Source organism: Nyctibius grandis, chromosome 5 (assembly GCF_013368605.1).
Source record: "Nyctibius grandis isolate bNycGra1 chromosome 5, bNycGra1.pri, whole genome shotgun sequence".
NCBI lineage: Eukaryota > Metazoa > Chordata > Aves > Nyctibiiformes > Nyctibiidae > Nyctibius > Nyctibius grandis.
The window spans coordinates 74,725,650-75,009,166 of record NC_090662.1 but is presented as its reverse complement, the minus strand read 5'-3'; the positions used below and the strand labels follow the sequence as shown (position 1 = coordinate 75,009,166).

The window sequence follows — 283,517 nt, the reverse complement described above, 5'->3', positions numbered from 1 at the left end:
TGAGCTTGGAACACCGATCATGCGATTAACACATGAATAGCAGGTGGCTTTTCCAGGACTCATTTGTCAAGGAACAAAGTTGTGCGTACAAGGAGTCTCATGCATTCCTTTCCCATCATATGTAATTTGACTATGAGCCAACCACTTTATTCCATAAATTTGACAGCCTAAGTGAGCCTTCTTTGAGCTCTCCCTGCTAGGCAGTGCGGCTGCACGGTGGTGATCTCTGCTTGAGCTGGGACACCTCTCAAGGTTGCTGCTCAAGGCACAGAGACCTTTTACCAATGGCAGATCTTTGGTAAGTGACTGATAGCATGCTAAATTAATACTAACAGAACATTATTAATTCATTGAGCTATTAAATATTAATTATTATAAACTTTGTGTAGATAATTCCATTGGACATAAACTGTTTACCAAGTCTGAGACTAAAATTGGATCTAGCTGCACCTAAGTTCCTTTAGGAGTTTAGAAAGCAAGGGGGTCCATTCTGAACCTCATGACTCAATGGGAGGGTCTCCTTTACCCTTCTGCGTCTCCGGTCTCTGTATGAATCGTTCTAACTTGAGTCTAACTCAATTTTCCTTTGCATGTTTCTTCCATGCAGTAATTAATCAAGTGCACCTTGCCTTTGAATCTTGTTAAACCACTGTCACATTTACTGTTGAACTTTGTTAACTCGCTGTCTTATATCGATAAAATACATTGTTGAAACATATTGCTACTTCTCTCTTTTGAGTGAGGTGCATTCCACTCATTTGTGACAGTTACTGGGCTCAGGCTTCACGTGGGACTTGCCTAGACTGAGTCATAGATATGCTTTCCTGTCATTTTCTGGCTCCCTTTTGCAGAACGTTGTGAGTCGGTTTAGGCCTTTGCTAGCAAATACCAACAGCGTAGGCATTTTCACACACATACTCACTCACCAGGGAAGAACAAACACCAGAGGTAAGGCCAGTAGTATGTCCTGTGAAACTGCTTGAATATATGCAAATGGAAGTTGTTTGAGCTGGAATGATACTACTCTTCGTCTGTTTTCATTTCCTTCTGTGATTTTCTGTGTTGCAACGAGCATCTTGTGAAATATCCTGGCAGAGAAATGATGAAAATTCCCCCATCTCCTTGTGCTGTGGGGAACACCCAGGATACAGCTTTTTCTGCACACCGCATTAGAGACTTTGAAGGCTCCTCACCAGTGTGGGAGCTGCCCTAGTGCGGTCTTCTGTGCTGGAGGAAGGCTATATTCGTGGCCGTATTGCTAATGCAGACTCTTGGTGGAAAAGAGTGATACTGTGGTAGAGATAATGAATTGCCGAGGAAGAGTCAGTCCTGGAACTGCAGGTAACCACAAAGCTTTCCTTTCTGTCTTCCTGTAGAAGAACAAGGTGGTGGGGGAAAATACAGGGTTGGGATAGACAGCATGGTACAGTGGCTGGCCTTACGCCAGGAGAAGGGGCTTAGGACAAGAGCAAAGCAACAGATGAGGGAACAGGAGAGTGCCTGGGCTGGGGGAATGACCTTTTTCCCAGAGCCAGGGGGAATGAAAGTCCAGGCAGACTGTGGTCTGCCATCCCCTTCAGTGTTTTTTCTACAAATGATGAGACTGAAGAGTGCTATCCGACTATCATTATCCAGGTAAAACTATCTGTATCAAGCTAAGCACAAGTCACTGCTCCCGTCTCTGGTGTCTCTAAGGAGAACCAAGCAAGAGCTCTCCCAAGAGCTTCAAAGTGCCCATTCTCCCTGAGGAAACAATCTCTTCTGTGTGTCTGTCTCTGCAAACACTGAGCTGGACAGTCACTTGGGGGATAGAACCAAAATAAAGGTCACTGAGGGAAAGTAGCTCTAAAGAGAGATGAAGAGGAGGGAGGTATGGAAAGAGCATTCAGTGAAAGACAGGGGTAATGGAGGGCAACAAGGAAGATGTGATGGGGAGAAAGGAGGTGTGACAGGACAAAGAAAGGAGGAGTGCAGTTTGGGAAGAGTACAGGCAGGGCTTGTGATAACAAGTAAAATAAAAGAGCAGCTTCAGGGCAGCAACTGTGTTGCCCTACTCTGTGGGTCTGACCCACAGCTAATGATGGGCAACAGGACCTGGTTACAGCAGGACATGGTTACAGCACCTGTGGGGCTCCCCCGTCCTTGAAACAAGGGTAGCAGCAGGTTGTTCAGGTACGGAGCCACCTGGGTTATCCTGCCCCTGACTCTCGTCTGGGGTATTTTCACTCTTGTCTTGTGTTTTTCAGCCCCAGAAGAAGAGAGAAGCTGCTCCGGGCTGAACCCCTGGGTCTTCCTTGTTTCTGTCCTTGCCATCAAAACTGCCTTTGTAACTGTCTGCCTTGGTGGGTTCCAGGGTCTCTTAATTCCCCTGGGACGAAGGGAGCAGTTGACTGCCTTTTGTCAGATGGAAAAGCAATATCCTAGTCTCTCTTGCCAGCAGGCAAATGCCCTTTGCCAAAACAGTCTGTTCTGCTGCCCCTCTCCTGCCTCTGCCCTCTTAGTCAGGGAGTAGGGTCCCTTCCACAGTTAAGGTTTGCTCCCTGGAGGGCCTTCCCACTGCTCCTCTCACATGCCCACCTGCCTTCATAAAGCCAGTCCTGGATGAAGCCAGTCAGTTTCTCCCCTCCCACCAAGAGCTGAGAAGTCTCTTTAGTGTCAGAGGGTGTCTGAGTAGGTTCCCTGAAGGCTGGGTGTTGGATGTTGGTTCTCCTGACCTGGTATCTCTCTCAGAGCCCCTGTGACAATGTTGCAGCCAAGGAGCCAGTGTGATCTCCTTGGAAATACTAGTACCAGGCTGCCCGTATTTTAGCAGGGTGGGGGTGAATCCATCAAAATACTCCAGCCACATCCCACTCACACTGCCTGGACCAACCAAAAGGGAAATTCTTTGCTTGTACTGTCCTGGAGTATCATATTGCTCTGTGATGACTCTTCTGTGCTGCTTCTTAACTCCCTTGAGTGAGGCCTCAACACTCAACAGTTCTACCCCTTCTTGGTAAGGGTAAAACTGGTGCTCTAAAACTGCAGTGCCCAGAAAGATTAAAAGGGAATGTATATTAATATTCCACTTTTATTAAGCTTAATCCATGACTTCTTTGACCCTTTCCTGACACCATCCTCAAAGGATGTCTAAGCTGGTTTTGTCAGGTGGGAAAAGGAGTCTCTCAGCCAGCAGAGATGAGAGGAGCTCATCTGATTAATACCTGTTCAAAGGAGGGAGGGACCAGTAGTGGTCAAAACGGCTTGCTGTTTCTCATCTCCTTGTTCAATACAGATTTCAGAGCTTGTTAACCTAACGGTCTCTGTGGGGGCTCTAAGCCAGAAGGGAGAAGGTAGGACAGGTTGCTCATGAATGAGCAGGAAAGGGTGACAATAGCACTTTATTTCTCTTTCCTCTCTTCCCAGTTGTTTTCTTTCATGGAAGCTATGGCCAGTACAAGACTCTGCTTGAGAATGGTACAGAGTGGCGCTGCGTCCCCAATGTATCTGCAGGCAAACGTGAGTGATGCCAAGAGCCTCATAAGCAATACTAAGAAACTCACCAAAATTTACTCTGGTATAAGTCAGCCTTTGAGATTGGGAATGTGATTGTCAGCCAGAGCTGGATTGTTTTAAGGAAGGAAGCTGGAAATTGAGGAAAGAAAATGCTGTATTGTACAATTTTACTTAGGATGCTATGAAAACATGTTCTGGGCCAGTGAAAGAGAACGGGTTGTTCCAGACCTACCTTTGACCACCCTTCCTACTCTTCCCCTCTCACTGGCCCTCACACAACTCCTCAACTGCTAGTCCAGTTCACTAATCCAGCTGAAAGTGCTTCATCCTTTTGCAAGGGCTGGGTCAATCCAGTTCCACTCCCTGAGCTGGCTCACTGCCTGTTACAGAATCACAGAATCACAGAATCAACCAGGTTGGAAGAGACCTCTGGGATCATCGAGTCCAACCGTTGCCCTGACACCACCATGTCAACTAGACCATGGCACTAAGTGCCATGTCCAGTCTTTTCTTAAACACATCCAGAGATGATGTGTTCACACAAGCATCATGGTCAGTGCAAGGGACAGAGGTAGGAGTGGTAGGAGGATGTTGTTACGCAGTTGAGAGTAGCTGGAGAGCTGGGCTGCACACTAAGTGATGGCAATAACAAGTGCTAGAATTCCTGCAGTGCAAATTCCCAAACTCAGTTCAGAGATCTGTTCTCACTTGTGCACTGCATTCAAAACAGGTTGCAGTTTGCACAGAGGCTAACCCCTGCACATGGAGTACATCTGAGTGAGCTGTTCAGATTTTCTTTACAGTCCATGATAAAAAGGTGTTTGCAGGTATAAAATAGGCATGGTCCGTCTATTCTTACGGTGGATGTCTATGAAAGGGCAGACAAGCTGTGTTCTACACACGCTCAATTTGCTGTTCCCTGTAAAAAAACCTGCCTAGCTCCACAAGGCACAAGCATGTCCATCAAACAGCAGACAGACTCTCCCAATCAATGCACTTAAGAATCCAGAAGGAATTGTCCAGCATTGCTTAGTCATGTGGGAAAGCTTTAGTTTTCATTGTGGAATTAGGAATGGATGGAAAAGCTTTGCAGAGTGGATGGAAAAGCTACAGGCCATCCTCCAGCGGTTCGGTGAAAGATCAGGGTGGGCAGCACAGAGACAGAGCGCTCCAAGTTCCTTAGACTGCTTGAACTTGATTTCTCATGCTTTCTGATGCTCTCTAGGGCCATGGTCTTTCTTTCTACAAAGGTACAAAATGGTGCACCTTGGGGGGATCTAATATATAAAAGCACAGGTAGGTTAACAACAGTTTTGCTAGCTGTTCCATTCATTGGACTCTACTCCCTCCATTTGGTGCCAAAAGTGGGATGTGAGATTCTGAGCTGTGAAGACAGCTCCTGAAAGGCACATGGTTATCTGAGTCCACCTTGTAGAATGAATATGATGTGCTTGCTTGCTGTGGGTGGACTGGAGCACTGGCTTGACCAGGGCATTGTCACTGCATGCAACCTCCTCAAGAGCTCCTGACCGGGAAACCCAAGAAGAGAGTCCCTGTGAGGCCTGAGATTCAGAGCAAGCATCTAAGGTAGCACATACAGGGGTGTATTTGTTTGTTGACTTTATTGGATGAACTTTTCAGCCTGATATATTCTATACAGAGATATATCCAGACCACAATATATACAGTTTATAGATATAGATATATATCTATGTAGCTATAAGCCTCAAAGCATGTAGCCTAATGCTTTGAGAGAATATATCTGTGGTCTTTTAATCCATCATGTGACTTTCTGGCTATAAGGCAGATCTCTAGGAAAACTTGGCTAGGGTAAGGAACTGGCTGTGGTGGCAGCAAGGCTGTCACAGCAGGTTACTGTACATGTCTGTCGGTTTGCATGAGTTGAGAGCTGAGCACTTGGACAACATTTCTCTGATGGAAATGTTCCCAGAGGAGCGTCAGCCAACTACTTCCCATCTTGCTTCCTCAGGAAGGGTAAAGCAGAAACTGTGTTTCTCACCAGAGAGAGGTTGCATGGACATGGCAGAACAGGTAGAGAAAGGGAAAGGCACTTCTGGCAGGGGCCTTGTCACAGGAACCTGTCAGGCTGTTGACAGATTTTCTTGTGGAGCACAGAAGACAGCACTTACCAGATTAAAGGTGTGGTTCAAATCACTCCCCTAACATCTGGGACCCTACACTGAGCTCACTGAGATGAAGGACAGCACATCTTGTTCAAAAGCAGGATTTTTTTTTCCCCACAGAGGAGGGCTGGACGTGCTGCCCGAAGGGCTGGAGACGCTTTCAAGAAAAGTGCTATTATCTGTCGGCTGATAAGATGTCCTGGGTTGAGAGTGAGCAGAACTGCACTGGGATGGGTTCCCACCTGGTGGTGATCAACAGCAAAGCAGAGCAGGTAGGTGCAGGGCCGAGAGAGGGGCACAGCAGCCAGGGACACAGTGCCAGGCCCTGGAGGGGACTCAGAGCCCCTCCTCAGTCCTGCAGGGGAGGGGGGATGGCCTTTCTGCTTCCCTTCAGTACCAGCTCCCCTCTGCCACCAGCCCCACCCACAGGGACTCCTGCTACCTCCCTCTGTTCAGTCCTGCACCTCATGGACATTGTGCTTTTTCCAGGAGTTCCTCTTCAACTGGGCAAAAGGAGTATTTACTAACGCCTATGAAACAAAATACTACATAGGCTTAACTGCTTACAAAAATGGGCAATGGCAGTGGGTGGATCAGACTCCATACAAAAAGGCAGCCATGTGAGTATCCTGGGGGGGTGAGGAAGGTCCTGTAATTCACACCCCTCTGTCCAAGTGACCAATACACTGTGTAAGGCAGGTATGTGTCAGAGAGGGGTCTCTGACCCTAACTGCACTATAAGTCAGAAAACTTGACTGGTTTTCTAGTAAAAAACATGACTAGTCCTTGCCTTGCCAGAGCTCCTGATCTCTGTCACAGTAGCCTTCACCTTTCTCTTCCACAGCTGTCTGAGGTGACTTCGCTGCCGCTGTCATGCATGCCCGTGCATTGTCAATAGAGGAACTTTCTTCTACAGGTTCTGGAAACCCGGGGAACCCAATTTACTCTTTGCAGAAAAATGTGCTGCAATTCACATCAAGGGAAACACAGACCCCAACACTTACAGTAACTGGAATAACGTCCTTTGCTTCACAAATTGCTATCGAATTTGTGAACTGGCAGTCAAATTTATCTGAGGAAGGAAACTCCACCTTGGATGAAGGACCTGAAGGAGTATCCTTGAGAAAGGGCAGCTCATGAAAGAGCTGATGAAAAGCTGGTCTGAAACCAAACAAATGCTTTATCTTGCAATGTAGGACGAGCAAGCCTGCCACGGAATCCCAGCTCTGAAGGACCTCAGTTCCCAGCCTGTGCCCCTGCCTCTCTTTCCAAGCTGAAGATCAGTCCCGGATTAAATCGCTCAGGCTGATGTCAAGGACCTACTGTGTCCCTTTTCACTCTCCTCCTTCATACATGAGTGACCTGATCCTCCAGTACTTTCCGTGACTCCTTGTCCAGTTGATACCTGAATGATGTGGAAAAGGCCCTCGCTCTGTTTTGTGAAAGGATACTGGTCCTACAAATCACTGGAGCAGAATTTGAAAGAAAAGCATTCAGTGGAGTGTGCTTGACCTACCCCTGAAGGGAACAATTATTCATGGCTTATCTTTAATGTTTCCTTCTTCCTTCAGCATATTCTGTGATGATAAGTTAAAAAAAACATATCAATAAATGTTAATGCTGCTCTTTGCATGAGGCTGTCTTCTGAGTGACAAGTCCCAGCCCTCCACCAACCCAGCCTCCCTGCATGGAGGTTTGGCACCTACAGGTGAGAATATTACTGTAAGTGTGCTGGACTGGCCAGGAGCAGGAACAACCTAGTGTTCATCTGCAGAGCATGTGAGAAAGTCTGTGTACCCTTCTGGAGAATCACGTGTGAGGGAGGAAACAGAGCAGGCTGTGTAGTAGTCAATGCCAACAACTGTTTGCCCAGGGTGTAGCAGAAAGTAGATGGATTTTGGAGATCCAGCAGGATTAAGCATGGCAATGAAGGGGAGAGAAAGCAATCATATATCACATGAAGGATAAAAGCCAGAGTCTCGCCAGGAGGGATTTCTAATGTGAGAAAAGGGTAGAAGACCCCTGTCAGAGGCATCACTGCAAATCAGACACACAGAAGTCTTAAACAAGTGCTCAAGTTCCCCCAAATTCCCCAAACCTCTGTCTGTATATTCCTCCCCTTTCACCAAAGATATCCATACTCCCTGAAGAGCTGGAAGTTTCCAGCTTGGGACTAAAAATACACCCTGAAAAATCAGTTCTGGGTGATTTTTTTGTTATTCTTCAAAAATCTGAGCACAAATTAGTGTCATTTCCACCTGAAGCAATGTATTTGCCAGGTTTCTGTTTTAGCCATTGGACCAAAAGCTTGGCTGTTGCAAGGTCTTGGCTTCCTATTTTCTAAAGTTGCTGAGATCTTTTCACAATGAAGAAAACTTTGTTGTCTTGTCCAACATGACAGCAAACAAAAACATTGCAATGGACTTCTCTTTTTGATTTCCCCCAACTCAGTTCTGGAAACCACAGCAGCAGGGTTTTGAGGAAGAAAAAGGAGCAGGTAAAACACGCAGAGAGTGACCAAAGTTTTACAAGAGGTTTTAGAGGCAGCTGCAGTTCTGGCTGGTGGGAAGTGGTATGGGGCAGAGCAAAACGCACACCAGAAGACTGCTTTACTGGTTTACAAGAAAATGTAACTTGCTAGAAAGAGTATCCATGCCCCAAATTTGGAACACAGAGTTTTTCTTGAGATGTCCTAACAAAAGAGGGATCTTGGGAGATGATACTGGGTTTGCCTGCAGAATCGCTGAAGGGAAGTTCCTGATCCCATCTCCCTGCAAACTCGCTCTCTCTCTCTCTCACATACACAACTACAAACCCTTTTTTTTAACATTAGTTGTACAATATAGAAAATGAAGGTAGACAGAGGAATTGGTCCTTGTCCCTGCTTTGTGCAGCCACTGTTGAAGGATAAGTGGTGAAACTGAGCAAGAGTTTCAGCCATGTCGCTGAGTAAAGCCAGTGCCCTTGATTAGTCTGCCCCAATAGCAGCACTCAGGGTTTAGGCAGGGATGGACTCTGTACACAGTAGGTGTTTGCACAGATGTAGAATAATGCAAAAGCCTTCCTCTTAATATATTCCTCTTCAATACGGATTTATCTGAAAGAGGTACCTTGGTGAGCACTTCTGCCAGCTCGCTCAGTACCCTTGGGTGGATCCCATCTGGGCCCATAGACTTGTGTGCGTCTAAGTGGTGTAGCAGGTCACTAACCATTTCCCCTTGGATTATGCTGCTCCCCATCCCTGTCTTCCAGCTCAGGGGGCTGGGTACCCGGAGGACAACTCATCTTACTACTAAAGACTGAGGCAAAGAAGGCATTAAGCACCTCAGCCTTTTCCTCATCCTTTGTCACTTTGTTTCCCCCTGCATCCAATAAAGGATGGAGATTCTCCTTAGCTCTCCTCTTGTTGCTAATGGATTTATAGGAACATTTTTTATTGTTTTTTATGACAGAACCCAGATTAAGTCCTAGTTGGGCTTTGGCCCTTCTAATTTTCTCCCTGCATAGCCTCACGACATCTTTGTAGTCCTCCTGAGTCTCCTGCCTTTTCTTCCAAAGGTCATAAACTTTCCTTTTTTTCCCAAGTTCTAGCCAAAACTCTCTGTTCTGCCAGGCCGGCCTTCTCTACCATCTCGTCTTTTGGCACATGGGGATGGCCTACTCCTGCATCTTTAAGATTTCCTTCTTGAAGAGTGTCCAGCCTTCCTGGACTCCTTCAGGACTGCATCCCAAGGGACTCTGTCAACCAGGCTCCTACACAGGCCAAAGTTTGCCCTCTGGAAGTCCAAGGTAGCAGTTCTGCTGACCCCCCTCCTTACTTCTCCAAGAATTGAAAACTCATCCTGGCCACATCCCAACTGCCTGTCAGAACAAGATCTGGGTGCCCACCACTCCTTGGCACATTAACTTTTCCTTTGGAAAGGAACTCAGGTCTGAGGACAGGGAAGGACCCGCAGTGACATTTACTTCTGAGGATACATACACTGAGGATGTGGTCTGACTGCAGCAAAAAAAAAATCTGTTGTGGTTCAAACTTGAGCTAGCTTCTATTTTTCCTCAAGAAACCCTGTGATGCCCAGTCTTTGAGATGCTGTCTTCAGCTGGAAAAACATCAGAAGAGCCATATTGGGAGGACAGCCTGGGAATACACCTCATTCACCTGCATATTGCTTCTTTCTGCAGAGAAAAGTACAGACAGTTCTCTCTACTACCTCAATCCTACTCTGCAAGTCTTAGAAATTTCCCAGTGGGAATCTTGTTGTGGGGTAGGTGGTGGTGTGCCCTCCTGCTTTTGTCCCACCTGCTCAGATAGCTGTCCAGGTAGAAAGGGAGATTGGTTTCCTTTATGCTGCTGGCAAGCACTATGTCCATTGATGACATCATTAGCAAGAGATGGAAAGAAAATGCCAGGCATCACTGGAGAGAAAGAGAGAATCAAGAGCAGGAAAGAAACAGTACTGCATTCTGTTTTCAGAAAACATCTGAAAAAATGTGTATCCTGTGTGAGCTGGAATATTTCTGCTGGTGCAGGTATTAAAGAAGACATTCATTGTGTTCATGGACTGCATTAGGCAGGAGAAGGCAAGACCGATGCAGGTACCAACATCTAGCTTGTAGGATCACATGGAAGAGGAGTGGTGGTGGTTCAGGGTCTATCGCAGTAAGTGTATTCACCCTCTTAAAAAATTCTCTATTGTCTTGGAGAGCAGTGGCACGTGCTGGCTTACCTTCCTTCTCCCTTGCTCAGAGGAGTGACACCAAAACCTCTGGGAGATCACAGCAGTTAGTACTGACATCAGTTGGGCAGTGGACATGTAAAGCAGTCAGTGTTCATGATTCTTCTGGTCAGACTTATTAATTACATCTGCACACTGTGCATGCTGCTCTCTTTATGTTTAGTTCTGACAGCTGATTCTTCTTTACAGCATATACCTGACTGTCTCTAACACACGTGACTGTCTCTAATAAACTATGATCCTTGCCAAGCCAAGTGAAGAAATAAAGTGAAATGTATATGTTTTTCATGACAGCCACTGTCTTTTTTAAAGGACTTTTCTATAAGAATTTCCTCCAAGGGTCTCTGATTTATTTTAGACAAAGCAGGAATTTCCCCCTTACTCTTTATCACTTTTTCTCTTTTATCCCATCTCAAAATCTTCCATGTTCCCTTACAACATTTATTCTCCACTTCTTTATGTTTCTTTGCACTCCTCTGACTCTCATACTGTTTCCCCCTTTATTCCTTTTTTTTTTTCTTTTTAATTAGATTTCCTTTCACCTTTTCTTGCTAGACCACAGATGAGGCGCATACAATGTTGTATGAGAGAGATAGCTTTTAAAGGAGTTCTGACACTGGAAACACATCTATTCTGGCTTTTAAAAGTTTGTAAGAAAAGAGGAAAGAGGAGATTATTAAATACAGGAAACTTGCTATTCCTAGATACACTGATAATGAGAAGTAACAATCAAAAATTTTATTCTGCAGTGATTTGCTTTGATAGTACATGGGATTTAACCATTTTTTCTCCAATCCACTCCTACAGCTCTTAGAGGCTTGGGCAGGTCCCCACAGGATTGGTTACTAGCTATACCCTTAGCAGAAGTCAGAAGGCAGTTCCTGCCCCAAAGAGCTCACAGTCTAAATGTAACAGAAAAAGTAAAGGAGATGAAAAATAACAGACAATTGAATTGAAACTGCTATTTCTAAGCTGTAAGTTAGAGAGTGGCAGAAGTGAACCACTCTCCTGTGAAAGGGCTTGCATCAGGTAGAATAAGCTTCCTACTGAACTGAAGTTGCTACACCAGGAATCGTGATTTGTACCATGCTGCAGTATGCTACTGAAAGTAACCATCACTCTGATAACTCACCCTCCTGAGCCACTGTCACCTTCTGAGCAAGTCACAGATCAGGGAATAGGATCTCCACACAATGGTGGGCAGTAGTGCCCAGCAGGTCTGTCTGGTTTGACACCCTTTGCATTAGTATGTTTTTTCTGTGCAAAAGCGTTCTTACTGTGCATCCCTGAACAGAGCATCCCTGCTTTGTCCCTTTCTTGGTAGCTTGAATTGAGTAGTGAGTTGATTTGGAACATCCTGTTGGCTGTAAAATCCTTCTTGTACAGTAGGTGTGTGAGCTCATGTGGCAGGCTGGCCATGTTTGCTGTGCACCTTCTTAATGCCAAATTGTTCTTCAGCTAAAGTCAGGATTGGATGAGCTAATATGGATGTTATCATGACAGTGGCCTGGCCACACTACCTGGGAATTACTGGGGATTTCTGCTGCATGGGATGTTTGCATACATTCCTTGTCTTGAAAAGTTCATCATCTGGGATGAAGTAGAAGGACTAGAGTAGTAAAAGCCTTAAGTCCCAATGTTTACATTGCAACCAAAAAAGAGAGTGAAGGAGAGAGTCAAGGGGCAGTATATTTCTGGTGCACTTGCAGCTTCTTGCAGGGGCATTGTTATAACTCTAGTTGTGATATTGGTTTAAGAATTCCACATTTCCACCCTGGCATCTCATTTGCACCTCTGTTCTGCAGTTAGCTGCCTCATCTGTGATGTTGATACAAGTGTCTGCTGTGCTGTGTTGTGTCTTGGATAGTTAAAAAAAAAATCTGGGTCTAAGACCACTGCTCTTTTCTCTTTCTTTTTTTTTAATGGAGAAGAAAAATAATCCTCATTCTTCTCAAAAATCACTTTCATGAAACATAAAATCAGTGCCACTCCCACACAATGAACTGTGATGGGAGAGCGGGCAACCAGATAGTGAGAATGATGGGAAGAAATCTCCCCTGTCAAGCACTCTCTGCTTGGGCAGGAAATTATCTTGTAGCATTGCCGCTGATCTGCTGAAAGGAGCACAGATAGGACTAACAAGGTCAGGCCATCGTTTTACAGGAGAATAAAAGAAACTGGAAGGCACTCTGATGCTGAGTCCAACATAAACAGGTCAATCTGCAGGTGAACAGTTAACACTTTCATGGCTGCAAACATTTTTTTTTTCCGGTTTCTGCCAGTGTTATCTCAGGATCTGACCTTCCTCTTTAGATTGCAAGCTTGAGAGGTATTTGGTCCAAGAGTGTATATTCAGAAGGCTATGATTAATCAACACACTACTAAGAAATGAATAAATCAATGAAATGACCAATAAATTAACACTTCTGTTATCAATTTACAGCTCTATGATTTCTCACAGCTGCTTTCAATTATGCAATTACAGTTTAGTTCTCATACATGCAACTAGTATTGAGTTGCACTTCTACTGCCCTTTTTTCTATACTCCCACATCACTTAGTTTTAGGATGGAATCCTATCCCACCTTACTCCACCCTCCCACATCCAATCTTTCAGACATGGACCTGATGGAGAGGTCAGTGGGTTGTCAAAGGGGGATCCCTCCAATGTTCTGCTGGATTTGGATCCTTGGGGCAGGTTCACTACAAGCTGTAGGGGTCCATTTCCTGCCATTGGAAGACCTGCCCTCCTTTGTTCTTTGACTGATTTTACACTTTATTTTCCTTTTTTTTCGATTTTTTGAGCCAACTTTTTGCCACTTTCTTCTTCTACCGAATCTCCTCCCAAGTAAAGTGCCTACATCTAATTACTCTTTTCCCATTGATCTCAGTTTTGCAACATCTATACCCAAATTTGGTGGTTCTGAAACCATTTCCTAAGCAATCTTGTGTATGGTATTAGTAGTAATCCAGGTACTGTTGACCTTGCAAGGTTCTTATTACCTAAGAGATCCCCAAAACCCCCCTTCAGTTGTCCAGTTCATGCTGGTTACCCATTGTTTACCTCACATGTTGTCTTAAGACAAATCCTGTGACTTTAGCCTGTATATCTCTAGCTGGTTACAAGTAAATACAAACACTTCCTTATTTTATATGCAGACAGTCCACATACCACAGCAAGGTTTTTCACATTCTGTTTTGGTGCTAACACAACACCTTGCTCTCTCTTAGCTGCTTAATTATAAATCATTTCTCTTTACATGCTTTTGGACAACCTCCTGGTTTCTTGCAAACACCTTAGCTGATTATGAGGTCCAGTACTCCAGCACCATCTCTTGCTCACAGCAAGTAACCTGCCACCCTCTCTCAGTGTCACTGTGATTTACGTTCCCCTGAGGGTAATGGACACCTGCTGAGGAGAATGAGTGGTGGGAAGGCTGTTGTGGTGAAAGTGATGAACTGTGTGATGTGGGACCCTGAGGTCTCACATTGTAAGGGTCTCCCATGCAGCAGAGACATTTCTACCATTCTGTCATCTCAGGGCTTGATCTCTGCCATACCTCTACACACCCTGGTCCTCCACACTGCCCATGTTTTTCCACATTGACTGGTTCAGAATGAGATGGCTTCTCTCCAGGAAGGGCAACTCAGGTGTGAAGGAACTGGAGAGGAAAAGAGACAGAAATAAGGTAAGATCTGCCCTAGCAGGTAAGGAGGAATTGTTTGAAGCTCTTGGTTTTGCAAACCAAGTTGGATTCTGAGCTCATCTGCCACAGGCCGTTGTGTCGTATCCAGCAAGGACCAGCCAAAGAACCTGTACCAGACACAGCAGCAGTATCAGACTACTGCGGAAGGACTATGTGAATTAAACACTCTTTTTCCTCTAGAAGGGGATCTCTTTATCATGCAGCCAACTGATACTCAGTCATATATCTCAAAGCAGCAACGAAGGTCTGGTCAGAGTGGACTTTGGCCAAGGAAACCTGAGGATGGGGAAGCATAGTGCCAAAATAATGCAGTTGCTTTGGAAGATAGTTGCTGCATATGGTGCTTTCTTAGCTACAGTTTCTGGACTGTGAGAGTGTAATATGAAGCTGTCCTGCTATTTGGTACCTTTAATGAATCATAGAGCACTTCAGCTTCAGGTGCGATTGCACATCTGGAGGTCTTTAGTCATACCTACTGCTAGCAGCAGGGCTATCTTCAAGGTTGCATGAAGTTGCCTAGGTCCATTTCCTTTGAGTTTGGACAGTCTCAAGGATGAAGATCCCACAGTCCCTCTGGCCACATATTCCAGTGCCACACCACTCTCAGGGAAGAATTTGTTTCTTGTACCTGATCCAACTTTCCCTTGCAGCAATGCATGAAACTGCTTTTGCTGCTATTCAGCATTTTGACTTGGTGGAATGCAAGCGAATATATGGGTTAATGAGCTTATGGAGAAGGAATACTCACAGCATGTGCCTTCTCAACTCTCTTTACATTGAGCCATCAATACGTATTTCCAGAGTGTCCAAATCTGTTCGTCATTTTATAAAAGAAGAAATAAAAAAATAACCTCTTCCTCTCTCCACTCCAAGGAGATGTAGGAGAAATCCTCTGCAGATGACCAATTACGGTTCAAGGGTCCTTTTCATCTGCCTTAGAAAAAAAAATCAGTTCTTTCAGACTTTTGCGGTGCCAGTTGCTCAGTGCTTCCAAACTAGAACCACTGGATAAAGCCATTTCCATCTGTGTGCAATTTTAAGGCTCAAAGAAATTACCTGAGATACAACTAAATTTAATTTCTAACTTAAAATGAAATTGTTGGATCCTTACAGCACTTCTAGCAATGACTGGGAGCCTCTGAGAGGAAGAGAAGTATATTTCTTGGCTGGAAAAGGAAAAGGGTCTACAGAGCAGGAGTGGGGGCACTGTCAGAGCTTTGTGAGGAGCCCAGAGCTAGAACAGCAGGCAGTCCACAAGGCAGAGGTTTCTTGGATGACAAAAAGCAGGAAGGCAGCTGTTTGCAAGAGCCTTTGGACAAAGGGCCAGCCTGCCTTCCTCCTGAGCAGGAGACTGCTGCCTCACAGCCCTGCCCAGACCATGGCAGCCAGGGCTGCCCCTGCAGGGCTGCAGGATGCCTGTGCTTTTGTGCAGCTTGCCAACAGTTGCAGAGGAGATGTCAGGGTCTGAGGGGATGTACTTGACAGGAGACATGCAGGGGGCTGCCAGGGGACAGGAGGAGGTGAAGGGAGCTGGGAGAGGGCTTGTGAGACCAGCAGCTGTGGCTGGGGAGGGATGGGGAAGGGAGACAGGGGTGGAGGCAGCTGACCAGAATCTGCAGGGTGGAAAGAGCACTCTTCGATTAAGTACTTCTGGGTACGAACCTCTGCAAGAGGAAAATGTCCTTGCATCAGAAGGGAATTATTATAAACATGATATTGCAAAGCTGTGGCTGTGGCTGTAGCTGTAGCTGGAGGGGTGGGAAGAGTCTCAGAATCATGCAGAAAAGTTTCTCTTCTTTGCCCTGAGAGGAGTTTATAGTTTCTTCCAAAACAGACTTCGCTGTTACAGCAGAAAGACTTCATTACAAGTAAGGAGCATGATCTCTTTCACACATGCATCAGCATCCAGCTGCACACACGCCTGACATCATCTTCAGCACTGCTCATCTCCGTTATGCTCTGACAAATGGTTTCCATCGTAGACCATACACACATTGCAATGGGGCATGCCCAGTGGCTTTAGTCTTCTGCCTTCTTCATATCCAGACTGATGCAGTTTACTTCTTTGCTGCCTGTGACAAGTACTTAGAGCCAAACAGAAGAGGAAATCTTGCTAAAATATAGAATTAATTCTTTAGTAGAGGCAAGGCTTGAGCAGACAAGAGCCTCTGTGGGTTAACCATGGGACTGAGGGTGGAGGCAGCTCAAACAGAGAGAGTCTAACTTGGGAGCAAGATGGGAGGTGCAAGATCCCACCAGAATTGCTAAGGTTTGTACTTACCTTCTCAGCACCTGTACAGATCGGGTGGGAGTTCTTGTTCCCATTGCTGGGATGTTATATCAGACAATACACAGGAACAGCTGACTTGAAGACCTCTCCAGTCCATTGGACGGCAGATCCTGCCTTGTCCTGTGTGTGGAGGACAAGCACAGAACAAGCACTAATGATTTCCATGGGATATTCCATAGTCCCTGGGAGCAATATGGGATCTTTTCCTCCTGATGTCTAAGGATTCGCCATCTTGTGTTTAGGCCTTTTCTGAGACTGAGATAAAATATGGGTTATGAGAAGATCTTCCTAATACATTTAGCAGTTCTAGGTACATCAACAACCTGATTATTGTGGATCTAACCACTCGTGGAAATCTGTGCCTGGAGAAAACCAGTAGTATCTCAGTGTAATCAGACTCACCCCATCACTATTTCTCCACTCCCTGACTTGAAATGCAGTCTGTTGCTTTCCTTTTTCCCTATGTCCTACCTCATAGTTGATTCTCCCTCTGTTTTTTAAGAATAACAGTTTTGAGTGGCGACATGTGGGAGCAAGTTAGCCACTTGACTAACACAGGTGTTAGGAAGAGGCAATCTGCATCATTCCTGGTACGCAGCTTTTGCCACCAGATATCTTACAGGCACAGTCTTCCATTCTAAGGTACTGCAGCAAAGCTTTGTGCTCTTTGCAGCTTTGATGTTTGTCCAGAAGATATGGAAGAAGACAAGGAGAGGAAAAATAAAAGGGAAAAAAAACCTTTTTTTGTTAACTTCTGTAGTAAACCAAATGTCCTCTGGCAGTGTTACTTGCAAAAGTGACATGGGCCACTTCCCTCAGGAGGACCCTTGCCAGTTCATCTTCCCTTCTTTCTGTGCTGGCTGTTGGGAAGCCATTCTCCTACGTGATGCTGTTTATATAGTCAAAGAAGGAAGGGAAACTGCAGCTAGTATGGGTCAGGTTGGGATGAACATATTGTGGAGTAGATTAATGTTGTCCTTTCCCCCTGCCTGAAGGGTGGCTGATATGGAAGCCACATAGTGTGGCTGCACCCCAAAGCCAAAATGTTATGAGTCATTTTGTAAATTGTGAGACTGTTTTGCAGTTCTGAAAAGCAAGAAGTGGTGGCTTCCTGTTTCCAGAGTGCTGTGGGTTTTGCTCCTGGAGTGCTGAGGTTTCTGACCATCCCTCCACAGCTACTGAACTCACCAAAGAGTTATTAAAGCAAATGAAAGCAGTGGATGAAAGCTGTCCAAGTAACAAACACTATTGCACTGTTAATGGGAGCATATGTCCCCTGCTCTGGGTAGTTCCAAACAATGGCGTTATTCATGACTTGTATCCACACGAGAACAAGGATCTGTGCTTCCTGCACAAACATTCAAGTACCATACAACAAAACAAACATAACATAACTCCTTGAAGGAGGCTCTGTCTATGCCAAAACAGTGCCAATACTGCAGTTGCAATACCACTCTGTCTGAATGCCAATGAACCATGGTTAGACCACAACCCGTAGCACATAGACTCTCACCTGCTTCCTTCTCTCCAGTTACTGGGACCACACATACACAGATCCCTATGACCCCTGGTCCCACTTGTCATTGGCACTTAGACCAATAGCGAGTCCTGTCACCCAGGAATACAGGCAGAAATGAAGTCAGATAAGAAGACAGGATGGACTGCAGTGATCAGGCGCAGGATGCGTCTGGACAAGTATAGTGACCAGCAAACTGTTTACATGGGACTGGTCCCTCTTAAGGCCTTTTTCCTCTATTTTCCCACACTTCTTCCTCCCCAAAACATCTTGATCCTTCCCTTCCCCCACCTTAGGTTCCTCACCTCAACATCCCATAAAAAGTCTCACACAATCCCAATATGCTCTTCCCGGCATCCCATATTGAGTCACATACCCCTGTAGGCAGTAAAGCCCCTCAGTCTGCTAGGTGGTGTGGGGAGCCTCTCCCACTGAATCATCTTCACCAGTTTCACACCTGGTCCATGGGCTGGTCATTGTTCTGGGAAAGCCTGCAGAGGAACCAGATGAGCATGCTCTGGTTCTCTGATTAGGTTACTGGGGTTCCCCTACCTGCCGTCATTCCTCTGTGCTCGTCTGTGTTTGGGGAGAAGATCCTCTAATCACATAACCAAATGGAATCCCCAGATGTAGTGGATTCAAGGCTGTCTAATTTTAGGCATGGTTATCAAAAGCACAGTGCATTTGGGAGCAGGAAGCTACCAGTCAGAAAGGCATTTTCCTTATACTTGCTAGACATCTTTAACAGGGGCTACGGAGGAAATTATATGTTATACTGGGGGAGCTGGCAGCTAGTGCAAGAGTTAGGATGGTGGTGAGCAAGCCAATAAATGAGAAAGCTGAAACCTGCTGATTCCTGTGAACTACAGGATCTCAAGTACACAGTGGCCAGTGTGATAATCATCACCACTCAGAAGCAGATACCGTTGGTGTCTGTTATCCTCAGGTGAATCATGAAAAGGACAAGGGTTTTTAGGCATTGAAATGGGCTACCCAGGGAGGTGGTGGAGTCACCATCCCTGGAGGTGTTTAAGAGAAGACTAGATGTGGCACTTAGTGCCACGGTCTAGTTGACACAGTGGTGTTAGGTCAAAGGTTGGACTCTATGATCCCAGAGGTCTCTTCCAACCTACTTGATTCTGTGATTCTGTGACAAACCCTAGGACAAGTGGCTAAAATGCTGCTTTGCAGGGATGAGCTTGGCCTTCATAAAACTGCCTAAAGAGAGGAGGACAGTGAGTCTCCAGGGGAGGCATATTAACTCTAGGGCTAGATGTACAACATATAGGAGGAAAGAGGTAAATTGTGCTGTTCTGCTCACAGCTAGAGCATTGGGCTTAGTCAGAGCCAGAGGGGAAAGGTGGGAGTCCGAGGCAAAGTAAGGAAGAAAATGAAAAGAAATCTGTTAAGTAGGACCTGTGAGGAAAGCTGAGGCTTGGCACTGGGAAAAAGCAGTTGGAAGAGGGGAGGAGAGAAGCATCTTGGCCACAAAGAGGCTGTGAAGAACACAGTGCTCATGTATCCACCAGGGGACACTGGAGGACATTAACTCAAGTGGCAGCAGAGAGGGATATTGTTCTACATGACAGACCGCTGTCCCGTGAAGCTGGAGAGAACTAGAGCATCAGGAATGGGAAGGAAGGGTATTTCCAGCACTGCACTTCTCCAGTTCCCTGATATCACCACAAGTGTCTGCTGACCACTGCTTTCTGACAGCTTGCTGTGGCACTGCTTCGTGTCGGCTTGCGTTATAGGCTGTATCCTGTGGAATTAAGTCAAATCCCTACAAGTGTCAATACTACACTGGTGGAAATAACCTCGTCAACCAGTGGGGATGGCTAGTTTCCAAAAAAGGACTCTAGACTCTTCCCACCTGAGGTTATGTGGTTGAACAATATCAGGCAGTTATGAAGTCCAGGAACCTCATCACTAAAAATGGAGCAGCGGCCCAGGTGTCCAAGCCAGCTCCCAGGCAGAACAGGGGATCGGAAAGGCAGCTACTGGGAAAACCAGAAGTCTTGACCAGCTACCAGAGAGACCTCTTTCTCTTTGTGTCTGGTATGAGACAGAGTATAGGGAAGACCAAGGGATGTAGGGCCAGCTATGGATCAACTGAATGACTAAGCCTCACTACTGGAGGGGTCCATATTGTATACCCTGCTAGCAGCCAGGGAGGGGAACAGATGAGGCTGCTCGTGCTGTTTCTGTTCATGTCAGTGCTTTCTGTCTGTGTTGACCTGTGTGTCTGCTTATGTGTACATATTCTTTTTCTTCTATATGTATCTGCACATGTACATATTGTACATACATGCTCAGTCTCACTACCACAGAATCACAGAATCACAGAATCACAGAATGTTAGGGATTGGAAGGGACCTCGAAAGATCATCTAGTCCAATCCCCCTGCCAGAGCAGGATTGCCTAGACCATATCACACAGGAACGCATCCAGGCGGGTTTTGAATGTCTCCAGAGAAGGAGACTCCACAAGCTCTCTGGGCAGCCTGTTCCAGTGTTCGGTCACCCTCACCGTAAAGAAGTTTTTCCTCATATTTATGTGGAACCTCCTGTGTTCCAGCTTGCACCCATTGCCCCTTGTCCTGTCAAGGGATGTCACTGAGAAGAGCCTGGCTCCATCCTCATGACACTTGCCCTTTACATATTTATAAACATTAATGAGGTCACCCCTCAGTCTCCTCTTCTCCAAGCTAAAGAGACCCAGCTCCCTCAGCCTCTCCTCATAAGGGAGATGTTCCACTCCCTTAATCATCTTCGTGGCTCTGCGCTGGACTCTCTCTAGCAGTTCCCTGTCCTTCTTGAACTGAGGTGCCCAGAACTGGACACAATATTCCAGATGCGGCCTCACCAGGGCAGAGTAGAGGGGGAGGAGAACCTCTCTTGACCTGCTAACCACACCCCTTCTAATACACCCCAGGATGCCATTGGCCTTCTTGGCCACAAGGGCACACTGCTGGCTCATGGTCATCCTGTTGTCCACTACGACCCCCAGGTCCCTTTCCCCTACGCTGGTCTCCAACAGCTCTGCCCCCAACTTGTACTGGTACATGGGGTTGTTCTTGCCCAGATGCAGGACTCTACACTTGCCTTGTTATATTTCATTAAATTTCTCCCCGCCCAACTCTCCAGCCTGTCCAGGTCTCTCTGAATGGCTGCGCAGCCTTCCGTTGTGTCAGCCACTCCTCCCAGTTTTGTGTCATCAGCGAACTTGCTGACAGTGCACTCTATTCCCTCATCCAAGTCATTAATGAATATATTGAATAGTACTGGTCCCAGTACCGACCCTTGAGGGACTCCGCTAGACACAGACCTCCAACTGGACTCTGTCCCATTGACCACCACTCTCTGGCTTCTTTCCTTCAGCCAGTTCACAATCCACCTCACTACCTGATCATCCAGACCACACTTCCTCAGTTTAGCTGTGAGGATGCTGTGGGAGACCGTGTCAAACACTTTACTGAAATCGAGATAGACCACATCCACAGCTTTAAATACATACCAGCTGGATGGAGCTGAGGACACGGAGCTGCAGCAGCCTTCCCTCTGCTGGGCTACGGGATTCAGCAGCTCCTGCCACCACTCACTGCCATTCACAGAATTACTCCTGTTGATTGGCTTAGGAAGCCAAATTTCCTGGTCACCTTGTCTCCAGTACAAATTGTCCCCTTTCTTTGGGACACAGAGAAAGGATTCTACTCATACTTGGTCAACCATGTGCAGGTCAGACTCCTGGCACAAGCTCCTGTTACTCTCTGGGGCAAGACTTTCAGCGATGGAAACAAATACTCATAATATCCCAAGAGCTGTTTTCCTCTGCCCAGTCCCCTCCAGCACTTTGCCTGTGTGCAATGGGACTGTGTAGCCAGGTTGTCTCTGAGGGGTATACTCTCTCTGGGTGGATGCAACTTAAACTGCAGTAGTTGTGTAAGGCTCTATCCTGGCACAGCGACATCTTTGATCCTGTTTATACAAAACACCTGCAGGTGAGAGAGGGAAAGAGCAAGATATACACACACAGCACAGAGACTTTTTCAATGGTCTAATATTTTATTCTCCCTTGTACAGGAAATCAGTATTTGTTCAGCAAAACCAGTGCAACTAGAGGACTTTCTCTGCGTGCCTCAACAAAAAGCAGACACCTCTGCTCAAGCAGACAAAGGAAATTGCAGCTCTGAACATGTGTCTTCCATTCCTGTGTCTTCTTCCTGGAGAACTCAACCTCTTTGCAGCCAGTGGCTGACAGACCCACTCAGAGAGAGGAGGACACAAGAGCCAAGGATTTACTCAGGATGAGGGTATCTCCATCACACAGTTACTGCTGCAGCTTCACAAATTCGATAATGTCTCTCGCATTTGACATCGTTCCAGTTGTTGGGTATATCTGACTTCCTATGGATTACAACACACTTCTCATAATCCAAATTACTTGGTTCCCCTCTCCGCCAGAACCTGAGATGGAGACAGACATGTTACTCCTCAGCATACCCCGTAGAGCACTGCTGGAAAAGGCCACAGCAGGATGTGAGGCTTGGAGGGGAGAGAGCAAATTTCCAGATGCAGATTCACAGACAGGAGTAGTACCCTTCCTCTGGCTCTGCTACCCCACTGACACCAGTCTTATGTGGAAACCTGCCTTCTTCCTACAGCCAACACAACGGGGCCCTGCTCAGTCCTGGTGGGGGTAGCTGCTCACCACCACCACTCACCCCATGCGCTTCACACCCAGCAAAGGCATGATTCTGCCTCTGGGACAAGTTTGTCCTCCAGAAGGAGACACAGCAAGGACAGCCCTCGTCATCTCACCCTGTGCCAAATCTCTCCCAAGCATCACAGCACTGGCCTTGCCCATGCATACACATGCACATCATAGGCTTGGTGGGGGCCATATGGAGGTCAGGCAAGGCTGGTCATCTCTGAAGGGTTCTTCCTGCTGGCGAGGTGCAACTTATTCTGTGCCTACAGCATTGATGGCCACATCACAGGTAGTTCATTAATAACCACTAACCAGCACGGATGGGGCCATGTGAGCCTCGTGTCCTACACAGCCCTCTCCTGCTCCATCATTGTCCTCTCACAAGGACTTGTCTTACCTCCCTCTCATGCACCAACAGACACCCTCACATCTCTCCTACTTTCTTATACTACCAGCAGCCACACCAAAACACTCTTCATCCGGGGATACTCACGCTGCTGTCTCATTAAATGGAGTCTGGTCCACCCATTGCCACTGGCCCACCTTCTGTGCGCTCAGACCGATGTAGTAATTCTCTCCTCTTGGAGATGGTTGTAGTAGCTTCTTAGAGAGGAACTCCTGGAAAACAGGGAGAGTGCAATGTCCATGAGGTGCAGGACTGAGCAGAGGGAGGTGGCAGGAGTGTCCGTGGGGTAGGGCTGGTGGCAGAGGGGAGCTGGTACTGAAGGGAAGCAGAAAGGCCATCCCCCCTCCCCTGCAGGACTGAGGAGGGGCTCTGAGTCCCCTCCAGGGCCTGGCACTGTGTCCCTGGCTGCTGTGCCCCTCTCTTGGCCCTGCACCTACCTGCTCTGCTCTGCTGTTGATCACCACCAGGTGGGAACCCATCCCAGTGCAGTTCTGCTCACTCTCAACACTGGACATCGTATCATCCGACTGATAATAGCAACTTTTTTGAAATCGTTTCCAGCCCATCGGACAGCACGTCCAGCCTCGCCCTGTGCAGGGAGAGATCACAGAAATGAATGGTATTAATGAGAGAGATGGTGCCTGCCAGGGTCCCTGTTCTCCAGGGACAATGCTCACGTTCTCCTCAGATCACTTTTCCTGACAGAAAGTGCTTGCAAAAACAAGGATAGTACAGATATTTCTTCCAATTGCTTTGGGAAAGGACCAGGGAGCTTTGTATACACAAATCCATGGTGATCCTTGCAACGTGATCTCAGGTCTTGACACAGACAAAGTTATGTTGGTGATCTGGTTTGACTTCTCCTTGTACAGTGTCCTTTAGGCCTTTAGCCCCAGGGAAGAGGGAATATTGCTTCTTTCCATGACTAGAGCTGCACTTTTATTATTGCTCCATTGTTAACCTTCCTGTGCCTCTGTACGCTGTCCCTTTTGTTTTGTCAGTGTTCACAGCCACCCTGCCCTCCCAGGACGTCATTAACATGGCCCTCTCCTCCCCTGAGCTGTTAGCAGGAAATCCTTTTTCTCCCCACCTCCCTCCTCTGGAGACAGTCTGCTCCCACTGCTGCTTGCTGTCAGAGCAGGCTCCAGCATTCACTGTCCCTGTCCCAAAGACCTCCTGCACCCCTGCCAGCACTACTGACCTTTGTCTTGTGGCACCGCCGAGACGCACCGCCACTCTGTGAATTTCTGCTGCAGGGCTGTGGGTTGGTCACCGCTATGGGAGAAGGGAGCGACTGGAAAGGGAGAGGAAAAGCGGCAGGATTACCTCTGCAAGGTGTAAGTGATGTTTTTATTGAGAGGAACACTCTGCATTGAAAATGGAGTAAAGTAAAATTGCAAAGTTTGTATGGTCCAGAAATCACAGGTTTGCACTAATGATTAGGGGAGCTCCAGAAATTTTCCCTTATTGCCCATCTTGATTTGGACTTTTATCCTCAGTCTTTCTCCCCCCATGAAGAGTACAGGAAACATATTCTCTCCTAAACTGCAGCTTAGCTTTCTGTTGTACAAGTATCAGTCACTGAGAGAAATATCAAGCAGGAATCTCATGAAAAGACTGCAAGCAGCTGGATAACTCACTTCCCAAGCATAACTGCCCACATGTGAGAAGGCAACAGTGTGTCTCTTAACAGCTTATCCAAGACAAGGATGGCTTGGGTCAGTCCCGGCTGTTCCCTTGGGCAGGACAGTCCAGGGAGCTCTAGGGACCATGCTGTTCCCCTGGATGGTGTTGAGTCAGCTGGAATGAAATGGGGTCAGTAGGCAATTCAGCACCTGAAGCGACACTAAGGATTAGAGGAGCAGTTGCGCAGCAAAGATTCTACCTCATCCAGAGACTAGGTGCAGGTGCCCCCCCTGGAGGGCCATAGCCTATATATCTCATGAAGGCTCCTCCCCGTCTCACACCAAAGATTTTGTGGGGCAGGGATTCTGCCCATCCCAGCAGGGACCAGCTTACACCCTCATGCATAGGGGTGTATTACTGCTCCTTAAGTTCCTCAGCCCAGCAACTATCACACAGCAACATTATCCGACTGTGAGGATCCCTGCAGCAGAGAGGCATGTTGGCCACATGCAGTTGCCACCACACTAACCAGGAGTGTATGTACGACTGTGAACTGTTTAAGGGGGAAGGAACCGAATCAGCTGTCACATCACAGAATCACAGAATCACAGAATGTTAGGGATTGGAAGGGACCTTGAAAGATCATCTAGTCCAATCCCCCTGCCAGAGCAGGATTGCCTAGACCATATCACACAGGAACGCATCCAGGCGGGTTTTGAATGTCTCCAGAGAAGGAGACTCCACAACCTCTCTGGGCAGCCTGTTCCAGTGTTCAGTCACCCTCACCGTAAAGAAGTTTTTCCTCATATTTATGTGGAACCTCCTGTGTTCCAGCTTGCACCCATTGCCCCTTGTCCTGTCAAGGGATGTCACTGAGAAGAGCCTGGCTCCATCCTCATGACACTTGCCCTTTACATATTTATAAACATTAATGAGGTCACCCCTCAGTCTCCTCCAAGCTAAAGAGACCCAGCTCCCTCAGCCTCTCCTCATAAGGGAGATGTTCCACTCCCTTAATCATCTTCGTGGCTCTGCGCTGGACTCTCTCTAGCAGTTCCCTGTCCTTCTTGAACTGAGGTGCCCAGAACTGGACACAATATTCCAGATGCGGCCTCACCAGGGCAGAGTAGAGGGGGAGGAGAACCTCTCTTGACCTGCTAACCACACCCCTTCTAATACACCCCAGGATGCCATTGGCCTTCTTGGCCACAAGGGCACACTGCTGGCTCATGGTCATCCTGCTGTCCACTACGACCCCCAGGTCCCTTTCCCCTACGCTGGTCTCCAACAGCTCTGCCCCCAACTTGTACTGGTACATGGGGTTGTTCTTGCCCAGATGCAGGACTCTACACTTGCCTTGTTATATTTCATTAAATTTCTCCCCGCCCAACTCTCCAGCCTGTCCAGGTCTCTCTGAATGGCTGCGCAGCCTTCCGTTGTGTCAGCCACTCCTCCCAGTTTTGTGTCATCAGCGAACTTGCTGACAGTGCACTCTATTCCCTCATCCAAGTCATTAATGAATATATTGAATAGTACTGGTCCCAGTACCGACCCTTGAGGGACTCCGCTAGACACAGACCTCCAACTGGACTCTGTCCCATTGACCACCACTCTCTGGCTTCTTTCCTTCAGCCAGTTCACAATCCACCTCACTACCCGATCATCCAGACCACACTTCCTCAGTTTAGCTGTGAGGATGCTGTGGGAGACCGTGTCAAACGCTTTACTGAAATCGAGATAGACCACTTCCACAGCTTTACCGTCATCTATCCACTGGGTTATGTCCTCATAAAAGGCTATCAAGTCGGTTAAGCATGACTTCCCCTTGGTGAAGCCATGCTGAGTGCCCCTAATGATCCCCCTATCCTTGATGTGCCTAGAGACAGCACCAAGGACAAGTTGTTCCATCACCTTTCCGGGGATGGAGGTGAGGCTGACCGGTCTATAGTTACCCGGGTCCTCCTTCTTGCCCTTTTTGAAGACTGGAGTGACATTCGCTTTTCTCCAGTCCTCAGGCACCTCTCCCGTTGCCCATGACTTAGCAAAGATGATGGAGAGTGGCCTAGCAATGACTTCCGCCAGCTCCCTCAGCACCCGCGGGTGCATCCCATCAGGACCAATCCATGGATTTATGGACGTCCAGATTGCTTAATTGGTCCCTGACCCAGCCCTCATCTACCAAGACAGATTCCTCCTCTATCCTGACTTCTTCTGGGGCCTCAGGGGTCCGGGGCTCCTCAGGACAGCCTCCAGCAGTATAGACAGAGGCAAAGAAGGCATTCAGTAACTCCGCCTTCTTTTTATCCTCTGTCTCCAGGGCCCCCACCTCATTCATCAGTGGGCCTACATTGCCTCTAGTGTTGGCTGTACCTGCAGTGTATTTGAAGAAGCCCTTTCTGTTGTCCTTGACCTCTCTTGCAAGGTTTAATTCCAAGGAGGCCTTAGCTTTCCTAGTTGCCTCCCTACATCCTCTGACAACAGACTTATATTCCTCCCAAGCGGCCAGCCCCTCCTTCCATGATCCGTACACCCTCTTCTTCCACTTGAGTTTGCCCAGCAGTTCCCTGTTTAACCATGCAGGTCTCCTGGTACCCTTCCTTGACTTCCTACCTGTTGGGATGCTCTGATCTTGAGCTCGGAAGAAGCAGTCCTTGAATGCTAACCAACTATCTTGGGCCCCCTTACCTTCTAGTACCCTGTCCCATGGGATTTCCCCTAGCAATTGCTTGAAAAGGCCAAAGTTGGCCCTCCTGAAGTCCAGGGTTGTGATTCTGCTAGCTATTCTGTTCCTGCCGCATGAGATCCTGAACTCTACCATCTCATGGTCACTACAACCAAGGCTGCCCTCAACCTTCACCTCTTCAACCAGACCCTCCTTGTTAGTGAGGATAAGATCCAGCAGCGCTCCTCTCCTAGTTGGCTCATCCACCATTTGCATCAGAAAGTTATCATCAATGCACTGGAGGAACCTCCTGGACTGAGGATGGCTGGCTGAGTAGGCCTCCCAGCAAATATCAGGGTAGTTGAAATCCCCCACGACAACCAGGCCCTGTAATTGCGAGACTGCTCTCAGTTGCCTGTAGAAGGCCTCATCACCCTTCTCATCCTGATCCGGTGGCCTGTAATAGACACCCACAACAGTATCACCCCTGCCAGCCTGCCCCTTAATTCGCACCCACAAACTCTCAACTCGCTCCTGATCCGCCCCTGGACAGAACTCAATACATTCTAGCTGCTCACTCACATAAAGAGCAACTCCACCACCTCTCCTTAGTGGCCTGTCTTTCCTGAACAAGACATAGCCATCCATGACCACATTCCAGTCATGCGAGGCGTCCCACCAAGTCTCTGTGATTGCCACTAAGTCATAGCCCCCCGACCGAACACGGATTTCCAACTCCTCCTGTTTATTCCCCATGCTGCGTGCATTGGTGTACAGGCATTTCAGGGAGCGAGCTGAGCACACAGATTTCACCCCAGGGGGATGGGAGGCCTCCTGGTCTACCTCAACACTAGAGCATTGCCCCAGCAGTACAAGCCCAGCTACTACCCCATCCCCCTTCGAATCTAGTTTAAAGCTCTCCGAATGAGCCCTGCTAATTCCTGTCCCAGAACCCTTTTGCCCCTACGACATAAACCTTTCCCATGTATTACGGTCACGCCTGGTGTCTGAGACATGATCAAGACTGTTTCCAAAAAGGCAATTAAAGCTTCTTGAATCACATTTTCCCCTCCCACTACTCCCCTCTCCCCCAGTTCCTTCCATCTCCAGGAAAATTAAATAAATTCAAGAACCCACCAAGACAGATGAATATGAGACTTGTTTTCAGGACAGCGGCAGATACGAGCAGGACCCAAGACCTAAGCTGTGGGCAGCTTCTCTTCTTTGGTCGGGCTGAAAAACAAAAGGCAAGAGCAGGAGTCACACACTGCCCTGAGATGAGGACAAGATTGACCAGGAAACTCAGCAGCCCTCACCAGACCGCTGGCCTCCTGCAACACAGTGTCCAGACAGAAAGGTGTGGAGTCCCACAGGCCCATTTGTAATACATGGGCACTGAAGAGGGCAGCAAGCCGTAGTGTCCTTGCTTCGCTGGAGCTCCTCCCCCCTTTCCCCTGAGCACTTGTCCAACCCTTCACACCCCGGCTCCCTCCTCTCCCCTCTCTAGCCATTGCTCCCCTCTCTCACGCTCTTCCTTCCCATGCGAGTCACAGTCCACGTCGCTTGCAGAGGGACTCCCACCATCACCTGCAATCCCTCGACTGGGGCTCCCTTCAGGGGTCATCGTCTCTGACGAACAGTTGCTTTTGTCTCCGCAGAGTCCCAGGAACACAGGGTGCCACTGCTATCCAGCTCTCATATTGCAGGGAGGACTATACGCTGGTCATCTCTCAGTAAGGAAGTTTAACGACTTCTGGTGCAATGTGGTGGCAGAAGCTTAGAGAACAAAAAGAACAAACACCCTCTAGAGTAGGGACACACAAAATCACTTCCCCTTCTGTGCCGTTTCTCAGCTGACAGTCATTGTAAAGCAAGCACTGAAAGCCATGAACTTCATGCAACAGCATTCTCATAAAAAGAGAAAGAAGAAGAGGATTGGACAAAAGAGCTCTGCATCAGCCCATCATGCACTGCTCATGCACATTCAGCTAGTTTTACCATCTGCAGTCTTAATCGTGCATCTGTTGGTGTGGTTCTTGGAAATAACAAAGGAACAGCCCCAGTCTTCAATTTTGGAGCTTGTGCAAACCAGTGATTTCTAGACCATGTGCACTTTGCCATTTTGCTTATTTGGTTCCTGGAGGAGAGAAGAAAGCAAATCTGCTCCCTTTCATTTTTGTGTGATGAAATTATGCCATGGCGGGGAGGGCGGGGGCAGGAGTTAAATGGGAGACCTACAAAGCAAAAGCTAGAAGAATGGGCACAGATGCTGCTAGATGGAAGAGTGGCGAAAGGAGGGGACATGCAGAGGTTCACTCCCTGCAGCATTTTTGGAGGAACCAGAAACAGCCTACTCAGTATTCATTCCCAGCACGAATAATTTGTACAGCAATGGGCCTCTCTCTTCTTGAGTCTTCTGCACTGCTCTATGGCCTGGGCAGGTCCCCAGGTTTTACATTATTTTCAGAAATACAAGAGCCACTGGTGAGTACTAGCTGTGCAGCAGTATCACCTCTGCCCACCAGGAAGGCCTGAAAAGACAAACAGAAAGAAATAGAAATCTATTTCTTTTCTGTGCAAGTTACTTTTGACTTGGAGGGAGGCGATGAAGGGGAGAGTTTGTCCTCTCTTGTGGGGTTTTTTTTTTGTTTAACTATCTACATGCACTTTTTTTACTATAATTTTCTGGGAATTCTTCCTGATGTTTCATTTCCCAAAGAATCTCCAACCTTCACCTCTAAAGCTGCCTTCAAAATTTGCACAATAAATAACAATGTTCTGCCAGTAGCTCCTACCAGGTGAGTCGCTTGGTTTTTATTACCCCAGCTCCACACATCTGTTCCCTCTGTTACAGTATTTTGTGGACAGTAATGAAAGGAGATTCCCAGGTACAGGAGGAACATGGGAAGTTTAGGACTACAGTGAACAAACCAGGAGATGTTTTCACCTGTGATATGCTGATCTTGGAGCAAGCATTGAATCCATCTACTGTTCCACCTCTGGCTGACACATTACAGGACCGGAATTTTCCTGCCATTCACCCACTTGTTCAAAAAATATTATCTGCTTTTTCTCAGTAATGTAGTAAAATTCCTTCAGGCAACACTGAGCTGGGTTGCTCAGTGTCAAGCTACTGTGCCAACTACTGTGTTTAGCTTTTTTGTCCCTTGATCTTGGTGGGAGCAGTTGTCTTTCCTCTTCAGTCCCCTAGCAGGAAAGAGGGACAGATATTACCCTATTTCTTGTGTGGTTCTGAAACTAGATTCCAGCTTTGCCCAGCAATCTTATTGTGTCTGGAGACAGCAATACCTTGTCGCTCAGTTTCATTTCCAAAAAGAAAACTCTCAAAGGGAAATCTCACCTAGGATTTCCTGACCTGCATGTGGAGAAATGGGGTAGGATTCCTCTACCTGCCTAGCAGAAAAGAACTCCATCCAACCTTGGCAGGGATAGAGTTACCCATGCGCATCTGCAGAGAGTGACTAGTGACTCCTCACAGTGAGGAGGAGAGGATTTCCTGTGAGGTGGAGTTAAGAGGTGAGAGATAAGATAAAACTAAGGAAGGAAGAGAACCATTGGAAAGTGCTGAAGATGTGGAGCCAGTTGAAGTCTACTGGAAAGCAGACTCCCACTGGAGAGCAGTGTGTGAACATGAGATATGAGACGCTGAGAGTGAGGGTCCACTAGCAGTAAAAGCATGGGTATGCACATGCATGTGCTGTATTAGGTTGAATCCAAGAAGACATGAGATCTTTCATGGCATCAGTGCTTGTAGAGCATGAGCAGGAAGGCTGAAGTGAGATGCCCTCAGCCTTAAATACCACCTTTGCTCTTTCTCACCTCTTGCTGCTCTCACAGCTTTCCTGTCTAACCACTACTTTGCAGAAACTGAGTTCACTGAGAAAACGATAACCCATGATATATTGGCTGATTCATTTCAGGAGATTAGGGTCACTAGTGACTTCCTTGCAAAAATGAGATCTTCTATAACAGCAGCTGTTTGTAGTTGGTGGGCAGTTTCAGGCCTAAGCTAGCAAACTCCAACGCAATTATTCATGTCCTCATCACCACTCAGAGGCACTACAGCAGTGCAGTATACCCAGGGAAGAAGTTTGCAGCTCTTAGGAGACCCCAGCAGAGGCAGAACACTGAAGCACATCTTCTCAGCCTTGGCTACTCAAGCACACCAAGCACTATGCTCCAGACCCTTCACTGGCTTTCATAAAAGAAGCAACTGACTTCCAGGCCTTGGTTCTTCAGTCTTGCTACATCTTAAGCTATTCAGTGACCCACTTAAGTGCCCAGATTTTTGCCTCTCTGCCATTTCCCACCAATAAACTCCTACCTTACAAAAGAAACTCTTGATGATGAGTCAAAAATACTTGTGCACTTAAAAATTTCATCCCATTTCCTATACTATAGTCTTCAGTGACATCTGATTATTTTCAGACAATATTCATACACTCTGTACCAACAATGCCCATGTATCTGTGGCATCAGCAAGATTTATTACTATGAAATAATGACAAAAATGCTAAATGAAATTTGTGCTTAGTACTATTCATCATGCTTTGCTGGTACATTATGACGGAAACATTTCTAACACCTTGGATATAACCGCTGAATCCCAGACATGTTAACAGAATGGTACCATGGTGTATACAGACAGACAGGACCAATCAAAAAGACTTTATTAAGACACCACAAAGCACCAGAGGCAAAAAGGGGTTCTACAGAAGCATTAAATATCAGTGTCAAAAGTTACCAGTTTGGAAGAATATCCTCTACTGTAGAAAAGGGAGTAAGTTCAACTTTCTGGGATATTTAAAACTAGCTTTACGGAAATTTTTCTAACATCAGGGTTGAGGAGATAATCATGCACTGTTAGTTTTTAATTCCTGAGAATCAAATAATAAAGTTTTCAGCTCTTTCTCAGCTTAGAATCTCCAAAACAGAATTGGAGATGCGGGACTTTGCCAGAAGAAAAAATAGTAGCATTTGAGCATTTGGCTTCAAAGCAAAGAATAAGGATTTTCAAGTTCAGGATGGTTGAAGGATTTGGGGGATTCTTTCTAGAACTTGTGCTATTGGATGTACACATAACTATTTGTAGTACTATTAGTGCAGGTCACTTCATTGACTTTGGATTATTCATAGGTTTGACATATGTTTATCTAGGCACAGTGAAAAGAAATTATTGATCCTTGTACCCCTTACTTCCCAGTTCTCTTGCTGAAGAATCTGCTCAGCTAAGGCCTATGGGATCTGGAGGAGTTGCAGAGAGCCTCTGACTCTGTCACTGCTGTCCCTTGTGGTGTGTGTAAGAGGCCTTAACAGCAAGATCAAGAATTCTGTAACATCAACCAGAAAATGAAACCACAGCCACAAGACAAGCAACTGCTTGGCTCAGGATCACAAAATGCACCATAAAAACTGGCTTGTGCTGTAGTCCATCTTTTAACATAGGGCAAATTCAGGTGCAGCATTTAAGAAAGGGCCATCGATCTGATTCTTTAGATTGGAGATCAAAACAGACCACTGTAAACACACTCCAGTGCTGCTTTCCTGTCAAGACATTCAGTCCTATGAGGTGAGGCACCTGCTATCTTAGATCCTGAGGCAGAGCGAGCTGTCACAATTTTACATTAACTAGATGACTGCAGATTTATTCTAGCTGAGAACCGAGGTGGTAACTTCACTGCCTGGACACTCTTTTGCTTTTGACATGAGCTAAAATTGCAGTTTCTCACTACACAGCCACCAACACTGAACGCAGAGCATGCAGACAAACCCTTTCAGAACATTAAACAAAGACCAAGGCCTTTCCTGTGCTGTCCATCAAGGTCTTCCTCTGAATGGTCATTCTCATTTCTCATTCTCATTGCTGTAGCCATAATTTCACCTTAGTTCTTCCATTTATTTCTAGCTTTATTATCTCCTAACATGTCTCTGTTTTTAAAGTAACTTTTTCCCCTGTTCCTACTCTTCTTCTAATGATCTTAGTTAACAAACTTTGCATATCTGTAACAAGAGTAAGTCCGCAACAGAGAAGCTTTCAGAGATAAGGAAATAGAGGAAGAAAAAAGTGGGAAGTGGTTGTTCTCTTTCATAAGTATTAAGACAGCAAATATTTCCCCTTCTATGGTTAAATGACTTCTGTTGGGAAAGGAAGTAGTGGGACCCTAACACACAAAGTCGATCTTGGGAGGGATCCAAGAATGAGCTCTTCTATCACATGTACAATGTAAGCTGCTTCTCAGATTCATTATAATTCCATACCATTCAGACACCATTTAAAACTATTGCAGAGCACTGGCTTTATCATAGACAATCACATTTTCATTTTCGTGACCAAAAACCTGCTTAGGAGATATATGGCTTCATTGGATCATCTGACCAATTGGGAAACGAAGCAGCCAGCTGCTGGGAAAGGCTCTCCTTGATTGGCCATCCCCAGGCCTTAAAGAAAGGAGCCAAATTTTTCTTCACCAGACGAGAAAAGGTTTCTGCCCACAGATTCATTTTTGAGTCATTATCATCTGGGATCTCAGACATATTTTGATATTCAGAAAATATTTCAATGAAGGCTTCCCATCCAAAGGCCTCTTGCAGCTATGGATCAGAAGAAAAGAGAAACAGTATAAAATATATGTGTGCAAGTTTAGAATTACTCTACCTGCATTCTTTACAAAATCCTTTACTAATTTTAGTTGCTGATCTTTTTACAGGGTATTTTTATTTCTTTTTTATACATGTAGCTACCTGACAAATTCTAAATGCCTACTGAAGAATCAGAGTAGCCCTTTAGCACCGTCAGATTATTCAACAAGGCTATATTTCTAATGTTCACATAAAACCAAAAATCAAGTATTTATATAAGTGCTTTTCATCCTGAAAAGCCTTGCTGCACTTACGGGCTTGATTGCTACATTTTTTTTACACTTGTTACAATTGTTCAAAAAAAGATTGATACAAGTATCAACCCATCTCTGCATGCTTATAAGTATGCATACTTATAATACATAAGACTCTCTTTTCTCAGCACAAAATACAGGTTCCCTGCTTGGTGACTCTGCACTTGATGTTTGTACCATTAATTAATCTTGGGTGCTACTGAATGAAGTATTGCACCAACAAAACTGAAAGACTGGCTTAAATTTTTAGAAAAAAAAGAAAAAGAAACAATTATCAATGATCAGAAGTCATCTTTGGCAATGCCCAAAGGCTGTGGTTTACCATTACATCCCAAACTGGTACATTCCACAGACCAATGACCTTTACACTGTGCTGAGATTACAAATGACTCAAAACAAGCACATTTTTTGAGGACTGCTTCGAAAACTTTTCCCCGCAGCCCTGGGTCTCCTCCTGTCTACTCAGAGACAGATCAGGACTGACTGACGTTTGTGGAATCCTATGAGCTGGCACACAAAGATGCTGTTGGAGACTAACAGTCAACAGAGAGAGATAATCCGGGATAGGGATCAAGTGGTTGCAGAAAGTGAGGAGAAGAAAAGAAGCAGCCCTGGATTAAAATGATCCATTTGTAAATCTGTTGCAAGCTTAACTGGCCTGCAGATTACCTGCAGGTATGTCTCCAGGGCAGTAAATACTTCCCAGTCCTTCAGCTGTGCTCCATTTTCAATGTAATCTTGAATCCTCTTCTTTCTAAATTCTAGAGCAAGTGCCTTGTGGGCCTTATCTCTTGGGATGCCCAACACAGTCTCATTTACATAAACAGACCAGAGATTGCAGGTGGCTTCGGTGGTGTGAGGGGGAAACTCCCATTCAGTTTGCTGCTGATTGTGGCCCAGCTCATGAATGGCACCCCAAAGGCCATTGGCTTGGAGGGACTGCACATCTATCATCTCTGTCACCGACTCCAAATGATGCATGACTGGGTAGCCAGCATGCATCCAACCTGCAGGGAAGGTAAACGACAAATAATCTCGGCAATCTGTCTGGGAAAGCTCATGGGATGGAACACCACAGTGAGAAAAATACAATTAATTCTCTTTAGATTAACTTATTCTTTGTTTGTCACGAGTGAGTGCCACTCATTATGTGCTTCCACCCCCTGTGCTGGAATATCAAATGTATCAACCACAAGCAAAAGCTTCACGTGCATGTTGTATGCTCTTCTGCTTCATTTCCACTTCTCCGCACTGCCCAATGCAAAGAGCAAAAAGGGCCAAATGACTTTTGCCAGAGCTCCAGACATTGCAGATGACCATACAAGAGTGGAGAGGAGGGGTGGAAATCTAATTCTGTCTGTAGAATAATTTTCTGTTGACACTGGTGTTTTCTTATTTTCAGATTTGGTGAGGAAGATGCTATTGCCGGGACAGTTTGTATCCTTGTATAGCCAAATAAGTGAATGGTTTGTGATGATGAAAATTACCCTAGCACCCTCCCCAACTCTTCCTAGAAACTCAGTAATCTAAGTTCTGGCTCTGGAGGAAATACACAGGGGAAGAACCTCATGATAAATAGCAGATACAAATAAAGTAGAAAAATTGACTATTTTTCCTAAAGTTCTCCCAAAGAAGCAGCAGATTTTCATCTTGAAGGCAGGGGACTAAAATGTTTCATTGTAAAATTTTGTGTCAGGGCCCTGAGTGCACCAAAAAAGCTTTAATGGCCTTGAGCAGCCCCACCTGGGGATTCTACCTACACCTCCTGTTGGTGGCCCCAGGGGTCGAATTTCAGTTCAGCCCCGGGCCATCAGTCCCTGCCTGAGCTATGTTGTAGATGTGCCTGTCTCCAGGTCGGTCACAGCCATGCCTGTGTCTGGCCATGGACCCTGTTGATCCAGACCCTGATCCATTATCTGACTTCCTCACTTGATTTCAGACATGCCTCATCATGACGGGCCTGCCTGGTAATCACTGGGCTATGTCTGACTCTGGTTACCATCACTGGACCTGACCCTGACCTGCAGATTGATTTCCTTGCTTGACCTCAGACCTGCCTCATCCCTGAAGACTTGTCCAGCAATCTGGACTCTCAGCTGACCCTAGCTGTTGTGCCAGGTCTGCCCTGCTTGCCTCACTCAGGTGTTGTGGGATGGCCCCCAGCTGGCGAGGCACCTGTCCTGCTGGCTGTGTTCCTGCAGTTGGCTCTGGCTCCCTGTCCCTCAGGGAGCAGCTGGCCTCCACTGTGCCCTGACAATGTCTATTGTACCAGAAAGCAAAATGTGAACTGCATCTTTTTTTTCTGAAAGCAGATTCTTGTCAGTGTTTTTAGTAAAGCAGCTGTTTACTATTGAAAAGTATTCCATAGCTCACTTCAGCTTTAGGTAGAACTTGCTGCTGATGGCCACAGTTACTACTTCACTACAATTGTCATCACTTCAGTTCCAGTTTTGCTGTTTCTCATGCTGTTTGTAAAAATCTTTTTTTCAGAAAAGACAAACAGACTTAACATACTCCTTAATATCTCCCATGAGATTCTCAGTTATTGCTGACTACCGTAACCAGCTTTAAAAATCACGTTTCAGTAGCTTTTCATAAGAATTTACTATCTTTAGTTCTTTTTCCTTCAGTGCCAATTCAATAGGCTCAATGGATCCTTCACTGGTTTCTTACAGCTTCAGAATAGTGCAGGGAGGCTACAGAGCCATTCACATCTCTGAAATCGTGCTACTCTCCACTTATTTCAGCAGGCGTGATAGAAGCTGAAAGAGTTTTATATGTTGGGTGCTACCAGTATGGCCTCTGGTGGACATAGCTGTCTATCACATGGTGAGTATCTATGCAGAGAGCTGGAATACATTAAGAGAAGGAGCCACATAAATCAATAATCCAGAAGTGTCTGTTTCTGAGTGCAGCTTCACTCAGAGAATGGCAGCTATTTAAACAACAAGAGCTTCTCAGGGCAGCTTCTCAGTCAGTGCAAACTCATTCGAAAGATCTGATTCACAGCAGCTGTGAATCAAGTCTGTGTGTGTTCAGGCTCATGCTGGTTTTTAACACTCCTGTTTCTCTACAGCTCAAGGGAAGGGAGAGCTAGTGGCTTAAGTTCACCTCCATCTGTAGACATCCAAGGATTTTAAACTCTGGCATTTGGAAGTCACCTCTTCCTGTCCATCAGTAAAAATTACTGCAAAACAGCCACTTGTGTCAGCAAAAAACCTACCAATTGGCCTGGGTCATACATATGCCATGGTTTGCTTACTAGGCTTGTGGAATCAATACAGCTAAAACAAAGCAGGGAAAGGGATGGATTCTGCTCTCTGACACGCACTGCCAGATGAACTGCTTGTTCATCCTTTATACCTGTACCAAACTATTCGTGACAATTCTGTAACCTTTGTGTCCCAAGTCTGAATTTTCAAATAGAGTTGTCACTAATGGTAAGAACAAATGAGGAAAACATAATACTCCCATGTCCCCTGTTGAGCTTGAGGGGTTAGCAGTTACAAAAATTAGCAACTGACATGTAATCTAAACACAATTGTTGCCGAGTCACTGACAGATTACAACTTCATTGTTAAATTCAGAGCCATATGTGGCCTGATGTAATGATTGATTACTGTGATAAAATCCTTCTTACATGAGGATATGCTTGGAGGAGCATATTGTAGCATGGAAACATAGCACCTATTTGTCACGGAATCATGGAATGGTTTGGGTCAGAAGGGACCTTTAAAGGTCGTCTAGTCCCACCCCCCTCCAATGAGCAGGGACATCTTCAACTAGATCAGGTTGCTCAGAGCTCTGTCCAATCTGACCTTGAATGTTTCCAGGGGTGCGGCATCTACCACCTCTCTGGGCAACCTGCTCCAGTGTCTTACCACCCTCATCATAGAAAATTACTTCCTTATATCTAGTGTGAATCTACCCTCCTTTACTTTAAAACCATTACCCCTTGTCCTATCTCTACAGGCCCAATTAAAATGTCTCTCCCCATCTTTCTTATAAGCCCCTTTTAAGTATTGAAAGGGGGCTCATTATCTATTTTGGTTATATTTCACTAGTGATTCTAATTAACTGGTTACTAATAACTGAAGTGCAAGCTGTTTACACTTGAGCCACCCTCTCTTGAATTAGTCCTACTTGACTGACAGCAGCTACACCACATGAGTTAAGCTGCTAGAGCTGTGGATTTAGAGTGGTGGCCTGGGCAGCCGATGAACTTCTCAATTCAAGTGGCAGAAAACACCTCTAGTGTTGCAATCAAGCAGAGCTGAAAGCATCTGCCAATTCTACTGAGAAAAGTGCAATACTTGAACAAAGATTAATTGCAAATAATGGTGAGATTTGGCCTTTAGGAGCCTCCTTACCACCCATAACTGGCTGCAGCCTGTTCAGTTCCACTGGCCTAGTGAATCATCTTTAAGCAGCACGTTTCTTAAATGACAGATAGCAAAATGCTGCTTACAACAAACTTTTCCTCCTACCAGCACCCTCACTTCTCCCCTGATGTAAGTGATCCTACACCTGCTAACATCAGGGTCTTATTACATAGTAGGCTGCCTGTGTGTCTGTTACATGCCTTAATTTAAATTCCAAGATCTCAGTTGTCCTGCCTAAAACAGCTAGCTCTGTTTCCCTTCTTTCTGTTGCAATTAGCATAAACTCACTCCCACAGTAATAAGACTAACATGACACAGTACACGTCATTTGGTGGCCAGCCTGTCTCCCTCCACTGTGTTTTACTCTGGGATAGCCTCAGATTTAGCAGCAGAATGTATTAATTTTGTGTACAAGCTCTTGACATTCACAGAAGATTCTTACTTTCACGAGCAGTCTCCTTGAATTTCGTGGGATTAATCTGCTGATTTGCAGATCTGCATGATCTTGTGATAATGTTACTGCCTTGTGTATTTCCTTTACAAATATCCATCACAGATAAAGACAAAATGTACTAGTTATTATACTTGCCATGAGATATCTGGACATCTGCCACCATCCTTTCTGGCCTTGGAAAAGTTGCTGGGATGGCCGCCAGTCTGGCTATTGCATGCATCATCTTCTTCCAGATGGAAAGCAGACTCTCTGGGTTGTCCATGTGGCGTACATCAGCAGCTGGTACTGTCAGGATGATATTCTCTGTGGCCAGCTCAGCCCAGGGGGCTGGGTGCTGACGGATGGTTGACTTCCAGGCAGAGATGTCAGTTTCTCCTAATTCAGCATTCAGGTGAAAAAGGCAGCCAATTTTAAAAGAAGGTTTAAGTGTGAAGAGAGAAGAGAATCACCATAGCTAAAACCCTCTGCATAGCCCCAGAAACAATAAATTAATCTAGATGTAACTGGGGTTTACTGAATTGGGGAGATCCTGAGATTCTGGCGAGGGGTCCAGTTATCTTTGATGACCCCATGTCTACTGTCACTGCAAGGAGTTGATGATGCTCACTTTTTAATGTCAAGCCACTTTAAAGGTGTCTCAGACATGTTTATACTTGGAACATGGACAGAGATTAATTCCTAAATGAAAGTCCTATCAATATACTTTCTGCACCGAGAAATACGAAGATTTATGCAAAGGCTTTCCTGGGGCATTACTTATTCCGAGGTCTTCTCCGTACACGACCACAAAAAAACAGGAAAATATAGGCTAGCCATCAATACAGAAATACTTCTTTACTCACCTGCCTAGAGTTAGGTTTTGGGACCACTTACCAAGCCTGAAGAACGGAGCCTGCACAGCCTCTTTAATTTCCACTGATATTTGGCCTAATGTGCTCTCCTTTGGCACTATGATATATATGAGGCCACCCCACAGACTGGAGATTTCCATGGTGTTTTTTTCAACTTTGAACCTCTTCACCACCAAGGGAGGCCGCTTCAGCTCCTCAGCATAGCTGAGGTCATCAGTGTGACAGCCGATCTGCACCTGGTAGGGAACAACGGTCACCAAAAGGCACTGCAACTTGGACAGGCTTGGGTAGCTCCACTCCAAACTCAATGCATTCTGTTGCTACCATAGGTGACAAGACGCTCTTGTCTCAGCAGGGAAAGGCAACAGTATGCTACCCTATGGAACAGTATTCTTTGCCTCGGCACAGACATCAATCAGATGAAAGCAGCATAAAAGAATTCAAGAGCAGACTTAAGCCCCATGAAGAAGAAAATGGAAATGCTGGATCAGTTGCCAAAGGAAAGTAGAATTATCTTTCTACAGCTCTTTTCAAAAGGAGGGGTTTCACTGGTTTTGAAGAAATTTCAAAGTTGGTTGGCCCCAGTTTAACACCCTTATCTCCCAACACAGCTACCATACCTGTGCTGCTATAAATGGATGGCATCACAGTGAAAAGCAGAGCATGAGCAGAGCTTACCCTGGTATGAAATGAGTGAGGAGAAAGGAAGATGGGGAAGGGGATAATGTCCCCATTTATAATAATTCACCTGCTTTCTACACACTCTCTGAAACACTGTAATGCCCACATGGGCCAGCCATCAGTGACTAAAGACATAGGAATTCCTGGTTCACAGACTAGTTCTGCCCAGTTCTGCCCAAAGCTTGTCCTATTGTTGTCCCTTTAAAGAGAAAAAAAAACAGCCCACCCTGATATGAGATAATACTGTTTGGATAACTACCTCTACTGCAGTGTTTATGCCTTTTCACTTACAATTACATAGAGGTTGGTTTCAGAGTCAAGATACAAACCCCACAAAAATATTTTTTTATAGTGTGGGTTTTCATCTGTCCTGATGACAAAGGTAATAAAACTCAAAAGAAAACAGCTTGGAGGCCTTGAAATGAGTCAGGATGACAGCAGAAGATAGCAAGGTGGGGCAAGTAAAATATTTTTATAGTGGGCAGAAATATCTAGTAGTCTCCTCCACATAGACAACATTCAACCTTATTATTTCGCATCCTATTCACTGTCAGTACAGGGATTATTCCTTTAATCTTGAAAGCAACAATATAGGTCTTTGTCTTGTTTGACTTCTGCCTTCTCTAAGGGAACGGAGAAGGGCACAGAGGAGGTATGAGACCAACATGAGATGGCCGCAGTGTGGAGCAGATGAAAATCAGAGGTGTGTCCATTACAGCTGCATAGGGCAGTCATTTCTCAGGACAGAAGTGAGAGAGTATAACTTGATAAATGTAGAAAGAGGTTTATGATAGGAGAAACTTGGGGAAAACTGTTTGTGATTCATGTCTCAGTAAGGCCAAGACAAACTTCAAAGAAATGAGAATGGAAGAAAGGAAAGTTCCTCTGACTGTAATGAGAAACAAAGGGAAGTGTTCACCTCCAGGTTAGCTGCAACAGCAGAAGCAGGAAAATGCAGAGTGGCTGTTCTTCTGGGAGGAATATAAAGCCCAGTGCTTCTCCATGCTTCTGGACCTTAGAAAGAACCACAGGCATTATCAAGGTAGAAACACATACGTCATATGATAGTCTTCAAGTTACAGATGAAATACAACAGCAGCTTCAATTCTAGTTCTAATAAATTAGTTTTCTGAAGCTTTCACCTTTGTGACAAATCCTTCCCCATCTGAACAACAGCTAATGCTGAACCTGTTTTGAAAAGTTTGAATTCTTAATTATTTATGAGGTAATTGAGAAAATGCAAGGTAATTTCAAATTAAACTATCAAGATAATCCTGCCCCACCCTCACATCATACAAGTTAGTTCAGTTGGATAAACTTGATATCAAGGTGACCATTATGGTAAAATTTTAGATTAAAAAAAACAACAGACATCAGAAGTGATGCTTGTTTCTGAAAAGAGTGCAGGACAATCTCTAAAAGTGACTTGTGATTTTATATGTCCAACTAGAAACGCTCCATAAATGTGTGGGATTTTTTCTTTCCAGAGAAGCTCTCCTCAAGCAAGACAAAACATAGCGCTCCATGCAATGACATCTTCAGGTGAAACGTCACTGCACCTGAATTTGCACCTGAATTTGACGAAGAGCAGTAGTGGTACTTCACATTGACCAACAAGTTAAATGCTCTGGAAGCACTTATGGGCCATGTGCCTGGACTGCTCCCCTATTGCATAACCAAAAATTCATTCATCATCTGACCAAAATTGTACCCTATAGAAAATCAAATTATCAATATGCCAGCATCCATCATAAGATCAAGGTATTTATGATTACACAGTGAGCATGCAATCCCAGAAGAAAGCTGGGGCAGGAAGGAAGCAGAGAGATTTAGACTATTATATTTATAGATTACTCTGGTCAGCCTGATTCCATTCCACAGTTTTGGTGCTGCTGAGGAAGGAAATAGAAAAATATCCCCTACCTTCATTTCTTCCATCAATCTGAACAGTTACCGTTGAGGATGTAGTCATTTCTGGAAGATTTTGGTTGGGAGCACTTATTTCTTTTCGTACGTCAGGGGAATTGTCATAGAGCTCTGCAGCTATGTTGATTAAAACCATTTCCTCAGAGCTGCCTTTGATTGGGCTGTCAGCACTGACATCAGGAACCCCCTGGGAAAGCACTAGCTCAGCCATCTCCTCCTGAAGAGAGCAGATAGCTAGAGAGGTCTGAGCTGGAATACCCAGGAACACTTTTGAGTCCTGTGCTAATTTCTTGAGCCAGGAAGAGTATGGTGGCTTTAGAGCTTCTTTTTTCTTGAGGTTTTGCCGAAATTGGGAGAGTGCCTTGCGAAAGTGGTACTGTGAGGAAACCTCACCAGGAAGTAAGACTGGCTGAGTTGATGCTGGTATGTTATCTCCTAAGATACCAATTCCAAACTTTTGCAGTATTTTGTTCCCAGGGAACTCAGCAATGGCATTCTCATCAGCATTCTCTGCAGCCCAGGACCATGCCTGTCCTCCAACTAGCAGACCACCGCCCGTTGAAACAAAATCATGAATCTTGTCCACCTGCTCATCACTGTAGGCTTTGCAGCAGTACACACTCAGGTTTTCCTGAAGATCTGTTAGCTTGCTGGAGATCTTCTCCTGGCTTAGGAGAGTGAAAAAGTCCTGCAGATCACCAGCGATACCAACTTGTCCTCCCCTCCCAGCATCAAGCCAACCAATGGCATTGAGGATAAAGGTTTTCATTGCTGATGCTTGGAAAAAGTTTTCATGAGCGAGTACCACAACACGGCCCCTGCCATAGTGTGCAGCTGCAAGGAATGCCTGGTGGGAGTCATTCATAGCAATGGGAAATGCTAATGCACCATGGATGAGTAGATGGGAGGGGACATGGCCATCTTCTATCTTGAATTCGGTCACTCCTTTCAAAAGAACTTCTAAATTTTTTTTCGCATCCCATCCATGTCTGGAAAACCAAAAGGAATCCTTGTCATCCAGACTGATTTATAAATGCTGAAAGCTGTACTTATCTTTGCCCTGTTAGTAGTGATACAGTCATGACTTCCTATTAACACTCCTTTTTTCAAGAAGTTATCGAGACAAATACATTAATCTCTAACAAAAGAGACTCGAAAGTTAACCCAACAGATGCCACTGCTGAAGTGACAGCAATGTTAAAATTACAGGGATCACCAGCTTTCCTTAAGCATGGTGTAAACTGAATTCCAGGCAAGAATGGTGCTGTGTGCTTGTGACTCATGTTAGATTTTTCTGCAATGGACTAAGATGTTACCACCCACAGAAGGTGGCTCTATCTTTCACAAGAAGTTATTGTCTTCAGGGCACAAAACCCATAAGAGATCAGGCAAGCACTTCCTAATCCTTTTCAGCGTAAAGGCAGATATGTACCTCAAAACATTCCCACCAATGGCTTCAACTAATCCCATTGATTTTGCTTTCAAGAAGTCTAGGGGCTCTGACACTCTTTCTTCTAACAGTTCAGCTTTAAGGTGGTGACCTCCAGTCATAGAGCAAATGGAAACCAGGTAGTAAAATGTTAAAAGTGTGACAGTTGTTTGCAAAGTTGCACAGTCATCTGCTCTCTTGCTTGACTCTTTACCACAGGCTTCAGTCTAAACTTTAGCCTCTGTTGCCTGCCTGCCTCTCCATCCTGGGATATAAGGATAATATTTTTCATCATAATGGTGGTTAAACACTGAACAGGTACCAAGACAGGTTATGGAATCTCTGTCCTTGGAGATATTTGGTTCTTGACTAGACAAAGCCCTGAGCAACCTGCTCTAGGCGGCCCTGCTTTGAGCAGACATTGGAGCAACTGACCTCCAGAGGTCCTTTCCAACATCAACTATTCCATGATTCAGATTTCCATCAGCATGTTCCAAATGCATTGGCAGTGCAGCACACCTGAAAAGTTACTGTGAAGACAATGGCTTATTGCCTCAGCAGAACTGCCTCCTGAGCATGGCCAGAGCTGAGTCTTGTGATCATGATGTGGTCTATTATCCTCATCTGAACATAGCTCTGAGGCAGAGATGAAGCTGCAATATATACATCCTTATGTAGCAGTATAAGGTCCAATTATAGAGCTTCAAATTCCCACCTTATTTGTGAGAAATTCCCTGAAGAATTATCATCACTTTCAGGGGCCTGTGACAAGAAAAGTGCCTTAACTCTAACAGTCCAAGGTCATCCACCTAGTGGATGAAGGGAATGCGGTGGATGTAGTTTGTCTGGATTTTAGTAAGGCTTTTGACACTGTCCCTCACAGAATCCTTCTGGACAAACTGACCAACTGTGAGATGAGCAGGTTCACGGTGCACTGGGTGAAGAACTGGCTGAAGGGCATGGCTCAAAGGGGTGTAGCGAATGGGGCTACATCTAGTTGGTGGCCAGTCACCAGCAGTGTCCCTCAGGGCTCAATTCTAGGGCCAGCTCAGTTTAATATTTTTATCAATGATCTGGCTGCAGGAGCTGAATCCACCATTAGCAAGTTTGCTGATGATACCAAACAGGGAGGTGCTGTTGACTCTCTGGAGGGACCAGAGGCCTTGCAGAGGGATCTGGATAGATTGGAGCACTGGGCAATGATTAATGGGATGAAATTTAATGGGATGAAATTTAACAAGATCAAATGCCAGATTCTGGGACAGAGGAATGCCGGACACAAGTATAAACTGGGAGAGGAGTGGCTGGAGAGTAGCCCTGCAGAAAGGGACCTGGGGGTGCTGGTTGACAGCAGGCTCAATAAGAGTCAGGATTGTGCCCTGGCAGCCAAGAGGGCAAACCGCATCCCGAGGTGCATCAAACACAGCATAGCCAGCCAGTCAAAAGAGTTGATTATCCTGCTATATTTAGCATTGGTGCGGCCTCACTTTGAGTACTGTGTGCAGTTCTGGGCCCTACAATTTAAGAAGGTTGTTAAGGTACTTGAATGCATCCAGAGGAGGGCAACAAAGCTGGTGAAAGGGCTGGAAGGCATGTTCTGTGAGGAGCAGCCAAGGACTCTGGGCTTGTCTAGTTTGGAGAAAAGGAGGCTGAAGTGTGACCTCATTGCTCTCTACAGCTTCCTGAGGAGGGAAAGTGGAGAAGGAGGTGCCAACCTCTTCTCCCTGGAATCCAGTGATAGGATGTGTGGGAATGGCTCAAAGCTGCGCCAGGGGAGGTTTAGATTGGATATGAGAAAGCATTTCTTTACTGAGAGGGTGGTCAAACACTGGAACAGGCTTCCTAGAGAGGTGGTTGATACAGGTCCCATGCCTGTCAGTGTTCAAGGGGCATTTGGACACTGCCCTTAATAATTTGCTTTAACTTTTGGTCAGACCTGAAGTGGTCAGGCAGTTGGACTAGACAATCCCTTCCAACTGGAACTATTCTATTCTATTCTATTCACAGCACTGGGCAGGAAAGGGTCACCTATGCTACTAAGTCTAGTTGCCTCCACCAACAGGCATCTACACAATACACAATCCAGTGGGGAGTGCTCGGCCAGATCATTAACCCTGTGTGGACAATATCCAAGCCTCATGGATCCATACAGTATCTACCCCATGCTTCCCAGGGACTTTGAAGTGCACCCAGAAGTGCAGCAACACCCTATAATACAGCTAAGAACTCTGTTACAGATGCCTTAAAGTTTACACCATGCCACAGGAGATTAGCAGGAAAGACAAAGGTCACCTTTTGTGCCCCAGGTCCTGTATCAGGAAGGATTTAAATACCTCAGGAAGTGGCCCCATAGCTGTGCTATTGACATAGTGGGAAAAAAAGGCTAAACGTGCCATAGCACTACAGAGCAGACCCAACCAAGTTTCCTCCTGAACAGTCATCTGTTGAACATTTTAACATGGAGCACAGGAGCCAACTTCTTGGTAGTTTCTCAATAACGTGTAGGAGAACCTTCAACTCCTGCACATCCATCTCTATTTATGGTCATTTCCTTTGGGGGACAGGGAGAAGAGATCTTTTTCATTCCAGCAGGCCAATAGCAGAAAATCAAAGGCCGAAAAAACACTATATACAATCTGAAGAAAGTGCAAACAAATATTTAAATACTCACTGGGTGATGAGAGGAATCCTCGGCATTTCTTTGGACACTGAGAAAGTGCCAGTCTCTCCCACGCTGCCTGTGAAGTACACGCCAGCCACGCTGGTCACCTGGTTCCCAGGGAATTCAAACAGCACCTTCTCCTTGCCATGTCGACTAGCCCAGTGCCAGGCTTGGCCTCCAATGAGCAGCCCTCCTCCCCCCTTTAGAAAGCCAACCAGGTCTTCAGCCTGCTTGCTGTCATAGGCATCTATACAGTACACCCCCAGGGAGGGGCTGAGCTCTGCCCCAGCCTGTACTTTGGTGCCAGCCCTGAGCAGCAGCTGGGAGAGGGAATCCAAATGAGGATGGACTCCAACCAGGGCCTTGGGGGAAGGCTTGAGCCACTCCACAGCATTTCTGAGGAACTGGGAGAAGTTGGAGTCCCTCAAGATTCCCTCATGGGAAACAACCACCATCCGACCCTTCCCATAACAAGATGCTGCAATTAGCACTTGCCCACTGGTGCTCACCAGCACTGGGAAGGCTTCATCTCCAATGAGCAACAGCTCACATGGATGATAGTTTTTTGTGAACTCAAATGAATTAACATGTTTCACCAGAGAGGCATAGGCTTCTGTGGTATCCATCTGATATACTCCTTGTTAAAGAGTACTGAAAGAGAAAGAAATGGAAGCACTTTTTAGATTAGAAGCTATGTTTGAAATGTTTAAGAGATACAAGCTATTGATATACATACCAGCTATGCTGTTCTACAGTCCTAGGAGGAATCTGTATCCACGAGTGATGCACAAATATATAGCGCAGCAGTAAGGTGAGCCAGGAAAACATGGCAGGAATGAGGAAACTTTGCATAGCTACTAGTCACACAATAACCCCAACAGACATTTTAGGAAATGTACATTGAAGACATAATTCCCGTTAAGTCTGTCTATAATCTTCTGCCTATGAGTGTTTGAATTGGTATGAAACTGCTTTACAACACTAACATGTCTGGACTTGCACAAGAACAATCCAAATAATTTTTTAATTAGATAATAGGTAGACTTCAGATTACTAGGTTTAGCCACAAGCTATTATGTTTCCATGGCACAATTTTAAGAGGAACTCTTGCATCTCAGGGAGGCAAAGGCCTTCAGTTATCTCTAAGAGTGTAGGGCTTCGTGTTCATCCCACTGGCAGAGGTGGAATCGGTGGCACTCATGCTGTTGTACACCTGCTGTCAGAGTGTGTTGCACCCAGTGAAGGTTGTATAGACTTAAAGGAACACACCTTATATACAAAGAATTGATTGTTAGTCTCATTAGTGCCTTGACAGGGTAATTACAATATAGCAAAAAAATTAATCCAGTTAAAATATTAACATATATAATACAAAATATTCAATTATGGCTAAATCCCAATAATGATTCAGTTAAAACTGATATACATAGGCTCTCCAGTATCTAACCATTTCCCCGGTGTTGGGTTCTGATGCTCAGTCGTGTTGATCTCTTCTTAGAAGGGATGGTCTGCAGTGACCCATCAATATCCTGAGTTCTCTGGTGGGAGGAATTCAATGGAGGAAAGGAGAGTGGAGTTCTTCCTTCTTGATCTTTGGTTCTCTTGGAGTTATTTTTATGCTTCTTAAACAACACGTTTCTTACTGGCCCATGGGTCAGTTACATGATGACCACTTAGTAATGTTAGACCTTTACCATATCTGATAAATCTGCAGAATCTGTGTTAAGCTATAGGAGATAGCCCTCCTGACTCTTTCCTGACACTTGTAAATTTCTGAAGTTTTATATGAGAGAGACCTGTGGCCACTCAAGACAGTTACTGGTGAGTCTCAAGCTGTTAAATTAGTACAAGGCCTGTGGCTTGCCTCCAGCAATAGCAACAGTGCATTTACTGGGCACCATTGAAGATCAAACCCCTTCCAGAACATTGTGTATGGAGTGCTGAAGAATTAGACAGACTCATGCTTTTTCAAGGCTGTGTGTTTAGGGGCATGTCTTCTGGCATAAGCAGTGTAGTCTCCTTGTCTCCCCACCCATCTACCCGACCATTAGGGTAGATAACTGCGTCCATTCATGACCAGCATATCTCCTCTGAGGCTACACTAGCGTGGCACATTCCACGTATCTCCACATGCCCAGACAGGGAAACTAACCAACAGGGTAAAGCTGTGTTAACAGAATTTTTTATAATCCAGTCCTGCACCAGGTGCCACCTTCTTACATAAGCTGACCTAGCAATATGCTGGGTGCCTTCCTGTGTCAGCAAGGGGACAGGGCAGAGACCCAGAGATATGGCCCATGGGTAGAAGGAATAGGCTGCCACTTCACATCTACCCTAGGCTGGAGTGAATGGAAACTCTAGCTATTTAATATTTAATTCCTATAATCTCAGTGAAGTGACTAGCTGATCTAAACCCATTTCCCTGGGAGCCAAGAACACGTTGTCAAAAAAGCCACCACGTATGGTTTTCTGCTGGCAGTTTCAGCTGAATGTCAGGGTCCTAAGTGCACCAAAAGGCCTTAGTGGCCTTAAAGGCCTATCTCACCTGGGGCCTCCACCTACACCCCTGGCCCATGGGCCCGGGGATTCCATTTCAGCTCAGCCCTGAGCCTTCAGATGTTGTCGGTGTGCCTGCCCCTGGCCCTGCCTCCTGGATGGCTCTCAGAAATTGTCGTAGGCAGCTTTTCTCCAGGATGGGCCCCACAGGCATGCGTTCTATCTTGTCTCCTGTCCTGCCTCTGACCCTCTTTCGTTTTGCTCTTGACTGGACTCCGTGGATGGACCTTGGACCTGGCTCATCACTTGCCTTGCCTGGGACCATTGAAGGACTCTGCTACCAGCACCCTGCTCTGCCTGCGGTATCTAGAACCCGTGGGGCTGTGCCCAGTCCACGAGGCCACTGCCTTGCTGCTGTCAGCCTCTGCTCCACGCTCACTTCGTCTTGGGAGCAGCTGTCCCTCGCCGCTCCCTCACACCGAGAAGCCAAAGTCTGACAGTGCCATGGAGCGCCACAGCCTCCTCGCTCTCCTCAGCACACAGCTCACGGTCTAGGCCTGACCTAGGCCTGACCTAGGCCTGAAAATCACAAGACACCAATCATGGGAATATAACAGAAGATTGGCGAGGAGGATTGTAAACATGCTCAAGTGACTTGCACCTGGGGTGTCGAAAAACACATATATCATACTACTAACTGTTGTTTAGTCTTGTGTGCTGGACAAGTAGAACATCTGTATTCAGATAACATAGGCCTGTGATAAGACCCAGGGGCACCTAATTGTTCATGCCTGAGATTCCTGCCCTGCTGTGAGAAAGATCAAAGCACAGCGGAAAACTACCACCTGCAAGAAACCCCTAATATACAGGCAAAGGAAGCAGGCCCGGAATCTCTCACTCTCTAGCAGGAACCAAGCTCTGCGGTGCCTGTGTCCCCGCTTGCGTGCCGTTGCCCCGGGTGCTGCTTCGGAGATCCTCCGGTTTGCGAGGTAACGGGAATAAATTTGCTCTTTGCATTTTATCCATGGTTTTGTGGTTGTTCCTGCGTCCTGCCTGGGTCGGCTCACACATTGATTTTGATCCTGACCTAGCTGTGGCTAAATCATTTTATCTTTTAAACATCTTTCAAACATCTTTCATTTGCTTAACTAGACTGTAGCCTGTGGGGAAATGCACCATGTGTTTCTGAGTGTTTGCACAGTGCCTAGAGTAACAAGGCTCTCATCCTCACAGGACCCTGATGGCCTAGAAAGAATAATTGTAGTAAATGGCTGTCAACTCATAGGCTGAACCTCTTTGATTAAGTAAATGCTTTTGCTTTCTTGACTATTCAGTCAAGTGGTTTTGGTGAACACTGAAGTATCTATTACTACTTTTTTTAAGGTCAAGGCAACTTTTTCTTAACTTTCTGTGTACAACAGAAGCCCTTGATGAACTGTCAAACCAAAGAAAATATGAATCCTGTCAAACCAGATCTGTTAATTCCTCACTGAGATCACCCACTTAAAGTTTCTTCCTTTCCTCTGTTTGCTCTGGTCAAACTACAGATGCTGCTGAGCCTTGGTGTTCTCAGAGCAGGAAAGGGCAAGAACAGGCCACTGAGGGCAGAGCAGCTTCACACCCACATGCATTTTAGTGCATGCTGGATGAGAAAGGCCCCAACTCAATAATGTAAACAGACTTGGCATAAGCAGTGTCTTTGGCACTGAAGTTGGACAAGCTAAACGGAATAGAAGGATTAGAGAAAAAGGGCATGGCAGAGACCATAAATATCAGAGCTAGCTTGCTGTGGAGACTCATCTCCCTCCCCACACCCAGTGCTGCCTTTCAGAAAAGTGCACTCTTGGTCACAGGCAACAAGGTGCAAGATGGTACCCACACACCATGTGGTCATCTCTGGACTTGGATTCATGGACACAGTCATGTGCTTCAGCTGGGAGGAACAAGTAGGATGCTTCAGCTGGAATTTGCTCTGACATGCAAAATCATCTGTTAGGGTTTAAGCCACGTGTCACCAGGGCTTTTGCACTATATAGATGGCATTGTCCCCTGCTACAGGGGTCAAGCATTTCCTCTCAGACCACAGAGGTTTGGTAGGTGCTTGACTTACCCGTGTACGCTTCCACAGCCCAATGACAGCCATGTCACTCCCCTTTGAAGCTGCTGCTATTTGACACATCCTTGAACCTCTCTATGTGAGTATTCTGGGACATCTCAAAGCACAGCTAAAATATACATCTCCATTGACAGAGGCCTCTTAAGTTTCTTCCTCTCTCCTACAACATTAACATAAATGAAATTGTTCTGTACTTCCACACTGTTTCTCCACTGAGCAGTTTAATCCATCATGGAGCTCATGACCCTGTGTTTTGCCAATGGACGGGGTCAGCACAAAAGACACAGAGACCAGGTTTAAAAGATAAGCTTACTTTTACTTTAGTTTAAAGCAGCAAAAAAAGAAAGCAGCAGTAAAATAATAAGGGAAATAATACACCAAGAACAAAGCAAAGCAAGGTGATGCACCTAATCATTACTACATAGAATTAAGTATAGTGATTAAGAAAGATACATCACCAATTGCCTTAATATGTTACCATCATCCAGATCCACAGTTGCTGAGGAGCCCCGGTTGCAGCGAGGATTTGGAGAGCCTTTCCCGACAATTGGGAGGTCCTACGCAGTGCATCCACTCGTAGGTGAGGTCTCCAAAGTCGTTGCAAGAGGGTCCAGCTTTTATATTATTGAATAAACAAGGTTACACAATGTCAAATGTGGAAACATCTGGTTTCACTCTCCTGTTAGATGCCACCTGACCCCTGGCCAGGGCTCAAGGAGGAACTAAGGGAGTCTCTCTATCTATTTGGCTTTGACCCCATATTTCCAAACAAGGTCAGACATCTGGTTTCATGGCCTTGACAACCTGCCTTTAAACAAGGAAAGACAGGTACATTCTCATGACATTTGATCTTCACTATTATCTAAGCTACATCTTTTGCTAATGATCATGCATATTTCACTCATGATCAGATACTAATATTATCTAACGTTTGGTTGGAGGTTCATCTAGAGGTCAACTTTGGTTCGGGGCCTATTGCTCAGGCCTCAGTATTTCTCCCTGTTACTGGTTTTTGAGGTGCTGTGGGAATTTCAGGGAGCTCTGTTTCAAAAACAAATTTGTTGGGTGTGTGGAAAAATGCTTCTTTACGAGGTAGCTTAAGATTAATACTTTGGCTACACTTAAGTTTTTGTGGGATAATTTCCTCCGTTTTGCAGTCACATATATATGTTTATTTCAAACCATGGGACATTCAAAAATACTATTTAGTCCCACACTGGTCATAGGATTGCTTTTGGACTAGCCTAATCTTTGGAGTTAGGAGCTGCATCCCAGTTTATACATTGTACAACCCACACATACCTTTTACATTCTGCAGAAGCAGCAGCAGCTTCTGGCTGATTCTGTGCCTGCCATGTATTTTCCCATTTAAGAAATGGCAGTAGGCCATGCACCCCTGCTCTCTAAGTTTTAGGTACATTTTTCAACCCATTACCATGAGCTGGACCATATTTAATTCTGCCTGGGTTGACTCACAGCCAATTTGGTGAGGCCATATCCCTAACCAATACCAAACATTATGCACCTCCCAAGTCCTCTTGGTGATATCCAACACTGCTCTGCTATACATCTTGGTCATCCTGTTCATCTTTGGGTCTTCCACTGCTTATGGGTCATCTCAACTGCATGTCATCTTCCTATATGAAGGCTGGAGCATAGCAATAGTCTGTCTACATCAGTGCACGCACCAGTTCTGCACCTAAGAAAGACTTGCATTCTGTGCTCCTGATTATGGATCACAGGGTTGCCAAACTTTGTATTTCAGTTTCATCTTGCGTAGAGGTTCTTGACTTCACTGATTTAGGGGAGAAGAGTGATGTATCCAGTCCCACTGAATTCAACGCTCCAAGCAACTCCCAAAGAAATAATCAAGGTGGTCAGTGTATTGAGCTCAAAGTCAGTGATACTGAACTTTCTTAGGACCTGGAGGAAGAAAAAGACCCAAAGTGGCTGACGTATATGTTAGCCACATAAAGGAACCACATAATGGGAGAGTCACAACTTGATATTCTATCAACTTTTTACCTCCTGGACTCTTATTTCACCACCTCCTTTCACCTTAAATAGTGGCCACGCTGGACAAAAACAAGGCTTCTCATTTGCAAGCGCTTGTGCTCCCAGCCAGCCACCAATATTCTTTTGCATTTTTCCCTTACCAAAGGCCTTTCAGCATAATTCATTACCAGCTGTTCTTCCTATTCCATCCAGGCACAGAGCCTATCTATCTAAATTGTGGGCAATGCAGGAGTTAATCCAGTGTCACACAGGGAGGACAATTTTTACTGTAGAGGCAAATGCAGAAAGTAACAGCTATTGATTCATTTATGTAGTCCAGGGTTTCAGTAATGTCCCCTGCTTTTACCCCTTTTCCAGGTAGGTCCAAAAAATGGAAGGCAGGCAAACATTGCGTGCCAGAAAGATAATTTCAGACACTTAAGAGTGCAATTCACTTAATCTACTACTGAAAAGGAGTCTCATCTAAGTAGTGGATTTTTGGATTACAGTTTCATGAAAGCCCATAGATTTTAAGCAATGTGAACTATCAAAAGGTATGTTATATCACCCAGGCTGTTTCAAAAAAGAACAGAGGGGATTTACCAGAATTAAGTCTCTATACTCCGCAGAATTCTGTTTATTTTGCAGGGCATGGTACTCAGATGCTCACTGTTATGAAAGGCAACTTAAGCCTAAAAACAATGCTCTAATTGACATGATGATTACAGGGTAAGTAAAGCAGCTCCCTCAGAACAGGCCAAACATCTGCAGTCCCCTGTGGCCAGTCTGTGATGAGGCAGTGAGCATGTTTCGGTCTTGCCTTGCACAGGCTTTAGCCAGGCTACTGCTTGCAGTTGTTAACTCCTACAGAGCTCTGTGCTATGGCAACTACTCCTGAGCAGCCTCCAACTCATGACAGTTTAAAGGTGGCTCTGGTTTGCATAAGCTGCAGTTCTACCAGTAGTTCCAGAAGCCACCAATGTCTTAATAATGAAAGATGATGATAACAATAATAAAAAGATAATGAGAGATGCTTCAATGGCTATTTGCTATGTAATAAAGCACATGTCTACACACATAGTAAAATCCTTGGTTCTTACATTATACTTTGTGATGAAGTCACTTATTTTCAGCTCTCTGCTATCAACTTACTAAAACAATTTCATGTTTCATACTGAGGCAGAGAAATTTAAAGTAGAATAATGACTGCATTGTTTATAACTGAACAGTATCAAATTGAGAAAGTCTATACATATACATGTAACAAATTCCATTTCTAATTATATTCCTACTTGATTGTCTTTATACATCTAGATACATACAAAAATGTATAAGAATGATGAAACAATGTTATTTAAGTTGCAAAAAGTAAAACTGACAGATTTAAGGGCACCATTCCACTTTAACACTGCCTGATTGCCCATGTCTGCTATATACTGAATGAGTTGTATCTTGAGAGGAAAAAAGCATCTTAGATGACACAATTCAAAGCTATGATCATGTATATGTAGAAAGTCTCATAATTCCTAAATTAAATATAGTGGCTTTGATGGAAAAAATGGGGATCTAAGGTAATACATGCAATGGAAATAACTTACTACAAAAATAAACCTGTAATGCTTGCCATATATTTTGCTTGCATTATCATGTTTTATATTCTCTAGTTCCCATGTAGCAGTCCCCTTTTTAGCCTAAATATATTAAAAAAAAAAATAGAGAAGTCACACAGCCCCAGACAGCACTGACTTTGACCATTTGATTGTTAAAAAGAGACTGTGTTTAATAAAACAATTCAGGAGGAAATACAGAGTACGTTAAAAAGGCCAGAAGCAAATCATGGTGGACAGTGAGCAGAGTGAATAGACAAAGAAAAATTCCACATAACTGCAGCACACAGAACAGCGAAGGGCAAGATCAAAAAAGGGAATTGCATTTTGTAACTGGCTGACTGAACTGTTTCAGCTTCAGTTCTGACCCAAGGACTACTTCATGCTCTCTGTATAGCAGAACTCCATTGATTTCAGAGGATTTAGAATCAGGCACTGTGTTATTGCTGTTGTTTTGTTCAAACATATGAAAGAACCAAACAAATGGTGTTAAAAATAATTCTCACATCTTCAACAGTGTCTCTTTGGGCTTAACTGAAGGCCGCTCACTGAAAGTAGAGCTGTAACGTGCAAATAAAAACTCCCGAAGGACTTTATTAAAAGTTGTTGATAACGTTTTTTTAAAGGCAGCCCTGCAAAGGGCAAATCCTTTTCACTGTCTTATGAGATGAATTGCCCTCTGCAGGTGCCTGCTTCTCTGCATGGGCCCTAAAAGGAGCCTTGGGTGAGCAGCTCAGATTGAGACGGCTACCTTTTGGATGCCTAAACCAGGGCAGATGAATCCCATTTTATCTATGCTTGATTTATGGATTGCGTCCTACAGCTACTGCCAGAGAATCAAAAGCTAAAATAATCCATACAAATAGCACAAATTTCTCTAGCTGTCTAACTGAATTTTGAGAAATCAAAATGAGCAGAACCTGTTAGTAAATCAGCAGCTCATTCAATGCCACTGAGTCCTTTACTACCAACAAAAGAAAAAGCCATGTTTGAAAATAATTTGCTGCTAGCCGGAAAGCTTATACAGAAGTAGTTAATAAAACTGACAGCATCATCAGCATTTTATTTCACCTCTTGAAGAAGTGTTGTGCCTATGTGTGTTTCTCCAAGTGTCTTGGCAAATCTGACTCTTCACCTACTGGTGAAATCACCATTAGCCTGATAATAAAAGGAAAGTCTTTGTCAGGTCTTTGTTGGGCCTCCAGCTCCCTACTAGCAGAAGGGAGTATATAGCAATAGCAGGCAGCTTTCCACTAAAAGCAAGCTGATTGTAAAAATGAAGCTAGTAAGTCTGTATGTAATTTGAAAACCTCACCAGTGAACTCATTCATTCTTAAGTTTGTTAGAGCACAAAAATCCTGTTTCTGTTTTTATTTTTGCTAATGTCAATGAGGCCTCCTAATCTATTTTACTTTTTTTCCACTTCAGCTCCTGCTCAGATCAGTCTCAGGTGTGTCCTAGGATTTTCCCAGACTGCCTGCTGAATTGCTCTGTGACAGCTGCTTGAACTACATTTTCACAGAAATTATTAAACATTTCATGTGTTATTTCACAGTCTGTCTCTGTGATAACATTGTCTTATTGCTACAATCTCAGTTTGGTCCTTCTGCCAATCTTTTCTCTGATTTATGCTAAATTGCTTTTTTTTTTCTTTTATGGAGGAGAACAGAGATCATTCTGAGGGTGACATTAATTTGAGTTAGTCCAATTTTGAATTTCTTTACTACGTATGCCTAAATATTTCAGGCTGCATTTAGAGGTGGTGTAAATAAATTGTAGCTTCTCCACTGGAATCCCTATGGTTGGACTAATCCATCCTAGCACAGAATCTAACCCATCACCCTTTTTCTTTTGTCTTTTTTTCTCTTAAATATTTCAGGAGCCATTTTGTTGTGCCATTCATGAAAAAGGAATAGATCCTGTCATACTCAGGTAGCAGATATGATAATATTTTGAACTTTTTTTTTAATGTACATGAACTCAACTTTTATTCAAAAACCCATTAGGGGTGAAACCTGCTTCTGTAGGTAGGGTCAGGTCTAAATCTTTACACCCTGCAAATTTTCTTCTGAATCTCCAAACCAGGACCAAACCAGTACTGAAACACTGCCTAAGCTATGATTAGCCTCTGCATGTATTTTATTGGAAAAACAACTGATACTAGTAATGAATATGAATGGAAAGAAAATTTGAAAGAAAGAGCAAAATATTAGGCCAATGAATCACAGGGAAATCAGAACCATATCTGAGCCAGAACAAAAATTAAAAACTGCTGTAACAAATCTTTGGATCACTTCTATTTAGGCTTTTTTTACTGGGCATAGAGACACGAAAGTAGGACCACACACACAACCTGCAAGTCCACAACAATTGTTATATTTATTGCTGATACACAAGGAATGGGTTGGGACTGGTATGCTATTAGGCTAAGCATTAACATGCTTGCCAGCCCTTGTGCTAGCCAAGCAATTACAAATAAGGTGGGAAAAAGATTAACTTCTCTTGCTTCTTGGAAAAGGCTGGTCCTTTGTCTTGATGAATTGCTGTCTTCTTCCTCTCTCCTCCCTCATGCTGTCATGTCAGTGCCTATTTTTTTAACCTTTGATGAATCCACAAGTTAAGCCATTACTGACTACAATCAAGTCACCTTTTCTTTGTTTCCACTCTTCAGTCTTGCATGGCATGTATCTTACTGTCAGGCTACACTAAGAGTGACAGCTACTACTTATAATTGACTTAGTCACATAAAGGTGGACATGGGGTCACACAGTCATACAATGTAGAAAGAAGTCTACAGCATTTCAGTGTCAGCTTTGTATTACGTAAGCTGTATATAAGGATTATAAGGTCACTTTCATGATAGTAGGTGTGGAAGTTTTGCATACTTAGGTCACTTTCATGATAGTAAGTATGGAAGTTTTGCATACTTAGAGCGATTAAAGATTAGAGATTTTTAGGGTAATCAAAACCGTAGTGAAAATCTCATGTTACTGAGATTATAACTGAAGAATACAGCATTGTGAAGGCTACTATTTGCTTTACAGACCCATATACTATTGGTATTGTCCTTGAGACTGCTCCAGTGACTGCTCTACCCTGAAAATTTCCATTTCATCAGAGAAAGGTTCTGCAGGAACTAAATCTACTCAGAATTACATTCCTCCTGAGTCAAAGAACCCAGAACAAAGTTCATTCATTATTTAACCCTTCATAAGATAGCTTAGATGGTTGCTGAGCTGCACAGAAGTTTCTGCTGAATTTCTGTTGGGGTTGACCTCCATTGACAGCAGGAAGTTAAAGAACGTACTGTAAAGCTAAGCACCCAGTGAGCTATCATGCAGCATACAAGGAGCAAAAGATAGGACATAGCTAGTCTGAGAATCGAGGTTTAGATATTTTTCCTTCATGGTCTAAAGGATCTCATTGGGTCCTGTTCCCAGCCGGGTAAAGAGGACAGTTCCACAGACAGCTCTTTCTTGATAGGCCAACCCCAGGCTGTAAAAAAAGGAGCCAGGTTCTTATTCACCTGCTGAGAAAACTTCTGTGCCCACAAGTTCATCTTAGAAGGGTTGTCTTTTGGGATGGTGGACATTTTCTGGTAGTCAGAGAAGATGTGGGTGAAAGGGTCCCAACCAAAGCCTTCCTGCAACTGATGGAGAAGAATACAGTGCAAAAACAATTAACTTCTCATTTCACTGGCATTATTCCTGTGTTACAAGCAGTAGAAAATTCTATAGGTTTTTGCAGTGTCTTTTTAGAATTAATGTAAAGTTAGATGAAGGCATCTAACTTTCAGGCTTCAGAGCAGAACTTACAACACTAGAGTACAGAAAAATACATTACACTTCCCATTATACTGGCCTGCCAAAACAGAGATGAAAGATAAATTGGGAGCAGACAGAAGTGTCAGCAATCAACTATACAAGCTGCTGACTTGGGCAGAAGAAAGCTTCTTGTGCAGTGAAAAAGCATCAAAGAGGACACTGACAGAGAACCTGGAAAGAAGGAGCACAGGAGATCAAGGCTGTTGCCCAAGTATAGAGTTTAAAGTAGAGGCAGGGGAGACCTATGTTGTTGCTCATGATGAGGTTAATACGAAGAGCTGACTTGGAACAACAGCACGATAGGATGCAGAATGTCCACTCAATGTCCGCAGTTCCTTACCAAGCCATGACCTACATCTCACTTTCTGATACTAGATTGACAGTAAATTGCATTCCACAAATCTTCCATCATGCTGGAACAGCTAAGCAGGAGACAGCACTTCTACATTAGGCAGAAAAAACAGGTAGATTTGTTCTGATAATCCCTCTGATAATCCCCTATTGATATGCAAACTCCTGGTGCTGAGACTAGCTATGGACTAGGCAGTATCTTTTCCTGAGAAGGTTGGAAAGCCATGAGGAGGCTGACTGAAAGCTGGGAGATGAAGGGGTCTGGTCTTGTGCCAGGTCAAAAGCAGCTAGCCAACTTATACTGAAGGAGGCTCCACACCATGTTAGGTTATGTCTGAAAGGCAGAATGCAGGAGCATCTCCTGGAACCTGAGTTCAAGTATCCATCCCAGACAATTCACAACTCCTGTCACAACATGTCCCCAGTGAAAACTGTCTGTTCCCTCCACTGCTGCAAGTCTTCTGTGGGAAGAAAACACAGATACTTGTGGGGGTGAACTGTGGCACATCCTGGACAACTGGGGGAACCAGCGCCCTGGAGCATGCTGCAAGTGCCTCTTTTTCCTAGTCTAGACAGAACCTAGGAGGTCTCTGACTTTACTCCAAAGCAAGCAGTGAGGAGGTAGAGATAGAACAGTACAGACAGGAGTTATGTTGTTCCATTTAAATCTGTAAATCTCTTGGGACAATAAACTGGTTTTCTAATTGTTTTATATTCTTTTTTGCAAGATCTGTGTTACATGCTTTAGTGACCACTCTGGAGAGTAAATGGGTATCCAGGCTGAACTCTGAGACATAGTATGCTCCATCAGGCAATGGCAAGCCCAGAGGACACCATGCTGCCATGCAAGTGTAAGAACCATACAGGTGCTGGACCTAAAAAGGCCTGAAGGTCAATGCTGAAGCCTTCCTGGATTGAAGGGCTCTGAAAAGCGTCTAAATGGCAGCCAAATATGTGGTTCAAAGGAACGTGGAGACCATTCCATAGGAAAAAAACCATCATAGCTGTAATAGGGACAGTATATAGACAGAATTGTAATTGTTCTTTCATGTCACATTTATCCTAGCAGTCCTGTCAGTAGCCAGACAGCACATGGGAGATCCCAGCCTACAGGGTGTGGGTGAGGCAGTGGGGCAGTGGCCAAACTGGTAAGATAGTGCGGGAAAATTTCTGCTTTTGAAACTGTTCCACTCTGTGTAACTATTTTGATGTTCGTTGCACCAGAGAAAACAGAGGCTGACTCTTCAGCTTGATGATTCAGGCACTCCTTTGGGATGTGGAAAAATCAGGATCAATACTCCTCCAATAATATTTTATTGTTCAAATAAGATGTGAGAGCTCCCAGACAAGGGGGCTGAGGGATACTCACCTCACAACAGTCAGTAGCTTAAGCCATCATAATGGACATTCGCCTTAAAGTTCCCAGTTAAAATCGTGTTGAGTACTCACTCTCTCCATTAGACTACTAGTTGCTACGGGGACTAAGGGAAAGTGGGAAGGGAAAAACCTCTCTCGCATGTTTCCCAAAAAAATGCACTTTAATTTAGGACAGGGTTCACGATGGATCCAGCTACCCATGCAGGAGGATAAGCTGAACCCATCCCCTTGCCACTTGATGGACTACACTACCTCCACTCAGTGCAGGCTGATAGGAACACCCTGCTCTTTGCTATGTTTTGTAAAGAGGAGCCTAGCCATGTACCTCACCAGGATACTGCTAGAAGCCTGGCTCTTCTAGACACTTTACAATGCCAAGGGTTTTTTTTGACAACTAGCCCAATGTCCCACAGGAAATCTGCAGCAGATTCAAGAGCTGTGCTCAAGTTTGATCATCCTTTTCCCATGCTGTATAACAAGAAGCAGTTCCTGTTTCTCTCCTAGGGAAAAAGATTAGTATATTGCACTAAGCTCTCTCCCTGAGTGGCTAAGCCCAAGTCTGGCAAAAGAAAGTTTTCAGGAGACATCGGCAATAGACGCTCTAACTGTGTACCTCTCAGGTGCTTTCTGGACCCAAGATGAACCCAGATTGTAAGCAAACACACGGCATGACAGCTAGTGTCACCAGACTGCAGACATCCTTCTCACACAGGCTTCACTAAGAACAGTGACACTAAGACACCCACTTTTCCCAGTTACCTGCAGGTATGTCTCCAGAGCAGTCCACACCTTCCAGTCCTTCAGCTGAGCACCTTTCTTCAGATACTCTCTTATCCTTTTCTGCCGACACGGTGACCTAAGTTCCTGATGTGCCTGATGCCTGGGAATCCCCAGCACCTTCTCATGCACATAGACAGACCAGAGGTTGCAGGTGGCCTCTGTGGTATGAGGGGGAAACTCCCATGCTTGCTGCTGTTGATTGTGTCCCAACTCATGGACAGGACCCCAAAGACCAGTAGTTTGCATGTGCTTCATATCTAACATCTCCTTCACTGAATCTAGGTGGCCCATAATGGGGTAGCCAGCATGCATCCAGCCTACAGGAAAGACAGGTACCAACACATAAGTGCTCACCCCAGTGCCTCTTAAGACATAAATGACTGTATTTTTTTTTCATTTCTCTAGTGCCTTTCCTCCATCTTACAAACCACATTGTACTACCACGAATGACAAATTTTTCCCTTTGTGAAATAAGGAAATACTACAAGTTTCACCTTAACAAATAGTCAAATAACCAACGTAAAGATAGTCCTGAACTATCAGTTAAGCACAGTTTCGCCTGCTTTTCCTTTGTATACATAAGCATACACTCATGGTTGGACTGAGGTTGCGAATTTAGGATGAGGCAAAAAGCCTGACCATTGCCCAGAATACACTTGAACTTTCAGAAACTGAGCACAGTTGATGCCAACCCAACCACGTAATAAAGTGATTCAGCACCCTGGCAGAGCTTGAGTCTTCCTATGTAGAGTGTGGCTACTGCAGGTCTGCACTCCAGTAGTCAGCAGTGTGTATGAGATACATGGAAGTCACAAGTTTGTCATGCTTAAGGGCTGCAAAGCTTGTCAAGCTTAAGCCTGTTCTTAACCTCACAGAACAGCTATACTATAAACAACTTCCCAGCATCATGCTAGGCAAGAATCTTGCACTGCAAGGGATTTTACTCATGTCTCCTTGGTGTCTTCATCCCTGATTTGTCCTTCTTCTTGAAGGTTCCCAAAGCTTCATACAAGAGTCACCTCCCTGAACTCAAACGCCTTTTGTAGGAGGGGATAAGCAGCCCTTTACACTCACTATATAGAGAGCCTACACCGCTGTCTTTGACTGAACACTAAGCTTGTAGACTACCCAAGCTGGAGAACATGAATGGCAACCTCCTTCCTGCAAGAACTATTTAAGATCTTCAGCTCCCTCTTTTTTAAGAAGAGGGATGCAGGCATTTAGCAGCCACTGTCACCCAAAAAGTTCAGGTCCAGAAATGTGAAACTGCTTAGTTCACCCACAACAGAAGGGAATTTTGTATCTGCAGACTATGATCTTTTTAACTGGCATTTGGTCAGGATACCAGAACTTAACACTCCCAAGATGTGCAACAAATTCTTTCCATGTGGCTTAGCAAAGGGTTAGGACATCAGGGTTCATGCCAAGCCCTTGTCTCATTGTGGGATGATGAATTTAACCAGTCTATTTTGAAAAACAACTGAACAGAATGCGTATTGCAAAATTCCACATTTACCGTCTAATTTGACTCTAGATCAAATGCACTCAGTTGACAACTTGAAAAGCTGGGGTGGGGGAACATCAGCTGCAAAACTACAAACTCATGGGCTTTGACAGTGATATTGGTTCTGCTTCTCCATTGCCACCGTCTCAGGCACGTGTTTTTTCAGGCTAAGCTTTTCCCACAATAACCTTTGTGCAGCCTGTCTCCAGCAGGTAGGCACACACAGGTTTAACAACTGTCACTGAACATATGAGAACAGTCCTGTGGCTGAGGCAGGGAAAAAGCAGAAATCAGGTCGCTGTCTCCCAGCTGTACTGACTCTGCAGTGCATTCAGGAGGCACAATGAGTAACTACATGTGAGTCAAAGCCACTGCAGTCAGCAGCTCTGCCTCTGAACATACCTAGGCAGCTGAGCAGCTAAGTGAGACAACAGCAGTTTTGAGAGCAGGGAGGCATCTGAAAGGGCCAATAAGCCCTGCCTTACCATGTTTCCATCCTCATGGAGTAGCTCACAATTATGCAAGGATCACAGTCATTTGACACCTTACATATGTTCCCACTCTGGTTTTAGCAAAATAACCTTGAAGAAACAGACATTGCTGCTAGAGGCCACTTGTCTCTTAGCCTCTTGAGAAGGCCATATGGCAATGTACCTACCACATGAGATCTGGACATCTGTTACAATCCTCTCTGGCCTTGGGAATTTTGTTGGTAGGGCTGCAAATTTGCTTATTGCCACCATGATTTCATTCCACAGGGTCAGCAGTGGCTGTGGGTTCTCCATGTGGTGGATGCTGTCAGATGGCACCGTCAGAATGAGATTCTCAACAGCAAGTTCTGCCCAGGGAGCAGGGTAGTGCCGGATACAGGCCTTCCACTGGCTTTCACAGGTCTCCCCTACATTGACAACACAGAAATTCACTTAAGCACAGCTCTGACTTTTGAGCACGCTCCTAGAGGTCAAGCTGGAGAAAGAGACCACAGTCAGGATATTATCTTGGAAAACAGTGTGTGGTAGTTGTGTGACTGGGGGTGGTGGCTGTTAACTAGTTAATCCTCATCCTCTGCTTGGGAAGTCTCCTCAAGCTCTTTTATGGATGGAGACAGACAGAAGAGGACTGGCATACACCAGAGTAGGAACATACCAAGAACGGCTCCCTGTTTCCCGTCTGAGAACAAGAAGCACCAGGTTTCTCCAGTGTTCCTTGATGATCTCATTTCTTCTTCTCCTCCAGCAGAGACTTGTTGTTTCATATAACAACCCTGGTTTTGTTTAGTTTGATGGAAGAGCAAGAAGAAATTGCATACAGGAAGAGAAGAGAAACTGACGGAAAACACGGGAAATTCAGCACAGAGATTTATTGTAGGGACTGGAGATGGCCATATGGGGGCACAGTGAAGCAAGCAAAGCTTTGTTGTGGCAGAGGTCAGCTGGTCTCCCTCCAACACAACGGTTTCCATTAGAAATGACAACTCCAGCCTCCAAGAAATGTCAGTTTGGACAAACCCTGCCCATTTTGTGACAGCTCCCTCACCTACCTCCTGCCATGTAGCAGGCACAGAGTGACTGAGTTACTTACCCAGAATCCCAGAGGACAACAAAGCAAGGAAACTAAATCTGGGTATTCCTAAACCCAGGCATTTCTAAGACATTCCTAAGCATGGGACCATCTTTCCTTTCAGTCACACAGACAGCAGCATCTGTGAGCAGCACTAAGGAGAAAGGCACCAAGGTAAACTCTCCTATGAAGACAGGCTGAGAGCTGGGGTTTTTCAGCCTGGAGAAGAGAAGGCTCCGGGGAGACCTCATAGCAGCCTTCCAGTATCTGAAGGGGGCCTACAGGAAAGCGGGAGAGGGACTTTTTACAAGGGCAAGTAGTGACAGGATGAGGGGGAATGGTTTTAAACTGAAAGAGGGTAGATTTAGATTAGATATTTGGAAGAAATTCTTTACTGTGAGGGTGTTGAGACACTGGAAAAGGTTGCCCAGAGAAGCTGTGGATGCCCCCTCCCTGGCAGTGTTTAAGGCCAGGTTGGATGAGGCTTTGAGCAACCTGGTCTAGAAGAAGGTGTACCTGCTTGTGGCAGGGGGGTTGGAACTAGATGATCTTTAAGGGCCCTTCCAACCCAAACCATTCTATGATTCTATGATCTATAAACACACCTACCAAGCTTGAAGAAAGGAGCTCTGACTGCTCCTTCTACTGTGATGGGTACTTTCCCCAGGACGCTCCTTGCTGGTACTACGATGTAAATGAGGCCACCCCAGAGACAGGAAATAGACTGCTTCTGGCAGGCAATATCACAGGTGCGTGTTACCACTGGGGCCCGTTTCAGCTCTGCAGCATGAGAGAGGTCATCCGTGTGACACCCAATCTGCACCTGGCAAACAGAAGTGTAGGAACAGCTGGTGAAAGGGCTCCAAGTGCGACCTGGCAGACCAACCTGGCAGACTGACCACAACACTCTGAGTCATCTGCTGCAGCACTGTCCTTCCAGGGCATGCAAGCAGAAGCAGCCTTCTGACTCTGGCCTAGTTCAAGCTTTCAGCCCGTGGTGAACACAAGCAGCAAATTCAGTGAAAAAAGCTGGTGAAGTTCAGTGCTATCCCTGTCTCAGACAGTCTTACAGCTATACTCCCATTATGACTGGGTCAACTACATCCTTCACCAGCAGTTCAGGGTACTGCAGTGACTTCTTTCACTGCGTTACTACTTGCATTGATCATTCCTTCAACCTTCACCAGCATCAAAGTCACATCCTGTAACATATGAGTTGGAGAGATGTGATCACTGCTGGCTTCTTTTATTGTGACTCTTCCTTGGTCCTCATACAGTAGAACAGACAGCATGTGGCTGCAGGATCAGACAGAAACACCTGAGTTAACTTTGCATTTCAGCTGCAGGGAGCTCACTGCAAAAAATATGCAAGCAGGTAAGCATTTATGTCCTTCATACTTTGCAGAGAACAGGATCCCGAGTAACTAGTTTACATCTGATCTGGATCCATCTACATGAACAACAGTGACAGCACTGCGAAAGTACCTTATGAGAGATCTGGAGAGACAGAACTAAGTTTGGTGTATAGAAGGGCCCAAGTACTTATCTTGGGCCTGAAAATCACCTTAATCAGTTCTCTTTGCACGATAACAAAACAAATACAGCTGCCTTCAGGCAGCAGCCATACTTAATTATCCCGCCAGCACACAGAAATAAGGGAAATGCAACAGGAGAGAATTATGACAACGCATTGAAAGTGCCACAGGGTGGCAGCAGTAGGAAAGAACTGAAAAGGCAGCAAAACCAATGAGGAAAGCCTTCTGCCAACTATTTCTGAGTGCTCGCCTGACAAATACATCGGTGTAAACAGAAGCCAAAGTACAGACAGCTTACCTTCAGACCAGCACCGACCACCAGGCAAGGGAATGTTATAACTGCTGTGTGCCCTTCAGGGAGGTAGAGTCCCGTACTCCTCCAGGCTGTCTTACCTAAAAGGTAAGAGAACACAGTCCTAAAGAGTCAAGCACTTCCTCAGCCTGATGTTACACATTCTGGAGATTTCAAGCTGCAGTAGAAGAATATTCCATCCTTTTCTTCTTCCTTGCTCTACAGTCACAGAACTGCCTCATGTTTTACCCAACCTGTCAGAAATACAGTTTTAAAGCAATAGGGTAGCAGCGTGAACAAGATCGTCATACCATTAGCAAGCAAGCCCACCCAAATTTCAACTTCTGGAAATGCCAAGCTTAAACGTGTTTACTAGTATCATTTAATAATAATAATAATAAAAAAAAAACCAGCAACCAAAACCCCAACACCTCCTCCACTCAGATCCTCTTACCCTAAAGTCCTCATAAGAAGTGCATTATGAGGGTGGTACTAAGCACGGTTGAAGTTGTAATGATTCCTAAATAACAGACTGAGAGTGACATCACATTTTTCCCTACTGACTGGTCCAGCACAAGATGGGGCCCACAGGAATTCCCATTTCTAGCTGACTGAAGTTGTAAGAAAGCCTAAAAGGACTGTCCTGTGCTAGGTGTAACTGTAAGATGGGTACCCCACCATACCGCTACAATTCAGCGTGTTTCTAGACAGTCTTCCCACAGAAATGCAAGTCTCCTCTGCCTTAGATCTCTGCAAACCCTTGCGATACACAGTGCAAAACCAATCCATCTCTACTGTACTGACCAGGCAAAATCCACTCCCTAGTTCTGACACAAAATTTACTCAAGCATATTTCAACACAAACAGCAAAAGTCCTAAAAAGAGCTGAACTGTCATAAAGCACCCAACTTACAACCTTTCCTGTCCTCCAAGAAAGCAGGACCAGTCTTCTCAAGCAAAACCTAATCCAAGGAAAAATGCAAATCAGACCATATCACAATGTTTCACCAAATCATCTCAGTTTTGTTGAATTTGCGTCAAAGGCAGTTTTGAAAGGGTGTTCAGGGTTTGCTAGCATTTCTTTCTTTTTTTGTTTGTGCGAAATGCCACAAACTCTGAATATTTCTAGTCAAAATACTGTGTTCAATGCAATGCACTCAGTTCAGCCAGCCCGAACAGTTTTCCCCTTTTGTCCTGACTCATTAGTGTTAAAACCAGTTATTTCACAACTTTTCTCTCTGCATATCCTCTGTACTCAGACACTGCCACTCCAGAACAGTCTCCTTCATCTCATTAGAACAGTTTGCAAACAACTCATCTCAATCATATTCCAAAACAAAAAAAAATTAAAGATTCATCTGTCCAGGAGATAGTGTCTTACTAGTGGAATTTAACCTAGAGTTTAAACATAGCAGTTGTGAGCAGGAATCTCAGCAAGGTTGTATAGAAACAAGGCCTAAGCTTAGGCAAATAATTCAGGGCATAATTACCAAATACCTTGGCTTCAGTGATGGTGTCAGCCCAAGCAGTTCCCACCATGCTTCCAGCCTGTTGTTTTCGCCCCTGAAACCAGACCTTCACTCCATCAACTGTGCTAACACAAGTTGTGAAACTGTGCTATAACTCAGGCTGAAATTATCTAGATAAAAAATAAACCTTTGTTCCTAACTCCTGCCTCTTCATAGGATGGCCCCATAGATGGCTGTATCAGCACAACTATACAACAGCCTGCATTGTAGAGCCCGGAGTTTCTCAAGGAGGCTTTCTTGCCAAAGCCATTGTGCCGTGCAAGTATTCCGAGGTGCCTCTGTTAGGTGGTTCCTCTCCCCCACAGTGCCTGAGCACAAACAGCAAGGAAGCAGGACTTTCATGGGATGTTTCGGAGAGCTGAAATCAGGGCTGGACACAAAGGAGCCTGTCTGCCACTATGCAGAGGTCAGCCTCCTCACAAGCCCACAGTGAAATTGCACATCTGTCCCCATATTCAGACATACACAGACAAATGCACACTGAGGACGGGCGCCACACCAATCCCAGCAACAGAATGCCTCAAGAGGAAGGGAGACACGCTCCTCACCTGGGTTTGTGCCATCAATTTCCACAGTGACAGGGAGGGCACAGACCCTTGCGGCAGATTTCTGCACTAGGGCTGCACTGTCTGTCATGGTGAGGGACAGCTCAGTCGCCATGCAGAGGAGAACTGCCTCTTTGGAGTTGCTCTTGACAGGGCAGCGCCTGCTGACGTGTGGGATGCCATTTCTCTGAAGCACTTTGGTCAGGATGCGGTGGAGCGAGGCATATGCAGGGCAGTTGTGGGCTGGGATGTGCAGAAAGGCAGTGCAGTCTTGTGCTAGTCTTTGCAGCCAGTCCTTCAAGGGGTCCTTGAGCTCCTCATGCTTGTCTATATGCCTGTTGAAAAGAGCGAGCGCCTTGCGGAAGTGGTAGTGCTCCCCAGACCCCACAGCCGGGTGCTTAGCTGCTTGGACGCTCTGCCCCAGGATGCTCAGCCCAAAGCGGTTGAGGATTTTGTTGCCAGGATATTTTGCCACAGCAGCTTTGTCACCATTCTGGGAAGCCCAGTACCAGGCCTGGCCTCCAGTCAATAGGCCACCTCCCTCTGCCACGAAAGCATGAACCTTCTCTGCCTCTCTGTTGCTGTAAGAAGAGCAGCAGTACACACTGATGTCGCCTGTCAGCTGTGACACCTGCGACTTCACCTCTTCCCGAGAGAGAAGGCTACACAGTTTCTTCAGGCTGGCATCCACACCCACCAGCCCCTTCCTCCCAGCATCCAGCCAGCGGACAGCATTGAGCAGGAATCTGGCCAGCTTTGGGGAGAACAGATGGCTCTCATGGGTTGCCACCACAACACGGCCTCGGCCATAGCGTGCTGCAGCTAAGAGGCAGCGGTGCGAGCTGTCCAGGCAGAGCGGGAAGGAGAGTACACCATGCACCAGCAAGACGGAGGGTACGCCCCCTGTCACCAAATCCAGCTCCGACACACCATGCAGGAGAAACTCGGCATCAAGGCCAAGGTTGGCCTGGTGCCTGCAAAACCAAGAGAGGTCCAGGTTAGCCCCCGTCCCAGAATCCTTTCCACAAAAGACCACCTTGTCCCATCCCTGCATCTTCTTCCTCCCTCATCCTAGTAAATGATGTTGCCAGCTCTTTCATTTAAAAATGTAATCCATCAATACCTCATTTTTCTCCTTTTAAAGCCTCAGTTTTTGCAGCCAAGTAAATCTGTAAGAATCTCAGCACTCGTTTAAAAAAAAGAAGAGAAAGAAGAGGTCAAAAGGAAGCTTCTAGACCTTGAAGAGGTTTAGACCTTCTAGACTTTGAAGAGCAGCTTGAAAAATCTAAATACATTGCAGAAACTCAAGAATCATTAGACCTTTCATATTTTTTAACTGCAGGTTTAAACTGTAAATGCTGTGGGAATTGGCACATCTCCTATAATAGAAACTTTCTCAATTTACGCCACCCTAGTCATTATCAACTAGGCAAGCCCATAAGATTTCTCTGTGTCTTGTCCCAGCCTCTGCCACTGTTGAGAACTGAAGAAAGGACAGCTAGGTCAGTTGGGCTAGATGGACAGGCAGACAAACAGCTAGATAAATAACGAGTGACTAGAAGTTGAATCAGGGCCCTAACACATAGTCCTCACATTACCACTAGTTAGTCTCCACAATATAAAGAGATTATACTGCGCAAGGCCCTCTTATCTCTGCTATTTCCATATAACTCCTATATGTCACTGTGGAGAAAGACATGTTGAATTATCCTCATTTGCTTTGTTTACACTTTCTCCTGGTTCTGCCAAACACAGTTTTCTCCCAACACCTGCGAAGAATCTGTTGTTACGTGGCCATTGCAGCCAACTCAGTAAGAATAAATGATGCTGCCCTTCTGCATGCCCATAGGACAGGAATTAAATCTGCAGCTCTCCTTTGGGTATTACTTTACTGAGACCCTTTTTCACAGAGTGTCACACAGTATATGCCCAGGCACATGGCACAGCACCTGCCTTAGAGTGCCGTCTGACTCTCTGTAGGTTAAGCAAAGGCCAGCAGGAAGGCCCAGATCCATAGAGCTGTTTGTGTTGCACTGAAATTAGGCATCTCAATTTCTCTGTGGCTCTGGATCCAATCAAAACCACCACAAAAACACCCTAAACAAGGTGTAATTCACCATTAGTTACCATTTAAAGTCTTGTTAATTGCTATGTAATTTTTCTCTGCTGAATTCTCCACCTCTCTCCCTCTTCCATGCATGAGGTGGTGGGTACGTGCCTGTGCACTGCACGTGGGAACAAGTATCAACCAGCAAATTTTAATTTAGTAACTTAATTTGTTAGCTGAGTCCTAAGCACTTCACTGAATTCAACAGAGCTTTCTACTACCTTTATTGGGAAACAAATTGAGCATCCAGATAGTATCAAATCCAATTATTTGTTTGAAAATAATAGAAATTCAGTATTATACATCCATGAGGAAAAGGCTGTGAAAGAAAGACTTCCAGGGAATTTTATTGTAATTGTTGCAGCTTCCGCTGCAGTGAAATGAAGCTGTCGCACAGAGGAAGAACAGCAGCACTCATGCTCCTCAGAGAACCCACTGCACCTGTGTAACTCAGCAGAAACTGGTGCAAGGCACAGCCTGGCACACCACTGGCAAGCAGAGGTGGAGGAAGATGGCAGAGCAATGCCCAGGACTCCACTGCCTGGTCTGCTGTGCAATATGAGTCACAACAGCCCCGAGTTTTACACCTTCTTCTCCAGGACGCAAGGGGCCAGGCTGGAATCCCAAATTAACTGGGAGCACAGAGATTTCCTGCCCACAGCCTGCGTCAGAAGCTGAGAAGGGAGGTGGTACCCAGCCCGCCCCTGCGGCTCTGCCCACAGCCCCTGGGTTTCACCTGCAGAAGGTGAATTTCTGCAAGTAACAGGCTAAACAGGTTTTGCAGCTGCCAGTCAGAGCCTACCCCAGAGGGCTGACCTGGTGGTCCATCTCCAACCTGGTTTTGAACTGTGGGAAAGTTGCCCTGAAACATACACATGTCGGGGGAGAGGGAGAGGACTTACTCCTCCCATCCCCGTCCCCGTGTTGCTGTGTGTTGCACTCAGGCACACTCGCTCAGGCAGACTGCTCTAAAAGATGGCTCGCCTCATTTCCTTCCCCTTGAATGAATTCGCTGGGCCTGGCCCAGCTGCCCTGGAAGCAGTCGAAGACACCATTCTTTCCAATTACAAACAGCAGGAAGGTCTCCCTTAAATTGGAAGACAACAGTTGCATCCCACTCTGGCTATTAAAGGACCAGCATTTGCCATTATCCTCATCTCTCACCCCAAGAATCTTCTGTAAACACCTCACCTGCATAACCTGATCAGTTATTTAAACAGAGAGCAGTTCATATACTCACGGGACAATTAAGGGGATCTTGGGAATTTTCTTGGCAACTTTGAAGATGCCTTTCTCCACAGCGTTTCCTGTGAAGTACACACCGGCCACACTGGTCACCTGGTTCCCAGGGAATTCAAACAGCACCTTCTCCTTGCCATGTCGACTAGCCCAGTGCCAGGCTTGGCCTCCAATGAGCAGCCCTCCTCCCCCCTTTAGAAAGCCAACCAGGTCTTCAGCCTGCGTGCTGTCATAGGCATCTATACAGTACACCCCCAGGGAGGGGCTGAGCTCTGCCCCAGCCTGTACTTTGGTGCCAGCCCTGAGCAGCAGCTGGGAGAGGGAATCCAAATGAGGATGGACTCCAACCAGGGCCTTGGGGGAAGGCTTAAGCCACTCCACAGCATTTCTGAGGAACTGGGAGAACTTGGAGTCCTTCAAGATTCCTTCATGGGAAACAACCACCATCCGACCCTTCCCATACTGTGAAACGGCGATCAGAACCTGCTTCTCAGAGCTCAGAAGCACAGGGTAGGCATCCTCTCCAACAAGTAGCAGCTCACAAGGAACAAAACCACCAGTGAAGTCCCACGGCCCAACACCATCCACTAACAGCTCGTAAGTGGCAGAGGGTTCCATCTTCAGGTCACTCCTATCTGGTGGAGAGAAGACCAACGTTCATTACAGTATGGCTCAGCAATGAAGAACAGCTGTGGCAACCCTGTGGGGTCATTTCTTTGTTGTCTACTAGGAACTCCAAACAAACAGGAATTGTTTACTGGAAGCAGCTTTGAGGACACAACTTTTTCAGGGATTTAGGATTTTTTTTGTTTGCTTATTTGGCTTTGTTGTCACACTATTTGCCATTTAAACAGAAGTGACAAGTATATCAAGATGATGGAGGAAAATAAAGTGACTGTTTCAACAAATTCTGCTATGCATCATGGAGAAGAACAGGGAAATAAAGGTATTCACTTTTCCATTAATATTTATTTGGAGAGGGAGAGTGCCAGAAGCTCCAGGAAGTCTACTAGGAACTTGCCTGGTAGAGGTGGTTTACATGGAAATAGTCAGAAAATGAAAAGACCTTCTCAACACAACACACGGCATAATTCAAACATGCAGTTCACATTTTTCTTCCTAATTGGATACGTACAGGGCTACACACAGTTGCTGCAAGACAGTATTCCAAATTTGTACTGTTCTACCTCTGTTTAGGCACTATAAGCCCTTGCTTAGTATTAGGAGGTGCTGTGAGGGAGAGGAGAGTCAGCAGAAATTATGGAGACAACCAGCTTCCCTGGAATAACTATCAGTTTAAGTCACATAGTACCTAGGAGAGTAGGTCTGGGCACAGGTGATTCATGCCCTAGTTTCCTGATCCGAACTGCTGCGTGATCTCAAGGAATTAATTTCCATTTTCCATAGCTTTGTTTCACCTGTTTTCCCATCTATGAAGTAAGGAGAGTGGTACTGACCTCAATTGCCAAGCCCTCTGAGGTCTATGGGTGAGACATGCTCTGTTTAGGCTCCCTCAGCTTGAAAGTTCAGCAAAATCACCTTCTGCTGAGCTGGGGCTGCTGTGACTGTGCAAAAAGGAAGATTTCGAGCTAGCGAGTATAACCCAGCCCCACCCACTTCCTGACATTCAGGATTCACAAGGCTGACTTGGAGTACATCTACGGCAAGGGAAGGAGCTGCTCTGGGGCTTCTCTGGCAGCATCCTGTGCCAACACTGGAGTGGCATTCTCTGGTCTTCACATACATTTCATATTTGGCTACCCTGAAAGCAAATCCTTGCCATGCAAACACAGGAAAATTGAGAAATCCTGAAGAAGCAGGATTCTTGATTTGGATTTATTTGTCACAAGTCTCAGGTTGCTCAGAAACAGCAACCTGATCACTGACAGTATCATTCCCATTGCTTATCCTCTGGATATACCTGGAAGCTCCCATTTTTCACCCAAACTCTCGTGAGACTCCACTGTTGTTTTATATACAATTTCTGAGCTGAAGCTGCTCATTAACATAGGATAAAAACTACATTGCCCAGTAACTTAGTGCTTGTTTGCTGGCTTAGTCTGAATCCCGGCTTTGAATAAGCCCTACAGTTAAAGGCAAACACAAGATCTAAGTGGTTTAGGTGGTTTGCCAGGAGTAACACAGCTTGGGAAAATACAAAATTTTTTTTCTGGTGGCTTCTGTGGATTTGATACTGATGTACCTATACTGATACACTGATCATGGTGTAGGGGAGAGGAAAATCAGGTAGATAGTTTCAGCAACTTGTACTCTGCCTGAGGACTACCCTGCAGGACTAGGTTTGAAGTAAATGCAGTAAAAACCTACCCTTACTTCTTAGCCCCCATTCTTCTTCTCACCACAGGATTTGAAAGCTAACATCCTAGACTCTCCCTGGCGCTTATCCAGAACAAGGAGTGGCTGTCTTGAGAAGGATTTTAACTCTCTCTTAACTGAACGCCATTATCACCATATAACAGAATTCCCAATTTCTATGTAATCACAATTTCTCTCTTACCATTGTATTAACCATTTCAGTGTGGAGAGAATGAAGGAAGTGTACTCATTAGACCCAGAGCAGACATAATTACAGGCAAACTCCTCTTTCTACAGAGAGAAGGGAGAAGACACAGCAGGGACAGAGAACAAACACCCTTGTCTAACAAGAGTTGCAGGAAGCTGCAGAAGACTGAGCTGTGTGTTTGTCGTGTCAATTAGGAGGAAACAGCGACTAGCTCTGGGCACACGCAGAGGGAAGAGGAAGAGCTTGGCTCCTAGCTGCCTCCCTTCTTAATGCGGAAGTGCAAATTTTCCATGACAGTGTCCGAAACAAGTTGAACACTCTCAATTTCTTGTCTTCCTTCTTGCCCCTTCCACCTCTCACCTCCAGACAGTTCCCACTCCCCACGGAGTTGAGAATATTGAGAGTAGGTACTGGAGCATACATTTATAAATCCTGCCAGATGACTAATTCTCTCCTAGCCATTCCTCTGTCTCTGGAAAAGGGACAAAAACATGCTGAGAAGGTATCGGGGCTTCATTAAATGCAGACTTAAGATTCCATCATCTGCTGTCCAGAAGCCATCACAGCCAGGCAAAAGGAATGTGGTACAAAGGAAGGAATACCCCTTGGTCCACTCAGGAAGAATATCTCTGGGAGACAGGTGCTTTGGGGGTTCTAAGGGTGAATAAGGGAACAGACTTTATATGTCAAGTGCTCAGTCACTTTGGGGTGAGTCCTCAAAAGTCCTTGTAAAGCCTGTGAGGATCTCCATGAGTAAAAGGTATGGGATTGTGCAATATGTGAGAGGAGCAGGACAAAAGGCACAGGACAGCCACTGGGGTGGATCACTTGTTAAGAACACAGGCAACCTAAGTGAGTGAGAGAGACACAATTCCTAGGGATTTGGCTGCTCTTCCTAAATAGGAGGGGACTCTTGGGATTCACAGTCTTTCCTCTCTTTCAGATTTACAGTCTAGCTGTCTGCACAGTAACCCAAGCACCAAGTATGCTGCAAAGTCTGCAGGCAGTAAAGAATCGGTGGCTTCTTGCTTCTTAACATGTTTATCAACAAATTGAACACGGAGAGGAATGCTGACATTCAGCATTTGCTGGAGAGACAAAAGTATTTATATTCATTATGTCTGTTCATCGTCAACAACGTTTTAAACTGAAAGAGGGTAGATTTAGATTGGATATAAGGAAGAAATTTTTTATGATGATGGTAGTGAGACACTGGAATGGATTACCCAGAGAAGCTGTGGATGCCCCATCAGTGCAAGTGTTCAAAGTCAGGTTGGACGGGGCTTTGACTAACCTGACCTAGTGAAAGATGTCCAAGCAGGGCAGGAGGGTTGGACTAGGTGATCACTGAAGGTCCATTCCAACCCAAAGCATTCTGACTCTGTGATTCTATGACTCAGGTGCCGTATAGCACAAATGCAAATTTAACATACATAAAAACTGCAAGTGTACTTCAAAATTCTATGGCATATTCTTGTAAAGAAAGCCAGTGTCTACACTGCAAGAGTAAGTGGCCTCTAGAGCTGGCTTACGTATACAAGTGAGAGCCTGGGCTGATGTTACAGCAGTAATGTGCTCAGGCTCTGTCCTGCCGGAGGATCAGGAACTCTGTTTTAGCCAGTGTGTGCTCACATATGAAGAGCATCCAGGGTAACTGTGAGGCTTGATCACTTGAGAATGGGCTCAAATTTGTGTTAACCTGAAGACGAAGACAACAACTCTCAGGACTGAACATCTCCGGTATGTTCTGCATGCTTCCCCACCCTTTTCAACACCTGTGAAAGCATAAGCACCATGAAGCCACCAGTGGGGTAGGCTAAAGCAGAAACCCATGAAATTTAAAGATCAAGCAATGTGCAAGAAGGGTGGTGAGATGCAGCAATAAATTCAGGTGCAATGGATTGCATGTGAAAGAGAATACAACACTTAAACTTGGACTACCACCTTTCTTAAAGAACTGCTGCAAACTATGGTAAAAGAAGGCACCTAGTGCAGATCACAGAATCACAGAATATCTCGAGTTGGAAGGGATCCATAAGGATCATGGAGTCAAACTCCCTGCTCCTCGCAGGACTACCTAAAACTAAACCGTATAACTAAGAGCATCATCCAGATGCTTCGTGAACTCCAACAGGCTTGGTGCTATGACCACTTCCCTGGCGAGCCTGGTCCAGTGACCGACTACCCTGTCAGTAGAGAACCTTTTCCTAGTGTCCAATCTGAACTTCCTGTGATACAGCTGGAGAAGTAGGAGGCAGGCAAGCAAGAAAGCTTGCATGAGAAAGACAAAGTTAGAAAAAAATACATCGAAAAAAGCCTTTCTAATGTTACGTAACAAAAGTCAAAGAAACAAAGCTAAATAAATCAAAGGGAAATAGAGCCAGAGAAGAAGTAGATTAGGTTGTAAAATGAATGACAACTCTAAAATTACAAAGAAAAGCTAGATGCACCAAGAGCAACTCACAAAAAGCTCTAATAGTGCATACCTTCCAAAGCTGGCTGTTGATAAAAACCAGGTAGGGAAAAAATGTCATCCATATAGATTGACCGAATCAGATTATCAAATCCATCTTAGGTCAAGAAAGCAATTACCAAAGGAAGTTACTGTATTTTTTATATATATATATATATATTTTTTTTTTACAATTACAGTGCTAAGAGTTATTAGAAAACAGACTGAAAACAGATAAAAACTAAAAAAAAAACCCAAAACCCATTTCTAGTAAAAGTGCAGCAGAATCAATCAGGCAATTACCGTCTGTAATTACTGTTATTGGTGTTATTTTCACGTGGCACTTTACAGCAGTATATTATAAAACCACGGCAATTTCCAAGCCTAGTAAAATGCTGCTGTGTTTTGGGGAAAAAAACAGGAATTGCCCATCCTTCCTGGTGGTGTTAATATGCACACATTAGGGTGTATTTACTGGCTAACAGGATGCAAAGAAATAGAAAACTTGAATGTCTAAACATACATCTGTCCAGCAATCTTAGGCAAGGCAAGGAAAAAACAAAATGAAAGCAGCTGCTGACATCTGCCTGGGTATTTTAAAATAATTCTGCATTTGGAAAGATAATTAATATCGTAATTAAAATTAATTTTACTAACTTCCCATGAACTGAAAGCAGGCTGATGGGCTATGATCAGTACAGGGATACACTGAATCAGAAGAGATGTCTATATAAAAAAGTGCTGTTTAGCGTTTTTAAAAATCTTCATCTGTGATCTAAAAGGGACAGCATACGTCACATAAATGAAATTACCAAATAAGAGAAAGCAGTGTGCAGAAGCACAGGAGAAGAAATCATAACCTTACTAGAAAATAATCTTAAAAACCTGAGAACTTACCTAAATGCAAGTCCTATGGCCTGCAGTTTTAGAAGAGTGTTGACATCTGTTGGTGAACAAGGAGAAAAGCAGCTCAGAAATCTCCAAGAACTGCAGATATGAGCCCTTTTCCATGGAGGGGCTGAGTCTCATTTGCATGCCTGCTGTGTAACAGCTCAGATCATTTCCCTTTAAATGTTGCTAGGTTTAAAAGCAGGGGATGAGTGTAACACCACTGTTTTCATTTGAAAAGGAACAGAGAAGTGGTCTAATGCTCTCTGCATGTGGGCCATGCCAATCTGCTATAGTCTGCAGGGATGTGGTAAAGGATAAGGAAAACCAACAACTTTATCTCTTCTAAACTAAAAGAACAGCACAGGACTTGTTTTGCTATATACTGCCGGGGAGCAAGGGAAAGCAGGGATGCTGGGACAGCTCACAGAAGCTGAGAATGAAGAACAGGCAGGGTGTAACTCAGGTGGCAGGCAGCGGCTGACATCCGTAATGGCCTATCACAGACACGTCACACAAACTAACAGTGTAGGGTTAGACTGATGAGGGTTTGTGCCCTACTGTGGACTTCAAGGGTAGCACCGCTTATTGCAACAAAAAAATGTGCAATTCACATAAACCGAACATTGCTTCCTCCTTACCATGCACCATTATATTTTATAATGCAACGAGCAGAAGAATTATGAGCTATCCCTGATCTCTTAAATCATATTCTTTTTCAACTCGGTGTAAGTAAGTGTGACACACCAAGAGAGGAGCATCTGGGATTTCTTTTGGATTCTGAGACTAACGAAGCAATCAGTAAGAGGAAATGTATGCCAAGTAAAAAAAAGTAACAAGTTGGCTTAGTTCTTCGTTACTGCAGCTAGATAGATATTTACAATCGATCGGTGTTTCAAGGCCTTTTTTCAAATAACATGGGTGCACAAATTATCGCTCTCACTCATGTCCTAGGAGCTATCCCTCTGGTATTAGTTTCCCCAGGAATGTCCTCACCATACTTGAGCCGCGCTGGGTAGAATCGTGTCTTCCCTGGCAGCTGTCATCAGGGGCATCCCTGCTGATGGCCGGGCTGTCGGTCCACCTGCTAGCTGGTGGGGAGTCCGAGTCGACACAAGACCTGCATTTCTCACTTTTTATCCCTGTTCATGTGAATCTGTGGTGCCAGCTTGATCCACGCAACTGGGAAAGTGAACCTCCAGGCCACAGCCTGTCATGGTGGGGCTTTGGTCAACCTACACAGTGTACTGACTTGAGCTATGACATACCTGGGAAGTTGACCCTTTGACAGTACCCCAAACGGCCTTCCTTCTTGATGGGTTAGGCCACCTGGCAGCACCTGTCAATAAAGCTACAGCTGAGCTGTGTTGCCCTACACCACCTTTTATGGTTTACATCCAAACCTTGTTATCTCTAGCAAGTCTTTATATAAATCTATTCATGAATCTACCATGTTGTAGACCAGTTTTAGATAGGCTTCATGTCCTGAGAGGCTGTTCCAGACTCTTGCTGCAATTAGTTGTTTTTCAGGACATTTTACTGCCCAGGCTATTCTCTGTTATTTTAGGCAATCATCTCACTTGCCTTTTGCTTTGCCTGAAAGCTATTGCCAAAATTTCCGTTTTCACCTCTCCTAAGTGTACCCATCAAGTTCTGAAATCTTTCCTTTGTATTCTCCCCACCCTGCTTAGTTACTGTCTTTAGTTTCAAAATTGTCTCTACTGTCTGTCTCCTGAAAACAGGCCTGACATGACATTAAGGCTCCTTTCCAATGCTGAGGTACTGTAAACATGCCTTAAAAGAGGCTTAAAAGACAGAGGAGACTCTTCTGACCTGCCTTCCACACATACATACCCTAGCGAAAGCATTATGGCACTGACATCACCTAAAACACTCACTGCCTTTTTTCTACTATCTCTCCCTCCTTTTCCATAAAGCCCTCCATATACAGCCCACTTTCAGCTTTTGTCTGTTGCACCCTAAGGGAGGCCCTTAAACAATAACTAAGCAGTCTTTGAAAAGTTACTAAGGGGCATAGCCTGCAGTACAGGGTTTAAATTACTTATGTAAGAGTTTGCACTGCTAAGCTGAAAACAGGGGAATGGCTGAAAATACACGAGATACCTAACATCTGTAAGAGATCTCCACTAAAAGATCTCCTTTCCTTTTTACTATTTATCACCTTCCTAAACTTGGTTCTAGCACGCTTGGCAGTTGTACCTAATCTGGCACCATTTCTACATACCGCAATTTTTAAATGCTGGATTTTGAAGTCTACAACATACAGCTGAAAAAGTCCCAAACAGAAACTTCATTGCCAAACATAAGGCAGATGACCAGCAAAAACTTATTTTAAACCAACATATAGTTGGTTTATTATTAGAAAATCTAGGTGGAAAGGTCAGACCTGATGAACTGGCAATGCAGACAACTTGTGTGTTAGTGCTGACTGGAGAATGTAAATTCAGTACCATACAGACTCAGTCAGGAGACAGGTGAAGTATCTCCCATGTTTTTGCTGTGCCTCCCCTAACCAGACCTGCTAGACCCGAATCAGCTTAGATGCTCCCGTGTTACTCAGCGTATCAAGGTCTATGCACAGAACCAGATTTGTGCCTCCTACAGATTTTATCTGCTACCAAATAAGTCATCCATGTTAAATTGCAAACTGACAGCAGCTAGAAGCTTCTAGACCAAATTCACCCAGAAACCACAATTGTTTCTTTCCCTCTCCATCTTCCTCCTCCTTAGTCCATTTGAAAGTCCACTGAAGGGCGTTTGCTTGGGGTTGAAAAGCATGCTCTTTTTCAGGAGAAACCTGTAGATTTTGTAGTTTACACCCACCTGCTGAAGTAACTACAGGTTCTTTATTTAGGCTCTTTTGCTGCTGCTTTCCTTTGGCATCAGCAGAGCCATCCTACAGCTGCTGGAGTCATTGTGCACTGTGCACAGCTGCAGCTTTATACAGGCACAGAACAACTCCAGGTTGCATGCAGAGTGAGGACAGATGCAACACGCATACTCACAGAGCCATCTCACATACTGCTGCCAAACCTTCTGCAGCCCTTCCAGAAGGAAGGGCTGAAATTAGGAGGCCTGCATTGCACGGGCCCATGCCCTGACACGGCAAGGAGGTTTGGAAAAGCACCTCCGGAAACACTCAGCACCAGCCTGTGAACCTCTTTCCTTTTACCTTCAGTGACCGGTTTTGCTACGGAAGGATCAAACATCAGGCTGGATGCAAAAGCAGAAGGCGCACAAGCAAGCGCCTGCCTTTCCCTCAGCCGGCCGGTGGGGGTGTGCGCGATCCGGCCGCGACTCCGCACCCCCAGCGCTTTTATGGAGCCGAGGGCGCAAAGGAGGGACTGCGGCAGGCTGGCAGGAGAGGCTGCTGTGCGGCAGCGGCCCAGCGCCCGTCGGGAAAGCGGGAGGAGAGAAGGGAAAGGAGGGTGCAGGAGGGAGCCGCGGGGGCGCGCCGGCCGAGGCGGGGAGCGCGCAGGGCTGCGCGGGGCCGGGGAGCTGGTGTTCAGGGCTTGGGATGGAAGCTGAGCGCGTTTAACACTTCTGCTTGAGTTATTTATGCCCGAAATGATTGACAAGGTCCTGGTCCGATTTTCTGTCATTGGAAGTTGCAAATGATTTGGCCAAAAGGCGCATACAGCCTGTGAGGTTTGTACAGATGCCGAGTAAGCCCAGAACCTAGTCTGCAAATTCATCTACACTTGCACTAATGCCCTTCATATTCAGAAAGGTTATCTCTTTTTATTGATGCAGCCCCGAATATTCCCACAGCAGGTCGAGGCACAAAACGGTGCTACTTACCCCGACGGATTCGGACAGGCAACCCACAGAGCTTACACTCTGTGCCCTAAGCACGTCTCTACCCTTCCTGGCCCAGGGAAAGAAACCGTTTTCAAGCCCGTGGTTTCTAAGGGGATCCCCAGGCCGGCAAGCCACGGGATGCCCAGGCTCCCTGGGCTGCAGGCTCGCTGCTGGCGCGTTGCTTTCTACGACCTTTCCTCTAATCGCCCACAAGTGCGTGGTGGGCGAAAACAAGCCCACGCATCTGCAAAGGACGGACAATACTGAGGTGGCAGGAGGGTTAGTTAAGCGCAGCTTAAAGAGTAAAACTTGGGCAGGTCAGAGCGCAGCGGCTCCTCCTCGCGGCCGGGCCGGGCCGCCCTGCACCCCCTGCGAGAGGTGGGCGCACCTGCCCCGCGCGCCCAGCGCTGCACAAGCGGGCCCTCCCTTCCCTAACGAATAAAGTCCTCTTCCTCCTCCTCCTCCTCCTCCTCCTCCTCCCCCTCCCCGGCCGTGTAACGCTGCCGGGCGGCTGCCTTCCCCCCGCCCCGCTGGCCATGGCCTCCCCGCCCCCAGGGGCGATGCGCACTTTCAGCCCGGCCCCTGGCACGGCCGGGTGCTTTGCGGCAGCCCGGCTGCCTCTCTAGAAACTTCTCGGTCCCTCCCTCTCCCTCCCCTTCCTCCTCCCAGCCGAGCGGGGGCCGGCGCTGCGGCGAAGGCAGGAGGGAAGGAGGCGTGCGGCGCCCGCCTGCCCGCGCTGCTCGGAGCCGGAGGCGCAGCGAGTCGCTGGCCGCAGCCCGGCGGGAGCCCGGTGCCGACCCCAGCCCCAGCCCCGCGAGGCGGCCCTTCCCTGCGCAGCGGTGGCAGCGGCAGGCGGGATGACGGCGGAGGAGATGAAAACGGATGGGGCTCCCTTGGAGGGGACGGACATCACCCCCAAGCAGGATGAGGGCGTCCTCAAGGTACCCGGCGGCTGCGGGTGGCCGCTCCCCCTCCCCATCCGCTCGCAGTGACTCGGGGGCTGGCGCAGGGGGGGAGCGGCCCGGTCCCTCCTCGCCTGCGAGCGGGCGCTCCCCGAGCGCCCTGCCCCCGCCTGGGCCCGTGTTGTCCCCAGAGGGGAAGGGGACAAGGCCGTCACGCCGCCGCCCGCCGGGCTTGCGCTGCCCTGGCGATTAAACACGAGCGGCGGCGCGCGGGGAGGGCGGGAGGCTGCCGCGCACGCGCTGCCCGCCCGCGGGGGCTCCCACGCGGCGGTGGCGCGGGGCGGCCGGCAGCTCCGCATCCCCCCGCCCCGGCGAGACGGGGCCCGGGCCGCTCGCTGGGAACCTCCGGTGTTACGGGGGGCTGCGGCGTGGGGGGGGAAGAGGCGTTTCTCGCTGCCTTTGGGCTTTTCCCCGGGGCTGGGGTGGGCGGGGTGGGCGGGTGGGGGCTCTCCGCCCGGCTCGCAGGGAGCGGCTCTGCCCTCATGGCTTGTTTTTTTTTTGGGGGGGGGGTGTCCGGGTCCGCCCCCGCCCCCCAGCACGTGTTCGGGGACTGGGAATTAAAGATGGTGCCTCAGCAGGGCACGTGCTTTTCGCGTATGTCCGTAGCCGGCGCGGAGCGGTGCCTCAGGTGCTGGAAACGGGGCTCTCCATCTTGATACGAGCAGCCTCTCAGACCTGAGATGGTGCGTTGTACACGTGGGCCTGATGTAAACGCGGCCGGGAGGCGGAGAGGCTGCCGCTTGGTTCGGCTTCAGTGGGAAAACGAGCCATGAGCAAGCTGCAGGTGAGGTCGTAGGTAGAGCTGGCCGCAGGGCTCGCTGCGGTTTGTGCCGTGTGTGGGGAGCGCCGGCAGTCCGGCTTCTCCCCTTTGTACGGGGAGGTCAGTTAATAAGGGTGGCAGAATTTATACCATGAGAGGGAGTGGCACTAACTTCCTCTGTCAGATATTTCCTATTTCCATATCTCTAGAAACTTCGTTAGTCTGTCTTAAAAACTTCTAACAATCACTGGAAGCATTTTTAAATAGCAGTGAAATTTCAGAGTTACGGGGTTTGGGAGAAGAAAAGCAGCACCACAGCAAAGACAAAATTCTGTTTTTAACCTTTAGAGCCTTCTGGCTTTAAATTCTGGGTTTGTCATAGAGGCACTGTCTCCGGTTCAGGAAGGATATCAGGGACCAGACTGAAGATGGCGAGGTTGGCTTCTATACTCTGCTTTTCCATGTTTCCTGCTAACGTGCTTTGGTGAGAATTTCTATTTTTCACATGTAGCACAGTATCAGGTTAGAGTTCTCATTCGCATGGCTGCCCAGGAAGCTGCCTGCCATTGTCTTGCATCTCAGATCCCTGAGCATGGTAAAAGGCAGTGAGTGTCTGCCTACTCCATGCAGCACCCACCTTTTGATGATGGAGAAGCAGCAGGTTTTGTTTATTTGGGTTTTTGGGTTTTTTTTTTTTAGGAGAGGAGGAGAAAATTCTGGCAAAAGAACTGAGGTTGTGAAAACCTCAAAAAATGTGGGATTGTGAATTGATAAGGCAAAAGACTGTAGAGGTCATGCAGACCAGCCTTCATGGGTTTTATTTTTCTAGTAATTGTCAGAGTGCAGAATACACCCGCTAAAATCCAGGGTCTAACTCTGAACTAGTCTACATCAATTTTGTACTCGTATCATTGCACTGATTCCAGGAGAGTGGTTTTTTATTTGTTCATTAGCTTTATATCAGAATAGTATCCAGAGGCTTTTAACCTGGTAATGCTGATGGTACTTGCACTATTTCTAGTCTAAGTATTTAAGTTTAGAAATAGAAATATTTTCAGTCACAATATGAACAGAAAAATCAGAGTTTCTCCACCTGAAGGGGAAACGTAAACCTTACGGAAAATAGGGTTGCCATATTAAGTATATGAAAAAAGTGAAACATGAGTCTCTTGAAAATTAAGTAAGTGCAAAAGAATAGTATTGCTCAAATACTGAAAAGGAGATTTTTGTTACTTTTGTGTTGGGTAACTTGGTATGACACTACAAGAATGTGGCATGTGAAAAGCTTGGTAAATTTCCATTAAATGCAGTTGTTATTTCAAAGTGTCTTCAGATTGGCTGCTTTAAAATTACTAGTTTGGATCCACTTTTTACATATATATATCTAAGCATGATGTTGTTTATGTTGGTTACCAGATTTATGTTGTTTTCATATGTCTCTGTTCCCTTATTTCTGTGAGAGTGGTTGCCTGAATTTTTGCCTTCCTTTGGGGAGAAATCAGTAGATTAGTTCTATAATGCTAATAACTGCTGTAGCATTGAGGTGGTGCAGGGTAAGGGGATGGTGTGCTGCCTGAGGTCAGGCATCCATTTTCACACTGAGCATTTTCTCCCCAGGAAACTGAGCAGGTAGTATCTTTTCCTGAGTTTTGTGGGTTTGGTTTTGTTTTTTTTTTTTAATAGATTGTATTTTTATTTTTTTTTGTGCATCAGTGAGGTGCTTTCAGCTTGTTAAGAGTCTGACAGAAGCTGTCCACATTGCCTTGGCTTTGGGTTGAGGGTGCTGGCATTTCGGTTGTATAGTCAGGTGCAGGGATGGTGGGAGGCGAAGGAGGAGATTGACAGTGGTTGGTTGCAAGAAGTTGAAACTTGGGAAGGAGACTCCCAAGGGTCTGTTTCCTTCAGTGAAAAACATGATTGGTATAGAAGCATGATGTTTTTATAGCTTCTCTTTAAAGGTGGGACACCAATCCATACTTCTGTATAACTGCCCTTGAACAAATGTTTATCTTGTATGAACAGTATGTTTTCCAGGTCTCTCTGAGTGTAAACCAATAGGTGCCCCTGTGGTTCCCTTCTGGCTAGCTACAGTAATGCAGAGCTTTGGCTTGGAGATGGATGATTTCCATCAGTATTGCAGAAAACTCAAATTTGAACTTCAGGAATCCTGTTACGGGCAAGACTTCATATCCTTGCCTTACGAGATATGTCAGTGTTATTTCCTATTTCTGTATACATTTCAAATGAACACCAGAGATTGGCCAGTCTTGTGTTTTGTATCGTATAGGTTTAGTTGATACTGTCTTGCTAGCCAGGCTGGGGAACCTCTTGAGAAGAAAATAAAATCCTTGCAGCTGTATGTGAAATTGAGGTGCTGGCAATCCGTGTCAGAGTTGTGGGTAGACAATACAGTATAATAATTCCTAAGTGTTACTGTGTTGGCTGCTAGAACTAACTCGCATTGGGGCGAGATTCTGTTAACCTTTGTTAAACTGTCTGGTTTAACTTGAGTAATCTCAGATAATGTTAGTACAGACTTTGCATGGAAAGAACCAGCTTGTTTTCTTGTTTAAATGCTTTGCCTAGAACACTGAACTCAACGGTAATAATAGAGTGGTGGTGAGGCAAGTACTTGAATAAAGCAAAAAAAAAAAACCCTGCCTAATGCTTTACCTGATGTAGTTTCAAGAACATTTAAAATCTTGTCGAGGAAAGGTAAGTGACATCGCTAACTATAGATGCAGAGACCTATAAGCTGGTGCCAACTGTTGCCAGTTAAGTTCTCGTATCACAGCGGAGCCATCTTGAGGTTCCTGCATTTGCAACACTGCTAATCTGTAGGCAGAACAGTCAATCCATTTCCAGATAACTTAAGTAAACCTGCAAATAACGCATGCATCTAAGTAAATGGAATTAATATCCAATAGGCAGATGTAGTATTTATCATCTTAACATTGCTTACTGCTTTTTTCAGGTTGTCAAGAGAGAAGGCAGTGGGACAGAGTCTCCGATGATAGGTGATAAAGTGACCGTCCATTACACAGGATGGCTTCTTGATGGCACAAAATTTGACTCCAGTCTGGACAGGAAAGACAAATTTTCATTTGACTTGGGGAAAGGTAATATCTTGTGTTTGGTATTGATCAGTTCTGTAATAATTGAGATGGGATTTCCTTGCACGTGTGGCTTCTTTGCAAGTTAAAGTTGCTATTTAAACTTGTTTTCAGAGCTGAAGGTTTATTCTTTTAGAATGGCACAATTGGAACGGGTTTGATGAGGCCTGCTAAAGAATTCACAGGCCTCAGACAAAGCACTCCAGGGGGGCAAATTTGCCCTGAAGGTAATGATAAAGAGTAGTTAAATAGCCAGAATATGCATTTTGTTGATTGTTTTTTTGGCAGAAGACTCAAAATTCGGGAGTACTTAGTTGTGACCAGATACTGGGACAGGGTGCATGGGGGCGGCTGTCAACTGCAGCGTGATGAAACATACTCTCTTTTTCCCTGAAGTGCCCATATTCACCCAAATACAAATCTTGAAGCAGTGCATCACTTCGTTATCAAAAGCCTTCATTTTTTGAATGCAAAAATCCAAACATCCTTGTTCCAGCAAATATTATTACTCAGTCTGAGTTTTTCCTTGGCAGTTCCTTACCTGCTGCTTTTTTATTTTGGAGATAAATTCTGCAGTGTACTGACATTTGAGATGGTATGAAGTGTACCTATTAATACAAGACTAATAGAAAGGCTGCTTGATTGAGTTGAAAGGAGCAACAAGTAGGAGAGCTTGAGTAAGAGAGAGAAATCTGTTACTTGAGGTTCCAGCTTCTGCTCACTTTCGGATTTAGGAGTACTGCTACTCCTACTTTCCTCCCCCTTTCTGTTACAAGTGCATGTAACTTTTAGTTACCACTCGTGCTACTTTTTGCCAACTGATAAAGTACAGAGAGAAAAGGCTGTTGTTTTGGATTGTTTTCAAAATACAAGCAGGCAGTCTCTCACCCTAAGACCTTCCTCTTCGAAGAGTTTATTGTTATGTCCTCTCACTTGAGATTGTGCCAAGTGCTTCAGCTCGTGTCTGTGTTCAGATGACTTGTATCCTCTGTAGGCAAGGAAATAAGGGGAGGAAAAGAATCGCTACACCTAGAATGAAGAAGTTGAGCCAAATTTGGGTCCCCAGGTAACGATAATCTGATTAGGGTTAAAACTGATGTACATAAATGATGTACACTGATGTACACAAGTGTCTCAGTATTTCTGCTCTGTCTTAGCTGTTGTATACTAAAAGTTATGATGCTTAGTTTCACAGCTGATCATGTCTTTCATGTATGCCTAAGAATCATGTGATTGAAATTTGACTTGCATAGGTGAGGTGATCAAAGCATGGGACATTGCTGTGGCAACTATGAAGGTTGGTGAAATCTGTCGGATTACATGTAAACCAGAATATGCCTATGGCTCAGCTGGGAGCCCCCCAAAGATACCTCCCAATGCTACTCTGATTTTTGAGGTAAGTGAGAGACGGTCACTAAGATGGTACGCTTGAAAAACAATTAAAAAATCATATTTCACTGTAGAAAATGTGATGTAATATCCTTTCAAAACAAGAATGTTAAGTTTTCTAAAGAGAAAAATATGGTCAGTTAGGGTAGTGTGGGCAAAGCATAGACTTCTAGTCTGGCTGCTACTGATCTGCAGTGGCTCAGGTTCCCTTATTTTGGAGTTTTTAAAATACTTGAATGTTTTCCAGTGTTCATAGTTTTAATTTTACAGTTAAGGAATGGTTCACTGTAGGTGAGTGCAGGTTGAGGGGACGGGGCAGGGGAGGCAGGACTGTCTCAGTGGTGGACTCTGAAGGAGTTGAAGAAATGAAATCTTTAATCCTCTTTCCACTTCATAAGACTCAAAGTGATGATACTTACGTTAAATATTATAAAGTTTTCAACAACAGAAAGAGCAAGTAATGTCCTCAGTAATATATTTTTCATACTTTTTAATGTTTTCTTTGCAACATCAGCACATTCTTTTATGAGCTGTTTGGAGGAGAAAAGAGTTAATTACCCCATATAAACTGCTAGAATATAAAGTGTATTTGAATGGCTCTGCAACTATGAGCTGTTTTCTGTAGAGCTGAGCATTTTAAATAAGCCTTAAAGCACCATAAGAAAGGTTTGGATTCAGGTTGCTTGTTGAATACCAAAGTCTGTCTGTAGATCCAGGCTACATTGGTCAGTCTTACCATCATAGGAAGCCGTTTGTACACACTTGGTCCCTGTGACAGATTCAGCAGTCTTGAGTTTGGTATCTGGGTAATGCTGGTTTTACAGTTCATGTGGACAGTTGGTCTCCTCTTAGTGAGCCTGGAGCCAATCAGCCTGGGTATTTCTTAACCTTACCAGCAGAGGACAGAATTTGTTTCCTAGTGATCTTTAAGGCATCTTCCCCTCCTCCCCTTCCCAAAAGGGGGTGGAAATAGCAGCTGTCTCTTGTATTACTTCAGTAGTGAGAGTAGTTGCTCAGAATGCTGAGACTTGTGTTTGATTTTTCCATAGAGGGTGATATTAAAGCTGTTCCTGGAGCATGCCATGACAAACAGTGTTTTGAGAGGATATATTTTTCTTACTGTCAAAACAGTTCAATTTTCCAATAAATACTTTAAAATCAATTGCATCTGAGAGAAGGCAGGTGGACTCTTTTTAAATGTGATTTTTAAAACTACTTTGCTCTAAAATACTTAATCAATGGAATGGACTCCTGTGTTGGGGGCATAAGGAAAGTTTTTAAGCTCTGATGATTGCTCCAAGATGTAATGTTTTATCTAATACGTGAGAAAGGTAAAAACAGCTCATGGAGTAGGGACTGAAAGCCTGTTTAGATTTTAATGGAAACAATGGGCATCTGTTAAGAAGGGTAAATTAAACATAGCTGGATATTGTACTTGTATTACATTTGGATAGTGTACTTGTATTTCTTTTTCCCATGAACTTCTGAGTAATAGCATTAAAGATTTATTTCATACGGAAGGATTTAAAAAATACTGCCATCAGGTAGTATCGCAGGCCACTAAGGGATGAGAACTTGAGTACATCAAAAATTAGTGCCATTATTTCTGCAGTTGACTGTTGAAAAATAATATCTTGTAAAGCTGTTCCTAAACAGCATTTTTTTTAGTATATAAATCTGAAGATACTCATGGCTTATTTATATTGGATCAAACTATGCATGCTGGAATGCTGTGTGCTTTGCACAAATGCAAGTGATACTAAGTGTAATACATGGCAGGGTTGAAGAGGGAGATAAAAACACTAACACGATGATTCAAATGCAAACTCCAATTTTTTTTTTTCCCCCTACCCCTCCACCTTTTTCTGCTCACTTCATTTTGGTTGAGGGAAAGGAAAAAACAAACAAGAACTTCAGTGTAGCAATTGTTGAAGATGTTAGTTAAGCTTCTCTGCTTCTCTTTCCATGCACGATATTTCAAAACTCAAGACCTTCTACCTTGGCAGCATAATAAAGCATTCTTAAGAGCTTAGCACTAATATACGGGATGCTACATTGTTGTCCTGCAACAAGAGATAATACCTAACCTTTTGATAAATAAAAGCACTAACTGCAAGACAGGATTTGTTTCATCAGAGTACCACTGAGTCTGTCTGATACAATCATCCAGATTCTTCACTTCCCACTAGGTTTTTCTTAATCATAGAATTGTAGAATGGTTTGGGTTGGAAGGGATCTTAAAGATCATCTAGTTCCAACCCCCCTGCCACAGGCAGGGACACCTTTCCACTAGACCAGCTTGCTCAAAGCCTCATCCAACCTGGCCTTGAACACTGCCAGGGAAGGGGCAGCCACGTCTCCTCTGGGCAACCTGTTCCAGTGTCTCACCACCCTCACAGTAAAGAATTTCTTCCTAATATCTAATCTAAATCTACCCTCTTTCAGTTTAAAACCATTACCCCTCATCCTGTCACTCCTTGCCCTTGTAAAAAGCCCCTCTCCAGCTTTTCTGTAGGCCCCCTTCAGGTACTGGAAGGCTGCTATAAAGTCTCCCCAGAGCCTTCTCTTCTTCAGGCTGAACAGCCCCAACTCTCTCAGCCTGTCTTCATAGGAGAGGTGCTCCAGCCCTCTGATCATCTTCGTGGCCCTCCTCTGGACTCGTTCCAACAGCTCCATGTCCTTCTTATGCTGGGGGCCCCAGAACTGAACGCAGTACTCCAGGTGGTGTCTCAACAAGAGCAGTGTAGAGGGGGAGAATCACCTCCCTCGACCTGCTCGCCATGCTTCTTTTGCTGCAGCCCAGGATACGTCTGGTTTTCTGGGCTGCAAGCGCACATTGCCGGCTCATGCTGAGCTTCTCATCAACCATCACCCCCAAGTCCTTCTCCTCAGGGCTGCTCTCAATCCATTCTCTGCTCAGCCTGTATTTGTGCTTGGGATTGCCCTGACCCACATGCAGGACCTTGCACTTGGCCTTGTTGAATTTCATGTGGTTCTCACAGGCCCACCTCTCAAGCCTGTCAAGGTCCCTCTGGATGGCATCCCTTCCCTCCAGCATGTCGACCGCACCACACAGCTTGGTGTTGTTGGCAAACTTGCTGAGGGCGCACTCAATCCCACTGTCCGTGGCTGACAACGATGTTAAAACAGCACCGATCTGACCCTTGGGGAACATCACTTGTCACTGGTCTCCACTTGGACATGGAGCTGTTGACCGCAACTCTTTGAGTTTGGCCATCCAGCCAATTCCTTATCCACCGAGTGGTCCATCCGTCAAGTCCATGTCTCTCCAATTTAGAGACAAGGATGTCATGCGGGACAGTGTCAAATGCTTTGCACAAGTTCAGGTAGATGACATCAGTTGCTGTTCCCTTACCCACCAACATTGTCACCCCATCGTAGACAGCCACCACATTTGTCAGGCTCGATTTGCCTTTAGAGAAGCCATGTTGGCTGTCACCAGTTACCTCCTTATTTTCGGTGTGCTTCAGTATAGTTCCCAGGAGGATCTGCTCCATGATCTTGCCAGGCACAGAGGTGAGACTGACTGGCCTGTAGTTCCCTGGGTCTTCCTTTTTATCCTTTTTAAAAATGGGGGTTATATTTCCTCTTTTTCAGTCAGTGGGAACTTCACCAGACTGCCACGACTTCTCAAAAATGATGGATAGCAGCTTAGCAACTTCATCCGCCAGTTCCCTCAGGACCCATGGGTGCACCTCATCAGGTCCCATGGACTTGCCAGGTTCCTTAGATGGTCTCAAACCTGATCTTCTCCTACAGTGGGCAGTTCTTCATTCTCCCAGTCCCTGCCTCTGCCTTCTGCGACTTGGGCAGTGTGGCTAGAGCATTTGCTGTTAAAGACTGAGGCAAAGAAGTTGTTGAGTACCTCAGCCTTCTCCATATCCCAGATAACCAGGTCTCCCGTTTCCTTCTGGAGAGGGCCCACATTTTCCCTAGTCTTCCTTTTATCACTGACATACCTATAGAAGCATTTCTTGTTGTCCTTGACATCGTTGGCCAGATTTAATTCTCCTAGGGCTTTAGCTTTCCTAACCTGGTCCCTGGCTGCTTGGGCAATTTCCCTGTATTCCTCCCAGGCTACCTGCCCTTGCTTCCACCCTCTGTAGGCTTCCTTCTTGTGCCTGAGTTTATTCAGGAGCTCCTTGTTCATCCATGCAGGCCTCCAGGTGTTTTTGCTAGACTTCTCTTTGTTGGGAGGCATCACTCCTGAGCCTGGAGGAGGTGGTCCTTGAATACTAACCAGCTTTCTTGGGCCCCTCTTCCCTCCAGGGCTTTATCCCAAGGGACTCTCCCAAGCAGGTCCCTGAAGAGGCCAAAGTCTGCTTTCCTGAAGTCCGGGGTAGTGAGCTGGCTGTGCGCCCTCCTCACTGCCCTAAGGATCTTGAACATGGCACCTCTCCTCATCAGCTCTTCTATCACTTGTGTGCCCAGGTGGCCAAGAAGGCCAATGGCATCCTGGCCTCTATTAATAGTGTAGCCAACGATGAGGAACGGCTGAGGGAGCTGGGGTTGTTTAGCCTGGAGAAGAGGAGGCTCAGAGGTGACCTTATTGCAGTCTACAACTACCTGAAGGGAGGCTGTAGTGGGGTGGGAGTCGGCCTCTTCTCCCAGGCAACTAGCGATAGGACAAGAGGACATAGCCTCAAGCTTCACCAGGGGAGGTTCAGGTTGAACATTAGGAAGCATTTCTTCTCAGAAGGGATCATTAGACATTGGAATGGGCTGCCCAGGGAGGTGGTGGAGTCACCATCTCTGGATGCGTTTAAGAAAAGACTGGACATGGCACTTAGTGCCATGGTCTAGTTGACATGGCGGTGTCAGGGCAATGGTTGGACTCGATGATCCCAGAGGTCTCTTCCAACCTGATTGATTCTGTGAGAAGGAGGTTATCAGTGCATTCAAGGAACTTCCTGGATTACTTATGCCCTGCTGTGTTGTCCCTCTAACAGATACTGGGGTGGTTGAAGTCCCCCAGGAGGACCGGGGCTTTTGAACGCGAGGCTACTCCTGTTTGTCTATAGAGGGCCTCATCTGCTCGGTCTTTCAGGTAGGGTGGCCTGTAGCAGACACCCACTATAGTGTCTCCCATCCCTGCCTTCCCTTTAATCCTGACCCATAAGCTCTCCGTAGGCTCCCTCTCCATCTCCAGGCAGAGCTCCATGCGCTCCAGCTGGTCATTGACATAGAGGGCAGCAACCCGTCCTCGTCTCCCCGTCTGTCCTTCCTAAAGAGCCTCTATGCTTACATTCCAAAACTCCAGTCATAGGAGCCGTCCCACCAGGTGTCCCACCACATCTCGTGATGTCAATAAGATCATACTCCTGCAGGTATGCACACATCTCTATCTCCTCTAGTTTATTCCCCATGCTCCCATGCCTTTGGATAGAGGCACGTAAGGCCCCCGATGAAGCTGACTTACTGGCTGGAATTCCTTTGTGCTGCTCTGCAGGCGTTCTCCTGCTGACCTCTCCATCTTCTAGGTACTGTTTAGATAAAAGTAGTGTTATGTTCGTGACCCTTTACTGATCAGGCAGGCATTGGGGGATATAATGTTTCAGGAGAAAATGGAGAAAGAGAGAAAAGCGCTGAAGCTGTCTATGATGGTTTTGTGCTTCCCTCACAAAATGGCCTGGATTTGACTGGCTACAACAAATAAGCAGTGCCAGGTGTGTCCTGCATTATGGGGGTGGAGCAGAACTTAAACCCAGAAAGTTTTCTGAAGTTTTATTAGGTAGGAGTGGTTTCTGACTATAGCATGGCTCTCAGGCACTTAAAATCTCTGAAGTTTTCTTCAGTCTTGCTCGTATGTTTCCTTTTTATTATTTAAAACAATGTCAGCATCGTTCCTTTGCAAGTGCCATCACCATACCAAAATTTTGTACGAGTTGCCTTAAAAAGGACCGTCTAAAACTTACGTTAAAATACTTTGCAGCTGTGTTATCACCACATCAGTATTTGGTTATGACCTGAAATCATGGATGTCTTATGGTTTGGTTTTTTTGTTGTGGGTTTTTGTTTTTTTCTTCCTCATGATTGCTTTTGCTGACCAGTATAGATTCTTCCATAGAATACTGTTGTTTGGGTAAAAAAAAAAAAAAAAAAAAAAAAAAAAAAAAAAAAAAAAAAAAATGGGAAAACCTGTATGGTCATCAGTGGATGTTCTGGAGTGACTTAGCTTGTTTGAGACAGACTGAAGAGAAAGATGGAATATTATTTGTTATTAGGTATCCATCAAAATACAAAGTGGAAGTACTGTTTGTGCTAGTGAATATTCAATTCCTTTTGCATCCCAGGTATCTTAAGTCCAGTGTCATGAACCTCCACAGCATTAGCCTTGAACTCTTTTTTTTTTCTTTCTTTTTTTTTTTTTTAAATTGGGTACTTAGTCTAAACAATGCTGATTATAATGGCTTGCTCTTTTGTGCTGTTTTTGCTGTTGTTTTACTCAAACATAGGATAGAAAAAGATTTTTTTTTTCTTAATTTCATAGCAGCAATAATTTCTTTTGTGACTAGACTATTTTTCCTTCTTATCATGGTAGTCCCACTTCAAACTATTTTCTGAAATGATCCCACAATACAAAATGATAACGCAAGACTAGAGGGGAAAATGTAAGAAGAGTAAAATGAGAACACTAAGTGTTCAGGCATGCAAGGGTGAATGACGCAGAAGTGTTGAAACTATTGTCCTGTAGCACAAGAGTAGGAGGATGAAGAAACAGGTGAGGAATAGCTGAAGTCTGAAAAGATATTCTTGAATTTGTTTTAATATTGCAGGACAAGCATTTGGAATCAGTTTGCGTTCCATTCCAGGCACTTCAAAGTTGATCTGAATTTGACCATAGATAGAATTAAGGGTATAATCAGGACTTTATCCTTAAGTTGCATCTTCATATTTAATTTTCCTCCTCCTTTTGTCCTTGCATTACTTAAAAACCTCCCTGGCTGTTAGATGCAGTGACACTACTGGTGATACTACTTGACTGTAGAGTAAGAGGGTGTGACAGCTGCTGATCAGTGTGGTAGCACTGCAAAGTGGCAAATTCTTCCTGGCTTAATGTGTTCAAAAGGTATTTTCCCTCATATTAAAAAACCAAACAAAACCTCAAGCCTGAAAACCACTATCTGTACTGCTGCCTGCAGACATTAGCAAAAATACTGTTAAAGAAGGCAGTAGGCTTTTTTTTGCAGTAGTCCCTAAGCATTGTGGCTCCTGTAAGCTTTATTCAGAAGCCAGGTTTGCAGTCCTTTCGATTAAAGGATCTAACTTGTAGTATTGGGAGACCAAAATCGCTGGAGAAGAAAGCCATTAAGGCCTGAATAGAATCTGAAACTCTTCAGTAGATTTCCATCCAGTATCTACTGAATACAGCATCTTCATAGCCTTGGCTATCTAATATCTTACAGGACATTAACTAAGATAGTGGCTTCCTGAACAGCTATAGTTTCAAAGATCTCTGGAGAACAAACTCTGTGACTTATTGAATGGATGTAATAAGAATAAATGCAAGGCTTTTATTCCCTCCACAGATAGAACTTTTTGAGTTCAAGGGGGAGGACCTCACTGATGATGAAGATGGTGGCATCATCCGAAGAATCCGTAAAAAGGGGGAAGGCTACTCCAAGCCCAATGAGGGTGCTCTTGTAGAGAGTAAGTATGTTACACAAATAGTAAATGGGTTTACCATGTGAGAGGGCAGAACCTTTTCCCTAGTGTACAACTTGCCCTGAGAGAGGATTACGTGGCTTTTCTTTTCTTTTACCAAGTAACTAAACAACCTAGAGTAAGCTTTCATTCTCTTACTTCTAGCGAGGCTTACATTTTTCCAGCAGCAACTGTGTTGTCCAGAGATACTGAATCTGATTAAGTGCTTATCTGATCACAAAAGGTAGATGAGTTTAATAAAGTGTTTCCATTTGCTAATGAACAAGAGGGGAAGTAGTTCTGGCACTTGTTGTTGGAGTGAAAAAAAGTAATATATAGATAAACAATACAAAAAAAGGATTTATTAAGTTTAGCAGCAGTTCTCTTTGCTGCCAGTAGCAGCCATGCGTGGGTAGCTGTTAAAAAAGGCTGTTTAGGAGGAGGCCTTGGCACTCCCTATACTACCTGTGCTACCTGCCCCTTACCATACATCGTCTGATTTTCCTCTGGGTTGTTCTGTTTTTTTTGTTACCAGTCCAGTTTGAAGGCCGATATGGAGATCGTGTTTTTGACAGGCGGGAATTGCGGTTTGAGATCGGAGAAGGTGACAACTATGATCTTCCTCATGGTCTGGAGAAAGCAATTCAAAAAATGGAGAAATCGGAGGAATCCGTATTCTATCTCAAACCCAGGTATGCTGTTTCTGATCTTTTGATACTTGAAGGGCTTATACTAAGCCCTGGCAAGAATTAAGTGTGTTGTTATAATGCCTTTCAGCTTTTTTCAGTGCTGTAGTAAAAAAACTTAATCAGCCCCAGAAGTTTGATGTATGACAAGTATGAAGCTAAGATCGCTTTGCCACTAGGTTGTGAAGTAGTAGCACTCCAAAAGAAATTTACTTAAATCTCTATAGTGTTGAACTCAGTGAATCTAAAAAAAAAAAAGTTGCTCTCTTTAACTTACGTTTTTGTGGTCTCTCTTAACAAAACAGTACTTACTGTATAGCAGTGCATATAAAGATACCTAAAGAACAGCCTCAGAATAGGAAAAGAGCTGATGAGCCTTCTGAGCAGCCTGATGTGACCAGATAGTTAGTCCTCAGGTGATGTGGTTGGTAAAGAGTAGAAAACATTCACTGGTATTTTGAAAGCCTTTTGGAAAAAGACCTTCAAGATTCCTGTGACATACAAGGCAGAGTTACATCCAGACCTTGGACCATTATGGAGACTAAGAACAGCTAACTGAGACATATGACTGACCAGTATTGTAACCTTAAACAGTTTTGGATATAAGCAGAATTTTGTTTTTTACAGTGAGAACACATCTGAAACAAGTGGAGTTTGCACTGATTGTTTCCATCAAACTTTAATTCATTTCAGTTTTTATTTTAAGTTTTTTAAACTGGAACTGAACCCGATGGGAGAGGAAAGGCAAAGCAATCTGATCTTGAGGGTTTTCCTGCTAATACACAGCTTCTTACTGGAGTTGCAGCGCAGAACCTTTCTGTAGGCATATACTGTTAATCAGCTGATTGGCACTATGTTAAGTGTACAGCTGTTCACTTACCTCTGTATTTTATTGTTGTCTTTGCTTTTCTGAGAATAGTACTAAAATACAGGTGCTCTGAAGGAAACATCCGGTCTTGGACCATGAATAGAAAGCAAGATGTGTATAATTTGAAAGTTGGTGGTTTTTTTATCTTGATGGAGAGAGAACTTGGTTTTCCCTCAGATAACAAAAAAAAAAAAAAAAATAGAAACTGGTAACCTAGAGATTAACAAAATTAACCCCAGGTTTCTCCAGCTTTCTCCTACCTTGTGCTTGCTCATTTTAGAATAGTACCCAGAATTCTTCAAGCCTTTATGTCTTATAATAATGCTGTATAGGCATCCCAGATTTGCATGGGGTTTTTTGCAAATACGGCTGGATGGATAGTTTTGGAACTCTCTTATTTTTGGTTTGTTTCTTTCCCCCACCCCCCCAATCTTACAGCTATGGTTTTGGAAGTGCTGGGAAGGAGAAATTTCAGATCCCTCCAGATGCAGAGCTACAGTATGAAGTGAAACTAAAAAGTTTTGAAAAGGTAGGAACAAGAGATGAAGTCCCAGAGAGATTGGGAGGTGGGGGAAGAAGTGTGAGTGCAGCTTAAACAACGATGATTGAATCCTTGAACGTTCATCTGAAATAGGGAAGCCACTGTTGTCAGAGATGATGACACACTGCGAGCTCTTGGCTGAAATTGTCCTTGTTCTTACTGTATCCCTGTCTGTTGCCATCAGTGTCTGTCCTGCTCTAGCCCAGTTTCCAGTAGCAGTGCAAAACTCTGATTTGGCAGACCTCTCTACCATACTGTTAGTGGGAAGCAGCATAGCCACTTTGTTTCCCCAGAAGTTGTATCATTGACTTGAACTGTTCCTGTTTGGGTAGGCTAAGGAGTCTTGGGAAATGAACACAGATGAGAAGCTGGAACAAAGCTGCATTGTGAAGGAGAGAGGCACTCAGTACTTCAAGGTAAATTACAGTCTTTAAGTAATAATAGCATTTCTTAGTCCATGTCATGAGCTGATAATGATGATTACAGCTTCTGTCATTTCAGAGTGGTGTTCCCTGTGATATTCTACAGGGAGGACTGGAGGGGAAGGTGTCTTAAAAAAACAACCTCAGAGCTGGAATATTGGAATATCCAAACAACTGACTCTGAAGGGAGTTAGTTCTGTCAGAGCTGTTTGCTGTACCTATAGATAACTTTGGGGCATACATTGAATACTAGCAAGGTTACAGTATTTTAAGTTCCTACTGTGGAATAGTGCTGTGAATGAACAACATTTGTTTGGATAGAGATGTGTGGAGAATCTGTTTCAAACAATTTGACAAGCTAAAGGCAGACTTTCCCGTTAAAGGCAGACTTTCCCGTTATCTTCATGACACAAAAATAGTTGTGCTGTTTTGAAAATGCCCCATCTTCCTTGTTTTATATCAAAAGTTGAATATAAGGTGGGAGTTGAGAGTGAAGTATCAATGCTGGCCTGTACCCCTAGCTTTAGTGAGGGAACCAGTAGGTATTCCTGAAGATTTTCTGATCCTATGCAGGAATGGCTTTCAGAACTAGTATATTTTTGATGATAGAAGTTATTTTCTGATTACGGTGAATTACTTTTTTCAGATCTATTGCTCAAGGTAAGCAGAAGGGGCAAGAGGAAGGTAAAAGTTACTGTGATGAGCTGTATGATAATTGAACTGCCTTCTTTACAGGAGGGGAAATACAAACGGGCAGCATTGCAGTATAAGAAGATTGTGTCATGGCTGGAGCATGAATCAGGACTCTCTGATGAGGAGGATACAAAAGCCAAAAGCTTGAGGCTTGCTGCCCACCTTAATCTAGCTATGTGCCATCTCAAGCTGAAGGAATACTCCCAGGCTTTGGAGAACTGCAACAAGGTAGTATGGGTTTATTTGTTCTTAAGCTGCACAAGCAATCTGACAGTTTATCTCTTGCTTTAACAATCTGAGGGATACCAGGCCATGTGGTGTTTGGCCTTTCTTATCAGCTGGCGGTTGGGTAGTACTGAATACACAATGTAAAAATATGCAACAGTTTATTTTCATAATTATTGTCCTTTGAATATGTTATACTAACTTGCTGCTACATTAAGAATATTCAAGTATTTAGAAATTAGAAACACTGAGGTGTGCTGAAGGTAGTCAAAGGCCCTTCAAAGAGCTGGAATAGAGCCAGGACTAAATCTTAGACTTGCTGGTTCTCTGTCAAATAGCGTACTATATTCAGTCCCCTTTGTACTTCTACTGTATTCAACTCATCTTATTAGAAAGCCCTGACAAGACTCATAAATCTACATCAGAAGGTACAGTTTCTAACAGTCTCTGGTGTTCTGACTGCATATTATTTTAAAAAAAAAAAAAAAAAAAAAAAAAATTATTGTTGACTGTGGTTTTGTTTTGTTTTTTAATGCAGGCACTCGAATTGGATAGCAACAATGAAAAAGGCCTCTTCCGGCGTGGAGAAGCACACTTGGCTGTCAATGACTTTGAATTGGCCCGGGGAGACTTCCAGAAAGTGATACAACTTTATCCGAGTAACAAAGCTGCCAAAGTGCAACTGGTAACGTGTCAGCAAAAAATACGGGAGCAGCATGAGAAAGAGAAAAAGATGTATGCCAACATGTTCCAAAGGCTTGCAGACAAAGATTTAAAGGTAACTTAACACTACTCAAAAAGACTACAAGAGGTGGTGTCACATGTTAGACAAGGAATAGTGTTTTAGGTATTCAGCTTACTTCTTAATACAGGTAAATATAGTGGGAGAACACTCAAGTAGCTTCCTCTGGGAGGAAAAAGCTGGAAATAGCCAGCAGTCAAAATTATTAGGCCATCTTGTTTGAACAAGACAACTAGCAGTGCCAAGCATTGCACAGAAGGCTTTTACTTATTTCGACTGATTTTACAACAACCAGTGTTAATCAGAAAGCAATTGAAGTGATGAGATGCAAACATGTTAGCGTTCAAGAACTGAAAAAAGCGCCTGTTTTCCTTGAACTCACCTTCTAAAGAACAGTCTGTTCTGGTGTGTGGGTGGCCCATCTACAGAGACCTTATGTCTGTTGTACAGATGGTGCTGAGCACCGCCTTGCGTCTCACGGAAACATTAAGATGTGGTTGATGCTCTCCATCTTAAATGTCACAGATTGATTATATGAAGTTTCAGAATTCAGACTGTTAGAAGTTACATTATTCTGCTGTGTGGATGGTTTTCCTACTAAGTGTTCAATAGAATTTTAGTAAATACTAGTTCAGTTAACAACAACAATATTTGAATACAGGTTATAACAAGGTTGTATCAGCTAGCAAGAAAAATTCAAAGTTACTGGTGAGAATCACATATTCTAAGAAAACAGTCTGTTTGTTTTCCTTAAATCTGATCATCCAGATCAGGTTTACTAGGTAAACCTGTAACTTCCAAGACAGACCTGGGATTTATATCGGACTCAGATTTTCTCAGTAACATTGGGGAGTGCAGAAGCTTCCATCTTGTGAGGTTATTTTCACAGATCTTTGTGTCCCTCTTCCCAGAATATGCATGGGGAATCTAAAAAAATGTCAGATATTGGTATGTCAGTTTCCTGTGGTTAACTGTGTCAGTGAGTCTGTCCAGGGGCTCACTGTCCTCAGATGAGCGTATCCTGACAATTCAGCCATCTCGGACTGTCAGCTGACAATTTCCTACATGAAACACTTCAGAGACGTCTCTTTTGCTCCCCCTGTCTTTCAAAATGAGATGTATCTGAAATCAGTTTCTCTCCCAGAGACAATGGGAGATGTATTCCGTTCTTCATCTCTTACTCTGCTAAAGTAGTCATATAGTAAGTATAGGGTAATTACCCCTAACTGGATGGTTGGGTGGGCAAGCTGTTCTGTTTGTGGCTTTTTGGTAGTGGTTTTTTTTTTTTTCTCTCTTCGAAGAGTAGCAGTAGTAGTTCTGTAGATTTGGTTCTGCTTCTCATGGAGAAGTGTAAACAAATACATAAATGCAAACATTCCCCACTGATTCTCCAAGGAAAGTGTAATTGTCCGTGTGGTTATGTATCTGGCTAAAGCAGCCTGATTTCAACAGTCCTTGCTTATTGGAGCCTGGAAGAAAGTATTCTGTCCTTTTAGACATTGTTACATAGAGCCACACAGTACCTTAATTTTTGGTAGGCTTTAATAAAAAATTTCAGGAAGATAAAGATACAGCAACTAAACTAGAATTATTTAACGGTTGGGCAGCTTCACTGTTGAAATTGCAGGTTTTAATCGCCAGCTGACAGGTGGTGCTGTGCAGGTTCCTTTCAGCTAGCACAGCTGCTGGGCATCTGGCTTCCTCCACTAGGTGTGGGACACGGCAAGATCTGCTGTTGAGAGAGGGAAAAGTGGATTGCTGAAACAAGCTATACTCACTAAAAGTACGAAGGGCTGCCTTCATGCTTTTCAAAATGCATGCCTCAGCCCCTAAGAAAGACAGCTGGTAGAGTTGCATTCTTGGCAAAAGGCAGATTCAGTCCTTGCATTGCAGACTGTTTGCGGTACTGCAAAGACAGGGCACTTAGTTCCAATTTTCCCATCTACTTCCAGGTAGAATCAGCTTACAGAATTATAGAACCGTTTAGGTTGGAAAAGACCCTTAAGACCATTGAATCTGTTAACCTAACACTACCAAGTCCACCACTAAACCATATCCCTAAATACCACATCCACACGTCTTTTAAATACCTCTAGGGATGGTGACTCAACCACTTCCCTGGGCAGCCTGTTCCAATGCTTGATAACCCTTTCCGTGAAGACATTTTTCCTGATATCCAATCTAAACCTCCCGTGGCCCAACTTGAGGCCGTTTCCTTTTATTGTATCACTTGTTACCTGGGAAAAGAGACCGACACCCACCTCACTACAACCTCCTTTCAGGTAGTTGTAGAGAGCAATAAGGTCTCCCCTGAGCCTCCTTTTCTTCAGACTAAACAACCCCAGTTCCCTCAGCTGCTCCTCATAAGACTTGTGCTCTAGACCCTTCACCAGCTTTGTTGCCCTTCTCTGGACTCGCTCCAGCACCTCAATCACTGAATCACAGAGTCACAGAATCAATCAGGTTAGCAGAGACCTCTGGGATCATCGAGTCCAACCGTTGCCCTGACACCGCCATGTCAACTAGACCATGGCACTAAGTGCCATGTCCAGTCTTTTCTTAAACACATCCAGCGATGGTGACTCCACCACCTCCCTGGGCAGCCCGTTCCAATGTCTAATGACCCCTTCTGAGAAGAAATGCTTCCTAATGTTCAACCTGAACCTCCCCTGGCAAAGCTTGAGGCTGTGTCCTCTTGTCCTATCGCTAGCTGCCTGGGAGAAGAGGCCAACTCCCACCCCACTACAGCCTCCCTTCAGGTAGTTGTAGACTGCAATAAGGTCACCTCTGAGCCTCCTCTTCTCCAGGCTAAACAACCCCAGCTCCCTCAGCCGTTCCTCATAGGTCATACCCTCCAGAGCCTTCACCAGCTTGGTCACCCTCCTCTGGACTTGCTCCAACACCTCAAGATCTTTCTTGAAGTGCGGGGCCCGGAACTGGACACAGTATTCAAGGTGCGGCCTCACCAGTGCCGAGTACAGAGGGACGATCACTTCCCTAGACCGGCTGGCTACACTATTCCTAATAGAGGCCAGGATGCCATTGGCCTTCTTGGCCACCTGGGCACACTGCTGGCTCGTACCTCAATGTCTTTAATGTAGTGAGGGGTCCAAAACTGAACACAGTATTTGAGATGTGGCCTCACCAGTGCTGAGTACAGGGGGACAATCACTTCTCTAGTCCTGCTGGCCACACTATTTCTGATACAGGCCAGGATGCTGTTGGCCTAGTTTATTCTTCTCAATAGTTAGATGATCTTGGGAATGTGCGTGTGTTTACATGGAGTCATCTGGCCTATTTCAAATTGATACGGTTTTAGATGAAAAGGGATTGATGGAACATGGAACTATAAACAGGACGCTTATTCCCCAGGTCAGTCTTGGGCATTTCTCTTGCAAGCAAACGTGTTTTCTTGCTAATTCATTTATCATGTTGCTTTACTCTAGCTCCAACAGTTTCTAAGTTTGTGGTGGTGGGAGAAGTTCAAGAGCTCTGGAGAAGAGGGTTTGTTTACCACATGTCTTCTGATTGCTAAGAAAGCAGCTTGGACTATAGTTATGAAATTCCTGACATCTGTGTATCTTACGGTCTGTTGAAGTTTGACAGCCACTTTTGCATCAGTAGTTCTTTTCATGAATTCAAATAATTCATATATGTAAAGTGTGAATTTTTAAAGGTCAGTATGTTTATCACCTCATCGTAAGCCCAGGATTGCTAGCTAACAGATTTTCTGTGGAGAGGAGACTTTGCTCTCATGTGCTTCACAGAACGCTTGTAAGGATGAAAGGTTGACCTTTGATGCCTGAATGTTCTTTGGCTGTGGTTTCTTGTTGCAGCTAAGTTGATGTAACATTTTCGTTTAAGGATTCTGCCCCTTTTTCCCCTCCTGTTCCCCTCCCCCAATGATGCATGCTTGTGTCCATGCTTGTTCTTGTCTGGTTCTCATCTCGCCTCATAAGAAAACAAACGGTTCCGGGTGCTAGGCTGATAGGAGGAAGAGCAATTTCATTGCACTGTCTTTTTAGATGAGCAGGACAAGACATTTATACCTCCCTTTACAGTGTTTGAAACTTACTGCAAGGTCAGGATGTGCTGGTTATGTCCTGTTGTAAAAACTGACCTCGGACCTTTACCATATGGCTCTCTGCCTTCCACATCTTTTTATGTGGACAGGAAGATAGAGCAGGGAGCGCTTTTAGAGCAGCCACCTTGTCAGATTAGATTTTCTTCCAGCTAAGCAAGAGCTTAGACATCCAAGTGACTCTTGTCACTTGTCCAAGAGAGGACATCCAAGTGACTCTTGTCAAGTTGAAGTCACTCTTCATGAAACTAGTTGTCCAACAAAGATCTTTCTTCATATGCTGAGTCCAAGTCTGCCTCATGCATGTTGGGGATAGGGGCAGGGTATGGGAATTGCTGAAATTGAATCACGTTGAAATTGAAGCAGGGTGAAGGCAGTTCTGTGCAGAAGCTTCCTAAATGAATTTCAGGTTGTGGGAGAAAAGTTTCTTAAAGTGTTACGTGGGAAGCGTGTGCATGCCACATTATGAATCATAACCATCTAACACCAGTATTATTTCTCAGCCTCCTCTAAACTATTTCTGGTTTCTTAGATGCAGAAAAAATGCAAAGAAATTTTTGGTTTCTCTTGGCTGAAGGTCCTAATGTCTTAATTCAGTCTTGCAGGGAGACCAGGTAGTCTACTGATGAGAATCAAATAATGTTTGTGGTATTGTTTGCAAATGCTACCAATTTTGTATAACAAAGGAATCTGTTTTCTTTGTTTCTCTATTTAGTCAGCTGCTGTTCTTCAAACCAGCCACACTGAAGATGCAGAAATGAAAGATGAGCAGAATGGAGTTGAAGATAAATTGGAAGTTGACACAGAAGCATAAAAACAAACCCTATTCCATTAGTTTTGTAAAGGAAAGAATTTCCAGTGAATTAGACCTTTATTTTTCTACCTGGTTGGACAGTGGCTTCAGGGGAGCAGAGGCTGAAGCCACCATGCCACAAGTCAGTTACATCTTTATGTCTGTTGAAGAAGCTGAGTGGCAGCATAAATCCGATTTAATCCTAGGGACTTTATTTATTCGTTCAGCCTCTGTTACTGTTTGGGTTCTGTCTGGATATACTCTGCTTGGTTTATTTGCATTTTGCCATCGGTGTTTGTCTCTTTCTGGTTCCAGCTCACTTTAATCCCAGATTCTGCTTCCTAAATTTACTTCCTTGATTTCTTTCAAGTAATCAGCCTTTTCCAGGAGTCCTCACATGAGACTTGAGAACAAATTGGCGCTCCCAGTTCTTCTGCCCTGGCATTGCACCCTTCCCCCCTGCTCAGTAGGGAGTCCCTTCCGTTAAGTGTTGTAACCTTTCTTGTACGCCTCCTCTTTGCAAATTGCTGAAGGTGAAGACTGTGAAGTCACAGCTTAAGTAATAAAGCTCCAATTAAACTCAAGAAAACAGAATTTTTCGTGGGTTTTTATTGGAATTTGCACAGAATTAAGATAATTTACTGTCCTTTGGTCATTCAGCATTTTCTCATCCACAGAGCTGTACAGTAGCCACAGTATCTGATTATTTTTCCGTTTGTTCATTGCCATAGAAAATTCCTGCAATAATCGATACAGTATTTACCCATATATTTGCAAAAGGAAAAAATATGTTGCTGAAAATTTTACAAAAAGCAAGTCTGTAACCCGTACATAGAGCTTATTTTCTGTTCATATTGGTACCTGTCTCTTCACCCCAACTGGACCAAAAAAAAAACCCATTTATTTATACCTGAAAGTGACTGGCTTTGAAGAGAAAATAAGTGATAATGGTTTAACACATGACAAATATTTCTAATTCCTAATGAACTACAAACTTCTGAGTGATCCTAATGTCTGCTTATCCTCATCTCACAAGAAAGCTCTTTATATATTCTGCTTCTTTCTGCAGTATGTTGTGTGTCTTGTTTGGGGGCAGGTGTGCTTTTGGGTTTTGTGGGGGCTTTTTGTTGGGGTGTTTTGTTTTGTTTGTCTGCAGGCATGGAACATAGTACTCAAACTCACCTTCTCTGTTTATCCTGTTACGTAGTGTTAAATGCAGCATCTCCGCTGTTCTGTTCTGAGACTCTATAGCAGCAGGGATACTTTTTTTGCCTGCTCTGCAGGGGGAAGGTAGATAATTTCAGATACAAAAATGGATTTTTTTTTTTCAGTGAGAAAGCTGTCTTTCCATGGCATAGGATGGAATTGTGTGTATATTGCAGAGTGTATCCCTGTTTTAACCTGAATGACATCGGAAATCTCAGTTTCAATTCCTGGTCTCCTTTGCTGAGACAGAAGTACTGTACAAGGACTTATTAATCATAGAATCACAGAATCACAGAATGTTAGGGACTGGAAGGGACCTCGAAAGACCATCCAGTCCAATCCCCCTGCCGGAGCAGGATTACCTAGACCATATCACACAGGAACGCGTCCAGGCGGGTTTTGAATGTCTCCAGAGAAGGAGACTCCACAACCTCTCTGGGCAGCTTGTTCCAGTGTTCGGTCACCCTCACCGTAAAGAAGTTTTTCCTCATATTTATGCGGAACCTCCTGTGTTCCAGCTTGCACCCATTGCCCCTTGTCCTGTCAAGGGATGTCACTGAGAAGAGCCTGGCTCCATCCTCATGACACTTGCCCTTTCCATATTTATAAACATTAATGAGGTCACCCCTCAGTCTCCTCCAAGCTAAAGAGACCCAGCTCCCTCAGCCTCTCCTCATAAGGGAGATGTTCCACCCCCTTAATCATCTTAATGGGGTTCTTACCAGTACCTCCCCTGCAGGAGTGCCCGCTTGGGCCTGGCAGCTGTATCACTGAACTGTCACCAAGGTGGTAGGGCCTGCTTGACATGCTGTCCTGCCCCAAGCCCAAGACAAGAAGTTCACCACCTGCTGCTGGATTGGAGCTAGCTGAGGGAACTCTGAGCTGCAGCGCGCTCTGTATGGTGTAGCGAAGCCGTAAGCTTCAGTGGGGTGGAGGAGGGATAGGAGAAGAGGCAGGATAAAGTGCTTGGTAGGTAATCACATTTAAGGAAATATTGATGTGATTTGCTTAGCAAAATCTTAGCATTGCTAGGTAATGCGAGTGCTTTTCACGAGTTCTGACTCTCAATAGTTATCAGCCCTGTGTATGTGAAAACTGTTTCACCTTGTACCAAAGCACAACTACCTCTAAGGGGAATATTACAGACAGGTTACAGCAAGATGTGAAGAGTATCTGTCAACTGAAGTTACAGGAGAGGATTTCCAGACACAAAAGAACAGTAAGGGGAAGCAGGAATGCCAAGCAAGAGTTTTCTCCAGCAAGGGAAATACCTTTTGTTGGGAATTACTACTGGAAATACAAGCCCCTGTGGCTGAAACTGTTGCTGTGGGAGTAGGCATAGGGCCAAGTCCTAACGACAAATTTCTGATTCCTGAACAACAGTTTTCAAAAACCTCCCATGGGGATGACAGTTCTTCAATATTTTTTGAAAGCAAAAAGTGAGATATTTCTATAGAGCATGTAAAAAATTCCTAGAGTCAAGGGTGGGTATGTTAAGTGTGAGCAATCTTGACAGTACCTCTTTCGCTCTCATTGTTACTACATAACAAACTATGAAAAGTGTAAGTCTATTAAGGACACTAAACATGCCCCTCTTCAGGCAGCTGAAAGGAGGTTCCGTGCTGTCTTTAAAAATGGGTCTAGTTGCCAGCAGAAGATGGCATCCTCGTGCTCATAAGCGAGGTCATGCATGTAAACTTCAAATACGAACTTCGTTATGTCCTTACAGAAAAATGCTTAAAATAAACAATTACAATACTGACTTTCTAAACCACACACATCTGCCTCTTAATTTATAAATCCTTCATCCTCTGTGATATTCTTGTAATAGTTCTACAGTAGCTTTGAAGTAACGGGAGTGACCCAGTTCACTACGTCCAACGGCGGCAACAACTGATCTTTGCCCAGGCCGCAACAGAACCACGAGGGAACCGCTCGGTGCTGTCGGAGGTGCGACTGTGCCCTTGGATCTGACCAGGAATTACACAGCTCGGCTGCAGGCGGCGGTAGGCAGGGAGGCGGTTTCGCTGTTAGGACGAGCTGGATCATGTAAAGCGGCAGCCGGGCTCCGGGCCGTGGGCGCGGGGCTGTCGCGGAGCCCGCGGCCTGGCAGGGCGTCGCTCCGCCCGCTGTTCTTGCTTGGCAAGAGGCGGCCGGGGCGCCGAGACCGGTAGCAGGGACGGCGGTCGGGCGCTCGCTCTGTCGGAGGGACGGCTGGGCGGCACGGCACGGCTGGCCACGGCGCAAAGGCGAAAGGCGCGTTTCCGAGCGTGAGGCTGGGCTGGCCCTTCGCCTCGCGCCGGCCTTCGCGGCTGCCCGAGGGCTCCGCGGCGCCAGGCTCCGGGACGCTTCCGCGCCGAACGCCCGCGTCTGCCGCTGGAAACCGGGGAGGGGCGCCCCAGGACCGGCCACCCTGAGGCGGCTGGAGAGGAGCGCTGCGCCGCCCGCCAGGCCCGCCGGGAGCCCCGCCCCCGCGGCCGGCCCCGCCCCTGCCGAGAGCCTCCCGCCCCGCCCCGCCCTCACGTGATCCTCGCGCTCTGCGGCCCCGTGCGCCGGCTGCGATTGTACGTGCAGAGCCGCCGTCGCCCCCCGCCACCCCAGCCTGGCGGCCGGCCGGGCAGCCCGCGGCGGGAGCACCGCTTCTGCGGGCGGCGGCGGGATGCGGTCCGTCAGCTACGTGCAGTGCGTGGCGCTCGACTTCGGCGGCAGCCTCTTCCCGCACGCCATCTGCCTGGGGGATGCCGACAACGACGCGGTCCGGAGGCGGGGGGGTGGCTGCTGCGGGTCTGCGCGGGCGGGCGGGGCGGTGGCCGGGCCGGCGGGGCGGGGCGGGCTCCGCCCTCGCGTGGCGGCGGTCCCGGCGCAGGCCCACCCCCGCCGCGGGGCGCTGGGCCCGTTTTGGGTGGCGAGCTGGAGCGAGCCTAGCAGCGGGCCGCCGCGATGGCCGGGGGGCTGCCGCGCACGGCGCATGTAGGGGAGGCGAGGAGCCGGGCTTGGCCGGCCTGGGGAGCAGCCGGGGCGTGCCCAGGGCCGCCGGCAGCCGCCGCCCTGCCGCGCTCAGGGATGAGCAGCGGCAGGGCAAGGGGCAGCAGCCGCAGGCTGTAGCAAAGGAGGGTAAAACGGGGCGGGGGGGAAGCACCGAGAGGATGGTGGGGCACCAGAGCAGGTGCCTGGAGGAGGTGGTGGGGCTTCCAGTCTGGTGGGGACTCAGAGCTTGGCGAGCGCTTGAGAAGTGTCAGAGATGCAGGGGTTGGATCACATGGCGCCCAGAAGTCCCTTGAAAACTGAATGTTTCGGTGATTCCGGGCTGCAGCTGGTCAGTGCGTCCATCACCGTTAGTGGCACCCTTGGCGTGGGCCCTGGGTGATGTATAGCTAGTAGGGAGGTTAACTTTTGGTCCCAAAGAGAGACACCCTCCTGTCACGGTGGTGGGGATGTAGAGGTGCAGGGGAACGCTTTGATGGGATCACAAACAGAGTAGAGCCAAGTTTTAATGTCTCTTGACCTGTATGATGGATGGATGGGCGTGGGGAAAGTTGCTGTTAGCCCCACAAATGGTTATTTCTGATGGGTCTGATTTGTCTGTAACTGGGAAGAGGTTAGCTTAGCCAGATATGTGTAAGCTGTCCCTTCTTCTCCTCAACAGTCAAATTTTATTACAGCCCTATCCTGGAAAGCATCATGGCTAGCAATGCAGTGGATGATAAAACAAATTTTCCCATAAGTTGTGTTACATGGGGTAACGTGTGCAGGGAGGTACAAAATGCACACAATTTAAATACACAGAGGCATGGCGTAGAAGATGGGACAGTAAAAGCAGGCGTAGGCTCGTCAGCTGGGGTGGCTGGTGATTTTTAGCAGTCTCTAAAGAAATAATCGCCATTCTGAAAGACCTGTACCCCTTCATGGGTGAGACTGAACATCCAGTGTAAATCTATTGTAAGTGTTCTTGCAGTCTCTTTCTGGATGATTACATTTTCCTCCTTGCCATCATTGCCCTCGGGGGGGTTCAAGAAAGATGAAGTGAATCTAGATTGAAGGATGGAAGATGAGGTGATGATGGTTAGCACAGCAGGATGTTAAAACAGTCAGTGACACAACTCTGAAACAATGGCTAGAGGGGCAGTGGATAATGGGATGTTGCTCTAAGGAGCCACTCTCCAGCTTTTTTATCTGCGAGAGTAAAATTCGGGCTTTTATTTTTTCCTGACCATCTCTATTGATTCGAGGCTGTCTCTTTAACCCTTGTTCTGCTTTGCTGCTTCTTCCCACAGAGTGATTTTTAGATACGAATTCTGTAATTATTGTTGTGTAGGAATACTGTTACTGTAATTGTGAATTTCTTCTTACTAACCCAAGTCTCTTGTACAGCTGAATGAGCTCGTGGTGGGAGACACCAACGGGAAACTCTATGTTTACAAGAATGATGACAGCAAACCCTGGGCTGTGCGATCTTGCCAAGGAATGGTCAGTTCTTGACAAAATTTTTAAATGGTCAGGCCTTTTGGTGTATGTGCAGCCAGCTGTCCTTGACCACTGGGGCCAGAGGGGAATGGCAGCCAGAACTGGTTCTGATGCCTTTCATGTAGTTATGCAAGACCCTGCTTTTGCCCGCAGCTAGCCCCGTGGGTGAGAAGTGATGAGCAAAGTACTGAACAAATACAGGAACTGGGCTTCTATCCCAGCTTGACCCTGCTCCTGTGGACTGTGGATTTTGCCCCAGGGCAGTTGTGTGACAGATGTGTTTCTGTCCCTGACTCGCCTCTCTTTGTCCTTGAAAAGGCTGTTTAGAGTTCAAGAGACGGTTTGTGAGAGAGGAGGGGGTAGGGCAGAGGCTTATCCCAAAGTGCTGGTTTGGGTTGTCTTCTCTCATGTATGACCTTCTTTTCTCTTGCAGCTCACATGTGTTGGTGTGGGAGATGTATGCAATAAAGGAAAGGTGAGAGCAGCCAAACTCTTCCCAGCTGTGTCTGTAGGGCATGTGGGAGGTGCTTAGAAGATTAGGGTCATGTCACATCCTGAGTGTGGAGGAGGACAGGTTGCAGGTGCTTTCTCTCCAGGATCTGCCCTTGCTTATAGAGTTTTAGCACTACTGTTTTAAAACTGTTCTTCTGTTTACATATAACCTGTATCTGTGAGCCATGTGCAGGTTTTAGTGAGCAAGGAAATCCATCCTGTTTTCGGAAAGTGCCATTAATTTGCGTGTCCCCCTGTGAGTGTGCCACAAGGCTTTGGTGGTTTGAGGGTTGCTCCTTTTTCTCAGTGGCTTTTGCCCTTCTCTGTGCTGGTCCCTGCCGTGGGCCATGGCCCTTCTGCCACTTGGCTGTTTGCATTTAAGGTCATCTAAACAAGACTGAGCCACAGAATAGTCTAGGCTCCTAAGCAAATTCCACTGGGTCTAATGAGACTCCTTTTGCTGGATTGCAGTTTCTGGGGGTTAAACCAGGACCACAGAGTCCAAAAGTCCCAGTTTAGGCACCCTGCCTAAAATACTGTAGCTATGCATGCTCCAGTGGGGAGCAGAGCTGAAGTGAGCATTGAGAAAGCCACGCATTGTTTGGGGATTGTGTGCACACATCAGCTTGATATCCTAGTCTGACAAGGATGAACAAGAAGTTTGGACCCTGCCGTACCTGTGAGTAGTTTGTATGCTGGCCAAAAACCTTCTGCTGTTCCCTCTGTAGCAGTCATTGATCTTGATGGATCTACTCTCACCCTGCTGTGGGATAGCTTCTGCAGTTTCTAAAAGAGGAAAAATCAAAAGGTTTTTCTCTTCCCTCTTAGAATCTTGTGGTGGCAGTGAGTGCAGAAGGCTGGTTTCATCTTTTTGACCTGACTTCTCCAACTTCAAAACACCCAGATGCTTCAGGCCACCATGAGTTGGCTGCAGCAGAAGAGCAGAAGCCAGTGTTCAAGCAGCACATTCCTGCCAACACCAAAGTCATGCTTATCAGTGACATTGGTAAGCTGGGAAGCTAGTGTGGAAGTGCAGGGTGAGGGAGTTTGTGGGTAAGAGGTGGTTGGGGGGAGAGAGAAAGTGTGTGGGAGTCTCAGAAGGAAATTACTATCTTGCTGAAACAGGTGGTCTAACAAACACATCAGAGTCATGGAGGAGAAAAGTGAGAACTTCTGGAATTTTCCCAAAGTGCAAGTTCTCAGTACAGGATTGGGGTCCTCAGGGATGCTACCTGATGGAACACAGTGGTTTCTGAATGTTGTGGGTCTTGGGGCTATGAAAGCCTGAGAGAGCCCATCTGTCTCCTTGTATTCCTTGCAGATGGAGATGGGAAGTGTGAGTTGGTGGTGGGTTACACTGACAGGGTGGTACGTGCCTTCCGCTGGGAGGACTTGGAGAATTCAGACCATGTCTCTGGGCAGCTGCTCCTGTTGAAGAAATGGCTGCTGGAAGGTCAGGTAAGGAAACAGGATGTTCAGAGCAGAACTTGTAATACGGTGTTCAAGAGGTGTCTCTCCCAAAGGAAGAAGCACAAAATCTCAGTCCTATGAACGAAGCAATTGTTGTGTTGATGGCCTGAAAGGAGATTTGCCCAGTGGTTGTCCTATACGTGCGGAGCAGCTGGTAGGTTGGTCTGGGAGACAGTCAGTTGCTCTCACCCAACTAGAGAGCGTTAGTGGAAAATATTAGTGTGTCTTTCAGTGGCTTTTGGTAGGGAAATAGAACGTTTTACTGTAACTTGGACATTTTGCTTCTAGCTGAATTTGTTCAGCTCGTGCTCAGCTCTGTCAGAAGATCTGCTATATTCAAGCTAGGTACAAGGAGCACAGTGAACCCTTTTGAGGTGTTCAGAGTTCTCAGTTTGACTCTATCCATGTTTCTCCTCTGCCAGTATAGGTGGACAGCCTCTCTGTGAACCCAGGCCCTGATGGCTCACCGGAGATGATGGTGTCTCAGCCAGGCTGTGGTTATGCCATTCTGCTTTGCACGTGGGACTCTGAGCAGCAAGCCACAACAGAGGGAAGAGACAATTCTGCCCCGAGCAGGTGAAGAGCATTACTGCATGGGGTAGATGAGGAGATTCTGCTGTAGATGGCCCGTCACAAGGTGGCACGACCATACCACCTTTCCAAGGTGGGGGTGCTGTCATTTGTCGTTGCTTCAGTGACCTGCTGTGCTGCTGGGAGTTCATGACTTAAGCCCACCTGCATCCAAGCTTCCAGGAGCACTCTTCATGTCTCTGTCACAAAGATGAATACTACTTTCCTTGTATCCCACTCTCTTTTCCTTGGGTTGGGCAAGGAGAGTGGCAAAACCAGCTCACTGAGGGGGGCAGTACTGGGGGCTAAAGCAGGGAAATGTGTGACCTAGATCTCCAGAGAAAGAGTAGCAGGCAATCTGGTGACCTGTTTAATGGTGGGAAGGGTAGCAACTGAGAGGCTGGGCCAAGCCCAGTTAATCTGAAGGCCAGGTTGACACTTTGGGTTCATTCACTTGTTTCTTGCAGGTGTGGTAACTGGAGGTTTTCCTAATGAGAGCACTGACAGCCAGTGCTGTAAATCACAACCAGAGCAATGAGGATGAGCAGTGAGGTTATTGTCCTTGGTGATGGAGGGACCCTTGTGGGGAATTCAGGTGCTTCTGTGGTGTTCTGTGAGACTTTAAGGCAGACCCAGAAAACTGCAGCAGGAGGGGAGCTAGGCAAGTCTCCTTGATGTCTTAGAGACCTTAGTGGAATGATACCCTCCTAGCAGAAGCCAGGCCCAGGCATGATCTCTGACCAACCTGTTCAACCCCGGGCAGACACCTTCTGAGTGAAAAGCAGCCAGGGTTATGTGACAGTAATGATAAAGATTGTCTTTTTTTTCTCGATTGGAATACGTGTTTTATTGACTTTTTTCTTTTTTTTTTTTTTTTTTTTTTTTTTTTGAGCTCTTTCCAGTTTTCTGATGCATCAAATCATTGCGATTTTGGTTTTAAACATTAGCAAGTTTCTTTCGTACCTGGAGTGGTGTGCATTCTTTTCCTTGGTCTTTACCATTAAAGGGCTAACCTATGCACAAACTCTATCAGTGTCTGGATTTGTTGAGCTTTGGAGTACACTGGTCTCGATTGTTCTGGCACAGTCCCAGCCATGGTTCCCTAACCTTTCCCTGATGTCTGTCTCTCTTTTCCTTAGCGACGCCCCTATTCGAGATGTTATTCTACACCAAACATCTGGACGGATTCACAACAAGAATGTTTCCACTCATCTAATTGGTAGCATTGGCCGAGGTGAGAGATGAGGAGGTTGGGGTCCCTGGCCCAACAGTTGCCCCAGATAGTTTTTTCAATACGTCAGTACAGCGTGAAATCAGATTTCCCGTGGTTGAAAAATGACGGTGGGAGACAGCTGCAAGAACAGAGGGAACTTGGCTTCTGTTAGCCACCTCCCAAAGAAAGACAGCTGGATATCTGCATTTGAACTTTTTATAGCCTTTGTCCTTCCCTAGGTAGCTCTTACTCTTCACCTAGCACAACAGTTTCTCTGCAGCCTCCATGGCCTGCATTTTATCATCCTGAATGGCTGCCATGCCTTGCTCCTACAGATGTCCTTGATCTTTACTTTTGCGTGGCTGCAGCTTATACCCTCTTCTTATTCCCTAGATGCAGCTCGAGCTTTCCACAGCCTCATTTTTATTCTTGCTTTTGTGCATTTCAGCATTTGATTCTGATACCTGGCAGCTATATCCTGCTCTTCCTTAACCTGTGCAGTCCCAACCCTTCCAGAGCTGCTTCCATATTTCATTTGTATCACTGTTCTCTGTCTCCTTCTAGTGTATTCTGTTCAGCTGTTGTATCTAAACTCTCCGCAGCTGCTGGCTCTCTCAGCCCTGACACACTGGTATTGTGTCCAGACTTTTACACACTGACACTGCTTCCCTTGTGTAACTGCTTTGTGCTCTGACCCCTGTTTTGATACCTATGGAGAATAAGCAGCTTTCACTCCCCCTTGTATCATGTAGGCATGATACAAGAAGGCAGAAAATTCCCAATGCAGATCACTTTCTCGTGGCTGCAGCTGGCTGGAATCCAGCTGCGTTTGCTCTGTCCAAGTATTACCCCTTGCAGTGCTGTCTGAGAACGATTTAGGTTGTCCACTGTAATTAGAACTGGAGGAGAAGAGCATTCCACTGAAACCCCTCCTCTTCCCCTTCCCCAAAGCACCCTTCCTCCCCAGTTCCTAAGCTTGTCATGTTTTCAGCATCTCAGGTGCTGCTAAGAGCAACATGGTCAACAGAGCATGAAATCAATTATTTCACTGCATACAAAGCCTTGCATCTAATGAGAGGTGTCTGTGAAAAATGAAGGCACACAGAATAAGGGATGAAGAACAGGTTGTGAAAAGCCCACTGATGCTGGACTATCAGTAATGAAACAGCTGAAGAGTGCCATGCTGACCAGTTTGTAAGGGGGACACAGGAGATGTGTTGGATCAGAGCCTGTCTGGGTGAATGTCAGCTAGGGACAATAGAGCACTGAACTAGCTGACTGTTTCCTTTAAGCTCATCTGCAGAAATAGGGTAGTCTGTGTCTTCAGAGTGTGCAGGATGTTGTAGCTTGGAGCTGTCTATGGGTGGTGGAGGTAGGCTTGCAGTATTACATCACTCTGGGGAAACTGCCTGTTTGCTTTCAGCTTGGCTGGCTTGTCCCTGACTGCCAGGTTTCCTGGGTTCCTGCAGATCTCAGGGAGCCTGTGTCTCTCCTACAGTGTCACTGAAAGGATTAACTGCAGCTGTATTTGAATACAGCTCCAGTCCTCCCCCGCCAAGTGTGGTATCACTTTCAAAACCTGACCTTGCATGTCTTTTCTGACTGGTAGCTAGGTAGGGAGTGTACCGAAGGGCTGAAGCAGCCCAGTGGTCAGGGGAGTCTCCTCTTCACATTTAACTAGTCGCATTTATTAGTGCTGTCTTGCACGCAACTGTGATATACAGGCTTTGGAGAGGATACTGCTTGCAGGAAGTTCACAGCTGTATGAGCATAGCCCAGGAAAGCCAGGGCTGAGTGTGTAGATCAGCATGAAGGCAGGTGTCTAATCTGCTCAAAGCAAGGTCTTTCTAGCATCTGACCAGTGTTTGCTGGGAGAGGATCACAGCTTCTGTGCAGTTTTGCTGTAGTGAAAACAATAGAGTTTGTAGCATGATCTCCACAGACTCATTCAGGAGTTGCCATGGAGGTACTTTGCACTAATGTGACTGACGCTTTGTCCTTCTGGCGGGACCTCTCTTTTTTTCTCCCCTGCACTTTCCCAGAACAGCTGAAGGCCATATTCCTGTCCTTGAAAGACACAGTGAGGGTAGAGTTGTAATACTTTTGTTTGGCTTCAGCTGTTCTTCACTTTGTCCCTTGTGATGGTCCTGCCTGTGCTTGTGCATTTCTGGAGCCTGGAGAGGATGTGATGCAGTGCACTAAAATCAGAACTGCCATGGTCCTGCAAGTGCATATGTGGTATAGACTCACTCCTAGGAGCAGCCAGCAGAGCCAGACATGCCTATATCAGTGCAAACCAAAGGTCTGGAATTTTGAGATGCCAGTGCCCTACAAATAAAAGCCAGAATGAAGTACAATTGGTTGCAAGATATCTGCAGATATCTGCTAAGCAAAGTGTCAAGGCTGGGCAAAAAAGGAGGCAGGATGGATCAGCTTGCTTTGGATCTTTGTTTTTAGGAGGGGGAGGGGACAACGCTCATAAAATGGCATCAACTCCTGTAATTCTCTTCTGCACTTACAGGCTCCTCCGGTGAGAATAGTGGCTCGGGTCTCTTTGCCCTCTGTACTCTGGATGGTAAGTCCTACCACTGTCCTGGAAGAAAGGCCTGTGGGGTAGCCAAGGCCTGTCACTAATTCACAGCAGGTAACCAGGGGCTCAGTGCTTTTGGTTTTGAAAGAAGGGGGAGCTGGGCTTCAGAAACGCTTCCTGGGTCGAGCAAGAGAATTTGACTCAAAGACTGCTTCTGCTGACATATTTTGTATGAAGGCATGAAAGCTAAGGCAGGACCTAAGGTAAGAGTTGTCACTGTGAGCAGGTGATAACATGCCTATATTTGAGGATATGATGAAACATATTAAAGCTGAGCCTGTCTTTCTATTCCTTACTGAATTTGGTCTGATATTGCACAGGCTTGTGCTCTCCAGGAAACCTGTTGTGTTTTCTGTCCATTACTAATATCTGCCTTTCTCTCTCCCCTGGTACAGTCTATTCTTCTGTGGATTTCAAAGCATTTTACAAACATTAATTACTTGTATGGTCCCGTGGCCTATGGGGTAGAAGTATTAAAGCCATGCTGCAGCGAGCAGCTGGGAAAATGAAGACGCAAGGTCATTGGCCCAAAGGCACACTGAAAGCTTGAGCTGGAGAGTCAGACTAGAAATTTCATCTGCTGACTCCTAAGTTGCCTGCTTACCAGTGGTCAAACAACTGTTTGAGATGCCAATTCAGCAGTGCCATTCATGTAGACAGGTTCCTCTAAACCACAGCAGAGACGTGTCCTTGTACTTAAAGGGTTGTTTCCAAAACTTGTGCCATTTCCAAAAGCAGTAAAGGAGATGGATGCTGGAACTTTAGTATTGGTAGAGAGGAGTTGGCCTCACACAGGACTGGAGCCAGGTTCTTCTGCTGTGCCCCTGACTGAGAAGTGATAGGACAGGCTCTAATAGCACAGAATCTAATGAGCTAAATGCAGGGTTTCTGTCCAAAAACCAACAGGGTGGAGACAAGATGCTGTACTTATCTCTTTCTGGATAGGCAGCCTGGCCTGTTTGAGCCAGATGTCCACCTGCCCAATGATATCCTGCTAGGGAATTTCTGATTATTCTTTATGCCTGGACTCTTCTGCCTCTGGCAAGGCTTCCTGCTTCACTGTGGCTCATTCATGAGCCTTACTGAGGCTGAAGGGCACTGTGAGGATAGATTCGTGTGTATGTTCCACTCTGTCATGGCCACTCCCCCCCAGTACTATCACAGTATCTCTGGATGATAGAAAAATGGTATGTGAGGTAAGTGTTGAGTATGGTTTTAGCAGCCAAGAGGCCATGCCCATGCTATTAGCCATCTAGCTCTCAGCTGATACCTGTCAACATGCTGTTTTGAGATCACATGATCTGTGGGACATGGTGAGAAGCTTCTAGTTTACTCACCGTCTCACGTGAGATCTGTTGACGTACTGTACTTTGGGAGCCTGTTTTGGGCAGTTTTCTTCTTGTCTTAGAGCACAATCCAATTAGCAGGGCTGCTGCCATTTTTCCTCTCTGTTTCCGGTTACTGATGAAGAGATAGTGGACTGCTGTCCTTCCCAAAACTGCGACTGTGTTATCTATTATCAACCACAGCCTGTACCATGGGCCCAGCCCTCTGCCTTCAGGCTCTAATTGTTGAAGGAGTGTGCAGGGCCCAGTGTTAGCAAATATCTTGCTCCCTTTTAATATTTTCAAGACAATCTTTATTATTTTTTTTTTCCCTTCAGGGACATTGAAACTCATGGAGGGAGCAGACAAGCTGCTGTGGTCCGTGCAGGTTGATCACCAGCTGTTTGCTCTGGAGAAGCTGGATGTTACTGTGAGTGTCTGTGAATAGGGCTGGGAGGGATGAAGACAAAAACTCAACATCACTTTGTGTATGTGCATTTGGGAAGGGCAGAGGGAGTGTGACTCAGCTGAAAAAGGCTGGGATTATCTCAGTATGACACACAGAGTGCTCTGACTTTGCCGGTGCATTCTGTGCTCCTGTCAGTCTGTCCGCCTGCAAGAGGTTGAGCTGTGTCTCCCTGTTTGACCTAGTGCGCCCAGCATCCTTCTATGAACTTTTTTGTCCCACAGCTGCTCTTTTATCATATTGCAAAGTTGAATGTTCTTGCACACTGCTAATACCCCGATTGTTACAAGCTCTTATGATACATAAGGATTACAGTAGAGAAGAGAGATGGTCTCCAAGTGCAAAAAGACTAGAAAAGTGCAAAATGTCTGGACAAGACGTCCAAAAGTGACATCTTATTCAGACGTAGTGTTCTGCCTCTGAGCAAGCAGGAAAGATTTTTGTCTCTGCCTCTGTTGATTTTTGTGCTAATATGTGATCCTATGGTTCCTGCAGGGCAATGGGCATGAGGAGGTGATTGCCTGTGCATGGGATGGTCAGACGTACATCATTGACCACAATCGGACTGTTGCCAGATTTCAAGCAGATGAGAATGTCAGTGCATTCTGTGCAGGTGGGGAGCCTGACTGCAAAGCCAGCCCTCACAGCATTTCTCCCTCAAAGCTACTACTCCCTTCTGGGAGACCTGGAATCCTTTGTCCATCTGCAGTGGGGAATAATTTCCATGTGTGTATACTGCAGAAGGCCCAGCTAGTCTTTCCTCTGGTGGCATCTGGGAAAAGTAAGGGTGAGAGGTGGTGATGCTGAAGTTTGTCTGTGATGGTTTTGGGGTTTTTTTCCTGTCCTTTTTGGGAGTGCTACAGTGGTCTCTTGTCTTCCCCACTGCTTTTTTTAATTTGCAGACTTCTAAGCTGTTGTCATGTGGAGATAAGGAGCCCCACAGAACCAGCCTGAGCCTTGGCTCTGCTCAGTCTCCTCTCTCAGACCTGCAAGAAGCAGCTTGCAAATCCCCAAGCTTCATGCATTAATAACAGTTTAGACACACTTTCTTGGATTGTCTCAAAGGGTCTTCATATACCCAAGTCCGTGTCTGTGCCTGTCATGCCAGGTGCTCGCTGCTTTCTGCTAACAGCTTTGGTACCTCATAATGAGAAGTTACCTATTTGCTTTCTCTGTCCTTTTGGAAGTAGTCAGATCTCCACACTTTTGCTCTGCAGGCCTCTATGCATGCAAAGGAGGAAGCAACAGCCCCTGCCTGGTTTATGTCAGCTTCAGTCAGAAGATCTACATCTACTGGGATGTGCAGCTGGAGAGAATGGAATCCACCAACTTGTTGAAAGTCCTGGATCGTGACCCAGAGTTCGGAAATCTCCTGAAGCAGCTGGGTGTGGGTGAGTGCAGAAAGGGTGGAGGATGTACAGGAAAAAAGAGAGGAAGGGCTGTTGGCAGGTGAAGTGCTGGGAACTAGAGTTCCAGGTACTTTTTGAGGAAGAGAGGCTTTCATACTGCCTGTTGAGAATCCCTAACAACTGTCCTTCTCTCTTTTCCATAGAAAGAGACGACGTTTCTGCTGTCAAAGATCTGATTCACAAAACACTGTATTTCCCGGAGAAACAGGAGCAGAGCTGCCCCTCACAGTGTCAGGACCCTGCTGGAACAGACTCCTCTGCCCACTGCACTGTCATCCAGGATTCCTTATAACAAATCACATGGAGGCTGACATCTTTAATATCAGTACAGACTCTCCTCCAACTGGAATTGGGCATCTAATGAAGATGAGACTGTTCTTTTCCCATCTCTCTCAAAGCTTCCAGACAGCAAAGAGTGTACAGGCCGGCTTCTGTGAAGGGATGTGCTTGGCTGTAGGCTTCAGTGAAGGTGGTGGGTTGATTTGCTTTTAGCTGAGGAAGCTACCAGAACAGCAAGAGCCCAGGGTCCTGCTCATTGGCCTTCCATTGCCAGTTTCTGTGTTCTCTGCTAGCTAAAGTGCTTTATGGGTGACTGTGAAGGAGCACTGAGGACGTGGAGAGATGGAGAGAATAGCTGAGCTCAGTCTCTGTTGTGGCCTGTTCTTACAGTTGCTCTAGTGATTACTTCTGAGTTCTTAGCAGGATCACAGTGCAGCAACTGCAGATGGAGGAATTGAGTTAGGGAGCAAGCAAGGGCTTTCTCTCCCGTTTAGGTGTGTTTTTAAAGTAGACGCAGGCATTGGTTTGCCTTTGCTCTGCTGCTGCTCTTCTACCAAGCAGTTTCTCACAAACCACCTCCTGTTTTGAGGAGCTGGAGACATGCATGAGAAGAACTTGCACTAATAAGATGTCGAGAGGTAACAGCTCCAGTGAACCCCAGCTGTACTCCAGAGGCATTGCTTGTCTCCATCTTCTTGGGTAGGGTGATACCAGAGATGGCTGTGACTTAGCAAAGTAGCTGTGAACTGGGCAATAAGAGGAATCTGTCTTAGTCATGGATCTGTGGTGCTGTGAGAGCTTGGCCATTCCATAATAAGCAGAGGAAATGCCACACTTCCCTCTTGTTGTGGAGAATGCTGTGCTATTTTGAGTCCTGCACAACTGAAAGGTGGACTGGAGGTGATGTTCCACTTGCTGGTATGCGGAGTCTGGAAAAGGCCATTGCTCACCCAGGCTGCTCATATGCAAAGGCCCAGGCAGGAACCTTTCCATGTGCTGCTCATGTTCTGCTTTTTCCCATCTCAGCTTGCCCCTTGCCTAACTCAGCTTATTAGGGTAGGAGCAGCAGGCTCACCTGCTGTTTTGCATCTATTATCTTCTCTCACTTGAGTGATGTTTTATTGGACATGCGTAATGGATGAAGCTGTCCCTTCACCCTTATGGCAGCCTGAGTCAGAGCAAATATAATTCAGTGATCTCTCTTTAGCAAATGGTAACATTTAAAGATCCTGCAGGCTGTTGAAAACCTGCTGTGCTCTGCAAAACATCCAAGGGCAGCCCTAACTGGGAGAATGAACTTTGTGTAGAGGAAAGGAGTGTCTTGCCCTTGGGTCAAAAGGACCGTTGTTGAATCAGCCCTATGTGGTAGAAGGGCAGGATCTTTACATAATAAGCCCTGGCTTTTCTTTGCAATTTCCATCTGTAGATTTATATAAGCTTTATAGAGGACAGAAGCTGTCCTGTGTGGAAGTTGAAGCATGGAGCAGTGAAATGGTGTGACCTGCTCCCTACCAGCTAGCACTCTTCTTGCTTCTCAGATCATTCTATCTTCTGACTCTGGAACTACAGTGGAAGTTTCTCTCCATTTTAATGACCTCACAGAGAAGCATTTTTAAATGTTCCCCTGTCATACTAAGTGCTTGTGTACAACTGGACTCTTCAGGCAGCAGCTCTCAAACTATAATAGTGCTTTAGAAAGAGTGGTGTTCAGAGCAGCAGGGCTTGAGTTTGTCAGCTCTGGAGAGCTGATAGTGTAGGAACCATCTGCTGTTGGGATAAAGCAAGGAGTTGTCTTGAAGCTTGCCAGCTCTGGACTGTAACCTCAATAAATTGTCATCTCTCATGATGCTGAGATACGTCTACGTGATAGATAGTAGTGATAGTGGTGATTCCCCAACTATCCCAGTGGGCAATCACCACGGCTTCTGGCAAATTAGTCAGTGTGACCCCTTGGGCTGTCATCAGTCTCATAGTCCTTTTCTAATGAGGATGAGTCTTGTTGGGGCTGTTAACTAGATCACAGTATATTGGTTTCTTGCTACTTCCAGGTTTCTTTTTCCCAAAACCTAGAGCTGCTCTTTCTGATCACCAGAACAAGTAAGGATTCTCCCTTCTGTCCTTTTAGGTGAAATAGTAGCAGTTGCTACTCTTATCTCCTCCCCTTGGGGCCCAGCTGAGTTGGGGAGAAGCAGATGTTCCCACAGGTGGGGTGAACAGTTTGGTTTCGCTGATTCTGGGATACTTTCCACCTAGTCCTGTTGCTGCCTGATTTTAATCTTGCACTTCAAAATTAGTGGAACTGACACGAAGAGGGACCATAGTAGAGCAAGACTCTGCGGAGCAGTTTTCAGAAGCATACAACAGCAACGACATTGTAGCAACGTCCCTGAATAGGCCTGTGTCTTGGCATATACTAGTCTTCCATCCTGAACACAGACTGCTGTTCTGCTTAAGGTTGTGTATTTTCTTGTCCTGCTCCTCCCCTCACCCCCTCTAATTCTGTGGCTTCTGTCTCCCCCACCAGGGACAGAAGCAGGATAGTTACAAGCAACAGAAAATAGCAATGCCTGAGTTTTTAGTCATGGCTTGCACAACCTGGCATGTGTACTGTTGCACAGATGATGGGCTCTTCTGCTGTGTGTGCTTTGACAAAACCAGCCTGAGTTCTACCACAACTTGTGCTTGCCATGGCCCCACTCAGCATTGTGTGGCTTTCGTGGGGCAGGTGTTCTCCACAGAAGTACTCTCTCTTGATCCGCTGGTGGGACCCCCGAGGTTCCTGCAGCGATTGTCTGGAGCATTTTATTTGCCTGAGAGTTGGGCCAGGCTGAGCTAATCTGGTAGCTGGGTCTTAGAGGCTATTGCAGTGCTGCTATATTGTAATTCCTTTTTGAGGCCTAACAGGAAAACAGGGTTGTCTGCACTCATAACAGGGTACAACTCAATGCTATCTGTCCATGCCAAATATAAACCTTTATTAGCAACACAAGCGCAAAGAGGATACAAGTGGTTGTATGACTGAAACTGTTTTATGCAAAACAAACTTTGCCGTACAAATGATTTCCAAGGAAGAGGTCAAATTGATCCACTGTTGGACTGTTAAGAGTAAACAGGATAGGGTTAATGAGGGAGAGATGACATTTTCCTAAGAACCATCTTTAAAAGAAAATGGGGCAAAACCAATGCAAATTTTGGACAGGGTAGCCTGTGTAACCTAGCCCTCTTCTCTTGTTGGCCTGAGGATAACATTGCTGTGTGCTGTGCAAGCCCAGGCATGCTGCATTGTGGAAAGCAGAGGTGAGAAGATGCGGACGGTACAGATCATCCATTCCCCAAAACTCTTCAGCTCCTAAAATCATTTGAGAGTAAAAATACTAATGTTTGAGGGTTTCCCCTGGCAGTTTTACGTTGCTTCCAGCATGTAATAACTTGCAGATGCATTTTGCTCCTGTGCCCCGTGTGCTCAAAGGAAAATGAAAACTGTCTACAGAAGAATTAATTGAAACTTCTGTACTGTTCCTTGGCCAAAAGATGACTTTCCTTCTTTTTTTCAGGCCCTGAACTCCAAAGTGGCAATTAATACACTGGCTACAGTCAATAGTTCCTGAAGTCAATGCTTCGGGCTACTTCCACCAGCAACAATTTTCTGTGAAATGTACATCTACTCGGAGAAGGAGCCATGTAGGCTCTGTCTCTGGACTGATGGAGTTATGTTATACTTTCATTGTAACTCATTGCCTGTTTGTCCTTGCCAGCCAACAAAAGCCACAGAGCTGGAATTAGAAGTTGTTCCTTCCCATGCAGCAGAAAATGTTGTTTGCCTCATCCTACTCAGTAGCAGGTTGGCATACCCACCGGTGCCAGGAAGCTTTTTGACAGGGCAGGATTTGCAAGACACATTTGTGTGTCCCAGCACACAGCAAGTGAGGAGTCCAACAGCATTCTCAGACACTGGGGGCATTTGCAGATAAATGATTCATGGCTTTGGTTGTGATGCTCAATTTACTAGCAAGAAAATAAAGGGAGGGGGTTGCTTTATTTACCTGAGACATAATAAACCTGCTGGCCATCCCTGCTCTCATTTTTATGATCTCTTTGCTGAATGTAGTTATTTCTATAACTCTTCAGGTATATCCTGGCATTTGCCAGCGGAGTCTCTTGAAAGGAGAATTTACTTCAAGCATATGTAGGTGGCTCAGTGGTCTTTGGTTCCATAACTCACCTGCTAGTAGTGAAAGAAAGCAGGCCTCTGGAAATATGAATAGCTGGAGCCCGCATTCCATTCAAAACCAAGTGACCCCAAGATCCTGGAAATGGTCCTGATTATGGCTTTGGCAGAGTGCATGTTCAGGAGATAAGTTTACCTCTTGCACATAGGCCTTGGAAGAGGCCTCAGAAGTCCGTCTCCCCATCCCCGGGCAGGTTCAGTGATACGTACCTCACACCTGCCATGTAACACCTGTTTCTCTGTTCCGAAGACTTGGTGTGACAGACACTTCCCTGCGGACTGTTTCGCAACTGTTGTGTCCACTCTCCTGGGAAGTAGCCCTAGTAGGAGCTGACCACCAAGGTCGTTCAGTGAGATTATCCCTAAAATAACATTCCATTGTCTATATTGGAGGGGTGGGCCTCATCATGAGGAAGCCAGTGTTGGACGCATACAGGATGTGCCTATGTCCTCCTCTGAGGTGGCAGTTTGTACTAAATTTCTACTTTCCATATAAAAGTATTAGAGTTTGTTGATCTCCAGTGGAAAAGACCTTTAAATAGCTCCTTGTTTCCCCTTGTCCTCTAAAAACAATAAAGATGACTGGAACTGGGAGTAGGGAAGTGTATCTGTATAATAGGCTTTTCCAAAAGAAATTATAATTGAGAGAGTCTTTAGCCTTGCCAACCCACTTAAAAATTACCTACTGGGCTCCCTAACGTAGGAAGACTTTTAAAAATTACCATGTTTGGAGATGGGGTTGAGTTTTCTTCTTTGAGATGTTGTAAGACCTGTTTTATAATCACATCTTTTAAAGCCAAGATTTCTATCTTTCGCAATGGAAGGTGGGATTCCCATCTAATGACTCAAAAATGCTGGTCTTTGGAGAAAACACCAGTTTGGGCAAGAATTCAGAATACGTGTGTTAAGGTCAGTAACAACGTGTCATTTAATGCCAAGGAACTTTGGGAGATGGAAACCCACGATGAGTTCTGTTTGATGATGAGGAAACCAGGTATTGACACTGTAGGATTAGACTGGGATTTAGGGAATGAGTGGAAGTGAGGTGTCAGCCATGGTGGTATGACCTGCAGTCATAAAGGTCATAAATGTGTTTTTCTGTAAGATCTGCCTGCAGCAAAGCGTGTTCAACTGACATGGACAGGAGGAAGGTAAAAAGCATGTCTTCTGCTGTGGAGCTGATTTCACAGCTGAAAAGAAGAGCTCTCACATGCCAATTTAGCACTTGCTTGGAAACATCCTCTCTGTGGCAGAGTCTACATTAATGCATGCAATTGTTAACAACAGAGAGAAAAGGCTGGCAAGATAGCGGTGTGGCATGACATGAGAGAGTATTAGAAACCAGGGTACAGGAAAGTGTTAAAAGGATTATCTAGAAAGGAAAGAATTCCTTTCCAAAGAAGCAAATTTGTCACTTAACCAGCGTGGAAAAATGAATGATTTGCTCGGGGGAAGGTAAGGAGGATGCAAAGGATTCGTTATGCAGAGAAGAGAGGGACAGATAGGGCTGGTGGTTTACACCTACTGTAGCACATTAATTCGCAGAGGAACCTGAACTATTGGTGATACGAGAAATGAGGCCTGTGAATCACAGAAAGGCTTCAGAAGGACGGGAGGATGTTCCGAAGGTAAGCAAAAGCAGAGTTATCCCAAGACTGACATGTAAGAACAGCACCTCGTGAATTCCAGCAGCGGCTAGTGTGCAAGTATCTGCAGGGCTGTAAGTGACAGGCACTAGTCAGAATTGTCAACTCAAAGTCGTGCTGACTTTCTGTAAGATCCCATCCAGCACCCTTTAAATCATTGGAAAGATTCCTGTTGGCTTCAGTCTGAGTTTGGGAAGACTCTACTCACCTATACCCTTACCCTAGCCAGAGCCCAGCTGGGCACACCCACCACCTAGGGCTCCCACACAGAAGTGGCCAGGACTGAAAGCTGTTAGTGGCACCAGCAAAGCCTGGCAAAAGCTGTCAGACACTCTGGAAGGCAGCAGAGACCTGCCTGGTTGTCTGGCAAAAGCCCTGGGGTGCTCTGGAAGCAAGCAGGGCCCCTTGCAGGCTTCTTGCGTTAGGGTCAGTCGATTAGGTTTAAGGTTAGGGTTAGGGGGTTAGAGTTAGGGTCAGCATTAGGGTTCAGGGGTTAGGTTTAGTGGTAGGGTTAGAGGTTTGTTTTAGTGCTAGGGTTAGCATTAGGGTTAGGGTTTAGAGTTAGGGTTTTAGGGTTAGGAGTTAGAGTTATCATTAGGTTTAGGATTTGGGGTTAGAGTTATGGTTACGAGGTTAGAGTTTGGGGGTTAGATTTAGGTGGTTAGGTTTATGGTTAATGTTCAGGGTGTTAGGGGTTAGAGTTCCTGTAAAGATTTAGGGTTAGGTTCATGTTTAGTCATTAGGGTTGGATTTAGGGATAGTTAGGTTTAGGGTTAATGGTTAGAGTTTAGGGTTAGGATTGGGGTTAGGGTTAGGTTTTGGGGTTAGGGTTTATAGTTAGCTTTATGTTTAGGATTAGGTTTACATTTTGGCGTTAGGTGGTTAGAGTTAGGGTGTTATATTTAGGGTTAGGGTTTATTGTTAGGGGCTAGTGTTTAGGATTAGGGGTTAGGATCAGGGTTAGGGTTAGCATCAAGGTTTAGGGTTAGGTTTAGGGGTTAGGGCTAGTTTTAGGGGTTAAGTTTAGGGTTAGGATTAGCTTTAGGGGTTAGATTTAGGGTCAGGCTTAGGGTTTAGGGTTTGGGATAGGGCTAGAGTTAGCTTTAATGTTTAGGGTTAGGGTTTAGGGTTTGTCCTTTTTTAAAAACAGATTATAAATGTTAATGAATAATAAGAGATGTAATGGACGTGGTGTCTGTCAGCTTTAGCAGATTATTTGCCATTGTTCCACATGCTGTTTTTAGAGGGCAATGAGAGTAGGAAACTAGGCGACTTGCTGAACATAGGAACAGGTGTTTCATCTATCGCAAAGAAGATTTTTTTTCAGCAGGGTTGACCCTGGTACCACGTAGAGTCCAGCTGATGCATAGAATGGTTTACTACAAGTCTGAACTGTCATTAAAGACCCCTGGGTTTGAGAAGCCAGTCAGACATGCAGGTGATACAAATCCAGGAGGAATTACTGGTACTTTGCAAGACAGGCTCATTTAGTAGACATGGGTCCTGACATAAATGAGAGAATTGTTGGTGTTATTCAGGAGATTCATGGAAAGCAGTTCATGCAGCCAGAAATAATCAGATGCACAAGTAGAAGATGGCAAAGAAGCGAAGGAACAGATCAGAAGCTGCAAGATACAATGACTAACAATAAAAGTCACTAGCCTGATGCTGCTTGTAGGAGAAGCAGATGCAAGTCACACCAACTAACATTGGTAAGTCCATCCCAAATCATATCAGCCAGGCTGTACTCTGCTGTCCTTAGCATGTGTTAAACTACAGCATACAGCATCTGATTTAGGAAAGAGCTAATAGAAAAAAAGCAAAAATGGATACACAAGTTATTTGAGAAGCGCGACAGAAACAATGAGTGGTTTGATTAAAAAGGAAGAGAGGCAGCGGTGTTTAATCCAGGAAGACAGGCAAAATGGGGATGTCATGACATTCTAAGGGTGGACAAAGGGACATTGTGCAGCGTTTGGATAGTGAATCAGTAGTCATGAGTCATGGAACAAGCCCTGATCTCGTGCATCTCTCCTAGAGCTAGTAAAGAATAGACTATGTATTTATGATAGAGCTATGCTCTAGGATGCAAATTACAAAAAAAAAAAATAAATTAAAAAACCCCAACAATTAAATGACTTAATAATCATCCTGGTAATCCCAGACGAATTCATGGTTCTCTGACCTGAGCTGATACTGCAAGGAAGTCTAGTTCTTTTTTCATGCAGGAGTAGCAAAGATGATGGGCTGTGAGATGCTGGGACATGAGGCTGATGATGTATCTGTGTCCAATCACTAGATTTCAAGCTGAAAGAAAGGAGCTGACAGAGCAGAAGACTCTGGGTGCTGTAATTCATCACAGCATTTAAACTGAGTGGCAGGATCTCTGATGATGCAGCAGAGGTGATAGGAATGTAGCTCTAGCAGCTGGAGTGCAGAGAGGAGAGTCCTGGTTAGAAGAACAGTGTGTGCAAGTCTGGTTACTACGTATAACACCAAGAGATGATAAGCATTGCCATTCATATAATATAGCTTAGTGGCCAAGGATGCAGTGGCAACGCCCAAGCCCCTGTGAGTGTCCACCATACTCTAAGCATCTATGCTCAACATTTCTGCAAAGGTTTCTTAGAATTAAGAACTATAAAAGTGTTCTTGTTGCAAGGATTTTCCAAGAAAATATTTCTGTTCTGCTCTGAGCCAGCAAAAAGTAACAAAATCCACCTTCCCAGAGTACAGGTGAGGGGACTGGTCACAGAGCCTTTCCCACAAAGGAAGAGGAGTAGAGTCTGCTCACATTGAGGCAAAGAGATTGGAAACATTCATGGCAATCTTTGGAGGCTTTTGGAGAAAGCACTGTCCTCCTGCCCACAGAACAACTGGAGATTTTTCATGGAGACTGTCTTATCTCATGAACAGAGGGTATTATAAAAATAAGTCATTAAAAGGGGAGGGTAAATTTAGTGCAGAAGCAGAAATTGGAGTGACTAGGGACAGATAGAAAAACAAGAACAAAATGCCCACTCGGCACATGGGACAAGCAAGAGGGTCCATTGAAAGGAGGGATATCTCTCAAGATGAGGCACTCCCAGCAACAACAGCTTCCAGCACCCGTTTGCCTTTTTCTTCCTCCTCAGTGAATGCCTCAGCCTAGAATTCAGCAAGATTAGGGGGATGTGAGCCTCACCCTCATCTCTCTCTCATGACACCAAGTTTCCTCAGCCCCAGACGTGGGGAATGCAGCCAGTCACTGACCAGGTTCTTCAGAAGCATGTAGAAAAGGCAGCTCTTGACTTAGCGCTTTAAATCTCAGGACTCCTTCCTCCAAGTCGATGCAACACTAAAGAAGAGGAGACCCAGTTACTTGCTGGACATTTCAGACAGCAAATCTCATTATGTCTGTGACTGGGGAAAACCTGTATAACCATCAAACCACCCCACTTTGGATTTGTAGAGACCTTACAGTTCCCCTCCCTGTCCCCCATTCTGCCTCCTTGCTCCTATTCCCTTCAATGGATTCCACTCCAAACCCTTCACAGGGCCATTCCCCTCCCTTCTTCCTATGACTGCCTCTGAGGTGATGTCCTCACATCACTCAACCATTCAGTCCAATGCTTTTCCTTGCTTTATGAGTCTGATATGTGGCTATAAATATTTGACAGGCAGAAGCAAGCTTGCTGCAGCCATATTCTGAGCCACCCAGGAGCCAGGTTCAGCAGAGCCCTAATCCTGAGCTAACAAAAGGAGAGGACTCTTTCCACCCATGTCCCACTAGTCTTGGACACTGAGTGTGATCATACAGCTTCATTTGGCTCAAAGCAAGGGCAGAGCTTGTTCACATCTGCCTTCAAAAGGCAACAGAGATGTAACTCATGACACAGTGTGCCTTGCCTTTTCTTGTCTCCTCTTCGGTTTCCTCTTCCTGTTTGCAGCTTGTATGGTCAGGAATACAAAGTATCCTATTGGGTGATTCCTTTCTTAAAACCTTTAAGAAGGACTGGAAAGGAATCAGTGACTCAGAGCATACTGCAGCCAGCCAGGCAGCTGTGCAACAAGCATTGCAAGTGGCACACTGGACGACCTGGACGTAAGTATTTCTGGTGCTTACAGCAACCAAATTTTGAAGAACTTGTTGAGAAGTATCCTGCAATAAGGAAGAAACTGTTCCTTACCTTGAGAGACAACAAAGTCTGGAGACCAATGCAAAACTCCAGCATTTCATCATCTGAGAAGAGAGAAGAGACTAATCAGGCTCAAGACTATGTATACTGCCCTTCTAAACAAAGTGTCTCTCTCCTGTAGGAGGATGTGGAATATGAGAGTATCTGGTTCATAAAGTTATATGGTTATGGTCTATTCAGTATAAAGTAAATAACAAATAACAAGGAAAGTGATGAATTAAACACACAAACATTAACAAGCAGGTGGTAACAGTGACAATAACAGAGACTAGCACTCTTCTGCTGCTGACCGATGAGCCATTAAAGGAGCTACTTAGGCACAACCCTGAAGAGGGTCAAAAAGAACTTTGTAGCTGCTAAGAGGAGGGAACCATGATTATCATGAGTATAATGAGATATTTGAGGGGGTTTGTGGGATTGCTTGAAACTGACTATGAGATATCAGAAGGGGCTTGTGGGATCATGTAAAACTTACTATGGGCTGTGTAGGAGAAGGGCCAAAGGCAGAAGAAGGCAAGCAGCAGGGTGGATCAGGGAAGAACAAGCATGGAAAAATGGAGAGGAGAAGGGATAAGGGGAACAGTCACATGCAAGCAGGCTGTTGGTCAGTTCACCTGTCTGAACAAACCCCGCGCCTGATGGCCACAATCTATCCAAACTTCTTATTAAATAATTGTATTAAGTAATTTTTTTTTGTGTAAACTCTCTATCCTACGTGTGACTGCTGCAAGTCTTAAGTGTCAGCAAGTGTAGAAGATGCCACAGGTTAAAGGGCAAGTAGCTCTAGATGTCAGCAACCGGAGGGAATGGCATGCAAGAGAGGTGCCAGTAACTGAAGGAACCACAGGCATAGGGCTCATAGGTCTGTGTCACCAACTGGAGAAAGGGACATAGCTCACAGCTGCCAGCAGCTAGAGAGACCAGTGTGCAAGAGAAGTCCGGGTGCCAGTAACTGGGGAAGGGAGCACAGGCCATAGGGCTTACACACCTGGGTGCCAGCAACTGGAGGGACTGCAATATGTGCTGCAAGGTCTAAGTTCCAGTAACTGAAGACGGACTATGGGTCACAGAGCTTGTAAGTCTAGGCGCCAGCAACTGGAGACCTTAGCATGCAAGAGAGCTCTGGGTACCAGCTCTGACTAGGGTCACAGGGGCCTTAGGTTTATAAGCCAGCAACTGAAGAGCACAGAGCATATGTGTGAGAGGTCTAAATACCACTAACTAGAAAGACTTGGGTGTGTTTATATTTCCCCAGCTAATTTGATCCTATATGCTTATGATTTTGTATACATAATCAGCTAGCAAACTTCAATCTGGTCTAGCCAGTGAGCAGGAGGAACCCTGCACCTGGAAAGACTCAAGGTCTGGGTCCATGGCTAGGTAAGGGGCCCAGGGTCCCAACATGGATATAAGACAGACCTAGAAGCTGTGCTGTTATTTGAAGACTGTGAATATGTGTTGCTTGTGAATCTGGAGACTGAGGAAGTATGAGCTTCTGCTAGTGAACTTCAATCCTGGTTAGCCAGAGAGGAGGAACAGGACTGGGCTATCTGTGCTGTTGCTTATATGAATGCTGGTAAAGGCAGTGCTCTATGTGTCATAATCTGTGTGGCTGGTCTTGTCTGGGTCCTCTCTGTATGTGCCTTTCTGGAATATACGTTCAGCCTTGCTACTGTCCAAACCTGCCACTAAGAATATGCATTGGTCTGGGCAAGAGCGACCTCCTGGGTCTCAGAATTATCCATCTGGGCTTCAGTGGCAGGGAAGGAGGAATCCCCAGGTCCTGGAGTCTGCAGGATTCAGTAGCCACCGGTAACATCATCAACACTTCCCATGTCTCCTGGGTACCTGCTTGCCCTGTAACCAGTGGCTATATTTTATAGTTTATTTATAACCACATAAGCAAGAGCACTGTGTGTGCAGGGAGATGTAAGGCACAGATGTAGCAATCCTGCTCCATCCAGGCAGCCCGTTCCCCATCCCAGCAAAAAGGATAGGTGCTACTGGGCTAAACTCACCTGTGCTGGTACTAATACAGACTCCTCATGAAGGCCAAGAACAAGCAGAGGGGAAATGAGGGAAGAAGATTGAGCTGGAGTGTGGAAGAGGAGGAAACTCTTTCTAGATGACTAGGAAAGTGGGAAGAATGAACATGAAAAGAGGGAGCAAGGTAGGCCTTGAAAGATGAATAGTACTCATCAAAGATGAGGAGACAGATAAAGGTGAGAGGGTAAAGCTGGAAGACTAATAGGGAGAAAGAACAGGGGAAAAAAAGACGACTAAGTTGTTTTCAGCATATGCACAGCTTGATGTAAATGCAGAACATGCAGCCTTTCTGCTGTTTTCTGGGTGTGCTTCAGTGCCTGCTGACTTGACCTTGTCTCCTATGGCTCCTTCCTTCAAAGGGTCCTGCCTCAGGACACTGAGGGAGACTCAGCACTCTGGGGCTACCAGGTTCTTCCAGGGTGCTCCCTGCAGCAGAGGCAGATGGGTACACAGAGAAACACTGGGGAATAAGCTGTACCATCCAGCAGTTTCTCTGATTACTTCCATCCAGCCAACGACACAAGTACTCATTCAACAGAAGAACATAGGGCACCAGAGGACTAATCAAGCAGTTTGGATAATTTCAAGAAAGGTCCATTTTAGAAGGAAATGAGAATTTTCCACATCCTGTGTTAAGACCAAGAAGCATCTCATTTCTCCCCACTTTCAACGTCTTCTGTCTTCTCTGTACTCTTCCTATGCCCTTTGCCTTTGGTTACATTGAGGGTATTCACAGCGCATAATGATCTCAGCCAGCAGTGGAGGTGACCACATCACCAACCTCCCACCACATTCTGCTTTTTCCAGAGATCCTTTTAAATGCCCTTGGCAGGGCAAGAGGGACACAGGAAAACTGGGGGAGAGGAGGGGCTGGCACTCTCACCTACAACCAGTGCTGAACACAGCACTGTCTCCTGGCCAAATTGCAACTCCATATGTTCTACTCGGCCAACAACGCTGGGGATGGGAAGAGAGAGATCTCCACAGTCCATGGCAGACACTTCTTCCAGCCTGTGGGACACAAGAGGTGTTATTACCTCAAGTGGAGAAAGAGGAGGAAAAACAGGACTTCTCATTGATGGCAGTACTTCTTGGTCTCATTGGGAACAGGCCCACAAGAGGAGGAATCTCTTTCATACAGCATGTCTGGAGGCAGATTCCAGCAAAACCATGAGGTGCTGTCCGTTTGGGTTCCTCACCGCTGAGGTTAACCATCAGCTGGGCAGCTTTGCCCTGCAGTACACATAAACAGAATGACACAGCTCTGCCTTCTAGTCTGGGGTCTGCACACAACTTTGCCAGTGTTCCTGATGCCTTGCCCACCCTCTGCATCTTCTCCTAAACAGCCATGTGCCCATGCAAAGCTGCTAGTAATTATCACTGGGACTAGGAATCAAGAGTGCCTAGGTTCTTGCCATAGGTTTTCTTTTAGCCACCCCTCCTTTTCTACTGTGTAAAGACTTACCCCAGCTGGTTTAAACAGCTCTTGGAGATGAGATTTGGTAGACACCCAGTGTTAACAGTCGCTTTCAATACCTGACCTTGGCACTAGAAAAAACAACAACGGATAATTACTGTGGGCTCAAAATTGGCATACCCACTCCTCCAACAGTGTGACAATCCCTTAGACCTTCCTTAGCAACACAGCCAAAGATGTGGTGTTTTAGGCAGTAGGCAGAAGGCAGGAGACTCATTCAAGACAATGGTGGTCTTCTCAGTGCTCTGCAAACCTCTGCCAAAGGCTTCTTTTTGAATTTGTCTTTTTAATTTGTATTTGATTGCCCAGACACTTAGCTGTTATTAGCAACTTTAACTTACCAGTATTCAAGTCAAGAGATGCATAACTAGTGAATTTTTTCAGAAAACCCACATGAACTTTATTAGCAGAGCAATAATTGATATGACAAAAGCGAAAGGAATATAAGCATGTGCTACAGCCTTTGTCAGTTTCCTCACTCCATTTCTTCTGGTGTCATAGGGAATGATGTTCCAGGGCTAGATGTCTGTTCTCAGTTGAACAGCTTCCAGAGGGAGAAGTCTGTGGGAGAAGCAGGAGCACCCAGGACAAACACCCCTGACAAAAGCTTGAATTTACGGCAGTTCTCAAGATAACTGACACATCCAAGTGAGTCCTGAAACCAAGAAACATCCTAATCAAGAGGTGTCTATTTTGTGTGGGGCTTACATTAAGCTCCTAGACAGCTCTTTAAGGAAATATGACATGAACACTACAACTACAATATTCACAGCTGGTGTCATCCAGCAAAGGGAGAGATCGGGTGCCCTGCACCCAAGTCACCTCTGCACGATCTTACTGGAGTAATCCCCAGTGCCTTGCCCAGTTCATTTCTTCACCCCTTTGCACTTGAAAAGGAACAGGAGATGTGGTTGCCATCTGTTTTCTGTCCCCTCCGCACAGAGGTCCTTAATGGCAGGCCAGAGGTGCTGAAGTAACAGCAGGTCTCATATATGGTAGAGGTCTGAAAAAATAGGGTTGTCAAGGACTTCAATAAAAGTTATGTTCAGAAAAAAAAGGAGTAGCAAGACTTAGTAAAGGAACTGGAAAAGACGGAGTAACTGTCATCTACAAAATATGGCTTGCACCTACCTATAGTGCCTAACCATACCCATTCTTGAGGGCCTAGTTCTTCAAGGCTCTGTCTTGCACCAACACTCAAAAAAACCCAACCACAAAGTTTCCCTCTTGGGAGGCTCATTTTCCCCCTGCTATAATTTCTATTTTTCCTGTGATTCCTTCTCTTCCATCCACTATGGCATTCAGTGCCATGAGCCGCTCAGAAGCAGCAGCAGACCTCCCACGGCTCCTCTACCCTTATGCTCATTCATGATGAGCTTAAATGCTTTGAACACCTTAGGCAGATCAGCATGACCATCAGGGACTCTGCAGCACCAGTAGGGTCAAGAAAAATGTCTCAATTTTCTGATTTCTTAACTAAATCTGTTTATGATTATTACATGGGTTAATCATCACAGAGAGCTACATCCCATATTTCCAAGATTTCATTTTCAAAAATGTGCTATTTGTGAGTTACTATAAAGAGAAAGGAGAAAATGCCTCCTGTGAGAAATACTGGAATACTGCAAACAGACACACCAATAATAGCTTGAGTGCTAATTGCACTCAAGGCAACCTCAGAGAGCGCATGCTGGAAACTTCAAGTCTGTTTTATCTTGGAGCTCTTCCTCTGGTCTAAACTGCATCTGCAGTACAGCTGTGTAGTGAATGTAATCATTCTGAATATTTAGATGCACCATGTTCCTAGAATGGTCACTTAGTTGAGAAATTCTCAAGAACTGCAAGACCACTGGAGCTAGAGATCTCAACCTATATTGTTTTACAGAGTTCGCCAAGAATCATGTAAGACTCATATATGTATATATGATGTATATTTAAATAACATCAGTGGATTTAGAAGGCTGAGCATTCACCATGTGTGGCCTCATCCAGGAACAAAGAGAGCAGTGCTCAAGCAGTATCTACACAGAAAATATGCACAGATGCATATTTTCAACAGCTCCTGATTTGGTTATTATAGTTTTTTCTTTCTTAATGTAAAAAAGCATGTCTTATTCATAAAGAATTATGTGCAGTTAATTAACAGTCCCGTGTGACCGCAAACACTTGTGACTTCTTACAACACTCAAGTGAGGCATTAATGCTAAATAGTTTAGGAAAGCCAAAGCCAAGACAGATCTCGGAAACTTCTGGATGCCTGCACTGTGTCTTCCCCGTTACATCATGTGCTTCTCGCAGTCTCAGCCACACTGGCATCTACATTCAGTCAAAGGCTGCTCTTTGACACATGGTATGGAAATTGCCACAGAACTACAAAGTCACAGGTTGCCAGAACACAAAACTTAACTGACCTGGTACCAGCTGGAAGATTAGTGAAACAAGTCAGACCACAGAGAAACCAGCCCCCAGAAGACCTCTCTGCAGTTCTTTGCACATTCATACAGGAATATTCCCCCAGCTCCTTCACAAATGAGCAGTCCCGTTTCACTGCAGAGCAAGCCTGAACTGCCATCCTGTGGTAATACAGATCCCACATGACAGAGCTGGTAGGATACCCAGCTGAGCTGCTTCCTGCTCCCAGAATGTGCACCCATTCTCTTGCCCTTCCTTCATGCATGCCTCCTGCCTCTTGGCACAAATCTGCTTTAAGCACGTGGGGACGCTCACAGAAGGGGAAGAGCTGCAAAGCACTCTGTTTAGAAGCTACTGACTTTGGCTTCTGCTTGTTCAAGAAAAAACATTGCTGCCATGGCTCCAGGCTCCCTGGCGTGTCAAGTTTAAACATTCAGGACCAGGAGTAGTGCCTGCCCATAGAGGTCCCCAAGGCCAACTGGAGAGATCCCACCTTACCTCATGATAACAGCTGCTTGCGGCAAAAGCTAGTATTACAAAGTCCAGGCTTCTAGAGAGAAAACAGTCTGGAAATTGACTGGACTCAGAGGGCAGTCCCTTATCCCTGCCCATAGCAGGGGGGGTTGGAACTAGATGATCTTTAAGGTCCCTTCCAACCCAAACCATTATATGATTCTATGAGAAAATGCTTCCCCTTCTGCTTTTAGAGCTCTGTAATGTCTATGCTGCCTGGTCCTCACTGACATCAGCCCTGCCTGGAAGGATTGTAGCCAGACTAAGCAGAGAGGCAAGATAAAGCACCAAGTGCAGATACATATTAAGCATCTGTCTCCTCATCCTCTGTACTCTGCTTCATAGAAGAGGCTTCCTTATTCCTCCTCACTACCTAAGCGGGTATATTAGCCGTGAGTGTCAGATCAGGTATGCTACCACACCTGCCCAGACTGCAACCTGCCAACAGTGTCCAGATGAATCAGCTCTTCCTTATTAACGGACATGGATTCTACAGGGAAAGAGTTAACCATTCCTGTGGCTCACAGAAGCCAACTGTTCATTGCCCAGCTACAGCAAAGGCATTGTATCAGCTCTTCAGAAACAGAAGACCTGGAGTATGGATAGCAATTGCTAAGAAAACACTTTGGGAGCAGGCAGACCTGAGATGCATGAGCTGTTAGCGTTGTGATAACAAACCTGAATTGTATCACTAGGTAGATTCTTGAGTTTTGTTTCAGAGCAGGCTGGGAAAGTTGCGAGTTAGAAACTTGTTAGGATATAACAGGACAGTGATTACTCTCTAGAAAACAACACTTCATCCCATTCAGTGGTATACAGCCCTGCACAGTTATCATCTCCAGCAGCCTCACAAAAGCTATCCAGCTTCCAAATATGCCACTAACCATTTGCCCAGAGAACTCACCAGGAGCCTGACCAGAGTCCTTGGTCCAGCATATCACAAATACAATGCAGATTAGGTAAGACATACGCAGGCAGCTGATGAGCACTGCAAGCCTTCTTGGACTAGGAGGACTTTTCATCACATTACCCACTCTCATCTTACACTGAGAGCCATTCATCCTACTAGTCTGTTTTCCCAACTATGGTTGTGTTAACCTAGCTACATCAGAGTAAAACACAGGATAAGCAATGCCTAACTGCAACAGTGAAGGCTGGAAAACAAACCAGGCAGTGGGTTTGCATGGTACTGAGACACCTGATCTGAACATTTCAGAAACTTGCTACCAGGCTGTGTTCATATGGTAATTAATTGTGCCAACTGAATTTTCAGAGGTGTATGTGTTTTTCCTGCAAGTATAGACTTTACACTCTAACATGTGAGGTGTTCTTTAGGACAGGTAACTGAAATAAACACAGCTTTAAATGGATTTTGTATACAAGGTCTATATCTTGGTGAGTCTCATATCTGCATATTACTAAACAGCTCTAACCATGCAGCCCTCTTTCACAGGGCACAGCTTTTGGATGCGCTTTCTTACCCACAGGGGTCAGGGAGGAGTGTGTTTCTGCTGTATAGGAGGATATAAGAAGAAAGGGAGCTAAAAATACTGTTTCCATCAAGAAATGCAACAGCGCTAATTCAGAGCACAGTTAGCCACTTTCTTAGGACATCCTAAGAAATTTAATGAAATATAACAAGGGCAAGTGTAGAGTCCTGCATCTGGGCAAGAACAACCCCATGTACCAGTACAAGTTGGGGACAGACCTGTTGGAGAGCAGCGTAGGGGAAAGGGACCTGGGGGTCGTAGTGGACAGCAGGATGACCATGAGCCAGCAATGTGCCCTTGTGGCCAAGAAGGCCAATGGCATCCTGGGGTGTATTAGAAGGGGTGTGGTTAGCAGGTGGAGAGAGGTTCTCCTCCCCCTCTACTCTGCCCTGGTGAGGCCACATCTGGAATATTGTGTCCAGTTCTGGGCCCCTCAGTTCAAGAAGGACAGGGAACTGCTAGAGAGAGTCTAGCACAGAGCCACGAAGATGATTAAGGGGGTGGAACATCTAGCTTATGAGGAGAGGCTGAGGGAGCTGGGTCTCTTTAGCTTAGAGAAGAGGAGACTGAGGGGTGACCTCATTAATGTTTATAATATGTAAAGGGCAAGTGTCATGAGGATGGAGCCAGGCTCTTCTCAGTGACATCCCTTGACAGGACAAGGGGCAATGGGTGCAAGCTGGAACACAGGAGGTTCCACATAAATATGAGGAAAAACTTCTTTACGGTGAAGGTAACTGAACACTGGAACAGGCTGCCCAGAGAGGTTGTGAAGTCTCCTTATCTGGAGACATTCAAAACCCACCTGGACGCGTACCTGTGTGATATGATCTAGGTAATCCTGCTCCGGCAGGGGGATTGGACTAGATGATCTTTTGAGGTCCCTTCCAGTCCCTAACATTCTGTGATTCTGTGATTCTGTGATCCTTTGACACCTGAGAGAATCAGACCAGACTGGATCCAGTAAGTGTAAATCAACTAGGGGCACCTGTCTTAAAGTGATAAGGAGACATTCCTTGCTTTTGTATGCAGTTATGCAATACCTCATATCATGGGAAAGCTGGCCTCCAAAGGAAGGAGATGTGATTAAGGTAATTTATCTTCAAATATGGACAACTAGAATGGATGTGGTAGGAAGGCTTTCCTCTGTTGGAAGAACTGAACCAAACTCTAGGAGAGGCCATGCAGGAAATCCGCGTTCTCTGGCTGCAGCTGGCTTTGCAAATAATTACTTAGCATGGCCCTTGGGAGCAGGGCAGCTGGAACTCAATGAGTATTTGTCATTACTGCAAAATCAGCAGCACCGTGTTGTTGCCTTACCTGGCACTGTATTAGCAGGGGTGAAGTCTCTTTTCTCCTGTCCTCTCCCTTTTCCATCTTTTCATCCTGGTCTTTTGCCAGTGGAGATTGAATCCATGCAGATAGAACCCTGGTCTCACCCCGCAGCTTGTTCAGGTTGCCTTCCAAGAGGCGCCGCTGGACCACACTATGTGGCTGCTGTTTCCACCACAAAGAAAGAGAAATCCCAGCTAAGTATGGAGCTAAAGGCAAGGACATTTGCTAGCCCAGGGAAGCAGATTGCAAATGCTTGACCCAACTAATTATCCTGATGAAAAACAGGCTTATCCAAAAAAACTTTCTTTAAGTTGCAAGATTTTTTTCTGTAGCCACTAAGGTGATGTTAAGGTGTTGGGATGTCTGTGACAGGCAAGTCTCTGGGATGCAATTGTTGGAGGAGAGGAACACGCCTGATGCATGCTCTCCTCACACATATCTGTTCCTTCAGCTAAACATGCACTCGGCAGTCTCATACCTGTTCAGGTACTGCAATACGCTACCTGGTGGGTATGTGCTGACATCCTACCAGGCACACTTACACTTTCTAATGTGGGAGCGTATGGGGGATGCAGCACGTGGCAGGACTTCAGAAATTTTAGGTGTATGTCCTGGTTTTGGCTGGGATAGAGCTAATTTTCTTCTTAGCAGCTAGAATAGCATTGTGGTTTGGATTTAGTATGGGATTTTGGTATGAGAAGAATGTTGATAATATACTGATGTTTTTAATTGCTGCTAAGAAATCAGGACTTTACAACTTCCCATGCTTTGCTAGTGTGCAGGTGCACAAGAAGCTGGGAGGCAGCATAGCCTGAGCAACAGATCCAAACTGGCCAATGGGATATTCCATATCATGCAATGTTATGCTCAGTATATAGATGAGAGCTGTCTGGGAAGTTGCTCTCTCTCTCTTCTGGCATTGTGGTTTCAGGGTTTCTCTCCTCTGGGATCACTAGCCAGGGACGAGCTGGGCATTGGTCAGCAGGTGGTGAGCATTTGTGCTGTGCATCACTTGTTTGTATGTTCTATTATTATTATCATCGTTAGCATTATTATATTTTATTCCAATTATGAACTTGTTTTTATCTCAGCCCATGAGCCCCTTTGCATTTACCTTTCTGATTCTCTTCTGCCATTCCCTGTAGGCAGGGGGAGAGTGAGCAAGCAGCTGCGTGGTATATAGCTGCTTGCCAGATCAGACCATGACAGTGTACAAGCAATTACTTGCAGTGAATCAGGAAGCTTCCCCTGCACAGGAAACTAAAACTAGCTTCTGATGTTCTTTGGAGTCTGTCTCTGCTCCCCTCCATCAGAAATGGTACTATTTTGACTCCCTTCCTAGTTGGGGGAGCATCTATGAAGCCCTACGTTGTTCACAGCTAGAAGGGAGTGCCATCAGCCAGATCAATGGCTGAAGGAACTTTATTCCTCTCTCTTGTATCTCATTCATATCTCATGTATCTCATATTCCTATCTCATTCCTATCTCCTTTCTTCTGGGCAGAAGAAGGGGAGGTGCACCAAAAGGGAAGAAAAATTGTGAAAAACTTCTTGTCCTGACATGGCATACCCACACACAGAGGAAAGCATTGCTTTGGAGAGAAAGCTCCGTTTGCCATCAGCTTGATGCTCTAGTTTTTGCCCAATGTTGATCCAGTGCCTCCAGTCCCTGCACAGCTACTGAATCAACAATGGGCAGCATCAATGAAGTAGGCCTCTTGGAGGTAGCTTTGTCCTTTCTCCATGTCCTCGGCCCCATGGCCCTTCTCCAGGAGAGCAGCTGCTCAGAGCTGACAATAGCGTTCTCAGTAACAACTGCCTATGTAAAGAAAGGCAATGAATCTAAAGGGGCTAACGTGCTACAGCATAAACTGCTGCTTTTATCTTTCTCAAAAAAATTTTAAAAATCAACTTCCAGATAGTGCAGCAGTTTGATGTAGGATCTTATCAATGCGCAGGCCATACATCTGAATTAGGCCAGACCTGCCAATGAGCTGGGCTGTATTAACCCTGCAGGGTGCATATGGTTCAGACTAGCTTTATGCATGGTCAGAGGGCTGAGGCCAGGGAAACGTGTAGATTGCACACTGACTTGTCAGTTTTACCCAACGGTGGGAGTAGGAGAGCTGTTACTGGCTCTTTGGTCGCACTCAGCATTGCTCCTTGCAAGGTGCTGAGTCCCTCATGCCTCTGTTTCCCTGTCACTCGAGGGGCGAGAGTCAGATCGTTCACATGCTGCATGAGAGACACTGCAGTAGTTGAAAAAGTGAGGTAAAAATATCTCTCTGTTCCTAGTCTTTTCCCAGCCTCCTGTGCAGGCCCACAGCACAGCTGGCTGTTGCACTTCACTCCCTAAATACTCTAAGCACAGTGCCAGTTTGGCTGCCAGCTAACATCTGGGCCATGGGAAAAGGGCAGGGAACCAATAGCAGGTCTCCAAATTCCCACCCTCCTTCCTGTCTCGTCTCACAATCTGGCATGCAAAGGACCTTTCCATCTCCCCCCAACCTTTCCCACAGAAAGAGAAGGCCCTTTGCAGCTGCCACTCTGTCCCCTTCTTGTCACTCAGGCTGGGAAGAGGCCAAACACTGATGGGGAGTAGCTGAGCTTTGGGACTGTGGAGGCACCTGATTCAAGAGCAGACTCCTGGGGCCCTCCCTGTCTTCTGTCTCACCAGTGAGATGGAGAAGTAGGGACCGCTGTCTCTCTTGGGCTGATAAGAAACAATGAGATGAAGAGGATGGTGAGGGAACCTGAAGGGAGTTGTGGCCAGCAGCTCGAAGGGACTCTTAGAAGGGTCAGAGCAGGTTCCCAGTGCAACTCATCACGTTCAGGCTGTCCAGTGTGAAATGTCAAGGCCTTGCTATGATTAGTAAAGTGGAGAGACCTGGGGATATTGATTTTTGGGAAGGGAGAAGCCAGATCTTCAGACCTTCTTGGTACTTTCAGAATATTTTAGCTCGTGCAGCTACTTTTTTTTTCCATTTAAAAAAAAAAGTGTCATGCTTGTAGATGTTATAAATCTGGAAATGTGAGGTCTCTCCTGAGTATAATTGCTAATTGTTGGAGATGTGATGGGCCCAGACACTGCCGGATGCATTGCATAAGCTGAACATACACTCAGAATACACAGAAAAAAAAGTGGCAAAATGCAGCAGCCTGACTTTGACTGTGTAAGAAAACATGTAGTTTTTTTTAAATGACACGTGGCCTTGCTCTAATTTTAGGACATGTGGGGCTGCCACAGCTGGAGTCTCTGGCACTGTCAATGAAGCCATGTTTTGGGAAATTAATTAAACTCTCCTCCCAGTGTAAGTGCTATAGGACTCGGGTGTTTTGCACTCTCTCCAAGATCAACTGGTCCAACACTTCCTGCTACTGCTTTGTTTTCAGCCCTGCATTCCTGTCCTCCAGGAGGGAGACAGACCAATTTAGGAAACAGATGCATGGGGCTGGAGGAGTGCCTGAAAGCATATTTTGGACTCTAATTGCAGCGCCCAAAACACCACAGCAATATCACAGTGGCGCATCAAGTTGCAGGGACTGCTGAATTGCTTTTGGAAATCCAAGGCCTCATTCTTCTTTTGCTCCAAGGTAAACCAGAAACAGAGGTATCGCAGCTACTGCATTGACCCCAGGTATGGCACTGTGTGTGTGAACTTTGCACAGGTGCCACACTTTATTTTGTGCCTTCTAACCCTGTGCAAAATTTCCATGGCAGAAAAGATGTTACGCTTTATTCACTACTCCTTAGTGCCGTGGTAAACATGTTTCAGCCATTCTGATAAGAATCAAACATAAACTGTGCAGTGGTTTTGAGTGACTGAATGGCATCTAAATGCGAGGAAGTCTCCTGCCTAGAATGGTTAAATCGACCAGGACAGCTGCTCGTGGCGAGCAATTTGGACAAGGCCTGTCTTGCTAGAGCAAGCATTTGGGGCTTCAGAGAGCCAGCCTCTGGAGGCCAAGACTGCCACCCGTACTGTGCAGGACTCTCACAGAGGCCTCTGGCTGGCACCACAGTTGTCGTTTTGGGGCATGGTGTGGCAGGAGTCTATTACAAAGCAAAGCAGGTAAACACGTTTCTCTCTGCCTCTGTGGCTGGACTCAGCAAACATGCACTGAAAGACTCAAAAGTGGCTCCTCCTCGTTCCCTGCCAAAAGCTGTAGAAGGAAGAGCCCAAGGGTATGTCTGGCTGTCCCCTCCTGAGGAGATGTTTCAGTGCTGCGGGGCATAAAGGGCCAGTGCTATCTTGCCTGTGCTGCCAGCCTGAAAGGGGCCCTCCAGACTTGGGTGTGGCCAGACCTCCTTCCCTGCAGGGAGGAGAGGCCCTGTTCCTTCCTAACATGACAGTTGTGTGACTCCCATTTTGTACTTCAGACAGCAACTGTGTTCAGGGCCAGAGGGACGTTTAAGACCAGTCCCCACTGAAAGCCGTGTGTGAGGCTGTGAAGGGCTGGCAGAGCATGAGGCGGCAGCTCAGCTTGACTTTGAGGACCCATCCTTGACCCTGACAAGCCAGGGACTCCCAGCAGCAGCCGAGGCGGCTGCAGGAAGGGTGGCAGGAGTAGGGGGGGGTGGCAGGAGTAGGGGGGTGTGTCAACATGGACATGTGGCACTGACAGAGCCACTGCACCCGAAGGCATCAGCAATGGGGGATAGCTTCCATTCAGGGCCAGTGCCTGGGACTCAGCCTGTCTCACACACATGTGCCCCTGTGCACAGCAGCACCTTGCTGCCGGCAGCCATGGGGGCTGCCACGGGAGCCAGTAAAAAAGACCGGAGGAGATACACACAGCTGGGCATCTCTGGTGTTGCTGCAATAGTCTGAGGATACAGAAGGAAGCATGGGCTTCAGGGACAGGCAAGATCTTTTATGACACCCACTGGCACAGTGGGTTGTGCCCCCATCACTGGCCAGTCCTAGGCCCTCTTTTGGGAAAATGATTTAGACCTCTGCATTCTTGAGCAATTGAACTCCACAGCAGAAAGGAGAAGTTAGACAGCAAAAACTGCTAGAGCAAGGGAGAGATGTGTGCAGTTAAGCCAGCAAGAGATCCCATGGGAAATTGCTCAGTGCTTTGGGGAAGTCCCTCCAGACCACAGACTGCCTAGGATCCTGGAACAGATCCCTTCCCTGATGCCTCCTACTCCATGTCTCCACAATGAGATGCCCAGAGGCCTCACTCCTATGCCTCCTCCCCAAAGGTGTTATCCGTGGGTGCTGGCCACTGCAGCTGCCTGCACGCCTGGCTAGTGGTCCTGCCCTGTGCTTGCCCCTCCAGAAATCCAAAGAGTGGCAGGAAAGAGAATACCGCAAAAAGGTGACAAGGTCAAACATAAGCCTCTTGGAGTTTCATGAACTGTGCTTCCCTCCCTGCAGAGTCCAGGAAGGAGTCTGCTTTTGAGCTGGATCATGCAGGAATACATGTGAGCTTTCAAAGACGTCACACATGGAAACATACATGTCAGATGAACATATTTATGTACTGGCTGAGTGGAAAGTTGGATCCTGGGGAGTCCTTCCAGTCTGTGACTGCCTGCCTCTGTGAGGAGTTTGGTCTCTGTGGGGATGCATGGGAAGATGAATGAAAAAAATGGGCAATTCATTCTTTCCCCTCACCCTGACCTGCTCCTAGATGATGCTGAAGGGAAGTTTCATCTTTGCTGAACCCATGACCCTTTCACAAAGCCTGGCAGCAGTTCCCAGCTGGGATGAAGGCCCCTCCCAAATGAGGTCCCACTGCACTCACCAGATCCTTGGAGGTGCCAAGCCTTGTCAAGCCATCCAGGGGCAGCAGGTCAGCAGAGTCCTTGTGCACAAATTGGGTGGCCTGTTTAAGGCGCCTCTTCTGTTGCAGAATAGCTTTGTTCCTCAGCTCCACCTCACACTCCTGTGGCTCCAGGTCAGGAGTACCTTCACTCTGCTTTTCTTCCTGGTCTCCTTGCCCCAGTGGCAGGGGGCAGCTCTTCCTTGCGCTCATCGTGAAGATTCAGACAGAACAGGTCCTTCTTGGTATGCTGGGGTGTTCCCTGCACTCGTCCGTCTCCTGGTGTTTGCCCTCCTGAGGCTGACAGTCTCTGAGCTCCTTTCCCTTCCCCACAGCTCTCCTTCCCTCCCTTTCTCTGCCTTTCTTCCTGCTCTCTTAGTTATAACTCACCCATCTCTGAAGTGTCTCTGTGCCTTTTTCTCCCTCTGTCCTCTTCACTCCCCTCGTGTCCCTCTGGTCCCCACCTCTTCCTCTCCCTCTCTTCTCCTGCTCTGACTGCAGCTCTGCCTTCTCTAGTCAGTGGGTCCCTGTCATAACAGAAAAAGCCCCACATCAGAAACCAATTTCCATAAATCACAGCGGAGCCGGCAAGAAGCTCTAGCTGGAAAAATCCAGCAGCAGAAGGATGGCCCCGCTGTTGGGGGTTGGACTTACCTCCCTCGGGATGTGTGCGCGCACGCGCGTGTGCGTGTGTGTGAGTGTCTGTGTACACTGTCTGTTCCCCCCCGATACACTGAAGAGACAGTAAATCTCTCGGTGGCAGGCTGTGCAGTTCAGTGTCTCTGCTGCGGGGGTCTTTGACGCATCTCAGTGAATCTGTAAATGCTGGCAACAGCGTGGTTCAGTATAGGAGGTGATGCAGTGTCTTGTTAAATGGGAGAGAGCACCCGCCTCAAGGCTGCTGGCAGGCATGCCCAGTCTCATTTCTGCAGAGAGTGTCACGCATTTGGAATAGGCTGCACTGAGGGATTTTACTGTGTAGCTTGAACAAAATGCTGAAGGCCTGGTTTCTGCTTCCAGCCAGGGCAAATGTAATGGGCCTGACTCTGCCCTCATTTTCACCCCTCTGCATCTAGAGATGATGTTGGTGAGCCTAGAATCACTGGCTTGTTGATACCAGTGGACTTGACTCCCTGTTTACACTAAGAGTATGCTGACATTGCTGCAGCGTGGAATGTCTGGACCAGGGCAGACATCCTTCCTCTCATGGGAGAGGGGGCATGGCAGAGCTCACTTTTTCAACTTTCTGTCTCCATATTGTCCTGCTTGAAACTGTAAGTTTCAACTTGAACTGAGGCTGCTTTATTGTGATCCCTTTTCACTGGTGAATGTACTGCCCCGGTAAGCACCAGTTCTAATGTCATGTACAGAGGAGGAAACTGAGTTTTATTCATCTGTGAATCTAAGGACAGCATTACCTTTCCATGAATGTCAGCTGGGGGGTGAAACAGTTTTCATGTACAACACAGAAGGAATAGCAGCAACAAACTATTAAAGTTACAGCAAAAGGAGGCTTTCTGTTGCTCCCTTTCTTTTTTTCCAGCTTAGTAGTATGTAACATTACTGATACCAATTATTTCTATGTTCTAGATTGTATGTAAAAGTATAATGCTGAGTTTGCAATGTTAGGAAGCAAATCCAATAGTCCATGTACAAAGATGAGTCCAGTCAGCCACTGTGAGACCTCAGCGTGGTCACAGACACTACAAAAAAGCTGGCCTCAGTGCAAGGCAAACCATGTTGTTTACCTTTTACTCCCTGCTAGTCATCACAGTGTTAGCATTTCTCTTGGGATCTTTGGTCCTCAAATGTTAGAAGGGAAGCTGGTCATTTTCAGAGTCATTCTAAAATTTGAAGAGGCTAACCTTTTTGTTCCTAGTATGACAACTGCTTTACACAAGGTATCATGGTTCCCACAGCACCAACTTGCAGAACCAGATTTGGCAGGAATGGGAGTAGAAATATATTCTAACTAACTGCTTTACACTACAAGGCCAAACTCCAACATCATGATGCAGGCAGAGTCCCATCAAGATTAGAGCTATTTTCAACTGTCCTTGTCTCTCTGCAAGCTGAATTAAGAAGAGAGTTTAAGTAATGGATATTCCCAGGGAAGCTGTGTTCCCACGGTCTTGTTTTCTTGCCTCTAGGTTGTCATGATTCCTGATTTACAAACACTTTTGACCTCTTGTGGCCTCACTGAGCATCCTCTGAGTCTTGTTATCAAGTCCTCTAACCATTCCCATAAACCAGCACTGAATCATGCACCTCTACTCTCACACAGGGCCCTGTTTCCCCTCCTCCAGACTGTGAATACCTCAGCAGGCCAGCCTTGATAAGGCAGCTCTGCTTCTGCTGGCAGCAATGGCAGTGCCAATTTTCTTAAAGCCTCAGAACAGACCTTAAAACTATAAAGTAGAACAGAACATCTTGGGACCAGATCCCCTACAGTCCCTGCTTTGAAACCTACGGGCCGAGTTACACAGTTTCTGATGAGATCGTTTCCCACCTTGGATGTTCATGTGGGCATGAAGAGGAGGGAGCACTCATAGTTCTCAGTCCCAGTTCCTCCTTGCAGCTAGCCACCCTTTATTATTTGTTCTTGCCCCGCACTTTGAAAAACCCAATGAAAATTGTTTTGCCTTGCAGCTGTGCTGGACCCGTTTCTGGAGTAGTCCTGCTTTAGGGTCTGATCAGCTAATCCTGGCCCCTAACTCAAAATATTTCTCTCCTAGTGCCTCAAAAGGGAGAATTCTTCAAATCTTATTTAAAGCTTGCTCCCCTCCTTCATCCCTTCTGCTCTGAAGAGCACATCACTTAACTCTTTATATCCTGTGATGTGTTAGTTCCCAGATCTGGCCAAAAAAACCTAGCATTTTGATGGAGGTGGAGCCAGCTAAGATATTATCTTTTCCCTTCAGAGGCATGCTGGGTTCTAGGTCACTGTTTTTTTCTATTCAGCTATCAGTTTTTCCATGCTGTTCTTCTTAAACAGAGCCCATTTACTAAGTAGGTTAGACGCTTTCATTTTTTTTTGCAGAATGGACACTCTTGAAGTTCTTCTAATGGAGAGCCTGACAACAGTGCAGCAAATTTAAGTTTATTCCCAGTAGCTGTGCCTTTCCCAGTCATCTTTTGTAGGCCCTGGAAAATAGTGTATGGCTCATCAACAGCCTGTGTTTAAAAAAAAAAACAACTGATTTAGATAAAAACATTCATACACAATCCCATACACACTGAGAAATTATTTTCCTTCTTTGATCCCATCACATACAATAATCATAACCCGTTATACCTCACTGTTATCCACCCTTCATACAGAAATTCTTACAGGCTGTGTAACAGTGCTATTCAGACAATGGAAGAACCACTCCAACTCCACAAAAGATAAAAGCCCTTCTCCCTGCTCCTGCTAGCAGCTTGGCCTTCTAGCTCAAGCAGCCACAGGTCAGTGAGAGCTCTGGGGCAAAAGATTCCAGCTTCTAGCCACAAAGCCCCAGCACTGTATCTGTGTTTGAGGCTGTTGGTTCCTGGTGTTGACCCCCTCCATGTCTGAGAAATGCTGAAGAATTCAGAACTAGTACCCATATTTCTGAGGAAAGGCACTGAAAAGCAGCATTTCCCACTAGCCAGTTTGCCCAGCCAAGAAACAGGAGAGGGTCAATATTCCAGCCAGCTATTCCTTTATTGAAGAAATTCGTGAACAGTACCTGAAGCAGTGAAGGGGAGGAATGGACTCCTTTGCTGAAAGAAGTAACTCCCAGATTAAAGATCATGAGATAAAGTAAAGATTTTACCTCCCTCTGCCAGGAGGGAGGGAGTATCCCAGCTGTTTGAGGAAGCTGCTCTGTTGAAGGCTTTCATTGGTTTGGCTTTAAATTCACAAGCTGAGGTTCTTTCACCACAGATTTTCCTTGTATCTCACTTCTGGGAAGATTTACCTAACCTAATAATTCCTCTTTAAAATATTCTCCTGCTACTTTTGCAACTTCTAATATTTGTTCCCTTCTTAGAGAATTCTCTTCAGCTTTGAATTTTTCTCTCTTTCAACAATTTGGAAACTATTATCTTGTCCTCTTGTAGAGCCAGCCCAGTGCAGGTGAGAGAGTGGATTGTAGATAAGGAGCTTCAAAATTCTTTTGTGTCAAGCTGGGCTGTTACAGAGCTCAACAATAGCCCCTACATAATTTAACCAGCCCAGAGGCTGTTTCTGCATTAAACCAGTTTCCAAGGCACTGTGTCTGTTTGGTAGAGCAATCTTCAAGTGGCTGTAAAAGTGCTCCTCAGTGTAGCAACTACGTCAAGGCCAGGAGGTTCCTTGTGGTAGCCCAGTGCAGGATCACTATGATGAGATGACTTTCTGCTCATCCTCTTGCATTCTCACAGCCTGTGCACAGTCTGTGGATGCACAGATGGTGCAGAGGAGGAATGAGAGGACAAACTTTACTCAGACAAACTATGCATGCTTCTCTCTCCCCTTCCATCTGTGAAAATAATTCTTTGGGAAAAAAAGCTTCCTCTGCTTTGAATTCCCTCCAATTTGTCTATTTGAATAATAAAATATATTCCTATTCTTCAAATAATAAATATCAGGTTACAGTATTTATACCTTTGAATATGTCTGGCAAGTTTTGTTGAGATAAATGTCATCTCTGATGTACATAACGTTTTAGTTCAGCTGCTGGACAGCAAAGTGTGTCTTACCAGTAAGGTCAGTCAGAAAGTAGAATAGTTTGCTTAATTAGGTGATCTAGGGTCACGTCTCTGTAGTAGTCTGGCATAGACTTATGAAAACACTGTGGCAAACCTGGAACAATGTTGTCCAATATGAATTCCCCCTGCTCTATAAATATTGCTTGTAATTATTGTGTCCTGTCTGTATTGATTTCACTGCTTGAGTTAAGCTGCATACAAAGGGGTCTTTTCTATTTGGTTAGAATAATCAGCATTGCCACAGAACAGTTGCTGATCATGCAGCAGGCAATACAAAATTCCCCCTTCCATTACATGGCTGCATTAATTACACTAGATGGCTTTGGCTTTGTTTTCACAAGAGGAAAGAATATCCACTTTTATGACAGAGTAGTAATGCACATAGCAATGGCAACTATCTTACTCATGCTAGAGCTTCTCTGTGCTCATGAAGAGGTTTAAAGTAGAGAATAATTTCTGGTAGGAATATGCTTACCAATAAAAATATGCAAGAGTCTGAGATGAAGGATAGTTGTGTATTTCAGGCCAGTAGCACATGTGCAGTCTCAGAGATGTCTCCTGTGTGTGTCTCTGGGTAGTTGCTTTCGTTTCACTGTCCCTCCACTTCCTGTCCATAGGGAGAACAGGATTTCCATTATCCACTTAGCTTGAGGCTAAGAACACACTTGTCCCTAACACAGACAATTTTTTAAAGTGTCTACATCCTGCCATAATAATAATAATGAAAATTTTACACCATTAAGGCTCCTCTCAGAGGATGTCCTCAAAGCTGAATACTCCAACAGTAAAACCCAGCACTGTTAGAGTTGCCTTGACAAGCTTAATTTGATATGCATATGTGTGGGCTTAGTACTAAAAGCACCTACAGAGTCTTGGCAAGGTGCTTTGAATGGCTGTCTATGGGCTTCTGTCAAAACTTTTTGGTTTTTCGTATAAAACAGCAACAGATAACGAAATAAGACAATGACTTGTACACTTTTTGCCTGTGCTAGCTGTAGAATCAGAGCAGATCTTGTCTTGCTCGAAATGAAGGCCAGATGTAGTCCTCAGAAGGTAAAGAATCTCCCCATTGGCTGTCCTTGCCATCAATCTCCTTTCCTTTGGGGACAGGTTTTACTTTTAGAATCCTCCAACAGACACTGCAGAAAACTTTCCTATCAGCACTTGCTAGGTGTACTGCGATGTTTCCTGTTGCATTTGTTTGTAAATGGCTTGCTTTGTACCTTAAAGCAACTGAGATCTGTCAAATTATTCATCAGTCAGCAGTATCACTTGCTGAAATTAACTATAATCACTTTAACCAGGTATACTTGTCAGTATACACAGTCTCAGCCATGTATATTTGTGCCTGTAACGTGTTTCTGGTTGCTGCAATGTGATGATCTGTGAGCACCTCAACTGGAGCAGTTCTACTGTAGCAAGGCTACTCAGATGCTCACACTCAGTTCTGGGGGCGTCTCTAAAGGGTGTTGCAGCCCACCTGTGCTCTCTTGGTCAGGCATACTTTTATTTAGAAATACAGCAATTCAAGCTTCAGTGCTCACTGGCTAAATCTTTAGACATGCTCCTGTTGTGGATGGTTTTTCAGGAACAACATCTCAGTTCTGCTTAGTGAATCAGCACCTTTTCCACATTGTGTTTTCTCCTTGTTGGTAGGTGTAAGGCACTGGGCTCATCCCTTGTAAAACAGTCAAATCCAGGCCCTGAAAACAGTGTTTCACATTTCTCATGCTTTTCTGCGGTACCTGATCATTTTGCCCTAGCCTTAAAACCAAGGACTGTTGAATCTGTGATTATGATGGTCCCTATCCAACCGTCTCTTGTTCTTTATTCTCTCAAATGGCCTCAAGTTGTGCCACGGGAGGTTTAGATTGGATATCAGGAAAAATTTCTTCACTGAAAAGGTTATCAAGCATTGGAACAGGCTGCCCAGGGAAGTGGTTGAGTCACCATCCCTGGAGGTATTTAAAAGACGTGTAGATGTGGCACATAGGGACATGGTTAGTGGTGGACTTGGCAATGTTAGGTTTATGGTTGGACTCAATGATCTTAAAGGTCTTTTCCAACCTAAATGATTCTATGATTCCATGATTCTATGATTCTGTGTCTTCTGAACCCTGTGTCCGTTTGGGTCTTTGAGTCACCTTCTTCTTATTAAGGTCTTTGTTCCTATCATCCACTCCCTGAAGCCCAGCAGAAGTCCCTAGGACACAAGAGAGCTCACATTCCCATGCTCAGCTGCTGGCAGTCATGAAGAGCAAGTTCAGAAAGAAATCTCCATGCACTCCAGCAAATTTGTGCTGGAGCACACTTTGTACTGAACAAATCTCTTCCCAACTATGCTTAGTTGCCGACTATGTCTATGCTAAGGATGTGAAATAGATTTTTTTTAAAGAATGTTTATAACAGCCAAAAATTGGAAAATTTTCATTCAGCTCATAAAAAGGAATACATCAAAGCAAAGAAGGACACCCTGACAAACTCCCTCCACAGCAGGGAGGCCCTAGGTCTTTTCAACAAAAGGTTTGCTATAAAATGGGTTTTTTTAACCTGAGCAAGACATTCTTGTGCTATCATTTATAGAAACAATTGGGCTGTTTGAACTTAATTCCCTGCCTCTTCTTTCCCCAGTAGAACAACAGTAACTCTACCTGAGACTGATATGCAGTATGCATACTTTCTGCTCAAACAATTCAGGATTTTATGATGGAATCACCAGCACAGTAGTACTGCTAGTACAGAAGCAGCTTTGTGTACACAATGCAGTTACAGTAACAGGAAGACAGAGGGATGTCTTATGACCCCAAGGATTTGATGGACAACAATGATGGTTTAACAATGTACTTTTATTTAAAACTATAAATATTGGATTCCTTTGCTTTCTTAGCCTTTAGGCTGCATTCATACATCGTATCACCAAGCTGTTCTTTGTATTCTTGATGGCTAGGCCTTGGCATGATTTGAATGACAGCTGAGATTATCTCATGACCTCCTGACTCCAGCAATCAAGATTTTAATAAAAACAGCAAATAAATCAAAACTGAGATTCAGCTATGGGAAATGGCAAAACAGCTCTTATCATTGTAGCATGCCAGTCCCATGGGTATGCATAGCAGAGTGCAGACTGTCAAACACTAATTAGCTACAGGGTGGAGCTCCTGAGATTAGACCATTCTATGGCATTGATACCATTATTTGTAAACACTTGAAAAAGCATATTGGTGCTGAAAGCATCTTCAGTGATCCCACAAGTTGCAAGCGATGTGCTTTATGGTGTCAGTTCTGCTGCATTCCTGATCTTTCTCCCCCTCCTATCATTGGATGCTAAATACATCAAACACTGTTAATTGTCCAAAATTTTAAAACTACATTGTGATTTGAATTCATAAAGGAACGACAAGGGTGCCAAGTGGCCTTTAAAGCAGAAAAAGAGAGTGATAAAGACGTGTAGAAAATTAGAGGCGGGGCTGAGAGGGAGTGGGTGAAATTCTACAAAGATCAAGCGTATGTGCAGCAAAATTATCCAGCAGGCAGGGTAGGAGTTTGGAGGCTGGGGATTATCCTGGTCTGCATGTAAAGACTTGGGGTTGTGGAGGGAAATGTAGAGAAACCTCCTCTCCTGGGAGACTATTTCCAACAGAAACTCTGTAAACATGAAAGCTCTGTTCAGAGGCCTGGCAGGACTATTGACAGCCTGACACATGGAGCACCATGGTTTCTCCCAGCATCCCTACAAGTCCTAACTTGTAACATGCCCCCTGTCAAGAAAGGGAGAAGTAAAGGAGAAGATAGGCACTGCATATGGAGCAGAGATGAAATAGGCTGTGGTCATGGGGAACCTGAGAAAGAGAACTGAGTGTGTCTAAATGGAGAGACAGCAGTAGCAGAGATTAAGTATGGGCACTTCCAGCCTACAAGAAGTAGCCCTGAGAGGATGATGGAATTCTTGACAACCAATATTCTTATTAAAGTTTCATGTACTGTTGACTTGACAATGCCCGAGGCAATTCCTCCTCTAGTTACCTCTCTGTGTGTAACAACAGCTAAGCAGGTAAAACTTCAACTGCCCCCCAAAAAATCTTTTCTAAAGTGAAGCTTAAAGTGGAAAATGCATGTTAATAATTCAAGATAGATTATACTGCAAGAGTCATATAACTACCCCTAAGTCGAGTATTTCAGGGCTTAACAATATACATGCATTATCGAGAACAGAAATTGCAGCTGGAATTTCATACTGTTCCACAATCCAAAATAACTTTGTGCATAGACAAACATATAATCTCAGAATTCAGAATTAAAAAAATATAAGCAATCTAAACATGCTACTCCATGAGAAAAGCATAGAGTTGAAATGGGATGTTCTGGCCTGTTGTGTAATGATATTATCCAAAACTTTGCTTCTATTAACATTTACACAAAAATACATAAAATGTGAAAGAATACAGTGCATCAAGAAAAGATACCATATTGGTAGTGAAAAAAAAAAGTATTCTATAGAAAATGTCAGCAATATTGAGAGATTCCTCTGATGTCCAGTGAAGATGAGGGGTTTTTTGTCCTGCTGGCAAATTGGTCTGTTTGTTTTCCAAACAGTCTTGGTGCTAACGAGCCAGTCTCTTGCTTGTAACCACAGATGAATATAACAGAACTTACCTTCTACAAGTTACATTACTAAATAAACAAAGGCCCTTTGACAGCAACCTCCTAACTGTCCATGAGAAGGTAATAGAGACCAACTGCAGGGAACATAAGCCATCCACTTCTAACTGTAGTTTAATAATCTTTTGTGCTGACTGTTTTGCTTGACTTTCTTAAATAATGTCATTAAATGTTTCTGGTTTTAAATATGGTACATCAAAAAAAAAGGAAGTAAACGTGGAGGATAAATAATTCTGACTATATACCTTCTTTGCAAACAGTTTACCAGTGTGCTTTGTATAATGACTTCCCACAGATTTTGAGGCGTGGAATAGAATCTGCTTTGTATAATCTTTTGCCTGTATTAGTAAACTGTGTATCAGGGTATTTGTCATCTTTATTTTTCCAAGAAAAGCTGTAACTGAAACTCAAGGACAACTGTGTCATTTGAACTGCATCAGCAATTCAGATTCATGGGCTTTACATGCTAAAACTCTGCTTATATCAAAGCAAGAACCGGTCTGAGATTACTAGTGAAGCAGGACACTTTCTTCTTAATCTCAGGCAGCCAATACTTTGTTATACCCTGAATATCTTTTTATCCAGTTGGAGCTCAGCTCTGCTGGAAAAAGGGGAGCAGGGAGGGAGGCTATTTCTGTTCAGGATCAAGATCACATTTTTCAAGCCTCTCATTTTGCTCTCCGAATCCATAATGCATTTTAAAGAGGAAGTCAGGTATTTTACTAAAAAAGAAATTTCCACCTTTGTTTAGAACTAGACTGCCCTCTGGTAGAAATTAAGGCCTGATACCGGCACAAAAAGGTTGCTGAGTTGTAAAACAGGGTCTCTTTCTTCCATACGGGGAAGAGCTCGAGTCCTTCCTCCACCAGCCAGCTTGCAAAAGCAAAAAGGTGGCAATCATTCCTCACTTCGTGTCAGGGAACATCCAGTCCTTTTCAGCTGACACCATGGAGTAGGAGGAACCCCACTCAACCGGTGAAGGGGAATTACCTTCCCCTTTGCATCTGTCGCACTTCTTGCCAGGCACAGAGCAGAATTTTCAGAGGAGCAGAGCATCCGCAGCACTTGCTGGCTCCCTGTAGATTTGTGTCCCAGATCCTTTGAAAACTACATCTTATATTAATGTTTTCTTTCAGAAAACATTAATAGGTGTTGCTAGAAGGTGTCAAACAGCCTGCTCTGTAATCAGAACTCAATGCCAGTCTTAGGATACTCCTGCACATTACTCAGAGAAGACCTGGGGAGTGCTACACAGAGGGTGTGAAGAACTATGCCTCCCTGCTCTTGAGCTACAACAGGTTCATGAGAAGACAAGAAGTATAGCTCTGCTCTTACTGAAGGAGGATGGACAGAGGCACCCGCCATCTTACAAGATCACACCTCTACACTATAATCCAAATATTAAGCCTGCAAAGGAACAGGTGATACCTGCCTTCTGGCCTCTTTTCTCCCTCTGTATACAGCTCCTCTGTCCTGAGCCTACATCATTGCTCTGCTCTCGAACATACAACTCTTCAATACTTTGTGCGGTTACAACTCCCTGCGCTACAGAGACCTCCTGTTTCCTGTGAATTGCCAACTTGACACTGCCCTGACACCTCTATCACAAATGCCTAAAGTAAGATCTTTATTCGCAAAGCCTTAACCATGTTCCCCATTCTTCCTTACAAAATACTTTTTTCCCTCCTGCTATTACTGTCACGTGGCAGCCAAGCCTTTTTCCTGGTTACAACCATAGATCTCTTTTGAGACAGACTCTTTTTGACAACACTGTCAAACTGCTTCATTGCTGTCACTTGCTAAGCAAGTATGACTTGATATGTCCCACCTTATTCTCAAGCCAGACTAAAGCTTCAAGTGAGCACCTCAAATTAGCAGTAACGACAGAGGTATGTGGTGGAGCTACTGCAGTGAGGACATCAGAATTCTTTTGGTTGGGGCTGGTTGTAAGCCCTGCACCTCTGCCTTGCTCACAAGCAGGAAAAGGGGATAGATTTTCTGGGAGAGGTTATCAATAATCTTTATTCTTCGATGCTGCTGCTGTGTTACTTGTTCTATATCTGTGCCAAGAGATGGGGGGTGGACATTCTATCCCATGATGCAATTACTTATATGCTTCCATCTGTCTAAGTAAGTCCCCTGTATACAGTGCCCCAAACTCCCTAAACTTCAGTGTACGCTCTACTCCTATACAAGGTGCTGTTGCTGAGCCTTATTGCAGTGCCCTGATGTCTTCTGGTCTGTGTCTGGTGTGGTCTCGTAGTATTTTTCCACTAGCTCCTGACAGAAGTCGGCTGTTCTTCCTCTAAGTAAGTCTCAATGCTGTCTCCTGATAATGGGGATGAGGACTGGGGCAAGAGCAGGCCCAGCAGTCCTTCAGTGCAGGTTCAACTGGGTTGAGCTGAGCACAGGGCGATTGCAGGCTGGTTCTTGCTTTTTGGAGGCTGCATCTGTACAAAGGGAAAGACAGTTCGGAGTGTTCTGTTCTCAGACAGGTGTACTTCTCTGTCTTTCTTTGTCTCAGCTAATTCCTGCAGAACAGAGGCTGACAGCAATATCAGTGCTCAGCTCTGAGCACTTGAATGTATGCTTTTGCATGATGGAGAGGATGATGGGCTTGTGCTCAAGAAGTTCTCTATTACACACCCAACCTCACTGCAGAAGAATTTCTGTCCTGCTCAGTCAACTCTGTGCTCTGCCTGTGTACCTCAAGTTCAATAATTGTCTCCCCATGGTCTGAAATAATGCCTTTGGTTTTGTTTCTCACACAATGTTTTACTTCTGGCTTGCAGCTACATCATCTTGTTGTTCTAGCCTTTGGTTCATGACATTTTCAAAATATAATACTCCTACCCTGCAGCCCCGCTTCCACTGTTCCCTCCATGACCTCACTGCATATGCCTCTAGCGCTTGCCCAAAAGTACAAAGTGCTTGACTTCCAGCTGTCTTACTTGTCTGTCACTTCTCTCCTGAGCAACGGCACCCTTGAACAGTCCAGTTGCTCAAACACACGATACCTAAGTAATGACCTCCAGAAACAAATTCTGCCAATTTAATCCGACATCCTCCAAACAGCTGCTTTGCTGAGTGATTAGAAGTGCAGCTCTCCCCCTCTCTGCCTCATGCCATGCTTAACTGCCTTCCAACACCTGATCACATTTAATCTTACAGATCTTCTGTGAGCTAGGCCTGGGATATTAAGAGCAAGTGCCCTTTTCCCTTTGTGACAACAGAGGTGTGAAACTTCTTACTGGTAAGGATGCAAATATCCGTGACTTCCACATTCGAACAACTTCTCTTCGTAGTTTACATGCTGCAACAATTCACTCCCATAAATAGTGACATGTAAATACCAGCAGAGAAAGAACAGGAGGAGAAGCCAAAACTTACAATTTTCATCAAGCTGGCTGCAGTCACTCTGACATTGGTGTGAGGGCTTTATAGCTTTTTGTACAACTTCACAGTGGTGAATGTAACAGGATGAAATTAAGGCAAGGATCCAGGCAGAATGTCAGGCAAACACTTACAGATGGAGAGAAATAAGGTATTCTTCCTGAGGGTTGTGATACAATCCTCACCAAGTGGGGCTTTGAATTAAGTTGGGCAAAACATTGAGAAATCTGCTGTGGGAGCAGTAGGTAGGATTGTTTAACGGAATTTTTTCTGTTGTGCCCCCCAACTTTTTTTGATATAACTGCCCTCTAGCAGGGCTCCCACTGGAATGCTTAGCAGGAAGGGAAACTAGTCTTTGGCACTACTATGTTCAAAATATAATGTGAGGTGGCCATCAAAGCACCTCAGCTGACAGGGACAGCAAGGGATCACCCGCCTCGAATTGACACCATCCCATCATCCCAAAGATAAGAGCATTTCATAATTTGCTGGAGAGGTGATACTTAGTTGGCTCTTGGATGTCAGTTGTGTGCACGCATCCTCGCAGGAGCAAGACGTGAGGTGAAAGAGAGATATGTCTTGAGAAACCCAAGTAGGGTGTTGACAGCTGGGTTACGTGCACTAACAGAAAGTGTGCCACAAACCACAAAGTGAGCCTCTTCTGCTTCCTCATGACCACAATCTTGCCTTCTGTCTGCATCTCTTCTTCCCCCTGGGCCTAGATCTAGGTTTATGGCTTTCCCCTCAGCTCTCTTCCCTGAAGACAGATGTACTGTGTAGCTTTGACGAGTTTTCACAGCTGTCTGTTATGATTTCCTGATCAGAGAATGATGATTTCAATCCAGGCTGAAGGACATGAACTCCTTACTAAATGACATTTGCAGAGAAGGAATCAAGACCTCCTGCCCTCATAGGCAGTATTGGCAAATCAATCCTAAACAAAATACACTTAAGAGGCTACTGGCACCCAACAGTTCTCAGTCCTAAAGCTTTCCAAAATCCTTTCTTATTTCCTGTTTAGGCAAGGAAACCCTGAGACTCAATCAGAAGTGATGGAACTTCAACTTCTAATCACTGACAAAAGTCTTCTAGTCTGAAAATCACATGGCAGCCTAGTAAAACATTTTTTCACTGTTGGCCTCAAGCTGAGCAGTCATTTGTGCTAGGCAGACAGAAATGCAGATCAGGGAGTCCAATATTCCTCCCCAGAAAAACTGAAATAATAATCAGCACAAAGTGCTTGAAACATCTTCTGAGGGCAAATAACCTCTAACAAGTACATGAGAGAACTGCAATTCTGAAAACCACACACATCTAAATCTGGTTTTGTGTTTATAGGGGAAGGCAGAAATACAGATTTTTGAGTGAGACTTGTTTTGCATTTACAAAATACAGAAACTAGTCTGCTGGTAGTGTTCTGATGTTTTAGACTAAGTATATTTCTGAGTTGTAAAGTCAGGATTTACCCATGAACAGCAGAAAAAAGTATATTATATGAAGCAAGGGGTTGAGCAACGAAAGCTATTGTGGTATGACCAATGTGGCCTGAGAGATACTGAAAACGTCCCAATGATCACTTATTCAGTGATCAGAGAAAATGCACACATTAGACAAGCAAAACTCAGTTGTTCATGCTATGGTCCAGCCTGAGCACGCTGCTAAGAGTGAAAGCAGTAAAGACAATACTCATCTGTGTTCCCACAGAAGCTTTATTGAGTAGGTACATACGTGTGCCATCACTTGTCTGTAAGCAGAAGGATCAGGTCTTTTTCATGGCAATTTCCTCTTTTGACATGAGTTCTAGTGAATTGGGATGAGTTGTCCTATTGCACCAAGAGAAACATACCTTGCGTTGCCAGAGGTCACTTTTCAGTGGAAATATCAGCATTTACTTTGTAAGTTCTTTTTTACATTTTCAACTGATGATTATAATGAGGGCAGCTTTAACCATTCAATTCCATCTTACTGCAACAGTGACTCTATCTAGTCCTCTAGGTGCATAATAATAGGACCCTGGAATCAGAAGAGCTATACAGCTTGATCCAAGCTCTTTTCCATTCCACTCTGGGAAAAGGAAGCCAAACCAAGATTTTTATGCTGCAGTCCAGATAACAACCTGTTTCAGTTTGACTTGAGTCACACATAAGTGATTTTTCAGATCTTTGCCTCAGCAACCTTCAGAACAGCCTAGACCAATGTGTTTCTGAAGTCAAAGAAGAAAAAAAAAAAAAGTGTTTTAGGCTCTCATCTAGGGTAGAATAATACAGGTGATGTGGAACATATGGACAACACTCTAAGTCAAACCCTTTACCAGCCCAAATATTCCCATAACCCTACAAGAATAAAATTATTATTATAATTAAGGGCTAATTTAAGGAATGTACAGTATTTACAGCCATTAAAACTACACAGAAGATACTAAGCAATAGGAGAACAAAGTAAAGGAAAGTAAGGACAGAGCTAGGAGGAGGTTTCCAGGCTCTTTCCTATTGTACTTAACGGAGGAGTGCATCCATTTCCTCTGAAACCTTGAGTGGTAAATGCCATTCAGGGCCTACCTAGATGTTCTCTTGATAACTGCTCTCCATGGACTCTCATCTCTAGCACAAGGTTAGAGAGGTTCTATCTTGTTCCACATAAATAGTCTATTGCAGCTTATAAAGGGAGCTCATAGCAGCCAATGGGCCTGTCTCCCAGCTTAGCAGGAGTCAATAATGCCCTCTCTTCCCATGGATGTGGGAATTACTCAAAAGCAGACAGTCTTCTTGGACTACATGAACAGATCTCAGAAGAGCAGAGTGCTTTCTATAATATCAGAACAAACCAAACTCAGCCCTCAGGCCAGTTTACTTCAGTTCAGGTATGAGCTGAGACCAGCTAATGTCTGTTCCTAAGTTTTCATCCTCAAGACCAGGAAAGCTGATATCTAGAAGGATTTTGCTCAGACTGTCATTCATAGTGTCCAGGATCAGGCCCTCCATGAGTGACCGGTTTTCAGTAAAGCCAGAGGCTGGCAGTTCAACAGATGATTGCTTAGTATGCTCATGAATAAAAGCTGGAGAGCTTGTGAGGGGGCCATGCACCATGTCACTGGATTCTGTATTGAGCAGTTCCCGAGGTGACTCAAAGAGGGGATTTTTAAGGGGTGTGCTGTTAAAACCCAGCAAGTCCTGGTTCTCCTGGAGAGGTGTGAATGGCAACTGAAGGGTTCTCACAGGACTGAAGTCCAGCTCATGACCACCCTTGGCTAAAGATGCAGACTTCCAGGGGTCAAGGCCCCCTAGTGGGGGGGTAGTAGTTTCTGAGACTTTGCTGGGAGTGGAAGAAACTGGCAATTTGCTAAACATTTCCTTGACTGGTGTTTTAAAGGGCCCCTCTTCCCCCTGCGAGCTGCTGAGCTGTGATACGTTCTCAAGAGGCTGGCTTTCCTGCAGGAAGGGGGGGTCTGCCCCTAACCGGAAAGGGTCAAAGCCATTGCTTTCTGGCAAAACAAGGACAGGCTCTTCCGAGCAAGGCAGTGCTAGGCGTTGCTTCCTTCTGGATCTGCCCATTTCCCGCCTTTCCCGTCTCTTTATAACTAACGTGTCAGAAACACCCTTAGATGGTGACTTCAGTATGGTGAATTGTTTCTTCTCCTTTGTGGATGAGACTGGGAGGAACAAGCCTGGCTCTTCCTTTACTGTTAGTGTTGAGGCAAATGGGGACAGCCAGTCATCCAGTTGAGAGCCTTCTTCCTCCTTTATACAGACATTCTCAGGGAAAGAAGCCAATTCCTCACCAGGCTGGGAACTGCTCTCCTTTAGCGAATGGGTTGGGGGAAAAAAACCTTCATCACATTGACTCTCCTCCTTGACAGCAGCCACAGGTAAAGGAGATGACTCTTCTGCAGAGAGAGACATCTACAAAGAAACACAAGTGATATGCAGTCAGTAAAGTAAGGATCTAACCCACCCAAAATCCAAATGATAGTGGAAGGAAGAAAAGAAAGGCTGGCACTTAAGGACAGCAGAACAGATAAGAGGAGGGTCTTCAGAAAGCAGTAACTATAACAACAGGTAGAGATTGATCTCTGTGAAGCCGAAACAAAGAAGCCTACAGATCACATGGGAAGGATTTTAGCTAAGTGACTGGAAGTCATGCCCTTCACAGCACTTCTGCTATGAGGAACTTCTAGGAGTACAGGCAGAAGGAGAGCTGAATATTTCTGGACCCCTTTGATTCTTCCTTACACTATCTACATGTGAAATAACGAAATGAATGAGAACAGCTTTCCCAGAAACCAAGGAAAAAGAAAAAAAAAATGAGGTTACCAAAAGGAAAAGAGCACAGTGGAAAGATAAATCATAGCAGGAAAGAACATAAAGCAGCAGGCACACAAATAAAAACAGGATTATGGTTAGATAGGATGGAAGAAGTTAAAGCTTTACAATGTCTAAGCATCCAAGAGCAGTCAGTGAGATGCCAAGAGAAAGACCTGTTTAATAGCTGTTTTGCTTGAGCCCGGAATAATTGGGAACTCCACAGAATTAGCAAACAGCAGGTACTGAAAACCTCTGGGAAGAGAATACATGCAAATAAATGCTCTTTCAGAAGAAGTTCCCTATGTTACATGTCTCTTCAGAGCTATCAAAAATCTGAATGTTTTAGGGGCAGAAAAAAGCCACTTCTCCCATTCTTATTTCTTCACGTCCAAGCAGTAGAGAAAAATTGTCTTGACCAATCCATAGAGCCCCCTCCTCTAGTAAATTATAGTAACATCCTTATAGCAAGTCAATTAGCAGGTAACAGTCACCCTAGAGACAGAAAAGAACAGCAAGGATTGTCACTGGTTAGTTCCTTAATATGAGCTTAGAGTTTCAGAGCACCTAGTAAAGATGCACAAAGGAACCATACGAAGAACAGGGTCCACAGAAGGCAAGAGCTATAGAAAAGAAAAAAAACCACACCAACCAACCCCCCACCCCCTCCCCACAAAAGAACCAAACAAAAAAAAAACCCTCAGAAAACAAGAAACCAACCTTTGGAGCAATGCGCACACGCTTATTGCTCCGGAAAGTCTCTGAGCTGTTGAGGGATGTTCCCTGTGCCATGGATAAAGGAACCTTCATAGAAGGCTGCAAGACAAGAGGCTGACTCAAAGGAAACTGGATCGGAACCAGGTAGGAGTTGACGCGAGGAAGCAAAGGCTTCATCTTTCGTCCTGGAAGGGAGAAGAATAGACTCGCTAGCCTCTTGCCCTTCCTCTACTACCTCTTGAAACCCAGGCATCTAACAGGAAGTCTTTCTAAATACCCTAAATTTTACATCCGATCAGAGATAGGCTCACCTGCCTTCTCTGCTAATTTTGAGGATACAAATCCCAAGCCAGAAGGCCTGATGAACAAGAAAATAGTCCTTTGTACAGATCCCAGCCCTCAAGTTGGGGCAAGCTCTGCTCTCACTCCATTTGAGTGCCCAATCCCCTTCATCTCCCCATCACATCCTCTCTCAGACACAACAATACTGCCTTCAGCTCCAAACTTGACAGTAGGAAGCCTAAAAGCTGGCAAACCTGGATAACAATTTCCACTTCTATTCCTAAGGGAATATGGGACAGTGCGCCCAACTTACGGGCCTGATTATCTTTGGCCTAAGCTGTTGTAGACACTCACGTGCATTCTGGGGTTCAGTTTTGCTGCTGCTGTTGCTTCCCATGTTCTTCTGGGGATCAGGAAGATGTCGCTTTTGGTGCTGTAGTCATTGTGAAATAAGAAAGAGGAGAAGAAGGAGAAAAGAAAGATTTAAAGCGAAGAATCCATCTTTATTCTGCTGCCTCATTGCAGAACTGCAAATCCAGAAGCCTGTGCTGCGCTAATACAGAGAGAGCAGCTGTTAGCACCCAGCACCCATGCCGGCTCTATCTCCGTGCCACTTGCTGTTTTGCAGCCATGCCATCTCAAAGCCAGCTGCCAACCAAAAGCTGTGTAGAAAGAGATGGCATGACAGAGCTGCTCCAGCTGCAGACTCTACTGCAGAAATTACCTGGTTTTGGTGTCCTCAGTGCCTGAAGAAAGGTGAATAGGATAGCTTTATTGTACATTGGATCTCTATACAAACCATAGACCAGACAGATGTTCAGGTGGAATAGCAGAGGCAACAGAGGAATCAGAAGTCTAAGCAGATGGAAAGAAGGCCAGGGTTGTAGCCATGACAGAAAAGCATTTGACTGGCTTCTTGAAAATCTGTCATTGTTAAAACTGCTGAATGCAAGAGAGACAGCAAACAGGTGCATCCTTCCGAGAGTCACAACCAGCTGGGTTCCAAAATGAAAAAGGAGCACAGAGAGATCCTATTCTCTCTGGGTATGAGACCTAGAACAGATTGGGACTGCTGCCATGGAGGTGAGGATTCTACCAGAAATCTGTCTGGGCTTGTTCTCTGAAGCCTGTGGTGCCCATTGCAGCCTACTTCAGCTGTACAGATGAAGCTGTACAGCTCTAGCAGCTGTAGAGAGAACATATCATCTGAAGGCAGTTAACCTTTGGTTCGACTCCTTCACCCAAAAAGAGTATGCATGGAGCTGTATGACTAGGTGCAGCAGTGACCCAGTCCCCCTCCCCAAGCCTCTTGTCCTTTCCTTCTGTGATTGGCAAGAGGAGAATGGAAGCCCAAGCCCCAAACCAGAGGGTAAGTCTTACTGATTCAGAGTGCTCAGGCGATGTTGGTGACTCCAAGTCCAGCGGCTGGTGGCAGCAAGGCATTGAGAGGGAGAAAAATAACATGACACTATCAACCAAAGGGGGAACAAATGGGACATTTTAACCTTGTATAATCTGAGCAAACATGAGCCCACCTGCCCACCCACTGCAGAAAACACAGGAAACTCTAAACACGCCTATACCAGACTCACAAGCTCTTCTTCTCCCACAAAATGGTACTTCCTAAAATACCTAGCTGGGATAGGGCAATTGCATCCCATGACTGTCTAATCAAACAGCATAGGAACTCCTGGCCGACTTCAGTGGAAATCTTCTCACTAGGAATTTGAATCAGGTCCATGGAAAGAGGTTGAACAAGCTCACTATTACATTTGGCACACCACCTGAAGAAAAAACGCATCCCACAGAAGCTCCAGTTCATATGCACGGCCACAGCACGTTTTCTTTCAAATACAAAGGTTGGCTGTTTGTCAAGAGAAGTGACCAAATCCAGCTTCTACAAAAGGCTGATGTCAAAGCAGCTTAACTTCCCTGTTAAAAATAAGCTGCATCTGGCTAGTGTGGCATTTAGGAACTGGATAGCCTGTTCCATTTTCTTTGCATGAGGCACTCACCTTAAATACTTGGTCCAATGTTAGGCAACGGTTTGCATCAGGGTGAATAGTCCAGAACGAGATTTTACCATTAGCAGATGTCTCACGGACAAACATATCATGAAGAGACAGGTTGTGCCGAATGGAGTTCTGGGGAGAAAGGAATGAGGGGGAGGTTGAAAAGCAGTAGTTTTGTTATCGGCACAGCAGGGCCTACCTAAGACATGACTGCCCTGGCAGATGGATGACACTCCAAACTGTAGACAACATGGACCTTCATATTCACTGCATAGCCAGCCAACCCTGTCATCAGTCTCTTATTTTATTTACTCTTGAGATCCCTACTCTTACTCTAGTGATCCAACATCCAGTCATGGTGCCTAAGTGGAATGAGAAAAGGGATACAAGAAGTGGAACAGGGAACATCTGGAATGAGAAGGTATTCAGGGTGGGGTGTTTAAATTCATTTCCATCTTGCTCTGCAGGCTGGGGAACAACTTTTCATTTTCATCCAGAAGGCTTATGATAATATCACCCTGTGGCCCACAGCAACTTGAGGGCCTGATAGTTACCTTCCAACCTGGCTTAGCCACGTGTTTAAAATATGGGAAATGATCCTCAATCCAGGTATAGATGTCCTTCAGAGTCATACGCTTCTTCTCAGTGCTATTGATGGCAAACTGGATCATGGCCATGTAGGAGTAAGGAGGTCTTTCCGATACTGAATCTTGCCATGAGGAGGAGGAGGCGGCAGCAGTAGGAATAGCAACAGCAGAATCTTCTTCAGTCTGAGAGACAGAAGGAATGATACATGAATGATCACAAAGCTGACAAGAAGGGCCATGAAACATCCCTGGATCCTCCAAGTTCTGCTATTCAAATCAGTAAAGGCCAAACTTGGGTTACTTAGAGATGGTGATGCCTAGTTCTTGCAAGTCTTCTGATCCACATGGGTTACTTCCCTATAAAAAGTTTTAGCGCATGCTCTGTTGTCTTCTCCTACTTACCTTGATTCTTTCCTGCGGAGGCACCTGGTTCTCTTTCTCTGTGTCTTGCTTCACAGAACAGGGACTTATCCCATCAGATCTCATCTTCCCGAGCCACTGGATATTAGTGAGACTGTTGTCCAACACAGAGCTCATTGTCTCGCCACTGCCTGTTGGGATAACAAGCCCATAGGTCTGCTTACTCACAAGTAACCCTCTTTCCCCTTCATCTCAAGTGCCAAAAGAAAGCCACTAGTCACACTTCTAAGAGATGTATCCCTGTCTCAAGATAGGAACAAGATGGTATTGCAATGCTAATGTTTCTTGTGGAAGGAATTCAACCTTGAATTCCTGATTTCATGTGAATCTGCCCAATATTTGAAAAAAGCTGCAGCCTTAAAAAACAAACTTCAAACCGAACTATTGCTCTCAATCAAAACAGGACAATGTTCATCCAGTACTCCAAGAATTCAAGTATTTTTAGCTAAAGGATGAATCTAGTAAGCAGAGGCCAAGGAAGGTGGTGATAAACTCCAACTGAAAGACCTAGCACAAGATCTAAGTCAGAAGCTCAGGTGCTTCTAGGTTTTTGAACTGCCACAATGAAAACCAACCTCTGGTGAGGCTGGTTGTAGCAATGCAGCTATTGCAGCTGTCTATGGGTTCCTATCAGACAGTACTATACTGTGGGGTAAGATTTACTACTGCCCAAAAGCTACATAGCTATTTTAAGTTGCAAATACAAATTTGATCTGAGCAGGGTTTCAAAGTAAAATCCATCCCACTTCTAATGTTTATTCAGCACCTTCATGAGACAGCCAAGGAGGAAACAGACTTAGTTATTAAAGGATGGAAATCATCTCTTTTTCAAAGCTCTAGGCCTGTATGTTTTGTCACTGACTAGGGTAACTATTTTAAGTCTTGAATTCAGCCATAACCCTTTTGCTAAATGAAACTTAGTCTGTTGTTCTTCTAGACTTTATTCCCTCAAGCCAGCCCTTCTTTTTTCCCCAGGACTAGAATTTTGCTTTGCTATACACCTTTATACGCCATCTCTTCCACCAAAATTATACCCACTAAGATCCTTCAGATTACACTACATATGCATAGCTATGTAGATCATTAGAATCAGATCCATAGCTGTTTTTTAATTAACAAAATACTTTTCATTACTGCATACTGAGATCCAAGCACTACATTCATTGTCCCACTTCACATCTCTGTCCATTTGTCAGGACAAAAAAAAAAAAAAATTAAAGATTACATACTGTTGCTCTCCTGTTCCTGTCCAACCACAGGATCAGTTCCTGAATGCCAGAGCATTGTCCTTCCTGCAAGACCAGGAGTCTGTGTAATATTCTTATCTCTTTCTTGATCATCTGCAGCCTTGGTTGCTGCACTGGGTTTCTTCTCTGATGGGGGATGCTGCGATGCTATTGGACCTGCTGAACGGGATGTGCCCCCACTGCTAATGAGAATGAACTTGTTGGGCCCATTGTTGCCACATTCTTTTCCTTTTGCTGTCAGCGCCTCTATGATGCTCTGGATATCAGCATTTGTAGGGATGGCCACCACTTGTGTGTTGGGCATGGTAGGATGGTCAATTATCTTTATTCCTGCTGGAAACTTCTGCAGGCCACAGTCTATTTTGTCTCTGGGTTGGCTGTTGTGTTGGTCCTTCTGGCTGTGCTCCTGCTTAGGAATCTTTTCATCCTGATCACTGTTCTCATCTCTTGCTGCAGTACAGGATGCATCATTCTGTGGGAGGGCCAGTTTCCGTCTTTTGAGAATTAAGGGCCTGCAAGGACTGGTCCTCATTATTGATCTATACAGTCACTCTCCATTGAAAGAGGCAAAAACAAATCCTGCAAAACAAAAGATACAACATAAGAGTGTGGAGGGCAGGAACAGCTAGGAAAGGTGCAGCAAATCACCCTGGGCCTCCCACAGAGCACACATTCTCAGCAATTACTACAAAGCTAGAAACAAGGAAGGAAAATAAAAACTGAAAGCATTTAATAAGGTTGACAAGGCTATTAGAAAATAGCACTGTACCTCCTTTATCCACACCTTGTGTAAGCAGGACAGGAGAGATATTTGCAGAGTAGATAATTTGCATCACAAGTTGGGAGCCACAGAGTACATCATAATGAGGAAAGTATGTACATGTGCTTTACAGAAAGGGAGACTAAGACTTAGCTGCAAAGTAACTTGACCCGCATCAGTCAGCAAGCTGGAGGGGAGAGAACACACATAGAAGACAGAACTAGCAGTCCTGATTCTTATATCTCATTGCTGTAACCAGCAGATCATGTGACCTGAGAGAAAAGGGAATTTAACAGATGGTTTAAGATCTGGGAAGTAGAGATTGTCCCGAAAACTACAAAGGCACACAACAAATGCAGCAGAAGTTGGGTGCTTTAAAATAAATGTAAAGTAAATGCTTTAGTCATTCCTTCTGTGGATTTGTCAAGAACCAGATAAATTCATCATTGAGCAGCATACAATTTAAATGCCAAACTTTTGGACAACAGACAATTTAGATTATAAAGCAGAAAGCAAAGGAGATAAAATTCAGAGATACTGCTTTCAGGGTAAGATGCGGTGTGGCCCTTCTGAGACCACCACTTATAAATATCATGCCATTCAAGAATTAGGTGGAGGCTGTCTCTTGCAGCAAACTGTACCAGAACAAGAATACACAAATCATACTTATTGTTTATCATTAGGGATGGCAGGCAGAATAGAAACAAATAACAAAAAAGAGGCCTTTTGCATTGGTAGGTTTGACTGGGCCAGCTAGTAAACAAGAAAATTCTCAGCAGGAATCACTTGCATATATACAAACCAGAAAGAGTCCAGCAGATAAAAAACTGAGTTGATACCCTGTGTGCAGGGAGCAGACAGCCCTGAGATTGGGTGCTGCGCAGCAGACGGGGGCCACGGGTAGAAATGTTCAGCATTACACACAGGTTGTAGCACCCAGGCACACACATGGCCCTTTGCGATCTGCTCCACTCGGCTCCCTTAAAGAGGGATCCCCGTAAGACAGGGACAGAAGAATAACTTTTAGCCAGCCCCCAAAAGGTTGCGTGCCCTATAGGAGGCAGCCACTTCCTAAGAAGGCCTCGTGCTGCTACCACCGGTATAGGGCCAGGAGCAACCCCGGGTACGCGCGGCCCCGGGAGTGGTAAGGGAGGTATCGCTAAAGGGCTCCTAGCTCCTTCACCCGCTCCACCCCCAGCCCTGCCACGCTCGCCGCTGAGCCCTCCTGCTCCTCCAGGGCCCCTCCACCCCAGCCCGGGACTAGACGTTTCCCTCTCCCAGCCGCCCTCCGCTCTTAGAGCGGCTCTCGCGGGACTGCGGGCTCCTGCCTCCAGCCCCCGCGGGGAAATACCGGGGAAGGGGAGGCTGCAGAAGGGCGGGTGCCGGGCGCAGGTCGCGACTCACCACCTCCCCGGCCAGGCGGGGGGCACAGAGGGGGGCGGCACCTCCGGCGCTTCCGGGCTCCGCCGCCGCTCGCAGCGGAGATCGTTTCCCGGTTTGAATTTGGCGCCCGGCGACTCGTTGGCATCACGTGGCGGCCTGGACCAATGAGATGTGGCAGGGGCGGGGCGGATCGGGCCAATCGGCTGCGGCGGCGGGGGATACGGATGTGCCGGTGGCCCGCGAGGGGCTGCGGTTGTCTGGACGCGTCCGGGTTTGCGCCGGTCCCGCGGGCAGGGGTCCTATCGCTCCTCCTCGGGGTGCTTGCTCAGCTGGTGCTTGAGGCCCGGGCCAGGGTGAGCCGCCCTCACCTCGGTGGGGGCAGCCCCGGCACTTGCCCCAGCCGCGGCGCCTCGGGCTGGGAGCCCTGCCGTGTGCCTGGGCACCGGCCGCTGGCCTGGGGTGATCCCTTGTGAAGAGTCGCGCAGCGTCACCGTCTAACGGGTGTTACCGGTTGTAGCTGGGCAGAGGAACTCGCAGGACTCTCTGAGGTGGCTGCGCTTTCGGTAAGCAGTCAGGCTGTTGCAGTCCTGTGCGTTGGGTAAAGAGAATGGATTTCCCAGAAAATGTTCTCTTTTAAAGTTCCTCGTCTGTGCTAATCTGGTTTGGAATGGAAAATTAAATTCAATGTCATTTCAATTAAAGCTTATTCACTAGCTAAAGAAAAAAAAATCATGCAAGATATGTGGAATGCAGAAGAGAAACATCAGGTATGTTCTGTATTTAAAAACTTTAAAATTCCTGAAATGAAAAAGTCTAGGCAGTTAGCAACTAGAAATGGAAAGACTTCTGGTTATCTTGGCCCTACAATATATCTTGGCATTACAAACTATTTTTATGGTTTAATTGGAAAAAAGAAAACAAGTTTTTCTGACTTAAAATTCCTAAACCACTTTGTCTGTGACTAGATATTGAACTAATGTGAAGAAATTATTTCTTTAAATGTTTTTGATAGCTGACTTGACATAACTGGTTCAGTAGGTCAACTACTCCCATTCCAATTTTCTTTTCTTTCTCTCTCAGTGGTTTGAGTTTCCTTAAAATTTCAGTGACTAAGCCTATTCTAAATATAGTAGGTTCTGTATTTCAGTATTTTAGTCAGGCCTTATCACAGATGGATGTCTTTCAAATTGCTTCTGAAATATTTTTATGATAAAAAACTCCTATACGAGTTTGCCTGTCTTGTGTATTTAAAAATATGTATTTTCATAAGAAACTAATTTTTCCAGTAACGTTGAGTCTTGCCCAAAGGCCTGTTCAGAACTCTTGCAGCTCGGACACTTGTTTTGTTTGCATTTCTGTCTCACCCAACCTATCAGCTTTTGTGAAGCTTTGGAGCGTTTATCTATTCTGTTGTGCGTTTATAAATCTACCTGAAATTTGACAGAAGGTTCAAAAACTACTGGCAGGAAAAAGTCTGCGTAGAGATGTGTACACTGTGCTATTGCATAAACGTTTTACTTTGGTTAAAAACTAAATGTGAGGTTTTTGAAACAACTTTGTGTTCAAGTCCATTTATTTGCCTTCTACAGATTTGAGAGCACTTTAGCATCTCCTTGGGGTGCTTTCGTCTTTCTCCAGTTGGCTCTAGCAAGCATCATGAAGTTTCTAAGTCGTTTTACCATATCTTTTGATGCCTCCAAAGAAGAAACGTACCCACAAGGCCAAGGCAGAGCTGGTATTCCTTGAGAGGCCGCGAGGGGGACCCATCCATTGCTATGAAACTCCGCTGCCTTCAGCCGGGAATCCAAGACGTGTTCCTACAAAACCTGTAGACCAGAACACCTCTGCTGCCTGGGTTGGTATAGATTGTCCTTCCCCCTGCGTCCCACAGTAACGGTTTTTAAGTTTCTCCTGTATGTCTCGACAGAAAGCTATCTGTCCTGGATACTGAAAATTAGTGGCACAGACCTGAATTCCTTGCAGCTGCCTAAAGCATAGCTAAGTGCTTTTGAGTTGCTTTACATTCTAACTACAAGCGCTAAGGTCTTGGTTATTTGAAGGCATAAAACTGCGTGTAGTCTGTACTGATTGTTTGTCTCCTGAAAAACTAATTCTCATCAGGAAAATGCTGTTTTCTACAGCAACAGAAAACCCCGCACAAAATAAACATTAGGGAGATTTTTTTTTTTTAATTGGCTTGCTGCTTGGAATAACTGCTGAACTCTAAATGTTACATGTTAAAGTACTAGGTGTTTTGTTTAAATCTGACACTGCTAAATTTAGAGAACATAGGCTTTCACTTCAGGATTGTTTCTTCTAACATGCCCTCTTTTTCCATTCTGTATCTTTTGAATAGTTTCTCTCCATATCATTCCTCTGATGGGCTCCTTTTCTGCTCTGAAAAAATATTCCAGGGACTGTTTGCAGTGTCCTAAGATACTCTTTATATCATGTAATGTAAAGATTTTTTTTTTTTTTTTTTAAAGCAAACAGGTGCTACAAAGATGGACTTTTCCTATACACCAATACTCATCGTGTAGGGGAGCTCTGTTTAAGTGTTACCGCTGCTTGACTCTGCTCTTCACAAAGCAGGCTCAGGAAGCATGGTTTCAAACCTGCATGAAACATTCCTTTGCTCTCGGTGACCTGGAGTTATTTTTGTGATGCCATAACCTTGAAATAGAATGTGTTCAATTTTTTCCTCTTTAATTTTTTTTTTTTTATATATGCTTGAGGCAGGTAGCTCTATGGCTTCTGAAATGCTAAGTAAAATAGCTGCTGAGAATAAGCATTCTTTTTGCTTGGAAGAGGTGGGAATATCCACACTGGTACTTTGCTCTTTGATTCCAAACATAACATGATTCTAAAGTTTGTTTGAAGCTACCAGCACTGAACTGTTAGGTACTTTTCCATTTGAAAATCCTGGTAGGTTTGTAACTTCTTGAAGCATCCTCTGCAGAGTTTTTGTCAACTTGTTCAGTGATAACTGATTTTCTGTTCCTCTCTTCTTGATGTTATCTAAGCTTTTCATACCCTCTTGACTGCTAGGCTCCTGCACTGGTAAAGCCTACCCTACATATTCTCTGAAGCCAGGAAGTCATATCCTCCAAGTCAGTGGTTCACCTATGTTCTTTAAGTATGTGCTAGGATACAATAATTTCTCTCTTTTCCTGCACAAACGCTTTGCACTCAAACAGTTCAGTTTTACAGCAGACAATCACTATCCTTAATTAAACTGGACTTAGGAATGCTGAAAGGGATCTGTAGTTATCGTAGCTAGAACCCACTTTTGTGTGCTCTAGGGAAAAGTTAATTGCAAGAAGTGGGACCTGTCTTTTTTTGTTGATACTCGGGAACATAAAGAATGCCATAATAGAAGGATTTCCAGGTTTTGCGTAAGAGTCCAGAATCTTTCAAAGAAATAAAGATTGTTGAGCTTTGACCATCTTCTATAGAAAGCTGATTTTAGAAGTGGCTTTTGGGTGATCTGTTACTCCAGAATACAGAGATTAACTATGTTTTGAAGTAAAGATATTTGGGGGGAATATTCTGAAAGCTTTATTAGCATAATCTAAGGTGATGGAGCTAAGTGGGCATTCTTTAAATCATTTTGTATTGCTCTCAGTTCAACCTGTTCAGAGAGACTGAGGATGTAGTTAATTGAATCTAGTCAGAGCTATGCTAAGACACAGAAAAAAACAGGATCCAGCTCTGAACTGTTTTAAATCTGCAGGGGTTACAGGAATAGATACCAGTTAGTCTTTTCTTTAAAACCCAGATCTTGAGTGCTTTTTAAGATGTCAGGGAACAGCTCACTTGCACCCCAATCACTCTTCAGAGAAGAGTGGCAGAACGTGATGTTGAAGTTCAGAGGTATCTCCTGCTTAGCAGCTTGGTTAGTGACTGATGTGCTTTGCTGCAGACCAGATTACCTACTTAATGAACGCACTGAAAAAAGATGGGATAGGTGAGGGAGTAGAATCAGGTTGTCATTCCTTTGCCTGGAGAAAATTGTTTTTTTTCCTTCTTACTATGTCTTTCCCTTCAGGTGTGCCCACAATTTGAAACAACTAAGTCAATGTTGAAAGCATGCCAGAAGAAGCATCATGGTCCTCACAAACCCCAGAATCGGGACGACAACCATAGTTCGCTTCATGCAGGAGGAGCTTGTCGAAGAGCTATAGCTGGCAAATTTCCTCCTTTAACTTTTGAGACTCCAGAAGGATATGGAGTCCGCCCCTCGGATCATCCGAATTGCTCGAGGAAGAACACACAATATTCTCACAGCCAACCCAAGAAAGGGACAGGAGCAGAAGCCAACATCCAGGTGAAGAGTCTGGAGAACTGTAGAGAAATACCTTTTTTTTCTGCTCCCCAGCCTGTGGAAACAGAATTCTTTAGTCCACCAGATGTAGAGACTCCACAGGTGCCTTCCATAAGGGACCCGAGATGCAGCAGCACTCTGCCACAAACAAGTAGCCATGGCTGGCATCCAGAAGAAGAGCTGGCATTTGATACTGATCCCTGTGGGAGAGGGGAATCAGCAGCAGTACTGGTTACAGATACTCCCAAGCATGAGTATGGAGTAAGAGTTACTTGGAGACGGCGGCCTCATCTAATGAAATACCTGCGGGAGATAGGGAAGCTGAGTGCTGCTGACATACTGGTGAAGGCGAACCCCGAGCTCTCAAGGAGACAGGCCAACGTCTAACTTGTCGGGAGCAGTAATTTGGTTATGTGCAAAGACGTCTGAACAGACAATGTTACTTTCAAGGAACAGCCAGTTGTGCTACGGCTGGCTGACCCCCCTCAGCAACGCCGCACGGGCATGGGGGGTGTTTTCTTGGGAGTGGGGGGTATGTTGGGCCGGGCTTCCTTGGGGAACGCGGTGGCTCTGAAGAGAGTTTTCTAATCGACGTGGGTCCTTGTCCGTTACTCCAGCGCCAGAGGAGCGCAGGGCAGCGGGCGGCAGGGCCCGGCCACGGCCACGCCCCGGGGGCCCGGCTGCGCGCGCGGGAAGGGGGCGGGGCTGGGCTCCGGCTCGGTGCATGCGGCCCGCGTCCTGCGCATGTGCGGCGCTCGTCCCTCCCCGCTGAGGGGGGCTGTGGCCAATGGGTGGGCTGCATGCTGCGCCTTCGGCCAATAGCGCCGCGCTTCAGCATCGAGTTCCGTTGCCAAGGGTAGCAGCGAGGGCGGGGCTGGGCGCGGCTGCAGGAGCCCCATAGCAACGGCGGGGCTGGAGATGGAGAGCGCAAGGGGTCGAGGTGGCTCCGCCGGCGGCAGGTGAGAGTAGCCTGGGGAAGGGGGACGGCGCGAGTGCCTGGTGCTGCGGGGCTCTCTGCGGCCAGGCTCCGCACCTCGGTGAGGGCGGCCCGGTGCGGCGTTTCTCGGTCCGGTTCCACCTTCCGGCGGGCGGGCGCGGTTTTGGGGAGGCGGTGTCTCCAGGAGCAAAACGACCCGGGCCGGGGCTGCCCGGCGCTGCGCGCAACTCTGCCTTTTATCGCATCAGAAGCAGCGTCCGTGGCAGCGGAGCACCCGGTGCCGGGCTGAGCGGCGGCAGCGGGGCCTGGGCGGGCAGAGGGGCGGCAGGCGGCGGGGCGAGTACCCGCGTGGTGACGTCACAGCGCTCGGCGGGGTGCGGCGGCCGCGCTGCCCCCAGAACACCCCCTGGCAGCGGGCGCGCCGCGGCGGTGTAAAGCCCGGCTGTGAGCTTAACTCGTCGGAGTTACGTGTTACGCATCGTCCAACTTGTTTCTCGGTGCTGCTGCGAAGTGGTTTTGCAGTGTGACTCTGCTCTTCTGTTGCTGCTGAAGCTCTTGGGGTGTATGGTAACGTACTCCGCACGCCGTTGCAAGGGAAAGAGGAGGGACTGAAAGGAACTTAACTGATGTGATAGGAAAAACAGCTGTGAGCCTCAGAGATTTTGGGAGGAGATTATGCTTGTGGCACTCGAATAGCTCAAAACCAAAATCAGTTGAAATTAAACGTGAGGATACAGGCAGGCAGTGAAAATGGATTTTGACAGAATTCATGTTGTTGTAAAAACACAGGAAAAAATCTCTTGTGCCTCTGATGTTTGGATGGGGAAAGGAAAAGCAAGTGAAGAGAGAAACCTAAACTTTTAGTAGTTGAATTATAATAAATGCGGCATAGAAGACAAACAGTATTTATTTATGACAAACACTTGGTAATTTTAGTTGAGGATGAAAAGAGGCAATAGAGTTAGAAGGGATCCCGTAATCACTTGGGTCCACCAGATATGCTGTGAAACATTAGAAGATGACTTCTTTATGCAGACTTTAAAGGCTGAAGCTTGTATACCAATTCTGGAAACAATTTTTGAAGAACTGATGAACGGATGCGCATAGATTTCCTTGCATAGACTTTAGATGTTTTAAGTTTGACTGAGTTGAAGCTACAGGAAATGATGCTGCTTTTCTGATAACAATTATATTAGTATAATTTCTTTCTGCTAAGAAACTTGCTTTGCATACTCCTTTGGGTGCCCCACAGAAATAGCCTAACAATAATGGCAGTTCATGGGATAGCTGCTTCCCTCCCACCTCCTGTTTATTAAACAAACAATCAGTTTCCTTAACTTTCTTAGTCTCCATGGGTAAAGTAAGAAAACTAGAATACATGAACCTAAATAAAAGTACATCGTTCTTAAATAGATCCTAAGGACTATTATTTTTAGGGGTCTGACTCTGAACTTGGACTGTTCAGCAGCACTATAATAAATTGCAGGAAGACAAAAGACTGTATTCTTAAGAAGGGTGTTCTTTTCCTGAGAAGAGAATAGTAAAATTATCCATAAATCACTAATTTAGTCATTAGAACTCTTGTGTGGTAAAATAATTGTCAGTTGTATAAACAGTGGTTTGTATAGAAAAAGTAAATGTGATACGTAATAACTGGCAGTTCATAGCAACGAAGATATTATCTACCATCTTACAGAAGAAAGGCTCTGTAAAAAGAAAAGCTGTACCTGAGAAACAGGTCCTTTTTTTTTCCCCATGAGGAAGAATGCCTTTACTATTGAGCAATATGTAAAATACACATGAAGATATAAAAACTGTTTTATTTCTGGTGGACAGAGGTGAAGGAAACAAGTCAAAAATAAACACATATAGTTTCATAAGTGTGCTGTGGGATACTTGACGATGGATAAGACAGCTGAGATCTTGGCTGTAGGCCATCCCTGAAACAGGCTGTCCCTTGAAAGTATGGCATTGTGTTAACCTATCGCTTGTCCAACACTTATCTTCCATTTGAGGTGGTTGCAACTGAAATTGCTCAAGTTCATTTTGAAGTTTGATTGACTTTCAGGTAGACATGGCACAACTGTCTTAATGCTTTAGAAAATTATAAGGTTGATAGTGCTATTTTATGGCTATTTTAAGTGCTATACCTTCTCTCTTCATTTGAGAAGATCCATTTTGAGACTTAACTTGAAATTAATAATGTTGAATACAGTAGAAACATTCAGATAAAAGTAATTCTAGATCATTGTAAGCCTTTAAAATATTGAGAAGGGAATTTGGTTCTTACGGTAGCAAGTATTTTAGAATCCTGGAGACCGATGAACTTCACCTTTTTGCACAATAATTATACAGTATACAGGAATACTTAAAGCTTTGCACATGTTCTCCCAAATGTGCTTCATCTTTTGATTTGCAGATGTCATGTATAAAGACATCATTTTCAAGGTGCAGAAATCTTGACTGAGTCTCCAGAGACTACAAAACTCGGTGTCAACTACAGCAGTCCCTCACATAATTTGGATGCTTCTTGGGTGACTAAACATGCATGAGTTAGTGGTTTTCTGTCTGTGAACTCAAGAACTCTGGGATACTTCTTCAGTGTCTTCAAAAGTTAATGAAGAAAAAGGGCCTATTGTCAATAAGCTTAATTTTCAAAAGATTATGAGCCCATGGACTGAAAAATGTTCAGAAGTCATTTTCTGTATTGTTGCCCAGCCAAAAGCCCTTTCCATATTTGAAAAACTTTAGTGTAGTTGAGGTTGCCAGGAACCTTGGTGGCTGCTGGGCTTGACCGTTTGGTATAGATGCACCTTAACTACAATTTTGGGGAAAAAAGACAAAATACTTTGCTAATGATTTTAGCTATACTTGTAATCCAGAGAAGACAGAGAAGTTTAATTTTCCTTTTAAAAGCCTATCCGCATCTCTGTTAGTCCTTGGGTATTTTTATTTGGCCACGGGTGACCTTCTTGAAATTAACAAACACTGTTTTATAAATTCCAGGATTTATAATTCTGCAAATCTTATCCTTAGAAATGGCTTAATATCTTGTTTGCTTCATCCCTTTCAAGTCTGAACATTATAACTAAGAGATCTGTCCAAAATGAGATAAACCTGTGAATATTTTATAAATGTGGTTGAGATGTACTCCTAGGAGTACAGTTCCGAAAGGAAAGGAAAGCTTTTGCGACTGCAATTTGATGCCGCTGCTGTCAGTGTGAGTGAAGAAGGAATCACCTCACTTCCTAAGATGTAGACATCAGTGGCAAGAGAGAAAAAGTAGCAACTCTGTTACACCTGTCACTCAAATTTCCCAATGCAACTTGAAATGCACTTGGTAACTGCAAGTTAGAACAATGAAAGAGTTGTCTTAAAGTTGAACCTTATTTCAATTGTATCTTCAGTTTCTGCTAAGTTCTCCCATCTCTTACAATTTAGTATTTAGGTTATTGATGACCCATCTTTGTAGAGATGGTCATCATTATTTTTCTCTTCTCCTACCTTTTTTTTTTTCTTTAAACCACTGTTGGTATGGCATCTGTAGGAGGGACGAGTGCCCTGATTTCAACATAATTATGATTTTGTATGTGTGAAAACTTTCTGCAACCAGACTTGCACTGGGTTTGCTCCAGGCTCTTGTTTTGTCACTGAGGCGTAGCTGTTGGGTGATCTCCAAAATAAAACTGTTGATTGTGTTGTAATTGGGTCATGGGATGAATTCTCTTCTAAGTGGGTTTGCTGATATGCCTAGAGCTCTTGCCTTAGACTACTGCAAGAACATTTACCCTTACTCCTAGTGTTGTTTAAAACATATGTTCTGTGGGATGTTAGAACTCTAACTGCCTGTGTTACTGTTACAGAAATCTGTGGTCACTTCTGCTCTCCTTTCACAGTTAGCATTCTTATGTGAAATCTGAGGCAAAGAAAGAACAAGAATCTAAATCGAGCAGCAGTATCTTGCCGAGTCACTTAGTTTGGGATGGAAATTAAATTTTACTGTTTCTGTCTCTTTAAAGGATTCCCCTGTCAATCTTTAAAAAAATAAAAAACCGGACTGGGACTAGAAGTCCACAGTCTGTTCTAGAGTGTCAGTTCAGAAAATTTCATGTATGTTCCTTCCCCCATTTTTAGTTTGAAAGAGTGTGAAACAAGTGGAGTTTGTGGCATGAAGTGTGATACGTTTATGTTCAGGGAACTTTTAGGTTTTTTTACCTAGTCTGTGTTAAGCATACAGTGTGCTATTTAACTGCTGACTTTGTTCCTCGGAGAGAATAGCAACTGCTTTACATTACACTGGTTTCATGTTGTAGTGGGATATGACGTCAACAAAAGTGACAGGCAAGGCTTAATAATTCACAAACAGAAGATCATAGGAGTCAGAATTCTAAGCCCCTGTGGATCTTGCTTTGCTCTTTCCTTGGGTAGAAATAAAATGACTGGAGATTTGGAGTGTGTAGTTGAGAGGACATTAAATAGAAAGCTGGTGTTCTGCTTTCTATTTAATAAGAATAAATGTCTCTTCCTTAGCAGAAACCTAAGTTTCATTAATTTCACCTGAAAAAACTTGATTTTAGAAGCATAGCATTCTGCAGTTGTATTGGTGGTTAAGAGCTGAAAAGTCCTTACTCAAGCTATGTTGTGAATTTGTGTCCCCTGTTAATGTCAGGATCACTGGGAGTCACCAGCTGTGAACTCCTGGCAGGAGATTCCTTGTCTCCCTTCTCTGACAAACATTGTAATAAAAACCCAGTTTAAAACTCATGTTTGGCTACACACTTAAAGATAAGTTTATGTGCATATTCTTATTCTTATGGTTGTCTTTCTCTGTGCCACCCTCCCGGCATCTGTGATGGCTTTAATGGTTAATGGCCTGTGTGGATTTCTGGCTTCTCTTGGCCTTCCTTCCAGGAAAAGAATACTCCTTTCAGTTTAGGTATCCTGTAACAAATTACTTGAGACTTTTCTGGCTAAGGAAACCAAGAATCTACTCTCTATTCTCCCAGCATAGTATAGTAGAGAATGACGCATGCTTTGGTTTGCACTCCTTATAGTCCAGATAGAAGATCTACTAGCTTCTGTCCAGAGAGTGCTGCTTTTTTTTCATTGCTCTGTTCCTTTGTTCCAAGTAGGAGGAGCTAATCGTTGGTGAGTCACTTTTTGAATGGTATGTGAAACACTAAGCAGGACAGTGGTCAAAATAGTTCTGAGCTCAGAATTTAACCTTTTCATGATGCTTCTGTTCCTGTTGCATATTCTTGTAACAGCTTGTGTTCTTTGTTGTCATCTAGTTTGTTCTGTCAGACTCAGGTTCTAAACTATCATCTCCATTTATCTTGTGATCTCCAGAACCTGAACAAACAGAATCATAGGATCATGGAGGTTGGAAGGGGCTTCTTGACATCACCTGGTCCAACCCCACTGCTCCAGCAGGGTCAGCTGGAGCAGGTTGCACAGGACGATGTCCAGTCAGGTTTTGAATATCTCCAAAGATGAAGACTCCACAACCTCCCTGGGCAACCTGTTCCAGTGTTTGACCACACTCTGAGTAAAAGTTTTTTTTCTTGCCATTGGATAGAATTTCATGTGGTTTAGTTTGTGCCCATTGACTCTTGCCCTGTCAGTAGACCCTATTGGCTTAATCTCCTTTATGCTCTCCCATCAGGTATTTATAGACGTGGCTAAGATCCCCTCTGAGCCTTCTCTTCTCCAGGCTGAACTGTTGCAGTTTTCTCAGCCTCATCTCATGTGAAAGATACTCCAGTCCCTTAATCATCTTTGGGGACCTTTGATGGACTTGCTTCAGTATGTCCATATCTTTCTTGCGCCGAGGAGCCCAGAACTGGACACAGCGCTTCATGTGTGGCCTCACCAGTGCTGAGCAGAGAGGTAGGGTCACCTCCCTTGGCCTTCTGGCAATGCTTTGTCTAACGCAGCCCAGGATGCTGTCGGCCACCTTTGCCTTGAGGGTGCACTGCTGGCTCATGGTCAACTTGTTGTCCACCAAGACAGTATCAATCCATTTCTGGAAAAGGAATCTCATCAGACAGCATATTCTTTATTCTTTGTTTCATCATAATTCAACTTTTCTCCCATAGAATCTTCATTTCTCAATGTTCTGTTACTTTACTAACAGGTTCCTGTTTAGTTTGCCTAACAACCTCCTGCCACAATAGTTCTTCCTATTTCAAGGTGTGTTTGTGTAGCTATGTAATAGGGCAGAGCATATCCCATTGCATTTGTGAGATGATAGTTTTATACTAGGGTTTTGTGCTTCCACAGATACCATTTTGAAACTGAAGATAGGGATGATTTGTCCGAGTGATTGTTTCACCTTGCCTACACTGTATCATTTTACCTTACAAAATCACTGGAACAAGTACTGTAAAGAAAAGAGAAGTTTGTGTCTCCTGCACTGATAAATACTCTTTTCTGCATTAACTTAGCTGCAGTGTGTTAGTACTAGACTGCATCATTATTTACCTAGTTACATGAGGCATGTGAACAGTCACCCCCAAAAGGATGCATTTTCAAAGGAACTCCTTTAGGCCACATGTAGTGTGTTCTTGCTGAGCTGTTTTAACCTGGACAGCCTGTTGCTTTCAGGTACACTTCACTTACCTTTAGGACATTGTGTATTTAATGGCATTGTTGCATTATGCAAGTATGGAGAACATGGTGCTGCAAGTATAGGTTTGGATTAAATTCACGGTTTTCTTGGTTTTAGCCAACAAAAATAATTATTAACCTATTCATGTTTTATATCGGAAGATTTTTCTGTAGCACATCTGCATCTCATTGTTTTTTCTTGAATTCCTTTCTTCACCACAGTATTCCTATTGCTCTGAGTTGTTGGGGCAGCTGTTTTGCCACAATGAAGGCAAAACATATCTATATATATATATATACACAAAGAAAAAAAAAAATATATGTATATTCTTCAGAGCACCAGCCTTTTCAGTTTTCTGAGGGGGAGGGTGTTTTAGTTTGGGTGTCTTTGGCATGCTTCTAGTCCATGTGACTTTAAAGAAAAGTACCTGATGATTTCAGAGTCAAGTTCCATTTTTAAACTTGGAGGTAGGTAGAAGCAGAAGTTGTAAAGGACTAACTTGCCTTTGTGTTTCTGTAGGATCTTCTTTACTAAGTTGTAAATCGTTCAGATAGTTGCTGCAAGTTAACTGGCAGGAACATGCAGTGCTGGAGGGTTCAAGTGGAGTAGCACATGCAGATCTAGGTGCTTGTCTTTCTGCTCCCCCACCCTGGTCTGGCAATTGACTTTATTGTTATTAGTTCATTTTATACTTATTTTCAAATATTCTGAGATAAGTCTTATTCAGTCTGTATCAAGTGGGACATAATTTGTGTATTAAAGCATATTTATTTATTTTTATATATATAAGTCTTTATTGACAACAATATACTCACTCATTCAGAGTTGCTTCCAAAATGAGATGTTCACTGTTGCCATGTCATTTACCATAATATGTTCAGCAGGTAAAAAACTTGCCAAACAAATTTTGTGAAACCTTTGGCATTAGAAACCTGTGCGTGTTTCTTTGGGGAGGGGGGAAATCAAAAGTAAAACTGATTTCACTGGAGAAAGGATTCTTTTTGTAAAAAAAGCCAGATAGAGGCTAAAACTTGCCCTTGTTGAAATATCAACTGCTTGAAAATAAGGTATAACTGAAATGTTGATGCAACCTGAGCTGTGTCACTTAGAAATGGGTGTGGCATTTTATGGCTGATTTGCAGCAGATCCAGTTTACCTTGGAAGACTTACTGGTAGTTAATTTAATTATGAAGGAAAGAATATCCCATGTTTGCCAAAAAAACCCACTCTTCTGCCTTGGGGAAGGCAGAAAAATTTGATAATCCTCCCTCCTATGGATGCTAAGTTATACATTTTCCCAGAAATGAACAATTAGAATTGTGTCAGTTGCCAGGAAAGCAGATGGGACTCCTCCCTTTTGTGGATTGGAAGGTGCATTACAGATAAATTTTGTTCTTCAACCAGTTTCCGGAGACCGTATTGCAATTTTTGTTTGGAATATATATTTTAAAAGATAAGAATTCTTCAAATGATCTCTTTTCTACAGCTTCTGTTTTCCGTCATAGCTGCAGTTCAGATGAGGAGAACAATTCCCATGAAAGTTCTTTGGAGAGTTAAGAGTGAAACCCTTTCCTACCAGCTGACTGCATTTCTTACTGAAGTTGCTTTTACTTGCTCTTCTACAGCTAAAAATAAAATCTAGTGGACAAAGATATGTGCCACAAGCCACATTCTTCTCATTCCCTGATTCTTAAGTTCTGGGAGTATTGTTCAGAGATGTAACTGCTGCTACCACATTAATAAACTGTCCTGCAAAGGAAAAAGGAGTTACATGAACTTTGTTAGACTCCTGATGGAAGCAGCCCTCTATAGAGTGAGAAATGGAACATAAGATATTGGGAAGTTTGGGACATTTGTGGAGGAAGATGGTATTAGTTTTTTGTGCCTTGGAGTTCCTTTAAAGGAAATAGAGCAATGGAAGCAGTTAAAGATCTAAGGATCGTGGTTGTTAATGGATAGATTCGTATTCCCATCAATATTGAAAGATTGTGTTTGTTAAAAGAAGGATTTATGTGTCAGACTGATATAAAATATCAAGCTTGTTTGTAACAAGGCACAGTAAACTCAAAATCTAGTCCACTTTAAAATGAGCTAAAAGTTTCTGCTGGACACTTTCACTGAATCTCTCTGCCAAACTATGGAGTATCTGAATTTTTAGTATCTTCCCTGGAGCTGTGCACAAACAGGTGATACTTCCTGAATTTCTCTCACCAAGAGTTCAGTGCATATACAGTGTTAATATGTGCTCTAAAGAAGCTTAGAACAGTTAAAAAGCAAAACAAGCTATCTTTCCTTCTCTTGGGTCAGATTTTCTTTCAAGGTTGGGGTGGGGTCCGGTTTTGTCAGCTAGTCTGACCTTCTGCTTAAAAGAGGCCAGAGAACCTTACTCCATTACTTATCAAAACTGTAACTATTTGAATTGCAGAATAGCTTTAGCTATCTGGGAAACTTTTTAATCTGCAAGGCCTTGCTACATTGCTTGTTTAGGAGAACAGACTTAGTAGAGTATTTCTTTAGCGGACATATGAGGAATGTACTTATTTAATTGAATGCAGGAAAAACTATCATGAGGGGTTTTTTCCTTTATTTAATGTATTTCACATCTGTCTTTCCAGTCAATTCTGGATCATGTAGAACATTTTCTTTCTACAGGATGCTGTTCTTGTGGCCTTTCTTGCTTCTTCTGCTTGTTGCCTCTCACAGCTGCAGCCAGTCAATTCCTTGCAAAACTGGTCTACAATAAAGTCAACCTTTTCTTTGTCTCTCTACAGCTTCAACAGTCAGTATATAAAGGGGACTTAGTTGGTCCCTTGATATAACTTGAAAGAAGAATGCTTAGCTCTCCCATCTGGGATAACCACACCTGAAATCTTATGTAGACCATAGCCTTACTCCATGACAGCAGTCTTTAGCATAGTAATATTCAACCTTGATTAAAACCTGTTGCTTTCTGTTGAAAATCCACAGCTCCATGACGTATCCCAATGGTTAATTACTCACAATGTTAAATAAAAATTTTATTTGCAGTCTGAATTTGTTTAGCTTCAGTTATGTATGACTGGATTTTGTTGTCTTCTCCTCTCTCATCACCGAATCACAGAATCACAGAATGTTAGGGACTGGAAGGGACCTCGAAAGATCATCTAGTCCAATCCCCCTGCCGGAGCAGGATTGCCTAGACCATATCACACAGGAACGCGTCCAGGCGGGTTTTGAATGTCTCCAGAGAAGGAGACTCCACAACCTCTCTGGGCAGCCTGTTCCAGTGTTCGGTCACCCTCACCGTAAAGAAGTTTTTCCTCATATTTAAGTGGAACCTCCTGTGTTCCAGCTTGCACCCATTACCCCTTGTCCTGTCAAGGGATGTCACTGAGAAGAGCCTGGCTCCATCCTCATGACACTTGCCCTTTACATATTTATAAACATTACTGAGGTCACCCCTCAGTCTCCTCTTCTCTAAGCTAAAGAGACCCAGCTCCCTCAGCCTCTCCTCATAAGGGAGATGTCCACTCCCTTAATCATTTTCGTGGCTCTGCGCTGGACTCTCTCTAGCAGTTCCCTGTCCTTCTTGAACTGAGGGGCCCAGAACTGGACACAATATTCCAGATGCGGCCTCACCAGGGCAGAGTAGAGGGGGAGGAGAACCTCTCTTGACCTGCTAACCACACCCCTTCTAATACACCCCAGGATGCCATTGGCCTTCTTGGCCACAAGGGCACACTGCTGGCTCATGGTCATCCTGTTGTCCACTACGACCCCCAGGTCCCTTTCCCCTACGCTGCTCTCCAACAGGTCTGCCCCCAACTTGTACTGGTACATGGGGTTGTTCTTGCCCAGATGCAGGACTCTACACTTGCCCTTGTTATATTTCATTAAATTTCTCCCCGCCCAACTCTCCAGCCTGTCCAGGTCTCTCTGAATGGCTGCGCAGCCTTCCGGTGCGTCAGCCACTCCTCCCAGTTTTGTGTCATCAGCGAACTTGCTGACAGTGCACTCTATTCCCTCATCCAAGTCATTAATGAATATATTGAATAGAACTGGTCCCAGTACCGACCCTTGAGGGACTCTGCTAGACACAGGCCTCCAACTGGACTCTGTCCCATTGACCACCACTCTCTGGCTTCTTTCCTTCAGCCAGTTCACAATCCACCTCACTACCCGATCATCCAGACCACACTTCCTCAGTTTAGCTGCGAGGATGCTGTGGGAGACCGTGTCAAACGCTTTACTGAAATCGAGATAGACCACATCCACAGCTTTACCGTCATCTATCCATCGGGTTACGTCCTCATAAAAGGCTATCAAGTTGGTTAAGCATGACTTCCCCTTGGTGAAGCCATGCTGAGTGCCCCTAATGATCCCCCTATCCTTGATGTGCCTAGAGACAGCACCAAGGACAAGTTGTTCCATCACCTTTCCGGGGATGGAGGTGAGGCTGACCGGTCTATAGTTACCCGGGTCCTCCTTCTTGCCCTTTTTGAAGACTGGAGTGACATTCGCTTTCCTCCAGTCCTCAGGCACCTCTCCCGTTGCCCACGACTTAGCAAAGATGATGGAGAGTGGGCTAGCAATGACTTCCGCCAGCTCCCTCAGCACCCGTGGGTGCATCCCATCAGGGCCCATGGATTTATGGACGTCCAGATTGCTTAATTGGTCCCTGACCCAGCCCTCATCTACCAAGACAGATTCCTCCTCTATCTTGACTTCTTCTGGGGCCTCAGGTGTCCGGGGCTCCTCAGTACAGCCTCCAACAGTATAGACAGAGGCAAAGAAGGCATTCAGTAACTCCGCCTTCTTTTTATCCTCTGTCTCCAGGGCCCCCACCTCATTCATCAGTGGGCCTACATTGCCTCTAGTGTTGGCTTTACCTGCAATGTATTTGAAGAAGCCCTTTCTGTTGTCCTTGACCTCTCTTGCAAGGTTTAATTCCAAGGAGGCCTTAGCTTTCCTAGTTGCCTCCCTACATCCTCTGACAACAGACTTATATTCCTCCCAAGTGGCCAGCCCCTCCTTCCATGATCTGTACACCCTCTTCTTCCACTTGAGTTTGCCCAGCAGTTCCCTGTTTAACCATGCAGGTCTCCTGGTACCCTTCCTTGACTTCCTACCTGCTGGGATGCTCTGATCTTGAGCTCGGAAGAAGCAGTCCTTGAATGCTAACCAACTATCTTGAGCCCCCTTACCTTCTAGTACCCTGTCCCATGGGATTTCCCCTAGCAATTGCTTGAAAAGGCCAAAGTTGGCCCTCCTGAAGTCCAGGGTTGCGATTCTGCTAGCTATTCTGTTCCTGCCACATGAGATCCTGAACTCTACCATCTCATGGTCACTACAACCAAGGCTGCCCTCAACCTTCACCTCTTCAACCAGACCCTCCTTGTTAGTGAGGATAAGATCCAGCAGCGCTCCTCTCCTAGTTGGCTCATCCACCATTTGCATCAGAAAGTTATCATCAATGCACTGGAGGAACCTCCTGGACTGGGGATGGCTGGCTGAGTAGGCCTCCCAGCAAATATCAGGGTAGTTGAAATCCCCCACAACAACCAGGCCCTGTAATTGCGAGACTGCTCTCAGCTGCCTGTAGAAGGCCTCATCACCCTCCTCATCCTGATCCGGTGGCCTGTAATAGACACCCACAACAGTATCACCCCTGCCAGCCTGCCCCTTAATTCGCACCCACAAACTCTCAACTCGCTCCTGATCCGCCCCTGGACAGAACTCAATACATTCTAGCTGCTCACTCACATAAAGAGCAACTCCACCACCTCTCCTTAGTGGCCTGTCTTTCCTGAACAGGACATAGCCATCCATGACCACATTCCAGTCATGCGAGGCGTCCCACCAAGTCTCTGTAATTGCCACTAAGTCATAGCCCCCCGACCGAACACGGATTTCCAACTCCTCCTGTTTATTCCCCATGCTGCGTGCATTGGTGTACAGGCATTTCAGGGAGCGAGCTGAGCACACAGATTTCACCCCAGGGGGATGGGAGGCCTCCTGGTCTACCTCAACACTAGAGCGTTGCCTCAGCAGTGCAAGCCCAGCTACTACCCCATCCCCCTTCGAATCTAGTTTAAAGCTCTCCGAATGAGCCCTGCTAATTCCTGTCCCAGAACCCTTTTGCCCCTACGACATAAACCTTTCCCATGTATTACCGTCACGCCTGGTGTCTTATAAAACCAGCCATTATCAAAGAACCCAAAGCCCTGCCTGTAGCACCAGTCTCGTAGCCAGGCATTAATAGAGAGAATCCTACTATTCCATCCCACGTCCTCACCTGAAAATGGAAGGAGGGAGGAGAAAACAACTTGTGCCCCAGACTCTTTCACCAACCGTCCTAGGGCCTTGTAGTCTTTCTTCATCCCCCTCAGGCTATGGGATGCAGCTTCTTCCCCACCTGTCTGGAAGATCAGCAGGGGGTAGTAGTCTGTGGCCTTCACCAGGTTGGGGAGTTGCCTGGTGATATCCCTGATTCGGGCTCCAGGCAGACTGCAGACCTCCCTGTGATGGGGGTCAGCTCTGCCTATTGGGCCTTCAGATCCCTTTAGGAAGGAGTCTCCAACCACTAAAACTCTTCTCTTCTTCCTTGTGGAGGAGGTAGCTATACGCCTGTCAGGTTTTTCTGACTGTGGTGGGACCTCTGATATAGGTTGCCTCTCCACCACATCCCCGTTGGACCAGCTGTATTCCACTAGGGCTTCATATCTATTGCTCAGAGGCACCTGTGGAGGCAAGGTAGGCAAGGAGGGCACTCGCCTTTTGCCACGGCCATAGACTTGCCTCCGCTCACTCCTCTCCTCTAAGTTATTGTTTTCCACCTGAGAGGGGCAGAGTAATCAATAGTCATTTGTGGCCTCAAATCCATGGAATACAGTGGAGCGTATCGATTGATTTTTCTCTTGAATAAACTGTAGGATGCATTCAAATCTTGCTGAGAGGTACGTTTTCCACTCCTTGGTCAAGCTTTCTGCTGAACCCTCTTCAGCTCTTCAGAATCCTTTCTCTTGTGTGGGCCTTGGACAGAATGGGAAGACCATTTTCAGACTGGTGGATTGCTTTCTTGCCATATTTTCTGTGCTCTTCTGCTTTAATATCGGGGTATTTAATTATTCTCGGAGTTGCATTATACTGTGAGTTTGTATTTGGCTGATTCAATGGTAATTATTGCCAAGTGCTTTAAACGTAACTGTTTTGGGTTTTTTAAGTATAATATATTCAGGAACACAATGAAGTTGTAATGAAAACAAGAGTGTTAACTCTGCCTATCCATATGTATGCTTTACAACATAGTTTGTAATGCCAAAATTGCAGTGTGTTAGTGAAAAGTAATACGTTCATTCTGAAAGAGCTGTCAATAGACGTAGTGTGCCTTTTTTACAGAAACAAAAATAAACTGCATAAAAATGAAGCCTTAATCGCATATATGAACATCTGTTAAATAGCTTGTGAGTTACCTCTTCATTGTGGTTAGTTTGGTATTCTGAAAATGGTTAGGAAAGACCAAATAAACACATCTATAATAAGTTTATCATTCATATTCCTATTGCAACACTTTAATTCCTGCTTATGATATGAAAACAAGGCTAATTCTGATTTCAGCAGGAATTTGAGGTGGTATCAGTTAAAAATAAAACATTTGGTTCATGTTGAACTGTGTCGAATCTGGAGATGGATCTGTGAGGAGAAATGGATCTGTAAGCCCTTTATGTCTTGCTGTCTTCTCCCACATTCAGATATGCTGTTGCATCTTCTGAATTGAGTGTTTTTGTTAAGTAGTTGCTTTCCACTCTCATTTTTATTCTATATCCTGGATAATCAGTAGTTTTCACTTCTATGTTACATTCTGGGTCATTTTTCCTTTCTCTGTGGCATGTGTCCATTACCCGTCATGCAGCTTTAGTAGGAGAGCTAGTGGGTTCTGGTAAATGCAGCAGAGGAGTGGGTGAGCAGGGTCTCGCGTAGTCTGTTCTGCAGCAGCAGTTGGGAAGAGGAAGATCGTGACAGGCTACTTGAGTATTTTCAGTTCTTTTTTATCAAAGGTAAATGAGCGACTGGCTTCGTGGTTGTTTCTTTTTTCCTGTTTTGAACTGTGGTGTTGTAGCTATGGAAGTGCTGCTGATTTTTCCGGTTCCTACTGGGTATTTAATTCCTCCTATTGCACGTAAACCCTTCCAATAGAAAAGCACAGCGAAGAGCATGGCAGTTTTGCGTGGGCATGTCCGAAGAGCACTTAGATGTACCGATCTGTGTAGCCAGTCCATCTGAAGGGGGATTGGTGTTTGAAGCCTGCAGCTGTATTAGCTCACTACTTGCATTCCTCAGCGGTGAGCTGTGGGAGTGACTCTGGCACAGCCTTTTCCTGTGAAGTCTGTAACAGCAGCAACCCGGCTGTGGTGGGTAGAAAAAAGTTTGAAGTGTGTCTGTCTTTTTTTTATCTGGTTATTATGTTACACTTTCATGATGACCAAGTGCTGGAAGCAATTCTGCAGGAGTAAATAAAAATAGTGTAATTTTTTTTTTTAACCTACTATTTACAGTGCCACCGTGCTCTTGGCTTTACTGTTTCTTTTCATTTTGCTCCTTGTATGAATCCTTGCACTTTATAATGGGAAGGATTGATGGCTGCTTTCATTTTATGGCCTGTTACGAGATGATTTTGGTCTGTGTTTAACAGTAGATTATGAAAGAGAACACATGTTATCTTTTGCTTTATCAAGGTCTGTGACCTGTTAGAATCTTTGTGTATTTCAACCATGTTTGAGCCTCAGTTAAGCAGTTGGAGGTGAGGCATCGTGTAGTCTGCCTTACGGTCCTGTTCCAACAGTCTTCAGACCTGTCTGATGTTATGTAACTTTATAATAGTGTGGGTAGAAAATAATATAAAAATACAAAGTAAATATTTTTCATTAAGGATTTCCACAAGGCACATACGCGAGTTCTAATATTTCAGCATTTTGCCATCTTCCAGGTAAAAAGAAGAACCTGGAAACTTATTTCCAAAAGTGGTAGTGTTTTTTCTTTCATTTTATTTTCTGAAGAAGAGATTCAAATTGTTGGGGATTCATTTTCTATTAGGAGAAGCAACAAAACCACTGACAGTAGCTACAGGACACCTTTGTAGTTCTTTTTAATTATATAAGAAAGTGTCCATAAATCTAATATTGATCAGAGTTACTTAGATTGCTTTATAACAAACTCTTGACTGCAGTTAACAAATGTCATCTATTTCTTAAGTCAGTAGCCGTATGAAAAGAAGAGGAACGTTCCCCACCCCACCCTTTTTTTTTGGTCATGAATATTTTAACTGGAGCTTTTAAGCATTTTTCAGACTTTGCCAAAGATGGCCTTTTCCATCACCTATGCTTTAAATAAAAAGCCTGTCACATTTTAACTTTATGTTGAAGTTTCATGTGGCAACTAATGTATATCTTGCTGCACTGAGTAGATATGTCTCTGGACGTTTCTTTTTGAAATTGTGAATATTTTCAGGTGGAGACAAGTGTATTACTGTAGCTGTTGCTGTGGGGACACATAATAGCTCTCCATCCTCTTCAAGAAAGACATTAATTTTTCCAGGCCCTCCATTCCCTTTGAATCCAAGGTGCTGGTCCATGTGAGGAGTAATGTCAGTTTTTAGAAGCAAGATGTTTTTGAGGTCCTAGACCTGTTATGTGATTATACTTAAAATACATTAGAAACAAATTATAGAAATAAGGAAAACTGCAAAGTAAAAAGCAATGGCAGTGGTAACTTGCTTTAAAATACCATTAGCTGGGCAGTAAGCATCAATTTTGGAGCATATAAACTGTTATACATGGTGTGTGTCTACAAAACTTGTTGCCTGCACGTTTCGGCCTTCCAGAACAGGGTCTGTGTTAGCTAGGGTTAGTCTGTCTGTAAGGACCTCTGAGCTGTTGTCTGCTTGCCTGGAAGTTGAGTCAAATGTGGAGTTACTAGGGGTTAAGGGGACTCTGAGCCCTCTCTCCTCTTGTTAGCTCGATGTGCTGTGATCCAATTTCCATGGCATGTGTTTTGCAGAAACCCCACCCCACCTCTCTCCCTGTCCCTCTCCATCTCTCTGGTTTTCCTTGTTAGGGTTATATTCAGCACTGTCTGCCAGCTTGTGACTTCACATCATTGGACATTTCTTCATACCTAGACCAGACAGAGAATTTCCTGTTTAAACTAAAATTCTGGCTAGCTCTGCTTTTCTGTGTGCCATCAATAAAATATATAACGTTTGTCTGTTTCCCATATTAAGTATCTTCCTGATGCTTTCTCACTTCCAGAGAGGTCTTTGTCAAAGCTGTGTAGGAGGAAAGTGCACAACTGTGGTAGGCAGAACATGTGCTTACTTGTCAATTAAGTACTTGTCCCCTTTGTAGGATTAACTGCTCTAAATTGCATTTTATGTCATCATTCATTATCGTACAAAAGGAAATGGGAAGTCTATATGGAACACAACTTAGAGCAAAAACCTAGAGTTCTTATGAAAGTTATCTATAAAACACTTAAATAGTGAAATAATTATTTTTTTAATCTCTAGGAGTTAATATCAGGTGTTGCAAATACAGATTCTCTCAGCTATTAACAGTAGGTCTGGAAAGTCTGGCAGGAGGAGAAAATGGTGTAGGTTTGACTCCAAGACAAAACCTAAAATTCTGAGTTAATTTCGAACTGGGTATTTTATGAAGGAGCAGGGACTTTACTGAACTGGTCTGAACTATTCTGAACTGTGTTAAGCCTTCAGATATAAATTGTCTCATAGCCCACCTCAGTAGTGGCTCATAATCCATCCATCAGTAATGAAGCCTTTTTTGCTTGGTGATTAAACTACAATTTGGTCCTGTTTATAACAGAATGTGAAGTATGTTTTATTTTTTAATGCCTTGTAACTTGGTCTTTTCATGGGATAGAAGGTACATCTTACAGTTGTTTTGAAGTCTTGACGGTGAAGTTGTAGTCTGTGAATATCCTGTGCTCTTATAATGCAAACTATATACTAGCAATAATTAATTTGTTTCTTTCCCTTTTCCAGTATCTTTCAGGATGAAAGCATGAATCTACGACAGCTGAAACTAGAGAATCAGGTAAATGAGAGTTTTGAAGCTGGTAAAAATAAGTATAGGAAAACAAACATTAGCCATCTAGAGGCTTGGGAAATGGGGGTGAAATGCTAAAAATGTCTAAAGAATACAAACAAGAACTCATTGCTAACATTTTTCATTAAAGATTTTCATGGCTTTTGTTAGTGTAAGTCAACTTTGCTATGGCTTGTAGGCTTGATTTCTTTGATACATTTATTTCTCATATTTCCTCTCATTTCATTGGGATTGAGTAACCACAATGCAGCAATGAATCAAAAGAGACGAAGACTGCAGGGAATTATCAATTTTTAAGCATCAAAGAAAAAGAAAAAGTTTCCCTGAGCTATATAGAGAGATCTCCTTAACACTACCATTGAGAAAGATTTCCAGCATCTTTTGGCTTTTTTTGTTTTCTACAAAGAAAACATTTACAGCCAAACATTTGTCAACTATTAGGTTATAGGTTTCAGTTTTTAAAGCGCTGTTTGCTGGATGCTTACATCACCATATTCTTCAAGGCAATAACATATCCATCCTTAATATTCTTCCTCTGTGAAATTTTAAATGCTTACAAATAGATTAGGAGATGTGAGATTATTATGATTCTCTTGCTGGCCTTTTCACATGGACCACAAATCACTGTCTTGCATTAAATTCATCTGTGTTCAAATTAAAAGTATGTTTTTTAGAAAAGCTCTCTCTCAGCTGAGGATCTTTAAATCCAGACATAACAGTCTTCAGGGAACTGTTGCAGAGGACAATAACCCTCTTTACCAGAACTTGTTCATTATTTATAGTCTGAGTTTGCTTAGCTTTGACTTCAGACAGTGGATTTGTTACCAACTTTATCTGTGTGTATACAGGCACTTATTTAAAACACTTCAGAGTCAAGGAGTAAAATTTATCTTTGGTCATATTTGTGGAAGCTAGGATAATCCTTTTACATGTAGGCTATCCAGTAACACCTGTTTAAAAAAAAACGAGCATTAGTTCAAGTAATTGGCAAAAGAGTATTTAGTGCCAAATGCCACTCAGTAAGAAGCCCTAAAACTAAGGATGGTCTGACTGCTTGGGGATGAACCTCAATGTCTGTTTTAGGACTGTTGTCTTGGGTCATAATCTGGTAGTAATCACTGGCTCCTAGTGCTAGGCCCTGTGGTCAATGTATGCCTAGTTTCAGACCTTGCCATGGGGATGCATTGCTATTCCACCAAAACAAAGCTGCTGGGCTGGGTGGAATTCCCTCAAAGCAACTATCAGTTGAATCATGAAGAGGTGCGTTTAAAGAATTCTTATGCTTTTGCAGTTTTGTTTCAGGCTTTCTTGGATTTGGATGAATTGCAATCATCTGCAAAACCAACAGCTAGAAAATTTCACTAAAATATGCTTTAACACCACCCCCCCTGCTTGCAAATGAGATTTGTTGAGAATTGCTAACAGTCTCTAATTTAGAATTGTATGCTTAGGTTTGAATAGTAACTTTTAAAGTCTACTTTTAACTTCTACATGAATAACACCCTGCCTTCTGAAGAAACAGAGGTCAATAGGAGATCACTATCAGACGTGATAGACTCATTGCTGGTTGTAGCTGATGCCCCGCTTGATTAATTTGTCCTAAACATTTATAGGAATTGGGATAAAAAATGCAGTATGTTTGTCGATGATCCAGCAGGATCATGTTTAGAACCTTTGGCCATACAGAGACTCTGCATTTGCCACCGCAGAGACATATGCCTGTCATCCATCTTTATGATGGATTTGGAAACCCTGTAATTACAGTAAAATATTATTTATAATAATGCATGACATCAAGTTCCATCTGTGGCCCAGCTCTGCCTGCCAAGATGCTTTTATCTAGACTACTGCCTTTTCCTTGAGGAAAGTGTGTCGCTGCTCAGGCAGTGCTTACTTCCCAAGCAGTAGAAGGTATTCCCTTGTCTTTTGAGGCACCTGCAGCTCAAAGTGCAATGCTGCCATCTCCCTGTGGGTGGAGAACATGAAGCTGAAGGCATATTTCTGAACGTACCTGGTATGGTACTTACTCTTGACACGAAGTTTCATTAATGCCATCATCACTAGCATTGTCACTGCTGCCTCAGCATGAACAAAGGAGGAGCTGGAAGAGTGAAGAGGGTGTTTCAGAGCTAGAATCCATCCCACGTGGCCTTCTAAGGTAGGACCATGCCAAATAATAAGTAGTATGGTATTGCACCTTCAAGTGTGGAGTGGTTGGAACCTTCCTGTATGCCATCTTCCTGTTCATCATAGTTGTAGAAAGAATACTAAACTAGTTGTCTTATTGGTCTGCTATGATATATTCATCTGATGCATCTGACTTCTTAGCTTGTTGGAAACTCATTAGAACCGGAGCTGGTGGTTTGTGATCCTTTAATCATCCTGTATTCTAATGTTATGCTTTTCTGTGAGGCAAAGAAAATGTTTCTGGAAGTATTCTGAAAGTATTTAATACGTTCACAAAATCCTGAACAAATCATGATAGTCTGTATCTGTTATTTATTTAATGGGCTATGTGTTCTGGTGCCCTGTTCATGAATTATCTAAATTTTTTGTTGTAATATTATATGAATTTTTACTGTAACACAGAGCTGGAGGAAAAAGCTAGTTAGTAAAAAAAATGAAGCAAAATACAGTTTCCGTTTATTCTACTTCATCTTAGTGGAATGAGTCTGAGAACACAGTACTGAAGGTCAGGCTGCTTTGCCACCCTATGTAGAGAAAATGAACTGCTACTATGTGTCCTCTCAGTGGGCTTGTAGATTTTTTCCATCTCAATATGCAAAGTAGTAGAGAGAAGCCTTTTTAAAACAAAACAAATTACTATCAAGTTTTGTCGAATTATATTACTGCTCAAGTTTTGTCAGGATAATCATCCTGAAGTTCTTGCAAGAAGAAGGTAGGTAACATCACCAGCAGTAAAGTATGTGTTTCACTATAAACCAATATGATCCCATTGGATTGGTGAGTCCTAGAAACTCTTTGATGAAAGAGAAAGTACTATAATAAGAAAAAAATAAATTTTTAGAGTGGCAAGCAGTGAAATGTTTAAAAAAGCTCATCTAACAGAATAATCTGTTAAGTAGCGCTGAAAATTATTATATCCAATATTGATCCCAAATTCAATTTCCCATTCTAGTAGTAGCTGTGTACTTTCTTACTGCCTTTAGGATGTGTCTTTTATTTTTTTCTTGTCTGTCTGTTTGTCAGGTAGAGAAGCCTTGGCAACAATTTTTCTCAAATCCTTATTCACAGTATAATATTTTTATTCTTGTTTTCCCTCTCGCCTTTTATTTAAACTATTATAAATTTTTTTACTTTTCCTCAGCATTAATTTAAAAACCAAACAAACCAATGTAAATTCTTCTGGAGGGTCTGACTGCCTTTCTAGAAAAAAAATTTTATCTGTAATTAGCATTTTCTAAGAATTTGACTTCTACTGCTTATTTTTCTTTTCTTTTTCTAGACCAATGTGATAATCTCTTTGCAATTTTATGTAATTTTTGCCCTGTGGGACAATCCTTCCAAAGAATTCTGCAGTAACAAACACTACCTGTATTTCAGTCCAGTCTTCAAAGTGTAATTATGATTTTAAATGAAGAGGTCATTTTGGTTTGTTTTTTTGTAGTTGTTTTTTTGGGTGTTTTTTTTTGGTGTTGATTGGCTTTTTTTTATAAATAAGCACTTGAAAAGCAGAAAGAATAAAGGACCAAGGGCTGAGTTGTGTTGGAATGCCTCAGGGAGAGGTTGCCTGAGAAACTAACCTTACTTGAGATAAAAAGCCTAAAAGGAGAGGAAAGAACCAACATGAGAGAGAAAAAAACATAACAGGAGAGGAAGAGGTTCCGAAGACATCTATGTCTCAAGTGGATTGAATTGTTGGTGCTGTTTATCTGATGGATCCTTGGAGACTGAAAAGGATTTGATGAAGAAAGGGTTCAAGAACAATTTTCAGGGGGTGTTCAGGTACCTAAGAAGCAGGCATGATTGAACTGCATCTACGGCAAGGGACATCATTTGCATAGTGGTGATGTGCACATCATTTGCATAGTGGTGCATTACAGAATCACAGAATCACAGAATGTTAGGGATTGGAAGGGACCTCGAAAGATCATCTAGTCCAATCCCCCTGCTGGGGCAGGATTGCCTAGACCATATCACACAGGAACGCGTCCAGGCGGGTTTTGAATGTCTCCAGAGAAGGAGACTCCACAACCTCTCTGGGCAGCCTGTTCCAGTGTTCGGTCACCCTCACCGTAAAGAAGTTTTTTCCTCATATTTAAGTGGAACCTCCTGTGTTCCAGCTTGCACCCATTGCCCCTTGTCCTGTCAAGGGATGTCACTGAGAAGAGCCTGGCTCCATCCTCTTGACACTTGCCCTTTACATATTTATAAACATTAATGAGGTCACCCCTCAGTCTCCCCTTCTCTAAGCTAAAGAGACCCAGCTCCCTCAGCCTCTCCTCATAAGGGAGATGTTCCACCCCCTTAATCATTTTCGTGGCTCTGCGCTGGACTCTCTCTAGCAGTTCCCTGTCCTTCTTGAACTGAGGGGCCCAGAACTGGACACAATACTCCAGATGCAGCCTCACCAGGGCAGAGTAGAGGGGGAGGAGAACCTCTCTTGACCTGCTAACCACACCCCTTCTAATACACCCCAGGATGCCATTGGCCTTCTTGGCCACAAGGGCACACTGCTGGCTCATGGTCATCCTGTTGTCCACTAGGACCCCCAGGTCCCTTTCCCCTACGCTGGTCTCCAACAGGTCTGCCCCCAACTTGTACTGGTGCACGGGGTTGTTCTTGCCCAGATGCAGGACTCTACACTTGCCCTTGTTATATTTCATTAAATTTCTCCCCGCCCAACTCTCCAGCCTGTCCAGGTCTCTCTGAATGGCTGCGCAGCCTTCTGGCGCGTCAGCCACTCCTCCCAGTTTTGTGTCATCAGCGAACTTGCTGACAGTGCACTCTATTCCCTCATCCAAGTCATTAATGAATATATTGAATAGTACTGGTCCCAGTACCGACCCTTGCGGGACTCCGCTAGACACAGGCCTCCAACTGGACTCTGTCCCATTGACCACCACTCTCTGGCTTCTTTCCTTCAGCCAGTTCACAATATTAGAACATAATTTTTCCTTCTTCATGCCTCACCTTAACTTTTAAGGATTAAGTGTGGCTGTCTTAAAAATGGTGCATTGTCCTCATTTGCCTTGATTTAAGTCTAGAAGTTGTTTCTATTCTCATTTAGTAGGAAATCATAAACATCAAATGTGTGTGTATCTTGGAAAAGCAATGTTTTATTTTTTAACATTTGGATTTACCGTGCTTTCCTTTCAATCCTGAATTACACGGAAAAATTTTGCTAGGTAGATAAATTTTCCTTTTACTGGATCAGTCCTATTTTATTGACTGTAATTTTTTTTTTCTTCCTCTAAGTCTTATCTCTCAACATTCGTTTCTGGGAACTATTTGTTTTGAGTTCTCCCTATAAGATGATAGCTTTTGAGACAAAAACCTTTTCCTTTGCAAGTCCTGACTTGCTTTTGCTGCATTGTGACGGCATTTGTAACTGCAGTGGCAGAGTGAGCCCTGCTTAAGGATTTTTAGAAATGTTATGCTAATACAGTAAAATACTTAACTGCCATATAATGCATAGGGCAAGTGCTCTCATCTTTACTCTGGCATTTTCAGATAGTCTTGGAGATAGTTCTCTTAGTACAAAGTTAGCTTAATTGTACAAAAGAGGGAGGAAAAATTATTCGTTGCCTGTATGCACAGGAAGTTGTCCTAAATGATGGAATGTTTAGTCCAATCATAACTGCAGTGGAAAGAGCGGAGAGTCCTTGTGAGCTGTTTTGTCTACTTTATCAGCTTAAGTAGGATGCATGCAGTAATAAAATTGCATGAACATGCTGTATATTATAATACTTACTTTGTGAAATGTTTCATATTGGATTATAAACGACTGCTGCATTTGGCTATATTAAGGATTGCTGCAGTTTAGACTGGATGAAAGGAGTTAACATTATCAGGTGATGGTCTCAGGATAGATCAGAAAATAAACAGGTGTCCACATCACCCATCAACCACTGATGGAGAATCAGTGTTTCACTCCAGAGACGCAGTGAAATCTGTGTCTAGGATTTTTGTAACAGATTACAAGAGTATTTCAGGTTTATTGGAGATCCTGATCAGTGACATGTCATTGCCAATGGCTGAGGCATGGTTTCTGCCTTTCTGGATGTGGTTACTCATCCTTATTTCCTGTTTTTTCTTTATTTCACAGAGAGCTCTTCTAGAGAAGAAGCAGAGGAAGAAACGTCTTGAACCCTTGATGGTACAGCCAAATCCTGAGGCGAAGCTGTGTAGGTCAAAGCCAAAATGGTGTGAGGAACAGACTCCTTTAGTAGAAACTCCTACCCCTTTCCACAGTAATGTTACGTTACATGGTAAGTAATCCACCTGATTGCAGCAATGTTCCCCAAAACGCTGGTGCATGCATTTTATGTCACGGATGGGCACCTGCATTGCTGTGACACTGGTCAAGTGATAAACAAGATTGATTACATGCCTTTCTATGTACAAAAGTAGAATTGTAGTACAGTATGGTTGAGCAATACTGAACTATAAAAAAACAAAAACCATACCTTGAATTTTGTGACAGCTGAGAATCTTCATGTGCCTTTGAGTAATCTCTCCCTTGTGTTAGGCTAAGAAGAACTGTAGAAATGGGTTAGGAACTTCTATAAAGGTAGGAAGATAATCCAGTAGTGACTGCCTGTACTTTTCTTCATGGTATCATGGTATACGCCATCTCAAGATTGTTTGTGACTGAATGATAAAGTAGACAAGAGCGAAACAAAAGTCTTATGAATACTGAATTAGGTTCTTGCTGGTTTTTACTTCATCTGTTGTTTTCTGTGGGCTTCAGGGAGACAACTGAAACATGACAAAGAAGCTATAGTGGTCCAGAAAGTCACAAACACAAAGTGGTACTGGAGTGAAAAAGGCAATAATTCAGTGATCTCAAAACATTACCTTAAAATAGTGACCATTCTGTTAGGAGTGAAAAGAAATAGAGTAGTCAGAGCCTTAAGACTTCCATGTCACAGGGAGGAAAAAAGAGCAGCAATGAAACCTCTGAATTCCAGTGGAAGTGTCAGGAAGTAGTTTATGAGAGCCAGGATCCCATCAGCCTATCAAGAAAGTAACAGGAAACATCCTAAGGCTTTGAGATACATGCTACTGCAGGATGTTATACCACCATCATTATAGTAATAGAGAATTAATGTGTAGAGTAGGATTTAAAAAACCCAAACAAACCAGTGTTACCTGGTTTGGTGATCACATTTGGAACTATGTTATCCTCTTGAATGTTTTTCTTGTTCTCCAGATGTCTTTCAGGATCGTAGGATGGGGAGGAGAGTGGTGATGTGGCTGGTAGCATTTATGTGTTTAAAATCAGGTGGAAGAAAGCTTCTGTTAAAAGACACTTTTAAGTCAAAAAGAGAGTGAAAGAAAAGATTGAGATAACTTCTAAGTTAGGAAACTTCAGTAGTACTGAAACTGCAAGAAAGAAAAATTAATACTAACTGCTCCCTCCCTAGCTTCCATAGTCCTGAAGCTTCCGTAGTACAAACAAATCCTTTTAAGAAGGATAACAGCAGTGAACATGTCAGAAATGTGATGACTAGATAAAGCAGTAAAGTTTTCAGAAGGAAAACAGTGGAAAAGCAAGAAATCCAAAGCTGGAACTACAATTACATGTTGTGTGCTACACAAACGTGTATTAAGTATTATGCCAGACCCTGACATCAAGACGTCTCCACCAATTATGAAGTGCAGTACACAGCTATATTGCATGTTTAAACATGGAAATTTCATGTCTACCAAAAAGACAGAGGGCATCCATTTACAGTTTTTTCTGCCTGTGGCTGTAGATATTTTTATCAAATTGATTTGTGGTGTTCACTGTAGAGCACTCACTTATTGGCACAGGGGTAAACAAGGAACCCAAAGAAAAAGAAAATAGAGTAGTTGCCCATAAATGAATTGAAGGTATCAATGTGCATGACAAATACAACCTATTTTTAAATGCTTAAGCCCTTGTAAAAAAGTAGATACAATAACTATATTTATAAATGGGGAAAATGATACCTGATACGTTTAAAGTAATAGGTGGTCTGTACCAGAGTCAGGCCTGACTCCTCCCAAGTCTTCTGACAAAAGTTGAACGAGTGTATGTCAGTACTTTAAAGGGATGCTTGAGCAAGGAAAGATGAAAAGAAAAACCATCCTGGAATGTGTCTTTAGCTGTAAAAATAGACTTTAGTATTCTGCTTCATTTTGGCCTGCAGGCATTGATGGACCAGCTGCTTTGCTGAAATCAGAAGTGCAAGATTTGGGGACCAAGCTCCAAACTCTCTCTGTTGGATCTTCCAAGACAGAAGACAATGCCAATCAGGCAAATGATGGAGAGGCTGTAACAGACACAGCAGGCAAGGCAGATCTGCAAGAGATGTTACAGAAACGAGGTGAGAGTTGATAATGGGCAAAGGTCTTTTTCGGGCCTCTTCTACTTCTTCTAATTTTTTTTCAGTAGCATTAAAAAACCTAAAAAACGAGGAATCATGAAACAAGTGTATGTAGGATGTTACTTTTAAATGCAGAGCTAGTCAGAACTGTAGTTCCTTCTTCTGATATTAATTGGAACATACCAGTTATGTTTTAAAGGTTTATCAATGTGCTGTATAATTTCTGGCCTTTCCAAGGAAGTTGGTGACAAAATGCTATACTTCACATTTTGCTAAGTTTGGGGTGTTTTTATTGCAGGTATATTATGTCTGGATATGATGCTTGAATATTTTCATAACAGCAGAACCCTTTATAGCCAGTAAATGCCATAATTTAACTGTTTAGGAGACTAACAGGAAGGGTGTTCTTCCTGAGTCAGAGGCTGTCACAATCAACAGTTTTAGAGTTTTATATTCAATAGTTATATCCCATTGAGTAGTTTCCCAGTGGAGTGTCCATCTCTCTTTGCCAAGTATCTTATGTTGCTGCCAGTACCACAGGAAACCTTCTTTGTTGCATGCAGCCTAAGCACTTTGCAGCAAAATAATGGCTAGTGTTTAATATGCTACACAGCTTGTTTTTATTTTGCAGAGCCTGTCTCCCAGAATCTTTTCAGTACGCTTTATCTATTAAGATACTACCATATGTAGAAATGCTTCCATTCAGTTGTCAGAAGCAACAGCTGCTTACCTATGGATAGCAACATTACACGAGTTAGGAAAGGAAGCAGGAGAGACTATCCAGAAACTGCAGGGGAAATTAGTGGAGGTAGAATATAAACAGTGAATTTTGAAATTGGCCGGAGTACTAAGGTTACCGCCTTTCCTCTTTCCAATGTGCTTTGGGAAGTTTGCTGACAGGTTGTTAAGACTACATTTTTCTGTTTCATCTGAGACAAAGAACTTCTAGCAGTGCCCCTTCTATGCAGTGCCATGTTGAAGTACTGTTATAATATTGGCTCTCAGAAGATAATTCAGCTTAGTAGGCTGAGTGTATTCATTTTCTATAGTGCTTTATGTGGTTTTCCATTCTACAACCAAATTAAAGATTGGAATCACAGAACAAAATGATGCAGTTCCAAGTGGAAGGAAATACTGAACAGTATTGTGTAAGGAAGCTCTTTATAAATGTCTTTATCCAGATTTATTTTAGTTATATACTTACAGTCATCTCTACAAAACTGCGCTTAGGTCAAGCTTAAATAAGTCCTGGAACTACTCAGCCTGTGCTTCCGTTTTAAAAATCACATCATTAGTAGTATTCATGAGACCTGATTTCTTGCTACTGATGTTAGAATAGGAGGGGCTCTTATACTCCATTTCATTGTCTATAAGACTAAGGGGAAATGGTAAAGGATGTAAAATGTACGGAGTCCAGCTTACAGGATAGGTGTTAGCATATTGATCTGGACTTCCTTTTTTTCTTCTTAAGACTTGGAGGGCTTTTTTGTGTGAAAATAGGCAAAACTAATTCAATGACACCATATACTAAGCAATATGTTACATCATGTAATATCATGTAAAATATGTATTAATAAAAGCCTGACAGCTACTTAATCATCTGCATAGTGACAGCTGCAAAATGTCACTAGGGGGTTTGAATTACAAGGCTCGGAAAGCCATATAGCACATGAAGAAAATCATCAGTTGAAACAGCAGAAATTAATTAAAAGAGTGAGAGCAGAATAGCTATGAAAGAGTCATATATGAATTAGTGATGCCATGAACTCATGACACCTTCTTTCAGAGGTTACCTGCTTGATCCTCTCTTCTGACAGGAATTTCAGGCAGTTTGAATTTTGATGAGGAGGACACAGAAGAGGAAGAAGCTAGTAAGAGACCAGCATCTCATTCACCATGCTCTGAATCTAAGAGGCCTAGCTCTGCAACCAGCAAGAAATCTTTTGCAGTAGGTGTCTTGAAATCAAATTCTGATAAGGGCTGGGAACATGCTTGATTTTAGTACCCTTGAGCACTGGGTTAACATATAGTAGTTGCAACTACATTAGCTAGCATTTTAATCCCTGAAGGCAGAGGAAGGTCATGATTGTCAGGTTATCTGACTGAAGGGCCATTGAGTTAAAGACCTGGTAATGATCAAAGGAACAATGGTGGGCGGAGGAACCCCAGTAGCCTAATCAGTGAAGATGGGAACACAATGAATCAGCTGCTCCTGTGACCCTCAGAGGAGACAGATTAGGCCATTGTTTCTGGTGTAAAATCCACCAAGATGACTCAGAGAAACTCTGAAATGGCATGCAAATTTAAGAGGGATTACTGCCTGAAGGTTTATAGCATTTATTGTGGGATGCAAGGGGGAATAGAATTTTGGGATGGAACAGAGAATTCTGGGATTGGACAAAACTTTTTATGGGGTGTTTAGGGGAAGGGATTCAAGAGGGAAAAGAAAGGGGTCAAGGTGGATCAGGGAGCAATAAGCATGGGAAAATCGGGAGTAAAGAGGGTAAAAGGCACCAGATGCATGTGAACAGCTGCAAGACAGTATGTTTGTCTGGCCAAGCCTTGTGCCTGATTACTACAGCATGTCCTATTATCTTCTAAAACGCCATTTCTAACTATTTCCTGTGTGAATGTGTTCTTGTGTGTATGTGTTTGTGTGTGAGAGAGATACATACATACATATGCCGACAAACTATATGCTGCACTAGCCAGTCAGTTGGAAGAGACCAGCATCAGGAAGACCTAGGGCCAGATAAAGGGCATAGGGTTGGGGCAATGGATGCTGGACACCCTTAAAAGTCCATGCTACTATTCAAAAGACTCATGTGAGTGTATTTGTGAGGTGACTGTGTGTATGTTGTGCTACACTAGTGGGTGAGTAGTGCAAGAGGTCTGGGTGTTAGCTACTTGGGAGACTGGGCTATGGGTGCCAGCTGCTGGAGATATGGGGTGGGGGTGCTGGAGGTGGGGGGGGGGTGAGAGCCACTAGTGAATTTCAAGTCTGTGTGTGTCTCTGTGTGTGTTCACTAAGACTTCCTACTGTCTGTACCTGGGAATGGGGATAAACCAGCAACCTTATCTCCAGGGCCCGGTAAGGGAGGAATCTCCTGGGTTCTACAATCCACAGGATTCAGCTACCTCTAAGAAAAAATTACTTTAATGACTTATACCAGATTTCCATTAGAATTCCAGTTTCTTTGGTGACCATAACTTGCATCCTGACTGTACACATTGTTCTAAGGTTCTTCCAGCATTTAGCTGAGATGGTTCCATCGCCAGCTTACTCTGTTTCAGCTACTTTTCTGAACCGACATAATCTGAGTGCTCGTTTCAGTCACAAAAATCGCAGCCTGTTTTACTGCAGCATCCATCAGTCCAGCTTATCAAGCTGCCTTATGTCAGACATAGTTTTTGAAGTTCTAAAAGCAGAGAGGCTCATTGCTTAGAATATTTACAGGGTCTCATTCTATTTTCCCCTTTCTAGCAATTCACTCGTCTCTGGTTAATGGGTACTTTTTCTCCCCTCCCCTTGGAGGGCTAGTCTTTCCTCAGAGTAAAAGTCTTCAGCCACTTTTTTCAGAGAAACACAGGTGGTCTCTCGTTTAACTTTCCTTTACCAAATATCTTCTTGAGACATGAGATCTTATGTTTCAACAGACCTTTCTTTTCTTGGGGAATACCAGAGCCTCTGATCTGATATTAATTTGCTAATATGATGGTTCTTCCCACAGGAAACAGGTGCTTCCTGTAGTCCATCCCCTCAGGCAGATGCACAGCTGGGAGAAGTAGAGAACTTGGAGGATTTTGCATTATGCCCTGCACCCCGTGGTGTTACAGTCAAGTGTCGAATCACTAGAGATAAGAAGGGAATGGACCGGGGCCTCTTCCCTACTTATTACATGCATCTAGAGAGGGATGACAACAAAAAGGTATTGGAAACAGAACACAGTATGTTGGCTATTGTACTCCTACCACAGAATATTTTTGGTGTTAAGGGACAGCTTCTGGTAAGAAACCAGAAGCTGAGGAGATGAGGACAGCTTATATTTGGCCAAGGCACTAAGGAGGGAGTTGACAGGTTCAAAAGCCATAATACAATGAAAGATTACATTAAAAAAGTATAAAAATGTCAAGGGTAAAGAAGAGCGGAGAGACTGAGCTGCTCCAGAAGAAAAGGAGGGAAGACTAGAAAGGACAGTTGCATTAAATCTAGACCGCCAAGTGAGCTGATTGGAGGAATAGGATTTCAGCGTGTGCACTTGTGGAAGAGATCAAAATTGTAGAGAGACAGTAATAACAGCAGAGAACAAAAAGGGGAATAGATGTGGGAAATTGAGAGATAACAGTTTGGATAGCAATGCTTAGAAATGCCTCTGCATTTTTACAAAGTTCCAGTCTTGATCAAAGTGTGTTATATTTCCAGACATTCCTTCTCGCAGGGAGAAAACGAAAAAAGAGCAAAACATCCAATTACCTCATATCAGTTGACCCAACTGATTTATCCCGGGAAGGGGAAAGTTTCATTGGAAAACTCAGGTGAGAACCACAGATGAAAACTACAGAGAGGAGAGATTGGATTTTCATTTTAGTTGGGTTGGGGTTATGAATAGCAATTTGGTATCAATTCAGAGAGAATGAACTTGCATCATCCTGCTTAATGTAATCTGTGTTCACCTGAGTTGGCAACCTTTCTTCAGTGTTACCATTCACCGTGGCAATTCAGAGAAGAAATTCTGGCTTGATGCTTTTCCAGGATAGGTTACAGGCTCAGTTCGCCATGGGCACTTCACGGAAGCTCCTTACTGAGCTGGCAATAGGAAGATTCAGATGGCAAGAGATATCAATTTTCACTGTGTTGTACAAATACCTTCAGAAGATGACAAAACTTTCCACTGATGCCTCTCTATTTTTCTGTCTTTCTATAACCTGATATTAGGTCAAACCTCACGGGAACCAAATTTACAGTCTATGACCGTGGAGTTAGCCCAGTCAAGGCACAAGGTCTAGTGGAAAAGGCTCATACAAGACAGGAGCTTGCAGCTATTTGTTATGTAAGTAGTGCCTCTCCCCTTTTGCCCCTTTCTTTATTGTTGCCTGGTGGCTGAGAATCAGGGCTTACAAAATCGTGCTGCCTGGCAGCCTCCCCCACTTAACTTTGGAACCAACTGACCAATTTCAACCAGATACAACAAAGGGCAGAGGCCTCAAAGGTAAGTTCTTACAAGTTTAATGAAAAAAAAAAAAAAAAAATCAATGCCAGGGGAGGGAGAGAGACCCAAACTAACATCCTGATGACCTTCTTAGCTGGTCTATTGTTCGGCGTGTGGCCAGTCAGCATGTCCTGTACATGGAGCCAGCCACTGCATGAACTGCCTCTTGCTCAACTGGTATCTGGTGGACACTAAGAAGGAACTGGGAGTACCCTGTGAAGTAGAGTTATTTTTTGCAGAACCAAAGGCATTTTAGTGGATAGGAAGGAGTTGGTATTATTTCAGCAGAACTTGTTGTTGGTAAGGATATGGTTCCAGGGGAAATCATGATTCCCTAGCTCTGTCCTAGACAAGTTTTCTTCTTTTGGTCTTGTGGATCACCTTGGTTTAGGCTTCAGAGTGAGGAGGCACTTGTGGACACTCTAGAATTATGTGAGGGTTTTCACATCACATTGTTTCATATTCCAGTCCTAAAGTTTGAGTAAAATTTGAGGTTCTTTACAAAATGATGGCCAGTCAAGTGGAAGGATTTTTACTTTTATCACAGGTACAGCAGCAGAAATTTAAAGGCACATTAGCCTACTGGAGCATGATCTTGATTTTTTTTTTGCTGTTGATCTTAGTGGCACTTGGGAAAAAAATGATGTGATAATTCCAGTAGTAGCCTCTTTACAGAAGCATCATTGGATGTTTTCTTTGTATACAGTATTCTTCAGTTCCTTACCTAATTGTACACAGCAAGGTGTTAAAATGAGTACAGCAGATAATATGAAGTCAGCTTTTCAGATTTCTGAACTTTTATCTACAAGAAGTTCAGAATCAGTACCTTCATATGTGCCCCTAGATTTTCTGAAGTGAAATAATAGAGGTTGCAACTCCAAAGACCTTTGTTCTGTGTCTGCAAAATGCACTAGCGTGTTAGGAGAAGCTGTATCACCTCTATCAATCAGTACTTCTAAAAGATTCTGGCTTTTTAATTGGTCTTTGGGAATTCTCAAGGTTATCATTGACGTTGTTACAGAACACTTTAAATGGACCCTTGAATTTTGGTTGACATTATTAAATGGATGGTTTGAGGATGCCAAGACTTTTTTCCTTTGCTTTTTATACTCAGTCCACTTGGAGGAGTCTCCTGTAGTACTCTCAAAAAATCTGCTTAAGACTGAAGCTTGGACAGATGCTGAATACTTTGCCTTCTGGGTCTGTTCTTAATCATTTATAAAAGAGCATGATTTGATAGAAAATTGTAGGTATGCTCTTACACACAAATAACAGCACCTAAAGAAGAATGTCATTCATTCTTCAGGAACATTTTATCCTAAATAGATAACACAGACTCAGGTCAAAGATATTTGCCTTTTACCATATTTAAGGCTTGTTCACTAGCAAAATTTTAGGACGTTTTTGCCTCAGATGCAAAAGCTTATGCCTGGAAATTGCACTTGTCTGATTTCGTTATACATGTTTCACTAGGATAACAGAGGCCCTCTAAATTAGGTAATACTATGTATGTCTTTTAACGCAGTTCTCAAAATGGGAGAGAAAGCTGTTCTCAGTGATTGAACACAGTTGCAGTTAGGTAACTGCTACTACAGTTGTAGTTAGCAAATCTCTAAAAACCAATATAAACGTGGATCCAAATTCAGTTTTGCTGTCTTTCCTTCTTTGAGATGGAGTATCTCATTTACTGAAAATAATGTCTTTCCTTGTCTTTCAGGAAACCAATGTGTTAGGATTCAAGGGTCCCAGAAAAATGTCTGTGATCATTCCAGGAATGAATATGAATCATAAGCGAATTCCAATCCGTCCACGAAATGTGAGTTATGGAGTTTGGTCATGTTTCAGATTGGAGGAAGAGGTTAAAACTTTCTTGTAGCGGTCTGGGTGTTACTGACAATCACGGTTTTTAGAGCAAGGTTGCTAACACCCAGGACTTTAGCAAGTCTCAGAGAGAGTAAAAACAATGTAGCCTAAAGGTGTTGATTAATTTGTTCTTCCCTTTTACCTAGTTTGTAGCCTTCTGAATAGTGTTTGTATCCTTGTCCTTTGGTCAGCCTAAATTCTGGTGTAGTAGCAAGGAGTAAACACATTTTGATCAGAATATTGTCAGTCTCTTTATAGTAATTACAAAAAAGGAGGATTCTTTAAGGAGAAAGTGGGATGAGGAGCAGGATGGAGTTTTGTGGTGACTATTTAGTGAGGATTTCTCATATATATGGGGGATGCTACAGCTAAAAGCTTACAGAACTGCATCTGAAGATATATTAAGGTGTACGATGAAAATCGTTCAGTTCCCTTAATATGGGCTTTATGTTTGGTGTGATAGAAGACCAAAGGGCAGAAAGGACAGGTGCCAACTGAAAGACATGGTCAGTGTTTTAAGCTAGAAAATGGTATGTACAGCCATATTGTGAACAGATACGAGTAGGGCAAGAGTGTATTTGTTGAGGTCAGAGAAAAAAATCTTCAAGAGTGGAAATTCAGAGCCATGAGAGCCTGGAAAAGAGGTTTCATTTTGGGAATAGGCAGGGAAATTGTATCTGGAGGTGGTCATTTATTCATCATCTTTCAGTTGGTATTGCCATCTCCCCCATCAGTACAGTAATGATTCCATGGCCCTGCCTTTATTTTTCTCCCCTATTTTCCCAGCTGTTTTGCTAGTAGGCAAGCATACTGACAGTGGACAAGGCTGAAACACAACGCTGTTCTGAAAAGTTGGCAAAGCTTTCCGTTTAGGGGTTTGACTCTGTTTTTGTCTTCCTTCTGTGTAGTAGCGTGGTGCCTCCAATTAAGCAATACTGCACCTGCTTTAAATAAGGAAAAATTGCATCTAAATGCACTTCGCTGATAACAGTTCTCAAAATTCTTTTTGCATATTTTAAAAAAAGTAAATAAAGATTAAAATAAAGATATAAAATAACTAGTTTAAACTGAACAGTAAGTTTTATTTAGGTTATCCTCAAAAATCCACTATCATATCTGTATACAATACTAAACAGTTACTATAGCCATATCAGTCAGACCTCCACAACAGGTTGTTTTCTGATCTCTTTTTCCCATTAAATAACTTCAGTATGGATTTTTCTTCTTGGGAGTTTTAGCATGTATTATTTCAGTTCGGATTTTATTTGTTGCAGAACCTTTAAAATTAAATCATATGTCATGTGTTTCACTCACTACTATTTGCAGCTCCTTGTTAATTAATTCTGTTTGTCAAATTTAATGTGCTGTTTTACTTCCTTTTTGTATCTTTTTGGTTTTATTTCTCTCTTTTTCATATTGTGCATCACTTATTAGACCCAATAGGATGGCATTTAACCTACTTAAGGCATACTTAGAGCCTGCTGCAGCCTTTGGACTTTCTACTGAAGCACCCCAGGGCCTGGCACTATGCAGTTAATCATAGATTATTTTCTTTTGTTTTGAAGTTTAGAATGTTAGAAATGAAAGTTGGATCCAACAGGATCAGAGAAAGCTTATGAGACTCAGAAAGAATTCCTGCCAGCAGGATGGCAGTCATCTGTGGCCTGTTAATTGCTCCCTTTCCTGTACACACACTTCCTTCTCTCTCACTCTTTTTTCTTTTTTGAGTGGAAATATGGTGATAGCTTACTGAGTGAAAAGGAATGCTTGAACTGGGAATCCATGAAAGTATCTTCCTAATACTTGCAGGAAATTTTCAGTGGAACTTACTTTAAGTGCTGTCATTGTGTTTCATTAACAGGGAATGACCTTCAAGTGACACAGTGCACACACATGAGAGAGGTAGTGCTCAAAAGCAGAGCCATTCCAAATCTCATAAATATATTTCTTTCTATTGAACAGGAACGTGAGAGTCTGCTGTCAAAATGGCAAACCAAAAATTTAGAGAACCTCATTGAGTTGCACAACAAGGCTCCGGTCTGGAATGATGATACTCAATCCTATGTTTTGAACTTCCATGGGAGAGTCACTCAGGCCTCAGTGAAGAACTTCCAGATTGTCCATGACAATGACCGTAAGAGTCTGGTGGAGAGTGTGTGGGGCTTATTCGAACAGGGAGAACCCAATTTATTTCATGAGGTTGGGAGAAATAGGACACACTTCCTAGAGAAGGGAGGCTGGGTGGAGGAATTCAGATCAGGATTACTGGGGACTTCTCATCTGTCAAGAAAATTGTATAAGGCCTCCATTTCTCTGGGGTGGATGCAGAGACTGCTATCCATAGCTGCAACAAAAGAGGGGGCAGATGCAAGCTTCCTGAAGGGAAAGAAAAGGATTAATACAGCACCTTCAGCCCAGCAAAAGAGTGGTCTGAGCTTTGGTTCTGAGAAGAAAGGTAATCTCTAGAATAACACAGTCACTCTAGAGAACAAATTTCAAGGCCACTCTGGTGAGAAAGGACTGATACACTAACCACATCTATTTGGGACTGTCAGACATGGCTGACTGTCAAAACTGGCTGGATGGCCGAGCCCAGAGAGTGGTGGTGAATGGGGCAAAGTCCATCTGGCGGCCGGTCACTAGCGGTGTTCCCCAGGGCTCAGTTCTGGGGCCGGTGCTGTTCAATATCTTTATAGACGATCTAGACGTAGGGATTGAGTGCACCCTCAGTAAATTTGCAGATGACACCAAGCTGGGTGGGAGTGTCGATCTGCTGGAGGGTAGGAAGGCCCTTCAGAGGGATTTGGACAGGTTAGATAGATGGGCCGAGACCAACGGCATGAGGTTCAACAAGAACAAGTGCCGGGTCTTACACTTTGGCCACAACAACCCCATGCAGTGCTACAGGCTGGGGGAAGAGTGGTTAGAAAGCGGCCCGGCGGAAAGAGACCTGGGGGTACTGATCGACAGCCAGCTAAACATGAGCCAGCAGTGTGCCCAGGTGGCCAAGGCGGCCAATGGCATCCTGGCCTCTATTAGGAATAGTGTATCCAGCTGGTCTAGGGGAGTGATCGTCCCTCTCTACTCGGCACTGGTGAGGCCGCATCTTGAGTACTGTGTTCAGTTCTGGGCCCCACACTTCAAGAAAGATGTTGAGGTGTTGGAGCGAGTCCAGAGGAGGGCGACCAAGCTGGTGAAGGGTCTGGAGGGTCTGACTTACGAGGAACGGCTGAGGGAGCTGGGGTTGTTTAGCCTGGAGAAGAGGAGGCTCCGAGGTGACCTTATTGCAGTCTACACCTACCTGAAGGGAGGTTGTAGTGAAGTGGGAGTTGGCCTCTTCTCCCGGGCAACTAGCGATAGGACAAGAGGGCACAGCCTCAAGCTTCGCCAGGGGAGGTTCAGGTTAGACATTAGGAAGCATTTCTTTACAGAAAGGGTTATTAGACATTGGAATGGGCTGCCCAGGGAGGTGGTGGAGTCACCATCTCTGGATGTGTTTAAGAAAAGACTGGACATGGCACTTAGTGCCATGGTCTAGTTGACAGGGTGGTGTCAGGGCAATGGTTGGACTCGATGATCCCTGAGGTCTCTTCCAACCTGGTTGATTCTGTGATTCTGTGATTCTGTGACGTGTGGTTTTTTGCTTGTGGTTGTTTTGTTGTTTTGTTTTCTTTTTTCCTTGGCTTCACTGTGAAATTGTTCTTCTCTGAATCTTTCTTTTCTCCCCAGCTGACTACATTGTGATGCAGTTTGGTCGTGTAGCAGAAGATGTGTTCACTCTGGACTATAATTATCCTCTCTGTGCTCTTCAGGCCTTTGCTATTGGACTCTCCAGCTTTGATAGCAAATTGGCCTGTGAATGAGAGACAACAGACTTGAAACATGGAACTCACTCCCATCCCTGCATCTTGTTGTAAGAGTTCCAGGTGGAGTAATGAAAAGCACACTGGGGATGAAAGGGAACTGGAGGACAGACTTATTAGAAGGCAAATACCAGGCCTCAGAGCATTATGGTAGTTGACAGTAGACCATCTTAGGAGACTGTCACAAGACTGAGCAGTCTCTGTATGCGTTGTGGAAGAACAATAAATATGGGTGATGCTTTTGTCATCAGTGTTGATTCAGCTTTCAGAATCCTTGTAACAGATGCTACGTGAGAGTGTGCTAAGGAATTTAGCCCACTAATTGGAATACCTTGCAGCTAGGATTAGAAAAATAATGGTTTAGTGTTCATATACCTTGGAACTTCCACAGTGCCCCTGGAGATGATGCTACTGATCTGATTAGGAACTCTTGAGTTCCTGATCAGATGAGTTCAGAAAAAAAGGAGGACAGTTATTGGCATGTGTTCTCTTTTGCCCTGTGTAGTATTTTGCTGTCTGTTACAACAGTCAGATATAGAAGGATTCAGGTTATTGCTCTGTGCAACTCTGTGCTCTGATTCAGGTAATGTTCAACAAATATAGAGCTGGAATGAGACATTAGCTCTAATAAAAAACTTTTACTCTGTGGGATTATTCTCTGTTAAGGCTGATCGTCCAGTTCCCTTTCATTACTCTAATTGCTCCATATCCCTTGACAGTCTTTTTACCAAATCAAATTTCAAACACTCCATTTTTATGGGTGGTATTATATCTATTGCTGTTTCTGTTATTCTTAACCATGTGAAAAATGAGACTGAATAGATGATAGAATCTGACTGAATTTGGCAGAAGGTAGTATTGTAACAATGTACAGTACTATTCCTGAAAAGCGGTGTTCTGATTGATTGAATCTACACTGTAAGCTGATCAGAAATATTTTTTCATTTGTCCATTGTTTGTAAAATTTGCTACATTTTGGGGAATAAGTTAGTGACTGATTTCATTTTTTTTAATGTGAGATTGTCTCAAAGCATGACATATTAAAGTAGATTTTAGATAAATAATTTTAACCTGACTATAAGGAGGAGTTACCTCAAAAGGAGATTACAGGTGTTTTCAAAGGCATCAGTTAAAAAAAATTAATAAATGTATCACAGGGCTTTGCAATGTGTCCTTCCAGTGTTCCATTTTTAATGCTGGATGTCTAATATGGAGACTGTAGGTCACACCATAGAACGCTTCTTGATTCATATGGCCTTGATTCATCAGAGTGAATTGCTGCACACTGTGACATATAAGCCTCATAGTGTACACATCTGTTGTGTACTAAAGCAGAGAACAGTTACTATCTTGCCTGTTTCATGGCTGTTATGCATATTCATGACGATCCTGCAAAATTCTGTGCCTCTATTGAGACAAGAATAGGTGTTCTGCAGCTTTGGATATTGTCATTGTCTGCAGATTAACTCTGTTTCAAGCTCCAAAGAGACAGATTTATTGCTTTTGGTCTCTGGAGTCTTTGCAGTGGTAGATATCACTTGCTTTTTCAAAATGATGAAACTTTGTGACGACGTTTTCTGATATTGTCAGGAAAAAAAATGATGGCAGTCATGTGTAAACTCTGTATTTAACTGTAAATTATGAATTGATGCTGAGAACTCCAGCTTGCATATCTCTCAGATGCCCATTCTGCATTAGCTGGTGAGCCATTTTCTTGAGATGATCTCATCAGCAGAGCAGTCGGCGAAGAGAACTTGAATCATGGATCTCTCTTGTGCCTTCGTGTACTTCGTGCTTATCAGGTTGGGGATGAGACCTGGCAATGTTTTCCAGTTGTGCTCTTCTGAGTTCTTGGCTGATGGCTCTCTCTGCATTCCCTCTACCCACCCAGAAAACCTAAGTCAGTCTGATTATTTTTCTCACTAGGACTGTGCAAAAGAAACTGCTTTATGTTAGTTTGGGGTGACCTGAAGGTAGAATGCTAATTTCCAATTCAAGATTATTTGCTCTGTGCTCAGAAGTCCACAGTAGCATCCCTTTACTCACCCTTTCAGTTAGGCTTGTCAGCAGTGGCTCTTCAAGCTATTGACATCAAATGATCCTAGCAGGGTCAGGGCCTCTGGGTCTCAGTTGAATTATGCAGACAGGTGAACTGATTCAGTGCTCTTTTATCAGATACTGTTTTACATAAATTGTATTTATAACTTTTATATCTCAATGAAAATAAACTAATTTATATATTGAAAAAATCCTTAATTCTAAATGAGTTTTTTTGTAGAATTTTGCTGTCACTCGAGGGTTTTCTTTGTTCCTCCTGTGCTAGATACTACCTCGGTTTCTTCCTGCCTTCTTGTATCTCATCTCTCTTCTTATTTCCCCTTTTCCTTTGTAATTCTCAGTTCTCTTCCTTTGTGGTGTTTTTTTAATACACTTAGAAGTCTGGGAATAAATGTAAAGTTAGTCTCTCTTAATACTGTTTTTCCATCATCAGGTCTTCCTGTGTAGTTCTTGGTTTCCATTTGACGCTCGCTTTAAGCTAGTTGCGCTTCTCTGCCCTGTGTTCTTAATGTGTCTCCCAGCGTCCTGGTAGGGCTTTTGAGATGGTTCTTTATTGCATTTTCCTACCCTCCATCTGAACCCATTCTACTGTTGGAGTACAATACCATATATTTCTGAATCAAGAATGGAAATAATATAAGGCTAGAAGGAATACCAAGTTGAAGGGGTTATTTTTTCCTGTTTCCACTGGGAGATGTATAAACCTCAGTAAGAGGAGATACGGTGGTTCTGATAATCAGAAACTGACACAGCTTTCAATGTGTAGGCCCCGTTCTTCATGCATCTCTTTTTTTCCACTATTTCCATCTGAGCCAAATTAGGTTTAGTTGACAGAGAAAACTGAGCAGGAAATACTACTGGGCATTTGTTCTTCTTAGTACAGTAATATTAGTTGCATACATGCAAATGTAACATTCTTGAAATCCCAAAGAGATCTTAAAACAAAGAAGGAAGCATATTAAATATGAATCCTAAAGGCAGGCCTAGCAGACTAAAACAGCTCCTAGGCTGCTATGAGCTCCTTGGCTCACGAACATAAAAGACAGTGAATAATTTCTCGCTCTTTTGGGGGTCAGTCCCACTCTCATTGAAGTTTTGCTGCTGAATCTCGTAGCAGTAGGACAGGGGTTTTTGTTACTGTTGGTATTACATTATACTTGGTGTGGTCTTTTACTTGCTGTAACAGCCCTGTAAATCTCTCAGTTGACATTGAATTAGGTTTCCTGTTCCTGGTACAGACGACAAGCAAAGCCTTCCCTGTGAATTACAGGTCAAGAGCTAAGAGTTTATGCGAAGTCTGTGAAACTGAGCGATGGACAGATTCCTTCTTTGACAGAGTCAGGAATCTCATCTTCTCAGCCACGGTGTCAAACTGTTGTACATAACTGCAGTTTGGAACTACTACAGCCGAAACCCAGAAAGATGCTTAAGGTATCCTAGGGCCAAGAGATTTGGCCCAGCATATAATTACGAAGATGAGCAGAAAAGCAACATTGGTGTAAGGGCTTCCTTGCTAACAGGGAAAACAGCCTGCTACAGCTCTGAAGTGGTAAGAAGTGAAAGCCCTGTCATGAAAGAAGGCAGAGACCCTGTACATGCAGTTACTCTTGTATCTCTTGAACTGTACAGTCTATAGAGTTTTTGTCTTCTCATTCTGTCCCTTGTTCTATATGGAATTATTTTTTCCCTGATGGAAGCGGGAGGTCACTTCTTTGGTCCCAAAATGGGAGAAAAATCCAGAAGCAAACTACCTTCACCAAAACCTTCTCTGGAAACATTCAAAACCCGCCTGGATGCGTTCCTGTGTGACATGATCTAGGTAATCCTGCTCCGGCAGGGGGATTGGACTAGATGATCTTTCAAGGTCCCTTCCAATCCCTAACATTCTGTGATTCTGTGAAAACGCATTAAGGTAAAGGCTATTATAACTGTAACCTGCTCTGGTAATTTAATATTTAATTTAGAGAATACATAAATGTGTGAATGTATTCTAGAGGACGGAATTTGTGATCATTTACTTTGATTAAATTAACATTTCCAAACAAGGCAAACCATTGCACTGTCTGCAACAAACAGCTTAAAATTATGAAGAAAACAAAGGATTGCTTTTTTTTTTAAGGGCTCAATTAAATTAAGCATTCATTTATTAAAGGGAAAGTAATACTGTTTTACTGTGAAAAATGACTTTATTTTAAAAGCTGTATATCAAAATCATTCAGATAGCGTACAGATAGGGCTGGGGAATTCAGTCTGATCAGCTTGCCCAACTACCTCTGCTTTCTGTTTTGAGCAGAATAGTTTCCTTCCACATAACCACCAGTTAAAAAAAAAAAAACCCACCACCAAAACCCCTCTATTCTCTTGAGTGGGTTTCCATCTGCAATTGACTGGAGTCCTGCGAACAATTTGTGTGGTGATTCACAGGAAGGAATAGGTTTCAATTCCTTCTCTTTGAGCTATGTTGATTCTGCAGGGAAATGGGAGCAAAACAATACCTTAGTCACATAATCATGAGACCTGGCCCAGAATTCACAGTGAACAGATGTGATGAGAATTGAGCTACCTTTAATATATATTTGTTTTTCATTAAATTACATGGTTTTAAATATGGCTTAGAAGAAACAGTGGCTAAATGAGATCATTACAGGGCTTTATATAACAAACAAAAAACCGCACAATCATTTCATTGAATTTTGTAACTTCATTTTATTGATATTGTATATACTCACGATTCCTACAGTTGTATCAGAAAACTTTTTAAGTATTCATAAAATAAAATTATTGCTGCATTGCCTTACAAAGAAAAGTAATTGTATGTGTATTATTAAAAAGGATTACCAATATCAGTTACCTTCAGCACTGCCAAACTAAAAAAAAAAGGTGGAGTTGGCCTTCCACATCCAGGGCTAAGTTTATGAAGTTGATGGGTTTTGCCATGTGGTTTCTGAGGCCTTGGGACACATTTAGGTCCTGTTTTCAGTGTTTTCTCTGCAACGAGTTCTGAACTTTTTTAGCTTGGGGTTCTTACCAAAAGCTGAGATTTTTCTTAATCCATTTCTTCAATATATTGAAGTTTTAAACAAAGCCAACTGTGTCATAATCCTGCCACAGGTTGTTGTGTGCACACCGGGCATCTGTGACAAAGTCACCTGCTGGAGACATTAAAAAGTTATTTCGCTGATGTAGCTGCACTGCCCAGAGCTGTTAATAGGATGTAGTTACATTTACTAAACTTGCTGGTTTACTACAGCTTTTGTTTTGGGCATGTGGATTTCCAGCCCTAGTGCAGCTCTCAGTCTTGTATCAGCATTTTCTGGTGCAGCCTGTTGGCAGTCCTGTATGAATGGAGAGGAAAAGAGCAGCTTCCTCGTGAGACTGAGAAAAGTCACGGAGGACATCACTTTGCTGCCGGGTGATCAGTTTAACTTCTGGGATGCTCTCGGGACAATTAAACTGTTACAACCACTTTGCGGTGTTGGGGTCGGTTTGTTTTGCAGTGGCTCAGCTATGCTGGGTGGAAATCACATCGCATCCCTAAGGGGCTTCGAAGAAGTGGTGTCCGCGGGCCGCGCCTGGCTCGAAGGGGCTGCCCAGGGGAGCCGTGCCCTTCGCCCGGCGGGGGCTGGGTTCCCCGGGAGCGGAGCCCCCGACCCGACGCTCGGCCCCGGCGGCCGGGGCGGGCGGCTGCTGGGCCGCCGCCGAATCTCCGCAGCACCCCGGGAAAGCACTGGGCAAGCGGCGGCGTTTGCAGGGCTCTTCCCCCGGCTGAGGCCGGCCCGGTCCGACCGCGGACTCCAACTTCGCCGCCGCGCTGATTCCTGGAGGCGGCGGCGTCCCGGCCGCTCCCGCCGCCGCCTTCCCCCGCTCCCGGCCGGCCGGAGTTTCCTTCCTCCGCTCCCGCCTCTGCGGGCAGCCCTCCCCCGCCCCCGCGGGCCCCCTCTTCCGGCCATTGCCCGCGTTCCCTCCGCCCCGGTCACGCACGGCCCTCGGCCAGGGAGCGCCCGGCCCCGCTGGGTTTTGTTCCCAACTCCGCCTCGGCCCTTCTCTCGCCTCCCCCCCGCCAGTCCCCTCCCCAGCCCCGTCCCAGCCCCTGCGCTCGCCGGCAGTCCCCTCCCTCGGCCGCGTTCATTTCATACCAACTCTCATTCCTCGCATTCCTCACTTCCTCCTTTCAAACTCCAGGGGAAATAAAAACCCTCCCTTTTCCTCCCAAACTCCTGCCCGGCCGCGGCCGCCGCCGCTCCCTCTCCGCCGCCGCCCGGGCTCGCCGTCCCGCCGCCCGCTCCGCGCTCTTCAGGTGAGTGCGCGCTTTGTGCCTCCCGCCGGCCCTGCCTGCCCCCCCCGCTCCGATCCGACCCGCTCCGCTCCCCTCCCCTCCCCGGCCACCCGGCCGGGCATTGTTCGCTCCGCTGCGGGACGTGGGGAAGGGGGAGACCCGCGGGCCCACCCCGGAGCCGCCCCGAGGGCAGCCGCGGCTCCCCGGCAACTTTTTTTTTTTTTTTTCTTTCTTTCTCCCCGACTCGGCGCTGGCGATGCTGAGCGAGAAGCTGACCCGCCCGCTCCCGTTGTCCGAGCCCCCGCTCCCACCCCTGCGGGCTCGGGAGTGGGGATCGGGCGGGAGCGAGGGGCAGGCGCGCGGTAACAGCGCTCGTCTGCTCTTTTGGCAGAAAGTCCTGGAGCAGAAGGAGGATTTGAAGCCGGTCCCCGCTGCCCCTGCGGAACAACAGCCGCTCTCGCCTCGCTCAGGTCAGGACACGCCGTTTCACCATCCCTTTCGCGTGGGGTGAAGGGGCGCGGGTGCCTGCAGGAGAGGGGCTGAAAGGGAGGGTTTGGAGCCGGTCATGTGCGACAGGGGAGGCACAAGCGTACAAAGGAAGGGATGGGAACATCCTCAATGGAGGCTCCGGCGGCTCCCCCCGTCGGGAAGCGGCTGCCGGCGCTGGGACTTCGGGAATTCGGTCGCTTGTCGCATCGGCTGAAAAGTGCTAGGACTTCTAATGGAGAAAAATAAGTTTCTGTACCGTTCGTAGAGAGGTTCTTGGGGAGTGTGGAGAGGAGGATCAGTACATTATATAATAAATTTTAATGTAAATTATGGATGATGTTTTGGGGAAAAACAAAACAAAAAAATCAGAAGCAAACCCGTCCGTGAGAAGGAGTGTGGGTTGTTACAGGGCAGTTACCAAAAGATGAGGGAATAGTGTTTTCCTAAATCAGTTGAAGTTAGAGTTGAGATCTGGTGGCGTGCCTCTGGAAAGGATTTAAATTAAAAAAAAAACAAAACACAAATACCAAAACCCAAACAAAACGCTTCCCCAAGTAATCCTTTATCTTATGTAGATAATTCCATTTAAACAATTCCTTGCATGGGATGCTAAAGATGGGGCTCTTTTTTGCAGAACGGGGAAGGAGTGTAACTCAACGTATTTTAAGGACTTCTGTAAAGAACTTTATGGTGAATGGTCATATTTAAGTAAAAAGTAAAAAAACAAAACAAAACCAAACCAAAAAAACCCAACAAAACCGCCACAACTAATCTACCAATTTTGTTTTTGTTTGACCTGAAGTTACACTCATGTCACTTCCTAACCTTAAGAGTTGAATTCTGCAGATCCTCTACAAATAAGGAATACAAAATACTTTACAAATGCAGCAGCCTGGGTGGGAGGGAAGGAGATTTGGGTTTTGTTTTATTTTTTCTTGTTTCCTATTACTCAGAACAGATCGGCTTCCCCTAGATTTGACTGCACTGTCTGTGTGCAAAGTGAGTGGAGCATTCGTTCACCTGTCTGTCCATCTGTCTGTGTGGATACAAGAGGTTTTATTGTTCTGCTACAGAAGGAAGTGGGCAGCAGGACAGGGCATAGAGTAACAGGGAGGAGTGAGAGGAACAGAACAAGGGGAAAAGCAGGCGGGGTATGTAACAAGTGCTGGGGCCGGGTTGAAGCTGCTGTATTATCACCTGTGCAGTTAAAGCCTTTTGGTCTTGATACCTTCTTCTCACGACAGAGAAGAGCCTGGATCGCGCTGTAATGAATACAGAGGGGCTTCGCTATTAGGGCTGTTGAATGCTGAGGGACTCTGGTTTTCTTTGGAACTTGGGTTGCTAGAGCAAAGGGCAGCCAGAGAGTGGGTGCGTTGCCTTGTGGGGTTTTCCTAAATCCTAGTCTGGATGGCTCCCTCAAACTCAAGCATGTGTGACAAAGTCTATCATCTCTAAACCAGACCATCAGCTCATTGTTCTTATCCTCTTGGAGGTGATCTTGGGAGCAATTAGTGTGCATGAGAATGGGTGTTAGGAATTTTCTCCACTGTCTTCGTTCTTGCTGCATCTTTTGGATTTTTAAATTAATTTTACTGATGGCTTTGAAGTATTTTAGGTTATTACTGTGGTAAGTGTTGTAATGTTAGTGTGTTACAGAACATCTGTGGGAAAATGGTATGAAAATAGTAATGCCAAGCTCTGAAGAGAAAAAGAGCTCCATGGCACCTAATCTTGCTTGTGATTTTAAAATGAAATCACAGTTGCTGTTGGTTTTCTTACTCAGGTATTTGTTTCACAGAACTTGAATACCGTAAGTAGAGTTTTGAGAAGGTTGCTGAAAAGTACAGTTTCCAATAGATGCTGCTTGCATCTCTGTTTGGAGTGACATTATACTCATTGACAGCTTTCCTTCCTTAGTATTACGTGTCTTTTTCTGATTGTATCTTTCAGCTCTTGGTTCCGTCACGACATAACTCAAGGGGTGGGTCCACAGAGACTTTAGGCTGGCACTGCTTTAGAGAGAACCTCTCTGCATAGCCTCAAACTGTCCATTTCTGAACTTGTCACACCTCTTTTCTTTGTCACTGGCATGGGCTTTGGCACTGCTGTTTACTGACCCGGGCCAGGGGGCTGATCCAGATGAAAACTAACGCTCTCTTTTAGCAGGTTAGTTTTCAGCCACATCTGTTCTCCAGTCTGGTTAATCATATGGTCACATAAATGCTGGTGTGTCTGGAGAAGGGGGTGCAATGACTAGGGATGAGCAGTGAGGGAAGAACGGGGATATTTTCTTAACAACACTGCCATCTTTTCCCACCTTAAGTAGTTCCTTGAACCATGTCTACAGTTGCTCCTGTGATAGTGAAATTATTTTCTGTCTTATCTGGCCACGACTGTATCTTAACAAAGCAAAAATTCAGTGTTACCTTTTTTTTTAAGCTCTATTACTCTTTCCCTATAGCTCAGATTTGTCCTTTGTTCATTTGTTGGTTGTTTTTTTTTTTTTTTTCCCTGTAAATGCTACACAATGGATCTTCCAGTAATTTTCTTAGGCAACATTTCTATCTCCCAATGTACTTCAACATCAGAAAAGTATACTTAATCTCCTGCAACAGTTTTTGCCTTTCTGTGAAATGATTGCTTATTTTCTCTCTTTCTCTCTCTGCATTTGCACCTTCTAAGTTTTTACAAGCTACTGTGAGACTAAGCTCCTAATATTTTTCAATGTCTATTATTCTAGGCCTAATGTTTGTTTTTTTTATATACTCTCTTCTTCACTTTCTTCCGTTTATCTCTGTTCCTTTTGCAGAATGAGATCTGATATTCCACATGTTGGAGGCGATTCATCTCTCTTTGTCGCCTGCAGCGATATCTGAGCACAGGCAGACAAAAGTTACATTGGTCATTTTGTAGAAGCATTTGCTTTGCAGACAACTCTCTCATTTGTTCAGCATTCTCACTCTTGCATGTCTTTAGCTCCTGCTTCTGGCAGGGCTTTTTCCTTGATTTATCTTGGGTTTTTTCATTGTTGTTTCTTCAGTTTCTTTGCATTACTTTTCCCCCATAGTCTTATTTGTCCCCCTTGCTTCTCTTGTTTGTTTTTGAGCTGTCTGAATCCCTTTGAGTTGTTTCTATCCACCGGTGTTGGTAAACTTCATTCTGTGTCACCTGAAAGTTTTATTAACGTTCCTCTTATTCAGTCTTAGATCTCTAATTAAGTTGTCAAAGCAATCTGGACTGGCAAAGATCCCTGCAGCAACCTAGTAGATACCCCCTGTACCTGTTGGTTCCATTGGTATATATAATTACGCTTAGTTTTGCAGCCGTTAGTTAATTTTCTAATAATATGAGCAGTACTCTTCCAAAGCCAGTTTGGAGTAATTTTTCAGCTATGATTTCCTTGGAGAGTAGCAAATGTTATTCTAAATCTAAACCTATTACATCATGGACTGTATTCTTTTCATTCCCTAACTTCATGGCAATTCGATCCTCCTTTGAAGAGCAATCAAGTTTATCAAGATTTACAGTGCTTCTCTCTCTCTCTCCAGCTTCTGCATTATGCCCACCACCATGCTAAATAAATGCCCAGCATGTTCCTTTGTAGAGCCTTGTCAAAAGTCACGAATTTGCATGCATGGAGCTCATTACAAGGTCTGAGACTAGATGATTAGAAAGAGTTCTTTGGGGTTTGGAGGTGGTGGTTTGGGTTCTTGGGGGGTTTTGTTTAGTTTTTCTTGGGTGGATTTTTGCTGCTGTTGTTGTTGTTGCTGCCCCTTGAGTCCTCCTTTTTCTGGAGATGATGCAGTCACTCCCCTTTGTTTTTTAACACCATATGAATTAGACATTTTCCTGCTAGGGAGGGGCAGGTTTTCCAGTTCCCGGTGCCACTGGCTGAGTCACTGTCTCTGTTTTACTTTTCCATTGTAGGTTTATAATTACCTTGTTCTTACTTTCATTAGAATATGATTGCCGAAGGGTAGGTGTTTTACTTCGTTGTACTTCTGAGACGTGAGTGCCAGTGGCTTTCAGAGCCTGGACACAAGTGTTTGAAGCATCTGCTTTGCTATTGCCAAAGAGAAAATAAATTAGCACAGTCCTCAAAGTGCCTCGCTTCAAACAGTATGGTAACCATTAATGACAGATGTCCAGGCAAAGTCTAATCTCTTGTAACCAGGACTGCTTTAACTGAAGGAGGAAAAGTCAAGAGAACACCAAGCATGTGTATACTGAAATAGAAAGGGAGGATTTGCTGACGTGTCTTACGTTCATCTTACCTGATCATACTTCTCCATAGCAGGTCCTTGAAATAAAGCTCACTGGTACCAGACTAGCAGGATTTAGAGAGATTCTCTTGGTTTGAAAATCTTGTCAGCTTACGGAAAAAAAAGAGAGGTGCAAAAGAGGGGTTTGCATAAGAAGACTTTCTCCAAGTACATTCACCGCTCTTTGATTTAGCTTTCTAAAAATAAATAAATAAAATCCTATTTTTTTCCCCGCCCCTGTTTGTTTGTGAAGGATCTACCTGAACAGAAAAAAGTAACTGCGTAGGGGAAACAATGTGAATCGCTGTTTCTATCCGCCCGGTAAGCTAACGGAAAAATAGAGAAGCGGCATTTTTTTTCACTGGTTTTGATCACAGCTTTTATTTGTAAGAACATGTTTTAAAAACTGGAGTCAAGTCTGTGGCTGGCTGTGTCCCTTTAAGAATCTAGTTTTGCTTGGCTAGCTGCCCTTGTTCTCCTGTAGATGAATCCAGCAGAAGGTATATAACCTGTTGACCTTCCTGGCGAGAAGGGTCTGGAAGGGCAAAGAGATAAATCAGAAGGTTCATGCTTTCCTGTAATATCTGGGGGCGAGTTTAACCTGTGTTTTTCAGTTTCTGGTATCTCTTTTTTCTCTTTTTTTTTTGCTTCGTGATTGCCATTTGAGGGTTGGGGTTGTACTTACAGGTTCTCATGATTTTCACTTGCTTTCTGTGACATCCCTGTATGTTCAGCTGTTCGGAAATGAATGTGTGTTTATGCCACAATTGGGAGGGGAGAGTTCTGAGCTCAAAATTACACTAGTCTGAGTTGAGGATGGCTCTACCATCTCTTGTATCAAACTGGTAGGAGAACTGGAATCTGGATAAAATGGCTGGCGTCTGTTTGTCTGCAAAGAAATTTCAGTGAATGTTCACCTGCTGCATGTTCCAGTTGGAGTGTGTACTCCAAACTGAGCTGGAGTGGTTTCTGAGAACCTCAAGAGAGTGTGGCTTGGTTGGTAGCCGTGAGTTAGGTTCATTCATATGATGCAGTTGTTTTATGCAGTTGTTCTTTACTTTACTTAGGCATTGGATTATCGAAAGTGTCAAACACCTTTAAGCTCCCATCTAACTACTACTAAAATCAAGGCACAAGCTTAATTGGCTGACTGAATTGAGGTCCCATTTTATATACCTGTTCTGCCTGGTTTTTGTTTGCTTTTGTCTTGAGGCTTTAGTAAAGGGCTTAGCCCTGGCCAGACAGGTCCTGCCCACAACACAGACCACCTGCAAGCACTGCATATGTGCAAATCTGACTGTGTTCATGGGTTGTGTGGTCAGTGCTGCTGTCTGTTCTGTTCTAAGTCTCTTAGCCCAGGTTCAGCTATTTCTTTTCTTGGAGACTGACTATAGTGTTGGGGCTAAATGTTTTCACTGCATTGGATGAGACTTGCAAACATCTGACTCCTGTCTGAGTTCTTGTGAAATTCTGCCATTAGTGTCATGGGAAGCTAAGTTTGTCAGTTGTGAGGGTTTTTTGGGACATCTACCATTGAGTCCTAGACAAGAGGTTGAGAGATGTCATGTACAGGAGGCAGGATTAGGAAATAAGAATTCTATTTGGATATCATAAAATGGGCTTTACGAGTCCCATTCGTGTTACTTGTCAGGAAAGACTCAAAAGACGCCTGATTTCCAGACAGTGTTAAATATGAGCCCCTCCGAGGTTACACCACTTGCAATTGCAAATCACTTTTAAAGTTCACCTTTTCTTGTCTTGAAATTCTTCCCCCAGTCTGATTTTGTCATTGTGTGGTTCACTTAGGTCTTTGTGCTATAGTTTTTTCCATAGGTAAAATGGGGGCTTTTGAGAATGATGGTGAGATTTTCAGGACAATTGACTTTCAGTGAGTTTAGGAGCAAGGCTTTTTTAGGTTGCAATTAAAGGTTCCCTATCCTTTAATAATTAAGTGAATAATACTCTTTGGGAAAATGATAAGCATTATTTATTTCTGTCTCTAGCTTGGTAAGAGGTTTGGTAAGACCCAAGTCATTTTAATCAGTCAATGTCTATACTTGTCTATACTTGAAGGGACAGTTGTGATTTAAACGCATTAGCTAACACTACTGGTGATAGGGACATGATTATTGGATTTCCTTCTGGTTCATTGCTTTCTAACCAGCTCTGTGCTTCTCAGGAGAATGACTCCTGGTGACCAGTGCTGTTAGCACGAGGGTGGCTAAATGTTTTCACCCTGCCACAACCTTCATCTGTTTGGGAAGCTGTGAAACACATGCCTCATGTCTTGGAAAGTCAGGGAGAATGGGAGCTCTGGGAGCAGTTCCCACATGGGAGATAACAGTGACTCCCCAGGAATTGCACTATTCCTTTGAGGGCTGAGGCCAGCCCAGTGTGTGGCTCAATCCCAGGGCAACCTGGCAGTGTCAATCTCTGCTGCCCTTGCTGGCTCATTTTTCTCTCCCAGCTGAGATGTAAATCATGCAGTAGTCATTTTGTCAGTCCAAGGCTGGTGGCCTTGTGATGTAGCCTGTATGTGGAAGCTGTGCATGAGTTGCCTGTGGCTCAGGGTCGATCCGCAAGTTGGCCACTCCTAGACTAATGGGAGCAGAACCAGCCTTTGGGTTTTGTTGTTGTTGGGTTGTGTGGTTTTTTTTCTCCCCTCCTTAGGGCAGCAAGGCTCTGCATTCTGTTTCCTTTATCACAAATGTAACTGATTGGATGGTGTGCAAGGCCACACACAGCCTTATCTCATCACATCCTGTTGGACTGCATTATCCGGGGCTGCACTGATAGAAGTTCTCTCTCCTTGTTTTGATTTATATCACTGTGCTGGACACTACATCCTCTCTCTGTTTCAGCCAGAGCTCAGCTACTGCAATAATTTAAGAGTGTTGTTTTGCTTTGCTCGGGAAGTCAGGTGCCTTTTGAACAGCAGCTGCTGCAGGCAGTTTCAGCGTAGCAAGCAAACCAAGCTTGATTTTTGTGCTAGGCAGTGTGATAAGCATTCAGCTGGAGCCCAGGCTTACGTTGGATATGATCTGAGGCTAGTAGTGCTTGTTCCTTTGTAAACCCATCTCATTCGGTGGTGAGACTGGAGACAAAAATCTCACAATGCAGCCTGTAGATGTAATGATAATAATGCCTTGCCTGATACACACAGGGAAATCTCAGTTCTCCTTTCTTCCTTGCCTGGTGCTGCTGCCTGTTAAAAGCTTTTCCTCCACCTACAGCAAGTAACATCTTACCTGGTTTTATTCATAGGATTAGGCAGCATTGCTCTGGTGTCCTGGGTGGATAGGGATATTCATAGTGAATAGCCAGCATTGCTCAGGGATTGCAGGAGGCCCAGGGCAAAAGGTGAAATCGTAACCAGTCTCACCACTTGGCGAAGTTGTTATGGAGTGCTTGAGTCGAACCCCTTCAAAAGGCTCAGTGAACTGCGCCCATCCATCTCCACTGTTGCTGGATCTCCTGATGACATGGAGTGGCTCTGGCTCCAGGCTGATTTAATGACTGGAGTGCAGCTCCCAAGGAGCCTGTGAGCAACTGTTTGCTGACTGGTGCTGCAAAAGTGCTATTACCTTTCTAGATATAGTTCAGTGCTAGCTGGTCTTGCTACAGTTGCATCTTTTTTTTTTTTTTTTTTTCTGCTCTGTAGAGACCCTGTAAACATGTTCATGAGTTCTGTCACCTTTTGCCTGCGAGGTTTAACAGATCTTAGTCATTGTTGAATAGCCGCTTTCCCACCTTTTCCCTTTCCAGTACGTTTTTTTTTTTTTGCTGCAGTCGTTGAGTTGCACCCCCTTGGAGCTACTTACCTACTGATTGCACTCATTCTTCTCTTTCAGAGGAACTGAGCTATTATTATAGTGTCCTGTAGAATTTCCCAGCCTTCTTCCTGTGGTAAGTTTGAATGCTATCTTCCATTGTACCTTGCGCAATAGATTTCGTAGCATTCCAAACTGTTACTTTCCTGAACCCGAATCTCCTTGTATGACTGCATAGTGCAAGCTCATGTGTTAGTGTGTTCTGGATGGAAGCAACTGACTGGTTGTTGCTGTTCCCAGGTTTTCTTGTTGTTATAAACTACTCTAAAGTTACAGTTTGAGCAGGAGGACATCATCTCTTCTGGCTGAACTCATTCTTTTTTGAAATTCTGTGTTTGACTGCTGATCAGATATGAAAATGTTGTGGTTCACATCGTCTGTAGTAGCAGTATTTGGCTCATGTTACCAAGGCAGTGAATACTGGAATTGTTTGTTTTTATTTGCATTACAATGACATCAAGGAATACCTGTAAGGGGAAGCAGTCCCTGCCCCCACGGCTTGCAGTTCCTTTAAATGAGACCAAGGATGAAGGGACATCCTTGGTTAAATGAAGTGACTTGCTCAGAGTGCAGCCAGCTCAGAAGCAGGAGTGGGACCACACTGTCTGACTCCACACGGCTGTTCTGGCAAGCGTGCCTGCCTGGGAGGGGTGAGTGAATAGGGACATCTCTGGTTAGTGTGTCGTGCTTGATACTGATTCCAGCAGGGAAAGGGGATGGCCATGGAGTGGGGGGAGTCTTTTGGACAGAGCAGCTCTAAGAAAACTGAACAACTGGAGGCAGCTGGCTGCAATTTTTCAGATCCTCAGGAAAGTATTATTTTGTGTTGAGCAGCTGCCACAAACACTTAAGAGGGAGCTGTTGAGAACAGTAATGACTGAGGGATTGATATTAGAAAGCAGATGTGTCTAACTATGGAGTCTGTTAAAGATGTGCTCCCTGTCAGTGAGACCTCGCTGAAGGGCTCTTGGCAGCTGTCTAGCCCTGCAGGATCTCTGAATCTCAATGAGATACCATGTGTGAAAGGAAAGAGAGTTAGTGTTGAAATTACCAGCATCAGAGCGCTTAAACCAAAGCTGCTGGAGCTGAAAGATTTTTGTGCTTTCTCCATGGTTTTGCTTTCCTCTGACCCAAAAGCCTGCCTTTGTGAGTGACTCATTAAGAGATGGGCCATGGCAGAAAGAAGAACAGGAACCAAGAGTGAACAAGAAACAGTATTTGGACAGAGGAAAACATGAGAAGGAAGTAGAGATACTGTGGTGAGGAGGTGGAGGTGCTGTGAGGGGCTTGTGTCTTTGATCCTGGGAGACAATCCTTGACTGGACCCCACAAAGAAAGGTAGTTAATTATCTCTCAGTAAAATAAGAGTGAGATCAGAGTAAGAACAAGTGTAAGGTACAATACCAGAAATAAGAGAGCCAAGAAGTGAAGCACAAGTTCAAACCGAGGGAATCTGAACAGAACAAACACCAAGCCTGAGACCTCTGGCAAAACTTCATGTTATGAGAAGGGGACGACATCTTCTGACTCCTCTGATCCTAAGAACTGTGCCTGGTGAGGGGATTTAGATGGGGAAGGAATTGTCTGAGTATGCTTGGGAAGTGGGATGTCTGTTTAGTGATTTCAGAATCAAATTCCCTCCACATCAGAAGAAGGCTTTGTGATTACAAGCTCTTCCATAGGCAGAATGTCAAAAAAAAAAAAAAAAAAAAAGGAAAAAAAATTTACAAGTACTAAAATATTTAGTGATATTAGAACACTCATTAATACAAATCACCGTTAAAGTTACCAAGCTGTATGTGTATAGTTACTATTGATTGAATAGGAAAACAGAAGCAAACTGAAAACTAGATGCTAACTGAAACATCTGTATTTTGTTACAGTAGCTACTAATGAATATTACTCAAACCTTTCTTATAAATAACACATTCAACATTAGCATGTTTCTGAAAAATGCTCTGGTTTTGACCAGATTGCTTTTTTAATGGAAAGTGTTTCTACCGACAGCTTTTCAACTTGCCATACTAATAAAGCCTTTTACCATAGAGTTTAGCCCCCAGCTTCTCTACAGTTTGCTTTGCTTAGTTTAATAAATGGCCACTTTGGCCACCAGTGAGTTCAGAGTTCAGATCAACAGTGCAGGAAACGGAAGGCCTAGAAGTGTTCAGCCAAAGAAGAGACCCACAGACCAGATAGCACCTGACCAGACTCCCTGTATTACTGTTTATTGCCTCTGAGCACAGAGTATCACCTGGGGTTGCACATTTAAGCAACATTATTTAAGAAAACTTTGCAGGCCCTTTAAGCCCTTGGTATCTTACCGAACTAGAGACATAGAGTTATAAGGATTTTCATGGTCATTTCGGTCTATGGAATTTCTTCGGAAGTTATCGAAGAGGAGGCCAATTTGTGTTAGTGTCCGGGTGATTACTGAGGCTTCAGCTGGAGATGGCCCAACATCCTTGATTGTATAGTCTGTACAATTCCACTTTTCTCATCATCCATCAGGAATAGCTTTAGTGCCAAGAACGGAAAGCTGAATCAGGCCCCAAGGTGTAGAAAAGTTGGGATTGGCCACAATAGCACATTTCGATGCCTGCTGACCCTAGCTGTAGCTTGGGATAGGACTAACATTGCTGGTTAAGGCACAAAAAGTAAGAAGCATTAAAAAAAAACTTATCTAGTCACTTCAAGATTTATGCCATTTCTTCTCTCATTGCTATTACGTTCCACATTTCCCTTGATTTAGACCAATGTGAGACAACGCTCGCGTATTCTGTTTCTTGCTTTGTGGACTTTCCTGAATATACAAGTGACATCTGTTCAAGCTGGCACAACTTTCCTTTTGTGTTTAGAGTCTCTTCTCTAAACTCGGGGAGTTGACACTGAACTGAGTACAGAATGTTTTCTCCTCCACTTATTCTGGAGCTTGGATCAGAAAGGACACAGAGTTTCCTTTGTCACCAAAGGTGCTTGATGCAGATGTGAAGCCTTGTAACACATGAAGTGATCAGGCAACAACTCCTGGGGTTTGGATGCGGTGGGGGAGAATTATGCTTCAGGTGTATTTGCTTAGTTTCCAACATAAGAGTGTGCCATGCTGAAATCATCTGCTAGGTATTCAGCTGTCTGCATGGACATGAAGGAGATGAAAATAACAGGATTCAAAGTAGGTGCTTTTTATGGTTATGATGACCATACATTCCCTAGGGAGGTGACTTTGTCTACTTGTATGCATTGCTAGGGAATTTGTCATGATAGCGGAGGTTGTAGCTTCCAGTAACCATGGTTTGGGAGTCAGCTGAGCAGTTAGAGTGTGTTTTCACTTGGTGTGGAGCCTACTGGCTGTTATGAGACTTGCAGCTCCAAATGTAGGTGGTGCTATGAATACACTTGCTGCCACACCTTAGGCTTCTTTCTGAACCCGTCCATTTCTCAGTCTGTCAGCCAAAGTTTAAGCTAGTCTGTGCCTTGTGTTTATGGATATTTTAATGTGCATTAACTATGGAGGGTCTTGACAGCCTCCAGGGACTAGGGATGCTTGGGGAAATATCAAAAGAACAGCTGGAACTGATAGCTTCTTTTTCTCTGTCAGAGTCCCGCTGTACTCCTCTATGCTGATTCACCAGCAGGACAATACCTGTGTAATTTTTTTATTAAGCATCTACCAGTGAAAGGGGATGTATTGGTGATAGATGCTTGGTGAGGGAAGCAACTGTTACTGTTCATTTCAGGGTTTCTTAAAGTCACATTGTCTGCTTTGCTGCCATTCACAGTGTGCTTGGGATGTCCGTCCCAATGGTAAAGGACGAGTGTGAGTTCCCCTTTCTGCCCCCCCTCACCTCCTATTTTATTCTTCCCATGTTTGTTAGAGCTCTGAAAATGTTATAGCATGGGTCAAGAGGATTGAGATAATCTAATGTAGGGGCTGAAAGGGATGGATGGACAGTGGTAGGCCATTCCAGCGGTTCAAGTGTTCCAAACATTCTCAGAGGATGTAAGTTGTATACTGGGTGTTCTAAATGGCTATGTGAACCTCTCGTTAACATGCTGTACCATGGTGTAAGAAGTATACTGTGTCTAGAAATTATTCAAATGCTCAGTATTATCTTATTTGTTTCATGAGCTTTTGGTGGGTTATGGAGATGTAAAATAGGTATCAGCTGCTGTCTAAAGTCATTAAGGAGCAGCAAAACCTGAGAGCCAGTGTTGTCAACTCTTTTTTTCAACTTCAGCTTTTTGAAATGATAAAATTCTTAAGAATTTCAGCTTTTATAAAAAAAAAATCTAGTCATTATGGTCTTGGAGAAGATTTTGTAAACATGAAATCCAAAGAGGTAAGAAACCAAAGAGAGACTTAAAAAGGACTGTATGATGTAATGGTTTTTTAAGTTGATGTCAGAAAAGTTTCTGGAGCCATGAACCCTGAATTTGTGAACTTCTGAAGCTGAATGAATGGACCTGCTTTTCCTTTTTACCAACTAGGGCGTGGTGTAACTGCACAAATTTTGTTCTAGCTAGTTTTTGACATAGACCATGCCCAAATTTCTCCTCTGTCCTCCTTTACATTATCACTGTAATATTTCTGACCTAGTCAGACTTGGGATGTCAGACCTCTCTCCTTACTGGCTTGTTCAGTACAGCTTTGATGATTCTGTTGCTCTTGCAAAAAAAGCCTTATTCTGATTTTCTTGCCACCCAGCTCAATGTGGTCATACACAGGGAAGTTTTGAACTCTCTCATTTAACTGGATTCTCAAGTGGTGGCTTGTGAACAGTCTTTGTAACTCAGATAACGAAACTATTAAAAAGGTAAATGAATAGCTTTGGGATTAAGACAGGGGAATGATCTGTGTCTTTTGAAGCTGTTTGTCTTCTATATGGTTGACTGGAAGTGTCTGTATGATCTGAAGTTGCTTTCTGAATGAACATTATAACAGCTCCACTCGATGACTTCAGCCTCTACTGTAGGCGTTTATAAGTAGACTATAATTTATTGTAGTTTTCAAGAGCTAGCTGCCTACTTAGGTTCAATGAGAAACCAATTGCTGCTCCTGCCCAGTGGCAAATCTAATAGCCTGAGACTGGTAAAGGGTGAGGGGACAGAGAGGCACAGAGAACTGAAAGAATTTGCCCAAGGTCATTCTGAAGATGAGCAGTAGAAACAGGCTAAGTGCCTAGGATTCTTGACCTGCAACCTGCTTTTATCCTTTTACTCATGGTGCCTTCTCCTCCTGCTAGGATACAGTGCTGAGATTTGGGAGACATTGCATGAAACTGTCTGGCTTCAGGAACTGCTTTTTAGAAGTGCATCTAATCCTTAGGAAGAATAAATGTCAGTGTTAAAAATGACACCGACTACTAACTCTGATCCAGTGAAACAGTATCTTAGAAAATTTCAACCCCAGTGCTCAGTGATGAGTAGATAATTCATCACTGCTTTATTTTGTGTAGTCTTTCACATGGACTGAATCCCTGTATGTGTGCTTCAGAAAGTTAAATAACAGTTACACAGATAATGACAGCAGAGGGAGAAAGAAATTAGGAGACAAAGACACAGGCAAGAATACATAGCATCTGAGGAGAACTGGGAAGTGATAGAGAGTTAATGAACCAAAGAGATATGGGAGCAGGCTGTTTTATCAGAAAGATTTGTAGAAAAGGTTTTCATCTGAACATTAATAGAAATCAAGCATGTGGTTGAGTTACCATTTAAGGTAAACTTGAAGTAAAAACCCTCCTCACTGAGGTTTTTAAACTTCTTTTTCTTTTGTATCTCCTCATTGTCCTAGAGAGGAGGATTTCTAACTGACAGATGGTATGTGTTTGTCATCACAGGTTCTGAGTCCGCTTCTCTGCGTGGCACCTTGGAGTTTCTAGCTGGCACCATTACCTCCAAGGAGTGGAGTTCTCCCACCTCCCCTGAGGGGAGCAACGACTCGGGGGGCAGCGAGGCCTTGGACAAACCCATTGACAATGATGCCGAGGGTGTGTGGAGTCCAGACATTGAACAGAGCTTCCAGGAAGCGCTAGCCATCTACCCACCATGTGGACGGCGGAAGATTATCTTGTCAGACGAAGGCAAGATGTATGGTAAGGAGGAAGAAAGGGCACATCACAACACTCCAGTTGTTGCTTCAAGTTGTATTTAGGAAAATCACTGAAGACTTTAACATTCACAGATCAGAAAGAATTATAGATGTCTTTTTCAGGGGAGTATCAATAAGGTAGACCCCAGAGCTGGGCATGCTATTGAACTTATCTTTGGATAGGTATCATATAATGGTTTCACGGTGTGACTAAATCTGTCTTTTATGGTATCTCTTGTTGCAGTCTCCAACATTCTTGTCTTGACAGGTAAAGGTGTCGGTCTCTGGTGCTAAAGGGCAGAAATTCAGCCCCTGAAGCCCTGAATGGCTCTGCTGGTGGTGTGCAAACTCCTACACTTTGTTAACTAGCTACATTTTTCAGATCTTAAGAAGGGCAGAAAACAGATGTCTCTGGCTACTTCCTTTCATTGTAGTTTGCATTCTTATAGCCCTGGCATGAATGTCTTTCACCTGTGGGTTCTTCTCAGCTAGCTAGCTAGATACCCAGCCCTGAACGCAGAGAAGTGCTGGCTTGCAACTGCAGCAGAAGTCAACTTTTTAGGTGGTAGATATGACTTTGAATTGGATTTTTGACCTATTCCACAGTTACAATTTCTGTCTTGATTTTTGTCCACAAAAAAGCTGGTCTGGGCTGGATTCTCTAGGTCAGTATTGGAAGAAGCCACCTGGTACTTCTGTGACTAAAAAGCAAAGCTTGCTTTTTTTCCTTTACATTGGAATCTGTGTGTCTTTGCAGGCCCCATCATGGGAGCACCGTGCCCTGAAGCTTCATATGGAGCACTTCACAAGTCATTCTACAGGTTTCTGTCCACCCGTCGGGCCATTGTTCCCTGAGCTGCAGAACAGATTGCTCTCACTATGGGGGCATGGGTGGGGTCTTGTTTACACAGCCTTATCTACAATGGACAGTTTTACTGGGTACATCCATCATTGTATCTGTACAGGGCAATATACGTTGTGTAAGTCTGATCACCCTGAGGCTCAGTAAGTGCCCATATTCTGATGTAGACATCAATTCCTGCTCTGTGCTGGCACAAACATTTTTGTGGCTGTGTTATGGAACAAAACAGGGAACTGATCCAGCTTAAAACTAACACAGCCAGAAACGGGGAAAAAAGTGAACTTTAATTTGGATATGTCCCCTGATTTGTTTCACTGCCCAGCTGCACAGCTCCTTGTGCTGGTACTTAGAGAAGGAATGATGAGAGCGGGAATGAGCAGCCACAGTTGAGGTGAGGGAAGGACTGCTTCTTTCAGAAGCAATGCTTGCTTAAAATGTTATTCAAACTAAAATATTAGTTGAAAATCCACACCATGGTTATTAAGCATAGATTAGTGACGTGCTCCTTGCTGCTCTTAAGTCTGTACTAGTTTTCATGACAGGTGACTTTTAAAATTACTGGTGAAAAATTATAGTTGTGTTTTAAGACTGTCTTCATTTACTAATCATTCTGCACAGTCCCTGAAATACTTCAGCTTTGGAGTGAATGTGTCTGAGCAGAGAGTGAAATGGACCAGAAAAGAAGTGAGTGAGAACAAAAGTAAAAGTGAAGTAGAACGCACTACAGAAATCAACGAGACTTAGCTGAGGGCTGACCTAGCATGGACTAGTTGTTTAGTGGAAAGTCTCTGGTTAACTGCACTGGTGAGCTGCAGAAGGTGAATAACCCACTTGCAGGGTGAAAAGTTTAGGCTAGGCTCTGGGAGAAGAAATGAACAGCTTTTCTGCAAGCCTTCCCCACTACTCCAAATGGGACAGTGTCCCTGCTTGCCTTCAGTGCACCTGTTCTCAGTGTGGATGGTTGGTTCGATGTGCTCCTGACAGAACCCAAGGCACTGATTTATCCCCTCCTTTGCTTACTAGACTCCAGGATCCATGCCAAGGAAGCGACACCCAGCCTGGGATCTATAGAAAGATATGACCGGGCAGGGAGAATAAATATAGTCCCTGATTTCATCTTCACCGCTTACGAGCCAGCTCACGGAACAGGACAAGCTGTATGTGGAGCTGGCCCTGACTCTGAGGGACGGTTGTTTAGCTGTCCTGTGACTGACTTGCACAGAGCTCATTGAACCCAGGGGTGAGGTGTTACAGAGAACTGTATATGCCCCTTTCCCTTGACAAAAGTGGAACCACTTCACTGTTTCTGACTGAGGAGTGGTTCATGTGGTACTACTCTTTTGGGCATGATGTTCCAAGTCCCAGAATCTCTTCTATATGCAATTTATATACTTCTGACGTGAGGCAACCTGTTATCAGTCTAAAGTTAGTTGCTTTTACCAGCAAACATGTTGAACAAGTTAAAGTGCACCAAGGCAATATGAAGAACTTGCACTGTTTTGTTTGAATACATTTAAAATTGCACAGAAAGGTGTGTTTCAGCCTGTACACAGGCCTCATGCTCATGTTCCCTACCCTCTTCAGAGTTGGCTTGCTGCTTACAGCTCTTTAGATGACAGTCTGCTGATTGCTGAGTGGACATGATTCCTACTTCACCTGAAAGTCAGCCAAATTCTTCTCTGTACATTGACAATCTGTGTCTTGATGCCTTTGCTGCCTTCTTTTCTTTCATTAACTTTTTCCCCTCCTAGATGTGTTCCATTACTGGAGGCAGCATCCTGACTGCATAAGCTCATACCACAGCACTGCTCTGGGTACAAGCCCTCACTGTCCTCTCCAGCAGTCTCTGCTTACCACCTGCTTAAGGCATGAAAAACTGTCTTGTCTGATATGGGATGCTGTCTTTTCTCCTAATCATTGTGTTGACATTAGAAGCAGTGAGTTCAGGGCACCATTAACTTACTGATCTGGTGCCTTCTGGTACCACTAAGGTCCTGCAGGATAATTTTATAAGTGTTGCCTGCTAGAATACTATGGGGGTACAGTATTACAAATCTGGCTCTTACATTTTCCAACTGTGTTTTTCCGTGGGAGAAATAATATCTGTAGCATTTGTATCAAATAAGCAATCACAGAATTTGGTGTTAGTCAGTATCTCCTGGCATCTTCAGTACTGGTCTAGAGGAAGGAGAGGGAAAAAGCTTAGTACCTTTGTGTGATTTGCATGGAGATGCTAAATAGAGAGGGTCTCCCAACACTACTGAGGACAGAGAAATAAAAAATAGTAACTAGCAAAGTTATATTTATTTTGACAAAACACTGCTGGGGCCTTGATTTACAAGTGAGGAAGTAACAGCTTGGAAGAACTGAGCTAAGAAGCCTTAGCTGTCCAGCATTCCCTTCCACTGCACAAACATCTGGCTTGGAGCACCTTTTTGTAAGAGGAGCTGAAATTTGTGGCTGGCTGTTAGATTGCTGTTCTATAGGAGGCAGTAGTTTAGCAGCTGGTTTACAAACAGCTCAGCCATTTCTGTGCTGAGCAGGGTGGAGCAGACAGCTGGGGGCAGTCATCTACCTCCCAGGCTGGTGACATCTGTTTGTGAGTCAAAACCCTGATACACGGCTGATTGATAGGAAATAAAGATGTCCAAAGCTCAGAGGCTGATGATAGAAGAAGAATAGTTAACCATGTTACTAGTTAAAACCTGGAGCAGGCAGTGAACTGCAAAGACTTGAGCTTGCAATATGAATTAAGCTGGCATAAAAGGTCAGCCTGATGCCAAAAACTACCGTGTCACAGGTGGTGCCCCACACCCCTGTTCTGAAGTGACTAGCTAGATTTGCAGGATATTGCCTTCATCTCAAAGGTATATGTTATCATTTAATGGTTTCCCTGACCTCAAAAAGTCACTAAAAGTAAAACTGAAAAGCAAACAAATAAACACAAAGAAGCACAAAACACACACTATCTGTCCCCGTTCATAAACACTACTTCTCCTTGAGGGGAGGGAGGAGCGTGGCAACTATTACAAAGCTTCAAGGTGTCAGTCTGATGTGGATCTCTTCATTACTGAGTGCTATCTTTAGCTCTTCCAATTAATTTCAAATTCCAGAAGTCCATATAATCTGACAATTTGCTGTGCTGAGAAATGTATTAAGGACAGCTTACGATACACTAATTAGGAGGGCATTTAAAGAGCCGGTAGTCTAATAGTTTTGAAGAAAACTGCTTATGCTTTTTTTCTATTTTCATCTCTTATTTCTTAAGCATTTTGTTTTCTGAGATCACGGAAACAGTATAAGGGCAAGATTGTCAGCTGCTGGAAATCGAAGTACTGCAAGTGAAGTTGCTTAGATGCTGAGGGTATGGTCCCCAAAGCTCAGCTCAAGAATTCATCTGCTGTGGCTTCTGGCTTCTTGTGTGAAGTTCTTCCATCGCCTGTGCGTTGAAGTTGGTTCTGCAACCAGAATTTTATTAATTTGTCTGGGGAAATATGTAAAAAGAACTGTTAAAATTTTCAAACCAAGGCCTCGTTCACATGAAAACACACTTTGTGATAGATGTAAGGGGAGAAATGTGATTGGAAGTACCTTGACTGTCACCAGAATCTGTTGCCATTGGGAAGTTTCACATGGAAATACCAATTGGTACTTGACTCTGGAAATTATTTTATGTTGATAATACCTGTGTTGGTATTAAAATATGAAAGGACGTCTGCTGTATTTTGATGGAAAGACCAGTGACCAGGGGTCAGACCCGAAAAGGTCTTCTGATTTTCCCGTGTGTCTATTGCAGTGTTGGCATCCTCAGAAGGGGCTTGCTCTGTCACTGTATCTCTGTGCCTCAATGTCTACACAAAAATCCAGGCAGGCAGATGCTACTTACTCATTACTTATTTGTAATGACAAAATAGCAAAAAAGTAGCTAAAGTAGGAAAAAAGTAGTGACAATGTTGCAAAAAAGTAACAAAAAGGTAGTTAAAAGTAGAGACAATGTTGCAAAAAAGTAACAAAAAGGTCGTTAAAAGTAGAGACAATGTTGCAAAAAAGTAACAAAAAAGGTCGTTAAAAGTAGAGACAATGTTGCAAAAAAGTAACAAAAAAGGTAGTTAAAAGTAGAGACAACGTTGCAAAAAAGTAACAAAAAGGTTAAAAGTAGAGACAATGTTGCAAAAAAGTAACAAAAAGGTCGTTAAAAGTAGAGACAATGTTGCAAAAAAGTAACAAAAAGGTCGTTAAAAGTAGAGACAATGTTGCAAAAAAGTAGCAAAAAAGGTCATTAAAAGTAGAGACAATGTTGCAAAAAAGTAACAAAAAGGTAGTTAAAAGTAGAGACGATGTTGCAAAAAAGTAGCAAAAAGGTAGTTAAAAGTAGTGATGATGTTGCAAAAAAGTAACAAAAAGGTAGTTAAAAGTAGCAACAATGTTGTAAAAGAAGTAGCAAAAAAGTAGTTAAAAGCAGCGAGAATGTTGCAAAAAAGTGAAGGGTGTTGGAACTAGATGATCCTTCCAATGCAAACCAGTCTGTGATTCTATGATTTCGTAAATGGTGACTCCTGTCTCGGGGTTAGCCTGTACCCAGAAACCCTTTGATGGTTTAGGTCCTGCATTCCGCTTTGTTTTCACACGTTCTGCATCAAAACTTGACAACAGGGCAACTGCAAAGAGTTGAAACCAGAATTAATAGGGCTGCACCCTAACTGGCTGAATGCGCATTTTTTTCCTTAAGAAATGCCCATCTGGAAGGCGTGGGCAGGTTACTCTGCCTTGGGCTGCAGCTATCAGATGTCCAGTACTGTGAGTAGACAACCTCACAATAGGAGTTTAAAAATGTCAAGTTCCATCTGAATATGAGGAGGAACTTCTTTACTGTGAGGGTGCCAGAGCACTGGCACAGGCTGCCCAGGGAGGGTGGGGAGTCTCCTTCTCTGGAGATATTCAAAACCCTCCTGGACGCGACCCTGTGCAACATGCTCTGGGTGACCCAGCTTTGACAGGGGGTTGGACTAGATGATCTCCAGAGGTCCCTTACAACCCTTAACCTTTCTGTGATTCTGTGTAATTGAAATGAACATAGGGAACAGGCTGCTCACAGGATTTGCAAATTAATTTTTCAGCCCTGGCTGATGTTGGCTTCCCTCTGTTTGTAGGTAATATGGCTTTGCCTTGTGCTGCTGAGCAGAGCTCAGCTATCAGAGGGGCTTTTAAACTGCTTGGTTTTGTTCTTTTAAGCGCAGGAACAGGCAAAGCTGAATTTCAAGAGTTTACAATGGTGGAAGTGTTTGAATTTGTTGTGGTGTTTTATTAAATAAAAATAAGAGTTCAAAATTACTCTTTCTAGTGATTTTTGTAAGACCTTTTTTTCCCTAAACCCTTCTTGGGCCAAGGCCTTTGCTGTCACTGCCTCCTGCGTCAGCACTGGGTCAGTAGCTTCCATGTGCCCAGTACGATCTAGGCTGGAGTCACAGTAGCAGCTGTGTGATGTTGGTTGGATGAGCAGGGCAGCTCTGGCCGTGTTGCCTTTGTGCTGCTGAGGTCTCCAGTGTCGTTTTGCAATGGAATATAAGATTGAAGAAATTGAGAGAAATGCAGAAGAGGAGGCTCAGAGGTGACCTTATCACAGTCTACAACTACCTGAAGGGAGGTTGTAGCGCAGTTGGAGTCGGCCTCTTCTCCCAGGCAACTAGTGATAGGACAAGAGGACATAGCCTCAAGCTTCGCCAGGGGAGGTTCAGGTTAGACATTAGGAAGTATTTCTTCTCAGCAAGGGTCATTAGACATTGGAACAGGCTGCCCAGGGAGGTGGTGGAGTCACCATCTCTGGATGTGTTTAAGAAAAGACTGGACATGGCACTCAGTGCCATGGTCTAGTTGACAGGGTGGTGTCAGGGCAATGGTTGGACTCGATGATCCCAGAGGTCTCTTCCAACCTCATTGATGCTGTGATTCTGTGAGAGACAGATTGTGTTTAAGTACATTATGTACAGGAAAGCCACACATCCAGTGTGCCAGAGGGTTTTATTGATGATAGGGAAGCTGCAAGGAATATATTAATCTTTTCGCCTTATCTCCCAGTTTTTGTTCTTGGAGCCTGAGCCCCGATGCTGTGCTTATCATTGCACTGTGTGTCATGACTAAAGCAGAGCAGAGCTCTTCTGCTTGATAACGCTTTCCTTGCGTTCATCTGCAAATGCCCAAGTAGCGTATCGGTGGCTGGGGGCTCCGATCTGCTGGTCTCAACCCCTGGGAAGTTGCTGCTGGTTGACGGTACCATCAGATGTGGCACCTCTCGAGTGCGTGTTGCTGCTGAACTTGAGGGTTGCGTAGTATACTGAAAAGCTTAACAGCGGTGATTAATTGTGGCTAGGATAAATGAGATACATTTCGCACTCTAAACGCTTTAACAGGCTTACGCAAACTTTGCACAAAAGGAGCGACTCTAATGAAACTTAATGGCTAATTGCACTTTGTTAATAAAATTGGTGATGTCGTCAGCCACTGGAAAGGGACTGGTAAATCATATACACAAGAATACACGACCCAATCTTGCCTGAGTACCAAAGTGGGAGTTTAATAATTTTCATCATTAATTTTTATTGGTTTGTTGATCGTTCATTGACGTCTATTCAGATAAATCACGGAGGTGCTGATAGCTGACTTAGCTCTGAAGGCAAGTTATGTAGTCCATGGCACATCAGCACTGAGCTACTGGTTGGGCTTCCCAAGGAAATGACACCTATGGGGAGGTGATTTCTGTTGCTGCTGGTTTATCTTTTGATCTAAGTCCCAGTTAATATTGACGGGGTTGGGCCAGTTTGAAGCACATTTGACGGAGGAGCCTCAAAGACTGCTCAGCTGCTAGGTCTCGTGGAGCTATTTCTGTTTGCAATGGTTGAACACAAAGGAGTGTCCTAACAGTAATTCTTTCAGGAAAAAAATTACAGTGGGAACTCATCTCCTAGACATCAACAAATCCCAACAGTGAGAGGGCAGGGACTGACTGACAGCTGTGTTAGAAATTCCCCGGTGTCAGGAGAGCTTCAGTGAGAGCTTGGCCCATATAGAGCCTCTCCCTGGAGGATGAGCCACTGGAAACTGGGTTATTTTAAACATCTCCTACTTAATTCCTGGTAGCTCTTCTAAGAAGGCTGGGAGATGGGTCTGACAGTCTTGTGCTGCTGTCAGTTGTGTGCGGGCAGTTGACACAGAACATTGTACAAGGATCAAACATCATTTGAGAACTTCTGTCCCCTCCATTTTAAGCGCTTCTCTGCAGCTCTCTTCTATACCAGCACAGCTTGTGATTTACTAAAGGGAAGGAAAGTAGGTACTCTCTTGCTTCTGCTTATCATAGAATCATAGAATGGTTTGGGTTGGAAGGGCCCTTAAAGATTATCCAGTTCCAACTCCCCTGCCACAGGCAGGGACACCTTCCACCAGACCAGGTTGCTCCAGGCCCCATCCAACCTGGCCTTAAACACTGCCAGGGAGGGGGCAGCCACAGCTTCTCTGGGCAACCTGGGCCAGTGTCTCACCACCCTCACAGGAAAGAATTTCTTCCTAATATCTCATCTAAATCTCCCCTCTTTCAGTTTGAAACCATTCCCCCTCATCCTGTCACTCCTTGCCCTTGTAAAAAGCACCCTCCAGGGCTTTTCTGTGAAATAACTTTAAGGACTTCTTATTTAAAGTGATTTGGAGTAATAAAGTGGTCACTTGCATCTCAGGAGCAGGCATGCTCTGCTGTCCTGCTAGTTGCAGTGAGCTGCTGGAGGCCGTCTGAAGCTGGCAAGGACCCCGTTTGTGCTGGTGGAGCACGAGAGCAAACTCTTGGAAAGGTTCTGTGAGATTTCTTTGTTGTTCTTGGTCTGGTGCATGAAGGCCAGGCATATAGAGCCAGGGTGAACTAATACATACGAAAAACTGGAGGTGGCTGGGAACACGTGGAAAAGGAGGAGGAGAAAGGCTTCACCTTCCAGGTGTCACTGGAAGACTGAGAAGCTGAGGATGCTTTTTGTGGAGGTTCAACCCTCTTATAAAAGAAACATTTACTCTTTGGTCTGTTTTTTAATTTGACAGTGTCGTAAAGTCACATGTAAACAAATATCTCATGCTCTAGAAACTTTTGAGGTTAACTTAGAAATCATAAACAAATACTTTTTTGATTCTTCATGTCTGTGGAGTGGGAGTCGGCCTCTTCTCCCAGACAACTAGTGATAGGACAAGAGGACATGGCCTCAAGCTTCGCGAGGGGAGATTCAGGTTAGACATTGGGAAGCATTTCTTCTCGGAAGGGGTCATTGGACGTTGGAGGGGGCAGCCCAGGGAGGTGGTGGAGTCACCACCTCTGGAGGTGTTTAAGAAAAGACTGGACATGGCACTTAGTGCCATGGTCTAGTTGACATGGTGGTGTCGGGGCAATGGTTGGACTCAATGGTCCCGGAGGTCTCTTCCAACCTGATTGATTCTGTGATTCTGAAAGTGCTTTCTTCTATATCTAGCTCAGCATTTCACCTGATGTTTCAGTCAAAGCAATTGGAACATGCTAAGGATGTGCTCAGTTGATGCTGAACTGGCTGGCCCAGGTAATTGCAAAATTTGGATTTCAGCTGTGGTATCCCTCAGAGAGATACTTCTGCAGTTCCTATCCCTTCTGTTACTGTGACCTAGCAAACTGTAGAACAGCCCTTTATCCCACAGGTTTGCTAACAAAATTGAATCTGCCATTTTAAACACTAGAAGATGGATGAAACTTAGGTTCGTGGACAATTGGTCAGGATGCAGACTTTTCCCTCCTCTCCTCTTTTCCTGGTGATAGGTGTGATGTTTTTGGAGTTGCTCAATAACAAGGTTTTGTTTCACAGAGTCAGCTTTCAGCTTTGATTTTGAGTGGTTCTAGTTCTTTGTTGTTGACTAGATGAAGCCAGATTTCTGGAGACGTTTGCAACAGGTTAAACTTCTGCTGGAGTTTGTAAAGTTTTTCCTTCCATCTCCTCTGTAAGCCAAGTTTAGGGTTCTTCATGTTAAACTTTATGTCAGTTTAACTGGTGTTTGCTCCATGCAAACATAAAAAGAAATATTTTTCCATGAGTTTCAAGCTTTTCCTGAATATTGAGGAATTTACCATTTTTGAAATGCTAACCAACCAGGAAACCACTTGCTGTTGCAGTTAATAGAGTTCATAGTACTGGCTGTGGCATTTTTTGTTAACATGCTTAGTACTGAACAGAAATAAATTAGCTGTTTTATTTTGTATTACATGTTACCAAAATTATTGTGACTACTTTTTCAGGGGCTTTATTTGGTTGTTTCAACAAAGGGCACATACTTTTTCCTGTCCCTTTTGATTTTTAACCGCTTTGTAGTCCCATTTTTATCTGTCATGATTAAAACCAAGCGTGTTGTGTAGGAATATGTTTTTCTAACTGTATATGTCTGCAGCCACACAGCTTTTGTCATGTTCAAGTAACTTTCTTCATTGACAACACTGCATTTAGCCTTTTGGCTCTTCCTCTGACTTTAATTACTAAATTTCAAACATTTAGTAATTCTTCAAGATAAAGTTGATCTGTAGCGGTATATTGTCAGCGAGGCACTTGTTCTGATTTTTTTGCATTGTAAATAACACAGTTTAATTGATTTCTAGTTTAGTAAGCCAGTTTTATACTTTGTAACTATATCCACTCATCTGCCTTGTATCTGAGAGACAGTTTGTATTTAATTTGTCAGCCTTTTCCCTTGTTGCAAGTCATTGTTTTGCTTCTGCTGTGCTTCTGGATAACTTTACACACTTCCAGTTGTTTTCTGAAAAGTTTAGTAAAAAAGCGTTAGTGGGTTTTTTACATTTTTAAAAACACTGCGTTTTTTCACAATTGGATCCAAATGTTTTGCTAATCTGCTCTTAAATATACAAAGTGTTCATTTATATTTAAAACTTCAGATTGAATTCAAAACCTGGGAACAAAATCAGACATGGAAAATGAAAATTAATAATGTCCACTGGCTTGGGTTTATTTTTTTCTTTAAAACAAACAAATGTAAAGCTCTCTTCTGGACAGGTTTTGTGAACACGTTGCCAGAAATATCTCAAAAACATGGAGTGATTTCTGAGAAGAGCAACAAGCATACCAGACTTAACACTGAGCTCTGGGAATTGAAGGGACTGCTTTAGGAGGAAAGATTAAAGTAGCTAAATATACATAGCTTGGCTAAGCGATGACTGAAAGGTGGAGGTTGGGGGGACACATAATAACAGTCTAAAAATATTTGAAGGGTGTTAACATTTAGGAGGGAGAGAGATTTTATGTGGGACATGTGAGCATGACTAGGATTAATGGAAGAGAAAGAAGGAATATAGGATGGATATCAGCAGAAGCTTCATGACAGCATGGTGCTCAGAGCTGAGGGATCTTTCTTCTGTAAGGAGTTAGAATGGAAATGCTGTTGTTGGGGACTTTTGAAATTGCATCAGACAAAACTACAAGGAATGTATTTGTAAAACTAGTCCCAAGGGATGGCAGCGTGTGTGTGCGTGTGTATGTGTGTTTTGTATGAATGAGAGATGGATTCTAGATTAGATGTACTATGGTTTTACACAGGAAAAGGGGAACAGTGGGCATTAGGTGGTGTTTGAATATGGCTTTCCACTGTAAATATCTGCCATTTTTTTCAAAATTGTTAGTATTATGATTTATACTACCTGTGTTTTTGTGACATGAATAAGTTTATTAGACTGATGGACACAGAGGCTCTTTCTCACTTCTGAAACAGGAAGAGCAAACTTCAAGCACTAGGCGTGCTTTCTCAGCATTTGTCTTCTGCTGATTAGTCAGACATTGGGTAGAGAAGGGTGATAGCATTTCTCAAGCAAGGGGGTGCACATACATAGAGGGAGCTTATAAGTGTCAATATGCAGATTGCGTGGAGACCTGGCGTAGGAAAAAAGGAGCTTTTGTATTTCTGCAGTGCAATCAAGCAAAACCTATCACATGAACTCTCTTTCAAAGGCATGCCTTATTGCTGGAGGGCATGTATAAAATATAACTTAACAAAACTTTATTAAAGTATCCCTATACACCTGTTAAGCAAAAACAGCACAAGACAACATAACCTTTCGAGGTTCTAGGGCCTTAAGGGGTGCCCCAAAGTGAAGCAAAGCTGCTTTATCAGAAAAAGACCATATTACAGCTAAAAGAAGAGGCAGTATTCTCATTCAAGTAGGATCCACACAATGAGCACAGGAGAACTAGGACTGTATATTGGTTTAAACAGTTGCTCATTAGCTAATCCGTAACAAGCCCTGTATTGTCTGTGTACGGTGAAGATCTGGGCAGCAAAACTGGGAAGGCTGTGTGCAGTTTGTGCCCAGACAGATGGTCTTGTAAGTCTGTTGGTCACTGGCAGAGCTGACTTAAACCTCTGGGGCCTGGGTACACCTGCTGCTGAAGGGTGCATAGCCAGCAGCTGTTCCTCATTGCTGTCACCTTGAACTTGTGACCCATCTTCTGAGTACTCCTTCAAATTCTCTGAGGCTCACTGCATGCACATATATGGGCATGGTTTTGCTCTGTCTCTAGCTTCTTGAACAGGAAATGGCGCTGTTTTCATTGAGAGGTTTTCATGTAAAATGTCTTTGGAATCACTCTTCTTTCCGCTCGTGATTTGTACAGTAATTGCAAATCCCTTTTCAGGAGCTTAGACTGGAGTCTGTGGACTGAAGTGCCAGGAGCGTAACCAGTGCTTGATGAGATAACCCAACAGGAATGACCCAAGTTGTTCACTGAAAGTGCTGTAGACACAGGCCTATTTCTAAGGATGACAGTTTTACAGGGAAACGCACGTGCACGTGTGGTATTTAGCACAATGTTGCCTTCAACCTTGACTGGGGATTATGAGCATTCCTGAATATGAATACTGCATCATCATCTTTACTTGTAGAATCATAGAAAATGGTGCTGGGAGGGACCTTCAAAGGTCATCTCATCTGTTCCTGTGCCCAGAGGCAAAGCCAACTCTACTTAAGCTGTTCATGTCTAGTCTGATCCTTTATGGCTAAGATTGGAGGAAAGTGATTTGACAATTCTAGATAGCGCAGCTTTCGTCTAGAAGGTAGTTGAAATACCTAGATATTTGCAAGTTTACTTCTGGATCTGTATGCATTTTTAGGTATCCCTGCAATTTAAATAGTTTTGTCATCATCTTGTTCTTTCTCTCCTGTCACTGCCTGAATTGTGGTCCCCAGCTATCTATCAGACTTACGCTGTAAATTCAGTCAGGGAACAGGTGTTTAAAGAATGTAGAACAGAGTTGCTCCATTGTTAGAAGCAGAAAGAGAGCAGGGCAGCAGGGCGGGGGGGAATTTCACAAGCCACTGTAAGGAAATTTTAAGAGCTTGGCAGTATTCAGCTATTATCCAGACCAGTTCCTGGGTAGCTACCCAGTTATGAAGCCTGTGTTTCTGCTAGGCTTTTATGTCCACATTCTCTTTTAACCTGTTACAGAATATGACATCTTTAACAACTATTTTTTGCTGGTGCTGGGATGGTGTAAAACTGTTCTGTCTTGAGACCAAGAGTATATTTCCTTCAGAAGCAGTGAGATGACCTAACAGTTCACTGCAGAAGAAAAGAGGGAGTTGCCATTCCTGTTTCCTTGCTTCACTGCTCTGCTTCTGGTTTTGTGCTCCTCCCCTTTAGGCTAACTTCAATTTCCAGCAGACTCCTTGCTGATCCATTTTAGCTTGCTAAACTGGTAGCAAACTACTCTGGAAAAATGAGCGGGACAGATTTCTGCCAGATTAGAGAGCTGAACTGGCCTGTGGAACAATCTGGTGAGAGGGAGTTAGGGGAAGAAGGCAAACACTTTCAGCAGTAGCCAGCCATTTGTTTAAGCCGCAGCTACAACCTGATGGTTTAAAGTAATCATGGACAATGACTACACTCTAAATTATGATGGCAAAAACTGAAGATGGGTGAAGTGGCAACCATTCCACTTTCAAAATCAATATTCATTTATTGATGTAATTCAAGAACAGTCTCTGGGTTCTTTTGCTCTCCTTGAAGCTGCTGCATAATTTTCAGTCAGTTTGTTGGGACTGGGTCCTGGTGTAGTCTTATGTGTCAAGTGAAGCAGTCGCAACTCCTCACAGGACTAAGCCAGACCAGGCCAGGTGCCTTGAGAACTGCATGGTTCTGTGCTGGTCACGGAGCAGCTGAATGGATCTCACAGACCTCTTTTAGCTCCAGTTTCTGTGATAGCTGAATCTTCGAGTACTTGGTCAGCCTGTCATCTGCACAAGATTAGCACTTGGGGCAGAAATCTGCAAGAAACAGTATACTGTTGGTGCCAACAGAAGCAGCTGACTGCAAAAGGAGGAGAGGAGCTGAAGGTTTTGCTGTCCTTTGAGGCAATATCACTGAAGCGCTATTGAGATTTGCTTTCAGATACCCCGCAGCTATTGGAAGTTATTGAAACAAGCAGGTAAGACGTTTATTGAACTAAGGAAGAACTTGGCAGATGTCTGGGTCTCTAACGTAGAACTTGGACTCATGGGAGCTGGAGGATGCTGTTATAGTTAAGCATTAGTTTCAGTACCACCCTCCACGGTCATGTTTTTCTGAACCTGTGCCTTAGTAAGTAAAGTTTGTTTATGCCTGTATAATGTTGTCATTCTCAGGTGACCTAAGGGACCGAAAGCTGTTAGTTTGATAGGCCTTTCCATGTAGGATTGTTATTGGCTGTTTTGGGTGTTACCTGATACACTCTCATATTGCTATATGCAGCTACTTTGGTGTGATTGTAGGATTTCCCAGCCAAACTGAATCTAAACAATTTCTATAACATTATCATCAGTCCTAATCTGGGAAGCACCAGAACAAGTCCCCGCTCTGTTCCTGTTGCAGCCCTTAATGTGTATATCGAGGAGTACTTATTGGATGGATTATTTTACATTTCTATGGCCTGAGGTGATAATGTGGGAAAACACAGCTGATGAGGACATTCAATTTATGCACTGAAAAGCTGTATTAAAGGCTGAGGGGTGGTGAAGAGCTGCATAGCCTGGAGCTTCCCATTAGGCTGATGGCGAGGGATTGTTGCATGCATACATTGTTGTACCTTAGTAAAAGCTCATCTTTACAAGGAATAACTCCACATGCCTTTGGGGCAGTAATTAGGAGGCACTTTAAGTCTGTCTAGCCTTTAGACAAATGATGTAAGCACAGCAAGAGGCTTGCCCATTTTCTTACCAGTCTGTATGTGTGTGAGGGTTAAGTGGAGTAAAGTTCCAGGCTACAGTTTCTCTGGTGGCAAAACTGGTTTAAGAAGTTCTGCCCTGATTCTTTCTCCGTTCTCTCTGCTGTGACAATACCGTCATTAATGTGGCCATAAAATGAACTAGTTTACCAATCCAATTAAAAATAGGCTGATCGGAAAAACCAAAACAAAAACAACAACAAAATCCAAATGGGGGTTGAGGAGGGCTTATTTTTGAATTTTTGGTAATTAGTTTAAAGTGATGCATGTCAGTCCTTCTTCCCCTCTGCCCCCCCTCCCCTTCTTCTGGCAATTTAGTTGGTACAGCTGAACACAGGAGTTGATGGAATACTGCAGGAGAAATGACCAGCTGAGGAGAGGGGAACCTCTTCAGGCTGCTCTGTTGGTGAAGGATTTGTTGCTGTAACTACACCTGTGGTGACTGACTTTTCGTTTATCTCCACTCCATGTTTGGAACCAATAAGAAGCTTCCCGAAACCTGCAGGGTCTGAAATTATTATCCCTCAGTCGTACACTTTGTGTGAAATGTCTTAAACTGGCCACCACGAAACAGCAGTTTCTAAATGGGGAAGAGCTGATGATGTGGTGGTGCTAATCACTTCAATATTGTGTTTTCAGGGATCTGATTGTTTTGGTATTTTTCAGAAGTACTGGCTCAGCTTGCTTTGAGTCTTCATCTCAAAATCCCCTGATTGTGGGGACTGCATGAGCTCAGGGAATCTTCTTGTGGAAGGTTAATACTGAGAAAGCATGGAATAAATGATCAGAGTGAGGCAACTTTCTTCTCACAGCTGAATGTAAAGTTCTCTGGTATGTGTAACTGTGCTATGGGAACTCAAACCTGACTATTAAGCACTGAAGCTCTGCATTGGTGGGTGGAGAGATGTCTTCATAGGATAGGCCAGTGCAGTAAACTGCTGTATGGTTTTCTATGGTCTCTTGATGGTCATAGTGGCATATTAAGTTCTTTTATTGCCTTCTGAATACAGTTCTCTGGATTCATTGTAAAAGTTATAAATAAAAATACAGGGTGTTCAAAAAAAGCCTCGAAAGGAGCTTGATCAGAGTGAACTTCATTGTCATTAATACCTCATTTAAAGAGTTCTCTACAGCTCCTAACTAAAAATAAACATGCTGCTCTTGAGATTGTCCACTGCTGTTGGGGCTACTTCCCACGGTGATTTGCCACAGTTGCAGTCCAGATAAATGGGAAAAACAAGACACCATGCTGCATTACTTGCTCAATATGTTTAGTTTATAGGTACCAACAAAGACTGAAGACCAGTGAAGAGCAAACACCAGAGTTTAGAGATTAATGGTGGGGGAGTGAGGGTGGAGGTTGTCAAGGAGAGGTGGAAAGATAGGGATGAATAGGGAGATGGTTATTGCAGAATTTTTATTGACTTTGGGGATAGCCTCAGCTCTGGTAGTGGAATTAATAGTAAAAGTGGGAGCTGAAACAGAGAGGGAGGGAAGGACTAAGCCTTTGAAATTGTTTGGGTGCTGAATATCATCACTGTATTATATAAGTTGTATACCAAGACAAAGCTCAGAAAGAGGGGGAGAAGTCTAAACCTTCATAAACGAGTTTCCTGAAAAGAGATTTTAAGATTGAAAGCGAGCATGTTAAGTAATTAAGAAAGATGTGACATTAATGATTACCAAAAGTCAAGGAAGATCAGAAGAGATGAAGGGAACCCAGGCCAGAGAAGGAAAAGTCATGTACTGCATTTTCTCTTGCCTTGAAAAAGCTGGGCTGGGAAATTGGGAAGTTAGCAGAATCTTCTCACCAAGGCTTTGGTAAGAAATGATGGTTTGTGATGAAGGGAAAGTCTAATGAAGATAGCATTAAAAGTAATGTTAAGGATTGCATCGGTAAGAGTTGAGTGTCTATGCATCTGGATGAGAAGATGGGATTAGCCATCAGAAAGACAAAGAAGTGCAGCCCTGTTTCTGGAAAAGGTGATGCCCAGGAAGGCATTTAGTGTAGCTGTGAGGAGGAAGCAGTGGAATGAGAGAAGGAAAGTAAGGCTGTGCAGGGAGATATGGATCGGGGCAGACGCCAGTGGCAGTTAGTCCCATATTGTGCATGCACGTGTGAACGTAACACACACTGCCTTTGCCTTAAGTGTCACTCTGGTAAGACTTGCTCGGCAGAGAGTTTAACTTCGCATGCATAGAGAAGCATTGACATTTGGTGGGCAGCTGTGGTGTCCTTAAATTACCTCTTGTGTCTAGATTTATTTGTTTTGCTGTCTGATGCACAGAGTTCATTATGTTTATGTTGATTGTAATCAACAGTTAACTAAATGCTTAGCAAGTTCAGGAGACAGCCGTGTCGCAGGAGCTACCATTAAGTGACACAAAGAGATTGAAATGATAGTTGAGATGGCTTCCTTGACCTTGCTTGCATCCGTTCACTGGATACAGCTGGATAGTTGCTTTTGTAGTTTCGTTGCTGCACTTTACAGGTAGGTGCATGTGTTTGTTTTGGGTACAGAAAGCATATTGCTACCAAGAAGCAGATACTTTCACGCAGTTTCCCACTGGAAGGATTTTGCAGAAATCATTGAGTTCTTTGCTCTTACCCATCACAGAAGAGAGGCTTTTGGTTCCTCTGCTTTCTTTGGCAGGAGGTGTGCGAGGAAGTACAAGGCTCAAAGAGGTGCTTTATCTGCCTCTTGTACAAGCAGTAATATACCATTACTAGCAGAAAGCCAGCATGAAGCTTTGAGGTAGGACTAGGAAATGCTTTCTATGGCTGTGGGAATTTCCTTGATTTTCCCCCTTCCTTAGAGGCAGATGCTTCTCTTATATTGAAAAGAGCACAGGTGTAGAATGGAGAATCAAAAAGCCTCTTTATTCACTTCCCGTAGCAACACCTTCCTGGATAACTACCGAATGCAAAATTTTGCAATTTAGTGTAAGATGGTGTGGGAACTAAATTGATGTCCTTGGAAATTTATGTGTTAGGAGTGAGAGGTAAAGAACATAAGAGAGTATCTCCTTATTCCTTTTTTCATGCCGTGCTTCCAAGGGGAAGGCTACAGGGAGGATAAAGAGCTTTTGGGTGCTGCGCTGCAGTTGGTATGTTGGCTAGAGCTTCATGAAACCCAATGCGCAGTTTTGACAGAGGAGGCACAACTGTTGGCAGGTTCTGGTGACCACGGCAGGCCTCAGTGGGAGTTATTCTAAGAGCACAACATATGATCAGATTACTGAGGGACACTTTACATGGGTCTAAAAAATGAACCATCTGATGGTTTATGACAGCTCTGCCTGTTCCAGCCAAGTGAGGAGTGCTAGTCTGCTGACCCTGCAGCCAGGGTTGTGAAACAAAGAAAGTGCTTTTCAGAGGCTGCAAACCTACAGGCTTCCAGCTGCATAATACCTGCTTGCATCTAACTTCTAATAAGAAAAACAAAAGACATTTAGGACTTGCTTCTCCTGCAGTTTTGATTCATGGTGATTTAATACATTCTTGCTGCAGAGTGTACTGGGCTTGGCAATTTGTATAGTGCTATATTTAGTAATCCCTGTGATGCTAACGTCTTTGTAGAGTGATCTGGGTTTTTTTGCTACCTGTATCTTTATTAGCTTAATATACCCTGCTACCTTTCTGTTTTTCCCTGGCTCTGTGGGTTCACACTTCTGGAAGAGGAAGGCTGTATGAGAGGTAGTGGCAAGTGGGAAGTGAATTCTAAAACTGGAAGTTTTGAGGATCCACGTTTGAATGCTCTCTCTAGAGAATTTCTATACCAGCTTCTAATATGTGCAATTTGTACAACAGTTTCCCATCCCTCTAGTCTTCTCCAGTGAAGTACATGGCCTGAGAGAGCTTTGCAATTTTTGCTGATGTTATCAAAGACAAACAGTTAGGGAAACACCTCCCACTTTCCCAGGCTTGACTACAGTTTGTTGCCTCTCCTCCCTGCTTCCTAGTCTCAGCTTCCCTTGTTTTATTCTCTATAATACTCAGTCCCTCCTAATTCCTTTGAGGTGCTGGGTGGCACAGGAGGTTGTGGTCACTGTGTAAAGGTTTCTTTCTGCTAGTCCTTGCTTTTTTTTTTTTTTTTTTTTTTTTTTTTTTTCCCCCCCCCCCAGCTGGTGCTCCTTGCTTTGTGCTGCTCCTCTGCTCCTACATGGGTTCTTGAGGGGCTTCAGTCCTATCAGGGTTGTCCTTGCTTTGGCATGGGCCCTCCATGGGCTGCAGTTGCCTCAAAGTGTACTCCTTCTGCTATGGAGCACCTCTTTCCAAGAGCACTTTTCCAGCCGTGTCCCCAACAATGTTCCTTACCACGTGTCTCCTTTTCTCCAAATGTGTCTTTTTATGTATCTTGCATTTCTTCTTCTGTGCATCCTCACGTCTTCTTTTTGTGGTTCCCTTTATGTGTCTCCTCATGTGTCTCCTGCCCCTGGTGGCTATTGCCCTTTCCAACATATGTTTGAGCAAAGGTAGCTTGTGCTCGTCTGGCTGGTTGATGTTTTGATGGATTGTTGTTTTCATCCATTTTGGAGATGGCTGGAATTGACTGTGACTGGCACGGGGCTGTTCATGGCATCCTCTCACACAGATTACCCCTGCAGCCCTCTACTGCTGAAGCAGAACAGTACTCTGACAGACTGCTCAGTCTGTATAATTTCTTGACTTTCATGGAAACACAACAAAGCTAAATTTGCCCTCTACCATTTATTATATCTGGTTGAGAATCCATTTAAAATTAGTTTTGCAAGGATGACCCATATTTGAGCCAGTGTCTGGAGAGTTTCCATGTGTTTAAATTGTCAGTATAGCCCAGTATGCACCCTTGAAAAGTTTGCCTAAAATTCTCCACATCCACTTCTTCTCAAGGCTATTTTTTCCTTTGTCTTCCATTAACTCATTCCCCTTGCCCCGCAAAGGGTCCTCTTGGTGTATATAAATTTTCCTTCTTGTTTCTTTAAAGATGATACGGTTTGAGCACCTTGTTTTGTTCTGCACATTTCCCTCTTCTGACATGTGTCAAACTGTCTTTCTGAAATTATCGTATATGCTGGCATCTGTGTGAGAAGAATCACTTCTGTTGTTTCTTACCTTTCAACTTGGATCCATGTCCAACAGATGGAGGCTTTGAAAAGCCATAAATATTATTCTTGGCACTAGAAAAAGGTGGTATGGATATGAGTCGCTAGTAATTGGTCTCGTCTTTGTAAAAATGGTTACACTGATTGGAAAAGCAGCCAGGTGGAAGGTAGCATAACAGCATCTGCTCCCATCAAACTCTCCTGGGCATGTCACTGTGCTAATGCTGAAACTGTGGGAACTGAAGAGGTCAGCGGTTACATGCTGGGCATCGTGTTTCTGGCACAGAAATAGTTCCTAATTTGTGTATAGAGGAGCTGGAGCTGTTTTCTTTTCTCAGCTTCAGACCTGATTCTTCTCCCAGGGGAATAAAGAGAGCTTCTGTAATGACACCATTAGGAAAAGATTAAGATCTGTAAATGTAAAATGCTTTCCCATCCCTATGTATGCTTTGGTTATGTTTCATGAACATGGCCTAAATGCAGTCATGGACATTTACATTCTACTGTTTCAGAAACAGATGGAATTAGGAGCTTTGCCAGCCCTTCCCTAGAGGGTTGGATGGTCAATCTCTAGCACAGAATCATTCATTAATTTTTTTTCAGGGTCGAGTTAAACAAGGGTTTAAAATAAAAACAAGTGACAACTTTTTAATGGAATATTAGACTACTGGAATAAATATTGCATCTGTTTTCACTGCTTGCTTTTTTGATGACTGTGATGTCCTAATGTACAAGTTCTCCATTCAGCTCATAAACTTTCCATAGAAAATACTGGGGGTTTATAATTTTGTTATAAATAAACTTCACAAGAGCTGTAGCTTTGCTTCCCAGTTTATTCCTGCTTCATTCCTCAAACACTTGCAGCCATATAAGATGTCTCACAGCCTTGCACTTCCCACTCCCAACTTTTTATTGAGGTACTGTATCACTACTAGTGTGGTCACCACAAATGTATTCTTTTGCAGAGCCTGCTCTTTCTGTCATGTTTTCTGCCTTGAATCAGCCTAGAATTCAGATGTGTAGCTGCTGCTTTTCTGTTTCTGCTCTTTATTCCTTCATCTCCAGGAAGACTAAATCTGTGTGTCTGCTTAGATTTGATACATGGGAGCCAGTGTATGGAACCTGCATAGTCTGCCTCATGTCTTGGTGTCCACACTCAAACAGTTCTGTGGTGCTAGCTGTGAATGGGGTCTAAGCTTGCTTTTCCTGTTTACTGCTGAAGTGGTCAGTAGCTCAGCCTTCTCTGCTTCTCTTCCTGATTTTTAAATACTGGACCTGAGCCTTCTGCAGTTTCCTGCTCTCATTCCAAGCAATTTCAAATTCTGTACCAGGGAGCCTGTTAGCTTCATGTTTCGTTAGCCGTTTCGTTCAGGTTGCTGTTAATACCATTTCCCACATCTGTCACCATTACCATCTTTTCTTTGCACCTCTGCAGTGGCCTGTCCTCTCACACTGGACATAAAGCTACTCTTCTTCATTTCCCTTGGCCCTGAAGGGCATAATCTCACTGTGTCATCTCTTAAAATCAAGGTGTAAAACCTAACTGTCTTCAGCGCCTGCATATGCTTGTTCCATAATTGGACAAGGATTCCTTCACCTCTTCCAGCCAGTGCCCCACCTTCCTGTTCATGGGAGCTCCCCATAACCTTCCGCAAAGCTAAGCTTCCTTCTCTATATCTCTTCTGAAGAATGCTTCTTTTTTGGGATGCCTGCAAGAGTCTGAAGGCACTTTTAATTCACTGTATCATGTCACACTGATAAATTCTGTGTAACTGTTTCCATTTACTTCCCCATTGTTGTTTATTTTCTTGTACTTAGATTCACAGAATGACAGACTCCTTTAGGTTGGAAGGGATCTCTTCAGATTGTCTAGTCTGGCCCTACTGCTCAAGCAGTGTCAGCTACAGCAGGTTGCCCAGGATTGTGTCTGTCAGGTTTTGAGTATCCTCCAAGGATGAAGACTCGACAACCTCTCTGGGCAGCCTGTGCCAGTGTTTGAGCACCCTTACAGTAAAAAAGCTGGTTTTTTTTTTTTCTTTTTTTTTTTCTTTTTCCTGTTTTCAGATGGAATTTCATGTGTTTTAGTTTGTGCCTGTTGTTTCTTGTCCTGTCACTGGGCACTATTGAGAGGAGGCTGGCTCCTTCTTCTTCATTGCCTCTTGTTGGGTACTTATATGCATTGATTAAACACCCCCTTCCCCCCCACCCCCCCGCCCCCCAATCTTCTCCAGGCTGAACAGTCCCAGCTCTCTCAGCTTCTCATATGAAAAATTCTCCAGTCCCTTTATCATTTTTGTGGACCTTTTGCTGGACTCACTCCAGTATGTCTGTATCTTTCTTGTGCCGAGGAGCCCAGAACTGGACACAGTACTCCACATGTTGTCTTAGTAGTGCTGAGTAGAGATGAAGGATCACCTCCCTTGACCTGTTGGCAATAATCCTCCTAATGCAGCCTGGGATGCTGCTTCTTTGCCACGAGGGTGCATTGCTGGCTTATTGTCAGCTCATTGTCAACCAGGACCCCATCTATTCAGCCAGTTTTCAATCCACCTCCTTGTCCACTTACCTAACCCATACTTTGTCAGGTTGCTTATGAGGATGTTATGGGAGACAGAGTCAAAAGCCTTCCTAGAGTCACAATATATACAGCTCTGTACTCATCCACGAAGCTAGTCACCTCACTGTAGAAAATGTCAGGTTGGCTAAGTATGGTTTCCCATTTGTAAATCCATGTGGACTAATTCCAATTACCTTCTTGTCCTTCATGTATATATCTGGACATAGTTTCCAGGATTACATGCTCCATGACCTCGCAGGGATTGAGGTGAGGCTGACTGGGCTGTTATTTCCTGGATCTTTCTTCTTGCTTTTCTGAATGTTTTAGGGTGCGTGGCTTTCCTTTTTCTTCTTTGTACTGGCAATCTTGATTCATGTTTACAGCTTCTACATCCTATGGTAATGTAATTATTAAGCAAAGCATATGATTCTTTTTTTTATTGGTAATTTCAAGCTACACAGATGCAAGCTGGGAAATAGAATTTGCAGCCCAAAGTTCTGCTCCTAAAACTCAGACCTCTACCGTGTGAACTAATGAGTACCTTTCTAGGATACAAAATAGTGTGACAGAGTATCATCCCACTGGTGATCTCTATAGATAGATAATTCCATTGTGCATCTTTTCCCTTGAGTCATAGCTTTCTAAACTTGTATTTGCATTATTTCTCTGTTCCAGGCCGAAATGAGCTGATTGCCCGCTATATTAAACTGAGAACAGGGAAAACACGCACAAGGAAACAGGTAAGTGTAAAGTTTTCCCTGTAAACATTAACTTCTTTGGACCACTAGACATGATGAGTGCTTATGAGAACAAATCCCTTGCTGTTCACTTGCTATTAGTTTCTGGCTTTGCTGGAAAGAGGTGGTTGTGCTGAGCTGGTTAATAAGAATGGCAGGAAGAGTCAGCTCAGGCATTTTACAGTAGGATTGTAATGCTCATGTCTCCCAGCCACACTGTGGACACACAAATTTTTCTCCTGTTAAACCGTGTGTGATTTTATTTGTTTGGTCTACTAATGAACGTTTCAGTGAACATCAGTGGTCCTCTATAGGAAGATTCCTTGTTCAGCCCAGACAGATAGACAGCAATGGTGATTTTGAAAATATCTGACACATGGGATGAAAAAGGAATCTTTTTAATTTGGGAATGACAGTCCAGGCTATGCTGGAGAAAGCACTGAGCAACCTAGACCTGCATTGGGTAGGGGGTTTGGGTGGATGGCATCCAGAAGTTCCTTCCAACCTAAATTATTCTATGATGCATTTCGGCCCACATTAGATATGGGGAAGTTCTGAGAGTCATTATATAGGGACCAAGGATATGGAACATGGGTTTCTCTCCTCCCAAGGGGACGCCAAGATGGGGAGCAAAGAGATCAGAACTCTCAGTCCCTAGATTTAAGGATGAGTTCTTTAGTTTTAGAGGAGGTCTCTGGCTTGTTAAAGCCACTTGAATTGGAAGAGGCCTTAAATGGCCCATCTTTGCTGGTCCCCCACCTCATTTCATGACACTTAAGTTATGTTCAGAAAAGCATCTCATTGCTACCTCAACCTCCCCTCCCCCCAACCCTAAATAACTCCCTATTGCACAAGGTGCCTAAAGTATGTTTGCTTTTGCAAGCAGCTACCAAGTAGTCCTCTGGAATGAAGATGGATTTTGTCTTTCAATGCAGGTATCTAGTCACATCCAGGTCCTGGCAAGGCGGAAAGCTAGAGAGATCCAAGCTAAACTCAAGGTATGATGGGTATCCTTTAACATATCACACAAGCCCCCTGAGTCAGCCATTCCCTCATCCATTCCCTCTTCGAATAGCCTTAAAAAAGGGTGAGATTAGCCACTGAACTGTAGTAAGCTGGGGAGGAAAAGATACTTCACAGGAAGTGTTGTGCAAACACTTGTATTGTTGTAGCTCTGTGACGTCTGGAGCTATTCTATTTAAAGAATAAAGAAACAATAACTTTAAATTTTATGTGTCCGATTTCTACCTCTGGTTTATGCTGCTGTCATCCAAGTCTGAAAGACCCTTAGGCTTGGGAGTATGCAAAGAGTGTTTACCTGAGAAGAAGAGGGTTATGGTTACAAATGCTGACCAGCAATAATTCCCTGGTGTTGTGGTGGCCTTGGGAAAGGGTAGCCTTACCGTTACTGCAGTGCTAGTTCCACCTCTACTAGTGGTAGTGATGTGGAGTTGTCTGTGAGAAAGTGTTCTGAGTTGGCATAACCACTGAGAAGAAGCAATAAAGCCAGCTGGCATCTTTTCAGGTAAAATGGTGCCAGCTGCATAGACTTTGCCTCTTAATTAATTCAGAACTGATTTGAAGAGGCCTGGGCTAATGAGAAAGAAAATGGTTGACTACTTGCTTGAGCGAATCTGGTTTTCCTTTCTGTAGGAAGAGCTCTGAGATCATGCTAATGAACTGATACCTCTTGACATTTATTTCCACTCAGATTTGAAGCAGGGAGATGGTTTATGTGCTCAGACTGAATTGCCAGAAATGTCAAGAGGGTCAAGTTTATGGGTGACAGTTGCACAAGAGGGTGTCCCCTGTTAGAATGTGAGCCATCCAGAAAGGGCTTGCCGAGCAGGATGTGAGGTCCGATCCTTGTTGTGTGTCACTGAGACAGCCAGAGAGGGAAGGTGCATGTTGACTTTCTTGATTTGGTATGGTAATCTGGATGGAAGTGTGTTTGCTTCCCTGATCTTCCATGCTTCAGGTGACGATGAGGATCTTGACAGTCCAGTCCAGCCCTGACTGTTGAGTGGATGGCTGTTAGTATGTGGGTCCTCTTGGCTGGCTGGGCAACTCCTCTCTGGGCACCAGGAGAAGTAGACTGTCTGTGAGTGAACTGTTGGCACTCAGTCTTGACCAGTGCTGGCGTGCATGCATCTTTATTGCAAGCAGTGATTACCTCTAAGTCATGACTGCACCCCCCACATCCCATCCCCAGCTCCATTTTAGAAAATGGTGTTGTGTCTGTCATTAGCCTGTTGTGTTTCCAGCTGCTCTGATAAAGAGAAGGAGGCACAAATTGCAACTATCTAATTCAGTGCTTCTAGGTAGGGCTGCCTAAGTTTGAAACCTGTGGTGCTGTTAAGTGGTCAGTTCACGTGGAGGCCTGCTTGAGAGGCAAGTTAGAGTGAGGAGGAAAAAAACAACTGCCCAGGGTGTTAAAAGATTTACTGCCGTTTATATCTGTAACCTTGATTCCGTTCCTTGCATGTCACAGCTCTGGGATTTGGCATGATTGAAAAGCCAGTCAGCCAAGCCTGTTTCCACTTAGCACACAGGAGCTGGCTGGTTTTGTTCTCAGGGAATGAAGGTGTCTCAGGGAGCTCCATGGAGCCATTGGTTGTTCTCCTTTTACATCACCCCAGGCCATGCTGTGAGCTCTGCACAGCTGCCTGCAGTGAACCATTCCCCAGTACTAGACTGTTCCTTTCTGCCTGCAGAGGCAAGTCTGTAGCACTGATTCAACTCATTTACTTCTTTGCTTTTGCTAGTCATTTTCATAGAGCAAGGAAATGAAATCACAAAAGCTGCTGCCCTTCTTCCAAGTTCCTGCTGATAGCTGTGTGTTCTTCTATCACTGTTCATTTTCCATAGCGAGTATACATTTTCATATTTATATCCTAGAGATCAGAGCAGCTACACACTGACTTTTCAGAGCAATTACTATAATACTACCATCTCCACACAAAGTGGGGTGTCTCCTCTAAGTATGTACTGTGCCTATAACAGATCGAGATGGGTAAGTAGGGTAAAGCTTGGAGAAAAATCTGTTCCCAGAAGTCAGTAGTTTTCCATGTCCTGGGTGGCTAATAGATATCACCGGTATTAAGGAAAAAGAGGGAAATTGTGGTGGTGTTATTATTATGTGTTTTGAGACTAATAAAAGAAAATACAAACTTTGCAAATGTTTGTTAAAAGTTTTTGTTGCTTCATTTTCTTTTTTATTTTTTTCGTACTGGAAACATGATACAAATTAATATAGAACTGTTAGCTGAAAGAGAAAGGAGATGTCTTTTACAAAAACATGCTTTTTCCAGCAGTCCGTCAGGCACTTAAACAAAATAGAAAAACGCAACAGAGGTTAATAGATAAAATATTTTCCCTTCTTAACTGTTCTTTTTTTTTTTTTTTTTTTTTTTTTTTTTAATACTTCCACAAGTAATTGCTGCTTCTCCATAAACTCAGGTAGACAAAAATGATTTTTCCAGTGAGAAAGCAAGGGGAGGAAAAAAATCCTTTTTGTGCAATGGAACTGGGAAATAGTCCTTATATATGTCATGAAAAAACAGAAAAAAATCCTTACCCTTAAAAAATATAGGTAATCCTTCAAGTATTCCCTAAAGGTTCATTTAAACTGGATTCTGAAAAAACTTCCCCATAGCTTTGGAGAATATTAGGAACTTTCTCAGCAATTAAAATGTTTCCCTTCCATTTGCTTGAATAGCACTAATGGGAGTCACAGATACTGTAAAAAAGAAGATATGTAAGTTTTACCCATTCCTACTGATCATTTCACTTAAACATTATCATTTGTTCTTGAGCTTTTGTTATGCCTCCTTCAAATGTTTTTGTTAGACACATCAGAATCCCTGGGCTTTGAACTTCAGAAAACCTTAGAGAAAGTGGAGGGGTTAGAGAGAATGGAGACCCAAGGGTGAGAACTTACTGCAGTTCAACGAGTCCAAGTGGGAGATGAGAACTCCTGAAGAAGACAGCAAGAGCTTACCTCTTTCAACAATTTCTCTGAGCCACGAACTCATTTGTGGCATTGCCATTATAATGTCACAGATAAACGTGGAGTGTTTGAAGGATGAAAATTAATTGTAGGGGATGTAGGAGGAAAGGCAGCATGTGGGGAAGTGCTTCTATATGTCTATTTATTCCTTGAAGAAGAAATGAAGAGTGCTATTTGTTTTAAACGTACATCAGACCCCGTAGCTGTTGCACTGTCATTGCCTATAAAAATGTGTGCAATTCCACAGCCATGTTAAAATACAAATGTCCTTGCATATGTGCCCTGGGAGGTTATTAAGATTTTCTGTTTCCCCAGGGATGGGAATAAAATTATGAACTCTACCTGAGACTAATGCAGTCCCAAATTGAGGTAGACTTTTTGCAGTGATGACAAACTTCTTTTGTGAGTTTGTTTTTAGAGGGCTTATTTGATAAGCAAGAGCTTTTCCCATTGAATATTCTTATCAATGATTAAAACACAAGAATCAATTAGGATTGTACTTTCCATAACAAAACATTTCAGCTGTGCAGCTTAAAGCCATTAGTCAGAAAGGATAAATGCTTAGCAGTCTCTAAACCAGTGATCCCAGCATTTCAGAAAGGATGATTAATCTCACCTGAAGCTATAGTAATGGGTGAGACTTAACATGCTTTGAAGAGTTCTTAGGACAGTTGTTGGTGAGTCTGCTGCCCAGGTTTTCAGAGATGCTTGTTCCCTACAAAGAAGTTGATGAGAAAGTTATGCAGCATTAGACCAGGCAACTTGTTTATCATTATAGTAATTCTGTTTTTTTTTTTCTGTTTCTACTCTTGCCCATAGGATCAGGCAGCTAAAGATAAAGCCATGCAGAGTATGGCTACGATGTCATCTGCCCAGATTATCTCTGCAACTGCCTTCCACAGTAAAATGGCTTTGCCTGGTCTCCCACGACCAGCCTACCCTGCTGTTTCTGGGGTGAGTGAATCAGTGTCTTAGAGGAGTTGGGCTGAAGACACTTGAGTATTTGAAAGGGTGTTGGGACCTGCTCAGGGAAATCTTGAGAACGTCAGAAAGAATGGGCCAAAGGGCATTGTCTTTGTAGCGCAAATCTGTCATATGGCTTCAACAGTTTGGGTTTGATTCTTTGCTCACAATGACGTAAAACAATAGAGTTCCACTATATGCTCTTTTTTAAAATGATATAAGTGAGAGAACAATCAGATCCTTTGGGTTTTCAGCTGCCTGAAATATTTTTAGGTGCCTGTATCACTTTCTTAGTCTAGGATCTTGTTGGATTAAAACCATTGAGGCCATCCTGACCCTTTCTCAAGTTTATCATTTCCGAGCTCAACCTGAGTGCTTAGATTACAAATTGATGGCCCTTATATAAAATCCTTACTAGAGGAGGCCTGTCAGCATCCCCTAACCTTTGAGCTGGGCCTAGTGATCTTTTTGCTAAGCATTGATTTCTGCCAAAACACTCCTGTGGAGCTCTCCTGGGAAAATGGTCCCTCCAAGAGAGTGATCATCATTAAAGCTTTGGAGACAGAGGCACAAGGTGCATACATAGCATTTAACATTAAAAACCACTATCGAGTCAGTTGCTTGCATGTCACTAGTAGTAGTGTGTAGAAAGAAAACAAAGACTAGTCAGCACCTCCACAAGAATGAAACCAGGAAGGTAGAAAGAAGAGAGATAACTCAGTCACATCTTCAAAAGTCTGTGAGCTTGCAGTTTCTTTCCTCAGAAAGGAGCAAGCCTTGCTCTTCATCTCTGTCCTAAGAGTGGTGACTTTTGCCTGTATGTTGTTCTCTTGCAGTTTTGGCAAGGACCTTTGCCAGGCCAAGCTGGATCTTCCCAAGAGTGAGTATTCCTTCCATGTAAGCATCCAAAGCAGGTGCTTGTGCTGCTTCCTCTATGCTGCCTGAGGAACACCATTAGCTATTACAAGATTCATAAAACTCTAAGATAATGTAGTCTTTGGTCTCAGACAGGTTTCCTGATCACGGATCTGAGTCTTAAGGCCCATGGTTGAAGACAAACTGAGAGTCATGAGAGAATCTTAAATAGATCACAGAATCACAGAATCACAGAATGTTAGGGATTGGAAGGGACCTCGAAAGATCATCTAGTCCAATCCCCCTGCCGGAGCAGGATTGCCTAGACCATATCACACAGGAACGCGTCCAGGCGGGTTTTGAATGTCTCCAGAGAACGAGACTCCACAACCTCTCTGGGCAGCCTGTTCCAGTGTTCAGTCACCCTTACAGTAAAGAAGTTTTTCCTCAAATTTAAGTGGAACCTCCTGTGCTCCAGCTTGCACCCATTGCCCCTTGTCCTGTCAAGGGATGTCACTGAGAAGAGCCTGGCTCCATCCTCATGACACTTGCCCTTTACATATTTATAAACATTAATGAGGTCACCCCTCAGTCTCCTCTTCTCTAAGCTAAAGAGACCCAGCTCCCTCAGCCTCTCCTCATAAGGGAGATGTTCCACTCCCTTAATCATCTTCGTGGCTCTGCGCTGGACTCTCTCTAGCAGTTCCCTGTCCTTCTTGAACTGAGGGGCCCAGAACTGGACACAATATTCCAGATGCGGCCTCACCAGGGCAGAGTAGAGGGGGAGGAGAACCTCTCTCGACCTGCTGACCACACCCCTTCTAATACACCCCAGGATGCCATTGGCCTTCTTGGCCACAAGGGCACACTGCTGGCTCATGGTCATCCTGTTGTCCACTAGGACCCCCAGGTCCCTTTCCCCTACGCTGGTCTCCAACAGGTCTGTCCCCAGCTTGTACTGGTACATGGGGTTGTTCTTGCCCAGATGCAGGACTCTACACTTGCCCTTGTTATATTTCATTAAATTTCTCCCCGCCCAACTCTCCAGCCTGTCCAGGTCTCTCTGAATGGCTGCGCAGCCTTCCGGCATCTCAGCCACTCCTCCCAGTTTTGTGTCATCAGCGAACTTGCTGACAGTGCACTCTAATCCCTCATCCAAGTCATTAATGAATATATTGAATAGAACTGGTCCCAGAACCGACCCTTGCGGAACTCCGCTAGACACAGACCTCCAACTGGACTCTGTCCCGCTGACCACTACTCTCTGGCTTCTTTCCTTCAGCCAGTTTACAATCCACCTCACTACCCGATCATCCAGACCACACTTCCTCAGTTTAGCTGCGAGGATGCTGTGGGAGACCGTGTCAAACGCTTTACTGAAATCGAGATAGACCATAGATGAAATCCTATGTCTTCACATGGTACCTTCAGTATGGATTACACCCCTTTAATGTGTTCCATGACTCAAGCAGCCTAATATGGGTCATTTTAGGTAGCTGCTGAATCTAGCAGGCCGATAGAGGTGAGGCTGCTGCAGCTCAGTGCTCCCAAGTTCAACAAGTAGCGAGGCTGAGCGTGTATTCCCGGTAGGCGCACACACAAATATGCGTATACATTGCACATACACACGTATACACACGGCTTGGCACACAGAACAGCACAGACAGACAACGCTCAGCACTCGCACAAATACGAACAGCACCAACAGCCTCATCCTGTACCCCGGTCTGGCTGATGAGGGGGCAAGTGTGTTACTGGGAAATACGCACGCACTGTGGATCTGTCCAGTAGCTGTCCTGGGATCCCTTGGCTCCCCATGTGCTGGCACCCAGGCAGGTGAGCCCCCGAGGCCACAGCCCCACGCCAGTTGCTGGTGCAGGCCTCTCACTTCGCACACACAAACACATGTGCATGTGCACAAACACACACACATGGTGACTCTCTCCAGTAACTCAGCTTAGATACACAGTCCACCAAGTAGCTGGATCTTTACTTTGCCTGGTTTGCCTCCCACCTAGATAAAGACACACACATAAACTCATCTTTTAGTAGACCTCTACACTCCACAGTCTCTCTGTCACTTGGCCTGAACATCTTGGTCCCTCTGAAAGCATCCTTACCCCTGGAGACGCACACAGCCGGCTCCCAAACCATCTACTTGCTGGCTAGTCTGGCTTGATAATCACTAGTGATCACACCCTCACTTGCTGCTGGCACTCCAGAAACAAACACACACACACACACACAGATAACTGAGAGCTCCTAAACAATTAGAAATAGAATTTCATGAGAAGATAGGACAGACTGCACTGACAAGGTGCAGGGCATGAACAGACAACTGTACTGACCTTACATGCAACAGGCACCTTTTATCACTATATTCTCCCTAAACATCCGCATAATAAATCTTGTGCAATCCCAAAATGCTCTTCCCTTGCATTCTATGATGTGTCCCATACCATCCTAGGCAGTAACCCCCTAAGTTTGTAAGGTGACTCGTTTGTAAGCCTCCCCAGCTGGCTCACTGTATTGGTTTCACACCTGGACAATGGGGCTGATGGCTCCCCTGTGACAGCCCTGGCAGGGGCTCTGTATCTCTGAAGGGCTTACTGGGGCTCCCCTGCCCCAGTGTGGAGATGAGCCTTTGATGGGCTGATCGTTCACCGTTGATGGCCCTGGGTGTAGTTGTGTCAGAGTATTATTCAGGTTGCTCTGCCTACTGTTGTTCCTCTGTACTCCTTTGTATGAAGACACGCTTTTTATCAGATAACCTAACAGGAGCAATTTAAGCCAACTTAAGGACAACCAGCTGGAAAGGAGTATGTTCTTCACGCAAGCCATGTGTTCCTGCTCTCTTGTGGTACTATTGCTAATCTTGGTGGAGCAGATCAGGGAATAGATACTCTCAAAATACCTTGTGAGGAAAAATGGCTAGTAAAGGAATGGAAGCCATCCTAGGAGAAATAAAAAGTAGATTTTATGCCTTTAGCTTGAAAGTGAACAAGGAAGCATAAATGTGAGAGTTTCATTTAGAAGCTTGAAGTATCTGCCACCTCTGATGTTAGATGATGTCTCCATATCCTGATTTTTCTTACATTGGTGTTAAAATGGAGCTGAGCTGTCTTGAAAGCTAGGTTCAGTTCTGGGTGTTGAACGTATTTGAATCTGGGCCTAAAAGTCCGAGAGGCATCCAGCCCGGATGTATATCCACTTGCATAAATTTAAATCTATCTGTGGTTGAAAGACAAGCATAAATGAATGGGCACCAGTGTGTTAACAGGCTGATAAGGATCTCTGAATAACAAGTCTGCAGAAAGAGCCTGCTGAACACCTGCAGGGAAACATTATTCAGTCCAGTCCTGGCCCCTTACTGTTTTTTGAGTCTTTCTCCATGACCCTCTCTTGCCCACAAAGAAACATAATTTCCCAAAGACACTTATGCCACTTTCTCAGAAAAAATACTAGATCTAATCTCGCAAACAGTTGGTCAAGAGTCTTGTTTTGTTTTGTGTTTTTTTGTTAACCATCTCTCTTTGTGTACTTCTGTAGCGTGAAACCTTTTTCTCAACAACCTTATGCTGTACAGCCTCCACTGCCATTACCAGGTAGGTAAGGAAATGTAGTTCCTTGATTTGAAATTATATTTCAACTTCAAAAATAGCCAAAAAAGTTTAAAAATTAATTTTTTAAAAACAATTTTTTACCTATTGAAATATTTCAGTGAGCCTAAAGTTAATTTTTGTATAATTTCCCCTTATCACCAGTTCCCATCCTTTTACTGAGAGAGCTGAAGCTTTTAAATTTCATTTTATTTTAAAAAACACTTTTTCCTGCTTTAAGTTGGTTGTTTTGGGGTTTCTTTTCCTCCTGGCTCAGCAGAAAATAAAAGTTTACATATATCTACTGTCATTCTACCATGCTGCATGTACTAGAACACTGTTTTCCATCATAACATGATTGCCTTTCCAATTTCTCAAAAGTGGAACAACAAATGTCTTTTCCTTCTCAATTTCCCTATTTTGGGAGGTTAATGGTCATGTTAATGGTGATGCTTCATTCTGATACTAAAGCAGTTTATTTCACTGCTCATTTAGGGCTCAATCTAGGTCCTCTTAAAGTTGCTGAACACGTTTTCTCTGGTGTAAAAAACAGGTAGATTGTCTTTTACATCATTACCAACCCTGACAGTGCTGTTTTAGCAGAGGGTAACTGACAAGCCATTTAGAGCAGAGGTAGAGTGAGGACCTTGTGAATGATATTTTTGCATGATGACTGAAGTAATGAGAAAATGTAATTAGTCAGCTTTGACGACAGGTGCTCTACTGGAGAGCTATTACCAACTTTTCTCTTTCTACATTTTGTTATATAAATCCTGTGTGCTTAGGGTTTGAGTCTCCTACTGGCCTCTCACCTACCCCATCAGCACCAGCTTGGCAAGGACGAAGGGTTGCTAGCTCCAAACTTTGGATGTTAGAATTCTCTGCATTCTTGGAACAACAACAAGACCAAGACACAGTAAGATACATACCTGACTTCCACCCCTCATTAATTTTTAGTCTTCAGGTAGCTCCTGTTCATCATGGATATGTTATACTACTATATGTGTATGAAATCCTTGTTTCATTGCTCTACTGAGAATAGAAAGCCATCTTTGGGAAACACAAGATATCCTTCTCTTAGAGGACAGAATTGCCTATAGCAATATAGCCAGCTCTGTGCCATTTGCTTCTGGCCTCCCTTTCCAGGATCATGGATGTTCACATATCAGAGCTCAAGGCACTGAGGTCATAAGACAGTGGTACAGCCCCTGCAGGGCTATTCTAACTGTCCTGTTCAGCCTTGGAGGATAGACCCAGAATCAGATGACGGTAAGATCACATGAAGCCATGTATTTCTCTGGTGTGCTGGGAACTTAAATTTGGGGGCAGCTAGGATGAATTTGCATCAATGTGTTTCCATGGTGCCACCTATAAAATGGAAGTAGTAAGATTTGCCTGTCTCACTAAACCTTGTGGTACGGCATCTTGGACATAAATTGGTGATGGACCATTTACGCTTCCTCTGTCTGAGATAGGAAAGTTCAGAAAAGATTATAGTATTTGGCTGGTACCTTGCTGTGGGATTTCAGGCAGCTCTTCATAGGACAGGAGCATTGATGTTTGACTGAGTGACCTGTGACAGGTATCACTCTGTATCTAAGGTTGTTTCAGACTATATAGCAGCAGCATGAGACAATGGTTTAGGAGTGAATATAGGAAAAAAAACAACAATAATGTTACAGAAGAAGCAGGGAGCATGGCTGTATAGATAGGAAAGAAAAAACAGCATGAGGTGGTACTAGCAGAGATATTTCTGTTAATATTTCTGCTCTTTTAGAAAGTGTTATCAAATCTTCAGAGACTTCCAGTAGTCTTCTGTGAAGAATCATGAATGTTCAGTATGTACTGAACGATTTCCTAATTCTGTGTTTTTCCTCTTCTTGCAGTATAACAAACATCTGTTTGTGCACATTGGGCAGTCAAGCCCCAGCTACAATGACCCCTACCTCGAGGCAGTGGATATCCGGCAGATCTATGACAAGTTCCCTGAGAAAAAAGGGGGCCTGAAGGAGCTTTTTGAAAGGGGGCCAGCAAATGCCTTCTTCCTTGTCAAATTCTGGGTAAGGGAAGGACCCTTTGTAGGGTACTCATTTGCTATGAAGTTATCACTCTAAAAGTGGTGGTGTCGCTAGCTGTTAGAAGACTGTGGCCTCCCAACAAATTTTCCCTGTGCAGGCAACTTAATACAGTCACGACTGTCACTGGGGATCTTTCCTTGACTGCACAAGGCCCTCATTCTGCCCTGGAGCAAGATCTGTCTTTCACAATGTCATCTGTAGAGTTGTTCTTGACTAGTGTCTGGAGATTTTATTTCCTAATGGTGACTTAGGCCCTTTAAAACTTTGTTTACGTGTAAGAGAAGAATTCAGAGGAAATTATTCTCCGCGTGCTCTTATGTGTTCACTTCTCGAGTAACTTCTCAGAGGTAACATTTTTTCATGTCTTCTCCTGTCTCATTAGCTGTGTCTTGTGTTATCCAAGCACTGATAATTTACAGATGCATATTTACTGCAGGCACAAGGAGAGTCAAAAGATAAGAGAGATGTATAATGAAATTGGATTATGCTCATAATATATTACTGAAATGGCTTCTGGTAAGTTGGCAGAAATCAGCCTGGCAAAAGCCTACTCACTCAATTTGGATTTTTGTGAGTTAGCTGAAATTTGCAAAAAACAGTGCCATTGCGCTTCAGGGTACAAACAAAATAATTTTGGTGATCGATATTGTCATAGGTATTACAAGATTAAAAATAATAACAGCTTGGGGCAGTTGCATGCTAGATGGCTGAGGGAAAGTGTAATGGGATTTGGAGCCTTTCACCTTGAGTTTACCACTTATAATTCAATCCCAGGTCAGGAGTGAGATGATGAGTAATGAGCTTTCATATCTCATACTCTTCATAAAAACTGGCACTAGAAAGCCTCTTAACTGGTGCTTTCAGGAGAAGGAAGAGTTAACTTAAGTGCCTTGAGATGCAGCTTCCCAGCTTTCCCAAGCCTAGCCTTTCCAGAACTAAGTTGAAGAATGTTGGCTGGGAGTCTGCTGTTCAAGTGTCTGGTGCTTAGAGCATTAGTTATTGGTGATTCTTGGAGACACGTAATTTTCCTACCTGCAGACTGTGGGCTACTGAGCTGGGTCCCTCATGGGATTAGCCTCTGTCAGAGTACAACAAAGCCTGCTTGGGAAGGTCGAAACAAAAAGTAAAAGACCAGTCCTGTTCTGGATGGAAGAGAAATACTTGGAAGAGACAGCAGCACCTTGCTGAGAGAGGTATCCTTTGACAGAATCTGGGTAGCGATTGCCCTACTAAGAACTGTCTGGAAAAGGAAACAGAAGTCAGATGTGACAAAAGAAAGGAAAAACAGTATGAGAGGATCGTTTATAAGAAATGGTCCTTGGAAAAGTAGGAGCTGTGACAGCTGCTTCCTGCTGTGGATTAGGGATCCAGGAAAGTCTTCATGTTGAGGTGAAGAGCACTGGCTCCTGTGTGGTATCACTCTGAAGTGCTTTGGAAGTTTCAGGAACCAAAAGGAAGAGCTTAGAGGAAGACGTTATGTAGAGAGAATAAAACACTTTGAATACCTTGACTTAAGAAGAGAGAAATCATAATGAAATTGTGATCTAGTGCAACTGTGGTTTTATTTATCAAAACCGTTAACATGCTTTTGTGCTTGTGGGATAGGGTTTGGGGATTGTGTTTGTTTTTTAATATCAGAAAGATAAATGTGGCCTATGGATCATGTTCAGACCAACCTAAGTTAGGCTTTTGAAGGATTGATGTGGTGAGATGTCATTAGGCTGGACTCTTTCTGGGCCCATGTGAGGTGTCTGGTGTTCAGAGGGTATCAACTAACTGAACTTTGGCTTGCATAAAGAGATGTGACATAGGATTTGAAACACCTTTACTCCAACATATACATGATGCTCTGGGGCTCTGCATCTTTACACTTATAATGATGGTGATATTTCTGGGCTTGATTTAATATTTTGACTTTCTGATTCTGTTTTTGGTACCCTTGCATTGGTGAATCCCATCTGGACTTAACATCAGGTTTCATTGGTGCAAATTCTACAGGCTGCCACTTAGAAATAAGCTAAGTTTACACGTCAAATCATTGATTGAATGGAAGCTGCTAAGGTTTTTAAGAAGTAAATCATTCAGTCTTGTATTTGTTTCTCAATGTAGAAAGTAGTAGGGGATGAAAACACCATTCCTGATGCCATATTTTGGATGAGAAAGGATTGGGGCATTTTCTTGATTTGCGCTGTGTTTCACAGGAGTACTTACTTTAATCCTGTTGTAAGATTTCAGCTAGGATCTCTAAGGCAAAATAACTAAAGCAGTTAAAAAAAATTTTGCTCCAGAAAATTTGGGCTTTTTTGAGGAAAACTGCAGACCTTTTTGTTGCAAAGCTTTGTATTCAACGTGCCCGAAATGTTGTGGTAATGCAGTCTTATATTTAAACAAAGCATGTGAACCATGCCTGTAATGCACCATGCTACACATGTCACAGGACTTTCTGAGTTTGGTGTATTGCCATAGATGTGTGTAGTGCAACCCCCACCCCCCCCGCCCCAATAAACACTTTTCACAGATAAGGCAACGTGATTTACAAAAAGTTTAACAGAAGAAAATTAGATTTCAGCTGAGATTTTTATACCCCTCTGCATTTTTATACCTCTGTAACGGTATATGCTAGGGTGCTTTTTAATTTTGTTGCCTGATTGCTCTGGACAGCTGTACAAATATACTGTTAATGTCCAAAGTTGTGTTGGATAAAGCAACTACTACACTGTTGAATTTATAGCATCATTTTAGGGTAAAAGTGTTATCTAAAAGCGAACTACCGATAACCATAAACTTGGTGAGTAGAGTTAAATATTTGAAGTGGTGTTTTGAGACATGAAGATATGATTGATTTTTTGAAGGTTCTGAATTGAAGTGGAGACTTAAAAAATCAAGGCATTGATTAAGGTGGTTTTGTATATATGTAGTTTTAGGCTTGAAGAACCTGAGGCAGGAACCTACCATTACTGCACTAAGCATTGAATTTACCAGATGATCTGTTGTGCACCAGAAGCCTAACTCGAAACGCCAGGGTTGGGGTTTCTTGACATCACTGATAGCACTTAGGATCTAGTGTGATGGAGAAAGAGATGTTCACATTTGTTCAATGGTGCTTTAAATGATTTATACAATAGCTAAGAGTTAAAAGTTGTTTAGTTGAAACATAAGCAGTGTTTGCCATTTTGCCTTGATTTTGGCATTGGGAGTTAGGTACAATGAACCAACTCTTGGACTTGGATTGGCAGGTTATGTATGACATCTGTGTGACATTTCTCTGTGCTGCAAGAGCATTCTAGCACATGACAATAAATGTGAGACATCAGCCTCCCAACACATGGACAGTGGCAGCTCTGCTCTTTTGCAGTGTAATATTATCTCTACCACCTGTTACTTGGTTCTCCCCATGAACTCCTCCTATATGCACCGTTATTAATAGTTTGGGGAAGAGGCATTTTCAGGGCTTTACACATTAGTAGAATGGAGCATTTGCATCTTAAAGCTTTCAGAAGTTGTGAGGCTTTGGGTAGAAGATAGAAGGAAAATGACAAACCAGGAATTCAGGACAGGCAGTACTTTGTCCAGCGAAGCCATCTGCAGAGGGATGGATCAGGGGAATTGCCTGGGAGACCCTTCCTGTGAATGATGAATATATGTAGTAATTTCTTCTCCTCAGTGATAGGCAAACTGGACCAGTTAAATCACTGACTGTTTTCTTTCCAGTAAATGAATGATACTTTTGTGGAAGGGGCTGAAGGGGTGGGCTGGAGACTGCTGTCCTGCACTTGGCTTCTGTCCTGTACCAAGCAAATCAAGTCAAAACAGCAGCAGTGCGAATTTCCCTCAGCACCCTGCTCTGCCCACTGTATGCCTTCAATCCTGACCTGGCAGAAACTGCTTGGAGAGCAAGGAGATGGTAATTTGTTCTCCATGTCCATTCTGTCCTTGGCACTTCTTCTGAGGCAGCAAACAAGACAGCAGCTAGCAACAGAGATTTTTATGATTTTTGCACATTTTTTCTGAGAACGGATCTGACAGCCCATTAATTTCACCTGCAGTCACCAGCACCACCTCCTCCAGTTTCTACCTTATATAAGAGGACTCTGTCAATGGCACTTCTTTCACCAAAGTTATTGCCCACAGTGTTCAGCAGTATAGAGATGGTTGGCAGCAAAAAGCAGATTGAAAGACTGAATTGCTGAGGGAATCTGTCTGCTGGGTGTCAAAATAACACAATCCTGGGGCGCTAGCTAAGTTGCAGCTACCCGTACTGTTGGCAAGGCCTTCTGTTATCTTTGGCTAGCTCAGAAACTCTCCCCTTTCCCCTTTCTTGGAAGCTGAAGCTGCAGTGGCTCAAGTTTTGGACTGTTCTTAAAGAATGGTTCAGCATATGCCTTTCCATTGACCACGTGGGATCTGTGTGCAAGGTAGTGGTAAGCTATGGTTTCTCACGGCATGTAATGCCATTTGGACTCTTGTCCAATCACTGCTTTTTCAAAGCCTCAGATAAGCTGAAGACTGATTCTCAAAGGTCACGTTTCCCTCTGTGAAGAGTTTCAGAGAAATTTTGATTCACAGCCTCATCCTAGTGGGAAGGAGGCCTTTCTTGGTAATCAGTCATGAAACTCACTCCCACTAAAGATCAGACAAAAATCTTGGCTTAGGATATGGTTAGGACAGTGCACAATGCCAACTTTTCTGTGAGTATTTCTTTCTTGGGGTTGCAGAAGTTGAGTGCTACACTCAAGCTCATCAGAGCTGTTTTCTGCAGCGCTGCTAAGAGACTCAGACCACCAATATGTTTTAAAAAAAAAAACCCAAACAAACAAAACCCAAAAGTAATACTAGCTTGTTGAGGGTTACTATGCCCTTCCCTGAACAAATCCCTTCTCTTCCATCTAGAAATCTTGTAGGTATTTCAAAATTCTGCTTACTTCTCTAGAAAGGAGGAAATCTCAAATGTTTCCCCCAAAACAGGCAGATCAGCTCTCTCGCATGCCATATGTAGATCTCTGAGATCTGCTAGATCACAGATACCTCAGTGATTGTAGTTTCAGTATGTTTGGAAGTCATCAGGCAAGCTATGGACAAGTACGTCGTCTGTGCTGAGCTTGCACAGTAAGTTGAATGCATCCCAGACACACCAGATTGCTGTTATGCTAGAGTGTGCACAGCTTTTTGCATCTAGATCTTCTTGGACAGAAAGCCAGAAAGCCAGAACCCTGACTTTGTCAGATAAAGTCGTGTGGTCCACTTGGTGGTTCATGACTCAGATTTAGCTTGTAATATGCCTCATCTATTTGATATTCTACCTTTGGCCCTGAAGAGACGGAGAACAGCTGTTTGAGTGCTGGACACCACCCAACCAGCTGAATGGTGCTGCTGCCCCTGCTGCAGTCCCACCCTGTTGCTAGCAGTGGCTAGTAGGAGCCTGAGGGGCAAGGCAACTCAGCCCATTGACTATGGACATTCCTAAATCCTGACTATGTCTCCTTTGGCTGCGTAGGCTGGGGTAAGGAACGTATTCAAGAGTTATCTCACTTGCTGTTGGACAAGTGCATTTGCCAATGAGGAGCTGAGGCACCTAGGTTCTAGTCTTCAGGTCTGAATCACATTCAGTTATGTATTCAACAAGTCCATGCATTCCCAGACTACAAAGTGCAGATTAGCCTTCCTTCTTGATGAAGTGCTGGGAAGATGAATTTCCTTTAAGTTGGGGTTGCTATTATTCCCTTGCATCTTTGAGGGATGAAATGTACTGGACAGAGCAAAGCAGACCTTTCTCTGCTCACCCCAGGACTGACACAGGGTTTTCTTTAGAGAAAGAAACTCTGAAAGTGAAGAGAAAGGAAGAGTCCTTTCCCCAAAGCAGCAATGTGGTTTCTAATCCTGATGGACTAGGTGTTGTGAGGAGCTCATAGGAATCAAGGCATGGGGGCTGTAGCATTTTTAAATGTTAAGTTCAAAGCAGTAGGTCTTTTGGCCATTAGAGACCCCATTAGAGACTGCAGTATGATTTTATCCTGATGCAATCCTGGGAAGTTTAACTGCATCCATGAGTGATTTACCTCAGTGTCCAGTTGACATTTAGAAGTTAATTTGCCTATGGCAGATAACAGTGTTTTTCCTCAATTTTCTGCCTTGTCTCCCTTCAGGAGGTGATCATCTCCATAGCAGGGAAAGCTAACAGATTTGACTTCCACTCCTGAGCAATTCTTTGGTCTTGTATTAATGTACATTATTTCCATTTTCAGTTTACATGAATAAACTAGGTTGCAAATAATTCAAGAGCAGATACGTGTGTGCTAAATAATCTGTGGTATGGGGGCATGAGAGGGTGGGAACCAGCAGCTGTAAGTCAATAAGCTGTAACTATAGGCCAGCAATATCTGTCTGAGGTGCTGCAGCTCCATTCTCCTGCGAACATGAACTGGCACCCTCAACTAACTGCTACTGTCATTCCCCAGAGCAGCTGAAATTCCATGTATGTATGTTTATGGACTGAGATTTTCAGAGGTGACAGAAGGAGATGAGTGCACAGTTCTTGTTGACTGACCACCCTAAGACATGTCTGACAGTCCTAGCCCATAATATGGGACATGCTTTAGAATAAAAGGTGCGGTGTAAACATCAGGGAGCTCCAACATGACCCCATTGCTTCACTGCAACAGGGCTTCCAGGAACCTGATTGTACGTAGTGTTAGTGAATGGCAATGACTGCTTAATTCAAACAGTATTACCATAATTTTGCCTACTGACAAATAGTTTAATGTTGATTAATTAGATGTTAACTAGCTGTGAAATTCTACAGTCTGGTCTTTTGATGGGAGACTTGCCAAATTGTGGAGGCACCTGGAGTGGTTTCTTAGGGCTAGTGAAGCGCTTTTCATGAAGTGGAACTAGCACCTTTCTGCTTTGCCTCATATTGACTGCACTTATTTTTTAATTTTCCATTAAGAGTTTAGGGGAACGTAACCTTAACTTTACTAGTGAGACCCTGAAGATGTTTGTCCGGTTCTGCAGTGAGGGCCTCCGCTATGTTTATGTGGCAGTGATCTGACGAAGCTTCTGTAGCCTTGACCCTTTGTTCTTTTGACCCAGTGGGACAATTTCTTTGGAAAAGTGGAATTGGGTCCATACATTGTGCTTATCACCCCCCAGGGAAATAGCTGAACAAAATTGTGAAGGACTCCTAGTCTAGTTCCTCTTTGGAGAAGGGAAGGGATTAATCTTTATTCAGACAGCTGGAGTATGGTCAAATAAACAATACAGTTAGTTGCATTGGCATGTAAATGAGTATTACAGTAACTCAGTAAAAACCTAAACCAGAATAGAGTGGCATTCCTACTCTCTAATACATGTACATTAGTGCTGCAAAAAAGGTAGCTGCATAAATATAGTGGGGAAAACTTGATAGCAAGGACTTCAGCATGGCCATAATAATTCACTTGGCAACCTGAATTATGATTAAGTCTGTAATACCTGTGCCTTTTTCCTATTAATACCTGTGCTACCAGGTTAAAGCTAGCCTGGATTTGCCCACATACGCTACTCCAGTGTCGACAAACCATTGGAGCATAACACTGCTTTGCAGTCGTTTAGGTGGTCATGACAATGTAAAAGCTTCCAATCTTCCTCCAGCTGTTGTTTCCAAGTCTTGTGCAAAAGTTATCGCTAGGTCAGTGGTGCAAATGTGAATGATGTAAATAGATTTTTTTAAAAAGTTTTAGATCCAAATTGTTTTACTGATACATTTTAACACATGTGCCCAAATCTGTTTTCAGCTCAGTGAGGAGGCAGAAAACTATAGGGGCAAAAAGGGATAAGTTGTTAAGAGAAGTCAGGAACCTATTCAGCTGGATAAATTGTTTTGTGAAGCTATATCTTCTGAGGAGAAGCAAACATGAGAATAAAATAATTGCCAGCTTTGTACAACTCTCTCCTGATAAATCAGAGGACGCTCTTGAATATGCAGTATGCAGGAAATTACAAATTTAGGAAAACATAAAGGGATGAGTGCACAGCTGGTGTAAAATGGTGTGAATGTATTATGTGTGTAGGGCCAAGCATATTCACAAGGGTTGAAGATATGTCTCTACTTCAGAGGGAGGGATTCTCTTTAAAAGGGGGAGTCATAGAGAAGGCAGCAAGCCATTCTGTCAAATGGACTTTCTTTCATCCATAATCTGTGGTGAAGATGGTACAACTGTTAATGATTTTTGTAGAAACTGTGGGAAACAACACAGTCATTTTGAAGAGTGATTTGTGATCGTGTATTTAAATACTGTGCTGTTATGCTCTCCATTAAGAGCAGAGTGAGCAGAGTGAAAACTGTATGTCCATCCCTAATGCTACCAGTGTTGATGCGAACATTGGCGCATTCTGTCATCTTGCCCGGACTGAGTCTTTGTCCCACTAGAATTATCTGAATGCTACAACTGCTAGTCTAGGAGATACCCCAGGGGATGCATTGCCCATTGTACTTCATGAAAAACCTATCCTAAATCTGTCTTTCTCTTGCTTCTGAGTTTGAACTTTTAAAAAAAAATCATGGTAATTGGATTTTATTGGTTGGTTTGCTTGGATCTTCTGTGGCATCATTTATCTAATGCAGATGGTAGTTTTTCTCTAGGTGGAAATATGTGTGCGCAATGGCAGAGCGGCAGCAATGCCCCAGTGTTGTGCTAAGTAGAAAATGGAACTGGATTTTCTGAAATAAATGGGGAGATGGTTTATTTTGTTTCCTTTATCACCTACTTCTTCACATACCTGAAGTGGCAAGTTAACAGCCATGGGAATTGGATTGAATGGAAATACTGCACATCATTATTACATGGCTGCTTTTCCTGCTAGTGCTTTTGGCATCACTATTGGCAAAATTATGAATTCTTCTGTGACAATAACTCTGTGTGATGGGAGCTGCTGGTTGAGTGTGGTGGTACAGAGATGGCTTAGCCCGTTTGTCTAGGGGCAAAAGTTTTAACTTGAAAGGAATGACAACAAAGCATGGCTTCTAGCAGGTTACTAGTTACTGCTGTAGTTACTCAAACCCAGCATTCACTAAAAGAAGCAGTCCTGCCTTCTGCTTTCCCTATTGCTGCCTATCCTCCCAACACATGTTTTTTGTCTGAACACACACAAGTGCTTCTGAATCAGGTCAGGGAACTGATCCCACTGAGAACTAGCTGAGCAATTCCTCAGTGAGTCTTGTAATACAGGTACAAACACATTTGTGTTAGTAGAGGAGGAATAGAGAGGCACAAACTGCTCTGGGACAGTGAGACTGCTCTCTCTTGGTGTCAGGACCAGCCTGGTGTTATCAAACTGCAACTTTGAGGTGCAGTTTCCCAAAACGCTCAAGCGAACCTGAGTATGTGTTGCTATCAAAACAGGCAATCTTTGTGCCCTCAGCTTCTGTGTGTGTTCTCACCTCTTCCAGCCCCTGCAGCTTTGTGGGGATCCAAGTGAGCTTTCTTGTCTGACTGCAAACTAACCCACCAAAACCACAACAAAATTTGTTTTGACTCTCTCATCTGGCTAACCAGAGAGTCATACAATTCTTAATGGTGGAACAAAGGCAGCAGCAAGCTTGTGTGGCTACAGATGGGGAGAAGGCTGGACTGGCACTTTCTAGTTGACTTAAACCTCTTGTGAAATTTCTACTTAAGAGAAATAAGCTAACAGTATTATCTCATGGCAGAGACAGGTATTTTGTATGGCAAAGAAAGGGGGATTCATTATTGACATGGTCCAGTTCCAAGGCTAGCATTGCTTGTCCTAAGCACTGCTCTAGATCTTGAATAAAAAACCTTCACTGACATCGGCTAAGAAAACCATGCTCGAATGGCATCTAATGCAGTCCTATTCACACTGTATCCAGAATACACTTTCTTCAGTTTCCTGTTTCCCTCAGACCAGCAGGAAGAATAGAATAGTTTGAAGTGGCCTGTGGGAACTGATCATTGATTTTCTGCTGATGTAAGCTAGCACCTGGGCTTGTGGAGTCCAGAGAAGCTCTACCCTTTTAGTTTTGAAAGGGAGGAAGCTGAGCTGGGCATTCCCACACACCCTTTGTGTTTTCAGAGCTTAAGGGAACCGCCTCTTCTTTTCCTAAATGTGGTTTGAATGACCCCTGGTGGAAGGTTCAGACAAGCAGGATTTTTAGGAGTTAGGTCCCAACATGAGGCTTTGATTGGCCAACCTCAGGCACCCACATTTGAAAACTGTGGCTGCTAATAGACACGGGCTTGTATTCAGGTGGAACTGAGCTGGATCCATCAGCAACCTACATTCCTTATGTTGCATCCTATCTACTTACATTCTTCATATCACAGTACATGAGCCTAATGTATGCGTGTGTACTCACACATTCCTTCCCTCTGCACTGTCTCTTTACCCTTACCTGCATATCCAGGGTGGAAAAGCTTCATTACAGTTGCTGTACCCTTATTTTTCCTCCTTAGTCAGGCAGCCCAGTCTAGCCTGTCGTGTTGCTCTGTTTACAGTGCCCTCCTGTCTGCTCTCTACATGCTTTGTGAGTACCTCCATGCTGTCCTGGCACTGTTCAGTTATGGTAAATATCAGCTAAGCCAAGGGACTGGGTCATATGTTTTTAATGTTAAGAGGGTATTCCACCAGATTTCCCCAACGTGTATGCAAATCCCCACCACCATTTTCTGAAGCGGGAACTGGATTTTAGTGCGTACTCTTCAGATTTCCCCTGCTTGCTTGATACACATTGATCTGCTTAAGGAGCTTTGGACACTCCAATACCTTACAATCTTGACTATGCAAGACCCCTTTAGGTAATGATGAAAAAAACCCACAACCATCTACTGATAACCATCTATTTTTCTTGCCTTTTTTTTTTTTTTTTTTGGCAGGCTGATTTGAACACCAATATTGAAGATGAATCCAGATCTTTCTATGGTGTTTCCAGTCAATATGAGAGCCCAGAAAACATGGTCATTACGTGTTCCACCAAAGTGTGTTCCTTTGGAAAGCAGGTGGTAGAGAAAGTGGAGGTAGGGAACAGACAGCTGGGTGCCAGGTTCCCTCTGGCTGCTGTTTTGTCACTTCAAGTATTTGCATCCTATGTGTATCTCAAGGCAAAATATATCCCATGCTTGTTGTCAGGGAGGTGAATGCCATAGATTATTATTTCTGAGAACATGCAGGTGTAAGATTGCTCCGGCCTGCAACATGGCCTTGTCTCAGGACTTCATTGAAGGTCTGGTAGCATTTGCTATTTTTTCCTTAAATCTCAGTTTGGGAAGACATGTGAATACATAAGACTCTCAGCTGTGGTGATTCTCTGGGTTTTTTTGGGGAGCAAAGAAAAGCTAGGAAACCTGGACCTTTGTTTTGTAGTCCAGAAAGGTGAAAACAAATAGGCAACACTTTACTCTCATCAGTGTTTTTAAACAGATAATTTAGACTATAGTCACTAATTGATAGACTGTAATAATTTACAGACTATAGTCTTATGATTTTAGGTGGCTCATCTTAGGGTTTGTACACGTACAGCTTGAGCAACAGTGGAGCTGCATAATTATGCATATATCTGGCATTGAAGAAATTCTTTCTGATGCCACATTCAGCTGCTAAGAGAGCTGCTCTGACCTGTTTGCTGCTGTTCTCTTTCTCAAGGAGCCTTTAGATGCAGGAGGAGTGGCTGTGTGCAGAATAACAGGTGTTCTCCTGTTAGCAGTTAGTTCAAGCTACATCCTTCCCCGAGACCCATCTCCAGTCATATGATAGACATGCCTGAAGTCTGGTTATGTATTTGCATGGTGGGATAGATAGGCCAAAGAAAGGTGTCATGGTGCACAGGAAAGGAGACTAAGCTCTTGGGGTGAAAGGAGGTAAAAGGCATTTAAAGATCTGCTGTGAAATCCAACCTCACTTTCTGTTCAAAGGAAGATGAAATATACAGGAGCTAAGATGTGAATGTGAACAAAAAGATTCGTCTGTGTAACATTGGCCAGACCCTTTCCTAAGGCATAGCAGCGATACTGTGTTCTCTTTCACAGGTACCAGAAGGCTTTAGTGCTTTCCAGCTGTGAAGCATCCTGAGCGTGCAATTATCATCATTACTAGGAGATTCCTGGTCTTGCTAAAGCAGTAGTTTTAAGCTTTTTCAGTTTATCCACACCTCATATTTTTCCAGTAGAGGTGCAGACCGTAGTATAGCTGACAATTGGTCTGCTCCTCTTAGTTACCTTTCACAGCTTCTTGGCAGTTTGCTGCTTGTAAACTGGAACCCACTGTTCTAAAGAAAAAAGAAATCAATCTGAAGAAATGAGAGGGCTCAAGGAGACTGACCTTGGTGCAAAGTACTGTAGAGGAATGATTAATCAGCTCATCACTGTTAGTAAAATGTCTTGAAAATGCCATTGTAATTTTTCTGTTCTGAGTCCCTTTATGTGGTTAGTGATACTAATGTGACATTAGCCCCATACGCCCCTTTTGTGTTTTACATTGCAGACAGAGTACGCACGCTATGAAAATGGACATTATTCCTATCGCATTCACCGTTCCCCTCTCTGCGAATACATGATAAACTTCATTCATAAACTCAAACACCTTCCTGAGAAGTATATGATGAACAGTGTGCTGGAGAACTTTACTATCTTACAGGTGAGATTTTCAACTGTTTTCATTGGAGCTTGGAAACATGTAAGCCCCATGCAGGAGTTCACTGTTGTGAGTCAAAGCAGATTTCCTTTTACAGCTCAGCATCTAATTGAACTTAGTATCTCTTAGCACCTCAAGACCATTTATGGAGCTCTAGAGACAGTAACTCATGCAGAGAAGCAGCAGAAGAATTTGAGAGACTTGAGTAAAACAGAAAAAAAATAGAAAGATAAAGGGAGAACTCATGAGGCAGAGAGATAAAGGAAGGAAAAAGATGCAAAAGTCAGTGAAGAAAATGCTCATTCCACTATTGGACGAACGATGAGGTCCTTTCTGTGCCTTGGCCCTTTTTTCAAGGTAAAAAAAAAAACAGTAGCACTGTTAAGTGGCTATATAATTTTGTTATGGGAAGAGTTCTTCACTGACCAGGTAGGGCAAAAAAAAAAATTGTTTCCTCAGGACCATCCTGAACCTGAAAAGAATATGGAGGCACATAAAGCAAGGGGCATACTGGGAGAAGCTCTGTGTCACCTTCATGAATCACTGCAACCTCTAGGTAGGGCAGTACTACAAGACTACAGCAACTAGATTTGCATTAGCGTCTCTGTTATACCAGGAGCCTTTCCAGGTTCAGACGCAGCCTAAATTTGGGAAGACGGCAAAGACAGCTTAAAAGGTAGATTTTCCTAATAGACTGAGTTCTGTGCTCACCGCTACGAGACACATCACAGATCTTTGCCCAGAGAACCTGAGATTAGGTAAGTTGAAGAGATGCTAGAGGCTGTATGAAAGAATGGAAATCAAGTGGTCTTCATTTCATCCTCTGGAGATCTTGTGGGACTTCAGGCAACTCATTTCAGTGCTCTGTGGCTCAGGTACCTCAGCTATAAAACAAGGTTAATAATGTCCTCACATTATTAACCTCACACAAGGTTAATAATATACTTCACAGGGCTTTAGGAGGCTTTACTCTTTCATGTTTGTACTAAGCTCTTTAGCGTCTGGAAGAAAAGAGGAGTATAAATGCTAAGAGTTTTTTTAGGTGAGCAAAAGCATGAAGGGGGCAGGGACAGAGAGATGGTAGGCCTATGTGCTGTAATCCACACCGAGGAACACTGTAAATGCTTTCTGCATGTTTCATTCCTCTGTCAGGCCAGTGCTTGTTACAAATTTTATGAACGAAGTTGTCATATACTTACACTTGCTCTGGGGATTTATGTTTTGAGTAATCTCATGTCCTTCCCTTACCTCCTGTCACAGAGAGGCATGTCTCATTGTGGGTGCTGGCACAGCCTTTTATATTGCCTTGCAGTCCTGCTCCTTGAGCAGCAGGCTGAGCATTTTCCACACCCCACTCCCCACTGGAGAGATGAAAAATGGTCATGCTTAATGCAAGGCATGCTGGTAGTCCTCAGTCACCCCTAACAATTTCTGAGGCAAGTCCATCTAATTATATTTCTTCTAGACCCTTTCATGAGCTTAGATACACCTAATCTCACAAACATGATTTATCTTGCTTTGCACATTGCTCTGGATCGAGCCCTCAGAGATTTCGGAGCCAGTTTTTCAGAAAAGGCTCTAGTGCCTCACCACACCTGGATGTGTATAACTCACAACGGCCTGCATAAGAAGGATGAGTTAGTTCAGCTGCAAACCCAATCATGAAGTAAGAAAAGAAAATGGAATAGATCAAAATCAGGCTGCTAAAATTAATAAGTGAGTTTGAAAACAGCTATTTTCTTTCTGTTTTCACAAGAATGGTCGGGCTTTGGTACAGTTCAAGCCTCCAGCTGGTCTGTTTTTCTTCTGCAGTTGAGTTGGTGCTAACTGCTGATAAAAGTGTATCTCCTCCAGCAGGAGAGAACTGCTTGAGGCTTTAGCTATGGCACAAACTCAGATATGTGCAAAGTTTTGCAGTGTCAGAGCTAGGAGCTCTGAGTGCAACATTTCGCTTGTCCCTGCTGTGTAATGTAGGCAGTGCATGCTTCTGAAACTAGGACAGCACTGTTCCATCACCATGCTGCTGACACTGAGTCAGATTGCAGAGAAGCTAAGGTTCCTGAGGGACCATAAAATAGAAAAAGAAATGCAAAAAAAAGGGAGCTTCAGTAAGAATGCATGACTGTAGCAGCCATCCTTCTCCTGACATCTACAGTGTATGGAATGGGAGGCGTAATGGAGTCAAACCTCTAAGTCTCCTGTAAAATGAGTTATACTCTATAATCCTCACGGTCTGTGTCTACCACAGACAAGCAGGAGCAGATGGAGGGAAAGAACAGTTCACGGCTGTGATATATCAACACATACGTGAGCAGGATTGGATGTGCCACAGGAGGTGGCCTCTCTCTACTCAACAAACAGAGCAAAAAGAGATTTTCTGTGGAACACCTTCTCTCTGCTGAAATCTGCAAAACCAGGGGGTAGGGAGTAGAGGACCTAGTGAACCTGCTTCCACTTATGTGGTCACTGCTTGATCACAGCTTTCTTTTCTCCACAGTGGGACTCTGCTCACCTCCATGTCTCTTCACTGCATTGTAGTCCTGATGCTGCGAAAGTGCTTTGCTTGGGTGTGTGGGCACATAGACTGGGGGTTGTGGTGGCGGAGCTGTGTATCATTCCTGTGCTTCTCTGTTCTTTGCCTATTACTGACTTTTTGTCCTGTGTTAAATGTGTTGGACTATGTAAGCAGAGAAACAGCAGTTGCCATCTCAGCTTCTTCTCCTTTTCTGTTTAGGTTGTGACAAACAGGGACACACAGGAGACCTTGCTGTGCATAGCATATGTTTTTGAGGTGTCAACTAGTGACCACGGTGCGCAGCATCACATCTACCGGCTGGTGAAGGACTAGAGACTCTTCCCTGAGTCATCCATGGGATGCATGTCTAAGAGAAAAGCCTGTGCTTGAACAACCTCTGCCCCCTCATACCAAACTAAAAAATAAACTGCAGATACTGTGTATTTTCAGAAAAGCACCTCTGAGCTGTTTTGTGATTGACAGGGTCAAATAAGTTTGTATCTCCAGGTTTGTGCAAATTGGGAAAAGACTTGGAGTCAAAGAAACAGGCAAATAACTGCTTAAGAGTTTCACCACAAACAGCATCCTCTGGAATGTATTTCCCACAGAGCACCCACAGGGTGTCATCATACACATAAAAGGAGTGGTTGCACCGGAGCATACAGGTAGGGCAACGGCAGCAGCTTCCACAAGTTTGACCACATATGAACAGGTTGAAAATGTTCATGCTACATCTGGTCTGAGTGTGTGCACTCATATACGTTCATTTGTAGGTCAACACATGCACAGACATGCTTACCATACGTTTAT

General features: G+C 44.2%; 11 protein-coding genes across 12 annotated transcripts; 6 read left to right on the top strand and 5 right to left on the bottom strand.

Moving 5' to 3' along the window:
* Positions 1–1,280: 1,280 nt before the first annotated feature.
* Positions 1,281–6,715, top strand: LOC137664375 (C-type lectin domain family 6 member A-like). Its single transcript, XM_068402317.1, has 6 exons — positions 1,281–1,341; positions 2,247–2,342; positions 3,406–3,498; positions 5,760–5,911; positions 6,129–6,259; positions 6,556–6,715. Exons 1-6 carry the CDS (start codon positions 1,305–1,307, stop codon positions 6,713–6,715), a joined length of 669 nt encoding a protein of 222 aa, XP_068258418.1. The 5' UTR covers positions 1,281–1,304.
* A 15,493-nt stretch (positions 6,716–22,208) lies between these two features.
* LOC137664057 (C-type lectin domain family 4 member E-like) lies at positions 22,209–28,915 on the bottom strand. The gene is made up of 5 exons (XM_068401781.1): positions 28,819–28,915; positions 24,205–24,297; positions 23,441–23,592; positions 23,091–23,215; positions 22,209–22,353 (listed from the first exon to the last, which is right to left on the bottom strand). Exons 1-5 carry the CDS (start codon positions 28,913–28,915, stop codon positions 22,209–22,211), a joined length of 612 nt encoding a protein of 203 aa, XP_068257882.1.
* Positions 28,916–33,654: 4,739 nt separating this feature from the next.
* Positions 33,655–47,216, bottom strand: LOC137664056 (TRPM8 channel-associated factor 2-like). The gene is made up of 7 exons (XM_068401780.1): positions 46,600–47,216; positions 42,497–43,488; positions 41,493–41,587; positions 39,915–40,128; positions 39,177–39,416; positions 34,875–35,212; positions 33,655–33,903 (listed from the first exon to the last, which is right to left on the bottom strand). The coding sequence occupies exons 1-7, from the start codon at positions 47,214–47,216 to the stop codon at positions 33,655–33,657; spliced, it is 2,745 nt and encodes a 914-aa protein (XP_068257881.1).
* Positions 47,217–58,207: 10,991 nt separating this feature from the next.
* On the bottom strand, positions 58,208–72,951 carry TCAF2 (TRPM8 channel associated factor 2). Its single transcript, XM_068401779.1, has 8 exons — positions 72,905–72,951; positions 71,449–72,082; positions 68,105–69,075; positions 66,034–66,128; positions 64,810–65,023; positions 63,299–63,538; positions 61,116–61,453; positions 58,208–58,453 (listed from the first exon to the last, which is right to left on the bottom strand). Exons 2-8 carry the CDS (start codon positions 72,063–72,065, stop codon positions 58,208–58,210), a joined length of 2,721 nt encoding a protein of 906 aa, XP_068257880.1. The 5' UTR covers positions 72,066–72,082; positions 72,905–72,951.
* An 8,850-nt stretch (positions 72,952–81,801) lies between these two features.
* Positions 81,802–107,050, top strand: FKBP4 (FKBP prolyl isomerase 4). The gene is made up of 10 exons (XM_068401010.1): positions 81,802–82,074; positions 85,830–85,974; positions 87,222–87,364; positions 94,908–95,028; positions 95,558–95,714; positions 97,015–97,105; positions 97,450–97,533; positions 98,275–98,460; positions 98,996–99,235; positions 103,996–107,050. Exons 1-10 carry the CDS (start codon positions 81,991–81,993, stop codon positions 104,092–104,094), a joined length of 1,350 nt encoding a protein of 449 aa, XP_068257111.1. The 5' UTR covers positions 81,802–81,990; the 3' UTR covers positions 104,095–107,050.
* An 819-nt stretch (positions 107,051–107,869) lies between these two features.
* On the top strand, positions 107,870–123,647 carry ITFG2 (integrin alpha FG-GAP repeat containing 2). 2 transcript variants are annotated; one of them, XR_011048218.1, is made up of 13 exons: positions 107,870–108,034; positions 109,651–109,746; positions 110,177–110,218; positions 111,064–111,241; positions 111,557–111,693; positions 112,133–112,281; positions 113,415–113,509; positions 116,010–116,063; positions 117,742–117,833; positions 118,365–118,482; positions 119,087–119,260; positions 119,422–122,011; positions 123,112–123,647. XR_011048218.1 is itself a non-coding variant. In XM_068401300.1 (12 exons), the coding sequence occupies exons 1-12, from the start codon at positions 107,939–107,941 to the stop codon at positions 119,568–119,570; spliced, it is 1,380 nt and encodes a 459-aa protein (XP_068257401.1). In that variant the 5' UTR covers positions 107,870–107,938; the 3' UTR covers positions 119,571–123,647. The 2 variants fall into 2 exon arrangements, 1 of the variants encoding a protein (XP_068257401.1); XM_068401300.1 differs by having other exon boundaries at positions 119,422–123,647.
* Positions 123,648–127,907: 4,260 nt separating this feature from the next.
* On the bottom strand, positions 127,908–145,217 carry NRIP2 (nuclear receptor interacting protein 2). Its single transcript, XM_068402120.1, has 6 exons — positions 144,636–145,217; positions 138,868–139,044; positions 133,121–133,203; positions 132,539–132,666; positions 129,601–129,653; positions 127,908–128,768 (listed from the first exon to the last, which is right to left on the bottom strand). The coding sequence occupies exons 1-6, from the start codon at positions 144,864–144,866 to the stop codon at positions 128,676–128,678; spliced, it is 765 nt and encodes a 254-aa protein (XP_068258221.1). The 5' UTR covers positions 144,867–145,217; the 3' UTR covers positions 127,908–128,675.
* A 15,047-nt stretch (positions 145,218–160,264) lies between these two features.
* FOXM1 (forkhead box M1) lies at positions 160,265–167,513 on the bottom strand. Its single transcript, XM_068401518.1, has 8 exons — positions 166,964–167,513; positions 165,717–165,865; positions 165,282–165,497; positions 164,731–164,859; positions 164,096–164,140; positions 163,070–163,148; positions 162,437–162,618; positions 160,265–161,317 (listed from the first exon to the last, which is right to left on the bottom strand). Exons 1-8 carry the CDS (start codon positions 167,511–167,513, stop codon positions 160,265–160,267), a joined length of 2,403 nt encoding a protein of 800 aa, XP_068257619.1.
* A 3,301-nt stretch (positions 167,514–170,814) lies between these two features.
* RHNO1 (RAD9-HUS1-RAD1 interacting nuclear orphan 1) lies at positions 170,815–173,835 on the top strand. Its single transcript, XM_068401778.1, has 2 exons — positions 170,815–170,979; positions 173,173–173,835. The coding sequence occupies exons 1-2, from the start codon at positions 170,815–170,817 to the stop codon at positions 173,833–173,835; spliced, it is 828 nt and encodes a 275-aa protein (XP_068257879.1).
* A 509-nt stretch (positions 173,836–174,344) lies between these two features.
* On the top strand, positions 174,345–213,727 carry TULP3 (TUB like protein 3). Its single transcript, XM_068400748.1, has 11 exons — positions 174,345–174,407; positions 192,031–192,082; positions 198,384–198,546; positions 200,455–200,631; positions 202,449–202,579; positions 204,363–204,560; positions 205,055–205,167; positions 205,568–205,682; positions 207,559–207,657; positions 209,667–209,838; positions 211,434–213,727. The coding sequence occupies exons 1-11, from the start codon at positions 174,367–174,369 to the stop codon at positions 211,565–211,567; spliced, it is 1,395 nt and encodes a 464-aa protein (XP_068256849.1). The 5' UTR covers positions 174,345–174,366; the 3' UTR covers positions 211,568–213,727.
* Positions 213,728–217,711: 3,984 nt separating this feature from the next.
* TEAD4 (TEA domain transcription factor 4) lies at positions 217,712–283,161 on the top strand. Its single transcript, XM_068402539.1, has 12 exons — positions 217,712–217,922; positions 218,293–218,371; positions 256,003–256,067; positions 257,000–257,062; positions 260,893–261,027; positions 261,873–261,916; positions 265,441–265,496; positions 266,276–266,406; positions 267,377–267,550; positions 278,440–278,580; positions 280,043–280,195; positions 282,927–283,161. Exons 5-12 carry the CDS (start codon positions 260,917–260,919, stop codon positions 283,038–283,040), a joined length of 924 nt encoding a protein of 307 aa, XP_068258640.1. The 5' UTR covers positions 217,712–217,922; positions 218,293–218,371; positions 256,003–256,067; positions 257,000–257,062; positions 260,893–260,916; the 3' UTR covers positions 283,041–283,161.
* The last annotated feature ends 356 nt before the right edge of the window (positions 283,162–283,517 follow it).

What these genes read in the sequence shown, in the direction of transcription:
- ITFG2 (XM_068401300.1), top strand. Translation starts at nt 107,939, where the DNA reads ATGCGGTCCGTCAGCTACGTGCAGTGCGTGGCGCTCGACTTCGGCGGC. An exon ending in CATGCTTATCAGTGACATTG is followed by an intron (nt 111,242 to 111,556) that starts GTAAGCTGGGAA and finishes TATTCCTTGCAG; the next exon opens with ATGGAGATGGGAAGTGTGAG. An exon ending in AATGGCTGCTGGAAGGTCAG is followed by an intron (nt 111,694 to 112,132) that starts GTAAGGAAACAG and finishes CTGCCAGTATAG; the next exon opens with GTGGACAGCCTCTCTGTGAA.
- TCAF2 (XM_068401779.1), bottom strand. Translation starts at nt 72,065, where the DNA reads ATGGAACCCTCTGCCACTTACGAGCTGTTAGTGGATGGTGTTGGGCCG. An exon ending in AAGATCCCCTTAATTGTCCC is followed by an intron (nt 69,076 to 71,448) that starts GTGAGTATATGA and finishes TTGGTTTTGCAG; the next exon opens with GCACCAGGCCAACCTTGGCC. An exon ending in AATTGATGGCACAAACCCAG is followed by an intron (nt 66,129 to 68,104) that starts GTGAGGAGCGTG and finishes CTTACCTTTTAG; the next exon opens with GTAAGACAGCCTGGAGGAGT.
- LOC137664057 (XM_068401781.1), bottom strand. Translation starts at nt 28,915, where the DNA reads ATGACCCCTGAAGGGAGCCCCAGTCGAGGGATTGCAGGTGATGGTGGG. An exon ending in TCAACAGCAGAGCAGAGCAG is followed by an intron (nt 23,216 to 23,440) that starts GTAGGTGCAGGG and finishes CCTGTTTTCCAG; the next exon opens with GAGTTCCTCTCTAAGAAGCT. An exon ending in CCATTTAATGAGACAGCAGC is followed by an intron (nt 22,354 to 23,090) that starts GTGAGTATCCCC and finishes TCTCCATCTCAG; the next exon opens with GTTCTGGCGGAGAGGGGAAC.
- NRIP2 (XM_068402120.1), bottom strand. Translation starts at nt 144,866, where the DNA reads ATGAGCGCAAGGAAGAGCTGCCCCCTGCCACTGGGGCAAGGAGACCAG. An exon ending in CCCTGCTAATACAGTGCCAG is followed by an intron (nt 133,204 to 138,867) that starts GTAAGGCAACAA and finishes TGTTTTTTCTAG; the next exon opens with TGCCAAGGTCAGGTATTGAA. An exon ending in AGCTGTTTAAACCAGCTGGG is followed by an intron (nt 132,667 to 133,120) that starts GTAAGTCTTTAC and finishes TGTGTCCCACAG; the next exon opens with GCTGGAAGAAGTGTCTGCCA.
- LOC137664056 (XM_068401780.1), bottom strand. Translation starts at nt 47,216, where the DNA reads ATGGATACCACAGAAGCCTATGCCTCTCTGGTGAAACATGTTAATTCA. An exon ending in AGGATTCCTCTCATCACCCA is followed by an intron (nt 43,489 to 46,599) that starts GTGAGTATTTAA and finishes TTGGTTTTCCAG; the next exon opens with ACATGGATGGGATGCGAAAA. An exon ending in GATTGATGGAAGAAATGAAG is followed by an intron (nt 41,588 to 42,496) that starts GTAGGGGATATT and finishes GTTCTTTCTAAG; the next exon opens with GTCCAGAAGCATGGAGAAGC.
- LOC137664375 (XM_068402317.1), top strand. Translation starts at nt 1,305, where the DNA reads ATGAATTGCCGAGGAAGAGTCAGTCCTGGAACTGCAG. An exon ending in AGTCAGTCCTGGAACTGCAG is followed by an intron (nt 1,342 to 2,246) that starts GTAACCACAAAG and finishes TGTGTTTTTCAG; the next exon opens with CCCCAGAAGAAGAGAGAAGC. An exon ending in CAATGTATCTGCAGGCAAAC is followed by an intron (nt 3,499 to 5,759) that starts GTGAGTGATGCC and finishes TTTTCCCCACAG; the next exon opens with AGGAGGGCTGGACGTGCTGC.
- TEAD4 (XM_068402539.1), top strand. Translation starts at nt 260,917, where the DNA reads ATGCAGAGTATGGCTACGATGTCATCTGCCCAGATTATCTCTGCAACT. An exon ending in CAAGCTGGATCTTCCCAAGA is followed by an intron (nt 261,917 to 265,440) that starts GTGAGTATTCCT and finishes GTACTTCTGTAG; the next exon opens with CGTGAAACCTTTTTCTCAAC. An exon ending in GCCTCCACTGCCATTACCAG is followed by an intron (nt 265,497 to 266,275) that starts GTAGGTAAGGAA and finishes CTGTGTGCTTAG; the next exon opens with GGTTTGAGTCTCCTACTGGC.
- FKBP4 (XM_068401010.1), top strand. Translation starts at nt 81,991, where the DNA reads ATGACGGCGGAGGAGATGAAAACGGATGGGGCTCCCTTGGAGGGGACG. An exon ending in TGAGGGTGCTCTTGTAGAGA is followed by an intron (nt 95,029 to 95,557) that starts GTAAGTATGTTA and finishes TTTTGTTACCAG; the next exon opens with TCCAGTTTGAAGGCCGATAT. An exon ending in TTGCAGACAAAGATTTAAAG is followed by an intron (nt 99,236 to 103,995) that starts GTAACTTAACAC and finishes TTCTCTATTTAG; the next exon opens with TCAGCTGCTGTTCTTCAAAC.
- FOXM1 (XM_068401518.1), bottom strand. Translation starts at nt 167,513, where the DNA reads ATGAGGACCAGTCCTTGCAGGCCCTTAATTCTCAAAAGACGGAAACTG. An exon ending in CGCCTGAGCACTCTGAATCA is followed by an intron (nt 163,149 to 164,095) that starts GTAAGACTTACC and finishes CAATGACTACAG; the next exon opens with CACCAAAAGCGACATCTTCC. An exon ending in GTGTGCGCATTGCTCCAAAG is followed by an intron (nt 161,318 to 162,436) that starts GTTGGTTTCTTG and finishes GTTTCTTTGTAG; the next exon opens with ATGTCTCTCTCTGCAGAAGA.
- RHNO1 (XM_068401778.1), top strand. Translation starts at nt 170,815, where the DNA reads ATGCCTCCAAAGAAGAAACGTACCCACAAGGCCAAGGCAGAGCTGGTA. An exon ending in AGAACACCTCTGCTGCCTGG is followed by an intron (nt 170,980 to 173,172) that starts GTTGGTATAGAT and finishes CTTTCCCTTCAG; the next exon opens with GTGTGCCCACAATTTGAAAC.
- TULP3 (XM_068400748.1), top strand. Translation starts at nt 174,367, where the DNA reads ATGGAGAGCGCAAGGGGTCGAGGTGGCTCCGCCGGCGGCAG. An exon ending in CCAGCAAGAAATCTTTTGCA is followed by an intron (nt 202,580 to 204,362) that starts GTAGGTGTCTTG and finishes TTCTTCCCACAG; the next exon opens with GAAACAGGTGCTTCCTGTAG. An exon ending in AGCTTGCAGCTATTTGTTAT is followed by an intron (nt 205,683 to 207,558) that starts GTAAGTAGTGCC and finishes CTTGTCTTTCAG; the next exon opens with GAAACCAATGTGTTAGGATT.